The sequence below is a fragment of the Elephas maximus genome, chromosome 4 (genome assembly GCF_024166365.1).
Source record: "Elephas maximus indicus isolate mEleMax1 chromosome 4, mEleMax1 primary haplotype, whole genome shotgun sequence".
Classification (NCBI taxonomy): domain Eukaryota; kingdom Metazoa; phylum Chordata; class Mammalia; order Proboscidea; family Elephantidae; genus Elephas; species Elephas maximus.
The window spans coordinates 88,219,821-88,463,613 of NC_064822.1; the positions used below are offsets into that span (position 1 = coordinate 88,219,821).

Genomic DNA, 243,793 nt, shown 5'->3' on the forward strand with positions numbered 1-243,793 from the left:
CCTAGGATATCGATGTTTATGCGTTCCATTTCATTTTTGATGATTTCCAATTTTCCTAGATTCATACTTTGTACATTCTAGGTTCCGAGTATTAATGGATGTTTGCAGCTGTTTCTTCTCATTTTGAGTCATGCCACATCAGCAAATGAAGGTCCCAAAGGCTTTACTCCATTCACATCATTAAGGTCGACTCTACTTTGAGGAAGTAGCTCTTCCCCAGTCATCTTTTGAGTGCCTTCCAACCTGGGGGGCTCATCTTCCAGCACTGTATCAGACAATGTTCCACTGCTACTCATAAGGTTTTCACTGGCTAATGCTTTTCAGAAGTAGACTGCCGGGTCCTTCTTCCTAGTCTGTCTTAGCCTGGAAGCTCAACTGAAACCTGTCCTCCATGGGTGACCCTGCTGGTGTCTTAATACTGGTGGCGTAGCTTCCAGCATCACAGCAACACGCAAGCCCCCACAGTATGATAAACTGACAGACGTAGGGGTCCATTTGCATACATACCTATATATTAGCTTCTACATTGCAGATATCAAGAGTTGGCTTTTTATTTTTATTTATTTAACAAAGGGATTAAAATTCTAATATTTCTCATTATGCAACTTTACAGCTTTGGCATTTACAGCAGGTGGTCAAATGCTAGTCTTACATCACCTTTTATAACACAGTAAAAAAAATTTAATAGACAATGTAATAATAATAGTAATAATAATAAAAGCCCATTGCCATCAAGTTGGTTTCAACTCATAAGTCTATGTGTAATAAACCAAAAAAAAGCCAAACCTGTTGCCGTCAAGTTGATTCCAACTTCTAGAGACCCTATAGGACACAGTAGAACTGCCCCATAGAGTTTCCAAGGGGTGGCTGGTATAATATATTACACATATTACGTATATGTGTAATAGAGCCAGGTAATTCTGTGTTCCAATGCAAAAGCTTCTTATTGTCGTCGTTGTTGTGTGCTGTTGAGTTAGTTCCAACATACCAAAGCACTATGTACAACAGAACAAAACACTGCCTGGTCCTGTGCCGTTCTCAGGATCATTGTTATACTTGATCTCATTGTTTCATTGTTGCAGCCACTATGTCCATCGATCTCACTGAGGATCTTCCTCTTTTTCACTGACCCTCTGTTTTACCAAGCATGATGTCCTTCTCCAGGAACTGATCCCTCCTGACAGCATGTCCAAAGTATGTGATACAAAGTCTCGCCATCCTTGCTTCTAATGAGCATTCTGGCTGTACTTCTTCCAAGACAGATTTGTTCATTCTTCTGGCATGATCTAATGGTTTATTTATTATTCTTCACCAACACCTTAATTTAAAGGTGTCAATTCTTTGGTCTTCCTTATTCATCACCCAGAGGCTATTGAAAACACCATGCATATGAGGCTATTGAAAACACCATGGCTTGGTCCAGGTCCACCTTAGTCCTCAAGGTGACATCTTTGCTTTTCAATACTTTAAAGACATCTTTTGTAGAAGATTTGACCAATGCAATGCATTGTTTGATTTCTTAACTGCTGCTTCCATGGATGTTGATTGTGGGTCCAAGTAAAATGAAATCCTTGAAAATGTCAACCTTTTCTCCACTTATCATGCTGTCGCTTATTGGTCTGGTTGTGAGGATTTTTGTTTTCTTTATATTGAGGTGTAATCCATACTGAAGGCTGTGGTCTTTGATTTTCATCAATAAGTGTTTCAAGCCCTCTTCCCTTTCAGCAAACAAGGTTGTGTCATCTGCATATTGCAGGCTGTTAATGAGTCTTCCTCCAATCGTGATGCCACATTCTTCTTCATATAGTCCAGTTTCTTGGATTATTTGCTCAGCATACAGATTGAATAGGTATGGTGAAAGGATACAATGTGAAGCACACCTTTCCTGACTTTAAACAACGCAGTATCCTCTTGTTCTGTTTGAACAGCTGCCTCTTGGTCTATGTACAATTAACTCTTCTGAAATTCCTGTTCTTTGCAATGTTATCCGTAATTTGTTATGATCCACAGGGTCGAATGCCTTTGCATAGTCAATAAAATACAGGTAAACATCTTTCTGGTATTCTGTGCTTCCAATCAGGATCTGTCTGACATCAGCAATGATATCCCTCGTTCCATGTCCTCTTCTGAATCCAGCTTGAGTTTCTGGCAGTTCCCTATTGATATACTGCTGCATCCTGCTTTTGAATGATCTTCAGCAAAATTATACTTGTGTGTGATATTGTTTGATAATTTGCGCATTTGGTTGGATCACCTTTCTTTGGAATAGGCATAAATATGGATCTCTTCCAGTAAGTTGGCCAGGTAGCTGTCTTTCAAATTTCTTGGCATAGAAGAGTGAGCATTTCCAGCCCTGCATCTGTTTGTCAAAACATCTCAATCGGTGTCCCTTCAATTCTTGGAGCTTTGTTTTTCGACAATGTCTTCAGTGCACCTTGGACTTCTTCCTTCAATACCATCAGTTCTCCATCATATGCTACCTCCTAAAATGATTGAACATGGACCAATTCTGTTTTCTACAATGATTCTGTGTATTCTTTCCATCTTCTTTGTCTTGCTTCATTTAGATTAACTACTGCCCTCTTTAGGCATTTGTGTTTGCTACCCATGATTTAGAGCTATTCCTTCAAATGGAGAGTGTTGTATTTCTTAGAAGACTAAAATAGTGTTTCCTATTGTAGATAGATACTTAAAGAGAGGTTTTTTATAGTAGTCCTTTGGAACAGTTACCACGCTTCAAACAGTAGTCCCCAACTTCTCAGGTTCTTACATTCAGCTTTGGCAATACATTAGCTTTGATTAGTTCCAGTGGAATGGGTTCTTAGTCTGTGAACTCATCAGAACTGATGTATAAGATAGAATTCCAGTTTATTAAGTTTCTGTTGACTTCAGACTTGTCTCTACATACTGAAATGATTCTTTCTAAATTCCAAAGGACCTTCTTCCAGTGTCATGGTGATTGAGTGTTGTGGAGACACCCCACAAAGATGGCATGGATCCCCGCCCAAAATATGCTTTGGATGCTGAGGAGGATGACACCACACACACACCAAGAGGATATGAAAAGGGGAGAGCAGGGCAGGCCTCCTGAGCTTGTCTGGGAATGGCTTGAGAGAGCAGTGTAAGGAGACTGGCTTGAAGTTTTTATGGTGGTTAGGGGTAGGAGCCGGGGTAAGGGTTCCCACACCTGATTTGAATTTATTGCTCACCCCAAAGGAGAGAGCACCAGGCATTCTTGTCAGCCTGCCCAGTTGTGTGGCAGAAGGGGAAGAGGGAGGGGTAAAGCTTATAGTTGTCAGAAAACATTAAAAAGTGGAATAATATTCTTTATTACACTGGAACTCCAAATGTGAAAGAAAAAGATTGTTTAGTTAACATGGAATTAACACAAAATGTGGTGAACATTCTTTAAATAGTTCATACAACTTATGGTGAAGTCTAAGTGAAATCCCTGTCCCACAACAGTGTAAGCCCCTCTGGCTTCTAGTGTATCAAGTTTTTGTGTCTCTATCTTTTGATCACTGCTTCATTGAAAAAAAAAAAATCAATTTCTTGGTCCAAGACCTTTCCATTTCTAGACTACTTGCAGATCACTTCTACTCATGAGGTGTTTCTTTGAAACATCAGTCTTTACATTTTTTACCCAGTTACTGCTTTTTAGCTAGGAATCAGCATATCTTTTGGGGTGACTTCTGAAGGTTAGCAAATTTTATCTGTTAAAAATTTAATTTGACTTATTTATTTATTATTGTACTTTAGATGAAGGTTTACAGAACAAACTAGTTTTGACTATTTTAGTACACAGTGTTCTAAGGAAGGGAACAATGGTAGCACAGTGGTTAAGTGCTATGGCTGCTAACCAAAAGGTCGGCAGTTTGAATCTGCCAGGCATTCCTTGGAAACTCTATCGGGAGGTTCTACTCTGGCCTATAGGGTCGCTATCAGTCAGAATCGACTTGACTGCAATAGGTTTGGTTTGATTTTGGTTATAAGGAAACTGAACTATTCGCCATCTGTGACCACTTTCTTTTTTCTTCTTTTTTTCTCAACTGAATATTAGTAAACCTTTTTTTCTATTGCTTATGAAGTCTCATCCTGCCTGTTGTTACCAGGGCTTTGAACCAGCTCAATCATGCCCGAGGAAGCAAAACCGGAACAGACACACATTTTTAAACTTTAAGTGAACTGGAACAATAACCGGAACAGGAAAAAGTACGAGTTAAAGCCCTGGAATGGGAGACTCTGCAGAGGCATAGGGAGCCTTTTCAGGAGCCTGATGCTCCTGAATTGGATTATCGGAAGGACTGTGTAGAGAGACATTCAAAGCTTGGCAGCCAGTCGCCATCTTTAATCCTGGCGGAGCTGCTTCTGCCTTTGCTGAAAATCAGGCAGATTTGGTTGCTAGGCAACGCGTACACTGCCCTTGCTTTCTAAAAGGGAGATTAAGTTTCTAGCAGGGCTTCAACCTGTAATTTTTCCCATTCCAGTTGTCATTCTGGTTCACTCAAATTTTAAAACTTCAGGTCTGTTCCTGTTTCACTTCCTTGACAATGACTGAACTGGGAAGAATCTTTCTGACGTCCTGTTATTACAGAACGCTGACTCTATTCTCCCATACTATTGTTTAAAAGGAAAATAATGTATATATTGTGGAATACTGGCAACAGCAGGAAGAATTCCTGTAAACAACTATTTAATACATGAGGAGAAAAGTAGCAAAGTTGGAATCAATTCTCAATTACCGTGACCGACTTCTCTGTATCTCCACTGAGGAGAAAACAAAATAATATGCTCAAAGAAAAACAGAAAAAATTCCGAATATACTTGAAAAGCATCTGCCAAACTAAGGACGATTGGCCCCCGGGGGGGGGGGGATTCATTAAAAGGCCCCTTTTAAACTGTTTCTTTTAAAACCTGTTCATAAAAGAAAAAACTAGACTCTGTGACTGCAGCAGTCTAGGTCAATGGTTCTTAACCTATCTGTAGTCATAGATCTATTTGAGGATTGATAAAAAATTCTTGTTAGAAAGAAAATTCACATTCACATTAAGTAATATTTTGCATTTGACCTATAATAAACCAAAAAACCCGTTGCCGTCCAATCGATTAGGACTCATAGCGATCCTATAGGACAGGGTAGAACTCCCCCATAAGGTTTCCAAGGAGCATCTAGTGCATTTAAACTGCCAACCTTTTGGCTAGCATTGGTAGCTCCTACCTACTGCACCACCAGGGTTTCCTTGACCTATAATATGTATTATACCCAATATTAACTTTTTGCTGTTTGGTAGGTAAAAATCATTCCAAAGGGTAAGGATGTGTTTCATAAGCTAATTAGTCCTTACTAGAGCAACTTCGGAATCGACTCGGGGGCACTGGGTTTTTTGGGTTAGAGCAACTTCTCATTTTTGGCTGATTATGGAGTCTCTAGGTGGTACAAATGGTTAATGCGCTTGGCTCCTGATGGAAGATTGATGGTGGGAATCCTCAGGGAGGCGCCTTTCTTCCAAAAGATCATAGCCAATGAAAACCCTATGTGCATTTCTTCCCTAAACACAGGACTCAACATGAGTGGGAATCAACTCCGCTGCAACTGGCTTTATGTTCACTTAAAAAACCCATTGCCACCAAATAGATTCTAACACATAGCAACCCTATAGTACAGAATAGAAATGCCCCACAGGGTTTCCAAGGAGCGCCTGATGGATATGAACTGCTAACCTTTGGTTAGCAGCCGTAGCTCTTAACCACTATGCTGCTAGGGTTTCCATATTCACTGAGTTTCCAATTTGTCTCTGAATCTGTGTTTGTGGTTTGTTACACAACTAAAATCTGATTTTTAGAAATGAAGCAAAAAATACACAGTGTTATTTTTCTATGAATATGTTGAAAATAAAAAGCCCCTTAATAAAGGTCTACAAGGATCAAATGCAAATAATAATAATAGCAATCATTGATTCAGTGCTTATGGCATGCCAGGCACAGTGCAAAACACTATCTAATTTAATCCTACAACTCTATGAAATGGGTATTAATCCCATGTTATTGATGAGCGAACTGCTGATTAGAGAGGTTAAGTAATTTGCTGAAGTTTTATCGCGCACCCTTTGAATGCCTGATCCTGTAGAGAAAGATACAACTGAAGCAAAGCATGCACTCAGTAAACTTTTCAAACTAAAGAGTTTTTTTTTTTTTTTAATAAATTGCTTTTTTTAATGTTGGGTTTGAAACTATGAAATGCAGTTCCCAGCCTATGATTTATTATCCCCCAAACTAATGATACAGAGCTTTGATTTTTCCAAATCCCTATGGATATTCATTTAAGAAATGAAGTATTCCATCTTAGGCTCTGTTGATGGTGGTAACAAAACAGGCAGAGTCCCACTATTTGAACTGATAACAAAATGAAAGCATAAACTTAATGCAAGACAATTTTTATAGACCAAAAATCTATCTTCCTGGTTTGTACATGTAGAAAATAGTATAAGCTATCGTCCATATAGCTTAATTTGTTGTTGTTGTTGTTGTTAGGTGCCCTTGAGTTGGTTTTGACTCATAGTAACCCTATATACAGCAGCACTAAACACTGCCAAGTCTATGTTTGAGCCCACTGTTACAGCTACTGAGGTAATTCATCTCCTTGAGGGTCTTCTTCTCTTTCACTGATCCTCTGCTTTACCAAGCATGATTTCTTTTCCAGGGACTGGTCCCTCCTGATAACATGTCCGAAGTATGGAAGACAAAGACTTGTCATCTTTGCTTCTAAGGATCATTCTAGCTGTGCTTCTTTCAAGACAGATTTATTGGTTCTTCAGGCAGTCCATGGTATATTCAATATTCTTCGCACCATAAATCGAAGAAGACATCAATTCTTCAGTCTTCCTTATTCATTGTCCAGGTTTCGCATGCATATGAGGCAATTAGAAATACCATGGCTTGGGTCAAGTGCACTTTAATGCTTAAAGTGATATCTTTGCTTTTTAACACTTTGAAGAGGTCTTTTGCAGCAGATTTGCCCAATGCAATGTGACATTTAATTTCTTGACTGCCGCTTTCATGGGCGTTGATTGTGAATCCAAATCAAATGAAATCTGTGACACCATCAATATTTTCTCTGTTTATTGTGATGTTGCTTATTGGTTCATTTGTGAGGATTTTTGTTTTCTTCATGTTGAGGTATAATCCATAACGAAGGCTGTAGTCTCTGATCTTCATTACTAAGTACTTCATGTCCTCTTCATTTACAGCAAGCAAGGTTGTGTCATCTGCATATCACAAGTTATTAATGAATCTTCCTCAAATCCTGATGCTGCGTTCTTCTTCATGTAGTCTGGCTTCTTGAATAATTTGTTCAGTATACAGATTGAATAAGTATGGTGAAAGAATTCAACCCTGATGTACACCTTCCCTGACGTTAAACCACTCAGTATCCCATTGTTCTGTTTGAACAACTGCCTCTTGGTCTATGTACAGGTTCCGCATGAGCACAATTAAGTGTTCTGTGATTCCTATTCTTTGCAATGTCATCTGTAATTTGTTTTGATCCACACAGTCGAATACCTTAATAAAACACAAGCAAACATCTTTCAGGTATTCGCTCTTTCAGCCAAGATCCATCTGACATCAGCAATGATATCCCTCATTCCATGTCCCCTTCAGAATCCAACTTGAATTTCTGGTAGTTCCCTGTTGATGTACTGCTACAGTTGCTTTTGAATAATCTTCAGCAAAATTTTATTTGTGTGTGATAGTAATGATGTTGTTCAACAATGTCCACATTCTGTTGGATCATCTTTCTTTGGAATGGGCATAAATAAGGATCTCTTCCAGTTGGTTGGCCATGAGCTATCTTCCATAGATGAGTGAACACTTCCAGCATTGCATCCACTTGTTGAAACACCTGACTTGGTATTCTGTCAATTCCTGGAGCCTTATTTTTTTGCCAATGCCTTCAGTGCAGCTTGGACTTCTTCCTTCAATACCATCGGTTCTTGATTATACCCTACTCCTGAAATGGTTGAATGTCGACCAATTCTTTTTGGGACAGTGATTCTGTATATTCCTTCCCTCTTCTTTTGATACTTCCTTCATCATTCAATATTTTACCTATAGAATACTTCAGTGTCTCAACTGAGGCTTGAATTTTTTCTTCAGTAATTTCAGCTTGAGAAATGCCAAGCGTGCTCTTCCCTTTTGGTTTTCTAACTCCAGGTCTTTGCGCATTTCATTATAATACTTCATCTTTTTGAGCTGCCCTTGGAAATATTCTGTCCAGCTCTTTCATTTAATCATTTTTTCCATTAGCTTTAGCTGCTCTACATTCAAGAGCAAGTTTCAGAGTCTCTTCTGACATCCATTTTGGCTTTTTCTTTCTTTCCCGTCTTTGTAAGGACCTCTTGCTTTCTTCATGTATGCTGTCCTTGATGTCACCCCACAGCTCATCTGGTCTTCTGCCATTCATGTTGAATACGTCTAATCTATTCTTGAGTTGGTCTCTAAACTCAGATGGGATATACTCAAAGTCATATTTTGGCTCTCATGAACTTGTTTTAATTTTCTTCAGGTTTGACTTGAACTTGCATATGAGCAATTAATGGTCTTTTCTGAAGTTTGCCCCTGGCCTTGTTCTGACTGATGATATTGAGCTTCTTCATTGTCTTTTTCCACAGATGCAGCTGATTTGGTTCCTGTGTATTCCATCTGAAAAGGTCCACGTGTATAGTCACCACCGTTTATGTTGTTGAAAAAAGATATTTGCAATGATTAAGTCGTTGGTCTTGCAAAATTCTACCATGAGATCTTTGAAGCCATTTCTATCACCAAGGCCATATTTTCCAACTACTGATCCCTCTTCCTTGTTTCCAACTTTATCATTCCAATCACCAGTTATTATCAATGTACCTTGATTACATGTTTGATCAATTTCAGACTGCAGAGTTTGGTAAAAATCTTCAAGTTCTTCATCTTTGGTATTAATGGTTGGTGCATAATTTTAATAATAGTTGTCTTAACTGGTCTTCCTTATAGACGTATAGATATTATCCTATCACTGACACCATGTACTTCAGGATAGATCTTGAAATGTTCTCTTTGACAATGAATGCAATGCCTTTCCTCTTCAATTGGTCATTCCTGGCGTAGTAGACCATATGATTGTCCAATTCAGAATGGTCAATACTAGTCCATTTCATCTCACTAATGCCTAGGATATAGCCCTTTTTGCATTGCCTTTCATTTTTGAAGACTTCCAATTTTCCTAGATTCATACTTCATACATTCCACATTCTGATTATTAATGAATGTTTGCAGCTGTTTCTTCTCATTTTGAGTCATGTCACGTCAGCAGATGAGGGTTCCAAAAGCTTTACTGCATCCATATCTACTTTGATGATGTAGCTCTTCCCCAGTTGTATTCTGAGTGCCTTTCAACCTGAGGAGCTCATCTTCTTGCACTGCATCAGACCATTTTCCCCTGCTATTCATAAAATTTTCACTGGCCAACTTTTTTTTTAGAAGTGGATTGCCAGGCCTTTCTTCCTAGTCTGTCTTAATCTGGAAGCTCTGCTGAAACCCGTCCACCATAGGTGACCCTGCTGGTATTTGAAATACTGGTGGCATAGCTTCCAGTATCACAGCAACACACAAGCAACCACAATAGGACACACTGACAGATGAGTGGTGAAATTCATCTTAATAGGGATATTAAATGTATTTTAAATAGCTATGACACTGTTGCCTCTTTATTTATAGCCGTGAACAACTGTGTACTTTCAAAATAACAAAATTTTAAAAAGAAAAGAAAAGGAATATATACGTACAGAGTTTCTTCTTATTTTTACCATTTCGAAGTAGCTTTGTGCATTGTTGTTAGGTGCCGTCGACTTGGCTCTGACTCATAGCTGGGTCCTGTACCATGCTTACAGTCGTTGTTATGTTTGAACCCCTTGTTGCAGCTACTGTGTCAATCCATCTTGTTGAGGGTCTGTCCCTTTTTTGCTGACCCTCTACTTTACCAAGCACGATGTCCTTCTCCAGGGACTGATCCCTCCTGTATAAAGCCAATTTTACTATACCCTCCCTTTTTTTTTTTCCTTTTCATTTAAGTATCATAACATTTTTCCTTAAGCTTCATTAGTAATAGCAATAGCTTTGTCATACAGACAAGACTGTGGAGCATTTATGCTTTTGAAGCCTTTTTTCCCTTTTTGTAGATTAAAAAACTAAAGCATAAAAACATTGGGCCTCTGTGATACGATGGTGCAATTAACTCTAAACTTCCTCCTAAAAGGGTAGGAAAAGTAGAAAATTTTACATGAAAATATACTTTCTGTGTCACAGCCACTATTTTCATTCCTATCCCACCTCCTCACATTCCTCACCTCTCATGATCTTTCAGATGCATTTAAAGTTCATTAATTTCCTCCCTTTTCCTTCTCGCTCACCCATTGATTCATCCGTCTACTTGTCATACATTTAGGAACATGTTTACTAATAGGTTCGGGTGTAAGGCAGGTGCTAGAGTTACAAAGATAAAACCATAGTCCTGTTCTCAGGGTACTTAAAGTCTAAAGAAGAAGACATATTTGGAAACTATTGCAATGCCCCATGGTGAAAAATTCATGTAGGAAGAGAAAAAGAGAGAGAGAAGGCTGAAAAATAAGGTTTCATCTGAATTTTTAAAAGCCTTGAATGCCAGGATAAGGAATTTTGAAAACATATTTGGTAATCCTTCTCTGCTCAGGCTATTGTTGTTAGCTGCCTTCTAATCAGCCCCAGCTCGTAATGGCCCATAGTTTTGATGGGCCTGTGCAAAACAGGATCGAACTGTTGTGATTCATAGGGTTTTCAAGTTCCTTGACAACCTGTTCAGCATCATAGCAAAACACGAGCCTCCACTGGCAGATAAGTGGTAGCTGTAGTTGCTGTGCATTGGCCAGGAAGAGAACCAAGGTCTCCTGAAGGAAGGTAGGAATTCTACCATTGAAACACCACTGCCTTACTACTCAGGATGTTGTTGTTGTGTGCCATGGAGTCAATTTCAACTCATAGCAACCCTATGTGACAAAGTAGAGCTACCCCATAGGATTTCCTAGGCTATCATCTTTACAGGAGTGAATTACCAGATTTTTTTCTCCTGCAAAATGGCTGGTGGGCTCGTTTACCAGCCAAGTGCTTAACCATTGCACCACCAGGACTCTTGCTGCTCAAAATAAACCAAAAATCAAACTCGTTGCCGTAAAGCCAATTCCACCTCAAAGCAACCCTATAGGACAGGGTAGAATTGCCCCACAAGCTTTCCAAGGCTGTAAATCTTTATGGAAGCAGACTGCCACATCTTTCTCCCAGCAAGTGGCTGGTGGGTTTGGATCGCCGACCTTCCAGTTAGCAGTCGAGCGCTTTACTACTGCACCACCAGGGCTCTTTCTACTGAAGATAGTGGGGTGTATTTAGCAATAACACTTGGCTTTTATGGCTGGAGAAAAGTATTAGATTTTCTCAGTATTACACTAAGTCCTCACTTACAGAAAATGAGTGTAGTAGACACAGGCTAATACTGTACCAGTTTTTCATTCTCTGAGATACAAGATCCCAGTGGTTACTATGGGATGGGTGGTGGTGAGTAAACTCCTGCTGTATAGAATTCCCTGAGTAATAACCAGCAGGAATGAACAACGAGGCAGCAAATCTCGTCTCTCTAACAGGGTAAAGCAGTCCACAGTGACTCTCATCCTATTTACCTGCACCGAGGACGCTTGGCTAGGCACCTCCAGAATTACAGAGGCTTTCATTAAGGCTTTGACCCACTTGCTACTTTGGTTTCTGTGTGTGTGTGTTTCTCTACTTTCTATTTACTTTTTCTTCTCTTCTCCCTTTTTTGAAGGGCTGTTGTTGGAAACCCTGGTGGTGTAGTGGTTAAGTGCTATGGCTGCTAACCAAAAGGTTGGCAGTTCAAATCCACCAGGCTCTCCTTGGAAACTCTATGGGGCAGTGCTACTCTGTCCTAGAGGGTCACTGTGAGTTGGAATCGACTCAATGGCAATGGGTTTGGTTTTGGTTTTGTGGTTAGTTGCTCTTGATTCCAACTAATGGTGACCTCCTGTGTGTAGAGTAGAACTGTTCCATAGGGTTTCAAGGCTGTGACCTTTCAGAAGCAAATCATCAGGCTTGTCTTCTGAGGCTAATAGTCGAACACTTAATCATTTTTGGCACCCAGGGAAAAATTTTTGTCACATCATGGATGATGTTAGGCTAAGGCAGGAAAAAAAGACAGATTTTTTTTTTCAACAGGACCACATACTTAGAAGGAAATGGTTCAGCATATAGCAAGCATTTCATAAAACTCTTTGCAGATAAAATGCTGTTAGATTTTAAAAGAAAATAAATGTCATAACCACTGCAGTAATTCAGAAACTTGAACACAGCACATTAACTATAAAAAAAAAACTATAAGCCTCTTTTTATTCACATAATCAGACTTATTTAAAATGATATTTCAATTAAGCTTGTGTTTTATCCTTAACAGAAATGTATTGCCTTACAGCTAACTTGAAGCTCAGCATTACCTGGCTGGACAAGAGCTTTTAGAATGATCACAGCCTTTTGTCAGGAAAAAACACATTCCAAAAGCAACTGAAATCCTTGTCCTGCCCTTTTTCCTCTGTATTGGTGTTTAAAGACCATTGGCACTTCTGGTGACCACCTTGAACATTTCAGCTCTTGGTATATACTCTCAGCACCACTGAACAGTTGCGGGCTAGAGAGGGCAATCTTCTGCCTGAACTTCAACCAATGTGGGAACTGGAGACCAGCTACTCAGTCCATTTAAATAAGAGAAGACCATCATCAGAAGCCAAGAGTCAGAGAGGGTTTCCTGTTTAATTATATTGTGCAGCCTCTCTTTTCAGGATGTGCCATGTGACTACACAATTATCACAATTGTTATCTTGTTTACTAACAGATTTTATAAAAAGGTTTACTACCTTCTGTTTCATGAGAAGAAACACCATTGTGTTAGCTGCCATCTAGTCTGCCCCCGACTCATGACCCACGCAGAACCCAGTGAAACCCTGCCGAGTCCGGCACCATTTCCATGATCCATTGAGGATCAGCTTGCTGTGGCCCATAGGGCTTTCACTGGAAGTTCTGCTGAAATCTGCTCAGCATCATAGCAACATGAAAGCCTCTACTGACAGACAGGTGGTGGCTGTGAGTGAGGGGCATTAGCTGGCCATTGGGCCTGGGTCCCTGCATGGAGGGCGAGAATTCTACTACTGAACCAAGGGGGTGGAATCACCACTCCCACCACTGACCCAGCCTGTCCTATGTAACTAAAAATTGTGATAGTTGTATAGCCACGTGCCACATCCTGAAAAGAGAGGCTGCCCTGAGAAGAAATGCAGTTCTCTGCTGTTAGGGACCAGGAAGTGTTTATTGAGAACTGGTCTTGGTCCTTAAGCTGAGTGCTAGAGAGAAGGAAAAAAAAAAGCCTGTCTTGGCCAGTCAAGTTTGGGAGACGAAATTGGGAAATATGCGCCAATAAGGGAATACATGAGTACCAAAGTGAGAGATAAGTAAAACCACTGTGGTACTTGTTATGAAGAGGGAATGATCACGTGCACTGGAGTGTTTATGTGACACATTGGATTTGACTAATGCAGAGGATTTTATTTCCAAGTAGTAGGAGGAAAGTGAGCGAAATCATGGGAGAAGATTCTGATGCCAGAATACAACTTTGAAGTGGCAAGATAGAAAGCTGATGTGGGGAAAGCAATCTAATTTAAGTGGATTAGTCTGGAGGAGATATACAGAATACGTGGGGAAAGGAGACTGAGGCTAGCAAGAAAACTAGCTGTTACAGAAATTCAGGCGAGAGCTAATCTGGACTGTACTAAGGTAAAAGCACTGCACAGGGAAAGGAAGGGGAAAATCTAAGGTTAACTTCAATGGAAGAGTCCCAGGATCATATAAGGTTTCTAGTGACAAGGAACCTCAGAGATCATATAGTTTCACGATAACAAAACATTTGTCCCCTCCCCCCCCCAAAAAATTTTTTGTTATCATTATTTTTGGCAACATTATTATGTCTTTGGAAATGCTTTTGACATTACAAGCACATTCCTATACTTAAAGTCTTCTTTCACTACCCTCCCCTCCCTTTTTTTTCACATATGAGGTAGATTAGGTCAATCATCAATGCGTTAATTTTGAGACTGGACTCTTCTGGACTCCAAATTTTTTAGGTTTTACTTGGACAGTTCAGAAATTGATGTCCTCCTTTAGGAAAAATACCTTTTAATAGTTTATGTAGGACAGGTGGGGTCAGTAGTGGGATTGGTAATTACACCACCTTGGGTGCTAAGAAGAAGTCATCACTGCCCTTGAACTTCCAGCCCTGATGGAAGAAAATTGAAAGCTGGGATTGCTAGGCAGGCTGGGTGTAAATGAATAGTGTGGACCTGTCTTCTTGCCAATGGTTAAAAATATATATTGTCTTTAACCACTACAAAGAAGGATACATACATATGCACACACACACTGCATAGTGTGAAAGAAAATGTAATGAACTCAAAATCAGATGGGCTTGGTTTCAGTCGCAGCCCTGCTTCCCACATAATTATTCCAATGCACTGATTTTGTGACCTTAACAAGCATTCCATTTCTTCTTGTTTCTTACACTCCCTACTTCATCTCATCAGCACCATAACAATTGTTACTGTGATCTAGACAGTTTATAAATGTTATCTGTGAGGTAGATACTGTAGTCAAAGAAACAGAGCTTCAAAGGGTTGTCCAAAGTCAGGAGCTTGTTAGTGTCTCATCCAGGACTAATCTCCAAGCCCAGGGTCCTCCCTCCTCCACATCATGTCAGCAGTACATGTGGTTAGGTGGAGCTATGCCACAGGTGGCCATCTCTGTAGCTAGCAATGGTTTGGACTTACTGGTTATGTAAATTAAAAAAATAGTAGAGAGGACGGGGCCAAGATGGTGGACTAGGTGGATGCTACCGCGGATCCCTCTTGCAACAAAGACTCGGAAAAACAAGTGAATCGATCACATACTTAACAATCTACAAACTCTGAACAACAAACACAGATTTAGAGACGGAGAACGAACAAATACGGGGAGACAGCGATTGTTTTCAGAGCCAGGAGCCAGCGCACCAGACAGGTGACCTTCGAAGCCCGAGTTGGGGCAGAGCCCAGGGGGGCAGACGGCACAGACAAGGGGCCCAGCCCTAGCCCCTGAACTCATCCCGGGAGCGAGCCCAGCCAGTTGGCCCGGGCGGCGTGGCAGCGCAGCCGGTGGGAGAAGTCCCCAGGAGGCAGTGACTGGTCTTGGCGAGGGGATAGCAGCATCCCAGCCGGGGAGCCGGCCCGCCGGGAGTTTGGCGGGAAGTGGGCGGGGCGCGAGTGCGGGGACCACCTATATTTCCCTGAATTGACCTGGGGGGGGGTCCAGGCGTTCGTGCGGGAGGCGCCCACCCGGTTCGCGCGAGCAGCGTGCCGCGCCGGAGGGAGAAGTCCCCGGGAGGCAGTGGCTGGTCTTGGAGCGGGGAGAGCGGCATCCCATACGGGACGCGCAATCGCACCCGGTTCGCGGGAGTGGCACATGACGCGGCTGGAGGGACGGGGAGCCCCCGGGAGGCAGTGACGGATTTTGGAGACGGAAGTGCACCGTCCCAGTAGGGGAGCCTTAACCTAGGGGGTGGGGCTGACAGCGGAGGATCTCACTGTGAGGCCAGCGGGCCAGACCCCCCGGGGGGCAATCTCCACACCCAGTACATATAGGCGACGCGCCCCGTGGAAATCTCAGATATAAGAGTCATTCCAAGTAAGACAAACAACTCTGGCTATATTCTGAGGTGGTACACTCCTAGCTCTCTGATCCCTCCCCCAACCCTCCCCAGGCGGCTCCATTGACATCTGAAAAGCCTGAGCCAGAGGGAGAACTCTGATAGGGATCTGACTGCATTTTTTTTTAGCGGATTTTCTGGATAAACTAGTTTCCCAGTGATGGCTCGGAGACAGCAGTCCATATCAAACCACATAAGGAAGCAGACCATGACATCTTCTCCAACCCCTCAAACAAAAGAATCAAAATCTTTCCCAAATGAAGATACAATCCTGGAATTATCAGATACAGAATATAAAAAACTAATTTACAGAATGCTTCAAGACATCACAAACGAAATAAGGCAAACTGCAGAAAAAGCCAAGGAACACACCGATAAAACTGTTGAAGAACTCAAAAAGATTATTCAAGAACATAGTGGAAAAATTAATAAGTTGCAAGAATCCATAGAGAGACAGCATGTAGAAATCCAAAAGATTAACAATAAAATTACAGAATTAGACAACGCAATAGTAAGTCAGAGGAGCAGACTCAAGCAATTAGAATGCAGACTGGGACATCTGGAGGACCAGGGAATCAACACCAACATAGCTGAAAAAAAATCAGATAAAAGAATTTGAAAAAATGAAGAAACCCTAAGAATCATGTGGGACTCTATCAAGAAGGATAACTTGCAGGTGATTGGAGTCCCAGAACAGGGAGGGGGGACAGAAAACACAGAGAAAATAGTTGAAGAACTCCTGATGCAAAACTTCCCTGACATCATGAAAGACGAAAGGATATCTATCCAAGAGGCTCATTGAACCCCATTTAAGACTGATCCAAAAAGAAAAACACCAAGACATATTATCATCAAACTCGCCAAAACCAAAGATAAACAAAAATTTTAAAAGCAGCCAGGGAGAAAAGAAAGGTTTCCTTCAAGGGAGAATCAATAAGAATAAGTTCAGACTACTCAGCAGAAACCATGCAGGCAAGAAGGGAATGGAACGACATATACAGAGCACTGAAGGAGAAAAACTGCCAGCCAAGGATCATATATCCAGCAAAACTCTCTCTGAAATATGAAGGCGAAATTAAGATATTTACAGATAAACACAAGCTTAGAGAATTTGCAAAAACCAAACCAAAGCTACAAGAAATACTAAAGGATATTGTTTGGTCAGAAAACCAATAATATCAGATACCAGCACAATACAAGGTCACAAAACACAACGTCCTGATATCAACTCAAATAGGGAAATCACAAAAACAAATTAAGATTAATTAAAAAAAAATACACATAAAAGGGAATCATGGAAATCAATAGATAAAAGATCACAATAATCAAAAAGAGGGAATAAATATAGGAGGCATTGAACTGCCAGATGGAGAGTGATACAAGGCGATATAGAACGATGCAAGTTAGGTTTTTACTTAGAAAAATAGGGGTAAATAATAAGGTAACCACAAAAAGGAATATCAACTCCATAACTCAAGAAAAAAGCCAAGAAAAACGTAACGACTCAACTAACATAAAGTTAAACATTATGAAAAGGAGGATCTCACAATCTACTAAGAAAAACGTCTCAGCACAAAAAAGTATGTGGAAAAATGAAATGGACAACAACTCACATGAAAAGGCATCAAAATGACAGCACTAAAAACTTATTTATCTATAATTACGCTGAATGTAAATGGACTAAATGCACCAATAAAGAGACAGAGAGTCACGGACTGGATAAAGAAACACGATCCATCTATATGTTGCCTACAAGAGACACACCTTAGACTTAGAGACACAAACAAACTAAAACTCAAAGGATGGAAAAAAATATGTCAAGCAAATAATAAGCAAAAAAGAAGAGGAGTAGCAATATTAATTTCTGACAAAACAGACTTTAGACTTAAATCCGCCACAAAGGATAAAGAAGGACACTATATAATGATAAAAGGGACAATTGATCAGGAAGACATAACCATATTAAATATTTATGCACCCAATGACAGGGCTGCAAGATACATAAATCAAATTTTAACAGCATTGAAAAGTGAGATAGACACCTCCACATTTATAGTAGGAGACGTCAACACACCACTTTCGGAGAAGGACAGGACATCCAGTAAGAAGCTCAATAGAGACACGGAAGACCTACTTACAACAATCAACCAACTTGACCTCATTGACTTATACAGAACTCTCCACCCAACTGCTGCAAAATATACTTTTTTTTCTAGTGCACACGGAACATTCTCTAGAATAGACCACATATTAGGTCATAAAACAAATCTTTGCAGAATCCAAAACATCGAAATATTACAAAGCATCTTTTCAGACCACAAGGCAATGAAACTAGAAATCAATAACAGAAAAACTAGGGAAAAGAAATCAAATACTTGGAAAATGAACAATACCCTCCTGAAAAAAGACTGGGTTATAGAAGACATCAAGGAGGGAATAAGGAAATTCTTAGAAAGCAACGAGAATGAAAATACTTCCTATCAAAACCTCTGGGACACAGCAAAAGCAGTGCTCAGAGGCCAATTTATATCGATAAATGCACACATACAAAAAGAAGAAAGAGCCAAAATCAGAGAACTGTCCCTACAACTTGAACAAATAGAAAGTGAGCGACAAAAGAACCCATCGGGCACCAGAAGAAAACAAATAATAAAAATTAGAGCTGAACTAAATGAATTAGAGAACAGAAAAACAATTCAAAGAATTAACAAAGCCAAATGCTGGTTCTTTGAAAAAATTAACAAAATTGATAAACCATTAGCTAGACTGACTAAAGAAAAACAGGAAAGGAAACAAATAACCCGAATAAGAAACGAGAAGGACCACATCACAACAGAGCCAAATGAAATTAAAAGAATCATTTCAGATTACTACGAAAAATTGTACTCTAACAAATTTGAAAACCTAGAAGAAATGGATAAATTCTTGGAAAAACACTACCTACCTAAACTAACACATTCAGAAGTAGAACAACTAAATAGACCCATAACAAAAAAAGAGATTGAAACGGTAATCAAAAAACTTCCAACAAAAAAAAGCCCTGGCCCGAATGGCTTCACTGCAGAGTTCTACCAAACCTTCAGAGAAGACTTAACACCACTACTACTGAAAGTATTTCAAAGCATAGAAAAAGACGGAATACTACCCAACTCATTCTATGAACCTACCATCTCCCTGATACCAAAACCAGGTAAAGACATTACAAAAAAAGAAAATTATAGACCTATATCCCTCATGAACATAGATGCAAAAATCCTCAACAAAATTCTAGCCAATGGAATCCAACAACACATCAAAAAAATAATTCACCCTGATCAAGTGGGATTTATACCAGGTATGCAAGGCTGGTTTAATATCAGAAAAACTATTAATGTAATCCATCACATAAATAAAACAAAAGATAAAAGCCACATGATCTTATCAATTGATGCAGAACAGGCATTTGACAAAGTTCAACACCCATTTATGATAAAAACTCTTACCAAAATAGGAATTGAAGGAAAATTCCTCAACATAATAAAGGGCATCTATGCAAAGCCAACAGCCAATATCCCTCTAAATGGAGAGAACCTGAAAGCATTTCCCTTGAGAACGGGAACCAGACAAGGATGCCCTTTATCACCGCTCTTATTCAACATCGTGCTGGAAGTCCTAGCCAGGGCAATTAGGCTAGACAAAGAAATAAAGGGTATCCGGATTGGCAAGGAGGAAGTAAAGCCATCACTATTTGCAGATGACATGATCGTATACACGGAAAACCCTAAGGAATCCTCCAGAAAACTACTGAAACTAATAGAAGAGTTTGGCAGAGTCTCAGGTTATAAAATAAACATACAAAAATCACCTGGATTCCTCTACATCAACAAAAAGAACACCGAAGAGGAAATCACCAAATCAATACCATTCACAGTAGCCCCCAAGAAGATAAAATACTTAGGCATAAATCTTACCAAGGATGTAAAAGACCTATACAAAGAAAACTACAAAGCTCTACTACAAGAAATTCAAAAGGACAAACTTATGTGGAAAAACATACCCTGCTCATGGATAGGAAGACTTAACATAGTAAAAATGTCTATTCTACCAAAAGCCATCTATACATATAACGCACTTCCAATCCAAATTCCACTGTCATATTTTAAGGGGATAGAGAAACAAATCACCAATTTCATATGGAAGGGAAAGAACCCCTGGATAAGCAAAGCATTACTGAAAAAGAAGAAGAAAGTGGGAGGCCTCACTCTACCTGATTTCAGAACCTATTATACAGCTACAGTAGTCAAAACAGCCTGGTACTGGTACAACCACAGGCACATAGACCAATGGAACAGAATTGAGAACCCAGATATAAATCCATCCATGCATGAGCAGCTGATATTTGACAAAGGACCAGTGTCAGTTAATTGGGGAAAAGATAGTCTTTTTAACAAATGGTGCTGGCATAACTGGATATCCATTTGCAAAAAAATGAAACAGGACCCATACCTCACACCATGCACAAAAACTAACTCCAAGTGGATCAAAGACCTAAACGTAAAGACTAAAACGATAAAGATCATGGAAGAAAAAATTGGGACAACCCTAGGAGCCCTAATACAGGGCATAAACAGAATACAATACATTACCAAAAACGATGAAGAGAAACCAGATAACTGGGAGCTCCTAAAAATCAAACACCTATGCTCATCTAAAGACTTCACCAAAAGAGTAAAAAGACCACCTACAGACTGGGAAAGAATATTCAGCTATGACATCTCAGACCAGCGCCTGATCTCTAAAATCTACATGATTCTGTCAAAACTCAACCACAAAAAGACAAACAACCCAATCAAGAAGTGGGCAAAGGATATGAACACACATTTCACTAAAGAAGATATTCAGGCAGCCAACAGATACATGAGAAAATGCTCTCGATCATTAGCCATTAGAGAAATGCAAATTAAAACGACGAAGAGATTCCATCTCACACCAACTAGACTGGCATTAATCCAAAAAACACAAAATAATAAATGTTGGAGAGGCTGCGGAGAGATTGGAACTCTCATACACTGCTGGTGGGATTGTAAAATGGTACAACCACTTTGGAAATCTATCTGGTGTTATCTTAAACAGTTAGAAATAGAACTACCATACAACCCAGAAATCCCACTCCTCGGAATATACCCTAGAGATACAAGAGCCTTCACACAAACAAATATATGCACACCCATGTTTATTGCAGCTCTGTTTACAATAACAAAAAGCTGGAAGCAACCAAGGTGTCCGTCAACGGATGAATGGGTAAATAAATTGTGGTATATTCACACAATGGAATACTACGCATCGATAAAGAACAGTGACGAATCTCTGAAACATTTCATAACATGGAGGAATCTGGAAGGCATTATGCTGAGCGAAATGAGTCAGAGGCAAAAGGACAAATATTGTATAAGACCACTATTATAAGATCTTGAGAAATAGAAAAAACTGAGAAGAACACATACTTTTGTGGTTACGAGGCGGGGAGGGCGGGAGGGAGGGAGAGGGTTTTTTATTGATCAATCAGTAGATAAGAACTGCTTTGGGTGAAGGGAAAGACAACACTCAATTAAAGGAAGGTCAGCCCAATTGGACTGGACTAAAAGCAAAGAGGTTTCTTGGACAAAATGAATGCTTCAAAGGTCAGCGGACCAGGGGCTGGGGTCTGGGGAACATGGTTTGAGGGGACTTCTAAGTCAATTGGCAAAATAATTCTATTATGAAAACATTCTGCATCCCACTTTGAAATGTGGCGTCTGGGGTCCTAAATGCTAACAAGCGGCCGTCTAAGATACATCAATTGGTCTCTACCCACCTGGAGCAAAGGAAAATGAAGAACACCAAGGTCACACAACAACTAAGAACCCAAGAGACAGAAAGGGCCACATGAACCAGAGACCTACATCATCCTGAGACCAGAAGAACTAGTTGGTGCCCGGCCACAATCGATGACTGCCCTGTCAGGGAGCACAACAGAGAACTCCTGAGGGAGCAGGAGATCAGTGGGATACAGACCCCAAATTCTCATAAAAAGACCATACCTAATGGTCTGACTGCGACTAGAGGAATCCCGGTGGCAATGCTCCCCAGACCTTCTGTTGGCACAGGACAGGAACCATCACCGAAGACAACTCATCAGACATGAAAAGGACTGGTCAGCGGGGGGGAGAGAGATCCTGATGAAGAGAGAGCTAATTAAATCAGGTGGACACTGGAGAGTGTGTTGGCAACTCTTGACTGGAGGGGGAATGGGAAGATAGAGAGAGAGGGAAGACGGCAAAATTGGCACGAAACGAGAGACTGAAAGGGCTGACTCAATAGGGGGAGAGCAAGTGGGAGAAGGGAGTAAGATACATGTAAACTTACATGTGACAGACTGATTGGAATTGTAAATGTTCACTTGAAGCTTAATAAAAGTTAATTAAAAAAAAATAGTAGAGAATCTGGATGCATCATCTATAGCAATCTAAATCTTCCACAGCTACTTAGACTTTCTATTCAATGTTCATTTTGATGCCAAATTGGCAGAGTACTGTACTGGCCATCCAAAGTTTGATTTTTTTCCTTATTTCCTTTTGCCAATGTATGGTGTATATAGGTATGAAAAGTCACGTACTACTTTCATGTCTATATTGTTTGTAAATTCTTTTACCCATACGTAGATTTTCATGGAGCAGTCTGGTCTTTGTGAGGCTAATCTTCACTCTGGGTTCTGCTGAGTCACATTCTTCTTGTGAATATTCTTTAATAATACAGTGAAAAGGATAGATAATTTCCTCCTAGTCTCTTTGTAGTCTCTGGATGGAGCAAATGGTTAAAACGCTTAGCTGCTAACTAAAAGTTTGACATTGGAGCCCATTCAGAGGTGGACTCCAAAGAAGGGCCTAGCAATCTACTTCTGAAAAATCAACCATTGAAAACCCTACGGAGCACAGTTCTACTCTGGCAAACATGGGGTCACCATGAGCAATATAAATATAGCTATCAGCTGAGAAAAGCGAATTCAGAGAAGTTAAGCAACTTGACTAATTACTGACTGACCCAGGGAGAGAATCCAGGTTTTCTGCTCCTATTGCGGTTCTCATGCCATGATAAGCAAGCTACCCCTTTAAGTTACTTAGCTGTAATAGTGAATTACTGGAGAATTTTCTCCTGTAACTTCTCTAATCATGTTGTTGTTGTTGTTAGGTGCCCTCGAGCCAATTTCTACTCAAAGCAACCCTACGTTACAGAATAGAACTGCCCCATAAGATTTTCCTAGGCTGTAATCTTTATGGGAGTAGGTTGTCAGGTCTTTCTCCAGCGGAGCCACTGGGTGTGTTCAAACATGGCAACCTTTCGATTAGCACTCAAGCACTTAACCATTGCACCACCAGGGCTCCTTTCTGTAATCATAGCTGTAGAAAATTAGATTGAAAAAATGGTGCTATGTGAGTAATGGAGCAAAGAATCCAACAAGATCATGTAAAATTTATTATATCACAAATAGAGTAAACAAAATCTCATTTTGAACATCAATGTTAATTAAAATCTCCTTGAAAATAAACCTTTAATTAGAATCATACACTTTGATAAGATAAAAAAAATATATCATAGTTCTAATATTGCTCAAACTTACATCGTTTATGAGCACGTTCTCATGTATGGAAAGAACAATAAGGCCACCTCGCCCAGTTTTCAGCCTATGCTTGGGTATATGTGCTAACTCTTGAGGCAACCCATTCTATCTTTAATAGCTCTGATGATTAAAATATGATTTCTTGTATTAAACTGAACTATGTCTATCCATAGATTTCAGCCATTTATTATAGTTCAAGTCCTTAAAGAAAGAACAAATCAAATTCACCCTTTACATGTCAGTCCTTTAAATGTTTGCACTGTTCTCATGTCACATTTGTTCCCTTTTGGTTCTTTCAACTATTGCTTGAATGAGAGTTTTGAGTTCCTTCTCTGTCAGCTCCATTAAATATGTTCTAGCTTATTATATCTCTTTAAGAGTGCAACACTCAAATCTTGGTTGTGGCTGCAACAGTGCAGAATAGAGCAGAATTAAATATACTATCACTCAAGATACTCTACTCCAACAAATTAGCCTAGGATTGCATTAGCTTTGGGGTACACTAATATGGCATTAAAAGAAAAAAAAAAAAACTAAAATCTCTAAATCATTTCCCCCACTAGACAAGGTATCTGACAATAAGCTCTGGCTTGAACATCGAGGTCCATAAAAAATCTGGTCAACCATAATAGCAGTTGATAAGCCATCAAATTAATTAATATACATACTAAAACTAACCATGCATCCCCCCTGAACTTACACGGTTGGTTTTGTTGATCCCAAGGAGATGGTGCTTCATTTTGTTAAATTCAGTCAGAGAATAAATGTCCCCTCTTTTAGTGAGGGGAGTGAATGATCCTACTATTTATCATATACCATCCAGACAGCAAGTATCAAGTTTGTTCTTTATGTTTAAAAATTGTTTCTTCTCCAAGCTTAAAGGGCATTGAGGAAAATGCCAGTTTTAAGGCTTGATTTATAACTACTCTTCAACTAAGATTTGCTCTATATTCATATCCGAGACAGGTGTTGTCATGGATTGAATTGTGTCCCCTGAAAGTATATGTCAAATTGGTTAGGCCATGATTCCCAGTATTGTGTGGTTGTCCTCTATTTTATGATTGTTGTAATTTTCCTATGTGTTCTAAATCCTAATCACTGCCTGTGGTTAATGAGACAAGATTATGTTAAGGAGGATTAGGGTGGAATGTAACAGCCTTACTCAGGTCACATCCCTGATTCAATGTAAAAGGAAGTTTCCCTGGGGTGTGGCCTGCATCATCTTTTATCTTGTTGTTGTTAGGTGCCATCTAGCTGGTTCGGACTCATAGTGATCCCATACACAATAAAACAAAACACTGCCCAGTCCTGTGCCATCCTCACAATTGTTGCTACGCTTGAGCCCATTGTTGCAGCCACTGTGTCAATCCATCTGCTTGAGGGTCTTCCTCTTTTTTGCAGACCCTCTACTTTACCAAGCATGATGTCCTTTTCCAGGGACTGATCCCTCCTGATAACATGTCCAAAGTATGTGAGACATAGTCTCACCAACCTTGCTTCCAAGGATCATTCTGGTTGTACTTCTTCCAAAGCAGATTTGTTTGTTCTTTTGGCAGTCTGTGGTATATTTAGTACTCTTCACTAACACCACAATTCTAAGGCGTCAATTCTTCTTCGGTCTTCCTTATTCATTGTCCAGCTTTCACATGCATATGAGGTGATTGAAAACACCATGGCTTGGGTCAAGTGCACCTTAGTTCTCAAGGTGACATCTTTGCTTTTCAACGCTTTAAAGAGGTCTTTTGCAGCGGATTTGCCCAATGCAGTGCATCTTTTGATTTCTTGACTGCTGCTTCTATAAGTGTTGATTGTGGATCCAAGTAAAATTAAATTCTTGACAACCTCAATCTTTTCTCTGTTTATCATGATGTTGCTTATTGGTCCAGTTGTGAGGATTTTTGTTTTCTTTATGTTGAGGTGCAATCCATACTGAAGGCTGTGGTCTTTGATCTTCATCAGTAAGTGCTTCAAGTCCTCTTCACTTTCAGCAAGGAAGGTTGTGTCATCTGCATAATGCAGGTTGTTAATGAGTCTTTCTTCAATCCTGTTGCCCTGTTCATATAGTCCAGCTCCTTGGATTATTTGCTCAGCATACAGATTAAATAGATATGGTGAAAGGATACAACCCTGTCATACACCTTTCCTCACTTTAAACCATGCCATATCCCCTTGCTCTGTTTGAATGACTGCCTCTTGATCCATGTACAGATTCCTCATGAACACAATTAAGTGTTCCAGAATTCTCATTCTGCTCAATGTTATCCATACTTTGTAATGATGCACACAGTCAAATAGCTTCGTGTAGTCAATATAACACAGTTAAACATCTTTCTGGTATTCTCTGCTTTCAGCCAGGATCCATCTAACATCAGCAATGACATCCCTAGTTTCACGTCCTCTTCTGGATCTGGCTTGAATTTCTGGAAGTTCCTTGTTGCTGTACTGCTACATCCACTTTTGAATGATCTTCAACAAAATTTTGCTTGCATGTGATATTAATGATATTGTTCAATAATTTCTGCATTCCGTTGGATCACTTTTCTTGGGATTAGGCATAAATATGGATTTCTTCTAGTCGGCTGGCCAGGTAGCTGTCTTCCAAATTTCTTGGCATAGACATGTGAGCACTTCCAGTGCTACATATGCTTGTTGAAACATCTCAATTGGTATTCCCATCAATTCCTAGAGCTTTGTTTTTCGCTAATGCCTTCAGTGCAGCTTCCTTCATTACTATCGGTTCCTGATCATATGTTACCTCCTGAAATGGTTGAACATTGACCAATTCTTTTTGGTATAGTGACTGTGTAGTCCTTCCATCTTCTTTTGATGCTTTCTGTGTTGTTTAATATTTTCCCCCGTGGAATCCTTCACTATTACAACTCAAGGCTTGAATTTTTTCTTGAGTTCTTTCAGCCTGAGAAACACCACGTGTGCTCTTCTTTTTTGGTTTTCTATCTCCAGGTCTTTACACATATCACTATAATACTTTGTCTTCTTGAGCTGCCTTTTGAAGTCTTCTCTTCAGCTCCTTTACATCATCATTTCTTCCTTTTGCTTTAGGTATTCGACATTCAAAAGCAATTTTCAGAGTCTTTTCTGACATCCATTTTGTTTTTTTCTTTCTTTGCTGTCTTTTTTATGACCTCTTGCTTTCTTCATGTACGATGTCCCTGATGTTATTCCATAAATCCTCTGGTCTTCGGCCATTAGCATTCAATGTGTCAAATCTATTCAAGTGTGTCATGGATTGAATTGTGTCCCCCCACAACACACCTGACTAGATTGGATCATGGCTAGGTCATGATTCCCTTGTATGATTGTACGATTGCCTATGATTTCATCGTCTGATGTGATTTCCCTATGTGTTATAAATCCTATCACTGTGATGTAATAAGATGGATTAGTGGCAGTTATATTGATGAGATCTACAAGATTAGATAGTGTCTTAAACCAATCTCTTTTGAGATATAAAAGAGAGAAGTGAGCAGAGAGATATGGGGACCTCATACCACAAAGAAAGCAGTGCTGGGAGCAGAGTGCATCCTTTGGACCTTAGGTTCCTGCACTGAGATGCTTCCAGACCAAGGGAAGACTGATGATGAGGACCTTCCTCCAGAGCCAACAAAGAGAGAAAGTCTCCCTGAGCCGGCACCCTGAATTGGGATTTACAGCTTACTGGATTGTGAGAAAATAAACTCTTTGTTAAGCCATCTGCTTGTGCCATTTCGGTTATAGCAGCACTAGATAATGAAGACAAGGTAGGATATACTCAAGGCCATACTTTGACTCTCATGGACTTGTTCTAATTTTCTTCTGTTTCAACTTGAACTTACATATGAGCAATTAATAGCCTGTTCTGCAGTTAGCCCTTGACCTTGTTCTGACTGATGATATAGAGCTTTTCTATCATCTCCTTCCACAGATGTAGTCAATTTATTTCTGGTGTATTCCATTTGGTGAGGTCCATGTGTATACCAAAAAACCAAACCCAGTGCCGTCGAGTCGATTCCAACTTATAGCAACCCTATAGGACAGAGTAGAACTGCCCCATAGAGTTTCCAAGGACTGCCTGGCGGATTCAAACTGCTGACCCTTTGGTTAGCAGCTGTAGCACTTAACCACTATGCCACCTGGGTTTCCGGTCCATGTGTATAATCACTATTTATGTTGGTTAAAAACGATATTTGCAACCAAGAAGTCATTGGTCTTGCAAAATTCTATTATGCAATCTCCAGTTTCATTTCTATCACCAAGGCCATATTTTCCAACTACCAGTCCTTCTTGTTTGTCTTCAACTTTCACATTCCAATCACCAGTAATTATCAGTGTATCCTGATTGCATGTTCGATCAATTTCAGGCTGCAGAAGTTGGTAAAAATCTTCAATTTCTTCATCTTTTGCCTTAGTGATTGGTGCATAAATTTGAATAATAGTGGTATTAACTGGTCTTCCTTGTAAACATATGGATATTAACCCATCACTGACAGTGTTGTACTTCAGGATAGATCGTGAAATGTTCTTTTTGGCAATGAATGCAAAGCCATTCCTCTTCAAGTTGTCATTCCCGGCATAGTAGACCATATCATTGTCTGATTCAAAATGGCCAATACCAGTGCATTTCAGCTCTCTCATGCCTAGGATATCAATCTTTATGCGTTCCATTTCATTTTTGATGATTTCTAATTTTCCTGGATTCCTACTTCGCACATTTCACGTTCCGATTATTAATGGATGTTTGCAGCTGTTGCTTCTCATTTTGAGTCATGCCACATAAGCAAATGAAGGTCCCAAAGGCTTGACTCCATGTAATTAAGGTCGATTCTACTTTGAGGAGGCAGCCTAGCCCCAGTCATCTTTTGAGTGCCTTCCAACCTGAGGGGATCATCTTCCGGCACTATATCAGACAAGGTTCCACTGCTATTGATCAAGTTTTCACTGGCTAATTCTTTTCAGAAGTAGGCCACTGGGTCCTTCTTCCTCATCTGTCTTAACCTGGAAACTTAGCTGAAACCTGTCCTCCATGGGTGACCCTGCTGGTATTTCAATACTGGCGGCATAGCTTCCAGCATCACAGCAACTTGCGAGCCCCCCCAGTACGACAAACTGACAGAGGTGTGGGGGATTACCGTAGTACATTTCTTAAATGGTTGCATATTTTGGTGTAGCATAGAACTCCCTGCAAGCTTCTTAACATAGTGCTTGTGAAAATATGTTATTTTCAGGGAAATCCAATTCCAAATATTCTATTTAGTTATTTCTATAAGTATACTCTTATTTCATGAACCAGAATTCAGGTCATACATATATTTTTCACTTAACACATTGACATTTCCCCCATATTATTAACTAGTAATCATAGCCCAGCCATTTTTAAATAGCTTCACCATATTTCATTACATTGCTAAACTAATTTCTTTAATCCTGTATCATCAGATACTTAGTTTGTTTCCAATTTACCCCCCCTATTATTATAAACAATGTAATGATGAGCAAGGGCAAAATTTTATTTAGGAAAGTAGGAAAGTGTAGAGCATGGGAGCACTGTTCGCATGTCCCGGAAAACGAAGACAGAATTAAAGACCTGGGTGGTACTGGGGTGTCTTGGAGGTACAATACTGGAAAAGAAAGGCACCAGGAATGGAGCGAGAACATCAAAGACATACTTTATCTGCCATTACAATCTTTCCCAGTGTCATCTTTCTATTTGTTGGGAAGGCATCCACATCTCTAACAGAAGCCTGGAGGAACTGTCAACAATACTGCACTTGAATAGAGTGGAAAATGTATTTTAACTCCAAATCTGTGCTGACATGTTTTCTGTTTGTTCTAGATATTTTGGTTAGCTACTTTTTAAAAATATAGTGGCTAGAAACTCCCAAAGTTATGTTTAACTTAACCCCTTGCCATCTAGTCAGTTCTGCCCTATACTGACCCTAACCCATTGCCATCTAGTCGATTCCACCCTATAGTGACCCTAGAGAACAGAGTAGAGCTGTCCCACAGGGTTTCCAAGGACTGTCTGGTGGATTTGAACTGCCGACCTTTTGGTTAGCAGCTGTATCACTTACCTACTGTGCCACTAGGGCTCCAAGTTATGTTTAAATATACTTTTATTATATTTATTAAGAAAAAATGCTTATCCATCAAGCTACTACCAATGAAAGTATATAGATCTGTTCCTGAAACAATATAAGGCAAATGCGTAAAAATCTGGCTTCTACTTCTACCTCTGCCCTAAAAACAAAACAAAGGAGTTCTCCTGGAAAAACATAATTGCTAAATCTAGTGACCCATTTCTGCTGTTTATCCTTGCTGACCTGCCTACCTGGGCTACTGACTTGCCCAGGCTTGTTGGGGCGAGATGGTATCTCATTGTAGTTTTGGTTTGCATTTCTCTGATGGCTAATGATCGTGAGCATTTCCTCAAGTATCTGTTAGCCACCTGAGTGTCTTCTTTAGTAAAGTGTCTGTTCATATCCTTTGCCCATTTTTTAATTGGGTTATTTGTATTTTGTTGTTAAGTTTTTGCAGTGTCTTTACCTGGTTTTGGTATCAGGGATATGCTGGCTTCATAGAATGAGTTTGGGAGTATTCCACCCTTTTCTATGCTCTGAAATACCTTTAGTAGCAAAGATGTTAACTCTTCTCTGAAAGTTCGGTAGAATTCTCCAGTTTTTGGTTGGGAGTTTTGTAATTACCTTTCAATCTCATCTTTGGTTGTGCGTTTATATACTTGTTCTGCCTCTGTTTGTGTTAGTTTAGGTAGATAGTGTGTTTCTGGAAATTTGTCAATTCCCTCAGGCTGTCAAATTTGTTAGAGTACAATTTTTCATAGTAATCTGATATGATTCTTTTCATTTCAGTTGGGTCTGTTGTGATATCACCCATCTCATTTCTTATTTGGGTTATTTGCATCCTCTCCTGTTTTTCTCCTGTCACTTTGGCCAATGGTTTATCGATTTTGTTGATCTTTTCAAAGAACCAGCTTTCGTTCTTGTTAACTCTTTCAGTTGTTTTTCTGTTCTCTATTTCATTTAATTCTGCTCTAATTTTTATTATTTGCTTTCTTCTGGTGCCCAAAGGTTTCTTTTATTGATCTCTTTCTATTCGTTCAAGTTGTAGGGATAATTCTTTGATTTTGGCCCTTTCTACTTTTTGAATGTGTGCATTTATTGTTATAAATTGACCTCTGGGCACTGCTTTAGCTGTGTCCCAAAGGTTCTGTTGGAAGTGTTTTCCTTCTCATTTGATTCTATGAGTTTATTCTGTCCTTAATTTCTTCTATAACCCAGTAGTTTTTGAGCAAGGTGTTGTTAAGTTTCCATGTGCTTGATTTCTTTTCCCTGCTTTTTCTATTATTAATTTCTACTTTTATGGCTTTATAGTCACAGAAGATGCTTTGTAATATTTCAGTGTTTTGGATTATGTTGAGGCTTGCTTTATGGCCTAATGTGTGGTCTATTTTGGAGAATGTTGCATATGCACTGGAAAAGAAGGTATAGTTGGCTGCTTTTGAGTGCAATGTTCTGTATATGTCCATGAGGTCAAGTTGGTTGATTGTGGCATTTAGCTCTTCCGTGTCTTTATTGAGCTTCTTTCTGGATGTTCTGTCTGAAGGACTAATTGTTAATGACTGTTTTAGACTGGTAAAATGATTAGGAAGGGGAAGTTATCCTCCAAGTATGAAAAAACCATGGCTAGAAAAGCTAGGAGGTGGCCTATGATACATTGGATCACTTTTGTGTGGCCTTTCTAGCCATGGTCTTGTAACTCCCACCCAAGCGATTGGGTGGGACTGTTCAAATAAGGCAATTGTGACTGGTGAGTCGATTTTGACTCAGAGCAACCCTATAGGACAGAATAGCACTGCCCCATAGGGTTTTGAAGGAACAGCTGATGGATTAAAACTGCTGACCTTCTGGTTAGCACCAAGCTCTTAACCATTGTGCTACCAGGGCTCCAGGGACTTATTGGAGCTTTTTAACACCTGCCTGAGCAGAGTAGAGGCCTAGAGCTAGAGACAGGAATGCCTGCAGGCACAGCCAAAAAGATGCCATCCTGATGGAAGAACTGTATCCTGAGTGTTTCTGAGCCTGAATTGTAACTGTTGTTTCCCTAATAAACCCCATTATTTTGAGTATGGTTTGTGAGTTCTGTGTGGTCATTGTAATGAATTTTCGAACCTAGTAGAGAGTGCTGTGAGAGGGATGGTTGATGTCAGAGTTGGTAAAGATGGTGGGGAGAGGATGCATCTCTGACCTCCACCTCGTAGGAATCAGTCTTGGGCTGTTGATCTTGATTCTTCTTCCCCCTTGTGATGTTAGAGGAGATCAGACACTGCCCCTGGCATTTTTATACTAACCTATTCTCCCTGCACTGTTCCTTTCATTGCCTTTCATGCAAGTTGTGCTCCAACTAAACTAAACTATTTCCATTGCCCTTCATGGTTTGATCCCATTGAAATTAACTTCTATTCAAATGGATTTACCCAGTTCCACTGAAGGAACAAGATGCCAAACTGTGTGTGGCTAATAGCACAACTCTGACTAGAACCATTAATTTATATAAGGAAATATCTGAGATCTTTGGGTTAATAATAGATATACTCTGAAGTGCCACTCCACAATTCCAGTAAATCCTTGGCCATAGATCTCCTTCACAAATGCCATCACACATTTAACCGTATTTTTTTTTTTATCAAAGTCACAGATTTATTCATGTCTTCATGTGTCAATCTATCTTTCAAGAGGCTATAAATCTGGATACATTATTCCAAGAGTACAACTGAAATGTTGATCTTCCAATTTGCTTAGTGATATTATGCATTAAATGGTATTTAAGAAATTGTTGATAAATATTGCAATATTTTTTCTAACCAGATTTTAGATGTATAAACTAAGCCTAAAGAGAAGACTCAGCAACACGTAAACCAACAACAATTAGGACTTATTATACACTCTACACGGAGAAGGGGAAAAAAAATTCATTTGTTAATTTCTCAATTTTTTTTTAATTTTTATTGTGCTTTAAGTGAAAGTCTACAAATTAAGTCGGACTCTCATACAAAAATTTATATACACCTTGCTATATACTCCTAATTGCTCTCTCCCTAATGAGACAGCACACTCCTCCCCTCCACTCTCTGTTTTCATGTCCATTCGGCCAGCTTCAGATCCTCTCTATCCTCTCATCTCCCCTTCAGACTGGAGATACCAACATAGTCCCATGTGTCTACTTGATCCAAGAAGCTCATTCTTCTCCAGTATCATTTTCTATCTCATAGTCCAGACCAATCCCTGTCTGAAGAGTTAGCTTTAGGAATGGTTCCTGTCCTGGGCCAACAAAAAGTCTGGGGACCATGACCTCCAGAGTCATTCTAGTCTCAGTCAGACCATTAAGTCTGGTCTTTTTACTAGAATTTGGGGTCTGCGTCCCATTGTTGTCCTGCTCCCTTAGGGGTTCTTTGTTGTGTTCCTTGTCAGGGCAGTCCTCAGTTGTAGCTGGGCACCAACTAGTTCTTCTGGTCTCAGGCTGATGTAGTGTCTGGTTTATGTGGCCCATTCTGTCTCTTGGGCTCATAATTAACCTGAGTCTTTGGTGTTCTTCACTCTCCTTTGCTCCAGGTGGGTTGAGACCAACTGACACATCTTAGATGGCTGCTTACTAGCCTTTATGACCCCAGACGCCACTCTCCAAAGTGGGATGCAGAATGTTTTCTTAATAGATTTTATTATGCCAATTGACCTAGATGTCCTCTGAAACCATGGTCTCCAAACCCCACCCCGGCTACGCTGGCCTTTGAAGCATTCAGTTTATTCAGGAAACTTCTTTGCTTTTGGTTTAGTCCAGTTGTGCTGACCTCGCCTCTATTGTGTGTTCTCTTTCCCTTCACCTAAAATAGTTCTTATCGAATATCTAATTAGTGAAAACCCTCTTCCTCTCTCCCTTCCTCCCTCCCTTGTAACCATCAAAGAATATTCTCTGTTTAAACTATTTCTCAAGTTCTCAAGTGGTCTTACACAACATTTGCCCTTTTGCAGCTGACTAAGTTCACTCAGCATAATGCTTCTAGATTCCTCCATGTTATGAAATGTTTCACAGATTCATCATTGTTCTTTATCGATGTGTAATATTCCATTGTGTGAATATACCATACTTTATTTATCCATTCATCCATTGATAGGCACCTTGGTTGCTTCCATCTTTTTGCTATCGTGAACAGTGCTGCAATGAACATGGGTGTGCATGTATCTGTTTGTGTAGAGGCTTTTATTTCTCTAGGATACGTTCCGAGGAGTGGGATTGCAGGATCATATGGTAGTTCTAGTTCTAGTTTTTTTAAGGAAGTGCCAAATTGATTTCCAAAGTGGTTGTACCATTTTATATTCCCACCAGCAGTGAATAAGTGTTCCAGTCTCTCCACAACCTCTCCAACGTTTATTAACTTGGTTTTTTTTGGATTAATGCCAGCCTTGTTGGAGTGAGATGGAATCTCATTGTAGTTTTGATTAGCATTTCTCTAATGGTTAATGATCATGAGCATTCCTTCATGTATCCGTTAGCCACCTGAATGTCTTCTTTAGTGAAGTGCCTTTTCATATCCTTTGCCAATTTTTTAACTGGATTATTTGTCTTTTTGTAGTTGAGTTTTTGCAGTATCCTGTAGATTTGAGAGATCATACGCTGATTGGAAATGTCATAGCTAAAAACTTTTTCCCAGCTGGTAGTCCTTGGATGAGCATAGGTGTTTGATTTTTAGGAGCTCCCAGTTACCTGTTTCTCTTTTGCATCATTAGTAATGTTTTGTATACTGTTTATGCCATGTATTAGGGCTCCTAGCATTGTCCCTATTTTTTCTTCCATGATCTTTATCTTTTTGGTTTTTTTATTTAGGCCCTTGATCCATTTTGAGTTAGTTTTTGTGCATGGTGTGGGGTAAGGGTCTTGTTTCACTTTTTTGCAGATGGATATCCATTTATGCCACCACCATTTGTTAAAAAGACTGTCTTTTCCCCATTTAACTGACTTTGGGTCTTTGTCAAATATCATCTGCTCATATGTGGATGAATTTATGTCTGGATTCTCAATTCTATTCCATTGGTCTATGTATCTGTTGTTGTACCAGTACCAGGCTGTTTTGACTACTGTGGTGGTATAATAGGTTCTAAAATCAGGTAGAGTGAGGCTTCCCACTTTGTTCTTTTTCAGTAATGCTTTTCTTATCTGGGGCCTCTTTCCCTTCCATATGAAGTTGGTGATTTGCTTCTCCACCTCATTAAAAAATGTCCTGCTTCTCTGACTTTCTATTGAGTGGTCTACTTCTATAATTTTATTGTTAATCTTCTGAATTTCTGATTGCTGTTTGTCTATGGATTTTTCCAGTTTATTAAATTTTTCATTATGTTCCTGAATAACCTTTTTAATTTCTTCAACTGCTTTATCTGTGTGTGTGTTCCTTGGCTTGTTCTGTGTATTGCCTGATTCCCTTCTTGATGTCTTGAAGGGTTCTGTATATTAATCTTTTGTATTCTGCCTCTGGTAATTCCAGGAAGGCACTGTTATCTAGAAGACTCCTTGATTCTTTGTTTTGAGAGCTTGTTGAGGTGATCATGGTCTGTTTCTTTATGTGACTTGATATTGACTGTTGTCTCCAAGCCATCTATAAGTTATTGCATTAGTTTATGTTATGTTTGCTTACTGTATTGTAGCTTTTTGCTTTGTTTTGTTTTGATATGCCCAAATGGGTTGCTTGAGTGAGCTAGCTTGATTATTTTTGCCTTTGGAGATCTGACATCCTGTCCCCAGATGGCTAGAGCTGTTATCAGGTATATCGGTCTAGGAGTGCACTCACTTTTCTTGTATGAATTCAACTCAGGTGTCCAGGTAGCTGATCATCAAGTGTGTGGTACATGCTCTGTGCTACAGTCTTAGAGGGGCAGGGGTGATTGGAGTAGGTACCAGTATCTAGTTGCAGCATGGGGTCACTCTCTGAACAAGGCAGGGGGCTGAGAATCATCCCCCAAGTTCTCTGAGGAAAGTGTGTCCCTGATTCCTAGAGCATACAGGTGGGTGTGTTCTGCAGATGGACTATGGGCATCCAATGTTTTTGATTGTAAGGACTGAGACGTACCGGTTATCCTTGGACCCCTGACACAGGTGGCTGGGTGACCTGAGTGGAGCCACCAGTCCTTAGGCCCCTGATGTGCGTAGGTGAGGACCCTGTATAATAGGCAAAGTGGTGTCAAACATCCAAACATTCACCTCTCCACTGCACAACTGAAAACAATTGTAGTCTGCCAACAGGGCCTATTCTCCTGAAATAGGTCTACACAGGTCCATGTGGAGAAGAATGGTACTCAAAGTCCATGGACCGTTTATGCCTGGACCGGAGCCACTTCTGTCCTGAGCTCCCCTGTTAGTGGAGCTGGCAAATTATCTTCTCCCCCAATTGCAAATTTATTCCTTCTCCAGGGACTGGAGGATGGCTCTAGGTGCTCAACAGGGCCTATCACAGGCCTAGGGAAATCAACAGCTGCTGAAGCCAGCTTGGGGTTGGGGAGGCATGGTAAAATATACACAAGTATTTAGCTTTTTCCAAGAGCACTGTTCATCTCTGGTTCCGTAGGTTTGAGTAGGCTGTGTTGCTAGCTGCTTCTCTCTGAGGAAACTGCCGCTGAACGCTAGTACCAGTCTGCTGCAGCTGCTCCCCAGAATGGTGCCTGGGAGCTCCCGGCAATTCAGGTCCAGCAACTCCTATCCGCTTCTGAACCATCTCTTCCTCCCCTACCCCTCAGTTAGTTTTCTAACTTTGCCTTTGATGTTCAGGGCTCCTAGCTTGTCATAAATATACTTGTTTCACTTGTTTTTCAGGTCTTTGTTGTAAGACAGCTTGCCGGAAGCATCTGTCTATTCTGCCACCTTGGCCCCACCTTCACACTTACATTTTTTTGTACATCTTATCATTAGTAGTGTGTACTATGTACAATTTTAAAATATAGGTGTAGGTTTATACGTAATGTTTCTAACCCCAAAGACAAATAGAGATTGGATTTATAAAGATACTGATAGTAATGGAAACTAAGTAAATTCATAAGGCATTCAACTAGTCAGGAATGACTTATGATGGAGTTGTCAGAAAGGAAGTCTGTCTTTAAGTCAGGTACTACCTGTATGCATCAGGCAGTATTTTTTGATTCTAGTTCCTGGCAAAACAGAAGTAATAAGAGAGATAATGTTTGTGCTGTCATGGAGCTCACATTATTTGCGGGAGAGTTAGTCTAGCAAACAAATAAATGAACAATCTAAGAACATGAAAATAGGTGGCACAATTGAAGATGACTGAGCAGAGCAGAGAGTTAGATTAGTGGGTGGTGAGATAGTGTTTCTTGAGAAAGTGAAATTTGGGGTTGAGACCTGAATGTGATAAAATAATCAGTCATGCTAAGATCTGGTGGTAGAGTGCTGCATTCAGAGAAGAGCAAATGCAAAGTCCCTGAGGCAGAAATGAGCTTGGCGTGTTCAATGATCAGAAAATTGATCAGCGGGCCTATCGTGCTGTCATGGGGGAGATATGGCTATGAAATGAGAACCAGCTTATGCAGTATGATGAGGAGTTTGAATTTCATTTGATTAATGAAAATAGAAAAATCCTTCCAATTTAAATATGAACACTATGGCACATTAAGCTCTCTGTGGTGTGTCCAAGAAAGAGGGAGAAACAAAGAAAGAGAAAAAGAAAATAAAACATATATAAATTTTGTTAAGAAGAAGGCCAAAGGAGCTTAAGATATATTGATGTTATGTTTGGTATGCAGCTTTTGGTAAGGTCGCATTGACACAGACCTCTTTCATTTATACATTATTTTTTACTTGAAAACTGATTAAGTAACTAGAAAATGTATCTGCCAATGAAAGCAAAAACTTGAGCTCTCTTGAAAACAGTTATTCAGATGCTAGGAAAGATAAAAAACATTTATCAATATGTACTTTTAGTGCCTTAATTTTGAGGATGTCTATGATGGCTCCGACTCATAGCAACCCTATAGCACAGAGTAGAACTGCCCCAAAGGATCTCCAAGGAGTACCTGGTGGATTTGAACTGCTGATTCTTTTGGTTAGCAGCCATAGGTCTTAACAACCACGCCACCTGGGTTTCCACACCACAGTCAGAATGGACTTGATGGTAAAAGATTTGGTTTGGTTTTATAATGGCTCCAAAAAATGCTCAACATTACTTTGAGGTAATTATTTTTTAGAATCCACACCACAAACAGTAATCTGGTTCTGCTGTCACCAAGGCCTGTCATAGTCACACTGTGTTTTCAACTTACAAATAAAATTAATACTTTGATTTATAAATCAAGAAAAGTAATTTATTTAGTGGAATGAATATGTGAGACACAAATTATTAAAAAGTGTATAAAAACAATTTGCTTTATTCTTTTTGAATTTGAGTTCAAAAAAGACCTTTAAATATATAACCATGGATCTGCTAATCCCTCTTACCCCTTGCCAGAGTTTATCTTATTCTTTTCCCGTAAAAAAACCAATTGCTGCAGAGTTGATTCCAACTCATGGTTACCCCATGTGTGTCAGTAGAACTGCATGTGCTCCATAATGTTTGCAATGGCTGATTCTTTAGACGAATATTACCAGAAATTTCTTGTAAGGCACCTCTGGGTGGACTCCAACTGTCAACCTTTCAGTTAGCTACCGAGCACATTAACTGTTAGTACAACCCAGGGACTCGTTATTCCCCTAGTCAAGCAAAATCTGCCACTGCTCTCTTGACTGGGCAATGGCTCCCCAATTTGCCTTGTAGGCTCAGGTAAACTTAGCAACCCTGATTGAATTTTCTGGCATCCTGAATATGCAAGGGACTCAGAACTTCAGCTACTGTCTAAAATCTCCTGACAGGATTATGATAATTTGAAAAGTGTTAAAGTGTGATAATTTGAAGAGTGTTAAAACGAATTAGGCTAGAAACATATTTATTCTGATAATATCTACCTCCTGGCTATTCTGTGGTAATTTTCTTCACAAAATCTTTATGGAAGTCCTCTTCTTCAGAAGCTTTGTTTAGAATGTCTCACTCAATGACTGCTATGTCCTATTTGATGTCTTCAAGGATTCTGTCCAAAACTGCTTAGTTTTTGTTACTAAAAACTTCCTTCTATTTGGTTGTTGCCCCTTATGGGCTCTGGCCACCAACAGTTTACAGAGTCAATGGAGATCTTGGGTTCTCTGCCTCTGGGAACTTCTTATTACCCTCATATGTACATCAGATGCTGCTGTAAGACCAGAGTCTGTGTTGTTTTAAGTCTGACTCAGAAGAAAACCTTCACAAAAAAGTTTACATACAAGTCCTGGCCATTACAGAACCTTTACAAGTCTCCTCCTAATACCATCACCAGCACTTCACATCTTTATGTCATAACACACTGCAGCCAATAAGAAACAGCAGGAAAGGGGGCTGAGAATGTTAGCTTTTTCAGGGGGTTTATATTCTTTCTGACTTCCCAGATCATATAGCATTTTACGTTAATCCCAAGAGTTTCAGTCATTCTGTTGTTGTTGCGTGCCATTGAGTCAATTTTGACTCTTAGTGACCCTGTGTGACAGAGTAGAACTGCCGCCATAGGGTTTTCTAGGCTGTAATCTTTACAAGAGCAGATTGCCAGGTCTTTTCTCTCATAGGACCACTGGTGGGTTCAAACCGCCAACCTTTTGGTTGGCCGCTGAGATTTTAACCATTTCATTACCACGGCTTTTTACTCAATCATTCTGATGTCCCCAAACATACCAAAATGTAAATCCAACATTTCATTTCAATAATCCCAAATTACCTAAATGTTTTATATCATATAGAAGAAACTAATTCTTCTTCACTGGGATTTCCAGTATGGAATGAAGAGAATAAATTACGGTGTTTCATACATGTTGTTGTTGTCTTTAGGTGCCATCAAGTCAGTTCCAACTCATAGCTACCCTGTAGGACAGAGTAGAACTGCCCCATGGGGATTCCAAGGAGCAGCTGGGGGATTTCAACTGCCGACCTTTTGGTTAGCAGCCAAGCTCTTATCCACTACGCCACCAGGGATCCATTCCATACATATAGCTAATAAAATTGTTTTTACCTGGAGCTTTTAATGACTTGGAGGAACATTTATAATGTAATGTTAAATGAAGGGAGAAAAACACAAAATTATATAGTATGATCTCATCTATGTAAATAGAAATGCTGCATAGAGGGGAAAAAAAAAAGACAAAAAGAGACACCAAAATGTATGCATTGAGTATTTCTGTCTGGTCATCTGCAAGAAGCCCTAGTGGCATGGTGGTTAAACACTGAGCTGCTAACTGAAAGGTATGTGGCTCGAACCCATGAGCCTCTCCTCAGGAGAAAGATGTGGCAGTCTGCTTCCATAAAGATCACACACAGTGTGGGCCAGTTCTATTCTGTCCTATAGGGTTGCTATGAGTTGGAATTGACTTGATCGCAGTGGGTTTTTTTCTGGTTTGGTTTATAGGTGACATTAGCTTTCTTTATACTTTTCAACAGCCATGGACAATTAATACTATTAAAACAGGGCAACTCAGATAGAGGATACACTCCGTGAGAAGAGGGGCTTTGTTTTGTTCACTGCTGGACCTCAGCACCCAGAATGGTACCTAGGGAGCCTGTTAATTAGCTCCCACCATGGATATAAGAAAATCTCTCCCTGATAATAATTTATAATACATGTGTGGCACCTCTGAATAGACCAGAAAGGAAAACAACTTAAGTTTAGACCAATTTAAATCCTTTCAAACTGGAGTTGGGTTATTTTCATATTTGCAAGCAGCTCTGCAAATGCTTATATCTGTGGTGCAGATAGATATCAGCTGTTTCATTTTCGAAAGACCCCAGGGAGGAATCTAATAGCATCATTGGTTTCCCTTTTTCCTAAAAGCTTTAGTATTTTTCAGATACAATTTTTTTTTTTTTTTTGGTCCCTTTTGAGGTTGAAAAACTGTATGAAACAGAGGCATTCAAGCCAGATTTAGAAACCTGGAAATCTGCAGTGTTTCGGAGCAAACCTTTTATTATGATACTTACTACCCAGAAACCCAGTTTCTACTTACTACTCACTACAAATCAAGGGAGTTTTAGAGCCAGCGGGGTACTGAGGACTGTCATCCCTGCACTTTACCAATGAGGAAATTGAGCCCAGGGAGGTCACAGTGCTAATTAGAGGCAGAGGAGGGGCTAGAACCCAGGGCTTTTCTCTGACCTTCAAGGTTAGTTTTTAGTAGACTCTTGTCTTGGCAGTTTTTCTTTAAAGGCCTCCCTTACTTTCTCCATGCAGACCCTTTGTTTATTAGATTTTTCATGTCAGTGGATGTCAGATATAGATTTAAATTAGGAGCAGAAGCAAAACTATTTCTGGGGATACAATGGAAAGCTTAAACTAGTTTCTTCCCATAAACTGGAAGCTATAGGAATCCTGTGGGTAAACTGCTTTGAGCACATAGGAAATATTTTAATTTGCAATAATCCTAAAGGGAGGTGGACATTGTTCTCATAAATGATTTGCAACATTTCTCAATTAATGTAATGGATGACTTTGATACTAGTTTGGAGAAATCTACAACAGGAGCTTAAAATCAAGGACTTTTTACTATTTATAAATGCTTTCTTGAGGAAAGTGGTGATTTTTCTATTTAAAAAAGAAATGACAAAAAATAATTTTTGACAAGTAGTGTGAGTACACGTTTTGTTCTTTATTTATTAACATTTCCTCTTGTTAACCTCTTCCCCACCTAATTAGACTTCCTAGAATCTGACTGCTATATTTTGAAAACTAAGGGATTGTTGTCCTCCTTCTTTTCTGGTAGACATAATCAAAAATTAACCTCTCTGAATTCCCCACCTATTTGATTTTGGTTTCCTCTTTCCAGCTTGTCATATTATTTTAGACACTTCATTTCCACAAAATGATTTACTTCATGGCCAGTTTTCTCCCACATTTAATCCTGTGGCCAGAATAATGCTGAATGCCTACAGTGATATTATTATTGCTGCCAATTAGAAAAAAAAAAAATGAGTTTGCCAAACTGAGTAGCAACCTTTGTTTTAAATTGAAAAAACAACTACAAATGACACTCAGGGAAGTGCTTTAAATTTTCTCTGCTTGCCCTTATGATATGCGACTCAACACTGTCACCACCCTGCTGTGGCCAGATCTGTCTCTGAGCATCATAAACTCCTCCATCTATTTGAACTTTTGTCCCATTGCTCTTTATAAAGATATAGTCATATTTCAACCATACTGATGTTTCATTGTTTTGGTAATCTTTCTAAATTTCTAAGTCTGATCTTTCCTAATCTTTCACCACCCCACTTCTAAGGCCAAATTTACAATGCTAGAGGCACTCTACTGGTTCTTTTATAACCCTAGAAATAAGCTTAATGCTGTTATATGTGAGAGGCACCAACTGTCTTCATCAGAATAAAATATCTTAGCAGAACTGCACATACACTGACAATTTGTTCCAAATGAAGTCTAGGAAATCTGATCACCCTCTGTTATGGATTAAATTATGTCCCCCCAAAATATATGTTGTAAATCCTAACTTCAATGCCTATGATTATAATCCTCTTTGGGAATGAGTTTTCCTTGTTATGTTAATGAGGCAGAATTAGTTTTTCTTTTATATCTTGAGTCAATCTCTTTTGAGACGTAAAAGACATTACACAAGCCATCAGAGCAGAGACCACAAGCCACATGAAGATCGCCTAAGAGCAGAAGCTCAAAGAGACAAGGACCTTCCATCAGAGCTAACAGAGAAAGAAAGGCTTCCCCTAGAGCCAGCACCTTGAATTCAGACTTCTAGCCTCCTAAACTGTGAAAATAATTTTCTGTTTGTTAAACCCACCAATTTGTGGTATTTCTGTTATAGCAACACTAGGTAACTAAGACACCCTCTAAGGATGATGATAATAATTGTAATACTTATATTGTGATCACAATTTCCCATGTGTTGTCTGGAATAATTTCCATAAATTAATTCATTTGATCCACCTAACAGTTCTCTGAGGTAAGTACTATTATTGTCCCCATCTCAGTATTACAGACAGAGAAATGGAAGCACATAGCAATTACAAAGCTTCTCCAAAGTTATGCAGTTCAGATGTGTCAGAGTTGGGATTGGAACTTAAGCAGTATGACTTTTGACGTGGTACTCTTTACAACTGCTTATTTCTGTCTCTGTAAAAATCTCTTCCCTTTCTTTCCCCAAAGGTCCATGGGTGGCACAAATGGTTTGTGCTTGCTCAACTACTAACCTAAAGGTTGGTGATTTGAACTCACCCAGCAGTGCCGTGGAAGAAAGATCTGGTGATCTGCTTCCATAAAAATTACAGCCAAGAAAACCTTACGGAGCAGTTCTACTCTAACACATGGGGTCACCATGAATTGGAATCAACTCAATGGCAGTGGGTTTGGTTTGGTTTTGGCCCCTTCCCCTAACAAACACATAGTACTGGGAAGTGGGTAAAGGGGAAGTAGTAGGATACATATTTGTAAGGTTCCAAATATTTTAATGCAGTCTTCGTATTCAGAACCCCTATCTCCAGCACATATTGCAGTGCTTAATACATAGTAGGTCATCAGTTCAGTTCCTAATCACCAAAGAGGTGACTGAGTTGTGTTTCTCAAACTCGGAAGCACCAAAGGCTGAAATGGCAACATTTTAGGACGAAAGGGCATCACCTGCATTTCCGCATCCAAAGGTGACCACAGCTGTCCATGAGAAGCCCAGCCCACAGAGCCTGCTCATTTCAGCTGGCAGTGAGCTAGACCTCAGGCAGAGGGATATAATAGTGCTATGTGCTGAGATCTTTCTTCGGAGGGTCTAGAGCTCTCCTGATGAAAAGCTGCTCGTAGTGGTATGCTCTGGGACCTCCTCCCATTGCTCTTAGGATTTGATTTTGAATTCTTCTGCCACATTTCCCATTCAGCTCTTAAAAATACCTTCTGGTCCTGGAGGAACTTGAAGCTAGAGAAATAAGCCAAAAATGTAAGAACAATCACTGCAACAAAAAAACAACAAATAAAGTTGTAGACTTTGCTAAACCTATTAGTAGGAGTGGAGTTCTGACAAGCTGAATGAGACTTGGAGTGAGGGACTGGTCTTTTTACCTCATTTACACCTTTCCTTGGTCTACACCATAGCTCAGCAGAACTCATTTATCCTAAGAAATCAAAGTCTAGTTTCCTGTGAAGTAGAATCAAGAAATCTGCAATGTTCTGCATTGGTTAAAAATGAGTACTAGTTGGCTCACCTTGTGTTGTGAAGTACAGGCCAAATAATCATTACAAGTTATTGAAACGTTTGAATGAAGAAAACTGCTTTTCAAGTCACTACATGACATGAAATGCGGAACTCTTTCGAGGGGGCCTCTTTCGAGGGGGCCGGCTGGGGGCCGGATGGTTGTTGTCAGCCTCTGAAATTCAATTCTGCCCTGAGCATGTGCATCACCAATGCTGTGTGCCACACCTGGTACAGATTTATAGCCCAAAGGTGTTCATGTGGGATGCAAACATAGATTAAAGTGGAAGAGAACTTTAGAGCTCCAGGGAAGAGTATGAATATGATATTTTAATTGCATTTGGTCATATTATTGAAAGCACCTGGAAAAATCAATTAAAAACAATTTAATTTTCATACTCAGAGCAGAGGTTATACATTCTAACTCATGCCTGACAATAGATTTCTTTTTTTTCTTTTTCCAATAAATAATCAACTCCAAAGTACTCAGAAGCTGCTTGTTCTCTTCAGTTAAGTATGGGGAAATTGGAATAAGACTTCATTATATAAATATTTCACTATTTTCTTTCTTTAACTGCCTTCTCTGTGCCACCTGTTCAAACCCCATATATACAAAAGTAGTGATTTGTTAGACTTAAGCAGTGTTTTTAAAATAAATTAAAAGTGCACTTAGGTTGCAAGGTAGAATGAAAGATATATGCTTACGTAGAATTATTGAAGGGTTACCAAGTGAATACTTAATTGTCTCAAGTGCTTTTTTGAAGCAAAGAGGTATAAAAATCATGTTAACTAATAAATGATTATTTTGAATTGTAAATAACGAGTTTTTGGGCAAGTTGCTTAGCCTCATCATGCCTGCCTCAGAGAGTTGTTATGAAGATTAAATGGGGTATTACCTGTGAAGCCCTTAGCAGAAAGTTTGGCACAGTAAGTGTTAGCTATTGTTGGAGTGATCCAGCCAAATGTGGAAGTTCTTGAACAATATCATTAATATTACATACAAGTAAAATTTTGCTGAAAATCATCAAAAGTGGTTGCAGCAGTGCATCAACAGGTAACTGCTGGAAATTCAAGCCAGATTCAGAAGAGGACGTGGAACAAGAGATGTCATTGCTGATGTCAGGTGGATCTTGGTTTAAGGCAGGGAATACCAGAAAGATGTTTACCTGTAATTTATTGACTATGCAAAGGCATTCAACTGTGTGGATCATGACAAATTATAGATAACATCCCAAAGAATAGGAATTCCAGAACATTTAATTGTGGTCATGCAGAACCTGTGCATAGACCGAGAGGCAGTTGTTCAACAGAACAAGGGGATGCTATCATGTTTTAAAATCAGGAAAAGTGTGCATCGGTGTCGTATCCTTTCACCATACTTATTCAGTCTGTATGCTGAGCAAATAATCCAAGAAGCTGGACTATGAAGAAGAATGTGCATCAGAATTGGAAAAAGGCCAGCAAAAGAAAGTCAGCAAAAAAGAGGAAGACCCTCAATAAGGTGGATTGATACAGTGGCTGCAACAATGAGCTCAAGCATAACAACGAGTTTCAGGATGGCGCAGGACCGGGCAGTGTTTTATTCTGTTGTACATAGGGTCACCATGAGTTGGAACTGACCCAAGAGCACCTAAAAACAGCAACATTATTGGAGTTCCTGGATGGTGCAAACGGTTAAGTGCTAAACTACTAGCCAAAAGTTTGGCAGTTCAAACCCACCCAGAGGTGCCTCAGAAGATGGGCCTGGTGATTTGTTTCCAAAAGATCACAGCCTTGAAAACATTATAGAACAGTTCTACTGTGCCTACATAGGGTTGCCAAGGGTCAGAATCGGCTTCACGGCAACTAACAACAGCAACAATTGTTGTTGCTGATACTATTATTGTTGGTCATCAAATTTGCAGCTACAGGACAGCTCCGGTTACATAACATACAAAACAATTAGCATAATTTTTTCCAGTGGAAAAATTGGGTGAAGGGGATTTGGGGTGGTCTATAATACAAATGATAGAATTTTGCAAGACCAACGACTTCTTCATTGCAAATACCTTCTTTCACCAACATATATGGTGACTATACACATGGACCTCGCCAGATAGAACACACAGAATTCAAATTGAGTACATCTGTGGAAAGAGACGATGGAAAAGCTCAATATCGTCAGTCAGAACAAGGCCAGGGGCCGACTGTGGAACAGACCATCAATTGCTCATATGCAAGTTCAAGCTGAAACTGAAGAAAATCAGAGCAAGTCCACGAGAGCCAAAATATGACTTTGAGTATATCCCACCTGAATTTAGAGACCATCTGAAGAATAAATTTGATGCATTGAACACTAGTGACCGAAGACCAGACAAGTGGTGGAATGACATCAAGGACATCATCCATGATGAAAGCAAGAGGTCACTGAAAAGACAGGAAAGAAAGAAAAGACCAAGATGGATGTCAGAGGAGACTCTGAAACTTGGTCTCAAATGTCGAGCAGCTACAGCAAAAGGAAGAATTGATGAAGTAAAAGAACTGAACAGAAGATTTCAAAGGGCCTCTCGAGAAGACAAAGTAAAGTATTATAATGACATGTGCAAAGAGCTGGAGATGGAAAACCAAAAGGGAAGAACATGCTTGGCATTTCTCAAGCTGAAGGAACTGAAGAAAAAATTCAAGCCTCGACTTGCAATAGTGAAGGATTCCATGGGGAAAATATTAAATGACGCAGGAAGCATCAAAACAGGGTGGAAGGAATACACAGAGTCATTATACCTAAAAGAATTAGCCGATGTTCAACCATTTCAAGAGGTGGCATATGATCAGGAACTGATGGTACTGAAGGAAGAAGTCCAAACTGCTCTGAAGGCAATGGCGAAAAAGAAGGTTCCAGAAATTGATGGAATATCAATTGAGATGTTTCAACAAACAAATGCAGCGCTGGAGGTGCTTACTCATCTATGCCAAGAAATATGGAAGACAGCTTCCTGGGCAACTGACTGGAAGAGATCCATATTTATGCCTATTCCCAAGAAAGGTGATCCAAGCAAATGTGGAAATTATAGAACAATGTCATTAATATCACATGCAAGCAAAATTTTGCTGAAGATCCTTCAAAAACAGCTGCAGCAGTATATCCACAGGGAACTGCCAGAAATTCAGGCTGGCTTCAGAAGAGGACATGGAACCAGGGATAACATTGCTGATGTCAGATGGATCCTGGCTGAAAGTAGAGAATACCAGAAGGAAGTTTACCTGTGTTTTATTGACTATGCAAAGGCATTCGACTGCGTGGATCATAACAAACTATGGCTAACATTGCAAAGAATGGGAATTCCAGAACACTTAATTGTGCTCATGAGGAACCTTAACATAGATCAAGAGGCAGTTGTTTGGACAGAACAAGAGGATACTGATTGGTTTCAAGTCAGGAAAGGTGTGCGTCAGGGTTGTATTCTTTCACCGTACCCATTTAATGTGTACCCTGAGCAAATAATACAAGAATCTGGAGTATATGAAGAAGAACGGGGCATCAGGATTGGAGGAAGATTCATTAACAACCTGTTTTATGCAGATGACACAACCTTACTTGCTGTAAGTGAAGAGGACTTGAAGCACTTACTAATGAAGATCAAAGACCACAGCCTTCAGTATGGATTGCACCTCAACATAAAGAAAACAAAAATCCTCACAACTGGACCAATGAGCAACATCATGATAAATGGAGAAAAGATTGAAGTTGTCAAGGATTTCATTTTACTTGGATCCACAATCAACAGCCATGGAAGCAGCAGTCAAGAAATCAAAAGACGCATTGCATTGGGTAAATCTGCTGCAAAGGACCTCTTCAGAGTGCTGAAGATCACAGATGTCACCCTGAAGATTAAGGGGCTCCTGACCCAAGCCATGGTATTTTCAATCGCATCTTATGCATGTGAAAGCTGGACAATGAATAAGGAAGACCGAAGAAGAGCTGACGCCTTTGAATTGTGTTGTTGGTGAAGAATATTGAATATACCATGGACTGCCAAAAGAGGGAACAAATCTGTCTTGGAAGAAGTACAGCCAGAATGCTCCTTAGAGGCAAGGATTACGAGACTGCGTCTTACATACTTTGGACATGTTGTCAAGAGGGATCAGTCCCTGGAAAAAGATATCATGCTTGGCAGAGTACTGGGTCAGCAGAAAAGAGGGAGACCCTCAAAGAGGTGGATTGACACCGTGGCTGCAACAATGAGCTCAAGCATAACAATGATTGTAAGGATGGCGTAGGACCGGGCAGTGTTTCGTTCTATTGAGCATAGGGTTGCTATGAGTTGGAACCGACTCGATGGCACCTAACAACAACAAAATACTATTTCCATTTGGGGGAGAGGTGTCTCAGTGAGTGATCAGAGCTCACATAGGCATTTCCGGCTATCCAATAAGACAGTAGGACAAATGCTGCTGTGGAAACTCCAAGATAAACAAGCAGGTGTCTCATTAGTACACCTTCAGACACCTCAAGGTCTCACCCTGTTGTGAACTGAGCAACCACCTGGGCAGGTAAAAGTGCATACTGTCAGCCCTAGAGAATACTTAGCCAACTCTGTTCTTCGTCTTTCTTTCATCAGACTTGTGCAAGTTACTTAAGGTCCCTGGGTGAGAGTTCTCATTTGTTACTTCATGGAGATATTATAGAGACTATGTAACATAATTGTAAGATGCATGAGACATTATCTGCAACATAATAAGAAAAAATAAAAAAACAGCTGCCATTGAGTTGACTCTGACTCATGTCAACCCCATGTGTGTCAGAGTAGGGCTGGGCTCCATAGGGTTTTCCATGGCTGATTTTTCAGAAGTAGATAGCTAGCCCTTTCTTCGGAGGTACCTCTGGGTGAACTTGAACCTCTGAACTTATAGTTAACCGCTGAGCTCATTAACCATTTGCACCATCCAGAGACTCCAAAAGAACATAGAACAGACTGAATATTTTTTGAAAAGCTGCTTGATTTGATTGAATGGCTAAGCACGTTCCTCATGTGTGTTATGGTTTGCCCTATAGATCTGTCTAATCTTTGACTGAATGGTGAACCTTGGCAGTGACTTCTGTACTGAGTTAAAAACATGCCTAAGGGCCATACTCTTGGGATTTGTCCAGTCTCTATCAGACCAGCAAGTCTGGGTTTGCTTTTGTGAATTTGAATTTTGTTCTACTTTTTTCTCCCACTCTGTCTGGAGCCCTCTATTTTGTTCACTGTCAGAGCAATCAGTGGTGGTAGCCCAGCACCATCTAGTTGTTCTGGGCTCAGCCTCCTTGTGGTAGTTGTGGGCCATTAGCCCTTTGGACTAATGTTTCCCTTGTGTCTTTGGTTTTCTTCATTCTCCTTTGCTCCAGCTGGAATGGAACCAGTAGCTGTATCTTAGATGGCCGCTCAAAGGCTTTTAAGACCCCAGACGATACTTATCACAGTTGGATGCAGAACATTTTCTTTAGGCTGTATTATGCCAATTGAGCTAGATATCTCCTAAGACCATGGTCTCCAGCCCTCATCCCCAGCAACTAGGTCCCTCAGGGAGTTTGGATGTGTCTGTGAAGTTTCTATGACTTTGTCTTTGTGAAGTTGTGCTGACTTCCCCAGTATTGTGTGCTGTCTTACCCTTCACCAAAGTTACCACCTGTCTATTGTCTAGTTACTGTTTTTTTCCCTCCCCACCCCTCTCCTCCCTCATAATCAGCAAGGATTGTTTCTTTCTGTGTGGAAAAGTTTATATATGTTTGTGTGCTTATTTATTTTCTTTTTATTGTGCTTTAAGTGAAAATTTGTAAATCAAGTCAGTCTCTCATGCAAAAATTTATATACACCTTGCTATATACTCTTATATATAGCAAGGTGTTGGGTTTTTTTTATATACATATATATATTCCTAGTTGCTCTCCCCCTAATTAGCACACTTCTCTGCACCCTGTATTTTCTTGTCCATTCAGCCAACTTCTGTCCCCCTCTGCCTTCTCATCTCCCCTCCAGACAGGAGCTCCCCACACAGTCTCATGTGTCTACTTGATACAAGAAGCTCACTCCTCAGCAGTATCATTTTCTATCATCTAGCCCAGCCCAATCCCTGTCTGAAGTGTTGGCTTCGGGAATGATTCCTGTCTCGGGCTAACAGAAGGTCTGGGGACCCTGACCTCTGGGTTACTTCTAGTCTCAGTCAGACCATTAAGTCTGGTCTTTTTACCAAAATTTGAGGTCTACATCACACTGCTCTCCTGCTCCCTCAGGGGTACTTCTAGTCTCAGACCATTAAGTCTGGTCTTTTTACCAAAATTTGAGGTCTGCATCACACTGATCTCCTGCTCTCCTGAGAACCCTCAGGGGTTCTCTGTTGTGCTCCCTGTCAGGGCAGTCATTGGCTGTAGCCAGGCACTATCTAGTTCTTCTGGTCTCAGGCGGATGTAGTCTCTGGTTTATGCGGCCCTTTCTGTCTCTTGGATTCATAATTACCTTGTGTCTTTGGTGTTCTTCATTCTCCTTTGCTCCAGGTGGGTTGAGACCAATTGATGCATCTTAGATGGCTGCTTGCTAGTGTTTAAGATCCCAGATGCCACTCTCCACAGTAGGATGGAGAATGTTTTCTTAATAGATTTTATTACGCCAATTGACCTAGATGTCCCCTGAAACCGTGGTCCCCAGACCCCTGCCCCTGCCATGCTAGCCTTTGAAGTGTTCAGTTTATTCAGGAAACATTTTTGCTTTTGGTTTAGTCCAGTCGTGCTGACCTCTCCTGTATTGTGTGTTGTCTTTCCCTTCACATGAAATAGTTCTTGTCCCCTAATTAGTGAATACCCTTCTCCCTTCCTCCCTACCCACTCTCATAACTATCAAGGAATATTTTTTTTCTCTGTTTAAACTATTTCTTCAGTTCTCGTAATAGTGGTCTCATACACTATTTGTCCTTTTACAACTGACTAATTTCACTCAGCATAATGCCTTCCAGATTCTTCCATGTTATCAAATGTTTCATGGATTCATCATTGTTCTTTATCAATGCGTATTACTCCATTGTGTGAATATACCAAAATTTTTTAATCCATTTATCCTTTGATGGGCACCTTGGTTGCTTCCATCTTTTTGCTATTGTAAACAGTGCTGCAATGAACATGGGTATGCATTTATCTGTTCGTGTAAAGGCCGTTATTTCTCTAGGATGTAATCCAAGGAGTGGCATTGCTGGATTGTATGGTAGTTCTATTTCTAGCTTTTTAAGGAAGCACCATATCAATTTCCAAAGTGGTTTACCATTTTACATTCCCACCAACAGTGTATGTGTGTTCCAGTCTCTCCACATCCTCTCCAACATTGATTATTTTGTGTTTTTTGGATTAATGCCACCCTTGTTGGTGTAAGATTGAATCTCATTGTAGTTTTGATTTGCATTTCTCTAATGGCTAATGGGAAGCCCTGGTGGCATACTGGTTAAGTGCTATGGCTGCTAACCAAAAGGTCGGTAGTTCAAATCCACCAGGCACTCCTCGGAAACTCTATGGGCAGTTCTACTCTGTCCTGTTGGGTCGCTATGAGTCAGAACTGACTTGATGGCAACAGGTTTTCTGGTAATGGCTAATTATAGTGAGCATTTCCTCATGTATCTGTTAATTACCTGAACGTCTTAGTGAAGTGCCTGTTGTCCTTTGCCCATTATTTAAATGAGTTATTTGTCTTTTTGTAATTGAGTTTTTGCAGTATCATGTAGGTTTTAGAGATCATACGCTGATTGGAAATATCATAGCTGAAAACTTTATTCCAGTCTGTAGGTAATCCTTTTACTCTTTTGGTGTCGGTTTTGGATGAGCATAGCTGTTTGATTTTTAGGAGCTCGCAGGTATCTAGTTTCTCTTCTGGTGGTTGTTCATTGTTGGTAATGTTTTGTGTACTGTTTATGCCATGTATTAGGGCTCCTAGCATTGTCCCTATTTTTTCTTCCATGATCTTTATCATTTTAGATTTTATATTTAGGTCTTTGATCCATTTTGAGTTAGTTTTTGTGCATGGTGTGAGGTATGGGTCTTGTTTCGTTTTTTTGCAGGTGCATATCCAGTTATGCCAGCACTGTTTGTTAAAGAGATTGTCTTTCCCCCATTTAACTGACTTTGGGCCTTTGTCAAATATCAGCTGCTCATATATGGATGGATTTATGTCTGGATTCTCAATTCTGTTCCGTTGGTCTATGTATCTGTTTTTGTACCAGTACCAGGCTGTTTTGATTACTGTGGTGGTACAATAGTTTCTAAAATCAAGTAGTGTGTGGCCTCCCGCTTAGTTCTTCTTTTTCAGTAATGTTTTACTTATCTGGGGCCTCTTTCCCTTCCATATGAAGTTGGTGATTTGTTTCTCCATCTTGTTAAAAAATGTCGTTGGAATTTGGATCAGAATTGCATTGTATCTACAGATTGCTTTTGGCAGAATAGACATTTTTACAATGTTAAGTCTTCCTATCCATGAGCAAGGTATGTTTTTCCACTTATGTAGGTCTCTTTTGGTTTCTTGCAGTAGAGTCTTGCACTTTTCTTTCTGTAGGTCTTTTATGTGTCTGGTAAGATTTATTCCTAAGTATTTTATCTTCTTGGGAGCTACTGTAAATGGTATTATTTGGTGACTTCCTCCTCGATGTTCTTTTTGTTGGTGTAGAAGAATCCAAATGATTTTTGTATGTTTATTTTGTATCCTGATACTCTGCTGAACTCTTCTATTAGTTTCAGTACTTTTTTTGAGGATTCTTCAGGGTTTTCTGTGTATAATAAGATCAGGTCATCTGCAAATAGAGATATTTTACCTCTTCCTTACCAATCTGGATGCCCTTTATTTCTTTATCTAGCCTAATTGCTCTGGCTAGGACCTCCAGCACAATGTTCAATAAGAGTGGTGATAAAGGGCAATCCTTGTCTGGTTCCCCATCTCAGTGGGAATGCTTTCAGGCTCTCTCCATTTAGGGTGATGTTCGCTGTTGGGTTTGAATAAATGCCCTTTATTATGTTGAGGAATTTTCCTTCTATTCCTATTTTGCTGAGAGTTTTTATCATGAATGAGTGTTGAACTTTGTGAAATGCCTTTTCTGCATCAATTGGTAAGATCATGTGATTCTTGTCTTTTGGTTTATTTATATGATGGATTACATTAATTGTTTTTCTAATGTTGAACCATCCCTGCATACCTGGTATGAATCTCACTTGGTCATAGTGAATTATTTTTTTGATATGTTGTTGAATTCTATTGTCTAGAATTTTGTTGAGGATTTTTGTATGTAAGTTCATGAGGGATATAGGTCTTTAATTTTCTAGTTTTTGTGGTGTCTTTTCTGTATCAAGGATATGCTAGCTTCATAGAATGAGCTTGGGAGTATTCCATCCTTTTCTATGCTCTGGAATATCTTTAGTAGTATTGGCATTAGCTCTTCACTGAAAGTTTGGTAAAACTTTCCAATGAAGCTGACTGGGCCAGGGCTTTTTTTGTTGGGAGTTTTTAAATTACCTTTTCAATCTCTTCTTTTGTTATAGGTTTATTTAATTGTTCTACCTCTGTGTTAGTTTAGGTAGATAGTGTGTTTCTAGAAGTTCATTCATTTCTTTTAGGTTTTCAAATTTGTTAGAGTACAGTTTTTCATAGTAGTCCCATACAATTCTTTTAATTTCAGTTGGGTCTGTTGTGATATCGCACATGGCATTTCTTATTCAGGTTATTTGCTTCCTCTTCTGTTTTTCTTTTGTCAGTTTGGCCAATGGTTTATCAATTTTGTTAATCTTTTCAAAGAACCAGCTTTTGGTCTTGTTAACTCTTTCAATTGTTTTTCTGTTTTTTTTTATTATTATTATCTCATTTAATTCTGCCCTCATTTTTATTATTTGCTTTCTTCTGGTGCCTGAGGGTTTCTTTTGTTGCTCTCTATTTGTTCAAATTGTAGGGGTAATTCTTTGATTTTGGCCCTTTCTTCTTTTTATATGTATGCATTTATTGATATAAAGTGACCTCTGAACACTGCTTTCACTGTGTCCCAAAGGTACTGATAGGAAGGGTTTTCATTCTCATTGGATTCTGTGAATTTCTTTATTCTGTCCTTAATGTCTTCTATAACGCAGTCATTTTTGAGCAGGGTATTAGTGTTCAATTTCCAAGTGTTTGATTTCTTTTCCCTGCTTTTTCTGTTATTGATTTCTACTTTTATGGCCTCATGGTCAGAGAACATGGTTTCTAATATTTTGATGTTTTGGATTCTGTCAAGGCTTGCTTTATGGCATAATATGTGGTCTATTCTAGAGAATGTTCCAAGTGCACTGGAAAAGAAAGTATGCTTGGCTGCTGTTGGAAGATGTGTTCTGTATATGTCTATGAGGTCAAGTTGGTTGATTGCGGCATTTAGATCTTCTGTGTCTTTATTAAGCTTCTTTCTGGATGTCCTGTCCTTCACCAAAAGTGGTATGTTGAAGTCTTCTACTATTATTGTGGAGCTGTCTATCTCACTTTTCAATGCTGATAGAGTTTGTTTTATGTGTCTTGAAGCCTCGTCATTGGGTGCATAAATATTTAACATGGTTCTATTCTCCTGGTATGTTGTTCCTTTAGTCAGTATATAGTATCTTTCCTTATCCTTTGTGGTGGATTTAACTTTAAAGTCTATTTTGTCAGAAATTAATATCGCCACTCCTGCTCTTTTTGGTTTGTTGTTTGCTTGCTATATATATTTTCTCCATCCTTTGAGTTTTAGTTTGAGTCTCTAAGTCTAAGGTGTGTCTCTTGTAAGCAGTATATAGATGGATCTTGTTTTTTTTTTTTACCCATTCTGCCACTCTCTGTCTCTTTATTGGTGCATATAGTCCATTTCTGACTCATGAATCGACTCGACGGTGATAGGTTATAGTCCATTTACATTCAGCATAATTATGGATAGGTATGAGTTTAGTGCTGTTATTTCAATGTCTTTTCGTGTGGTGTTGACAGATTTCTTTTTCCCACTTGATTTTTTGTGCTGAGTAGTTTATATATTGTCTTTTCCTCTTAAACGTTGTTGTCGATTTTGTTTTTGCCGAGTCTTTATTTTTTTCTTCTTGTAGTTTATTTTGATGAGTAGGATTGTTAGTCTCCTTTTCGGATACCTTAATATTTACACCTATTTTTCTAAGTTTAAACTTAACTTTTATTTCTTTATATCTCCTTGACTTCCTCTCCATATGTAAGATCTATGACTACATTTCTTAGTCCTTCTTTAATATTTTAATGTTTTCTGCTTTTACATAGTGACATTGATGTAAAAATATGCAATGCTTCACGAATTAGTGTGTCATCCTTGCCAGGGCCATGCTAATCTTCTCTGTATCCTTCCAATTTTAATATATGTGCTGCTGAAGGGAGCACATACATATGTTTTTATAATAGTGGTCTCATACAGTATATGTCATTTCGTGATTGCCTAATTTCACTCAGCATAACGCCCTCCAGATTCATCCATGTTGTGAGATGTTTCATACATTCATCATTGTTCTTTATCATTGTCTAGTATTCCATTGTGTATGTACTATAGTTTATCTATTCATCTGTTGATTGACACTTAGGTTTTTTCCATCTTTTTACTATTGTGAATAATGCTGCAATAAACATAGGTGTGCATATGTCTATTCATGTGATGTCTCTTGTTTCTCTAGGCTGTATTCCTAGGAGTGGGATTGCTGGATTGTATGGTATTTCTATTTCCAGCTTTTTAAGGAAGTGGCATATCATTTTCCAAAACGGTTGTACCATTTTGCATTCCCACCAGCAGTGTATAAGAATTTCAATCTCCCTGAAACCTCTTCAATATTTGTTATTTTCTTTTTTTTTTTTTTGAGTCATGTGAGTAATGTTAGGGTGAGATGATATCTCATTGTAGTTTTAATTTGCCTTTCTCTAATGGCTAGTGATCACAAGCATTTCCACATGTGTCTATTAACTCCCTGAGTGTCTTCTTTGGTGAAGTGTCTTTTCATATTCTTTGCCCATCTTAAATGGGATTATTTGTCTTTTTGTTGTAGATTTTTGGATTTTCCTATAGATTTTAGAAATTAGACCTTTGTCAGATTTGTCATAGCCAAGGGTTTTTCCCCAATCTGTATGTTCTGTTTTTACTCTTTTGGTGAAGTGTTTTGATGAGCATAAGTGTTTAATTTTTAGATGACCCCAGTTATCTAGCTTATCTTCTGGTGTTTGTGTGTTCTTAGTTACAGTTTGTATCCTATTTATGCCCCATTTAATTTCTTATTTGGGTTATTTGCTTACTTTCCTGATTTTCTTTTGTCAATTTGGCCAACTATTTGTCAATTTTTTTGATCCTTTCAAAGAACCAATTTTTGGCTTTGTTGATTCTTTCTATTGTTTTTCTATTCTCTATTTCATTTATTTCTGCTGTGATCTTCATTATTATTTCCTTTCTTCTGGTGGTGTCGGCTTCTTTTGCCATTCTCTTTCTGTTTGTTCAAGCTGTTGGGCTAACATTTTTATTTTATCCCTTCTTTTTTGAAATGTGCACCTATTGCTATAAATTGACCTCTGAGCACTGCTTTGCTGTGTCCTGAAGATTTTGGTATGATGTGTTTTCATTCTCCTTTGATTCTAGAAATTTTTTCATTCCATCTTTGATTTCTTCTATTACCCAGTAGTTTTTCAACAAGGTGTTATTCAGTCTACATGGTTTTTTTTTTTTTTCTTGCTCTTCCTGTTATTAATTTCTACTCTTATACAGTGTTGTGATCAGAGAATATGCTTTGTATTATCTGAATGTTTTGGATTTTGTTGAGGGTTGCTTTGTGGCCTAAGGTGTGGTCTTTTCTGGAGAATATTCCATGTGCGTTGTAAAAGAATGTATACTCTCCTCCTATGAGGCGGAGTGTTCTATGTATGTCAGTGAGGTCATGGTGGTTGATTGTGGTCTTTAGATCTTCTGTATCTTTATTGAGTTTCTTTCCAGATGTTCTGTCCTTTACCAATTGTGTGGTGTTCAAGTCTCCTACTGTTATTGTGGAACTATCAATTTCTCTTTTCAGTGCTGTTAGAGTTGGTTTTATGTATTTTGGAGTGCTGTCATACGGTACATAGATATTTATTATGATTATGTCATCATGGTGGATTATATCTTTAATAATTATATAATGCCTTTCCTTGTCTTGTATGGTGGATTTTGCCTTAAAGTCTATTTTATCTGAGATTAGTATTGCCACTCCTGCTCTTTATGGGTTGCTGTTTGCTTGATTTTTTTTTTTTTTCCAGCCTTTGATTTTTAACATATTTATGTCTTTGTTTCTAAGGTGTGTCTCTTGTAGACAGTATATTTATTGGTCATTTTTTTTATCCCTTCTGTCACTCTGTCTCTTTATGGGTGCATTGAAGCCATTTACCTTCAATGTGATTATTGATAGGTGTGAGTTTATAGCTGTCATTTTCTAGTGCTTCCCCCCCCGCCCCACGTGGTTCTGATGCTTTCCTTGTTCCTATTACTCTTCTGTGTTGAGTTCCCTTTGATTGTGGAATTTCTTTTTATTTCTTTCATTATTATAAATTTTGTGTTTACTGAGACTATGTTTTTCTTCTTTATTTTGATGAGTCGGTTTATTAACTTTCTTTGTACTTACTTTGAAATTTACCCTTATCTTTCTAAGTTTGAGCCAGCCTTTTATTACCTGATATTGCTTTGATTTCCTCTCCATTTGAAAGTTCTATACCTACACCATTTATTCAACCTTTTATTGTTCAGACTTTGTCATCAATTACAGATTGACATCTCCAGTTCCCTGTTTTATATCTTTTAGTTTTGTTTTATTTTTGAGAGTTCATTACCGAGGTCGGTATCTGGCTGATACTGACCTGTGTCCAAGTTTTGGCTTGTTGTCTGATGTTGTTGGTTCTCCACCTGAAGGGCCCCCTTTAATAATTCTTGTAAGTTTGGGTCAGTTTTTAAAAATTCCCTTAATTTCTGTTTATCTGGAAATGTTCTAATTTTGCAATCACATTTGAGAGAGTTTTGCAGGATATATTATTCCTGATTGGCAATTTTTTTTCTTTCAAGGTTTTATATATGTTAACCCATTGCCTTCTTGCCTGCATGGTTTCCACTGAGTAATCAGAGCTTAGTCTTATTCTTTCCCTTTGGTGTATGACTTTATTTTTCTTGTTCTGTTCTCAGGATTTTTTCTTTGTCTTTGGTTTTGTCGAGCATGATTATGACATGTCATAGTGACTTTCTTTTGGGGTCTATCCTATATGCAGTTTGTTGAGCTTCTTGAATGGTCAGCTTTTTATCTTTCATGATATTAGGGAAGCTTTCTCTTGACAAATCTTCAGTGATCTCTGTTTTCCATTTTCTCCCCCTGTTCTGGAGCTCCGATAATGTGTAAATTTTTCTTGCTTGTATACTATGTAGTTATTAGGTTTTCTTCATTTTTCTTTATTCTTTTCTAAGATTTTTCCTCAAACAAAGTGGTAACAATGAATTAGTCTTCAATTTTGCTAATCCTGTCTTCCATTGTTTCAAATTTGCTCCTAAAACTTTTTATTGCCTTGTTCATTTCTGAAATTTTGTTGTTTATCATTTGGATTTCTAATTGTTGTTTTTGTATGATTTCTAATTATTTATTTATTTTTTCACTTTTTTCTTATCTTATTTTCCTGAATTATTCTATTTGTGTTTTCCTTGATTTTGGCTGTTTTAGTTGTTTTTTTCTGTGTTTTCCATGTCCTCTTTCTTAATCTCTTCGAGAATCTGAATATTAGACTTTTGAATTCCCTATCAGTGCCTCTTCTTCTGCCTAAATGTCATCTGATTCTTTATTTTGGTCACTTGATGGAGCATCTTGTCCTGTTTTTTATATGTTGTGATATTGTCTGCTGTCTCTGAGACATTCAGGTATTATTTTTTCTTTATTGATTAAAGGTTTGTTTGTTTGTTTCTGCTTTTTATTTAGTTTGGTTATGTCTGAGCAGACCAGCTGGGCATGCTTTGTTGGTTACTCTTCTGTGGACACCATAATTCTCACCACCATGTCCGGGTATGCAGGGGCATCCACTTAGCTATGGTGCAGCAGGGCAGGTCCAGCAGGGTGGGAAGGATGGAGATGGGTCATTTGTCTGCAGCATGAATTGGGCCAGGCCTGGGTGCTAGAGCAAGGCCCATGATGGGGCAGGGCTGGAGCCAGTGGGGAGAGGTCTGGAGTCCAGACCACTCCCCCCTGGGACTGCAGAGCATAGTACAGGATGGACCAAGCTAGTGGGGAGGGGCCTGGAGTCCAACCAGGCAGAGGAAAGAGGCAGGGGCGACAAAGGCAGGGGCAGAGGGAACTAGATCAAGGAAAGCAATAGGATGGGTTGGTACTGTGGTTCCCAGCATCCAGGGCTGCCAGGATGGGAGGTTCTTGCCACTATTCACCAGAAGGGTGGTAGTTGTAGGGTTGTGCTCCTGTGGTTACCAGGTAAGAGATTCTGGGCTCCTCCTTGAGTTGCAGCCATCAAATGTAGTCTTACTTAGCCCTGGGTGTGTCCGCGCCATATCTCTATGTCCTATTGGGAATTCCATGGAGGTGCCTTTCTGTATGTGGGATTGTTAACTATATTCCAAATTGGCCATGCTTAGTCATGCCATTTGGCTAGAAATCTACACTCCTTCACTGTTTTTTATTGTATCTTCTCAGTGGCTTCCAATCTAATATTTCATCCCTTCCTTTAAGGTTCAGGGTTCCAGAATTGACATTTGTATGTTTTACTTGGTTTTTTGGGTCTTTGTTGCAGTGGGATGGCTTAGTGTGTCTGACTGGTCTGCCATATTGGCTCTGCTCTCCAGGTAGTTTTATCTGATATTAACCATCAATTTTTCAAGAACATTATGAAATAAGAGATGTCAGTATCAGGTAAGGAAACAGCTGAAAAATAAGAAGTCTTTTGACAGCAGGGAAATTTTTTTCCAAATAATTTTTATGTTACATTTGGTTTCCCCAATCAATTAACTTCTGTGCTGTTCTAGACAACAGAAGGAGCAGGATACTAGCTATGAATTATGTACGTTTCATAGGTATACTTTGCTAAAGTCAATAAAATTGGCTTCCATTTTTTTTCCTTTTAAAAATTAGGTTTTTTGATAGAGATCATTGAAGAAAAAATAGGGACAACACTAGGAGTCCTAATACGTAGCATAAACAGTATACAAAACATTACCAGCAATGCACAAACACCAGAAGAGAAACTAGATAACTAGAAGCTCCTAAAAGTCAAGCATTTATGCTTATCCAAAGACTTCACCGAAAGAGTAAAAAGACAACCTACAGACCAGGAAAAAAAATTCTGGCTATGACAAATCCGATCAACATCTAATCTCTAAAATCTACAAGATATTGCAAAACCTCAGCAACAAAAGGACAAATAGCCCAATTAAAAAATGGGCAAAGGATATGAACAGGCACTTCACTAAAGAAGACGTTCAGGCAGCTAACAGATACATGAGGAAATGCTCATGATCATTAGCCATTAGAAAAATGCAAATCAAAACTATAATGAGATACCATCTCACCCCAGCAAGGCTAGCATTAATCCCAAAAACACAAAATAATAAATGCTGGAGAGGTTATGGAGAGACTGGAATGCTTATACACTGCTGGTGGGAATGTGAAATGGTGCATCCAGTTTGGAAATCAATTTGGCACTTTCTTAAAAAGCTAGAAATAGAACTACCATACAATCCATCAATCCCACTGCTTAAAATATATCTTAGAGAAAAAAGAGCCCTCACATGAATAGATATATGCACACCCATGTTCATTGCAACACTGTCTATAGTAGCAAAGAGATGGAAACAACCAAGGTCCCTATCAATGGATGAATGGATAACCAAATTATGGTATATTCACACAATGGAATACTATGCAATGATATAGAACGATGAACCCATGAAACACCTCATAACATGGAGGAATCTGGAAGGCATTTAGGTGAGCAAAATTAGTCAGTTGCAAAAGGACAAATATTGTATTGGTTCAATAACTAGATAAAAAAAAAAACTAGATAGTAGACAAGAATTATTTTAGGTGAAGGGAAGGACAACACACAATACAGGGGAAGTCAGTACAACTGGACTAAACCAAAAGCTAAGAAGTATGCTGAATACAACCAAACACTTCGAGGGACGGAGTAGCAGGGGCAGAGGTCTGGGGGCCATGGTTTCAGGGGACATCAGGTCAATTAGCATAACAAAGTTTATTAAGAAAATATTCTGCATACCACTTTGGTGAGTGGCATCTGAGGTCTTAAAAGCTAGCAAGCAGCCATCTAAGATGCACCAATTCGTCCCAACTCACCTGAAGCAAAGGAGAATGAAAAACACCAAAGACACAAGGAAAATATGAGGCCAAGAGACAGAAAGGGCCACATAAACTAGAGATTCCATCAGCCTGAGACCACAAGAACTAGATGGTGCCTGGCTACCACCAATGACCACCCTGACAGGAAACACAACAGAGAACTCCTGATGAAGGAGGAAAAATGTGGGGCACAGAACTCAAATTCTAGTAAAAAGACCAGACTTAATGGTCTGACTGAGACTGGAGGAACCCCAGAAGACATGGTCTCCAGACTCTCTATTAGCCCTAAAACCATTCCCGAAGCCAACTCTTTGGAGATTAGACTGGACTATAAGACATAAAATGATATTGGTGAGGAGTGTGAGGAGTGCGCTTCTTTGCACAAGAAGACGCAAGAGACTAAGTGGGCAGCCACTGTCCACAGGTGAGATGAGAAGACAGAGAGGGACAGGAGTTGATTGAATGGACACAGGAAATACAGGGTGGAGAGGAGGAGTGTGCTGTCATTATAGGGAGAGCAACATAACAATGTGCATATAAGTTTTTGTATGAGAAATTGACTTGAATTATAAACCTTCACTTAAAGTACAATTTAAAAAAATTTAGGTTCTGCTGACCTCATTATCTTTACTAACCTAATTTACCTCATCTTCAGAAAATATTCTAATAGCTAAAGCTTTAATAGTTTGTTTTTGAATGACACCAAAAAAAATAGGAAATTTTATTTTTTAAAATATTGGGATAATACTTCTGTTCTTTATTCTGAAAAATGGTATCCCCTCTTTTAGTATTACATTGACTTTAAAGATTTAAATTTAATCAAGTTATTAAAGTATTGTACCTTCAAAAAAAAAAACTTTATCAGAAAATTGACTATAGCATTATTTCTATAAAGATTCACTGAAATTTTTCATCATAGTCTGGCAGATATTCCATCCCCCCGAAGTGCAGATGTCCCTGACTTGCATCCTGACTCTTAGAGTGAAACTCAGGAAGGAATGTCTTTATCTTGGGCAAAAGGAAAACATAGAGACAATTAAGGTTTTTTTCTATAGTGTTTGGAAATTCAACAACATTCTTCCTGTAGTAACTGAATTTTAACGTTCTTTTTTTGTAGCTAAATCAACAATGGCTATTTTTAAAAGTATTTGCACCCATGAAAGAGTATATTCAAAAGCCCATCTTCCCCACTGAGTATGGCCAGCTAAGCTTCAGTTTGCATTTCACCTGTTGCGAACAATTGATATATTTCAGACTTGTAGTCTGCCTTTAATTCTTCTAATGACAGAGAAACAAAATATGGTAAGTATGAGATTTCTGGAAAGTATCTGTTGTTGTTAGGTGCCGTCAAGTCAGTTCCGACTCATGGCAACCCTATATACAACAGAACAAAACACGATCTAACATCTTTTAATGGATCAACATGAAAAACAGGTATGAGGCTTGAGAATCTGATTTTTTAAATCATGCTCTGCTGGTGATCCAAATGGGAACTGCTATTCTATCAATTTCACTTTAAATTCATTATGCGCCTCCTGACAATTTCATGTCTCATTTGAAAGAAAATATAATGAAAAAAAGGTGATTCTGAGCAGCAAAAAGAAATTCATTGTTGAAGTAAAAGCGCCAGAAACTTTTTTTAAAGACCATATCTAATTGTTCCTTATTCATTCATTCAGGAAATCTTTGAGAATCTACCATGGGCTGGGTGCTGCACCAATTCCTGAGGATACACTGATCAGCAAAAGCAGACAGGGCTTCTGCCTTCATGAAGTTGAAAATCTAGTGTGGGGGGGGTAGGAGGCAATTACTAATCAATATGTCATACAAATAAGTGTAAAATTACAACTATTGTAAGTACCAACAACTATTGTAAGTACTAAAGAGCTTAAATTGCAGATTAGACCTAATATGGAAGGTCAGAAAAGGCTTCCTGTGGGAGTAACAATTAACCTGAAGGATGACTAGGAGTTGATAAGACAAAGATGACCTGAAGGACATTCCATATAAAAGGGCCAGCACCCTGATCTGAAGCTCAAGGAGTGAAGTCTAGGAAAGAGAGATGAATTTGTGAAAAAATATATTGAAGTTGAAAGGAAGGAGTGTTTTAAGAAGGGCACATTGGTCCTAGAGAAATAATGGCTGTCATACAAATAGACCTGTGCACACCCATGTTAATTGTAGCATTATTCACAATAGCAAAATGATGGAAACAACCTAAGTTACCATCAACAGATGAATGGATAAACAAACTATGGTACATACACACAATGATAAAGAACAATGAGGAATGTGTGAAACATCTCACAACATGGATTCATCTGGAGGGCATTATGCTAAGTGAATAAGTTAATCACAAAAGGACAAATACTATATGAGACCACTATTATAAAAACATATGAAAATATTTCCACACAGAAAAAAACAATCTTTGATGATTATAAGAGCGGGGAGGAGTGGGAAGCGGAAATCACTAACTAGTATTGACTTTGGTGAAGGGAAAGACAGCACACAGTATAGGGGAAGTCAGCACAACTTGGCCAGGCAACATCGTAGAAGCTTCCTAGCCACACTCAAACACCTCGAGGAACCTAGTTCCTGGGGCTGAGGGCTGGGGACCATGGTCTCAGGGAACATCCAGGTCACTTGACATAACATACTTCAGAAAGAAAATGTTCTACATCCTACACTAGTGAATAGTGTCTAGGGTCTTAAAAGCTTGTGAGTGGCCATCTAAGATACATCTGTTGGTCCTGTCCAGAGCAAAGGAGACTGAAGAAAACCAAAGACACAAAGGAAATATTAGTCAAAGGACTAATGGGCCACATGAAGCACAGCCTCAACCAGCCTGAACCTAGAAGAACTAGATGGTGCCCAGCAACCAACCACAGATGGCTCTGACAGGGATCACAATAGAGGGTCCCAGACAGAGCAGGAGAAAATTGTAGAACAAAATTCAAATTTACAAATACAGACTAGATTTACTGGTCTGACAGAGACTGGAGGAACCCCTGAGACTATGGCCCCTGGACACCCTGCTAACTCAGAACTGAAGGCACTCCTGAAGTCCACCTTATAGCCAAAGATTAAACCGACCTATAAAACAAACAATAACACATGTGAGGAACATACTCCTTAGTTCCATCAAGTATGTGAGACCAAATGGGTAATACTTGCCCAAAAGCAAAGATGAGAAGTCAGGAAGGGACAGGAAAGCTGGACAAATAGACACAGAACACAGGGTAGAAAGGAAAATGAGGAGAGTGCTTACACATTGAGGGAATTGCAACCAATGTCACAAAACAATTTGTGTATAAATTTTTTAATGAGAAAATAATTTGCACTGTAAACTTTCACATAAAACACAACAAAATTAAAAAAAGTCAGATTGATACACAAGAGAGGAAAGGGCTATTAAATTAAGTAACTTCCTTAGAAAACTGGAGGGGATAGAGTTCAAAAGTAAGTGGAGGGATGAACCTTAGATACAAAAATACTTGATACATGATACAAGGAAGAAATACTATAATGATTACAGTCCTCGTTTCTGCAACTGGTCATGTGATCATAACTGGTATTTAGAACTACCTTCTTCCACCACACATTTCATATTCCCTTTACCCTCAGCAAGCACCTCAGCTGATCATGGTTCTTTGCCTGGTGGGGTGACCCAAACCTTCATTCCTGAAGGATCTGGGCCATTAATAGTCATGTTAGAATTGGGTTGTTGTAGCTTTCCATTGACTTTAATTACAGGACATGATAATACTAAAACACGCCCTAAGGAATCTCTTAATATTCCAGATGTACTCTTTTCACCTCCATTATGCAACATAAATCCGATTTCCCTTTGGTAGTCAGGGTCAATCACACCAGCCAATATGGTAACTCCATTCTTTGCCTATTGATCCAAGGTCACAAAGAGCCCAAAGTGGCCGAGTGGCATTCTTAAATTCCAGTTTAATGGAATCTGTGTTGTGTCTCTATGAGTCAGAATCAACTCGACGGCAATGGGTTTGGTTTTGTGGTTTTCTATGTTGTGTCTCCAGGTGGGAGCATTCCTCCCTTTGGAACTAAGATCTCCATATCTGCAGAGCATAGGATTGTAGGGACAGGGAGCAAAAATTTTGTAAATGGGTCACTAGGGGTAATGGTAGTACCACTCCCATCTCCAACCCTTGATTCCTGGAACTGTGAGCCCTGGCTACGGGAGAAACAGCACCATATATTGGATGCTGGTTTAGAACATATACATCCTCCTGGAAACACATTGCCCCAACCTGGCAAAGTGTTGCCACCTAGCCGGTGCCATAATTTTGTCTTTAGAAGGCCATTCCATTGTTCTATCAAGCCAGCCACTTCAGGACAATGGGGACCAGTGAATTCCAAGAGAATGAACACATTGCCATAATTCATTTGCTGTGAAGTGAGTTCGTTGATCTGAGATGATGCTGTGTGGGATACCATGACGGTGGATAAAGCATTCTGTGAGTCCACAGAAGGTAGTTTTGGCAGAGGCATTGCATGCAGGGAAGGTAAATCTGTATCCAGAGTAAGTGCCTATCCCAGAAAGAACAAAAGACTGCCCTTTCCATGATGTAAGCAGTCCAGTGTAATCAACGTGCCACCAGGTTGTTGGCTGATCACCTCAAGGAATGGTGCCATATCGGGGACTCGGTGTTGGTCTGTGCTGCTAGCAGTTTGGGCACTCAGCAGTGGCTATAGCCAAATCAGCCTGCGTGAGTGGAATTCCATCTTGCTGAGCCCATGCATAACCTCCATCTCAGCCACCATGACCACTTTGTTCATGAGCCCCCCATTGGGCAATGACAGGAGTGGCTGGGGAAAAAGGATGGCTAGTTTCCACAGAATGTGTCATCCTATCCACTTGATTGTTAAAACCCCCCCTACCATGGTCACCCTTTGGTGAGCATTCACATGAAACACAAATGTCTTCATCTCTTTGGCCCATTCAGAGAGAACTATCCATATACCTCTTCCCTATACCTTGCCTCCGTTTTTCCAATCATGTTTCTTCCAAGTCCTGATCATCCAGCCAAACTATTGGCCACAGCCCATGAATCAACATACAATCGCACATCTGGCCATTTCTCCTTTGAAGCAAAGTGAATAATCAGGTGCACTGCTTGAAGTTCTGCCCATTAGGAGGATTTTCCTTCACCACTGTCCTTCAGAGAGGTCCCAGAGAGGGGCCACAGTGCTACTGCTGTTCACTTTTGAGTGTTGCCTGCATATCTCGCAGAACTATCTGTAAGCCAGGCATGAATTTTCTTTTCCTCAGTAAACTGTTCATAAGAAACTCTCCATGAGGCCATAGGTGCAGACTGAGAGAGGGAAGGTAATGTGATAGGATTGGAGACCATGGGCATTTGGGCCTCTTCCTCATACAATTTACTTGTGCTTTCGGGTCTTTCTGAGCCTGATCTCGTATATACCACTTCCATGGAAAGATGAAGTGCTGCTGGGCACACCAGACTTTATGGCTCTGTAGGTCAGACAACACTCAGTTCATGATGGGCAGCTCAGACCTCATGACAATTCAGTGGCCCACAGTTAAGCATTCAATCTCTAATAAGGCCCAGTAACAAACCAAAAGCTGTTTCTCAAAATGAAAGTGTTCTCTACAGATGATGCAAAGCTTTGCTTCAAAATACTGAGGGTCTGCGTGGTGATTTACAAGCAGGGACCAGCCAAAGACTTCAAACAGTGTCTCTATCTGCCGCTGACACTTCAAGCACCATTGGACTAGCCAGATGATATGACCCAAGTAGCAGAGTGGCTTGCATGGCAGCATGAGCCTGGTGCAGAGCCTTCTCTTGTTCTAGGCCCCACTCAAAACTAGCATCTTTTTGAGTCACTTGATAAATAAGCTGGAGTAGCCTACCCAAATGAAGGATATGTCGCCTCAAAAATCCAAAGAGGCCCACCAGGTGTTGTGCCTCATTTTTAGTTGTAAGAGGGGCCAGATATAACAACTTATCCTTCTCTTTAGAAGGAATTCCTTGACATGCCCCACACCACTGGACTCCTAGAAATTTCACTGATGTGGACAGTGCCTGAATTTTTGTGGGATTAATTTCCAACCCTCTAGCATACAAATGTTTTACCACTAAGTCCAGAGACATTGGCACTTCTTCCTTACTAGACCCAATCAGCATAATGCTATCAATGCAATGGACCAGTGTGACATCTTGTAGAAGGGAAAGGTTATCAAGATCCCTGCAGACTAAATTATGACAAAGCGTTGGAGAGCTGATATACCTCTGTGGTAGGATAGTGGAGGTGTATTGCTGGCCTTACCAGCTGAAGGCAAACTACTTCTGGTGTTTCTCCAAAACCAAAATCAAGAAAAAGGCATTGGCCATATCAATAGCTGCATACTAGGTACCAGGAGATGTATTAATTTGTGCAAGCAATGAAATCACATCTGGAACAGCAGCTATAATAGGAGTCAACACCTGTTTGAGTTTTTGATAATCCACTGTTATTCTCCAAGATCCGTCTGTTTTTTGCACAGACCAAATAGGTGAGTGGAATAGGGATGTGGTGGAAATTACCACCCCTGCATCCTTCAGGTTCTTGATGGTGGCAGTAATTTCTCAAATCTCTCCAGGAATGTGGTATTGTTTTTGGTTTACTATTTACCTAGGTAGGGGCAGTTCTAATGGCTTCCACTTGGCTTTTCCTACCATAATAGCCCTTACTCACTTGTCAGGGATCCAGTGTGGGGGTTCTGCCATTTGTTAAGTATGTCTGTTCCAGTTATGGATTTTGGAACTGGGGAAATCACTATTGAATGGGTTGGGGACCCACTGGACCCACTTTTATATGAACCTGAGCTAAGACTCCATTAATAATCTGACCACTATATGTCTCCACTCTGGTGGGCCTCAGTGGTGTTTTGGGTCTCCTGGAATTAGTGTCACTTCAGAGCCAGTATCCAGTAATCCCTGAAAAATCTGATTACTTCCTTTTCCCCAGCAAACAGTCACTCTCATAAAAGGCCGTAGATCCCTTTTATCTTTCTTGAAGAAAAATTCATAGTATAAATTTTTGGCAATGTAGTGGGGAACTTCCTCAAGGCTACCTGGTCTCCCCTTCATTCAAGGGATTATGGGTCTGTAAACTGGCTCAAGTCTTGGAATTGATTGAGGGGCCATGACTCTGTATTCTGGCAACTAGAGTTAGACTGCTGTTCACTTCACCAAGAATTCTGCTTGTACTCATCTAGCAGATGTTTAGAAGATTATCCATATATTTCACTCCTAGGGACATCATGACTAAATAGCAAATGCCATAAGTCCATATGAGTCAGGCTTCTGATTACTGCTTTGACTCCGCTGTCCATTATGGTAACCACGCCCACCTTGTCTTTGTTGATTGGGTGCCATGACTTGGCCCCTACCACCATGGAGCCCAATCAGCCCTACTGTAGTTAGGTGTCTTAATTCCATTAGGGCAGTTCCTACTGTCAAATCTGACTTACATAAAATAGCAAACACAGCAGTCTTCAAGGTTTCTGGGGCTACATTCACAAATTTGTTCTTCATCGTTGTGGTAAGAGGTGTGTCTTCTGGGCACTCTGTGTGTGGGCCTGTGGGTCTAACCTGATAAATCCACTCAAACATGCCAATTTCCCTAACTCTGTGGATTTCTCCTTCTACAGTACACCAAGGCAGGTCTGGTACTTCAACTTGATTTTGTGTAGGCCACCATATAATCCATGCTTCAGCAACCCAACCAAATAAACTATTAGATCCTTTCCTAACCTCTTGTTTTAGCCTACATTCTCTAGAGAAGCCAAACTAGTAAATCATGTAAATATATATATGTAGAGAGAGAGAGAGATCAAGGAATTGGCTCACATGGTTGTAGGGGCTGGAACATCCCAAGTCCATGGTCAGGATAGAGGCTTCTGATTCGTGAAACCCCAGGAGCTGGCAAACCCAAGATTGGCAGGTCAGTGAACAGGGCTGTTGCTCATAGGCTGCAAAGATTGACAAATCCCAAGATCAGCAGGCAAGACCGCAGGAAATTTGCTAGCTGAAGTCCTGAGAACTGAAGGTCAGACGAACAGGAGCCAGCTGCAGAATCCAGGGTAAGCAAAAGCCCACAAGCCTTGCCAAAATGTCTACTTATATTCAATGCAGGCCACACACAAGGAAACTCCCTTGCAACTGACTGGCTACTCACAGCACATCCCATAATGGAGGTGATCACATTATATCAAATCTCATCATGGAAGTGTTCACAACATCATATGAGAATCATGGCCCAGCCAGGTTGACACACAACCATAACCATCACACCTCTGGAGCTAAAACATTGAATGAAGAATCTGTGCGTAATGGACCCATATCAATAAGCTCGGACTGATCCAACTTTATTTTCCTTGCACCATTATCCCTTACCCTTAATAGCCATTCCCACACATATTCCTAGGTTTCTGTTTGTACATATTAGAATAGTCAAGCAGTTCTTTTGGTGTGTAGCATACCTCCTCCTTGGTCGCACTTTGTACTTCACCTTTTGGGCTTGCTGGGACTTAAGTCTAGTTATAGTTCTAGAAGCAAAAATGGATGGTGAGAGTGGGTCCTGGGAACATTCAGCAGTGTCTTGTAAGGCATTTACCTCAAGCAATGCCCCAGGCAATATCTCAGACAAAGACTCTTCAGGCACAGCTGGGTTAATCTCATCAGATGGGGGTCAAAGGGATAATGGTTTTACTGGGCAGAATGGCTTAGCAGACAAAGATGGAGTTATATCTTCAGATAGGAGTAAGAGGGCTGTTTCTGTTTTCAGGAATGATTTGATGGAATTTAGGGGCTCAGTGTCCCCAGCTTCCTGGCTATCTGCTAATGTATCCCCATCCCAAGTTTCAGGGTCCCATTTCTTCCCAATCAATGCCCTCACTTTAAATTCAGACTACTATTTGATGTTGGGAATTTGACTGGTGTTGTAATTCACCACTCTTACAATAAGACTCTGGGTTTGGTTTTCAACAATATCAGCTCTGTTGCTATAAGAAATAAGGCTTTCTTTCAAGGCACAAATGGCATCTTCGAGGTCCCTTGTGTGGTGCTTGAGCTGTAACTCGGAAGTGTTGCACTCCTATCTTTCTTTCACTATTTTGTCTAGCGAAAGTAGGACCAATCAACTAACTTCCCTATACTTCTCATTCTGAAAAAATTGTAGAAAATTATCAAACATAACTTGCTTCTCACCAACACTTGATCTATTGGTGGTGACACTTTGTGTATTGATATTGCCAATTCACTCCATAGATTAGCAGCACCCTCTTTACTACTGAAGTACTGGAGGCAGAGTCATCAGCACCTTCAAGACCAGTCAGACTTGAGAACTAATTTAGAAAACTCATCCTTACGATTTTGTTTCTCTAGAACTACTCTCAGTACCGAATGTCTTAGGCTTGGTTTTCTAGAGAAGCAAAACCAGCGAAGCATATGTATATCTGTGTTTATATATATATGAAACCAAAAAACCAAAACAGTTGCTGGGCTTTGGAGGCTGACAGATCCAAGAATGGCAGGTAAGATGGCAGGCTACTGGCTCATGTCCCACGAACTGGAGGACAGATGATAAAGAACAAGAAGCAAGATCCAGAGCAAGCAAGCGAGCTTTGACTGAGCATCCATATATATATTGACTGCAGGCCCCTTCCGAGGAAACTTCCCTTACAACTGTTTGGCAGATCACATCAAGGAGGATGACTACTTCATTATGTAACTGACAAATTACATCATTATATAGCTGCTAAGCCAAATCGTTACATAACTCCAAACTAAATCATGATGTAACTGCCAAAATAAGTCATTACATAACTCCCAAACCACTGAGAATCATAGCCCAGCTAAGTTGACACACAACCTTAATCATCACATACACAGCTCAAAGTGGTGGGGCTACAGATATAAGAAGAAAACAACCCTCACCACTAAGGATCTCCCATCAAGAATCTCTCAGACAGGACAGATTGCACAGTGGAGCGACAGAACAGAGTTCATGAGAACTTTGGGACACTGGGCATAGTTAGATGCGGACTTCCAAAAGTTCAGAGAAAATATGTGTATAATCTCATGGCCTATGATGCTGCAAAGGAGCATCTCAAGAGGGTTGGGAATCTTTCAAGGACAAAATTCGATTGTGCAATATACCCTTGGGAAGAGACAAATGCAGTTTCTAATATAAGGTGGGGGTCCCAGGATTGCATTAATTGTTTGAAATAAGGAGCCCTGGTGCTGCAATAATTAAGCACTTGGCTGCTAAATGAAAGATTGACAGCTCAAACCCACTCACTGGCTCCCTGGAGAAAGGCTTGGTGATCTGCTCCTGCAAAGGTTACAGCCTAGGAAACTTATGGGGCAGTTCTACTCTGTGACAAGGGGTCATTGACTCAGTGGCACCTAACAACAACAGTCTTACGTTAAGGTTTCTTCAAAAACATTTTCTCAACAAATTTCTCTTTGAAAACTGGAGCAAAGACCTCAGCCTGCACACGTCATTAAGCTTCCAACAATTCCTGGGGTCTTCACTGATGCTAGCTCAGCATTAACCTGGCTCTATCATTTCTCATTGGAAGCCCTGGTGGTGTAGTGGTTAAGTGCTACTGCTGCTAACCAAGAAGATGGCAGTTCAAATCCGCCAGGTGCTCCTTGGAAACTCTATCAGGCAGTTCTACTCTGTCCTACCGTGTCACTATGAGTCAGAATCGACTCGACAGCACTGGGTTTGGTTTTTTGGTTTTTATCATGTCTCATAGCCTTTCCACCCTTGCCACTATCCAAAATGCAATTTTTTTTTTAGGCATCTGCTCTTCCCCACACTCTCATCTTCATGCTGCTTTGTGGGTTTTTTTTTTTTTTTTCTTCTTCCTAATGATTTTTTCTTCCCACTGCTTGTTGTTGTTGTTAGGTGTCATCGAATAGGTTCCAAGTCATAGCAACTCTATGTACAACAGAATGAAACACTGACCAGCCTGCACCATCCTCACCATCATTGCTATGCTTGAGCCCATCATTGCAGCCATTGTGTCAATCCATCTCACTGAGGGTCTTTCTTTAACTGACCCACTTCTTTACCAAATATGATGTCCTTCTCCAGGGACTGGTCCCTTGTGATAAAATGCCCATGCATGAGATGAACTCTCACCATCCTCACTTCTTTCAAGACAGATTTGTTTGTTCTTCTGGCAGTCTGTGGTATATTCAATATTCTTTACCAGCACCGTAATTCAAAGGCATCAGTTCATCTTTGGTGTTCCTTATTCATTTTTTCTTCAAATGGATATCCAGTTTTGCCAGCATCATTTGTTAAAGTGAATTTATCTTCCTCATTGAATGGACTTTGACCCATTGTCAAAGATCATCTGTCCATAGGTGGATTGATTTACTTCTGGGTTCTCAATTCTGTTCCATTGTTCTATGTGTCTGACACTGTACCAGTACCAGGCTGTTTCGACTACCATGGCTGTACAGTAGGCTCTGAGATCGGGAAGTGTGAGGCCTCCTGCTTTTTTCTTCTTTAATAATGCTTTGCTTATCAAGGGCATCTTTCCTTATAAAGTTGGTGATTTGTTTTTCCATCTCATGAAAGAATGTTGGAATTTGGATCAGGATTGCATCATATTTTAAATTGCTTTGGATAGCATTGACATTTTCACAATGTTAAGTCTTCCTTTCCATGAGCATGGTATGTTTTTCCATTTATGTAGGTCTCTGGTTTTTTGCAGTAGTGTTTTGTAGTTTTCTACATATAAGTCTGTAACACCCTTTGTTACGTTTGCTCCTAAGTATTTTATCTTTTTGAGGGATATTTTAAATGGTATTGTTTTCCTGATTTCCTTTTCTGAGTTCTCTTTTTTAGTTAGTGTAGAGGAATTCAACTGATTTTTGTGTACTGATCTTGTACCCTACCACTTTGCTGAAACCTTCTATTAGTTCCACTAGCATTCTTGTGGAGTCTCTAGAATTTTGTATGTATATGATCATGTCATCTGTGAATAGGAATTGTTTTACTTCTTTACTAATTTGTATGCCCTTTATTTTCCTTTCTTGCCTTATTGCTCATACTAGGACTTCTAATACAATATTGAATAAGAGTGGTGATAAAGGGCATCCTTGTCTGGTTCCCATTCTCAAGGGAAATGCTCTCAGTCTCCCTCCATTAAGAATAATGTTGGCTATTTTTTTGTACATATATGCCCTTAATTATATTGAGGAATTTCCCTTCTATGCCTATTTTGCTTCTGAGACTTTTGTTCAGGAATGGGTGTTGGACTTTATCAAATGCCTTTTCTGAATTGACTGAGATGATCATGGCATTCTTGTTCTTTGTTTTATTTATGTGAGGGGATTACATTGATTTTCTAATGTTGAACCATTCTTACATACCTAGTATGAATTCCTCTTGGTTGTAGTGTATTTTTTATTTTTTTTATATATGCTGTTGAATTCTATTGGCTAGAATTTTGTTGAGAATTTTTGCATCTATATTTGTGAGGGATATTGGTCTATAATTTTCTTTTTTAGTGCTGTCTTTGCCTGGCTTTGGTATCAGGGTTATGCTGGCTTCATAGAATGAATTCAGGCATATTCCTTCCTTTTCTATATTCTGGAATAGTTTGAGTAGTATCGCTGTCAACTTTTCTCTGAATGCTTGGCAGGTATGGCCTAACCAAGTTGATACACATATTTTAACCATCACAAATATTCCAGTGAAGCCAACTGGGCCAGGGCTTTTTTTTTTCCTTTGGGAGTTTTTTTATGACCTCTTCAATTTCTTCTTTTGTTATGAGTTTGTTCAGATTTTCTACCTCAGTTTGTGTTAGTTTAGGTAGGTAGTGTGTTCCTAGAATTCTGTCCATTTCTTCAATGTTTTCAAATTTGTTGGAGTATAATTTTTCATAATATCCTGTTAAGATCTTCTTTATTTCAGTTGGTTCTGTTGTATTTGTCACCCATCTCATCTCTTATTTGGGTTATTTGCATCTTCTCTTTCTTTTCTTTTGTCATTTTGGCCAGTGGGTTTTCAATTTTATTAATCTTTTCAAAGAGCCAACTTCTAGTCTTGTTGATTCTATTTTTTTTTTTTCCTGTTTTCTGATTTGTTTATTTCTGTTCTAATCTTTGTTATTTCCTTTCTTCTGGTGGCTATGGCATCTTTTGCTGCTCTTTTTCTGATTGTTTCAGTTGTAAAGTTAAGGTATTGTAGGGTTAAGTTATTTTGGCCTTTTCTCCTTTTTTGATGTGTACGTTTATTGCTATAAATTGACTTCTGAATACTGTTTTTGCTGTGTGCCCAGGTTTTAGTATGTTGCATTTTCATTCTCGTTTGAGTCTAGGAATTTTTTTATTTTATTTTTAATTTCTTGTATTACTCAGTTGTTTTTAAGCAAGGTGTTATTCAGTTTCCATGTATTTGATTTTTTCTTTATTCTTCCTGTTATTGGCTTCTAATTTTATAGCATGTGATCAGAGAAGATGCTGTGTATTATTTTGATTTTTTTAATTTTTTGAGACTCTTTGTGGCTTAAAATATGGCATATTCTGGAGAATGATCAATGTGCATTGAAGAAGAGTGTCTACTGTGCTGCTGTTGGGTGGAGGGTTCTGTGTATGTCTATGAGGTCGAGTGAGTTGATTGTGGCCTTTAGATCTGTATCTCAGAGTTTCTTTCTAGTTGTTCTGTCCTTCATCAAGAGTGGTGTGTTAAAGTCTTCTATTATTTTTGTGGAATTGTCTATGTCTCTTTTCAATACTGCTAGAGTTCGTTGTATGTATTTTGGAGCTCTGCTGTTGGGAGTGTAAATATTTATTATGCCCTCTTGGTGGATTGACCCTATATAAAAAAAATATAGTTACCCTCATTATATAGTGCCCTTCCTTGTCTCTTGTGTTGGATTTTGCCTTAAAGTCTATTTTATCAGAAATTAATATTGCCATTCCTGTTCTTTTTTGATTATTGTTTCCTTCACATCTTTTTTCCACTCTTTGAATTTTAGCTTGTTTTTATCTTTGTGTCTAAGGTGTGTCTCTTGTAGGCAACATATGGATGAGTGATTTTTTTTTATCCATTCTGTTACTCCTGTCTTTTGAATGGTGTGTGTAGCCTACTTACATTCAGTGTGATTATTGATAGGTATGAATTAACTGCTGTCATTTTGTTGTGCTTTTTCTTGTGATGTTGACAGTGTCTCTGTTCAGCTTACATTCTGTACTAAGTTCTTTTTGTTTATGGATTTTCTTTTCATTTCTTTCATTGTTGTTGATTTTGTGTTTACTGAGTCTTTATGGTTTTCTCCTTTTTTATTTTGTTGAGTAGGATTATTAGTTTTCTTTGTGGTTACCCTGAAATTTACCTTTTTAGTTTTAGTTTAAAACAGTCTGTTATATCTTAATATGACCTTGACTTCCTCTCCATATGGAAATTCTATAACCACATCATTAATTCTCTCTTTTTAATTTGAAGTTGTCACCATTTACAGATTGACATCTCTAGTTTTCTGTTTTCAGTTTTGTAGCTCTTTTTTATTTTTGAGGATTCTTTATCTTGGTCAGTACTTCGGTGATTCTGTCATATGTCTTAATCTATGTTGATTCTCTGTCTGAAGGATTCCCTTTAGTATTTCTTGTAAGATTGATCTAGTTTTTACAAATCCCCTTAATTTCTGTTTATCTGGAATGTCCTAGTCTCACCATTGTATTTGAGAGACAATTTTGCTAAATATATAATTCTTGGTTGGCAGTTTTTTCTAATTTTTTTTCTAGGGTTTTGTTTTGTTTTGTTTTTTGTGTGTCATCCCATGGCCTTCTTGCCAAAATGGTTTCTGCTGAGATATCAGAACTTACTTTTATTGGCTCCCCATTGTAGGTAACAGTTTGTTTTTCCTGAGTTGCCCTCGAGGTCCTTTGTCTTTGGTTTTGGGAAGTTTTGATCATATGTCTTGTTGACTTTTAGGGTCTATCTTATGTGAGGTTCATTGAGCTTCTTGGATGAATATCTTCTCTTCTTTCATGATATTATGGAAGTTTTCTGCCAGCAAATCTTCAAAAAATTTTTTCTGTGCTTTTTTTTTTCTCCTCCTTTTCTGAAATTCCTATCACATGTAAGTTCTTTCTCTTGATAATGTCCCACACAATTCTCAGGCTTTCTTCATTCTTTTTTCTGACTCCTTCTCAAACAAATTAGCATTGAGGGATTTGTCCTCTATTTTGCTGAGTCTGTCTTCCATTGATTCCATTCTACTCCTATGTCCTTCCATTGACTTATCTATTTCTGAAATTTTATTGTTAATCTTCTGGATTTCTAGTTACTGTTTTTGTATGTTTCCTAATTATCTATTTTGTCATTTTGTTCTTGTATTATTTTCCTGAATTCTTTTAGAGTTTTGTCTGTGTTTTCCTTGATCTCTTTCTTGATCTCTTGGAGGATCCTAAATATAAGTCTTTTGAATTCCTTATCAGGTAATTCTATTACTTTTTCTTCCTCAGGAAAGTTTTCTGGCCCTTTATTTTGGTCATGTGCTTGAGCCATCATGTCCTGTTTTTTATGTGATTTGATATTGTCTGTTGTTTTCAAGGCATTAAGGTGTTACTATTTTTTTTTATATACTTATTTATTTATTGTATGTTTGTTTGCTTCATCCTGATTTATATATATATATATATATATATATATATATATATATATATATATATATATACATATATATATATCCATGCAGGTGAGGTGGGCATAAAACTCTAGTCGCTAGTTTGGCAGCATTGGGGGGCTCACTACCTGGCTTTAGGTGGGTAAGGTAGTGGCTGGGAGTGTGAGCATGGGTCACTGTTTGCTGGTCATGTGGGGTAGCTGAGGGCAGGCTAGGCAGGTGTTGGCCACTGTGTGCCATTGAGCTAGTGGTGTAGGTGGCACTCATCAACTGGGTGGGGTGCCAGGTGTGGTGGGTGTGGCAGAAGAATGGGGGTGTAGTTGCTGCCACTTGTCAGGTAGAGGGGATGGGTGGCGGGGGGGTGGATGGTGGGCAGGCAAGCGTGCATTCACACAGTTGCCACTGATCACCGGATGGGTGGATGGTGGGCAAGTAAGTGTGGGAGCTGCTCCCTGGTGCAGCAGGATGGGTAGCAAGTGGGTGCATGTGCAGTTACGTGGTCACCACTGCTCTCTGGGTCAGGTGGGGTGTGAGTGGTGGGCAGCTATGTGCACAGGCATGCAGTCATTGCTGCTTGCTGGATCAGGGGGAATGGGGGTGGATGGCAGGCAGGTATGTGCAGGGTTGCGAGTTACCATCACTTGCTGGTTGCGGGGAGAGGGCAAGCTGTGGGAGAGTGCATGCAGTCATGTGGTCACTGCCACTTGCTTGGTCAGGAGGGGGAGGAGATGGGTAGTGGGTAGGCATATGCATGGTCACACAGCCAGCACCACCGACTGGATCAGGTGTGGACGGTGGGTTGCGAATGGACATGTCCACAATTGTGTGGTCACTGCCACTCACTGGGTTGGGGGAATGTGGGTGGCAGGCGGGAATGGGTGTGGTTGTGCAGTCATTACTGCTTATCAGGTTGGGGTGGGGGCGCAGGCATGAGTATACACAAGAGCGCATAATGCCAGTCCACTCTTCCAGTAGGCAGGGGAGTTGTGGGCAGTGCTAGGGGAGGGGAGGCTCATATTATGGTCTCCGATCTGGCAGGGTGGCCAGAGTATAGGACTCTTAGCCACTTCTAATCAGGAGGGTGGGAGGAGGGGTAGTGTGCCTTTTCAGCTAGCAGACATGTGTGTCCTGGCACTTCCTGTCTGCTGCAGCTGGTAAGTGGACCTGCCCCTGATCAAGTGTGAGGAGGTGGAGGGGCTGCCTAGAGTTTGGTCGGGTGGCAGGCCTCATGCTGATACTCTGTGGATCCACTGCCTCATGTGTGCCGCTCGCCCAAGAGCTCGGGGACTGCCACTTGTGAGTATATCTGACTCTGGATCCTGGCTCCCTCCCTATTCTGTGGATGGCAGGATCCCCGGAATTTTTGTCCTCCTTTCTGTGTTTTCCTTCCTTAAATCCAGACCTTGATCCACTCACTTTATTTCTCTCTGGGTGTGTATATACAGTTTCTCTTTCTATTATGGAAATGCCATGAAGTTGCTTTCCTGTACTCCTCAAGCAGGATCACTACTGGCTTTGTCTCAAGATGGCCACCTTGAGCCGGGATGGCTGGCAGAGCCCCTGTGCTTTGTGTTACTCCTCATTTGCTGCTGTCATTCAATTTTTTTTTTTTCCAGTCAGTGTTTGATTCAGTACTTTGTCTTTCCTTTTTGATGTTCAGGGTTCCAGGATTGTTTTCTGCATCTCTTTCACTTCGTTTTTCAAGTCTTTGTTGTAGAGGGGTGGTATAGTGCCTCTGACTAAGCTGCCATCTTGGCTCTTCCTAGGGTGTTACCTTTACAGGAGCAGATCGCCAGGTCCTTCTCTCATGGGGCTGCTGTGTGGGTTCAAACTGCCAACCTTTCTGTTAGCAGCCAAGTGCTTAACTGTTGATCCACCAGGGCTCCCTCACTAATACATACTTGTAATTTAAAATTTCGCATATCCTTTAGACTTATGAGCTCAGGCTTTGATAATATTTCTAAGTAGATGATTATTATATATCTCCTTTCACTTGTTTATTTATTAATTACACAAAGTAATTTCATTGTTATATTTTGAATACTTCATTTGTTATTGCTATGAAAGAGAGGAAGATAACTTTTTTCTTATTTTTAAACAGAAAGATACTTTAATTATTATTTGCTTCTCATATTAGTTCTTCACAACTACTATTAATTCATCTTGCACTTACTTCCAATATTACTTTTATCATATGTTTGAGATTATGCCACTGCCCCAACTTTCTAGGTTTTAGCTTTTTCATCATTCCAAGAGCTTCCAAAATCCTTCTTTCTCTGTCAAGGAGACAATGTTTATACTCCTCTGATTCCAGCTTCTGGGAGTGTACCACACAAGATTCATTTTTATCACTGATTATACAAAATACAAGAAGCCCTGGTGGTGCAACATTAAAGAGCTCAGCTGCTAACCAAAAGGTTGGCAATTCACGGGGTAAGGTCATTGAGGCTCCATGGACAAATCCAAACTCCCCTAGGGACCAAATTACTGGGTTGAGGGCTGTGGGGACCAGGGTCTCAGAGAATATCTAGCTCAATTGGCATATCATAGTTTATAAAGAAATGTTCTACATTCTACTTCGGTGAGTAGCATCTGACGTCTTAAAAGTCTGTGAGCAGCCATCTAAGATACTCCACAGGTCTTACCCCTTCAGGAGCAAGAAAAAATGAAGAAAATTAAAGACATAAGAGAAAGATTAGTCCAAAGGACTAATAGACCACAACTACCATGGCCCCCACCAGACTGAGACCAGTACAACTAGAGGGTGCCCAGCTACCACCACTGACTTCTCTGACAGGGATCACAATACAGGGTCCCAGACAGAGCTAGAGAAAAATGTAGGACAAAATTATAACTCAAAAAAAAAAAAAAAAAAAAAAGACCAGACTTACTGGCCTGGAGAAACCCTGAGAGTATGGCCCCTGGATACCCTTTTAGCTTAGTAAAGAAGTCACTCTGGAGGGTTACCTTTTAGACAAAGATAGACAGACCCATAGAACAAAACGAGACTAAAGGGACTAGAAGGTAGGAGAGGATAGGAAAGCTGGTAATAGGGAACCCAAGGTCGAGAAGAGGGAGTATTGACATGTCATGGGATTGATAACCAGTGTCATAGAACAATACGTGTACTGTTTAATGAGAAGCTAGTTTGTTCTGAAACCTTCATCTAAAGGACAATGAAAAAGAAAAATAAATGTTGGCAGTTCAAATCCACTCAATGATTCTGTGGGAGAAAGACCTGACTTTCTGCTCCTGTAAAGACTACAGCCTAGAAAACCCTATGGGGCAGTTCTATTCTGTCATATGGGGTTACTATGAATCAAAATCAAGTTGATGATAGCACTTAACAACAATATACAAAACACAGGTTTAGGTATTTTTATCCCAAGTGTCTGGCTAGAGTCAATCTTTCTTTTAATAACTTAGGCCCCCATTCCATGCATTCTGGGAAACTAGAACATGTACCCAGATTTCCAAGAACTCCTGGCAGGCTTATATGCTCAGGTCACTTCCCACTGTGAGTTCCTTCTTCCTCTGGATTTTTCATCACCCTGCTAATTTGCTCTCTACCTGCAGCAACTCCTCTCTCCACACCACTTCCAATACTAGACTCCATTTATCAGAAGTACCTCTAATATGGAAACCCTGGTGGCATAGTGGTTAAGTGCTACAGCTGTTAACCAAGAGGTTGGCAGTTCGAATCCACCAGGCACTCCTTGGAAACTCTATGGGGCAGTTCTACTCTCTCCTATAGGATCGCTATGAGTCGAAATCGACTCGATGGCAGTGGGTTTGGTTTTTTTGGTTTTACCTCTAATATGCAAAAGCCCTGGTGGCACACTGGTTAAGCATTCAGCTGCTAACCAAAAGGTCACTGGTTCAAACTCACCAAGCACCTCTGTGGGAGGAAGATGTGGCAGTGTGCTTCCATAAAGATCACACCCTTGGAAGCCCTATGGGGCAGTTCTACTCTGTCCTATAAGGTCACAGTGAGTCGGAATCAACTCAAGGGCAGTGGGTTACTGCTGACATAAATGTACAGTAAGCACTTCCTTAAACCCATTGCCTTTGAGTCAATTCCAACTCATAGCGACCCTATAGGACAGAGTAGAACTGCCCCATAGGGTTTCCAAGGAGCAGCTGGTGGATTTGAACTGCCAGCCTTTTGGTTAGCATTCATAGCTTTCAACCACTGTGCCATTAGGACTTCCTAAAAGTGTGGTATAAAAGAAATTAAAGCAAAAATGGGAGATTATTTTTTAATTGAATATTTGACCTCACTGCCCTGCCTTGATATCCCAAACACAGATTTTTCATTAGCATTCCTTCTGTCTTAGAGACATCCTCCCCCACCTCACTCAGGCCCTCTCCCCTCTGGAATCGCTTCTCCTTTCTGTCTGCCTTTTCAGTGGTATAGGGAGATGGGAGGGTGATGGTTCCCACTTTTTGGTGCTAAACATGTTCTTTTCCTGAACAAAAAAGAAATTATCTTCATGAGACAATTTCTACCTTTCTCCAAGCTCTGAATTGCAGTTCTCTATGCTTATATCGGAAACCCTTGTGGCGTAGTGGTTAAGTGCTATGGCTGCTAACCAAGAGGTCAGCAGTTCGAATCTGCCAGGCGCTCATTTGAAACTCTATCGTGCAGTTCTACTCTGTCCTATAGGGTCGCTATGAGTCGGAATCAACTCGATGGCAGTGGGTTTGGGACTTTTTTATGCTCATATCATTAGTTCACATTTTATTGGCATGATAGTTTTTCTCTGTAAGCTTTCATTGGGAGGGGATTATACCTGTTTAAAATGCTTCCAAGACCATCTAGGCTAACACCAATTCCAGAAAATTTTTTTTAAAGAGGGAGGCAGGTAATATAATTGAAAAAGGTAACCGAACTATGTAACTATTGAAGCACAAAGGATGTATAGTTCTTAAATGCGCTAGGAATTTTATCATATATTTAAAAGGTAGTTTTGCAAATGCCATTCTGAATTTGAACTAAAGGTTAAAGCTATGTATATGCAAGCTCTTAAGCTATTTTAACACTACTGCCCTGATGTTAATGCTGAATATATAAACTGTGTGTGTACATAAGTAATGCATGAATGTTTCTGTATGTATATGCTAAAATGCATTTCATTTCTCTTTCTTCTTCCTTTGGTATTACCGTGAATTTTAAATGACATTTGATGAAAATCTAGGAAGACTTTCTCAAGAAAGCTAAAGAGGAATCTGTAAATTTTAGATTAATTTTATTTAGATTTTTTCCAAATTGGGTTTTCTATCTTTGTGTGTATATGCTCTTCAGTTTTCCGTTCCTTCTCTTCAGAGCAAAAAAAAATTAGTTCGTTTGCTCCCTCCATCTCCCCTTCTCCCTTGTCTTTACAACTCAATCCCTTTCTTTCTTTTTATAAATTTTCTCATCCTAAAGTATTCTTGCAGACTTTATTGCACCCTGACGATGTTCCCAATGTTTCCCTTGATAATGTTCTTCTGAGCTACTTTGCAAAAAATAATGTATGAAATGTAAAATACTTCCTCTCCTTTTCTTCCTGTGTCAACATTTGAAATAAAAAGCAGGGTAAGTGCCTTCAAAGAAAGCAATCTCCTTTTTCCTGTTGCATATTCCAGCAGCAAAACTTGTGTTGATTTCTGTTTTTCAAGCCTTTTATTCCTGAGGAGATACCTCAGCTGCTCTAGGGAGTGGTTGATTTCAGAGAGATTTTTATCAGAGTACCTTAAGGTGTGCTTCAGAGATGTGAGCAAATTGTCTGCCACCTTCCTCTCTAGAGTCTCTTTGGAGAAATCACTTCAATCGATAAAGATTGCAGAAGTACCCCTGGTGGCGCAGTGGTTAAGCGCAGTTTGAACCCACCAGCCCCTCCATGGGAGAAAGAAGTGGCAGTCTTCATCTGCAAAGATTAAAAAAACCAAAACCACAGCCATTGCCATCAAGTCCATGCTGACTCATAGCAACCCTATAGGACAGAATAGAACTGTCCCATAGGGTTTCCAAGGGGTGGCTGGTGGGTTTGAACTGGCAACCTTTTGGTTAGCAGCCAAGTTTTTTGCCACCATGCCATTAGGGCTCTGTCTGTCTGTAAAGATTACATCCTTAGAAACCCTATGAGGCAGTTCTAGGGTTGGGGCAGTTCCTAGGGTTGCTATGAGTCAGAACTGACTTGATGGCAATGGGTAAAGATTGCAGATATTGTGGCAAAATGGGCTGCTCAGAGTGCTGGGTCTGAATGCTCATTGTAGACCTGGGCCCAGGATTTGTGTCTATCTGTCTCAGTACACAGCACTTCATTTCACAAGAAGGATCCACACAAGTTTGGACACTTAACTAGGATCTCTGTGGGATGGGAGAGGAACGCTTTTGTGAGTTTGAAGCCTTTTCACTGGCATCTTCCCTTCATTTAGAATCACATAACCCAATCTGACAAATGAAATGCAGTAACTGAGACAAAATCTTTAGAAAAAGTTTATTATTATTAATCAACCCACCTGTCTTGACCTGTGAATACCATCGTTCTGGTGAGTTACCCAGTACTATAAATTAGGTGCTAATGCACCTGCTAAAATTCTGAATTCTGTAGCCAGCGTGTTATGTTTTAATGCTTTTAAAGTTACATACAGGTCCACATTCAATGAGTGAAATGCCCTAACGCAGTCTTTGGGATGCAGCAGAAGTGGGCAGCACTGTGGGCCCATGCATCGGAGGCAACAGAGTTAGATTCGGAGATCTGTGTCCCCAGGAGCAAGTGGAGTTTCTCCTGCTACCAAGCTGCAGACTTGTTTATAAACTCAAGTCATGGTAAAAATAAAATAATGCAAAAGTATGGGTGCCTTTATAACCCTAAATATCTCCTTAAACTCTAAATAACCCATTAACCCACTGTCATCGAGTTGATTCCAACTCATAGGTGACCCTGTAGAACAGAACAGAACTGCCCCGTATGGTTTCCAGGGCTGTAATCTTTACCGTGTTATCACAAGGGACGAGTTTCTGCAGAAGGACATCATGCTTGGTAAAGTAGAGGGTCAGCGAAAAAGAGGAAGACCCTTACAAGATGGATTGATACAGCAGCTGCAACAATGGGCACAAGTATAACAATAATTGTGAGGCTGGTGCAAGACTGGGCAGTGTTTCCTTCTGTTGTACATGGAGTCGCTGTGAGTCAGAACCAACTCGACAGCACCTAACAACAGCAACAATTTTTATGGAAGCAGACTTCAACATATTTTTTCCTAAAAGTGGCTGGCGGGTTAGAAGTGCTGGCCTTTCACTGTGCTACCAGGGCTCCTAAGACTCTAAATAGTGCATCTAAATTGAGCTTTCCTGCTTACCAGCAGGCCTGTAGATTCCAGCATTGTTAAACCCGGAATGACTTCCTTTTAAGAAAAGCAAGGTACTCAAAAAGGACAAATTTGGTTTAGCAGAAGACAGTGAAGAAAATGCCTTTTCTCTTTCCTACATTTGGATAACAGTTAATGAGATCAGAGAGATCAGGACTCAATCCCTTGCTCTGCCACTCTGTGACCCCATATAAAAGTTAATCTCTATAAATCCCCTTCTCTGTGAAATGTGTGTAACAGTTGCACCTACTGAAAGCAGTCATCACAGCATAATCGTGTAGTAGGTGCCCAATAAATAGAGGTACAGTCTCAGCAAGTGTTTGACACCACAGCTATCTAGTGCATTTTTTCTTGACATCAGTGTGGGAGTTTGGATCAGAACTAGGAAGATGTGGAGAAGCTCATATTATGCTGGTATAACTTGGTCTGTAGAAATACAGCAGTTGAAATACATTATGTCAGTTGTAGGAAAAACTGAACGCCCCAGAAGAACCTGAAATTGCCCATCCCTTGCAGGAAATATTTCCTTTCACTTCTAGGAACAGTTCAAAAATGAAACTCCAGAGGTCCTAACAGGTCTCTAAAGTCGTTCTGAGTTTAGAGTGAAGCCTGGGGATGCCAATGAAATTAAAAAGAGTCGTAATAAGAACTTTTACAAGATGAGAGTCCAAGAGGCCCTATCCTGAGCAGGCAGATGTCTTGTTCATCATTGTATCCCCAGCGTTTAGCACAGTGCCTAGATCATAGTAACACTTAATCACTATTTGTTGAGTGAATGAATGAATGAGTTAGTGGATTTTTCAATTTGATCCAACAGCTCTTGTTAAAATAGTAGATGCTACCTTGCTTGCTATTTGCTATGTCATTTGAATATTCCTGTATATTCTTTCTTCTTCTTCATCTTCTTTTTTCACCTATCCTCCTACTGTCTGACTAAACTAAAAAATAAGCAAATGATTGATCACAGAACTTATGATGCTAGGCAAAATCAAGAATGACATTGATCCAAATATCCATTCATTTGTTCCTTCACTTAAATAACATTGAGCACCTGGAATTTACCAGGCATTAGAAATAAAAGGTAAAGCCACCGTTTCTGGCCTTAGAGTGCCAGTGAACACATTAGATGGAGTTTTAAAGCCCAGCTCAATGAACAGAAAAGAAAGATGACTTCTTATTAGCTTCCATGTGAAGTGGTGTTGAATTTGAGCTTCAGATGCTAAATTTGTTCAAATGATTGCACAGAAATATGTTCCAAGCTAGTCTTTCAGGGACTGTACATCTCAAAATGACAGGCAGAAATTTCTTGCATTTTATATTGTACTGGGTCCCTGGACATCAAGATTTCAGAGAAAAGAGATCTGACTTAGCATTACTAGTGTGCATTTTATCCATTCATTCATTCATCCACTTGAATAACATTAATTGAGCATCTAGAGTTTACCAGGCACTAGGAATAAAAGGTGAAGCCACGGATTCTGACCTCAAAGAGCTCAAAGGTATGATATGAAATTAATGATGAAAGCAAATGCAACTGGAGACAAACTCCAACAGAATTTTTTCATTCAGTTATATTACCTAGAACACATAACAGTGAATAAGGTCTCTGCCCTTAGAGAACTTGTGCTCTGGCCCAGCAGAAAGTCATGACACAAATGTATAAGATAGGACATAGTAAAGTATAAGAGGAAAACCAGAATGACTTTCTGATGTTTCTACCATTCATCCCTTCCATCTCAGCCTTGTTGGCCACCTGTAAAACATGCCAGGCTCTGCCCACCCATTCTAATTCAATCCTGCCAATAGTGTTGCTCCCATTTTCAAATGAGGAAATGGCATCTGGTTATAAATCACTTGCCTAAGATCATGGCCAGTAAGTGACAGAGGCAAAGTTCAAACCCACGTCTGTCTTAATGAGGTGTCAGTATTTCCTTAACAAGACAGATTGACACAGTAGCTGGAACAATGGGCTCAAGCATGACAATGATTGTGAGGATGGCACAGGACCGGGCAGTGTTTCATTCTGTTCTATGTAGGGTTACTATGTGTCAGAACAGGCTCGATGGCACCTAACAACAACAACATTCTCATTATATTAGTATTTTTTTCACATATCGTCTGTGGACCATCCCATCTAGATCTACTGAATCAGAATGGAATGGGGTAGGAGAGGCTTAGAATCTGCAATTTAAATAAGTAAACACTCCAGATGATTTTGATGTGCACTGAAGGGTGAGAAGGAGTCCCTGGATGGCACACCTGGCTGCTAATCAAAAAGTTAGAGGTTCGACCTCATCCAAAGACACCTTAGAAGAAAGACCTGGCTATCTGTTTCAAAAGATCACAGCCCTGAAAATGCTATAGAGCACAGTTCTACTCTGACACACATGGTGTCACCGTGAATCAGAATCAACTGGATGGCAACTGGATTTTTGTTTTTTTTAAAGTGTGAGAACCACTAAGGCCTTGTCTACTGGTTCAGTGCCTCCTTAACTCTGGCCTGGACTATTGCGGTAGACTCCAAGTGTGTGTTTCTCCCTCACACATTCTCAGTTCATCTTGATCTTGTTAAAAAAATCTTTATTCCATATAAAGTTCCTATAAAGACCTATCTTTTTATCTAGACATTCAAGATTCCACAATCCATTGTCTTCTATTCTTCTAGCCCAGTATTCCTTGCCTTTTGTTTATCAGTTCTTTTCTACAGCCATACTAGCATGCATGTACAAAAAAGATGTTTCCTTAAGGACTAAAGTGCGCCTGACCCAAGCCATGGTATTTGCAGTCACCTCATACGCTTGGGAAAGCTGGACAATGAATAAGGAAGATCAAAGAAAAATTGATGCCTTTGAATTATGGTGTTGTGAAGAATATTGAGTATACCATGGACTGCCGGAAGAACAAACAAATCTGTCTTGGAAATATAGCCAGAATGTTCCTTAGAAGCTAGGATGGTGAGACTTTGTCTCGCGTACTTTGGACATGTTATCACAAGGGACCAGTCCCTGGAGAAGGACATCATGCTTGGTAAAGTAAAGAGTCAGCAAAAAAGGGGAAGGCCCTTAACAAGGTGGATTGACACAGTGGCTGCAACAATGGGCTCAAATAGCAACAACTGTGAGGATAGTGCAGGCTCAGGCAGTGTTTTGTTCTGCTATACGTAGGGTCATCATGAGTTCAAACCAACTGGACAGCACCTAACAGCAACATCAACAACATGTCGAATACACACTGGGCTTTGTCATATTCACCTTTGCTTTATCATCATTACCTGTAGATACATCTTGAATTTCTGTCTCTCCAATCATATTTGTTATTCAAAAATCAGTTGACAGTTCATAAATGATTTGCCAATGTTAAAAAAACTTCCACAAGATTAGATTTGTGTATGAACTAATGAACTTTATTTGCAATTCATGAATTGGCAGTGGAGTGTCTGGTCTGGAAGTCAGACTAGAGCTCCCAAAGAGTGGTACAAAGCCGAAGGGTTTCGTAAGCACAGACACACAGGAATGAGGAAGCTATACTGGGTAAAATTGCAGATTAGCTGGTGGGCATTTTCTTTCCTTACTGGGGATTAAGAGGACTTTTGAACTAGGTTAAACTGAGCAGACAAATCCTAAATGATTAGTTTAGGTTTCCATTTCTGGGGGAAAGTGATTGACTTAGGTTTCAGCTCCTGGGAAGATTAGGCATTTATAGGAGATAGAGACTAGCTAGGTTCAGGTTTGCTGACATGAGGTTTAGCATAAGGGACTCCAGCATGGGCCTAGTATAATCAGGTTAACTATACTAGGATTACCCTCCCCCCAACAACAAAAAAAAAAAAAACAGAAATTAAAAACTCTTTCCTAGAGTCACCTTCATTTTTTTTTTTTTAAAACACTAAATTCCAGATTTTTCCTTTTAATGTCATGGTACAAGGATTATCTTCCTGACTGGAAACAGACCCTTAGAAGACAGGCAGGAATCTAGACTCAAGAATTCTTAGATCTTTCTTTTAACCCCACATTTTACTTTAGCTTAACATGAGGTACTTCGAAATTTTTTTTAAAAGGTTTTGAATGTGTGACCATAGGTGTTTGCCCTAGATACAAAACAGATTAACGATAAATAGGAGGGACCTATAAATTATGAAATAATGGTTCAGGTTAAGAACTAGAACTAGACGGCAGAGGTTAGACTGTGAAACAGCAGCCTTCGTAATATGAGGAATATTCTACCTCTGAGGCCGAATCGACTAGACAGCAATCGGTTTTTTTGGGTCCGTGGTAAAATGAACAGAAAATTGATTTTATAATTCCACTAAATACTATGAAAAGTATGTGAAATGTAGGTGACTCGATTATACAGTATATATTTATTGGCTTTATAGAAGAGCAATTTAAATGTCATTGACAGGCGTTTAAAAAGCAGTAGCTCAAAGGAAAAGACAAAGTTCTTCCTTTTCTTTGTAAAGTTATATTAAACCATTAGGCACAGGAAGTTACCCCAAATGCAGCTTTGATGATTATATTTTTTTGATAGCTTGTACTTTGTTGTATAAAACTTGTATTTTACTTCTCTTGTTCTATAGCTACTACCAACATTTTCATAGGAATATTAACTAATTTTCTTCAGACTTATAAGTACATTTTCTTAAAGACAAATGCCTAAAATCTCTGTGGATTGTTAATGGAATTCATTGGACATTCTCAGAGAAAAATAAGAGTGCTTAACGTGTATGGCTTTATGTTCTTCTGACGTGAAACAAGGTCCCATGGCGAGAATTGTGACAGGGAAAGAATCAGCTTTAGTCAAGAACTTAGTCCTCCATAAAGGTCCAAGTGTGTTTTTCTAAGCAGTAGATTTACATTTATTCAGATGTCTCCCTATATTTAAACCCATTGCCATAGAGTTGATTCCAAATCATAGGGACTCTACAGGACAGAGTAAAATTGTTCCATAGAGTTTCCAAGGAGTGGCTGGTAGATTCGGACTGCTGACCTTTTGGTTAGCAGCTGAGTTCTTAACCACTGTGCCCCCAGGGAGGCTGTCAATTTATTGGCCTAAGTTATGATCAGTAACTTCCATTAGGAAATAAAGATTTCCAATTTAGCATATTATATCAATTCAATTTGCATATAATTAGTTAACCTTCATTTTGACCTTGTTTAAAAATATAATTTCCCACGTGGTTCAAGAAGAATTAGTTGATATTTGGCAATTAATTAGCTATTGCAATTTCACTACACGAAGTGACTAACATTGCCTTTTCTTTGGGTGAACATAGTTAATAAATATCGTGTCTAATCACTGACGGTGACAAATAGGGAACCCATGTATCTGTAAAAGAACTATGTATTTTTTTATATATAAACCACTGTCATCTTCTTTGTTCAAACAATAATTTGTGCCATGATTCTATAACAATTTTTCAGTGTTATTCTATGAATCAATTGCCTTTTTGGTCGACTGAGTTCACAATGTTAAATCTATCTCCTGTTGTAGATAAACAACTATCACCAAAGCCTTCTGCAACAAAGAGATTTTTAATGTGACACATCAGAAAACAGAATGGGAAATGGACTGTAAGCGCTCAGCCAAAATCCAAAGAAGTACCGTCTATATGTGCATTTTATACACGTTTCACAGGTTTTGATTCATTATGAGTAAATTACTTACAGACTATGATTGGTTAAAGACAAAGAACTAAGATCGTAATTGGGTGACCTTTTCTTGTTTTTCTTTTCTAACAATTTGGTCTCTTGATGCGGGGGTCCCGGGTCTGTCACATGATGGTTGTTTTTTATTTGTTATGTGGGCTACATATGATATTGGGTAGATCTTTAACTCATTTCCTGGGATAAATTGTTCATTAGTTTTTGGTATGCACATCCACTGTCCATTGAATTAGTTAGAGCACCCTATCTCACTTCTTTGATGTAGTTTGCTATTGTTTCAAGCTTTTCGGATTCTGACAAACAAGTTGGCCTTTTGCTGTAATATCGTGCTGTGGTTAGGTTATCCCTTTATCACTGCTTTTAATCAAAAGTTCCAACTATTTTAGTTTACATGTGGTTTCCTTCATTGAATAAAAAGTTGAAATGCTACTGTATGGGTTGGGAAGTAGAAATCCCCAACTTTGTCTCTAAACTTTACTTGAATGAATCTGAATATGTTTCTTAACACAGTGAGTGGCAGGCGAAAAGACTATATGCTATGAGAAGAAATTAGAGTAATACAATAAGTTTATTAATTATTCATATGCTATTCTATTTTTGGTGCATGGGTTTGCACTATACTGTATTGTCAAAGAGAAAAATTGTTAACAGACATCTTACTTTGATTTTAATGTTTTTCTTGCCCACAAAAGCACATTTTTAGCAGCCAGGCCAGAGACCATCTAGTAACCTGATATCAGTTGGTGTCAGTAAAATGGGGAGGAAAGGGGTCAATCAATCACATTAAGATCAGTCAGTGATTGGTCTTCTATTCTTTGCCCTCTTTTTACAAGACTCATTGTAACTAACCTACTTTGAGCCCTTTGCTAATTTTTTTTTTAGAATCAGAATGGTCTCCCTATATGCATATAGAATAACTGCTTAGAATAAAGTTTATGTTTCCATTGCTTTGAGTTTTGATTATTTTAACAATATTTAAAAATTTTCTTTAAAAGGCCATTTGTTTCAACTTTTAGCATTGGGAAGCAGGGACACAGAGCAAAAGTAATTTTTATTTATTTGAAAGATGTGTCTCTATTCCATCTCTTCCAATACATGTGTTGTGGTGAGTAACATTTATGAGCGCAAGTGTTTGTAGTACTATATAGAAAATCTCTTGTCAAAATTACTTTAGTTCCAACTGGAGACCACTGGAAGCTTGGACTTGGGCTCTGGCTGGATCGGAGCCAAACTCCTCTGCTTCCTAATTGTATTACCCACATTCTACTATTGATAGAAATGAGAATTATTACTGAGAAATGAGGATTCTCAAGTAAGCAGATTATTTTATGTGTAACTTTTAAGAAAAAATGAATCATAGCGAAAACATAGACTTACATTAAGGATATAGTAAAAAGTATAAGGTATGATCTGGGATCACAACACAATTGAATTCTATACACCACTATTTCTCTTACTACTTGCATCTGAATCACTTGGGATGCTTGTTAAAAATGCATATACCTGGGCCTTACCTCAAACTTTCTAAATCAAAATCTAGAAAGATGAGGTCTGGTAAAGGGCAATTTTAGCATGCTTTTCCAAGAAATCCAATTGCCCCCTACGATTTGTGAACAACCCTTAATTTTTGTATCTTCAGTCCTGACTCATTCTTCCATTTGACAAATATTTATTGAGTCATTTTTCATTGCTGTTTGTGGCTTAACATTCTTCTGATGTGGAATAAGATTCTATGAAGAGAATTGTGACAAAGAAAGAATTAGCCTTAGTTAATAACTTAGTTCTCCATTATGGCCCAACTTCATGTGAATGCTTCAACTTGATAAAACACAGTTTAGAAGCTTCAATTATTCACCATCTAGTAAGGGTGTATCTAGTAAGGGTGACAAGATGTATATTCAATATATATTAATAAATAATTACAAGTATTTTGGATTTAGTGTCAAAGCAGCATTGCTGTTGTTAGTTGCCCGTTGAGTTGGTTCCAACTCATAGGAACCCTATGGAACAGAATAGAACTGCCCATAGAGTTTCCACAGAGTGTCTGGTGGATTTGAATTGCCTACCTTTTGGTTACCATTATGCCAGTAGGGCTCCAAAGTAGCATTAGTATTACAGAATATAACATCCAAAACAAGAGAAATATCATTCTGTTCTGGTCATACCACTCTTACAGCAATAATTTCTCTTGTTCTATACTTTATTTGGAGCACTGTGGCACAGTGGTTAAGAGCTATGGTGAGCTATGGCTGATAACTGAAAAGTAGGCAGTTCAAATCCACCAGCCGCTCCTTGGAAACCTTACGGGACAGTTCTACTCTGTCCTATAGGGTTGCTATGAGTCAGAATCAACTTGACTGTAACAGGTTTGGTTTTTGGGTTATACTTTATTTGATTAGTAAAACCACTCTGTGAGGTACGTAGAACATTACTTAACCAAAGAGAAAACTGAGCCTCGTGGCTGTCAAGATTCATTGTTACATGACCGGTTAGCAGCAGAGCAAATTTAGAATCCAGGCTTTCTAATTCTTAGACCTGTGCCAATATCATATACCATATAATTTAAATTGAGGCAGCCTAGAGATAGATTGGTTGTTTCACCTAAAAATATCTAGAGATAGTTTGGTTGTTTCACAAGGTGAAATTATTCCAGTCATAGTTTAGTTGAAAAAAAGACAAAATGATAATTCTAAATCAAATAAATAAAGCTCCCTTCCTGTCAATATGTATTTTACATCCCATTATCAAGCCATCAATCAAGGATTTAGTCAAGTCCTGCATAGGGGAATGTGTTAGGAGAAAATATAACAATCTATGTCATCTCTTAGAAAAATAGTTTTTAATTCTAAGCAGAGCATTAAAAAAAAATGTTGGTGTACTATTCGTTCGGTTGGGTTCTTTTTCTCAGTGGGTTAATAGATCAACCATCCTTCTGTTTGTAATCTGGCCCAATTTATAAATCACCAAGATTCACATTTGATTTTGGCTCTCTTGGTATCATTTTATAATTGTCAAATGATAAATGATCTTTGACTTAACCTTTTATAAACAAAAATAACAATGCCTTATATTTGTATAGTGATTTACCATTTAGAAAGAATGTTTGCATATTCATTATCCATACCTAGCACGGTGCGTAGCACATAGTAGACACTCAATGCATGTGTTTAATTAATTATAAATTAATGGATTTAGGTCATAACTTTTTTTCATTTACCATTGGACTTAGTTGTTTTGAAGACTTAGTAATGAGCTAAACACAGACAAACTAGGAAGAATATATAAATTTGGTGTTCTTAAAGCCAGCCTGAACTATCTCTCTCCAGCTGGGACTGTTTCCAAATTGGTTTTTGACTATGGAGCACTGCTAATCCAATTGGTGAGTTCTGTGCCCAAAAGTTTGCCACAATACACTGGGAGGTTAATACTCCTCCACCAAGAAAAAATTCTCCCAGAGAAACTTTATATAACAAACCCGCAGTAAGAGATACTTAAATTCATTGCTGAATTACATAATTTAAGATATATCCGGAAACTAAAGCAATGCAAAGAAAAAACTCTCTAATAAACTTTTTTTCCACTTAGTGCTTGTCTTGGTTATCCAGTGCTGCTATAACAGAAATACCACAAGTGGATGGCTTCAACAAAGAGAAATTTATTCTCTCAGTCAGCAGGCTAGAAATCTGAACTCAGGGTGTCAGCTCCAGGGGAAGGCTTTCTCTTCCTGTTGGTTCTGGAGGAAGGTCTCTGTCATCATTCTTCCCCTGGTCTAGGAGCCTCTCAGTGCAGGAACCTCGGGTCCAAAGACACACTCTGCTTCTGGTACTAGTTTCTTGGAGGTATGAGGTCCCTCTTCTCTGCTCCTTCCCTTTCCTTTGTTCTCCTGTAAGATAAAAGGTGGCACAGGCCACACCCCAGCTAAACTCCCTTTACTTTGAATCAGGGATCTGACCTGAGCAAGGGTGATACACTCCACCCTAATCCTCTTCAGCATAATCCAATCTTGCCTCATTAACCACAGACAGAGATTAGGATTTACAACATATAGGAAAATTATATCAATCACAAAATGGAGGACAACCAACGCTTGGAATCATGGCCTAATAAAGTTGACATATATTCTGGGGGGACACAATTCAATTCATGACAGTGCTAGACAATCAGATATGTGACTGACTAACAAAAGTTTCGGGCTTGCTTAATGAAGTCTCTGTAGATCATCATAAAAGACCTGCCTATATTTTCACAGATATCTGAAAACCAGAACTAATATATTCTACTTTAATGGTGCAAAGATGGAAAATGAGAGATACATTTGCTTCACAATAAAGGTTTACCTCAGCATTGAGAAGGTTGATATGAATTATTCTAAAGAGTTATTTTACTCAGCAATCAAAAAATTGCACGTTTCTGTTCATGTTTGTTGGTGTGCAATGTCAGTTGGGCTATACTTTTAAAAATTAATAAATGTATCTTAAACTGAAAAATATGCCTTAAATATAAATTAAACAGAGGCAAATTTCTTTATACTTATAGTGCACAGAGCAAAATAAGAGACTGTAAAGGTATGGGCTGTCATTACTTTCTAAGAACTTCTTTAAGTATATATTATTAAAATATGAAGATAAATGATAGACATGAAACAAAACTCATTACCTCTTTGCCTTTAATTCCACCATGATAACATGCAACTGAGAGCCCTGGCGGTACAACCGTTAACACCAGGCTGCTAACAGAAAGGCTGGTGGTTTGAAACCCCCAAGGAGAAACACTTGGTCTACACCCATAAAGATTACAACCTAGAAAACTCTATGAGGCAGTTCTACTCTGTCACATGGGATCACTATGAGTTGAAATCAACTCACAGACATGTAACAACACAATGCAGATAGCCTGCAAGTTACATTGTATTCACAGAGTTAAGATGAACCCCAGTTACAGCTCTTTTTCTTTTTTGTACATCTTATTGTTAGTAATATGTACTGATACAATGTTGTAGCTTGTAATTTGCTGATGTTATCATTTGCAGATGTTCATTTGCAGGTGCTCAATGTTATGATTTACTATTCAAAACACTGCCATATAGCAGGCTATCACGTGGTCTACAATGAAGTACAAGTCAGTGTCAGGAGTAGTAATGGATAGAAAGTTGGGCAATATTCAACTCTAAGGACATAAGACAGTTGAACTGCGCATAGGCCCAAGAGCCGTTGCCTCCGACTTCATTGTTACCTCACTGATACTGACTTCATCTAGACCAGATCTATAGCTTAATCTTGTTCAGCGTATTGTACCATCAGAAGCATCAGTTGTTAATTTCATCATCGGAGTAAATTTTCATGATTTGTGTATTTTTTTATGTATTAATATACATATATAAGTTTATATATAATGTTTCAGCCCCCAAAGGCAAAAAGAGATCAGATTTATAAAGAAACTGATAATAAAAGTCAATAATAATGAAAACTAAAAAAAAAAAAAGACAGTTGACTTATGTCAGAAACTGACTTCTGACTGAACCCCATCGTAAATTGGGGACTACCTGTATGTGACTACTGTCACTTACTTCATTTCCTTAACCTTTTCCACTGATAGGATCTCAGGGAGTGTGACGGTCATTATGAAACTTACAAAATCTGTGTTCTACTTTTTTTTTTTCATTGAGTATTACTTTTGGAAATGTTTTTATTTGATTAAATATGCTTACTGAAAAAAAGTTGAATGTTTAACTTGGTGAAATAAAACAAAATTTCTGTTCACCGAGTTTTACCATGCAATGTTTTTAATTAGACCAGCCCTTGTTATTGTGTCCATTGCCAACCAAACACTTCATTTGTCTACATCAGATATCGCTCAACATGGAGCATACTCTGAATCTTCAGAAAGGCAATGGAATTGCCTAGAGATGAGATCGACTTGGTTATCCAGAGGATCATGGATATACATACTACAATCGATGCTGAATAGTCTTTTTCTCAGTTGATCCCATGGTCTGATTGCCACGCTACCTTAATTTTCTGTACTAGGTGTGGAGGAATGATATTGAGAGGCCCAAGCTGTATGAAAACTGGAGTTAGTGGGCTAATTTATAACACAGAGATTAAAATAAATTTGATTAAAATAAAAGAAGGAAATTTTTCTTTGGGAAAAGACTTCTTTCATCTCTGAGTATTATCGAGTTGTATCACACTTTTTAATCTGTTTGGGTGACTGTAATTGGTTATGAATGATTTAATATATGCAAAATAGGGCTAAAAAAGCAAACCCATTGCCATGGGGTAGATTCCAACTCATAGCAGCCCTATAGGACAGAGTAGAACTGCCCCATAGGGCTTCCAAGGCACACCTGGTAAATTCCAATTGCCAACCTTTTGGTTTGCAGTCGAATTCTTAACCCCTATGCTACTAGGGTTTCTCAAAATAGGGCTTACGGTAGATCATATTTGTACTTTGCTTCATAAAAAAAAAGTGCAAACCTTGAATTTTGCCTTCTTAATGGCATAAGCTGAATATTATAAAATGAGAACTAAAGGTCCTAGGACAATGATTATGGTTAGGAAGGAGGGCACTTTAGCAAGGTCTGGAGACAATTTGGGTCATCATACCTGATGTGGGGTGGAGTTGTTGTTACTGGTATCTAATGAGTAGAGGCCAGGGAGGCTGCTAAACACCCTACAGTGCTCCAAACAGTCTCACACAACAAAGGGCCAAAATGTCAATCATGCTGAGGTTGAAAAATGCTGGTCAAGGATAACATTCCTGAAATGTTAAAAATACCTTGTTTCTTTTTCAAAATGTTTCTAAAGAACTACCAAGACATGTGGATAAACTTGTCTTCCTCAAGTGTTTGAATCCTAATATTTTATTTTCAGGAGAAATACCCAAAGAATAATTATGATCTTCCATATGCTGAAATCTGAAACAAATATATATAGCTTTGCACAACTATTATGATTCAATATTCTTAATATTCTCCAGGAATCAGAACAGCCTCATTTTGCTATAAAAGGAAAACAAGAACTATCTCCACTCATGACCATAAAAACCCCTAAAAAAAAAAAAAAAACCCATTGCCATCGAGTCAATTCCGACTCATAGTGACCCTATAGGTCAGAGTAGAGCTGCCCCACAGGGTTTCCAAGGAGCACTTGGCGGAATCAAACTGCCGACCCTTTGGTTAGCAGCCATAGCTCTTAACCACTACACCAACAGGGTTTCCCATGACCATAAACGCTGGCGATTTTATGGAGAAAATACCTTTCAGAATAGAAATAAAAAATCTAAACCCTGGAACGGCAGGATTTGGCCTGTTCATTGCTATTTCCGATGCCTAGACAGTGCATTTAATAAAAATTGACAATGAGTCCCAAAGGTCATTTCTTTCTTTCTTTTTTTCATTCAAGCACCAAGTATCCTTCATTTTACAGGATGACTGGCAGGGTTATTATTCCAGAGATTGTCAAAGTGACTTTGGCTTCTCAGAAACCCTATGGTGAGCACGAGAGAAAGAACATTATCCTTTGCTCTCTGCTTTGGTTGTGTGAGAATATATAAAAGGCAAGCCATGACCCAGTTGGCTGTTCTACATATATTCCTCCTTCTAGATTTACATACACTCCAATATTGAGTGTAATTTTTTTTGGCAAATGAATTAATTACATTAAGAGTTAACAATTCCTGGACCTTGCAAATCTATAACATATGGACTTGGGTTTCAGGGAGCTCAAGCCATACAAATGAACAAATCTGTCTTAGAAGAAGTATAGCCAGAATGCTCTTTGGAAGCAAGGATGAGACTACGTCTCACATACTTTGGACATGTTATCAGGAGGGATCAGTCCCTGGAGAAGGACATCATGCTTGGTAAAGCAGAGGGCCAGCGTAAAAGAGGAAGCCCCTCAACAAGAGGGATTGACACAGTGGCTGCAACAATGGGCTCAGATATAACAATTGTGAGGATGGCGCATGACCGGGCAGTGTTCTATTGTACGTATGGTCATTATGAGTCAAACCGACTGGACAGCACCTAACAACAACAAGCCATACAGTGAGAGTGGAATCAAAAGACAGAAATACCATCCTGATGTTGATTTGATCTGAATGTCTTCAACTTTTCTGAGTGACTTGACTTGATTAGAATCATGGCCATAACTCCCCTGCCACCTGCTCATGACAATCGGGTTAACAAATGCCAAGAGACACTGGTTTGTGTTTTGTTTTCCTGTCAAAGCACTCAGTGTACTCTGCCATGGCTTTTGTTATGTTTTGAGAAAGATTTATGCTCCCAAGAGACCAGGTGAGTTCTATTCTTTGGGGACACAAGAAATAGGCTAACGAAAGATCTCTTATCTGCTCTCAAGTCTTTTTAATCACATGTTGCAAAACTATCTTTACAGTATGCTTGCATTTCTAGAAATTATGATTTCATTAGAGCATATAATATTACAAAGCAAGCATTTGGTATCTTCAGAACAAATGAGGCTGGGAAGTCACCCTATCCAAACACAGCTTTCCTTTTATATTTTCCCACCAACCACATTCATCTATGCCTAATACTTTATTAAAGGAGTATGGTGTATATGGCCCCGGACACCACTTTAGCTCAGTAATGAAGTCACTCTTGGGTTACCCTTCAGCCAAAGATTAGACAGGCCCATAAAACAAAACGAGACTAAAGGGGCGCATCAGCCCAGGAGCAAGGATGAGAAGGCAGGAGGGGACAGGAAAGCTGATAATAGGAAATCCAAGGTGAAGAACAGGAGAATGTTGACATGTTGTGGGGTTGGTAACCAATGTCATAAAACAATATGTGTACTAATTATTTAATGAGAAGCTAGTTTGTTCTGTAAACTTTTGTCTAAAATATAATTTTTTTAATACAAAAAGGAGTATGGTGCATAAATATTTCATAAATAAAGGAATAGGCAAAAACTATCAACAACTATAGTTGTGTTGGTGAAAATATTTTTACTTGGCTGTTATGATTGACTGAGTTATAAATTAAGTCTCCTATTTCTAAGAGGAAAACACCCAAGACAGAATATTTAAGATAAATATAAAAAGAAAAAATAAGAAACAATTAAGATTAAAAGTATAGAGCCAGTGACAATAATAGCCAATATCCATAGGCAATACTTTTTCCTAAGGGTTTTATATGTATTGACTCACTTAATCCTTACCACACAGCACTAAGAAATGGGCACTTTTGTTATCCCATTTTACTGATGAGGAAACCGAAGCACAGAGAGATTAATGATTTGCCTGAGGTTACACAGTTAATAAGTGATAGAACTGGAATTTTATTGTAGACAGTCTGACTTAGAACCTGAACTTAACTAGGATGCTATATTGCCTGCCAAACTTGGTGACATCACTTTTCTGAGCTTCAAGGCAGGCAAACCAAGAATATTCCGTACTTTTTCCAAGTGTTAAATTCTTGGGAAATTCTTTGGATAGACATTGTGTAACATCACAAAAACATATCATTATTTACTGTTTTGCACATGATCCAAATGTGCTCTTCTAAATAATAGTTTTGCACAAACTTCAATAAAAGGGTTTAAAAAGTAACTTGGCAAACATAGCTAATGTGATTTGAAATCCAGATTTCATTGAAATACAATGAATTGAATAATTGGGTATGATTTCTGTTTTATTTACTTCGTACCTTTGTAACAATCTGCAAGTATCTTGTTTATATATTTACTTGGCTTACATCACCAGCTTCCCCTACTAGAGTGAGAACAAGGACCTTGTCCGCTTTGTTCATCTGTATGTTTTCAATGCTTAGCATACAGTCTGGCATAGTAGGTGCTCAAAAATATTCCCTGAATAAATACATGAACAGAGGGCAGTGGTGGTTCAGTGGTAGAATTTTCGTCTTCCATGCAGAGCCCCGGAGGCCCGGTGGTGCCAGCTGCTAACCAAAAGGTCGGCAGTTTGAATCCACCAGCTACTTCTTGGAAACCCCGTGGAGCAGTTCTACTCTCCTATAGGGTCGCTATGAGTCAGATTGACTTGAAGGCAATGGGTTTATGTGGAGACCTGGGTTTGATTTCTGGCCAGTGTACCTCATATACAGCCACCACCCTGTCAGTGGTAGCTTGTGAGTTACTATGATGCTGAACCAGTTTAGGTTCAGCGGAGCTTCCAGTATAAGAGTGACTTGGAAGGAAGGCCTGGCGATCTACTTCCAAAAACCAGCCAATGAAAGCTCTATGGATCACAATGATCTGACATGGGGTCACCATGAGTCAGGGGCTTATGAGACAGCAACTGACAACAACAACAAATAAACCCCTCAAAGGTGAAAGTTTTTCCTGAAAACATAGCCCCAATATCCTCAAAGTACACATTATGACTATGGAAAGTTATTGTTTCTTAAGGAGTTGGTGGCAGAGCTATCTTGACGGAAGTGGAGGAGGCAGAGCATTGACTCTTTTAGTTGGTATTGTCCTTGTTCTTTGTAAGCTCTGGAGCCCTGGTGGTGTAGTGGTTAAGAGCTAGGCTGCTAACCAAAGGTCAGCAGTTCAAGTCCTCCAGCTGCTCCTTGGAAATCCTATGGGGCAGTTCTAATCTGTCCTATAGGGTTGCTGTGAGTAGGAATCGACTCGTTGCCAACTGGCTTGGGCTTTTTTGTTTTGTTGGTAAGCTCTAAAGTCAAGACCAGCTCCCCAGAGTTTTGTTCTGCAGGATCCACTCACCTCCTGTCCTAGCAGGCAGCTGGCGCCTTGCTGCAGTCAGCAAATTAAGTGAACAGAAAGGAAAGTCTGCTCCCATACTGCAGCACTGGTTTAAAGCATTCTGTTGTTGGTTCCAGTCAATAGTCTTTAACTTGAGCTTAAAAACAAAACACTTCTTGTTGCATTTCTATAGCATGTGATGCTTTTTGTCAGGACTTTCAGCATCCAAGGACTAGCTCCCCGCTACTGGATTTGCTCTTTCCCTGTGCTCCTGGAAACAGGTGTCTTAAAAGGACAAACTAAACCAAAGGTTGCACTTAGGTGCTATTCTAAAGCATAGCAAAACCTGTGGTCTGTGGCCTCGCTTGTTGGGTCTTCTTTACCCTTGTCTTTTGCAATGATTCAAATGTAATAGCAGCATATGAGTAAAGGGCAGCACTCAACCCATTTTAAACTCAAGGGAGGAACAGCATGTTTATTCAGAAACTGGCTGGGCAAGCCAGGGGCATAGTTAGTTCAAGTAAGACTAGAAGTTGTTCGCTCAATTATTTTCTCTAAAGCAAATTGGAGCAGGAATAACACTTAATCAGAATTTTAAAAAAATCTATAGCTGTTCCAAACTTTGACTTCACATGTTGTGGGACCACTCCCAGCCTTATCATTTATATTTTCGTGACATTGGATTTCTTTGATTTCCCCCATAGGACATGCTGTACCACACCTCTTGGCCTTTGCTCTTACTCTTTCTGCTGCCTCAACACCCTTACCACAATCCTTCTCTCTGCCTTAAAATTTCAACTCAGGTGCCAACACCCACGGGGGTCTTCCCCAAATTCCCAGGTCCTCCTAAGTACCACTGCTCTGTTCTCCCTTTGTTTTTGCACTCACCATATTATATTTAATGTCTGTTTATTTCTCTCTGTCTCCCATTAGGCTATAGCTAATTCCTTGACAGCAAGAACCTTGTCTTATTATTGCTCACGATTCCTGGCATAGAATCTTGCAGGTAAACTGAGATCAATAAATATTGATTGAAATGAATCATGTTGCCAGTAAGCCATGGTGCACTCACTCACTCTGACCATTCTTCTGCCCTCAGAACTCCTGGAAGCATCAGAAACATGTTAAGTGACTATAGCTTCTAGAGTTTCTAAAAATGAAATCTTTTGTTATTTCGCTTTCTTTCCAGGAACCTCTATCTGGAAGCTATAAAATAGAAAGGGAGAAATCATGTCTGGGATTTCAGCTTTCTATGGCGGCAAGTCCATTCTTATCACGGGGGCCACAGGCTTCATGGGCAAAGTGTTGATGGAGAAGCTGCTTCGCACCAGCCCCGACCTGAAAGTCATTTACATCCTTGTGAGACCCAAGGCTGGCCAGACCCTGCAGCAGAGAATTTTCCAGATCCTAAATAGTAAGGTAGGACTTAAGGGAAGGGCCTTGTGTGATGGGCAATGCCTTATAGCAAGATGACTGACTACGATGTCCCCTTATAGCCCCAAACCACAAGTAGGGGATGGAATACCTAGCCAGGTAGAAGACAGGAGACAAAACAAGATAGCAACTTTAAATTATGCTCATCAGAATCTGTGGTGTTGTCTCAGAAGAGGTGAAAGAGTGCTTAGGTTCTGTCCAGAGCAAGTGAAGAAATCATCTACATTCTGGAAATTACTATGTAAGAACCAAAAGACTAAAACTCCTAAGTGGAAGCTCCAGGCTTGAAATCTCTCACAAGTTCATCCAAATTATTCTCTAATTTTCATTCAAATTTTAGGTGCTTTTCCCCCACATCTTTGGATATTCTTCTATTGTATTTTATTCCATTGCATATGGAACAGACAGAATTGCTAAGTAGCCATACAGTAATACTTCCAGTGACTAAACTCCACAATGTTTATCTATTAGGTACTTTATCTGTGGAAATTTGGTATTTATATTATCCCATTATATTTATATGATTCCATAAGTCCTTCTAAGTTAAAAATATTGGAAATGAAATATTATACCTGTGAATTACCATTTTGTTTATACCAAATCCTCTTTTCCCTCCAAAAATAAATACTATACATATCCCTTAATGTTTTAATTTATAAATTTGAAGGCAGTCTAGTGGTCTCACATATCGGAGTTCAAATTCTGGCTTATCAGTTTGTTATAACTAAACCAAACTTGCTGCCATTGTGTAGATTCCAGCTCAAAGTGACCCTATAGGACAGGGTAGAGCTGCCCCATAGGGTTTCCAAGGAGCGGCCAGTGGATTCAAACTGCCGACCTTTTGGTTAGCAGCCAAGCTCCTAACCACTGCACCACCAGGGCTCCATCAATTTGTTATATGACCCTGAAAAGACCACTTTCCATCTTAAGCCCCAGTTTTCCAATGTTTAAAACTGAATCTATAACAGCTAGCTCTCAGGATTGCCATAAGAATTGAATGAGGAAATGCAGATGTCTGGGTCATAGTGCCCTTTGGAATGAACTGGATCATTTAGGGTTGGCAAACTTAAATAGAGCGTTTTTTTTTTTTTTTTTACAAAATCTCCCTCCTTTCCAGTGTGTCTAAGAACATTAACATCGAATGGAAACATGTGTATCTGATAGCACCGCCCATTACCTACTGCCCAGTAAAACCGATGCTCAAATTATCTGCTGGCACCACACTAAGATTTGGATACAAATCATCATGAAAAGAATCAGAAAAGTCTCCCCTATATCTCATAGCCTTACTCAGCAGAGGGACAAATTATAATAATAGCTAGTATTTACTGGAAGCTTACTACATGACAGAGTATTCAAAGGATTTTTCATGCCTTACATCATTTATCTTTGCAACAACACTTTGAAGTAAACACCATTAATATCCTAATCTTATAGATGAAGAAACTGAGGCATGAAGGTGGTGCAGTGGTTAAGAGCTAGGCTGCTAACTAAAGGGTTAACTTACAAAGACCATGCAGCTAGTAAATGGGAGACTTCAACACCCTCCCACCCCCACCTTGCAGAATGACCCCAGGGCCATCACTCTTGTCCCTACCCTAAACTGCTTGCAAGGTAACTAATAGTTCTTAAGAATAAGACCCAAAGGACTGATAGGGCATGAACCCAAAATCTAGAATAAATCCCTAGGCACTCTTAAGACAGTGTTGCTCAGTTACATATTCCCAGTGGACTTTGTTTTTATCACAGAGCAGACATGCCTCTTTAGCCTAGTAGCTTTGGTGCTAGCTTACATATTTTTAAAAGCTGTAGATATCGTGGTGGCCCAGTGGTTAAAAGCTTGGCTGCTAACCAAAAGATCAGCAATTTGAATCCACCAGCTGCTCCTTGGAAACCCTATGAGGTAGTTCTACTCTGTCCTGTAGGGTGGCTATGAGTTAGAATCAACTCACTGGCAATGGGTTTGGTTTGGTTTTTAAACATCGAGGCAGAGAGTCTTGTGGCCGGTGCAGTTTTTACCTTCTGCTCCTTTAGGTACACTGTATCTGATATCACAGAGACATGACATTTGCTCTGGATATCTAACCTGGGGGTGGGGAAATTCCTTAAATAGACTCCAAATCTGCTTTCTGGAAGGAACCCTTTTTTCCCTCATTATTATTGTGGCCAAAGACTCTACCCTCTGGCTTGTTTCTTATTTCCTGCTTGTCACAACTGAAGGGGGAGTTAGGGAGTAGACCCATCTTGAGGGCTTTACAGCTTTCATCATTGATCCTAGTATGGTAGAATTTAGAACCAATGAATGATTTCAGGTTTAAGGTCAGCCATTTCCTGTTCCTGGGGCTGTGGAAAAACAAAGGAACCCCTTCCATGGCATCAGTGGTTCATACACATAGTAGAACAACTTGGCATCAGTGAAAGGAGTAATGAAGAAGTGATAGAAGGAAAGAGTGTGTGTTAGGTACAACATCATCTGAAAACTGAAAAGCTGGAATGCATTAATCTTATTCTTTCAACAAGTATTTATGAAGTACCTACCAGGTGTCAAACACTAGAACACATGAAAGTAATGACAATGAAAAGGACTTAGATTTAAAAACTAAAGGTAAAAAAATCTTGGTAGTAAATGTATTGGTTTTGACAAATCCAAAACATTTGAGAAATTTGTGTATTGTTTGCCAAACAAAACACTTCTACTCTCGCTGATTCTTAAATTAGGAAAGCATAAAACCAGACAGAATTACTAGGAATTGAAAGTTTTATGAGTGTATTCCCTTAAGTAATAACCTTGTATTGGTAAGTTGGTTGGTATGTCCCACATGTTTGAAATAACTAACCTGGACCTTTGCCCCCAAATTCTAACCAAAAAAGACAGGACACACCATGCTACAACGGCATTTACCAGGCATGGAGCCCATGCTGATTGGAAATGTGTCAGGCAGTAAAGAATAGTTTGGTTTTTTCTTCCATCCTCCCATTCCTCTTTGGGCACAGTGTTTCACAAGTCTTGGTTAACATTCAAATGGAAAAATACAAACACTCAAATGGAAATTTTTATAGTAATATAAAACTCCAACAAAAAACAAGTTGATTCCAACTCATAGTGACCCCATAAAATAGAACCAATCAAAATGACTAAATAAACAATGATGCATACGTGTGTTAGATTGGTATGCAGACAATAAAAATCATGCTTTTAAAAATATTAAATGACATGAGGAAATGCTTGCAATATATCTAGTTAAAAAAAAAGACACAAAACCATATTCAGTACAATCTCAATGAATGGCCCTAAATGCTGATGTGATCTTGGATTAATTTCACTTCTTGGCATTTCCAAATTCTCAAATTGGAGTTATAATGAATATGTTTTGCTTTCATGATGAGGGAAAAAACACTCTTCTTAATAGTGAAAAAAATACAGCAGTAGTCTTCTACTTTGCCAGGTTTTCCAAATATAATTAAAATGGACAAGTTTTACTTTTATAGTGGGAATAATAATAGTAAAACACCCTTCTAAGTAGTAAATAACTAAGGTAGCAAAGCAATCATGGATTTCCAAAATTATACCATCAAGTATAAATTCAGTTCATTTTTAGTTTCTAAACTATTTATGAAAATTAAATAATTTGACTATTTTTCTTAGAAATATAAATCCATCTATTCAGCATTATTTTTCAGAAATTATCTTCTACTTTTTTACACAAAATATGAGGAGCTTCTTAGGAAAACAAGCTAGGTTACACAGGTTGGAATGTAAACGTGCTCACCGCAGACCAATGCTATTCAACTTGTGAGTCCTCAGGGCAGGGTTCCCTCCCTGGCTGCGAAGTCTCTTATTATGAAAAATGCACTCACTGAATTATGAACTGACCAGCTTTCTATTGTGCAAAAGCAATTTTTCGCTCACGTGTCTAGATAAATTGTTTACTAATTTTCAGTCTTGAATACGGCTTTGCTTAAAAACACATGGCTCTTCCCCCACTATAAGAAATAATGAGTTGTAAATAAATCAGTTTGTTCAAAGAAATGTTGAAAGCATTTTGAGGTTCTTTAATGCTAACTGAAAGGTCAGCGGTTCAAATCCCCCAGCCACTCCACAGGAGAAAAGACCTGGCGATCTGTTCTTGTAAAGATTTACAGCCTAGGAAACCCTATGGGACACTTCTACTCTGTCGCACAGGGTCACTAATGAATCAGAATCAACTCAATGGTACATAACAACAGTGTCTTAAAGATGTGTTTTCTACAACAATCACATCCCATTTATATCCATTAAGGACCTTAAGTCAGTGATAATCTACGCTGAATAACTCCTTAAGAAAACATTAGGAAGACACCATCCAGGCCGTACCTGGAAAATGAAACCCGAAGTAGTTGAAATTATTTAAGAGTAACCCCAGCGGCACAGTGCTTAAGAGCTCTGCTGCTAATCAAAGGATCGGCAGATCAAATGCACCAACCCCTCCTTGGAAACCCTAATGGGCAGTTCTACTCTGTCCTATGGGGTTACTATGAGTCAGAATTGACTCCATGGCAAAGGGTTTGGCTTACAGTTTGTTTGTTTGGGGGGTACAGCTAATTAAGAATGATGGTGAGCACAGAATCTAAAACTGTCCCACTGAGAGAATACCAGAAATGGTTGGGCTATTCTTATTAAGCAGATAAAGGGAAGGATTACAATAACCAGGGTCTTAGTTATACAGTGCTACTGTAACAGAAATACCGCAAGTGAATGGCCTTAAAGATTTATTTTTTCACAGCCCAGGAGGCTAGAAGTTCAAACTCAGGATGCCAGCTTCAGGGAAAGGTCTTCTGCCTCTGTCAGCTCTGGGGAAATGTCCTTGTCATCAATCTTCCCTGGTTGTGGAGCTTCTCAGTTCAGGAACCCTGGGTCCAAAGGACTTGCTAGTCTCCTGGCTCTTGTTTGTTGGTGGTATGAGGTCCCCCATCTCTCTGTTCAAAAGAGATTGACTTCAGACACAACCTAATCTTGTAGACTGTCCTGCATCATTCACATAACTTCCATTAATCCCACTTCATTAACATCATAGAGGAAGGATTTACAACACATGGGAAAATCACAGCAGATGACAAAATGGTGGACAATCATGCAATACTGTGAGTCATGGACTAACCAAGTTGACACACATTTTGGGAGGTTACAGATCATTTCATAATGTTCCACTCTTTGGCCCCTCAAAATTCATGTTCTTGCCACATATAAAACACATTTACCCCATCATATCATAGCAAAAGTCTTAAATCAACTTCAAGTCCAAAATCCAAAAATTCCTCTTCATCTGCAAAATCTAGAATACAAGTTATCTGCTCCCAAAGTACTGGTGGAACAGGCACAAGCTAGACATCTCCATTACAAATTGGGGAAACTGAAGGGGAAGAAAGGATAACAGGCACCAAGCAAGTCAGCAGAACATATCACATTAGCTCTCAAGCCTTGAAAATAATCCTGTTCTCTGAGACCATTTAGGTAATGGCCCTAACCTCCAGACTCTAGGTATTGGCCACATTCTCCAGACTCAGAGTGGAGCTTGCTCAGCCCTGGGCTTCAGCTCCACCTTCCAGGCCCACTGGAACGGCAACTCCACTCCCTTGAGTTCGGGTGGCCTTTCTCCTTGTCCTTCTGAGTGACAACTCCACCCTTTGAGACCCCAGAGGTCATAACCCTGCCCTTTGAGACTAGGGCAGCTCTGCTTCCTGTGTTCCTTGGCCTCTCAGCCCCTCAGGCCTCACCACCCCCATCTGCCCTTCTCTGGAAAGTGTTCCAAAGTTTTGTAGCTCCACCAATAAGTGCCTGGAGGCATCCCACTCCACCAGTAAACTTCACCAGAAGGTACTCAGCTCTCTTGCTTTGTGGGTTGGCAAGCCTAGTTCCACCAGTAAGTGCTCAGAGGTACCCCGCTCCACCAGAAAACCTCCAGCGTTGTATTGTGCTGGTATTCTGGTTCTGCTGCTACTTCTCACCTTCTGTGCCATCTCCAGTGCAAAGGCTCTCCTCATTTCCTTCTGAGTCTTCACCAGAATTGTCTTTGATGTCCATAATTCCACAAACAGTCTCATTTTCTATTAGGCACTTTAAAACTCTTCAAGCCTTTATCCATTCACAGTTTCAAAACCGCTTCCACATTTTAGGTATTTGTTAGCACAGCACCGCACTCTCCCAGTACCAAATTCTGTCTTAATTATCTAGTGCTGCTACATTTCCCAGTCAAACAGCTTCTCAGCACAGGGACCCCAGGTCCAAAGGATGTGCTATTCTCCTGGCTCTTGTGTCTTGACGGTATGAGGTCCCGCTGTCTCTGCTTGCTTCTCTCTTTTATATCTCAAAAGAGATTGACTTCAGACACAACCTAATTTTGTAGATTGAATTCTGCCTTATCAACATAACTGCCACTAGTCCCACCTCATTAACATCATAGAGGTAGGATTTACAACACACAGGAAAATCATATCAGTTGACGAAATAGTAGACACCCACGCAACACTGGGAATCATGGACTAGCCAATCTGACACACATTTTGGGGGGACACAATTCAATACATAACAACCAGGCAAAATTCAAGGTTTCCAGGGAAAGAATATCTTGTACGATGTTACTCAGAAGGGGATTTATAAACAAAGACAGAGTTTGGCAAGCTGCACTGGATACTTCAAGTGAACTTCTCTGGAAAAATGTGAATTAGTCAATAAGCCCTCAGTAGCTCCTGAGGACCATCAACATTGAAATACCCTGGAGATCTTTGGAAAACAAATCATGCAGAGTTGCCCACTAAGTCTTCAGTTCACTGAGTATGATTAGGTTTAAGATTTAAGACAAAAGAAGATGGTAACATTTTACAAAATAATTTACTGTATCCTCTTGTGAGACTATCATTGTCTGGTAGTTCCTAAGAAGTAAGCCCCACCACACGTCTGTCAGTTTGTCATACTGTGGAGGCTTGCATGTTGCTATGATACTGGATTTTGCCAACAATATTTTAAATACCAGCAGGGTCATCTTTGGTGGAAAGGTTTCAGCTGAGCTTCCAGACTAAGACAGACTAAAAAGAAGGACCTGGCAGTCTGCATGTGAAAAAATTGGCTAGTGAAAATTTTATGAGTAGAGGTGGGACATTGGCTGATATAGGGCCAGCAACTGAGCCCCTCCTATTGGAAGGCAGTCAAAATACAACTAGAGCATCCAGATTGGCAAGGAAGAAGTAAAAGTATCTCTGTTTGCAGATGACATGATCTTATACACAGAAAACCCTAAGGAATCCTCAATAAACTACTGGAACTAATAGAAGAGTTCAGCAGAGTATCAGGATACAAGATAAACATACAAAAATCAGTTGGATTCCTCTACACCAACAAAAAGAACATCGAAGAGGAAATCACCAAATCAATGCCATTTACAGTAGCCCCCAAGAAGATAAAATACTTAGGAATAAATCTTACCAGAGATGTAAAAGACTTATACAAAGAAAACTACAGTACACTTCTGCAAGAAACCAAAAGAGACTTATGTAAGTGGAAAAACATACCTTGCTCGTGGATAGGAAGATTTAACATTATAAAAACGTCTATTCTACCAAAAGCGATCTATACATTTAATGCAATTCTGATCCAAATCCCAATGACATTCTTTAATGAGATGGAGAAACAAATCACTAACTTCATATGAAAGAGAAAGAGGCCCCAGATATATAAGGCATTACTGAAAAAGAAGAACAAAGTGGGAGGCCTTACTATACCTAATTTTAGAACCTATTATACCGCCGCAGGAATCAAAACAGCCTGGTACTGGAACAACAACAGATACATGGACCAATGGAACAGAATTGAGAATCCAGACATAAACCCATCCACATATGAGCAGTTGATATTTGACAAAGTCCCCAAAACAGTTAAATGGGGGGAAAGACAGTCTTTTTAACAAACGATGCTGGCATAACTGGATATCCATCTGCAAAAAAATGAAACAAGACCCATACCTCATACCATGCACAAAAATGAGCTCAAAATGGATCAAAGACCTAAATATAAAATCTAAAATGATAAAGATCATGGAAGGAAAAATAGGGACAATATTAGGAGTCCTAATACATGGCATAAACAGTATACAAAACACGATTAAGAATGCAGAAGAGAAACTAGATAACTGGGAGCTCCTAAAAATCAAACACCTATGCTCATCCAAAGACTTCACCAAAAGAGTAAAAAGACTACTTATGGACTGGGAAAAAGTTTTTAGCTATGACATTTCTGACCAGCACCTGATCTCTAAAATCTACATGATACTGCAAAAACTCAACTACGAAAAGACAGCCCAACTAAAAAATGGACAAAAGGTATGAATACACACTTCACTAAGGAAGACATTCAGGTAGCTAACAGATACATGAGGAAATGTTCACCATCATTAGCCATTAGAGAAATGCAGATTGAAACTACAATGAGACTTCATCTCACTCCAACAAGGCTGTCATTAATCCAAAAAACACAAAATAATAAATGTTGGAGAGGCTGCGGAGAGATTGGAACACTTCTACACTGCTGGTGGGAATGTTAAATGGTACAACCACTTTGGAAATCGATTTGGCATTTCCTTAAAAAGGTAGAAATAGAACTACCATACGACCCAGAAATCCCACTCCTCAGAATATATCCTAGAGAAATAAGAGCCTTCACACAAACAGATATATGCACACCCATGTTTATTGCAGCACTGTTTACAATAGCAAAAACATGGAAGCAACCAAGGTGCCCATCAATGGATGAATGGATAAATAAATTATGGTATATTCACACAATGGAATACTACGCATTGATAAAGAACAGTGAGGAATCTGTGAAACATTTCATAACATGGAGGAAACTGGAAGGCATTATGCTGAGTGAAATTAGTCACTTGCAAAAGGACAAATATTGTATAAAACCACTATTATAAGAACTTGAGAAATAGTTTAAATTGAGAAAAAACATTCTTTTGTGGTTATGAGATGGAGGAGGGAGGGAGGGTGGGAGAGGGGCATTCACTAATTAGTAGATAAGAACTACTTTAGGTGAAGGGAAAGACAACACACAATACAAGGAAGGTCAGCACAACTGGACTAAACCAAAAGCAAAGAAGTTTCCTGAATAAACTGAATGCTTCGAAGACCAGCGTAGTAGGGGCAGGGGTCTGGGGACCATGGTTTCAGGGGACATCTAAGTCAACTGGCATAAAAAAATCTATTAAAAAAACATTCTGGGAGGCGGGGTCAAGATGGCGGACTAGGAGGACGCTACCGCGGATCCCTGTTGCAACAAAGACTCGGAAAAACAAGTGAATCGATCACATACATAACAATCTATGAACCCTGAACAACAAACACAGATTTAGAGACGGAGAACGAACAAATATGGGGAGGCAGCAATTGTTTTCAGAGCCTGGAGCCAGCGTACCAGTCAGGTGACCTTCGGCACCCGATTTAGGACAGAGCCCAGGGGGGCAGACGGCACAAACAAGAGGCCCAGCCCTGGCCCCCGAACTCATTCTGGGAGGGGGCCCAGCCAGTTCGCGCGGGCGGTGTGGCGGCCCAGCCGGTGGGAGGAGTCCCCGGGAGGCAGTGACTGGTCTTGGAGCGGGGAGAGCAGCGTCCCAGCCGGGGAGCCGTCCCGCCGGGATTTTGGCAGGGCATGGGCACGAGATAAGCGCGGGGAGCTGCTCCACCCCCCTGAACTGACCCCGGGGGGGCCCAGCCGATTCCCGCAGGCGGTGTGGCGACGCAGCCGGTGGGAGAAGTCCCCAGGAGACAGTGACGGGTCTTGGAGCAGGGAGAGCAGCGTCCCAGCCAGGGAACCGTCCCGCCGGAATTTTGACTGGGCGCACGCATGGCATAGGCACGGAGAGCTGCTCCACCCCCCTGAACTAGCCCCGGGGGGGGGCCCAGCCAGTTTGCACGGGCAGCATGGCCACACGGCTGGTGGGGGAGGTCCCCAGGCGGAAGCGACTGGTCTTGCAGCAGGGAGAGCAGCGTCCCAGCCGGGACGCACGGTCGTGGCGCAGGCACAGGGAGCTGCTCTGCTCGCCTGAGCTGACCCCCGGGGGGGTGCCCAGCCGGTTCGCGGGGGCAGCGTGGCGATGTGGCTGGCGGGATGGGGAGTCCCTGGGAGGCAGCGGCTGATTTTGGAGTCGGGAGTGCACCGTCCCAGTAAGGGAAACTTGACGTTGGGCGTGGGGCTGGCAGCGCAGGATCTGGCCGTGACTCCAGCGGGCCAGACCCCCCGGGGGCAATCTCCACACAGCCAGCACACATAGGCGACCCGCCCTGCGGAAATCTCAGATATAATAGTCATTCCAAGCAAGACAAGCAACTCTGGCTATATTCTGAGGTCCTACTCTCCTATCTCTCTGATCCCTCCCCCACCCTCCCCAGGCGGCTTCATTAACATCCGAATAGCCTGAGCCAGAGGGAGAACTCTGATAGGGATCTGACTGCATTTTTTTTTTAGCGGATTTTCTGGAAAAACTAGTTTCCCAGTGATGGCTCGGAGACAGCAGTCCATATCAAACCACATAAAGAAGCAGACCATGACAGCTTCTCCAACCCCTCAAACAAAAGAATCAAAACCTTTCCCAAATGAAGATACAATCCGGGAATTATCAGGTACAGAATATAAAAAACTAATTTACAGAATGCTTCAAGACATCACAAACGAAATAAGGCAAACTGCAGAAAAAGCCAAGGAACACACCGATAAAACTGTTGAAGAACTCAAAAAGATTATTCAAGAACATAGTGGAAAAATTAATAAGTTGCAAGAATCCATAGAGAGACAGCATGTAGAAATCCAAAAGATTAACAATAAAATTACAGAATTAGACAACGCAATAGGAAGTCAGAGGAGCAGACTCGAGCAATTAGAATGCAGACTGGGACATCTGGAGGACCAGGGAATCAACACCAACATAGCTGAAAAAAAATCAGATAAAAGAATTAAAAAAAATGAAGAAACCCTAAGAATCATGTGGGACTCTATCAAGAAGGATAACTTGCGGGTGATTCGAGTCCCAGAACAGGGAGGGGGGACAGAAAACACAGAGAAAATAGTTGAAGAACTCCTGACGCAAAACTTCCCTGACATCATGAAAGACGAAAGGATATCTATCCAAGATGCTCATCGAACCCCATTTAAGATTGATCCAAAAAGAAAAACACCAAGACATATTATCATCAAACTCGCCAAAACCAAAGATAAACAGAAAATTTTAAAAGCAGCCAGGGAGAAAAGAAAGGTTTCCTTCAAGGGAGAATCAATAAGAATAAGTTCAGACTACTCAGCACAAACCATGCAGGCAAGAAGGGAATGGGATGACATATACAGAGCACTGAAGGAGAAAAACTGCCAACCAAGGATCATATATCCAGCAAAACTCTCTCTGAAATATGAAGGCGAAATTAAGATATTTACAGATAAACACAAGCTTAGAGAATTTGCAAAAACCAAACCAAAGCTACAAGAAATACTAAAGGAAATTGTTTGGCCAGAAAACCAATAATATCAGATACCAGCACAATACAAGGTCACAAAACACAACGTCCTGATATCAACTCAAATAGGGAAATCACAAAAACAAATTAAGATTAATTAAAAAAAAATACACATAACAGGGAATCATGGAAGTCAATAGGTAAAAGATCACAATAATCAAAAAGAGGGACTAAATACAGGAGGCATTGAACTGCCAGATGGAGAGTGATACAAGGCGATATAGAACGATACAAGTTAGGTTTTTACTTAGAAAAATAGGGGTAAATATTAAGGTAACCACAAAAAGGTATAACAACTCCATAACTCAAGATAAAAGCCAAGAAAAATGTAACGACTCAACTAACAAAGTCAAACACTATGAAAATGAGGATCTCACAATTTACCAAGAAAAACGTCTCAGCACAAAAAAGTATGTGGAAAAATGAAATTGCCAACAACACACATGAAAAGGCATCAAAATGACAGCACTAAAAACTTATTTATCTATAATTACCCTGAATGTAAATGGACTAAATGCACCAATAAAGAGACAGAGAGTCACAGACTGGATAAAGAAACACGATCCATCTATATGCTGCCTACAAGAGACACACCTTAGACTTAGAGACTCAAACAAACTAAAACTCAAAGGATGGAAAAAAGTATATCAAGCAAACAACAAGCAAAAAAGAAGAGGAGTAGCAATATTAATTTCTGACAAAATAGACTTTAGACTTAAATCCACCACAAAGGATAAAGAAGGACACTATATAATGATAAAAGGGACAATTGATCAGGAAGACATAACCATATTAAATATTTATGCACCCAATGACAGGGCTGCAAGATACATAAATCAAATTTTAACAGAATTGAAAAGTGAGATAGATACCTCCACAATTATAGTAGGAGACTTCAACACACCACTTTCGGAGAAGGACAGGACATCCAGTAAGAAGCTCAACAGAGACACGGAAGATCTAATTACAACAATCAACCAACTTGACCTCATTGACTTATACAGAACTCTCCACCCAACTGCTGCAAAATATACTTTTTTTTCTAGCGCACATGGAACATTCTCTAGAATAGAACACATATTAGGTCATAAAACAAACCTTTGCAGAGTCCAAAACATCGAAATATTACAAAGCATCTTCTCAGACCACAAGGCAATAAAACTAGAGATCAATAACAGAAAAACTAGGGAAAAGAAATCAAATACTTGGAAAATGAACAATACCCTCCTGAAAAAAGACTGGGTTATAGAAGACATCAAGGAGGGAATAAGGAAATTCATAGAATGCAACAAGAATGAAAATACTTACTATCAAAACCTCTGGGACACAGCAAAAGCAGTGCTCAGAGGCGAATTTATATCGATAAATGCACACATCCAAAAAGAAGAAAGAGCCAAAAGCAGAGAACTGTCCCTACAACTTGAACAAATAGAAAGTGAGCAACAAAAGAACCCATCAGGCACCAGAAGAAAACAAATAATAAAAATTAGAGCTGAACTAAATGAATTAGAGAACAGAAAAACAACTGAAAGACTTAACAAGGCCAAAAGCTGGTTCTTTGAAAAAATTAACAAAATTGATAAACCATTGGCCAGACTGACTAAAGAAATACAGGAAAGGAAACAAATAACGCGAATAAGAAACGAGAAGGACCACATCACAACAGAACCAAATGAAATTAAAAGAATCATTTCAGATTACTACGAAAAATTGTACTCTAACAAATTTGAAAACCTAGAAGAAATGGATGAATTCCTGGAAAAACACTACCTACCTAAACTAACACATTCAGAAGTAGAACAACTAAATAGACCCATAACAAAAAAAGAGATTGAAACGGTAATCAAAAAACTCCCAACAAAAAAAAGCCCTGGCCCGGACGGCTTCACTGCAGAGTTCTACCAAACTTTCAGAGAAGAGTTAACACCACTACTTCTGAAGGTATTCCAAAGCATAGAAAATGACGGAATACTACCCAACTCATTCTATGAAGCCACCATCTCCCTGATACCAAAACCAGGTAAAGACATTACAAAAAAAGAAAATTATAGACCTATATCCCTCATGAACATAGATGCAAAAATCCTCAACAAAATTCTAGCCAATAGAATCCAACAAGACATCAAAAAAATAAGTCACCATGATCAAGTGGGATTTATACCAGGTATGCAAGGCTGGTTTAATATCAGAAAAACCATTAATGTAATCCATCACATAAATAAAACAAAAGATAAAAACCACATGATCTTATCAATTGATGCAGAAAAGGCATTTGACAAAGTCCAACACCCATTTATGATAAAAACTCTTACCAAAATAGGAATTGAAGGAAAATTCCTCAACATAATAAAGGGCATCTATGCAAAGCCAACAGCCAATATCACTCTAAATGGTGAGAACCTGAAAGCATTTCCCCTGAGAACGGGAACCAGACAAGGATGCCTTTTATCACCGCTCTTATTCAACATCATACTTGAAGTCCTAGCCAGGGCAATTAGGCTAGACAAAGAAATAAAGGGTATCCGGATTGGCAAGGAGGAAGTAAAGTTATCACCATTTGCAGATGACATGATCTTATACACAGAAAACCCTAAGGAATCCTCCAGGAAACTGCTGAAACTAATAGAAGAGTTTGGCAGAGTCTCAGGTTATAAAATAAACATACAAAAATCACTTGGATTCCTCTACATCAACAAAAAGAACACCGAAGAGGAAATAACCAAATCAATACCATTCACAGTAGCCCCCAAGAAGATAAAATACTTAGGAATAAATCTTACCAAGGATGTAAAAGACCTATACAAAGAAAACTACAAAGCTCTACTACAAGAAATTCAAAAGGACATACTTAAGTGGAAAAACATACCTTGCTCATGGATAGGAAGACTTAACACAGTAAAAATGTCTATTCTACCAAAAGCCATCTATACATATAACGCACTTCCGATCCAAATTCCAATGTCGTATTTTAAGGTGATAGAGAAACAAATCACCAATTTCATATGGAAGGGAAAGAACCCCCGGATAAGCAAAGCATTACTGAAAAAGAAGAAGAAAGTGGAAGGCCTCACTCTACCTGATTTCAGAACCTATTATACAGCCACAGTAGTCAAAACAGCCTGGTACTGGTACAACAACAGGCACATAGACCAATGGAACAGAATTGAGAACCCAGATATAAATCCATCCACATATGAGCAGCTGATATTTGACAAAGGACCAGTGTCAGTTAATTGGGGAAAAGATAGTCTTTTTAACAAATGGTGCTGGCATAACTGGATATCCATTTGCAAAAAAATGAAACAGGACCCATACCTCACACCATGCACAAAAACTAACTCCAAGTGGATCAAAGACCTAAACATAAAGACTAAAACGATAAAGATCATGGAACAAAAAATAGGGACAACCTTAGGAGCCCTAATACAAGGCATAAACAGAATACAAAACATTACCAAAAATGATGAAGAGAAACCCGATAACTGGGAGTTCCTAAAAATCAAACACCTATGCTCATCTAAAGACTTCACCAAAAGAGTAAAAAGACCACCTACAGACTGGGAAAGAATTTTCAGCTATGACGTCTCAGACCAGCGCCTGATCTCTGAAATCTATATGATCCTGTCAAAACTCAACCACAAAAAGACAAACAACCCAATCAAAAAGTGGGCAAAGGATATGAACACACATTTCACTAAAGAAGATATTCAGACAGCTAACAGATACATGAGAAAATGCTCTTGATCATTAGCCATTAGAGAAATGCAAATTAAAACTACGATGAGATTCCATCTCACACCAACAAGGCTGGCATTAATCCAAAAAACACAAAATAATAAATGTTGGAGAGGCTGCGGAGAGATTGGAACTCTTATACACTGCTGGTGAGAATGTAAAATGGTACAATCACTTTGGAAATCTATCTGGCGTTATCTTAAACAGTTAGAAATAGAACTACCATACAACCCAGAAATCCCACTCCTCGGAATATACCCTAGAGATACAAGAGCCTTCACACAAACAGATATATGCACACCCATGTTTATTGCAGCTCTGTTTACAATAACAAAAAGCTGGAAGCAACCAAGGTGTCTGTCAACGGATGAATGGGTAAATAAATTGTGGTATATTCACGCAATGGAATACTACGCATCGATAAAGAACAGTGACGAATCTCTGAAACATTTCATAACATGGAGGAATCTGGAAGGCATTATGCTGAGCGAAATTAGTCAGAGGCAAAAGGACAAATATTGTATAAGACCACTATTATAAGATCTTGAGAAATAGTATAAACTGAGAAGAACACATACTTTTGTGGTTACGAGGGGGAGAGGGAGGGAGGGAGGGAGAGGGTTTTTTATTGATTAATCAGTAGATAAGAACTGCTTTGGGTGAAGGGAAAGACAACACTCAATACATGGAAGGTCAGCTCAATTGGACTGGACCAAAAGCAAAGAAGTTTCCGAGATAAAATGAATGCTTCAAAGGTCAGCAGAGCAGGGGCGGGGGTCTGGGGAACATGGTTTGAGGGGACTTCTAAGTCAATTGGCAAAATAATTCTGTTATGAAAACATTCTGCATCCCACTTTGAACTGTGGCGTCTGGGGTCTTAAATGCTAACAAGCGGCCATCTAAGATGCATCAATTGGTCTCAACCCACCTGGAGCAAAGGAAAATGAAGAACACCAAGGCCACACGACAACTAAGAGCCCAAGAGACAGAAAGGGCCACATGAACCAGAGACCTACATCATCCTGAGACCAGAAGAACTAGTTGGTGCCCGGCCACAATCGATGACTGCCCTGACAGGGAGCACAACAGAGAACTCCTGAGGGAACAGGAGATCAGTGGGATGCAGACCCCAAATTCTCATAAAAAGACCACACTTAATGGTCTGACTGAGACTTGAGGAATCCCGGCAGCCATGCTCCCCAGACCTTCTGTTGGCACAGGACAGGAACCATCCCCGAAGACAACTCATCAGACATGAAAAGGACTGGTCAGTGGGTGGGAGAGAGATGCTGATGAAGACTGAGCTAATTATATCAGGTGGACACTTGAGAGTGTGTTGGCAACTCTTGTCTGGAGAGGGGATGGGAGGATAGGAGAGAGGGAAGCTGGCAAAATTGTCACGAAAGGAGAGACTGAAAGGGCTGACTCAATAGGGGGAGAGCAAGTGGGAGTACGGAGTAAGATGTATGTAAACTTACATGTGACAGACTGATTGGATTTGTAAACGTTCACTCGAAGCTTAATAAAAGTTAATAAATAAAAAAAAACTTAAAAAATAAACCTCTCATATGACTCAGGCATTCCACTACTAGGTATTTGTTCAAAATAAATGAAAACATATGTCCACACAAAGTCTTATAAACAATTGTTTATAACACTTTCATAGTCAAAAGCTGGAAACAATCTAAATATACATCAACAGTTAAACAGATTAATAAATTGTGTTAGATTCATATAGTGGAATACTATTTTAACATAGCAAAGACTGAACTATTGATGTACGAAAAACATGATTGAATCCCAAAGTAAGAAATGTATTAATTTATAATGACAGAAAGCAGATCAGTGGCTGTCTGAGACTGGAGTGACCGTTGAGAGGGAAGGACAGTAGAAAATTTCTGGGGGTGATGATTTTCTTTATTATCTTCGTCTCATAGATCAATGCATATGTTAAAATTTATTAAATTGCACATTTTATGTATGTGCAGTTTATTGTATATTAAGTATTTTTCAACAAAACTGTTTTCAAAAAAAAATAAAAACATTCTGCATCCCACTTTAAAGAGTGGCATCTGGGGTCTTAAACGCTAGCAAGCAGCCATCTAAGATGCATCAATTGGTCCCAACCCACCCGGATTAAAGGAAAATGAAGAACACCAAGGATACAAGGTGATTATGAGCCCAAGAGACAGAAAGGGCCACATGAACCGGAGACTACATCAGCCTGAGACCAGAAGAACTAGATGGTGCCCGGCTATAACCGATGACTGTCCTGACAGGGAACACAACAGAGAGCCCCTGAGGGAGCAGGAGAGCAGTGGGATGCAGACCCCAAATTCTCATAAAAAGACCAGACTTAATGGTCTGACTGAGACTAGAAGGACCCTGGTGGTCATGGCCCCCAGATCTTCTGTTGGCCCAGGACAGGAACCATTTCCAAAGCCAACTCTTCAGACATGGATTGGACTGGACAATGGGTTGGAGAGGGATGCTGGTGAGGAGTGAGCTTCTTGGATCAGGTGGACACTTGAGACTATATTGGCATCTCTTGCCTGGAGGAGAGATGAGAGGGTAGAGTGGGTTAGAAGCTGGTGAAATGGACAGGAAAAGAGAGAGTGGAGGGAGAGAGTGGGCTGTCTCTTTAGGGGGAGAGTAATTGGGAGTGTGTAGCAAGGTGTATATGGGTTTTTATGTGAGAGACTGACTTGATTTGTAAACTTTCACTTAAAGCACAATAAAAATTAGAAAAAAAATACAAATGGGGAAGAGCTGCCTCCTCAAAGTAGAGTTGACCTTATGACATGGATGGACTCAAGCTTTTAGGACCTTCATTTGCTGATGTGGCATGACTCAAAGTGAGAAGAAACAGATGCAAACATTGATTAATAATTGGAACATGGAATGTATGAAGTATGAATCTTGGAAAATTGGAAGTCATCAAAAATGTAATGGAATACATAAAGATCGATATCCTAGGCATAAATAAGCTGAAATGGACTGGTATTGGCCATTTTGAATCAGATAATCATAAAGATCTACTCTGACTGGAATGACAAATTGAAGAGGAATGGAATCACGTTCATCATGAAAAAGAACATTTCAAGATCTATCCTGAAGTACCATGCTGTCAGTGATAGGATAATATCCATATACCTACAAGGAAGATCAGTTAATACAGCTATCATGGATTGAATTGTATCCCCCAAAAATAGGAGTATCAATTTAGCTAGTCCCTGATTCCTGGTACTGTGTGATTTTCCACCATTTTGGCACCTGATGTGATTTTCCTATGTGTTGTAAATGTTGCCTCTATGATGTTAATGAAGGAGGATAGGCAGCAGGTATGTCAATGAGGCAGGACTCTATCTACAAGATTGGCTTGGTTTTGAGCCAATTTCTTTCAGAATATAAAGGAGGGAAGTGAGCAGAGAGAAAGGGGGACCTCATACCACCAAGAAAGCAGTGCCGGGAGCAAAGTACATTCTTGGGACCCACGGTCCCTGCACAGAGGAGCTCCTAGTCCAGGGAAAGATTGAGAGAATAAAGTCCTGTTTGTTAAAGCCATCCACTTGTGGTGTTTCTATTATAGCAGCACAGCTATTAATCAAATTTAAGCACAAACCACTGAGGCTGAAGATGAAGAAATTGAAGACTTTTACCAATACCTGCAGTCTGAAATTGATCAAACATGCAATCAAGAAGCATTGATAATTACTGGCGATTGGAAGGCAAAAGCTGGAAACAAAGAAGGATTGGTACTTGGAAAATATGGCCTTGCTGATAGAAAAGAGGCAGGAGATCCTATGACAGAATTTTGCAAAACCAGTGACTTCTTCGCTGTAAATTCCTTTTTTCAACAACATAAACGGCAGCTATACACGTGGACCTCACCAGATGGAATACACAGGAATCAAATCAAGTACATCTGTGGAAACTGGCAGTGGAAAGGCTTACCATCATCAGTCAGAACAAGGCCAGGGCTGACTGTGGAACAGACCATCAACTGACCATATGCAAGTTCAAGCTGAAGTTGAAGAAAATTAGAACAAGTCCATGAGAGCCAAAGTATGACCTTGAGTGTACCCCACCTGACTTTAGAGACCATCTCAAGAACAGATTTGGCACATTGAACACTAATGACTGAAGACCAGATGAACTGTGGAATGACATCAAGGACATCAGGCATGAAGAAAGCAAGAGGTCATAAAAAAGACAAGAAAGAAAGGACTAAAATGGATGTCAGAAGAGACTCTAAAAATTGTTTTTGAACATACAGTAGCTAAAGCGAGAGGAAGAAATGATTAATTCAAAGAGCTAAAGAGAAGATTTCAAAGGGCAGCTCAAAAAGACAAAGTAAAATATTATAATGAAATGTGCAAAGACCCGGAGTTAGAAAACCAGGGAAGAACATGCTTGGCATTTCTCAAGCTGAAAGAACAGAAGAAAAAATTCATGCCTCAAGTTGCAATACTGAAGGATTCTACGGGGAAAATATTAAACTACACAGGAAGCATCAAAAGAAGATGAAAGGAATATACAGAGTTACTGTATCAAAAAGAATTGATCGATGTTCAACTATTTCAGAAGGTAGCATATGATCAAGAACCAGTGATAATGAAGGAAAAGGTCCAAGCTGGAATTGACGGAATTCCAATCGAAGTGTTTCAACAAATAGATGCAGTGCTAGAAGCGCTCACTTGTCTCTGCCAAGAAATTTGGAAGACAGCTACCTGGCCAACCAACTGGAAGAGGTCCATATTTGTACCCATTTCAGAGAAAAAGGAGATCCAACAGAATGTGGAAAGTATCAAACAATATCATTAACACCACACATAAGTAAGATTTTGCTGAAAATCATTCAAAAGCAGTTACAATGGTACAGGGAACTGTCAAGAGTTTTAGCTGGATGCAGAACAGGACACAGAAGGAGGGATATCATTGCTGATGTCAGATGGATCATGGCTAAAAGCTGAGAATACCAGAAATGTATACCTGCTTTACTGACCATGCAAAGGCATTCAGCTGTATGGGTCATAACAAATTATGGATAACAACCAAAAGAAATTCCAGAACACTTCATTGTGTACATGTAGAACCTGTACTACAGGCAAAGGGATACTAAATGGTTTAAAGTCAGGAAAGGTGTGCATTAGGATTGTATCCTTTCACCATACTTGCTCAATGGGTATGCTGAGCAAATAATCAGAGAAGCTGGACCATATGAAGAAGAACAGGACATCAAGATTGGAGGAAGACTTCTTAACAACCTGCAATATACAGATGACACAATGTTGCTTGTTCAAAATGAAGAGGACTTGAAGCACTTATTGATGAAAATCACAGACCAAGTCTTCAGTATGAATTACACCTCAACATAAAGAAAACAAAAATCTTCACAACTGGACCAATGAGCAACATTATGATAAATGGAGAAAAAATTGAAGTTGTCAAGGATTTCATGTTGCTTAGATCCACAATCAATGCCCATGGAAGCAGCAGTCAAGAAATCAGAGGACACATTTCATTGGACAAATCTGCTGCAAGAGATCTCTTTGAAGTGTTAAAAAGCAATGATGTCACTTTAAGGACTAAGGTGTGCCTGACCCAAACATGGTGTTTTCAATCACCTCATATGCATGTGAAAGCTGGACAATGAATAAGGAAGACTGAAGAAGAGTTGGCATCTTTGAGTCATGGTATTGATGAAGAATATTGAATATACCATGGACTGCCAGAAGAAGGAACAAATCAGTCTTGGAAGAAGTACAGCCAGAATGCTCATTAGAAGCAAGATTGGTGAGACTTATGTCTCACATACCTTGGACATGTTTTCAGCAAGGACCAGCCCCTGGAGAAGGATATTATGCTTGGTAAAATAGAGGGTCTGTGAAAAACAGGAAGCCCCTGAACAAGATGGATTGACACAGTGGCTGCAACAATGGGCTCAAACATAGCAATGATTTTGAGGATGGCACAGGACCAGGCAGTGTTTTGTTCTTTGGTACATAGGGTCGCTGTGAGTCGGAATTGACTAGTTGGCACCTAGCAACATAACAACAAGAAGTAGGCCAATGCATTTAAGCAAATTTACGTTTGAACTAAATAGCACCTACAAAGAAAAGGCCAATGATCTGACATCATTGAGAATGAAGAGGGATTTGGCACCCAACAGATTTAATTTCATTTTACATAGAAGTTCCTTGTTAATTTTCAAAGACTTTTGTAAGGGGAAAAAAAGTACTTTCTTTGTTGGTCCAGGCCATCCCATGCAAAGCTACTTGTTACCAGCTTCAGATTGATGTTAATGATCCTATTAAATTTCTATATAAAGCAAAGGCAAATGGAAAAAGAAATTTGTATTTTAAACTCCCAAAAGCAGCTTTGTCTAATTACTGTTTTCTATTTTTTCACAAGAATTTTGTTATTCTAGAAAAAGCAGCTACCCACTGCTGTCCAGCTGATGCCGACTCACAGCAAACCTATAGGACAGAGTAGAACTGCCCCATAGGGTTTACCAAAAGCAACAGGCTTCTGTAAACTTGGAATAACTATGAAAGATGTAATCTTGGCAGGAATTGAAATGTCTCATGATTAACAAAGGCACACTTTTAAAAAGTTTTTAACTGGTCTTCTGTTCGGCACTCAGCTGAGGTATGTACAATCTCTCCCATATAGGCCATTTTCTTTCCTTTAACAAAAAAAAAAAAAGATTGAAGAAATTGGTTTCTGGGGATATACTGGGCCTGGGATACAGAAAACAGAAGCAATTTTTTTTTTTTTTACCTCTTTTTTACTTTCTTTTTAGTTGATTCAATCATTCACATGTCCAATTTCTTTCCTTCTTTTTAAATTTCTTTCAGTCACATCAAGTATTTTTTCGTGAAAGCATCAAGTTGCCCATACACTTTTCGTTCAAAGAGTCTCCAAGCCATGGGATTCCACCTGACTCTAGAATAATTCAGTTCTCAGAGGCACCTGGATGACAGATCTAATCAGAAACCTTGGGATGGCCACACACATACACACTCACATGGGTAAAATAGCTTTCTCTTTAGCAGCTTTTGGAAATGGAGTATTGTAGTGGGAGGGGAAAAGGAATCAATATGATTAAGAACCTACCAAGCGACAAGGAGCTATGTTAGGCATTTAACTTTCATTACCCTATTAAATCCTCATAAATCTCTGTGGTATGCCTTATTCCTACCTTACAGATGAGAAATTAAACCCAGAAAATTATCTTCTATCCAAGGTTATGTAATCTGTGCCAAGGAAGTAACGAGTAAAATTTGAATGCAGATCTCTCGTCTGTAAAGCCCGTGCTTCTCCCACAGCATTGCATCACCTCCCCTAGGAAACTGCTCCCTCTAAACACTGCTCAGGAGCCCTGGTAGTGCAGTGTTTAAGCACTCAGCTGCTAACCAAAAGGTCAGCAGTACAAACCCACGAGCTGGTCCATGGGAGATAGATGTGGCAGTTTGCTTCCATAAATACTTACAACCTTGGAAACCCTGTAGGGTAGTTCTACCCTGTCCTATAGGGTCACTAGGAATTGGAATCAACTTTACCACAACAGGTAAACATTGCTCCTCTTGCCCTGCGTTCCAGTTAATGTGTTTCCCAGGGGTCACAGTATCATCCCTTCTGGAGTATCATCATCAGTTCTACCTTTAGCATGGATAATGCAGAGATGCCACCAGTTCTGTTTGAAAGTAGGACAAATCTTAAGGTTGGTCTCTGTCTTTCCAGCTACTCCAGCTCCTTTCTTGCCCAGGATGTTTTGTTGTTGCTGGGTGCGTGGAGTCAGTACTCTTACAGAGTAGGACTGGTCCATAGGGTTTTCTAGGCTGTAATCTTTATGGAAGCAGATAATCAGGTCTTTCTCTTGAAGAGCCACTGGGTGAGTTCAAACTGCCAACCTTTTAGTTAGCAGCCAAGTGCTTAATCGTTTGCCACCAGGTACTTATTCTCAAAGAACTCTGTGAAACTGACCTTTGGTGTGGGAACACAGCATAACAAGATGATAAACTCAACACTGGGTCACTTTTATCATAGATTCTTATGCAAAGTGAACTTTCAATTACAATTTGTTAAATGCAAAATTGTTTCTAAGAAGATCAGAAAGTACGCTGAATCATTAATTCTCAGATATCATAGAATGAGATAGACAGTCAGTGGCCTTTTAGATAAATACGCAAATGAAGGTACAGAGGTTCAGAAAGTTAAGTAACTTGCCTCAGTCACACAAAAAAGAGCCAAGATTCACAGCCAGTTCTTCGTCAAATAGCCCAACCTCTTTCTAATACACTAATGGTGTTCAACTTCAGGATGTATCAGAATCGCTATAGAGCTTGTACAAAGTACAGATACCTGAGCTTCAACTCAGAACTGTCGAATCAGAATCTCTAGGGTCAGAACATCTGTTTGTTTGTTGTTTTTTTTTAAAACAATTTTCCTGTCACCCATGCTGTATACAAGTGTTTGATAACTACACAACACAATGGTGCTTCAGAGTTCTATCCAAAATGATATGTTGTTGTTGTTGTTAGGTGCTGTTGAGTTGGTTCCAACTCATAGCGACTCTGTGTACTACAGAACAAAACACTGGCCGGTCCTTTGCCATGCTCACAGTCATTGTTATACTTAAGCCCATTGTTGCAGCCACTGTGTCAATCCATCTCATTGAGGGTCTTCCTCTTTTTCGCTCACCCTGTACTCTACCAAGTATGATATCCTTCTCCAGGGACTGATCCCTCCTGACAACATGTCCAAAGTATATAAGACATAGTAAGCCATCCTTGCTTCTAAGGAGCATTCTGGTTGTACTTCTTGTGAGACACATTTGTTCGTTCTTTTGGCAGACCATGGTATATTTAATATTCTTCTCCAACGCCACAATTCAAAGCAGTCAATTCTTCTTGGGTCTTCCTTATTGGTCATCCAGCTTTGACATGCATAAGAGGCAATTGAAAACAATATGGCTTGGGTCAGGTGCACCTTAGCCCTCAAGGTGACATCTTTGCTTTTCAACCCTTTAAAGAGTTCTTTCGAAGCAGATTTGCCCAACGCAAAGCACCTCCTGATTTCTTGACTGCTGCTTCCATGCTTGCTGATTGTGGATCCAACTAAAATGAAATCCTTGATGACTTAGTCTTTTCTCTGTTTATCATGATGTTGCTTATTGGTCCAGTTGTGAAGATATATCCAAAATGATATAATTGAAGAAATTGCTCTCACTAAAGCAATACAAACTTCTTAGTTACACCTTTATATCTTATGGGAGTAGCTAGTAAACTGCCAAACTCCTAACATTTTGTAAATCTGCACATTGGGTATAATAATTTTTTGCATTGATTTGCATGCACTTATTTATGTTTAATTGTTGTCAATTTAGATTATATCCTTTCTCAAGAGGTCTGTTGTGTTTGAGAGCTAACTTGCAGAATCCATTGATTTGCTTTCACTCAGCACCCTAAAAATTCTCTGATAAATGTTACAGGCTCTCTTTCACTTTGAGATTCTTTCCTCTGTTGGTGATGTATTTATTCTTATTCATCCACCATTTTGGCCATCCACAGGCAGGTACAGGGTGGATTAACAGGTAAACACAGTATGCATTGTCTTGCATTGAGCAAGGTACACACGGGCTTAATTGTGTTTATCTGCTAATCTGTGGTGAGCAATTTCACATGGGTTTCACCACCTCTTTGGCATGGTGGGAAACATGTGAAATTGTTCACTGCAGATTGGTGGGAGGTACAACTAGCCTCGAGCATACCTTGCTTATTGGGTAATATATGGCTGACTTCCTATAGGGCTGCTAAACAGGAATTGACTGGATAGCAATGGTTTTTGATTGTAAGGACAACTGAATATTCCACAGAAACTGTCCTTTAGTTTAAGGGACTTATCTTTTTTTTTTTTTGCAAAATAAAAATATTAAACAAATTTTGATGTTATGGGGACTATATAATATAGGTATATTCGAAGAGAGGGCCTCTCTAAGCTGAATAAAGATCTAAGACTCTCAAGTAGGGAAATGCTTCCCCATTTTCTGAACTCATGTTCCTGATGAGAGCAGGACACATTTCTGTGATCATTGAAATATAGCAAATGGGAAGTAATATAAGCACTTTGAACTGATAACAAAGGTATAAATTTCCTTTAGAAAGTTTGGGAATGTTCCCTTAATTTGACATTTCATAGGCAAGTATTTGCCTCTCTTTAATTTGTTTCTAAGCACAAGAGACTATTCCATTTATGGCAATAGTTACTTATAGCCCAGAGGCCAGAGAGAAACATTGCAAACCCTAAGAAAATTCAGCAGAATGAGAAAACTGTGAAGAGAAATTGTTTTGTTTCAAGAAACTTCATGGGCATGACTTCTATAGTCATGGGAAAGCATTTTCTCTGCTTGAGATTTGACAATGGAAGGTAGTTATTCAGCTCTTTACCCTAACAGTCTTATGCCACTAAATAAAGAATATATGAGTTTATGCAATGAGAAGGAATATGATAAGTTCTTAACAGGGCTCCAAACCAGTTCATTCCGGTTAGAGCCTCTGCTGAGAATGTGCATTCCCGCCCCAGATATACTGAATCAAAATCTACAGTTTTACAAGATCCCCAGGTGACTCTTAAATATGATAAATTTTGAGAACCACTGCTCTACTAGTAAGGAGACCTGGTAAAGCAGTGGTTAAAGCAATCAGTGACTGTTAACTGAAAAACCGGTGGTTCGAAACCACCAGCAGCTCCGTGGGAGGAAGATGTGGCAGTTTGCTTCCATAGAGATTTACAGCCTTAGAAACCCCATGGGGTCGCTATGAGTCAGAACTGGCTCCACAGCAGTGGGTTTGGTTTGGTTTGGCTCTACTTGCAGTTCTCAGAATTGGCCCCTAACCCACAGCATTAGCATTGCCTTGGAACTTGTTAGAAATGCAAATTCTCAGCAGGGGCTTGAACCAGAAAAACCTAAAAAAAACCCAGAATGAGCCTGCTCAAATCCCTGGTTCTTAAATCTAAAACAATTATATTAAGCTCTTTATTGGTTAGTCTTCAATTAAATTTTTGAAAACACAGTGAAGCCTGTGAAAGCCAGAACTTGACAGAACTGCCTTGTTTTTCCAGGTCTTGCAAGTTTTCTACCTTTGACAGGGTGCAGTATTACTGCTTTCTATGGCTCGTTTTAGTGGAAAATGTTCCCGTTCTCCTTCTCTGACAGGTTTCTGCCTTACACAGGTTCCGGCTTTCGCAGGTCTTCCTGTGTATGTTTTTCATTAGTCTTTTTTATTCCATTTATTTTCTCTTTACTTTTAACTAATAGCTTGTATTAGCAAAGACCACCTTCAGAAAAACTAGTGTTTAACCAAGACCCATTTTCTTATTTTGTCTTGTCCTCCAGTCTCATCATTATTAGAAAAGAAGAGGGTCTGCTATGGGCTCTCCCAACACTTACTGGCAGTTAATATAGAGGACGCAAGGAAATACTTTGTGCTCCCTTTTAGCAGTAGCTTCCTATCTTCTGTCTTACATCTCCCTGACATAAAAGAGCTGATAAAGAAACAATGTCAGGAATCAGCTCCTATTTATGATCTATTGCTATTCTTACAGGAATTAATTTCAATTCATCATGACTTCCTTTGAAAGGAATTCGATGCTTTCAAGCATTAAGAGATGAGGAAGACTCAGGGAATTTACAAACCAGAGGGGAAATTTTAAGCTCTAATTTTAAGAATGAATCTTCAGAGTCAGTGCTTCTCCAGGTATGGTCCCTAGACTCTCTCTATCAAGGGCAGGGTGGGGCACTTGTCCCAAGGTACAAGTCCAAGTAGTGCCAGGAAGACACCGAATGACATTCCTAGGCGCCTCAGATATGGACGGCACCTGACTGAGGCAGCCTAACAAGAGAGGGGAAGGCTTTTCTGCTGACAGTTGCTGCTATCAATGTCTATTCATCTTGAAATTGGGGGCAGGGTGCAATTTAGAGATTGCCCCTGGGCACTGGAATTGGGGGGCGGGTGCAATTTAGCAGTTGCTCCTGGGTGCTAGTTACCCATAATACGCCCCTGGAGCTGGTTAAGAAACGCAACTTCCTGGGTTACACATCAAACCTCCTGAGTCAGGATCTCTGAAGGTAGAGGAATGAAATAATTTTTAAGCAAACCAAACCAAAATAGTTGCCATCAAGTAAATTCCAACTCAAAGCAACCCTATAGGACAGAGTAGAACTGCCCCATAGGGCTTCCAAGGTTTTTCTTATGCCCACACAGTTCCCAAACCAATGATGTGAGAATGCCCTGGACAGTTATAAGAGGAAACAAGTTATATGCAGTTGTTCATGTTAGCCCTCCTTCTAGAGAAGTCCTCCTCTTTGTGTGTGTGTGATAAGATGAACTAGGGGACTTACCATAAATGCAAACTCTTGAGCATGCCCCAGTCAGTTCTTATGTGGTGGGTTTGGAATGGCGCCAGGAATCCACATTTTTAACATGCATATACTTTTTTTTTTTTTTTAACTAGTGATTCCAGTGCAAGTTCCTTGGTGGCTAACACTTTGAAAACCCAAAACCAGGTGCCATTGAATCAATTTTGACTCATGGCAAGCCCACATGTGTCAGAGTAGAAATGCACTCCATAGGCCTTTACATAGCTGATTTTTTTTAAGTAGATCACCAGGCTTTTCTTCCGAGGTCCCTCTGGCTGGACTTCAAACCACCAACTTTCCAGTTAGCAGACGAGCATGTTAACTGTTTGCACCCCCCAGGGACTCCCAACACTTTGAAAAGCCCTGGTCAAAACCACTGCCTTTTGGATAGCAGTTGGCTAGCAGTTATATCAAGCACTCTATTTAGGTTATGGCAACACTTAAAGATTACTGGAAATTATTATTTTGTTTGAAGTTATAGTGGTATGGTGAAATTTCTCACAAGGCAAGTCGTATTATTGTTGTTGTTGTTAGGTGCCGTCAAGTCAGTTCCAACTCATAGCGACCCTATGCACAACACAAGGAAACACTGCCTGGTCCTGAGCCATCCTTACAATCGGTATGCTTGAGCTCATTGTTGCAGCCACTGTGTCAATTCACCTCATTGAATGTCTTCCTCTTTTCCGCTGACTCTGTACTGTGCCAAGCATGATGTCCTTCTCCAGGGGCTGATCCCTCCTGACAACATGTCCAAAGCATGTAAGACGCAGTCTCACCATCCTTGCTTCTAAGGAGCATTCTGGTTGTACTTCTTCTAAGACAGATTTGTTCATTCTTTTGTCAGTCCACGGTATATTCAATATTCTTTGCCAACACCACAATTCAAAGGCATCTATTCTTCTTCACTCTTCCTTATTCATTGTCCAGCTTTCACATGCATATGATGCTATTGAAAATACCATGGCTTGGGTCAGGTGCACCTTAGTCTTCAAGGTGACATCTTTGCTTTTCAACACTTTAAAGAGGTCTTCTGCAGCCGATTTACCCAATGCAATGCGTCTTTTGATTTCTTGACTGCTGCTTCCATGGCTGTTGATTGTGGATCCAAGCAAAATGAAATCCTTGACAACCTCAATCTTTTCTCCGTTTATCATGATGTTGCTCATTGGTCCAGTTGTGAGGATTTTAGTTTTCTTTATGTTGAGATGCAATCCATACTGAAGGCTGTGGTCTTTGATCTTCATTAGTAAGTGCTTCAAGTCCTCTTCACTTTCAGTGAGCAAGGTTGGGTCATCTGCATAACACAGGTTGTTAATGAGTCTTTCTCCAATCCTGATGCCCCGTCCTTCTTCATATAGTCCAGCTTCTCGGATTATTTGCTCAGCATACAGATTGAATAGGTGTGGTGAGAGAATACAACCCTGACTCACACCTTTCCTGACTTTAAACCAATCAGTATCCCCTTGTTCTTTCCGAACAACTGCCTCTTGATCTATGTAAAGGTTCCTCATGAGCACAATTAAGTGTTCTGGAATTCCCACTCTTCGCAATATAGTCATATTATTAAGGCACAATTAATAGAGTAAATGGGATCACATTTCACATTGTAGTTTTAATTAAATTAATTGATCGATTTATTGAAATTGAGTATGATTAACTGCTATCCAAATCAGAAACCTCAAACTTTATTTAATTGCACTATTTTTTTTTTTATTTATGTTCATTTGATATACCCTATATACAAGTCTTTAAATAGAACATAGATTGGGACATTATCTCCTAAAATAGTAATACTGAAAATGTAGCATTTTGGTGCTCTCCACTATTGTACAAGTTGTCTGAAAATATAATAAAGTATAAGAGTATCCTCTACCTTTTAAAAGCATTTAGAAAAATCAAAGACGAAATAAAAATCTATGTTATGAGGAACCCTATTGCAGGAGGGTAAAGACTGAAGCCATCACCCCCTCTTGCTCTCCCGTAGCCAGGAGTAATTACAGGCCAAAGTCAAACACTCCACTAAACCCTAAATATTTCTCATGCAGGCTCAAAAACAGCCTACTACAAATTAAATTATTAAAAAAAGAGTAAACTGCCCAAATTTTAGATAAACTTTTCCAAAATCCAACACACATTTGTTGCACAATCGAAATTAACTATCAAGACAGGAAACATTTAACTGTGAAAGCAAACATTTAGCACACTCATGACTGATCATAAGAGCTGTTTTGAAGAATTTCCTTAGGACACATTATCAACCTTATTAATTCGAGATGTCAAAAAGCATTGAGAACTGGCCTAACTTCTGAAGTATTTTCAAAACTACAGTAATACCCCCTGAAAAGGCTGCCTACAGTGCAGGAAAATGGTAGCTCAGTGACAGAAGGATGTTAACTTGCCAGGCCAATACAGAGATTTAAGTCCCTTCCTCATCCATCTTCACCGAACTCCCAGAGGCCCCTGAACATGACCTTGCCCAATACAGATAAGATATGATTTCTCTGACTTCCTGAGAACAACTTATTACTGAGTAAAAAAAAAAAAGCCTGGGGTAGGTCTTTCATGGGGAGAGGAAGCCTGCTACTAAGGATCAAGACTAGATGAAAGTGTCCTTGTTTAGGGGGTCCTGGGAGTCTGTCTCTACTACTATATTATAAGGTAAAACCATAGACTAATTTTCTCTGTTCTTAGCTTTCTAAACATTCAACCTCACTTGTCTTTTCCTCACTGCTAATGTGCCCTGGTAGCACAGTGGTTAAGAGCTTGGCTGCTAATTAAGAGGTTGGCAGTTCAAATCCACCAGTCATTCCTTGGAAACTCTTTGGGGCAGTTATACTCTTTCCTACTGAGGACTGGGGCTGGTGGGATAGGGTAGCTATGAGTCAGAATCAACTCAACGGCCACGAGTTTTGGAACATACCATACCAATTATAGAGTAAAATTCCATTTTATTACAATAGGTTGAAACTGAGATAATTTTATTAAAATTTTATTTTCTGTGAAAATGGAAAATGCCAGTTTAAGAATTTCTGTGTGGAGAGTGAAGTAAAGTATATGTTCTGTCTGAATAATTGTAATAACAGCTAAAACTTCCAGTGCTCTTCCCTTTTTTCTTTATAAATAAATTAGAATATTAAAAAAAAAATTAAAATCCCATAAAAAGTACAGGAGCTCATGGAATTCTCTTACTAGCCAAAAACTGCCGTTTATATTAGAATGAGATTACAGAAATTTTTTTTTGTTTTACCTATTACGAGTTTGCTTAATTCATTATTTTCCAATTGTAACTGTGCTACTTGTTAATCTGGGCCAGTTACCAAATTGTTTAGAACTAGGGCTCATAAAACCAGTTTGTAAAGGCTGATAATTTTGCTGTTAATTTGCAAAGGCTGTGTAAAGTCTGATAATCTTGCCCGGAAAACAGTTGTTTCCCAGCTAAGAATTGAAACAATCACCCTGTATAAACACAAAGCTGCCTTAAAGGGGGTAAGGGGACAACAGGAGGTTGTGGATGACTGACTACTGCTCCTCAGGGAAGGTTCAAAATGCATGCCTTCCTGGTTATTCGAACTGACTTTTTCAAATGTTTATCAGGTTAAGAGGAGCTGGAATTACGCTAAATTAGCTTTGAACTGCAGAAAATAAAGCAGATGGCTATTGAGTAGATGCTTTCTTTGGGTATTATGAATACAACTAAAACTAGTTTTTGAGAATACAATGAAATAAGCCAGTGCAAAAAAAGAACAATGCGATGATGATCTTCATACATTGATCTACATTTATGTTTCAGCTGTTTGAAAAAGTCAAAGAAGTTTGCCCCAATGTCCATGAGAAGATCAGGGTTATTTATGCAGATCTCAGTCAGAATGACTTATCCATTAGCTTGGAGGACATGCAGGAGCTTCTGTCCTGTACAAACATTGTCTTCCACTGTGCAGCGACTGTGCGCTTCGATGACCATTTGAGGTACATTCCCATTTTCTTATCATGGCCTGTATGTATATGTGTGTGTGTGTGTGGTTTTTGTGTGTGTGTGTGGTTTCTGTAAAATAGTGATATTCTCAGGGGAAAAAAAAAAGTAAAACTTCTCTAAAATCTCACCATCCAGAAATGGCCATTAAATATTATAGAGAACATTCATCCCAACTTTTCTTTATGCATCCTTAATAACAAAGATACCTGTTCAATTCAAATGGCATCATATTGGCAATGATATTTGGCAACTGGCACAATTTTTTCTGGATATCTTTCATTGTTAGTAAGTATTCTATCATAATTTATAATGACCACATGGCATTCCATTGTACATGTATGTTATAACGTATTGAACCAAATCTATTTGGATGGAGATTTGGATTGCTCTAATTTTTCACTATTACAAACAGCTCTGCAATGGACATCCTTGTGCATACGTGCTTTATACCCTTGTGTACTTTCCTTTAAGTAAATTGCCAAAAGTAGAATTTGTCAGCTATGTACCAGATGTGCCCAGGTTATGAACAGTTTCTTTTTAACATGGTATCACATGTTTTAATTTTTTTCTTTGATGATTAGAAAGGTTGACGATGTTTAAATATTTATTGGCATTTTGCTTTGTTAAAATGCTTCTTCATGTTCTTTGCCTATTGTTCTATTGAAACATTCTTTTTCTTGTTAATTTTAAGACATCTTGGAATATTTAGGATATTAACCATTTGTGTTTTACAAGGCTTGAAATATTTTTAAATTGGGAATAAATGTTTCTTTATTCTTTAAATTGGGAATAAATATTCAATGCTGTTAAATAACTTTTCCAAATATATATAGATGATCACATAGTTTTTCTCCATTTGAGTTAAAAAATTAGATTTCATAGAGTTTCTGATATTGGATAAGCCATGTATTCCTGGAATGAACTGTTTCATTGTTACCACATATTGTGCTTATATTCTCTTCACTAAAATTTCAGATTTTGACCTCAGTTTTTATGTCCGACCTGTACCTTTGCAGTAACAATTCATATTGTTGTTACTCCCCTCCAATTTATTTGCATTTCCAGCTTCTTGAGTTAGATACTTAATTTATGTATTGTCATTCTTTTAATGACTGCTTATAAAAGCCCCTTTATAAATTCAGAGGATTGTGATTTTTTTCCAGATGATTTAGAACAAAGTGACCTCTAAGAACAATATGTACAGTGCTTCAATGAACGAATTTATATACACAGAATTTACCATCAACACATAACACATTGCAAGTCCCACGTAACTGTAGCCATGACCCATACTTTTGACAGATATGCTAGTTATTGGAGTAGGTGCAATTATAACAAGGCAGGATGCTGAATTACCTCACTGCATTTCCTTCTGCTTAATCTTCTCTAGACACGCCGTGCAACTTAACGTCATTGCCACCCAGCAGCTCTTGCTTATGGCCAATCAGATGACAAAGCTCGAAGCCTTCATCCATATCTCTACTGCGTTCTCAAATTGTAACCTTAACCACATCGATGAAGTGATCTATCCATGCCCCGTGGAGCCAAAAAAAATAATTGACTCCATGGAGTAAGTTGGGTCAAGTGAGGAGCCAAGGGGTGGACATATTGTTGATTCTTTGTAGACATGAATTAATGAGGTAATAAAGTGGGATACCCTTGAAATAGGATGCTTTGAAAAGGTGCTAGCTTTAGGTACCCTGTCCCTGCTATTCCCTGCATTCTCAATTTGGGAATATATTGCTGTGGAAAATTGGGAGGGAAAGGGACAAAAAATTCCTAAAGAAAAGACCGAATAGTTTAGAATTATATGAGGTATTTGGAATACTAGAAGTAACAGTGGTTTCTTCTTAATTACTTAGTATTGCCATGAGATAGACAACATAGTACAACAGTTAAGAACATGGTTTTGGAATCAGAAAGACAGGGTTTGACTTATGGCTGCACAACTTACTAGCTGTGTGATCTTGAGAAAGTTACTTGATCTCTCTGAGCCTCAGTTCCTTCATCTGTAAAATGGAGGGCAATAATAGTGTCCACTTTATAGTCGTGGTGATGAACTGAGTTATATAAATCACTTATTGCAGTGTTAGGGCATGTTTGATAAACAACTATTAGTAAAGACAACTAACAGAGAATGGAAAGGTGTCAGTCTCTTGACCTATTCAGCTGACATATACTTTCTTTACATCCTATTATACAGGAGAAATAGTGTCTAGTAGTTTTCTCTTCCTGCCAACTGTAACAGGAACCACTTTGTTCTAAGGATATGGTCCTGGTCTCAGAAGTACGGCTCTGTTTTCTGCTTTTTCCCTCTTCTTCCCTATTTTATCACATTTACCTTGTGTTTGTTTGTTTGTCTGTTTGTTTTTTAACTCTGACTGCATAAAAAGTGTTACAGCACAGAAAATTGACTATTTCACAGTGAATTTGTCGATTATAATGCTGTATTTCCATTTAAAATAAACTGTCTAAAAGGAAGCTTAACTAAATCAAGAATTCATTCCCTTCATGGCAATCATTTTTGTCTCCTATAGCTCTGAAAACAGATATTCTTATCTGTCATTTAAAAATATCCAGGACAAAGAAAAATGAAAGTCATCTAAAGGACCTGGAGTTTACTTAAAGCTGCTAATAAGTCATCTTTTACTTAGTTGATGCAAAAGTGCTTTTTCAGAGTTCAGAGTTTGTCAGGATAGTTGGAGAAAATGAAAGTATACTCTGATGCCCAAAGCTGATGCAGGAAAGTCGATGTATAAAGCCTTGGAGCGTTTTCAGGACAGAATTGATTTATTGGTTAGCTGCCCTCACTACAGTGTTGTCTTCTGACCATTTGGTCCTTACATATTCGGTATGCCCCAGAAAGGGGCAGACCCTCCCTTTGATTTCAGAACATGCCGCTGAGATTCCAGCGATTCCCTCCACTGCTGATCCCTCTAATACCTGACAGATATCATAGTGCAATTTGAGGCTGCAAAGGAGCCTCTAGAGTTCACCAGAGAAAAGAGGTAGAAAATGAAGGTTAAGTTTACACATACTGAGAGGCTTTTCCAGGTACTCCAGATGACTTCCTCCCTCCTGAACTATTTCCAGGCACTATCTAGGTTTCAAAGAGGAATAAACTCACCTCCAAGAGGAAGAATTGATTTATCTTCAAGTATTCTGCATTTCCCACACTCCCCTAACTGTATGTCAACCAGGAAAGGCAAGTAATTGCTACATGATTTATGAGTAAACTGTAATTAACGTTTTTGTAATTTTTTAAATGATGTCTGTTATTTACCTCTGTCTGAGAATAACAATTATTACATATGCAGCCACACAGAACTGGGAATGAAATTATATTTTCTCTCAACAGAATACACTTTGAATTCAGTTAGGGAATTAAGGTTGTTAACAACAGCAACAAGAAAACAGGGAAAAAGTCATATCCACCATTTATTAATTCAAAACTTTATATTCAGGACCACCTGTCAGCTTTCTCTCTCCCTTGCCCCTTATATCTGTACTGCAGCCACAATGAAGTAATCACTCCTCTCTCTCATATGCTCTACCTTTGCTTATGATGCTTCTGTTCTTGGAACTTACTTCAACTGTCCTTCACCCTGGTTTAATTCATAAACAGATTTCAAAGCTCTCCCCGGAAGCCCTCTGGCTTAGGTGCTCGTCCCCTGTGCAACTAGAGTACCCTTCGATTATCTTATCATTGCTCTTAACACAGGTCATTCTAAGAATCTGGTTACTTACCTATATTCACCTTTAGACAATGAGCCCCTCAGAAGAAGAGAATCTTTCTTACTCCTCTTTATAGCTCCAGTGCCAGCATATAGCTGTTGCCTTTGAGTTGACTGGGACTCATGGCGCTCCTATGTGTGTCAAAATAGAACTGTGCTCCATAGGGTTTTCATTAGCTGATTTTTTTTGGCAGTAGATCAACAGGCCTTTCTTCTGAGGTGAGTTTAGCTGAGCCTGTTAATCGATCAGAACTAACCAAAAGGTTGGAGTTTAAAGTTTACCCAGAGGCACCTTGGAGAAGAGTTCTGGCAATTCTACTACGACACACTTGGGGCTGCCATGAGTCAGAATCAACTGGACTGCAACTGGCTCCAGCAACTGGCTCCAGCACATAGGTGCACTCAAATATTTGCTGAATGAATGGAAAGCTTCTGATGGCTCTGGATGACCATTGTTCATAGTGTTCTGGCTATTTTTTGTTAATTTTTTTGACAGAAATAAGAATAGATGACTGAATTAATATCAAGCTGCTATTTTGGGATATGGAAGTCTTATATGTAAATACCTGAATGCCCATATGTTACCTTCTTTCTGTCTTCCCATGTTTTCTTAGCTTTGAATAAAATCTATATGTTTTTCAAAAGTTTTTAATATAGCTGAGCAACTACTCTCCAACTACACCATCATTTATGACTGAACAACTCAGAATTTTCTGAAGTTTTAGAATAACAAATTGCATTAAATCCAGGTTTAGTTAGTTTATTTTTAAAAAATATTGTTTTCTCTGATTTCTTTTCTACCTAGCAATTATCCTGTGGATAAAATAAGATGACCTTTTAAGGTTTTTAAGTTTCTATTTCACTTGGAAGTTTTTATTAACAATGATAATAGTAACCCCTTGGGGTCTAGCAGCTGTCATTGCTCTTAGTATTCCAAAGAATCTCGTTTTTAAAAAAGGAAACAGACAACAAGATGACCTTGAAGCTGTGTTCTTGGCTTTATGATCTCAAAAAACTCTATGAAAAGGTAAAATGGAATTTTTTTTTTTTCCAGTGTAATGGGGATGCCAGTTCTGGGAAACCAAAATGGATTTGCACTTTTTGCCAGAAACTTTCTCAATTGCTTAACGCAAATGATACCACCAAGTGATTCAACAAAGGGAGTGAGGCTGGGAGCCTAAACCCTGCACCTCCCAGCCGGTCCCATCCTCTAAAGGCTCAAGGCCTCTCCCGGTTCTGCCCACCCCATTTCCTGTCCATCCCACAGCTTAATATTTCCAGCTTTTGGCTACCTTCCTTTCAGCCCATATCTGAAATCTCCCAAGAATTACCTTTGTCCTGAACCATTCACTCCAGAACATAAAATTTGATTGTGTTATCATGAGAAATTTAACATGTTAGCATAAACATTTTAATAACTTAAATTAGGAGTTGATGCTTTTAATTGCTATGGCAAGGGTGACCAATAATCAGTGCTAAGCCACTAATTTCTATAACTCTTATACCTGCAGTTGTCCTCTCTACTCCTCCTCCTAATCAGCACAGACATTTTGTCATATAACATTCTGTCACCAATCTGACGCATCTCTACCTTTGTATTACTAGCTTCTACCTATTTGGTGACATTTACCTTGAGAAATTCATGTGCAGAAATGGATGGAAGATTGCCAGTGAAATTCTAGTTTTCCAGAATATCAGCTTAAGTAGAATGTCTATTTTTTTTTTTTTTTAAATGTAAAGAGCCCAGCTGCTAAACAAAAGTTTGGCAGTTCAAATCCACCAGCCACTTCTTGGAAGCCCAATGGGGCGGTTCCACTGTGTACTATAGGGTTGCTGTGAATCGGATTTATTTGTTTTGTTTTTGACCAGGAAAGATATACCTTTGGGGTTGGCGCTTTCTGTATTTTTCAAGCCAAGTTAACTTCCTCAGTGTAGAAGGAGAAATGGGACATATTGAGTTTGGTGAAGTTGGAGGGAGTAGAAAGAGTGTAAAGATAGGCATGTGAGATAGGCTTGGAAGAATGGGCACAGCACAGATAGGTGGAGATGCAGACACATATTAGAAAAATGAAGTAAGGCAGGAAAACCTGGGATTTTTTGGGAAGTAGCTTTGGCAGCGCATATGTTATGTATAGGGGAGCAGTTGGAGATCAAGCTGGAAAAGTAGTCTGGGGCCATACTGTAGAGATTTTGAATACCATGCAGAGGGGTTATATTTAATTTTATAGAGAGTAGGGAACCGTTGAAGGAGGGCAGTGGGGAAAGAGGGGGTGGTGGTTTTGTTTTAAGCAAGGAAAGACTTTAATGAAATAGGCTCTTAACATGGTGGTAGTGGGGGTTGGGGATGGATTAGCATGGGAGTAGCCAGAGGCAGAGAGATCCATTAGCTGAAATGGAGTAGCATGGAGTACTAGAATTGGGAGCAGCAATAGACAGAAAATACATCTATGCATTTTGGGGGGGGCAAAACAATACAACTTGGCTACTGCTTTATATGTGGAATTACACATATCTAATCAGCTACCAGGTTTAAAAAAAAAATGTTGCTGTTGAGTCGATTCTGGCTCTTGTGCATTAGAACATGTATAACTTGCATAACCATCAGGGATTTTATTTTTTAAGTTCTATTCTATTGAAATTTTTACTCCAAGGAGCAATGTCTTTTTTAGATTTAACCCCCATTTATCCAAATCGTAATGACTTAAGTTTGTGTGGTCGAATACTTTTAAAGTAGTGAGTCCCTAGTTTGCCTGACCACAAGAGTCACCAGAGTATGTTAAAAATACAGGTGATCAGACCCTCTTCTCTGGAGTTCTAAGATTGGTACCCAAGAATGTGGATTTTTAATAGGAATCGCAAATAATTTTTATTTGTGATCAGACAAGTGTGGGACATAGTGCCTTGAAATGCTGTTTCATTTAGCAGCTTTCATTTGAAATAGGGATCATTCTTATTCTTTTTTTTCTCCTCACCTTCCATTGTCTCTCAACTTCTCCAAAAAACCCAGTGCCGTCGAGTCGATTCCAACTCATAGCTACCCTATAAGACAGAGTAGAACTGCCCCAAAGAGTTTCCAAGGAGCACCTGGGGGATTTGAACTGCCTGCCGACCCTTTGGTTAGCAGCCGTAGCACTTAGCCACTACGCCACCAGGGTTTCCTCTCAACTTCTAGATACTTTAATTAGAATAGAAAGGTCCCAATAGATTTGTAACTATTAAAAATCACACTTCTGAAGCTATTCAATCACCAGAAGACACAACTAATCTGACATGTGAAAAGAAAAGGTGTTTCCATCAAACACTGAGGGCAGTTGGGTGTGGTGAGTGGACTGAGGTAAAGAGTGCCAGCAGCAGGGACAATGAAGGCTGCCTGCAGCCTACAGCAGTGGCCTCAATAATGGCCTTCTGGGAAAGATGAAAGGCCAGTTGTAGTTTTGCCTTTTTGCCAAAGAACACGTTGTTAACAGCACCTGTTTTAGAGGAAGAAAAAAGCTAACTCTAGCATTTGTGCTTTAATTTTCAGTATTGTGCCATCTGCAATATGGTGTTTAAGTGGCTGGCAAAAAGAAAAAAAAAATTCTGTGAAATGTAATACTTAATATTACCAGGCTTTAAATGTAGATCAGAGCAGGGTCAGATTGTCTCTTAAACAGACTGGATAACTTTCATGTTGTCAGGCTACTGGCTGGACCATTCAGTATCTAGCACAGGGCTGGCCCAGAATAGGTGCTCAGTGAAAGTCTGGATGGAACTACAGAGGCCAACTCACCATAAGCTGGGGAACAGAAATACGCTTATCCTCAATAAAAAGTTTAAATTTACTTTGAAGCCAATTGATCTCCTGAGGTTGGCCATCAGTGGCCTTTCAACTCCTCAACACTTCACCACTGCCTTTAGAAACTTTAAATTCTGGTCTTCCTTCCTTTCTCATGCTCTCTCTACAACCTTGCCTCCTTCCAGGTGTACCTGTTCTCATTTATCATCATTCTTCTCTGTTCCCCCAAACCTTATAATATACATAAATTGGCTAACCAAGACTATCATGTGGGAGAGCACCAATTTATTGAACAAATTAGCTGGTTCCTGGGGGCAAAAATGTGATTAGACACAAAGGTAAAAAACATAATCCCAGCTCTTCTTGACCCATTGTCTAGTGGAGAAACAGACATGTCAGCAAGTATATGTAGTAAGTACATATATACATATTGCAATTATTAGTAATTCCAGTAATCAGGGTAAGAGCATAATCCAGACTAGACAAGGATAGAGCAAGGGTTATCGTGAGGCAGTGTGTCCACTACTTACCTCACAGAAAGATGCTTTTCCTGGTCTAACACTAGGCTGCCCTACCTGTTGCATGGGAAAATTAGGAGAAAAAATGCACTTATTCCTTTTGTGATTTCATTTGGTAAATGCATAGATTATGAAATTACCAATAAGATTATAAGGTTGATTCAATAATTTTCAAACCAAAAAGGCAGTAATATGTAGAGGAAATTGTGTGTGTGTGTGTGTGTGTGTGATTGTTTTCTGGCATCAGTGACTAGGCTTCTTTTGAAGCAGTTTAAGAAGATGTTTAGAATTTATCCACAAGAGCCTATGGGTCCAAAACATCTTCTTGATTACATTGACAGGCATTTGATTAATTTCAGAAATATACTTTGATTTATATAGTGTCTCTTTCCCATGCTAACTTATATCCTGTTTACAAAGAAATTTAGAACGAACAAACAACAAAAAAAAAGCAGCAACCCAAACCCTGGTTAAGAAGAGCAGGAACTGAGTATAGGTCCTGAAAAGGGCATCCCTCAACCAGTGCATGTGCATATTTGTGGACAGTAATTTCCTCTTCAAACCCAGGAAGTGGCTGAATGAGATAGTATATGGTCTGTTTGGCTATATTAGAAAAGATAATTTAACATCAACTATTATCTCTGTGGAGCCTTGGTGGCACAGTGGTTAAGAGGCTGGCTGCTGGCCAAAAGGCAATTCAAATCCACCAGCTGCTCCTTGAACCCTTTGGGGCAGTTCTACTCTGTCCTAGAAGGTCGCTATGAGTCAGAATCAACTCAACGGGAACGGGTTTGGAGTTTTTGTTTTTGTTTTTGTTTTGGGTATTACCTATATGGATATATGCTTATTGTTGTTTTATTGAAAATAAGAATCCTTGTTTGGAAGCTTACTTATTGGCTTATTTTGTTTCGTCATGTAGTGAAGTTGTGAATCTTCCTGTATTTGTCCTCATGAAAACTGAGAATTTAGAACAGATATAATTATTGACATTGTTCACAAGTTAGTGGAGGGACCAAGAAAATAATATAATAGAAGACAGGTAGAGCATGGTAGAAGCTGACCATCCACAGAACACTACAGCATCTTTTGCATTTGCACTCTTAGAAAATCTATGGAATCAATATCCTTTCCACTAACACTGGCATCAGTAACACCAATAGGTGCCAGCCATGTGACATACAGTTCAAGTACATTAGAAGGTTCTGATGTTTTCTTAGAATTTGTTTTTTTTTACCAACTTTTATTAAAATCAGGCTCTATTTCTTCCAGATCTAGTTTTTGTAACCTGGATATTTTGTGAGAGAGAAAAATCGTCTTAGATCTGTCAATCCAACATTGGCTCACAAATAAGATGAGGTAGTGGGAATATTATATTAAAAACGGAGAGGCCCTTCATTGTCCCACACTCTCTCCCCACCACGAGGTGGACGTATCATTGGAATATCTTCTATTTCTCTAAGTATTGAGAGTTGTTATTAATTCTAGAAACTCATCAAACTTTCCTGATTCAATTTAACTCAAAAGGCATTTGAGCATCTGGGATATGCTCAGCACCAGCAGAGGCAGCACAAGGAAATCAATGTTCCTGTTCTGCCCCCAATATCAAAGGAAACTTAATGGAGTTGAGAGTTGTGTTTCTAAGACTTGAAAGTAAGCAATCTTAAAGATCGACACTTTGTCATGGGAGCAAAGTGAGACTAGCTCATATTTTCCATAATCAAACTTGTATGATTATGCTGTCCTATAAAATAGGAACAAATGTACCATGTGCATTGGTTATAAAAACCCCACTAACATTCAGGCAGCACAATTTTTAAAAGTGATGTAAAAGTTTAACCAAATAGATCTGCGAGCTAAGAGAAACATTAAATATTTAATTGACGATAATTTTGTTACTCTCTTAGAGAAGTGTAGATAGATTTTGAGATGATTAAAACGGTTCTGACATCTTTTTTAAAAAGATGAGGCTGATGCCATGGTAACTCAGTTATTCCTAATACATGTCTCCTTTATAAGTGGAAGTATTCCATAATTGTGCTATTAAAGTTGCTTCCGAGCATTATATAGACTACTCGTAGTTATTAGAGCACTTCAGAATTCATTGGAAATCTCTGGAAATAACTACCAGGTTATTAGCATAGACTATAAACAGACTTCCAAAATACATTTCATAGGTTGTAAGTCTGGCAAATGTAGTTGCTTTTATTTGTTGGAGCACTAATAAAACTCAAAAAAAAAAAATTTGAAAGTTGAAGGTTTCATGATTGGTGTACTAGGCTTTACCTGGACAATACTGAATGAGTGAGGCTATTCCTGAAGAAGCTTGGAGAAAAGAGGCCCTGAACTCCATGAGGACAGGTATCTGCCTACCTGAACACAGCACCTTGTGTAGTACTGGGCACACAATTAGCACTCAAAAGTGTGTTCAGTGAATGTGTTTGTGAACTGTTGGAGAGGAAGTAATTAAAGATAATTGGAGATTACATTTAATAAACTAAAAATTGTTGTTTTTGTTGTTGTGCCATCGAGTCAGTTCCAACTCACAGTGACCCGATGTACAACAGAACGAAACACTGTTCAGTCCTGTGCCATTCAAGTAATAAAGTAGTAAATCGTATATCTACTAGATTAACCTATCTATCTATTGGCAGGAGGAGGTAGCATTTGACTGGTAAGACTGAGCTTACCAGTGGTAAACAAGGAGCTCTTCATGCATGATTTGGACAAAACCAAACAAAAAACCAAACCCGTTGCCATCGAGTTAATTACAACACATAGTGAACCTATAGGACGGAATAGCACTGCCCCATAATGTTTCCAAAGAGCACCCGGTGGATGTGAAATTCCAACCTTTTGGTTAGCGGACGTAGCTGTTAACCACTATGCCACTGGGGTTTCCATGATTTGGACAGGTACACATTTATTCTTGGCATCCTGTGACTGCTCTCAATTCCAGAACTCAGGCTAGAAGACGGAAGTTTTCTATGATTGTCTGCATCTCACATTTTCTTTTTGCTCTATTGTCTAAGGTATGGTGTTATAATTCTTTTTACTCTGACTACTTTCAGGTGGTTAGATGACTCTATTATTGAAGAGATCACACCCAAGCTGATCGGGGATCAGCCCAATACTTACACCTACACCAAGGCCTTGGCAGAGATGGTGGTGCAACAAGAGAGCGGGAACCTAAACATGGCCATCATAAGGCCCTCCATTGTGGGACCAACCTGGCAGGAGCCTTTCCCAGTAAGCCCACTCAACTGAATTTCATACTTTGCTTCCAAACCAGAATCCTTTGAGTCCAGTTACTTTCCGATGTCCTTCCGCCCACCCCCATCCCCCTTCTCAGGATCTATAGCTGAGTGCAGTAAGTCAAACATAAATCCATTTTATTAGGCCAGAATTCATGTTTGGTTCAGTATTTATTTAGCATGAGTCTCTTCTGGGATTATACTGACTATCCTAGAGATGGGATGGATATTTCAAATTAGCTTTTGATTAATTCTAGTATCAAGATTTCCATGGGAGATAGCTTCGTTTCTTGGCTTTTCCATTATGGCTTAAATATACCAGGATGTCCTTGATGGCCAAATTAATAATACTGCAACTGCCAGAGTAAAGAGAAGTCTCAAAGCTCACAGAAAGTTCTCAGCTTAGAAATAATAATACTTTCCATCTGTATATTGCTATGTCCTTTTGAAAGTACCTTGAACTATATCATCTTCTTCAAAGCAACACTGTGATGCTTTAGGGCCAGATAAATTCAAGCTCTGCTACTTACAGGCAATAAAACCTTTTGTTTTGTCTCGTCTGTAAATCTGGGCTAATACTACCCACTCTGGTGAGTTGATTAAATGAAACAACATATGCAGAGTGCTTAGTGTAGTGCCTGGTCCCTAGAAAAGGCTTAACAATTATCAATCCCTTCATTCCAGCCTCTCTTCTCCCGTTACACATACATTTTGACTTTTAAAGATAAAGACACAGACATAATAAAGTTAACTAACTTGCTTAGGGCTTAGAAAACAAACACTAAATGGTTTCCCAGTAATTGCTCCTAAAATGTCTTTCCTCTAACATCTCTAAGCAAGCTAACACCCACACACGTGCGCACACACACACACGCACGCACAAAAACATAATTAGTATGGACTCTATGATTATTAAAATTTCCAAGAAATGGGTAATCTCCACAAATTATGTTTGAAATGTTTCCCTAGGGAGCTTAAAATCAAGCCTTAGGGTGTAGAAAAATTATGATTGATGAATTGATTAGCAGGTCATGACATTAAGACAAGATTCAAAAGTAGATCATAAGAGGTTGTGAAATGGCATGAAACCAATTATGACCCCTGTCTGCTATGAAAGAAAAAATGTTGCCAAAATTTTATTTGTTGCACAAATAAAGTGCAGAATACAGCAATGCTTTGACATTAATCTTTCTTCAGGGTTGTAAAAAATGCTGGATTGGACAGTTCTATTGGCTGGGGTCTCAGTGTTCTTTGTTTGAAATTTATTAAGATTAGACTGTAGATATTTCAAAGGTATTACCAATTTCTGACATGAGTAACCAATAAAGATCTTCTTTTTCGTAGGGTTGGATTGATAACACAAATGGACCTACTGGGTTTATTATTGCGGTATGTACAATGATGGAGAAATAACTCCCTGAAATGTAGTGGAGAAATAGTAACAAAATGCTTGCTGTTAGCTTGGCTTCATTGATCCAAAAATATGAATGTTACTTTATTAACAATAGTTGAAGCAACTTATCTCAACTTTGCTGATTGGAAATAGAGGCAGGATGAAATTACCTTTATTATTTGTGGATTTTCTTATCAGGAAAACAAAGGTACTGTCTTATCATCAATTACTGTTTAGGAGTTTGACATTTTTGGATAACTTTTGTGCAGCAAGGATGCAAGGATGCATGTCTTTTCCTTTAGTTACCACAAGGTGGGGTTATTTCCTCCTTTTCACCACTTACTAACAGTTCAGTCCAGTGAATTGGGGATGTAGTAAAAATCGTATCCTCAAAGATTATTAAATTCTTGATTATAAAATGCATACAAGTATTTATATGTGTGTGGATGGATAGATAGAGATAGATATAAAGCATCAATAATTAGTTCTTAACAGATACAATAAAAGAGAACAACCAGTTGGAGTAAATTTTTCAAATATAAAAATTGACTAATATAGAAAACACTTTTCAACAATAGTTCTCTTGGATACAGGGGATCCTTCGAGTATTCTTCTGGGTTACCTGCTCTTTGTATGGGTCTCCCTTCAGTGTGGTGTTTCACAGCTCACACCGAACTGAAGACCAGAACCACAACTTCAGTCTTTAGGAAAATAAATAGGAAGTCAATGACCTAAATGAGCTTAAATCCTATTAGGCATCTGATGCCTCAAACTCTTTCTCTGCTGTTCTCAGAACTAGGTCCAACATGAATTAAAATACAAATATAAGACAGTGAATGAGGATTTGTCAAAGACAGTGACAATGAACTTTCTTCTGATTTTTCTAGCAGTTCCTCTCTGTTCCCTACCTGCCTCTCTTTTCATCTTTAAGGATTATTTGGGGCAAAAGTTTGGTGATGTAGAATAAAATTATTTTAACATGAACCCAGAATGGGTTTTATTACATTGTTTACAGAGCTGCATATTTATTCAAATTTTCTAAAATTTTCCAAATGGGTTTCCTGTGTTCAAAGGGAGAGAAATTACTTACAAGAAACAGAAATTAGGAACATAAGAAAGTGTTAACCACTGCAAATTAATATTGGAAATATTCAGGGTATAAATAATAAACTTCATAAAGTCCATAAATTATTAACATGAATAATTCCTATACCTTGCATCTATGTAACACTGGTGATCTATGAGGTAACTAAGACACTGAAGAAAAAGTAAATAACGGTGTTTTTTCCACAAATAATAAAAAAGTTTTTGTTACATTGTAGAATTTTATAGTTTTTCTAATAAGTGTTTCTTAAACTTTTAGGGCCTACTATTGCTTTTTTTTTTTTTTTGATGAAACATTGTTGGAGTAATGATGTTTACATTTCAAACATCAAAACATATTCATAAAATAAATGTATAAAAGTCATCTACTACATCCCTTTGCCCATAACAGGTTATCACTCACTAATGCTCATTCAACAATTCTGGGCAAGAAAATGGAGCCCTGGTGGCACAGTGGTTAAGAGTTTGGCTGCTCACCAAAAGGTCAGCAGTTTGAATCTACCAGCTGCTCCTTGGAAGCCCTATGGAGCAGTTCTACTCTGTCCTATAGTGTCACTATGAGTTGGAATCGACTCGACAGCAACGAGTTTTTTGGTTTATTGCTTGTAAGTTAGTAAGTGATAACAGAAAACAAAATCTTTTAAGAAATGGTAAACTAATATTATTGAAAAATTTGGAAAGCTTTAAATTTTTTATTGTTGTAAAAATATACATCATACAGCATTAGCCAGTTCGACACTTTTTACACATACAATTCATTAATCGTGTTGTGCAACCATCACCAGTATCTGTCTCCACGTTTTTCATCACCATAAACAGATACTCAATGCTTCCTAAACAATGACTCCACCTTTCCCCTTCCCTCGCACCCCTGGTAAAAAAAAAAAAAAAATTTTTTTTTTTTTTTTTTGTAAACACTAATAAATTTTGATTTCTATACATTTGCTTATTCTAGATATTTCATATAACTGGGATCATACAATATTTGTACTTTTATGATGGATTTACTTCACTCAACATGTTTTCAAGGTTCATCCATTTTGTAGCAAGTATCAGAACTTCCTCTGAAAAACCTTAATTTTTAAAATGCCTTAAGAATTAATTTTAAAGGGGCGGAGCCAACATGGCACTATAGACAGAAGCACCATGCTGTCCCTCTGCAGCAAAGACCCAAAAAACTAAGTGAAGCAGATACAAATATCAATCCTGGAACCCTAAGCATCAAATGAAGGAATAAAAAACTTAATCAAGTGCCAAATGGAATAAGAAATTGACAGAGAACAAGGAGAGTTATGGAGTGGAGGTCCCCTACCAGCTAACGTGGCACAGACTCGCCATCTTGGATGATAGCCACCAAGAAACACAGACAGGGAGTATGGGAAGGTAACTTCGAGGAGCTCCCAACAGGAGACAGAGCACCCAGTAACCAGGGATACACGCTTTCCACCCCCCACCCTTCTTCCCTCTACATGGCCTCCACCACTTTCCAACAGGCCATGGTTGCTCGGCAGAAGAGACACCAGCTCACTGCCACCCAGGTCTGCCCCACCCAAATGGCCAGCCCCTTCAGTGCCATTTTTTGTTTCTTTGCTTTTTGCTGTTGTTGCTTCTCTCTCTCTCTCCATTCCTTCCTTTCCTTTCTCCCATCCAGCTAGCCCTGCATGCCATCCCCCCCCCTCTTGATTGGATGTGATTTTTTTCGTTAATTTTCTTTGTTTTTTTTTGTTTGTTTTGCTTTCTGTTTCTCCTCTCTCTCTCCTTTCCTTCCTTTTCTTTCTCCTGCCCACTCAGCCCTGTGCACTGACCCCTGCACCACTTGGTTAGAGAGTCACTGCATGTGGCGCCCCCCAGGTCTGTGCCACCATCACTGTCCAGCTTCCTTAGCACCATTTTATTTATTTACTGCTTGTTTTTCTTTTTTCTTGTTGTTTCTTCTCTCTCCCTTCCTTCCTTTCCTTTCTCACACTCTTCTAGCCCCAAGCACTGCTCCCACCCCTTCTTGACAGGCTATGCTGTAACACTCAGCTGGAGAGTCTCCCACACATGGCCTCCCTGGGTCTTTGCTGCCCCCAACAGGTTGGCTCCCTCAGTGCCATATTTTTTATTTTTATCTCCCCTTCTCCCTTTTCCTTCTCCCTCTCACTTAGGCCCTGCACTGCCTCCACCCCTTCCTGATGGGCTGTGCTGTGCCACCTGGAGAGAAAGGCATCAGCTTGCCGCCACCCCAATTCCGCCCTGCCCCCAACGGCAGGCTCCCTCACCACCATATTTTGTTATTGTTCTTATTTTCTTTATTTTTTATTTTCATTATTTGTTTATTTTCGTTCTTAGTTTCATCTCTGTCTGTCTCCTCTTTCCTTTCCTTTATCTCACACACCTAGCACCATGTGCCATCCACACTCCTACTTGATAGGCCAAACCACATGGCTAGGCTAGAAAGCCATCAGAACACGGCCTTCCCAGGTATGACCTACTCCCATCTGCTGAATCCTACCATGTTGCCATTTTATTTACTTTTTTCATTTTTTTGCTTTTTCTTGCTTTTGTTTATCTCTTCTTCCCTTCTTTCAGTCACCCACTTAGCTCCATACATCACATCCTCTCCCTTCCCTCCTGTCTACCTCCACTGTGAACCAAGCTCCACACCCCTGAGCAGCCCGATGCAGTCTCCCAGGCCCCACCCCGCACTTCCGCCTGGCCCCATGCTATTGTCCACAATTCGTTTCACAAACTACCCATTCATATCCCTCCACCCCCGCTGGATCCACCCTGCTGCACCATAGCTGAGTGATTGGCCTTGCCAACCTGGACAAGATGGTGAGAAGTATCATGCACATAGGCAAGCAAGAAAAAAACATACCCAGCCAGCCTGCCCAGACATATTGAAATAAACCAAAAAAGCAGGATGTAACAAACTAATGTAGAATCAATAAATGAACAAAATAATTCCTTTTATATCCCCGAGACCACAGACAATATCAAAGCATATAAAAAAAAATGTGACAGGATGGCTCCAGAAAGTGACCAAAATAAAACACCAGATGACTCTCAAATAGAAGAAAAGGCACTGGAACTACTTGATTGGGAATTCAAAACCCTAATATTCAGGGTTCTTCAAGAGATGAAGGAAAATGCAGACAAAAATAAGGAAAAAATGGACAAAATCATGGAAAATACAAACTAGGAAAAACACAGACAAAGCAATGAGAGAATTCAGGAAAATAATACAAGAACAAAATGTCAAAATAAATAAACAACTAAAACCATACAAAGACAGCAATTAGAAATTAAAAAGAAAAAAGATTTCAGAAATGGACAGTGCAATAGGACGTTTTAGGGGCAAATTTGAAACAATGGAGAAAGGATCAGTGAAATTGAAGACAAATTCTTGGATACCACATTGTTTGAGGAAAAATCAGAAAAGAGTGAAGAAAAAATAAGAAACCCTGACAATGATGTGGTATACAATTAACAGCAAAAATCTGCGTGTGATCAAAGTTCCAGAACAGCAGGAGAAAAAAAATGATGTGGTATACAATTAACAGCAAAAATTTGCGTGTGATCAAAGTTCCAGAACAGCAGGAGAAAACAGAAAACATAGAGGATCATTAAAGATTTACTTACAGAAAACTTCCCTGATATCATGAAAGACAAAAAGCTGACCATCCAAGAAGCTCAACAAACCTCAAATAGGATAGACCTCAAAAGAAGACATATCATAATCACACTCACTAAAACCAAACACAAAGAAAGAAAGAATCCTGAAAGCTGCTCAAGAAAAACAAAAAGCCAATACAAAGAAGAAACAATAGGACTAAGCTCTGATTACTCGGCAGAAACCATGCAGATAAGAAGGCAATGGAATGACATATATAAAATTTTGAAAGAAAAAAACTGCCAATAAAGAATACTACGCAAATTATTCTTGCAAATAAAACACAAAACTCTCTCAAATATGATGGTGAAATTAGGACATTTCCAAATAAACAGAAATTAAGGAAATATGTAAAAAAACAAACCAAATTTACAGGAATTATTAAAGGGAGTCCTTTGATTAGAGAGGAAGCACTTGTAGCATAATGGTTAAGAGCTACAGCTGCTAACCAAAAGGTCGGCAGTTAAAATTCACCAGGCACTCTTTGGAAACACTAGGGGCAGTTCTACTCTGTCCTGTAGGGTTGCTGTGAGTCGGACTCGACTCCATGACAGCAAGTTTGTTTAGTTTAGTTTTGTTTTGTTTTCGATAAGAGAACCAACAACATCAGACAACAACCTGAATCTAGGACACAAGATAGCATCAGCCAGATACCAAGCTAGGTTAATGAAATCTCAAGGGTAAAACAAAACTAAAAGAATCACAACAGGGACCCAAAGAGATGAATCTTTGACAATAACATCAGAACAATAAAAGAGGGAATCAAGTGTGTAGGTATAGAACTTTAAAATGGAGAGGAAGTAAAGGTGATATCATGTAATAAAAGACTGGTTTAAACTTAGGAAGATAGGAATAAGTTTCAAGGTAATCACAAAGAAAGTTAACAAACCTAGTCATCAAAATAAAGAAAAATGAAGTCACGGTAAACGCAAAATCTACAAAAATGAAACAAAGAAAATTCACAAACCACAGAAATTTGGCCCAGAAGAGTAAACAGAACAAAGAAAATGTCAGCACCACAAAAAAGCACTATAAAATAACAGTAATAAACTCATATCTATCAATAATCATACTGAATGTAAATGGCTTAAGCGCACCCATAAAGAGACAGAGAGTGACAGAATGGATAAAAAACAGAACCCTTCAATATGCTGTCTATAAGAGACACACCTTAGAAACAAAGACATAAATATATTAAAAAAAAGGATGAAAAAAATATATCAAGAAAACAGCAACCAAAAAAAGAGCAGGAGTGGCAATACTAATCTCAGATAAAACATACTTTAATCTAAAACCCACCATAAAACACAAGGAAAGGCATTATATAATGATTAAAGAGACAATTCACCATGAAGACATAACCATAATAATATCTGCGTACCCAATGACAGGGCTCCAAAATACATAAAACAAACTCTAACAGCACTGAAGAGAGAAATTGACAGTTCCACAATAATAGTAGGAGACTTCAACACACCACTCTTCGTAAAGGACAGAACATCTAGAAAGAAACTCAACAAAGATACAGAAGATCTAAAGACCACAATCAGCCAACTTGACTTCATAGACATTTATAAAACACTCCACCCAACAGCAGCAAAATACACAATCTTTTCCAATGCACATGGAATGTTCTCCAGAATAGACCACATCTTAGGCCACAAAGCAACTCTCAATGAAATCCAAAACACTGAGATAATACAAAGCATCTTCTCTGATTACAATGCCATAAGAGTGAAATTAATAATAGGAAGAGCAAGGAAAAAAATAAAATACATGTATACTAAATAACACCTTGCTTAAAAATCACTGGGTAATAGAAGAAATGGAATAAAAAATTTTCTAGAATCAAATGAGAATGAAAGCACATCCTACCAAAACCTTTGGGACACAGGAAAAGCAGTGCTCAGAGGTCAATTTATAGCAATGGATGCACACATCAAAAAAGAAGGGACAAAATCAAAACATTAGCTATACAACTCAAGCAAATAGAGAACAGCAAAAGAAGCCCACAGCCACCAGAAGAAAGGAAATAATAAAGATCAGAGTAGAAATAAATGAAAGGGAGAATAGAAAAACAATAGAAAGAAAAAAAAAAAGTTGGTTCTTTGAAAGGATCAACAAAGCTGACAAACCATTGGTCAAAATGACAAAAGAAAAACAGGAAAGGATACAAATAACCCAGATAAGAGGCCCCAGGTAAGTAAAACACTATTGATGAAAAAGAATAAAGTAGGAGAACTTGCACTACCTGACCTCAGAACCTACTATACAGCTACGATAGTCAAAACTGCCTGGTACTGGTATGACGACAGACGTTGACCAACGGAACAGAATCAAGAACCCACATGTAAATCTATCTATCTACAGTCACCTGATCTTTGGCAAATGCCTAAGGTCCATTAAATGGAGAAAAAGACAGTCTTTTTTTTTTTTTAATAATTTTTATTTTGCTCTAAGTGAAAGTTTACAAATCAAGTCGGTCTCTCACATATAAACTTACATACACCTTACTACATATTCCCACTTACTCTCCCCCTAATGAGTCAGCCCGCTCCCTTCTTCCAATCTCTCCTTTCGTGACCATTTTGCCCGTTTCTAACCCCCTCTACCCTCCCATCTCCCCTCCAGACAGGAGATGCCAACATAGTCTCAAGTGTCCACCTGATGCAAGTAGCTCACTCCTCGTCAGCATCTCTCTCTGACCCATTGTCCAGTCCAATCTAAGTCTGCTGAGTTGGCACCAGGAATGGTTCCTGTCCTGGGCCAAGAGAAGGTTTGGGGACCATGACTGCTGGGATTCTTCTAGTCTTAGACCATTAAGTCTGGTCTTTTTACCAAAATTTGAGGTCTGCATCACACTGATCTCCTGCTCTCCTGAGAACCCTCAGGGGTTCTCTGTTGTGCTCCCTGTCAGGGCAGTCATCAGTTCTGGCCGGGCACCATCTAGTTCTTCTGGTCTCAGGATGATGTAGTCCCTAGTTCATGTGGCCCTTTCTGTCTCTTGGGCTCATAATTACCTTGTGACCTTGGTGTTCTTCATTCTCCTTTGATCCAGGTGGGTGGAGACCAATTGATGCATCTTAGATGGCCGCTTGTTAGCGTTTAAGACCCCAGACGCCACTCTTTAAAGTGGGATGCAGAATGTTTTCTTAATAGAATTTATTTTGCCAATTGACTTAGATGTCCCCTGAAGCCATAGTCCCCAAACCCCTGCCCTTGCTCTGCTGACTTTCGAAGTATTCAGTTTATTCAGGAAACTTCTTTGCTTTTGGTCCAGTCCAGTTGTGCTGACTTCTCCTGTATTGAGTGTTGTCCTTCCCTTCACCTAAAATAGTTCTTATCTACTATCTAATCAGTAAATAACCCTTTCCTACCCTCCCTCTCTCCCCCCTCTTGTAACCACAAAAGAATGTGTTCTTCTCAGTTTAAAATATTTCTCAAGATCTTATAATAGTGGTCTTATACAATATTTGCCCTTTTGCAACTGACTAATTTCACTCAGCATAATGCTTTCCAGGTTCTTCCACGTTATAAAATGTTTCACAGATTCATCATTGTTCTTTATCAATGTGTAATATTCCATTGTGTGAATATACCATAATTTATCCTTTCATCCATTGATGGATACCTGGGTTCCTTCCAGCTTTTTGCTATTGTAAATAGTGCTGCAATAAACATGGGTGTGCATATATCTGTTTGTGTAAAGGCTCTTATTTCTCTAGGATATATTCCAAGGAGTGGGATTTCTGGGTCATATGGTAGTTCTATTTCTAGCTTTTTAAGGAAACACCAGATCGATTTCCAAAGTGGTTGTACCATTTGACATTCCCACCAGCAGTGTATAAGAGTTCCAATCTCTCCGCAGCCTCTCCAACATTTATTATTTTGTGTTTTTTGGATTAATGCCAGCCTTGTTGGAGTGAGATGGAATCTCATCGTAGTTTTAATTTGCATTTCTCTAATGGGTAATGATCGAGAGCATTTCCTCATGTATCTGTTAGCTACCTGAATATCTTCTTTAGTGAAGTGCATGTTCATATCCTTTGCCCAATTCTTAACTGGGTTGTTTAAGACAGTCTTTTTAACAAATGGTGCTGGCAAAACTGGATGTCTATCTTTTAAAAAATGAAACAGGATCTATACCTCACGCTGTACACAAAAACTAATTCAAAATGGATCAAAGACCTAAATATAAAACCAAAAACTATAAAGATCATAGAAGAAAATAAAGGGTCAATCCTAGAGGTCCTAATACATGGCATAAATAGGATACAAACCGTAACTAACAATACACAAACACCAGAAGATAGGCTAGATAACTGAAATCTTCTAAAAATTAAATACTTATGCTCATCAAAAGACTTCACCAAAAGAGTAAAAAGAAAACTTATGGACTGGGGAAAGAAACCGGGATATGACAAATCCAATAAAGGTCTAATCTCTAAACTCTATAGGAAAATCCAACACCTCTACAACAAAAAGACAAATAATCCAATTAAAAAATGGGCAAAGAATATGAACAGACACTTCACCAAAGAAGACATTCAGGGAGCTAACAGACACGTGAGGAAATGCTTGTAATCACTAGCCATTAGAGAAATGCAAATCAAAACTACAATGAGATACTATCTCACCCCAACATTACTGGCACCAATCAAAAAAAAAAAACAAACGAAAATGTTGGAGAGGCTACAGGGAGACTGAAACTCTTATGCACTGCTGGTGGGAATGTAAAATGGTACAACCATTTTGGAAAATGATTTGGTGCTTCCTTAAAAATCTAGAAATGGAAATATCATGTGATCCAGCAATCTCACTCCTAGGACTATATCCTAGAGAAATAAGAGCCATCACATGAATAGACATATGCACACCCATGTTCATTGCAGCATTATTCACAATAGCAAAAAGATGGAAACAACTAAGTGCCCATCAACAGGTGAATGGATAAACAAACGATCGTACATACACACGATGGAATCCTACACAACAATAAAGAACAAGGATGAATCTGTGAAACATATCACGACATGGATGAATCTGGAAGGCATTATGCTGAGTGGAATAAGTCAATCACAAAGGGATAAATACTCTAAGAAACCCCTATTATAAAAACTCAAGAAAAGGTTTCCACCCATAAAGAAAAAGTCTTTGATGGTTACGAGAGAGGTGAGGGGTGGGCAGGAAAAAGTACTAACTAGACAAGAGATAAGTGGTAACTTTGGTGAAGGGTAAGACAGTACACAATACGGGGTAAGTCAGCACAACTTGACCAAGACAAGGTCATGGAAGCTCCATAGACACACCCAAACTCCCTGAGGGACCGAATTACTTAGCTGAGGGCTGGGGACTATGGTCTCCAAGGACATCTAGCTCAACTGGCATAACAGTTTATAAAGAAAATGTTCTACATCCTACTTTGGTGAGTAGTGTCTGGGGGTCTTAAAAGCTTGTAAGCAGCCATCTAACATAATCTACTGGTCCCGCCCCATCTGGAGCAAGGGAGAATGAAGAAAATCAAAGATACAAGGGAAAGATTAGTCCAAAGGATTCGTGGGCCACAACTACCACAACCTCCACCAGACTGAGTTCAATATAACTGGATGGTGCCTAGCTAACACCACCGACTGCTCTGACAGGGATCACAATAGAGGGTCCAGCACGGAGCTGGAGAAAATTGTAGAACAAAATTCAAACTCACAAAAAAAGACCAGACTTGCTGGTATGACAGAGACTGGAGAAACTCTGAGAGTATGGTCCCTGGCCATCCTTTTAACTCAGTACTGAAGTCCCTCTTGATGTTTACCCTTCATCCGAAGATTGGACAGGCCCATAAAACAAAATGAGACTAAATGGGCACATTAGCCCAGGGGCAGGGACAAGAAGGCACAAGAGGACAGGAAAGCTGGTCACAGGGAACCCAAGTTCTAGAAGGGGAGAGTGTTGACATGTCGTGGGGCTAGCAACCAATGTCTCAAAACAATAAATGTATTAATTGTTTAATAAGAAGCTACTTTGCTCTGTAAACCTTCATCTAAAGTACAATAAAAAAAATAAAAACAATATATTAAAAAAGAATTAATTTTTAAGATGTAAAAACCTATCCTTGGTGTGTATTAATTAACTAAATACACTAACCTCACACAAATGTGTGGAATTTCACTCCCTAATAGAACTGAGAAAAGTTAGTGTTTTATAGAAATGCTCGCACTTAAGATGAACTTGGCAGGGGAGTTTGGATAGGTTGAGGGCAGGCAGACTTATCTCAATGAGCTAGTAAGCAGTGAATCAATGTTAGCATCTATTACTAACTACATAATACTTAATTCATATATACATTAGCCCCAGCCATTACTTAAGACCTGGTGTAAGATGTTATGTTCTTTTTTCTATGCAGGCTGGGAAAGGCTTTCTTCGGTTCATAAGAGCTACCCCCATGGCTGTAGCCGATGTAGTTCCTGTTGATACCGTCATCAATCTCGTCTTGGCAGTAGGATGGTACACGGCAGTCCACAGGTGGGTTGCTTAGGCTTCCTTTCAAGGCCTTGATGATGACAAGGGTGTAGGCATTTTATCCTAGAAGATTCCAAGTGGGAGGGGGTGTCTGTTTCAATATTTTATATGTATCAAGTTGTTTTATAAATACTGCATAGAACTTGGTTAATTATAAAGTATTAAATTCTTTTAATCATTTAACCATGAAATTCTTGAGTAACCAAAAATTGTTTCTTTCTGTTCAGTAATCTAAAACACTGCTTCCTTTTATTTTTAAGGCAAAGGAAATAAAAGTGAATAAAATGAGAGTATTTTTAATATTTTATTGGACTGCTCATTTCCTTGTAAATGTCAAAAGTTCAGATCACCATGTGTGGGAAAATTTCTAGTACAAAGGGAAAAAAAAGTTTATGCATTTGGCTCTGTTAGTAAACATAAACAGAATTAAATTTTCCTTGTGTGAAGTCAGACATTTAAATGTTTCCCAATCCAGCAGGGTTTAATATCACATAGGAGAAAACATTGCCTATTTGTCCAATAAAAATATTCAGAAGTTAGAAATATGATCTGCTTCCCCATCTACATGGTACCCCCATTTGCTCCATAAATGTCACACCTATTTGACATCTCTTTGATACACACACATACAAATACACTTTTCCTTGTCTTCTCTCATTTTGACTTATTCCTCCAAAAGTTGAAAGCATTGCACAGGTTGCCTTAGTCATGGGAAATATTGAAGCTACCCTGTCTAAACATTATTTTCCCTTATCATTCTTTCATTAGTTTTCCATTTTGTTGTATTTATGTAATTTTTATTTCCTTTTCCAGACCTAAATCTACATTAATCTACCACTGCACATCTGGTAACATGAATCCCTGTAATTGGGGTAAAATGGGTAAGTGCCTATAACTATGTAACTACATAACTACTAGTGTCTGCCCTTAAAAAAAAAAAAAAAAAAAATTGCCGTGCAGTCACTTCCAACTCAGAGAGACCTGATAGGACAGAGTAAAACTGCCCCATAGGGTTTCCAAGGAGCGGCTGTGAATTCGAACTTCCAATGTTTTGGTTAGCAGCCAAGCTCTGAACCACTGTGCCACCAGGGCATAGAACAGAACAAAATAGACAAAGTGTATTGTGGAGCTTAGAGTCTAGTAGAGGAGAAAGACGTAAAATAAGTAGAGACAAAATCATTGCAAACCATGCATGTGTAATAGTTAACTAGAATGTACTATGGTGTACCAAAGAAAGGGGTCAGCAGGAATAGTCCTCATGACTGTAGGCAATAAGAGGTCCATTGGCTATAGAGATTTTAAAAAATAATAAAACCAAGTAAAAATCAGCAATTTTAAGCAATGTCAGTAATAAAATACTTCTCCCTGCTGGGTCAGCTGCTCTCTCATACACATCCCTACCTCTTGCTACACAACTGAGAATGTGAAATGATCAAGTGAAATTTCAAAAGTCAAATAATAATATACTTTTGTTCTTGAGTCAAAGATACTCTGCATTAATTTATACAGCTAGCCGTAAGTGTACTCTTGAACGTATCTTGTTGAATTGAAGTAATTAACCTTTCATTATAATAGAAAAATTAGCTAGTCAATATTGTATTCTTTGTCAAATTAGGAGTTGTTTTTTTGAGTGAAAACCTGAAACTTTTAAATCATCAATCTGTTGTTTGGGTATTAGTAAAAAAAAAAATCAAATGTACTTAATATGTTAAAAACTTATTTCCAACTTACAGTATTCTACTGTACCATTCTATTTGTACAGTTATTACTTTAGTATAAGTGAAATGGAATTATCGACTGCCATTGAAGTTCTTTCTGTCATATATCTAGTTATTTAGATCATAGATAATAAACAATTCTGAAAAATCTCCTCTACCTCAGTAACAGAATTAAGATATCTAAGAGACCACTCATAAAAAATGACATTAATAGAAACAAGATATCTTAAGCTCTTAAATACAAAGTTGCTACATGTAAATCCCATTCTTTGAGATTAAAAATAGTCTTCTTCCATCCTGAAAATTCTTAGTATCTGCTTTGTGGAATTATAGAATGTCATAACATAATTGAAAGTGATCTTAAAACTAATATAGTGTGTCTCATGTTATTTTACATATGAGACCAAAGAGGGTAAATGATCTACTGAAATTCATAAAGGGAGCTGGTGCTTGACAAAGATGTAGAAACCAGGTCTCTTGCTTCTCTTGAGTGTGCAATAACAACTCCACTAGTGTTTCTTAAAAGTGAATATGAATCATACCGGGAGGAAAAACATCCAGCGTACTAGGACCAAAGTGCTAGACGAAGCTGAAAAAAAAATGTTTTTTTTTTTTTAATTGTACTTGAGATGAAGTTTTACAGAACTAGTTTCTCATTAAACAGTTAGTACACATATTGGGCAATGACCACTTGCCAACCACTGTTCAAGATACTGTATAGGCATGAATAAAACAGGCAAAATTCTGCTCTCATGGTGCTTACATTCTAACAGGAGGATCAGATGTGGTTACATGCTTGAAGAAAAATAAAGCAGACTAAATAGGTACAGAGAAAAGCGGTAAGGTTGCTATTTTATATTTGGTAGTCAAGGAAAGCTGTTCTGATAAGGTGATCTTAGCAAAGACCTGAAAGAAGTGAGGGGCAAATCAAATGGATTATCTGGAAGAAGAGTGTTCCAAGATGAAGGAACAATAAGTACTAAGGCCCTAGGATGGGAATGTGTTTATTGATATTTTAGGACAGCTAGGAAGCCCGAGGGCTGCAGCATAGGCAATGAAAGAGAAAATGGTAGGAAATAAAGACAGTGATGGACTGAGAGAGAGGAGATGTAGATAATATAATTAACCAGGTGCCATCCAGTCGATTCTGACTCATGGCAACCACATGTGTGTCAGAGTAGAACTGTGCTCCATAGGGTTTTCAATGACTGATTTTTCTAAAGTAAGTCGCCAGACCTTTCTTCCAAGGTGCCTTTGAGTAGACTCAAACCTCCAACCTTTTGGTTACCAGTCAAGTACATTAACCGTTTGCATTACCCAGGGACTCCAATGGAAGGCCTTATAAGCTATGGTAAGGAGTTTGACTTGCCCTCTAAATGAGATGAGATTCCATTGGAGGGTTTTGAACAGAGGAGTAACATATTCTGAGTTCTATTTTAAAAGAATCACTCTAGCTGCTATATGGAGATCAGACTGTAAAGGGGCAAGCATAGTGACAGAGACCACTTAGGACAGTTTTGCAATATCCCAACCTATGGTGATGGTTTGAATCAGAGAGACAGTAGTAGAAATGGTGCTTCTGGATGTTTATCAGACATAGAGCTGATAGACTTTGCTGTACGATTGTATATGAGGTGTTGAGAAGAATCAAGGATGACTCCAAATTTCTGGCTGAACAACTAAATAAATTGAATTATAATTTACTTTTTTTTTTTAGGGGTGGAAGATTGGTGGAGAAGCAGGATTTTGTGAAAAGGGATAGATGGTAGTGGGATTGAGAAAAGGGATAGATGGTAGTGGGATTATAAAAAGTTTAGTTTTAAACCTGTTAAATTTGAATACCTATTATACATCCAAGTGGAAATGTTGAATAGGCATATGGATATATAGATCAGAAGTTCAAGGTTAATTTCTGAATACTCATACTAGAAATTGTGCATAACTTTTTTGTTTGTTTTCTGTTTTTCAAATAAATGTGCCTACAGGCCAGATACTTCTTGAAAAATTTTTTTAGTTGTGCTTTAACTGCAAGTTTACAATTCAAGAGTTTCTCATAAAAAACTTATACACACATTGTTATGTGACCCTAGTTGCTCTCCCTACAATATGACAGCACACTCCTTCTCTCCACCCTGTATTTCCTGTATCCATTCAACCAGCTACTGTTCCTCTCTGTCTTCTCATCTCACTCCAGACAGGAGCTGCACATAGTCTCATGTGTCTACTTAAGCTAAGAAGCACACCTCACCAGTATCATTTTATGTCTTATAGTCCAGCCTAATCATTGTCTGAAGAGTTGCCTTTGGGAATGGTTTTAGTTTGGGGCTGACGGTAAGTCCAGGGGCCATGATCTCTGGGATCCATCCAGTGTCAGTAAGACCGTTAAGTCTGGTCTTTTTACTAGAATTCGAAGCCTACATCCCACTTTTCTCCTGCTCCATTAGGATTTTCTGTTGTGTTCCCTGTCAGGGGCAATCATTGGTGGTAGCGGGGTACCATCTAGTTCTTCCAGTCTCAGCTGATGGAGTCTTTAGTTTATGTGGCCCTTTCTGACTCTTGGGCTCTTATTTTCCTTGTGTCTTTGGTGTTCTTCATTCTCCTTTGCTCCAGGTGCATTGAGACCAGTTGGTGCATCTTAGATGGCCGCTTGCTAGCTTTTAAGACCCCAGATGCCACTCATCAAAGTGGGATGCAGAACGTTTTCTTAATACACTTTGCTATGTCAATAGACCTAGATGTCCCCTGAAATCTTGGTCCCCAGACCCCCACCCCTGCTACTCTGTCCCTTGAAGTGTTTGCTTGTACTCAGGAAACTTCTTACCTTTTAGATTAGTCCAGTTGTGCTGACTTCCCCTGTATTGTGTGTTGTCCTTCCCTTCACCTAAAATAATTCTTGTCTACTATTTATGAATACCCCTCTCCCTCCCTCCCCACTGTCACAACCATCAAAGAATGTTTTCTTCTGTGCTTAAACCTTTTAAGTTCTTCTAATATTGGTCTCATACAATATTTGTCCTTTTGTGACTGACTAATTTCACTCAGCATAATGCCTTCCAAATTCATCCATGTTATGAGATGTTTCATGAATTGATCCTTGTTCTTTATCATTGCATAGTATTCCATTGTGTGAATATACCATAATTTGTTTATCCATTCATCCACTGATGGGGACCTTGGTTGCTTCCATCTTTTTGCTATTGTAAACAGTACTGCAGTGAACATGGGTGCAGATATATCCATTTGTCTAAGGGCTCTTATTTCTCTAGGATATATTCCAAGCAGTGGGATTGCTGAATCCTATTTTACATTCCCACCAGCAGGGTATAAGTGTTCCAATCACTCCACAACCTCTCCAACATTTATTATTTTGTGTTTTTTGGATTAATGCCAGCCTTGTTGGGGTGAGATGGTATCTCATTGTAGTTCTGATTTGCATTTCTCTAATGGCTAATGATCATGAGCATTTCCTCATGTATTTGTCAGCCGTCTGAATGTCTTCTTTAGTGAAGTGCCTGTTCATATCCTTTGCCCACTTTTTAATTTGGTTATTTGGCTTTTTGTATTTGAGCTTTTCCAGTATCATGTAGATTTTAGAGAGCAGATGCTGATTGGATTTGTTGTAGGTAAAAAACGTTTTCCCAGTTTGTAGGTAGCCTTTTTACTCTTTTGGTCAAGTCTTTGGATGAGCGTGTTTCATTTTTAGGAGCTCCCAGTTATCTAGTTTCTCTTCTAGTGTCTGTGCATTGTTAGTAATATTTTACATACTTTTATGCCATGTATTAGGGCTCCTAGTATTGTCCCTATTTTTTCTTCCATGACCTTTATCATTTTAGATTTTATATTTAGGTCTTTGACCCATTTTGAGCTAGTTTTTGCGCATGGTGCGAGGTATGGGTCTTGTTTCATTTTTTTGCAGATGGATATCCAGTTATGGGAAACCCTGGTGGCGTAGTGGTTAATAACTACAGTTCCTAACCAAAAGGTAGGCAGTTCGAATCCACCAGGCGCTCCTTGGAAACCCTATGGAGCAGTTCTACTCTGTCTTTTAGGGTCACTGCGAGTCGGAATCGATGGGTTTGGTTTTTTTTTTTTTTTTCAATCCAGCTATGCCAGCACCATTTGTTAAAGAGACTGTCTTTTCTCCAATATTAACTTTGGGACTTTGGGACTTTGTCAAATATCAGCTGCTCACAGGTGGATGAATTTATATCTGGATTCTCAATTCTGTTCTATTGGTTTATATAGATGTTGTTGTACCAGTACCAGGCTGTTTTGATTGCTGTGGCGGTATAATAGGTTCTAAAATCAGGTAGAGTGAGGTCTCCCACTTTGTTCTTTTTCAGTAATGCTTTACTTATCTGGGGCCTCTTTCCCTTCCATATGAAGTTAGTGATTTGTCTCCATCTCATTAAAAAATGCCTCGGGGGAGCCAAGATGGCGGACTAGGCAGACGCTACCTCGGATCCCTCTTACAACAAAGACACGGAAAAACAAGTGAATCGATCACATACATAACAACCTACGAACCCTGAACAACAAACACAGATTTAGAGACGGAGAACGAACTAATACGGGGAAGCAGCGATTGTTTCCAGAGCCTGGAGCCAGCGTACCAGTCAGGTACGGCACAAGCACAGAGAGCTGCTCCACCCCCCTGAACTAACCCCGGGAGGGAGACCAGCCGGTTCCGCGGGCGGCGTGGGACGCAGCCGGTAGGAGAAGTCCCCGGGAGGCAGTGACTGGTCTTGAAGCAGGAAGAGCAGTGTCCCAGCCGGGGAACCGTCTCGCTGGGATTTGGACTGGACGCAGCTACGGCATAAACACGGAGAGCTGCTCCACCCCCCTGAACTAACCCCGGGAAGGGGCCCAGCCGGGTCGCGCGGGTGGCGTGGGACGCAGCCAATAGGAGAAGTCCCCGGGAGGCAGCGAATGGTATTGGAGTGGGGAGAACAGCGTCCCAGCCAGGACACTCGGTCACGGCACAAGCACGGGGAGCTGCTCCACCCATCTGAACTAACCCCGGGAGGGGGCCCACCTGGTTCGCGGGGGTGGCACGGCCACATGGCTGGAGGGACAAGAAGTCCCCGGGAGGCAGCGACTGATTTTGGAGTCGAGAGTGCACCGTCCCAGTAGGGGAGCCTTGACGCTGGGCGTGGGGCTGGAAGCGGAGGATCTGACCGTGACTCCAGCGGGCCAGACCCCCCAGGGGCAATCCACACAGCCAGCACACATAGGTGACGCGCCCGCGGGAATCTCAGATATAATAGTCATTCCAAGCAATACAAGCAACTCTGGCTATATACTGAGGTGCTACTCTCCTATCTCTCTGTTCCCTCCCCCACCCTCCCCAGGCGGCTTCATTAACATCTGAATAGCCTGAGCCAGAGGGAGAACTCTGATAGGGGTCTGACTGCATTTTTTTTTTTAGCAGATTTTCTGGAAAAACTAGTTTCCCAGTGATGGCTCGGAGACAACAATCCATATCAAACCACTTAAAGAAGCAGACCATGACAGCTTCTCCAACCCCCCAAACAAAAGAATCAAAATCTTTCCCAAATGAAGATACAATCCTGGAATTATCAGATACAGAATATAAAAAACTAATTTACAGAATGCTTAAAGATATCACAAATGAAATTAGGATAACTGCAGAAAAAGCCAAGGAACACACCGATAAAACTGTTGAAGAACTCAAAAACATTATTCAAGAACATAGTGGAAAAATTAATAAGTTGCAAGAATCCATAGAGAGACAACATGTAGAAATCCAAAAGATTAACAATAAAATTACAGAATTAGACAACGCAATAGGAAGTCAGAGGAGCAGACTCGAGCAATTAGAATGCAGACTGGGACATCTGGAGGACCAGGGAATCAACACCAACATAGCTGAAAAAAATTAAGATCAAAGAATTAAAAAAAATGAAGAAACCCTAAGAATTATGTGGGACTCTATCAAGAAGGATAACCTGCGGATGATTGGAGTCTCAGAACAGGGAGGGGGGACAGAAAACACAGAGAAAATAGTTGAAGAACTCCTGACAGAAAACTTCCCTGACATCATGAAAGACGAAAGGATATCTATCCAAGAGGCTCATCGAACCCCATTTAAGATTGATCCAAAAAGAAAAACACCAAAACATATTATCATCAAACTCACCAAAACCAAAGATAAACAGAAAATTTTAAAAGCAGCCAGGGAGAAAAGAAAGGTTTCCTTCAAGGGAGAATCAATAAGAATAAGTTCAGACTACTCAGCAGAAACCATGCAGGCAAGAAGGGAATGGGACGACATATACAGAACACTGAAGGAGAAAAACTGCCAGCCAAGGATCACATATCCAGCAAAACTCTCTGTGAAATATGAAGGCGAAATTAAGATATTTACAGACAAACACAAGCTTAGAGAATTTGCAAAAACCAAACCAAAGCTACAAGAAATACTAAAGGATATTGTTTGGTCAGAGAACCAATAATATGAGATATCAGCACAACACAAGGTCACAAAACAGAACGTCCTGATATCAACTCAAATAGGGAAATCACAAAAACAAACAAATTAAGATTAATTAAAAAAAAAATACACATAACAGGGAATCATGGAAGTCAACAGGTAAAAGATCACAATAATCAAAAAGAGGGACTAAATACAGGAGGCATTGAACTGCCAGATGGAGAGTGATACAAGGCGATATAGAACAATACAAGTTAGGTTTTTACTTAGAAAAATAGGGGTAAATAATAAGGTAACCACAAAAAGGTATAACAACTCCATAACTCAAGATAAAAGCCAAGAAAAAGGTAACGACTCAACTAACATAAAGTCAAACACTATGAAAATGAGGATCTCACAATTTACTAAGAAAAACGTCTCAGCACAAAAAAGCATGTGGAAAAATGAAATTGCCAACAACACACATGAAAAGGCATCAAAATGACAGCACTAAAAACTTATTTATCTATAATTACCCTGAATGTAAATGGACTAAATGCACCAAGAAAGAAACAGAGAGTCACGGACTGGATAAAGAAACACGATCCATCTATATGCTGCCTACAAGAGACACACCTTAGACTTAGAGACACAAACAAACTAAAACTCAAAGGATGGAAAAAAGTATATCAAGCAAACAATAAGCAAAAAAGAAGAGGAGTAGCAATATTAATTTCTGACAAAATAGACTTTAGACTTAAATCCACCACAAAGGATAAAGAAGGACACTATATAATGATAAAAGGGACAATTGATCAGGAAGACATAGCCATATTAAATATTTATGCACCCAATGACAGGGCTGCAAGATACATAAATCAAATTTTAACAGAATTGAAAAGTGAGATAGATACCTCCACATTTATAGTAGGAGACTTCAACACACCACTTTCGGAGAAGGACAGGACATTCAGTAAGAAGCTCAACAGAGACACGGAAGATCTAATTACAACAATCAACCAACTTGACCTCATTGACTTATACAGAACTCTCCACCCAACTGCTGCAAAATATACTTTCTTTTCCAGCGCACATGGAACATTCTCTAGAATAGACCACATATTAGGTCATAAAACAAACCTTTGCAGAATCCAAAACATCGAAATATTACAAAGCATCTTCTCAGACCACAAGGCAATAAAACTAGAGATCAATAACAGAAAAACTAGGGAAAAGAAATCAAATACTTGGAAAATGAACAATACCCTCCTGAAAAAAGACTGGGTTATAGAAGACATCAAGGAGGGAATAAGGAATAGAAAGCAACGAGAATGAAAATACTTCCTATCAAAACCTCTGGGACACAGCAAAAGCAGTGCTCAGAGGCCAATTTATATCGATAAATGCACACACACAAAAAGAAGAAAGAGCCAAACTCAGAAAACTGTCCCTACAACTTGAACAAATAGAAAGTGAGCAACAAAAGAACCCATCAGGCACCAGAAGAAAACAAATAATAAAAATTAGAGCTGAACTAAATGAATTAGAGAACAGAAAAACAATTGAAAGAATTAACAAAGCCAAAAGCTGGTTCTTTGAAAAAATTAACAAAATTGATAAACCATTGGCCAGACTGACTAAAGAAATACAGGAAAGGAAACAAATAACCCGAATAAGAAACGAGAAGGACCACATCACAACAGAACCAAATGAAATTAAAAGAATCATTTCAGATTATTATGAAAAATTGTACTCTAACAAATTTGAAAACCTAGAAGAAATGGATGAATTCCTGGGAAAACACTACCTACCTAAACTAACACATTCAGAAGTAGAACAACTAAATAGACCCATAACAAAAAAAGAGATTGAAACGGTAATCAAAAAACTCCCAACAAAAAAAAGCCCTGGCCCGGACGGCTTCACTGCAGAGTTCTACCAAACTTTCAGAGAAGAGTTAATACCACTACTTCTGAAGGTATTCCAAAGCACAGAAAATGACGGAATACTACCCAGCTCATTCTATGAAGCCACCATCTCCCTGATACCAAAACCAGGTAAAGACATTACAAAAAAAGAAAATTATAGACCTATATCCCTCATGAACATTGATGCAAAAATCCTCAACAAAATTCTAGCCAATAGAATCCAACAACACATCAAAAAAATAATTCACCCTGATCAAGTGGGATTTATACCAGGTATGCAAGGCTGGTTTAATATCAGAAAAACCATTAATGTAATCCACCACATAAATAAAACAAAAGACAAAAACCACATGATCTTATCAATTGATGCAGAAAAGGCATTTGATAAAGTGCAACATCCATTTATGATAAAAACTCTTACCAAAATAGGAATTGAAGGAAAATTCCTCAACATAATAAAGGGCATCTATGCAAAGCCAACAGCCAATATCACTCTAAATGGAGAGAACCTGAAAGCATTTCCCTTGAGAACGGGAACCAGACAAGGATGCCCTTTATCACCGCTCTTATTCAACATCGTGCTAGAAGTCCTAGCCAGGGCAATTAGGCTAGACAAAGAAATAAAAGGTATCTGGATTGGCAAGGAAGAAGTAAAGTTATCACTATTTGCAGATGACATGATTATATACACAGAAAACCCTAAGGAATCCTCCAGAAAACTACTGAAACTAATAGAAGAGTTTGGCAGAGTCTCAGGTTATAAAATAAACATACAAAAATCACTTGGATTCTTCTACATCAACAAAAAGAGCACCGAAGAGGAAATAACCAAATCAATACCATTCACAGTAGCCCCCAAGAAGATAAGATACTTAGGAATAAATCTTACCAAGGATGTAAAAGACCTATACAAAGAAAACTACAAAGCTCTACCACAAGAAATTCAAAAGGACATACTTAAGTGGAAAAACATACCTTGCTCATGGATAGGAAGACTTAACATAGTAAAAACGTCTATTCTACCAAAAGCCATCTATACATTTAACGCACTTCTGATCCAAATTCCAATGTCATATTTTAAGGGGATAGAGAAACAAATTACCAATTTCATATGGAAGGGAAAGAAGCCCCGGATAAGTAAAGCATTACTGAAAAAGAAGAAGAAAGTGGGAGGCCTCACTTTACCTGACTTCAGAACCTATTACACAGCCACAGTAGTCAAAACAGCCTGGTACTGGTACAACAACAGGCACATAGACCAATGGAACAGAATTGAGAACCCAGACATAGATCCATCCACGTATGAGCAGCTAATATTTGACAAAGGACCAGTGTCAAATAATTGGGGAAAAGATAGCCTTTTTAACAAATGGTGCTGGCATAACTGGATATCCATTTGCAAAAAAATGAAACAGGACCCATACCTCACACCATGCACAAAAACTAACTCCAAGTGGATCAAAGACCTAAACATAAAGACTAAAACGATAAAGATCATGGAAGAAAAAATTGGGACAACCCTAGGAGCCCTAATACAAGGTATAAACAGAATACAAAATATTACCAAAAATGATGAAGAGAAACCCGATAACTGGGAGCTCCTAAAAATCAAACACCTATGCTCATCTAAAGACTTCTCCAAAAGAGGAAAAAAACCACCTACAGATTGGGAAAGAATTTTCAGCTATGACATCTCCGACCAGCGCCTGAACTCTAAAATCTACATGATTCTGTCAAAACTCAACCACAAAAAAGACAAACAACCCAATCAAGAAGTGGGCAAAGGATATGAACACACATTTCACTAAAGAAGATATTCAGGCAGCCAACAGATACATGAGAAAATGCTCTCGATCATTAGCCATTAGAGAAATGCAAATTAAAACTACGATGAGATTCCATCTCACACCAGCAAGGCTGGCATTAATCCAAAAAGCACAAAATAATAAATGTTGGAGAGGCTGCGGAGAGATTGGAACTCTCATACACTGCTGGTGGGAATGTAAAATGGTACAACCACTTTGGAAATCTATCTGGCGTTATCTTAAACAGTTAGAAATAGAACTACCATACAACCCAGAAATCCCACTCCTAGGAATATACCCTAGAGATACAAGAGCCTTCATACAAACAGATAGATGCACACCCATGTTTATTGCAGCTCTGTTTACAATAGCAAAAAGTTGGAAGCAACCAAGGTGTCCATCAACGGATGAATGGGTAAATAAATTGTGGTATATTCACACAATGGAATACTACGCATCAATAAAGAACAGTGACGAATCTCTGAAACATTTCATAACATGGAGGAACCTGGAAGGCATTATTCTGAGCGAAATTAGTCAGAGGCAAAAGGACAAATATTGTATAAGACCACTATTATAAGATCTTGAGAAATAGTAAACCTGAGAAGAACACATACTTTTGTGGTTACGAGGAGGGGAGGGAAGGAGGGTGGGAGAGGGTTTTTTTTATTGATTAATCAGTAGATAAGAACTGCTTTAGGTGAAGGGAAAGACAACACTCAATACATGGAAGGTCAGCTCAATTGGACTGGACCAAAAGCAGAGAAGTTTCCGGGATAAAATGAATGCTTCAAAGGTCAGCGGAGCAAGCGCCGGGGTCTGGGGAACATGGTTTGTGGGGACTTCTAAGTCAATTGGCAAAATAATTCTATTATGAAATCATTCTGCATCCCACTTTGAACTGTGGCGTCTGGGGTCTTAAATGCTAACAAGCGGCCATCTAAGATGCATCAATTGGTCTCAACCCACCTGGAGCAAAGGAAAATGAAGAACACCAAGGCCACACGACAACTAAGAGCCCAAGAGACAGAAAGGGCCACATGAACCAGAGACCTACATCATCCTGAGACCAGAAGAACTAGTTGGTGCCCGGCCACAATCGATGACTGCCCTGACAGGGAGCACAGCAGAGGACCCCTGAGGGAGCAGGAGATCAGTGGGATGCAGACCCCAAATTCTCATAAAAAGACCAAACTTAATGGTCTGACTGAGACTAGAGGAATCCCGGCGGCCATGCTCCCCAGACCTTCTGTTGGCACAGGACGGGAACCATCCCCGGAGACAACTCATCAGACATGAAAGGGACTGGTCAGCGGGTGGGAGAGAGACGCTGATGAAGAGTGAGCTAATTATATCAGGTGGACACTTGAGATTGTGTTGGCAACTCTTGTCTGGAGGGGGGATGGGAGGATGGAGAGAGAGGGAAGCTGGCAAAATTGTCAAGAAAGGAGAGACTGAAAGGGCTGACTCAAGAGGGGGAGAGCAAGTGGGAGTAGGGAGTGAGATGTATGTAAACTTATATGTGACAGACTGATTGGATTTGTAAATGTTGACTTGAAGCTTAATAAAAGTTATTAAAAAAAAAATGCCTCGGAATTTGGATCGGGATTGCATTGTATCTGTAGTTGGCTTTGGGTAGAATATACCTTTTCACAATGTTGAGTCTTCCTATCCATGAGCAATGCATGTTTTTCTACTTATGTAGGTCTCTTTTGGTTTCTTGCAGTAATGTCTTGTAGTTTTCCTTGTGTAGGTCTTTTACATCTCTGGTTAGATTTATTCCTAAGTATTTTATCTTCTTGGGGGTTATTGTAAATGGTATTGATTGATCTCCTCTTTGATGTTCTCTCTGTTGCTTAGAGGAATCCAACTGATTTTTGTATGTTTATCTTGTATTCTGGTACTTTGCTGAAATCTTTTATTAGTTCCAGTAGTTTTCTTGTGGATTCTTTAGGGCTTTCTGTGTATGAGATCATATCATCTGTAAATAGAGATACTTTTACTTCTTCCCTACTTTCCCTTCTATTCTTATTTTGCTGAGAGTTTTTTATCCTGAATGGATGTTGGACTTTGTCAAATGCCTTTTCTGCATCAGTTGATGAGATCATGTGATTCTTTTTCTTTTGCTTTATTTATGTGATGGATTACATTGATTGTTTTTCTAACGTTGAACCATCCCTGCATACCTGGTATGAATCCCACTTGGTCATGGTGAATTATTTTTTTGATACGTTGTTGAATTGTATTGGCTAGAATTTTCTTGAGAATTTTTGCATCTAAGTTCTTGAGGGACATTGGTCTGTAATTTTTTTTTTGTGGTCTTTACCTGGTTTTGGTATCAGGGATATGCTGGCTTCATAGAATGAGTTTGGGAGTATTCTATCTTTCTCTATGCTGTGAAATACCTTTAGTAGTAGTGGTGTTAACTCTGCTCTGAAAGCTTAGTGGATATCTCCAGTGAAGCTGTCAGGCCCAGAAATCTTTTTCTTGGGAGTTTTTTAATTACCTTTCAATCTCCACTTTTGTTATAGGTTTATTTAGTTGTTCTACCTCTGTTTGTGTTAGTTTAGGTAGGTAGTGTGTTCCTAGAAATTTGTCCATTTCCTCTAGGTTTTCAAATTTATTAGAGTACAATTTTTCATAGCATTTTGTTATGCTTCTTTTAATTTCAGTTGAGTCTGTTGTGGTATCACCCATCTGATTTCTTATTCCAGATATTTGCTTTCCCTCCTGTTTTTCTTTTGTCAGTTTGGCCAGTGGTTTATCGATTTTACTGATCTTTTCAAAGAACCAGCTTTTGGTCTTGTTAACTCTTTTGTTTTTCTATTTTCTATTTCATTTAATTCTGCTCTAATTTTTATTATTTGTTTTCTTCTGGTGCCCGAGGCTTCTTTTGCTGCTCTTTTTTATTTGTTCAAGTTGTAGGGTTAATTCTTTGATTTTGGGCTTTCTTCTTTTTGGATGTGTGAATTTATTCCTGTAAATTGACCTCTGAGCACTGCTTTTGATGTATCCCAAAGGCTCTGGTAGGATGTGTTTTCATTTTCAATGATTCTATGAATTTCTTTATTCCGTCCTTAATTTCATTAATAACACAACAGTTTCTGAGCAAGGTGTCATTCAGTTTTCATGTGTTTGATATTTTTCCTTGTTTTTTTTTTTTTTTTTGGTTATTGATTTCTACTTTTATGGTTTTATGGCCAGAAAAGATGCTTTGTAATATTTTGATGTTTTGGATACTTTTAAGGCTTGCTTTATGGCCTCATATGTGGTCCGTTCCGGAGAATGTTCCATGTGTGTTGGAAAAGAAAGTATACTTGGCTGCTGCTGGGTGGAGTGTTCTGTATATGTCTGTGAGGTCAAGTTGGCTGATTGTGGCATTTAGATCTTCTGTGTCTTTATAGAGCTTCTTTCTGGATGTTCTGTCCTTTACCGAAAGTGTCGTGTCAAAGTTTCCTACTATTATTATAGTGCTGTCTCTCTCTCTTTTCAATGCTGTTAGAGTTTATTTTGTGTATTTTGGAGCCCTATTGTTGGCTGCATAAATATTTATTATGGTTATGTCCTCCTGGTGTATTGACCCTTTAATCATTATATAGTGTCTTTCTTTATCCTTTGTGGTGGATTTTACTTTAAAGTCTATTTTGTCAGAAATCAATATTGCCACTCCTCTTTTTTGATTGTTGTTTACTTGATATATTTTTTCCACCCTTTGAGTTTTGTGTCTTTAAGGTGTGTCTCTTGTAGGTAGCATACAGATGTATCATGTTTTTTTAATCCATTTTGCCACTCTTTTTATTGGTGCATTTAGCCCATTTACATTTAGTGTAATTATGGGTAGGTATGAGTTTTAAAAAAAAAAACTTTTTTTTTATGAGTTTAGTGCTGTCATTTTGATGTCTTTTTTCATGTGTATTGTTGAGAATTTCCTTTTTCCACTTAATTTTCTGTGCTGAGTTGTTTTTCTGTATTTTCTTTTCATCTTTTTCATTGTTGTTGATTTTGCATTTGCTGAGTCTTTGTTTTTCTTGTTTAGTTTGATGTGTAGGCTTGTTAGTTTTCTTTGTAGTTACCTTAATATTTACCTCTGTTTTTCTAAGTTTAAACCAATCTTTTATTTCTTTATATTGCCTTGACTTCCTCTCCATATGAAAGATCTATGACTACATTTTTTAGTTCCTCTTTTTTGTTTTAATCGCTATGACTCGGAATCGACTCAACGGCACTGGGTTGGTTTTTCTTTTACATAATGACATCTCTGTTTCCCTGTTTTGAGTGTTTTAGCTTTATTTTTGTGGTTTCCCTATCTAGGTTGATATCTGGTTGCTGTATCTTGTGTTCTAGTTTTGGGTTGCTATCTGATGTTATTGACTTTCTAACCACAGGACTCCCTTTAGTACTCTTGCAATTTTGGTTTGGTTTTTGCAAATTCCCTAAACTTCTTTTTATCTGGTAATGTCCTAATTTTCCCATCATATTTGAGGGACAGTTTTGCTAGAAATTCTTGGCTGCCAGTTTTTTTTTCCTTCAGGGCTTTATACATGTCACCCCATTGCCTTCTTGCCTGCATGGCTTCTGCTGAGTAGTCAGGGCTCTGTCTTATTGGCTCTCTTTTGTAGGTGACTTTTCATTTATTGCTAGCCACTCTTAACATTCTCTATCTTTGGTTTTGGCAAGTTTGATTATAATATGTCTTTGTGACTTTCTTTTGGGATATACCTTCTCTGGGGTTCAATGACCATCTTGGATAGATATCTTCTCATCTTTCACAATGCCAGGAAGTTTCCTGCCAACAAATCTTGAATAATTCTCTATTTTCTGTTATCCCCCCCTTGTTCTGGTACTCCGGTCACTCATAGGTCACTCCTGATAGAGTCCTGCATGATTCTTAGGGTTTTTTCATTTTCTTTAATTCTTTCATCTGATTTTTCTTCAAATATGTTGGTGCCAAGTGCTTTATTTTCAATCTAATTCTGACTTCCATTGCCTCAATTCTGCTCTTATGACTTTCTATTGAATTATCGAATCTGAAATTTTATTGTTAGTCTTCTGAATTTCTGTTTGTTGTCTATGGATTCTTGCAGCTTATTTAATTTGTCATTATGCTCTTGTCTAAACTGCTTAAGTTCCCCCAATACTTTGCATTTGAACTGCTTGGCTTGTTCTGCATTTTGCCTGATCTCTTGAAGAGTTCTGTATAATAATCGTTTGTATCCTACCTCTGATAATTCCAGGAAGTTCTCTTCGTCCAGAAAATTTCTTGATTCTTTCTTTTGAGGGCTTGCCAAAGCCATCATGGTCTGCCTCTTTATGTGATTTGATACTGACTGTAGTCTCCAAGCTACCAATAAGTTATTGTGTTTATTTTATGGCTGCTTGTTTTGTCTTGCTTTGATATAACCAAAGAGGCTGCTCAAGTGAGCTAGTTTGATTATTGGCGCCTTTGAAGCTCTAATGTCCTGTTGCCAGGCGGCTAGAGCCATCACTAGGTATGTGAGCCCAGCAGTCCATTCGCTTTTCTTGCATGGATTCAGCTCAGGTGTCCAGACAGTCAGTCACCGAGTGTGTGGTGCAGGCCCTCACCTACAGTCCTAGACAAACGGGGTGGTTGGTGTAGGCACAGGTATCTGGCTGCAGTAGGGGCTCACGTGCTGAGCAAGGCAGAGGTCTGACAACTGTTCCTGAGTGCCTGTGAGGAAAGCATGTCCCTGTTCCCTAGAGCGCATAGGTGGGTGGGTTTTGCAGTCGTACCATGGACACCTAGTGCTGTTGGTTTTAGGACTGGGAGGCACCACTTATTCTTCGACCTGTTACAGGTGGCTAGGTGTTGTGGATGGAGCCACCAGTCCTCAGGCCCCAATGTGGGTAGGTAAGGACACTGCTTAATAGCAGAGTGGTGTCAAATATCATGAACTTGCCTCTCCACCATGTAGCTGAAACAGTTGAAGTTAGACTTCAGGTATATACCCTGTTGTACTGGGCTAATGAGGGCCTAGGCTGTTGAAATGGGTCCACACAGGTCTATGCAGGGGCAAAAGGCATTCAGTCTGTGGACCCCTTATGCCTGTGCCTAGGCAAAGGAGCTGATTCTTCCCTGAGTTCCTGGCTTAGGGGAGCCAGAAGATTATTCTTCCCATTTATTAATTTGTTCCTTACCCAAGGCTGGGAGAATGGCTCAGGACGAACACAGGGTCCTTCTTCCAGCCCAGGGGATACAGCCAGCTGAGACACAGTGCAGAGCAAGAAGGGAGCAGATAAGTGGGAGAAAGGTTTTTTTCCGAAGGGGTATTTTTGGAATCGCACAGTAGGTTAAATGCAGGTACTTCTCTATTGCCAGTTGAGGGCCGTTCTCACTTGTTCTGGAGGATTGAGCAGACTCTACGCTGCTCGTTCTCTCTCGATGTAGAAAACGTGTCCAGAATGCCACTGCTTGCCTCACCACACTTGTGGCAGTGGGACTGGCCTGCGGGGTGCCAGTTCCCACCAGGTCAGGTCTGGCAACTCCTTGCTGCTTCTGAACTGTTTCTCCCTCCCCCTGCCACTGAGTCCAATTCCTCAACTTTGCCTTCGATGTTCAGGGCTCCTAGCTTGTCATATATAAGTGATTCACTTGGCTTTTTGGGTCTTTGTTGTAAGAGGGACCACAGGAAGCATCTGACTACTCCACCATCTTGGCCCCACCTCTCTTGAGAACTTTTTGCACATATATATATATTTTATACAGATTTCTAGGTAATATCCTTTAAGGATGACAACAGTCATACCACCATCATAACTGATAACTTCATAACTGAATAATGAGCTTACAAATATTCTTTAAAAACCTGCATAAATAAAATCAAAATTGAATTTAAGTGAATAATCTTTAAAAAGAATTACTGAGTTTACAAATATATATTAAAAGTTTTCAATTAAGTTTTAACTAAGTAACAATATAAAAAGTAAAAGATTATTAAGAAATAAAAACATGGAGACTAGACTGGAAAATTAAGTCTGATATATATTCCCAGAGAAGTAGAAAAACCAACGCAGCAAAAGACTGTGGTTATTTAAATTGAACCAACACAAGGGAATCATGTCTTTTATATTCTTTTACTTAAACCTTTAGTAAAGGTTTAAGTAAAATCTTAAGAAATTTTCCTGATGGTTCTCAAGGAATGATCCAACCAAGGAAATAAGGTCCTTAGGCTCTATCCTGTAGCTTTCAGAATATATTAGATAACCTTGGACTTGAATGATGGATTTAAATTTGTACAGTGCTCCACTGCACTGAGTAAAACGATTTCCCCAAGGTTTTGTTTTAAAGTGTATCATTCACATTCCTTACCCATTCACAAAATCAAATGTACTATTTTGCCAATGATCACTTGCCATGCATAAAAATCTTCATGCTGTTCTTAGAAATTGATTCTTGACTCTACACAGCAAATCCTTAGCCTTATTATTTTGCTTTATTGCCAATACCTTCCACCATGATAGGTGTATATGCTCCTAGACTTAGCACTTTCTCTGTTCCACCCCCCCCCCAGGATTACAAATCTTAGCAACCTTTGAAAAAATTCCATTTGAAAGAGCCTTCAGGCGGCCACATGTTGAGATCGCAAGCAACCGTTTCACAATCAAATACTGGAATGCAGTCAGCCACTGGGCCCCAGCCATCATCTATGACTTCTATCTGAGGCTCACAGGAAGGAAACCCAGGTGAGAAGCTGGGTCAATGGCTTTGAGAGTGTCATTGCTTGGGAGATTAGGGCCTCAAACTCCATAGTCCTCTCTTCAGCTGGGGATCAAAGGAGACAACTGAATCTGATATATAAAGTTTTGAAATAACAAAAATGGTAGTAGTGAGAGCCACAAAGGACTCCCATCTTGCCATAACAAAGGAAGTTAAGTATTAAGAACCTTGATGATCTAAAAAAGAAAAGCAATTGAGGCTCTGTCACTGGAATAACACATGTGGAGCTAGGAGCTTTACGTGCATGGTGATCTTCTTTTCATTCTCACAAATACTCAGAGGAGATATCATTATCATTCCAGTTTCACACATTAGGAAACAGACGTCAGGAAGAAGTTAGTCTCAAAGGAAGTGCCAGATGGATGTGGAGAAAGCTGAGCCTCAAGGCTATAGTGTGCTTAACTGGTTTTAATGCCACCTAGAGATGCGTGAGGAAATTAGAGGGTACAGGGTATATATATTTTATCCACATTTTTAGAGACCTTATTTACAGTTCATAACTCAGTAATTATCAGTTTCTTCCTGAGCAAGGTGAAAAGGGGACACTGGCTAGGAGAAAAGTATTTGTATGGGGCTTATTAAATAACATGAAAAATGAAGGAAAACCAAACACTGTAGGCAGAAATCCCTTTAAAATATATCATGGTTGGAAGAAGGCCTGACTAGAGAACAAATTTTCATAAGTAGAAAAGTAAAAACAGGAGAAAGGAACAAAATAAAAATGTGTATGCATTTTGTTTTTGAGAAATTAAATTTTAATGTTTGTGGGAAATGGTTTGTTTTGTGATAGGAATTTTAAAAATAATCTTTATGGGAGAAAAACCTAAAAGCCTTCTACATCATTTCCCTCCCTGGGTATGTTTGTGTGTAATCTTCTATGCAATTATATCCATAAATATATGAATAGTATAGTTTTGCTCTGAAATGTGTAAGAAATCATACATATTCTTCAACTTTTTTTCACCAAAAATGTTCCATGAAAATCCAAGTCATTTTTCCAGTGTTTTTTTTCCCATTACAGACGATGAAGTATCTGTGTGCATGCATCTTTTTATAATGTGTCACCATGTCTAGGTACCTGTACATAGATCAGAGGCAGTTGTTTTGGAAAGAACAAGGGGATACTGTGTAGTTTAAAGTCAGGAAAGGTGTACATCAAGGTTGTATCCTTTCACCATACCTAATCTGCATACTGAGCAAATAATCTGAGAAGCTGGACTACATGAAGAAAAACAGGGCATCAGCACTGGAAGAAGACTCATTAACAACGTGCGTTATGCAGATGATACAACCTTGCTTGCTGAAAGTGAAGAGGACTCAAAGCGCTTACTGATGAAGATCAAAGACCACAGCCTTCGGTATGGATTACATCTCAACATAAAGAAAACAAAAATCCTCAAAACTGGACCAATAACACCATGATAAATACAGGAAAGACTGACATTGTCAAGGATTTCATTTTACTTGGATCCACAATCGACACCCATGGAAGCAGCAGTCAAGAAATCAAAAGACGCATTGCATTGGGCAAATCAGCTGCAAAAGACCTCTCTGAAGAGTTGAAAAGCAAAGATGTCACCTTGAAGACTAAGGTGCACGTGACCCAAGCCATGGTGTTTTCAATCACCTCATATGCATGGAAAAGCTGGACAATGAATAAGGAAGACCGAAGAACTGACACCTTTGAATTGTGGTGTTGACAAAGAATACTGAATCCATGGACTGCTAAAAGAACTAACAAATCTGTCTTGGAAGAAGTACAACCAGAATGCTCCTTAGAAGTACGTCTCACATACTTTGTACACGTTGTCAGGAGGAATCAGTGCCTGGAGAAGGACATCATGCTTGGTAGAGGGTCAGCAAAAAAGAGGAAAACCCTCAACGAGGTGGATTGACACAGTGACTGCATCCATGGGCTCAAGCATAACGATTGTGAGGATGGTGCAGGACTGGACAGTGTTTTGTTCTGTTGTACATAGGGTCGCTGTGAGTCGGAACTGACCCGACTGCACCTATCAGCAACATCTAGGTAGCATGCTGAAGGGGGGCATTGTTGAAGGGAGGTAGTGACTACTGATGGGTTGCCCTAAAGGATGGATCTGTCAACATTACATCAAAGTACGAATCTGTTTTCCCTCTCAGTAATATTCCGCAAAAAGCAAACTTCTGAATTCTCAAACTAATGATAAAGAGCGGCATCTTTTTGATATTTTGATTTGCATTCCCCTGATTGCTAGAGAGGCTGGGTTTCCATGTGTTTAAGATATTCAAAGTTCTCTCCTCTGTGAGTTGCCCTTTTCTGTTTCTTTTTCTATATAGGAACTCATGACTGTGTGTGTAAACATACATTTCGCATATGTTTTCCAAGTCTGTTTCTTATCTTTTAGCTTTGATTATGAAGTTTTGCGTAATACGAGAGAAGACATATATATGTATATAATGTAGGGCTTGAGAGTATGACTTTGGAGTCTGACTTACAGGATTTAAATCCTGGATTCACCAATTTAGCCATGTTGTTGTTGTGTACCGTCTGGTGGATGCTGACTTGTAGCAACCCAGTAGGACAGAGTAGAACTGCCCCATAGGATTTCCTAGGCAGCAATTTTTACAGGAGTAGATGGCCAAATCTTTTCTCTAGTGGGATGGCTGATGGGTTTGCTTTCAGTTAGCAAATGAGTGCTTGATCATTGCACAATCAGCGCTCCTTGATTTAGACATTAAAAAAAAAAAAACATATGAGCCCTAAATTACTTAGCCTCTCTAAATCTTAACCACTTTAATTCCCAACTTCCTCATCTGTAAAAAGGGAACAGGAATCATACCTACTTTATAGAGTAAGACATAAGAGTGCTTATAGTAATCACTCAAATAGTAGCTATTATTACTAAAGTTTTACATTTTTATGTAGTAAAATGAATCACCTTTTCTTTATAGCTTTTGCATTGAGACCTTCTCTACATGAGTAATATATTCTACATTTTCTCCTAAAAAATAACCACTATGCTCCTATAGTATTACATATACAATGGACAAATACCTTTACAATTAAAAAACAGATAAATCCGTGTGCGATCACATCAACTGCATCAGAATTGTGGAATGGATAAAGATGTTAGATAATATTAGCTAAGTGAAACACTATTATAATGCTAGTATAAGGGACAATGATAATTACCTTCTCCTCTGTAAGAAATCTTCTTATATAGTGAGAGAACCTCATTAGTCATTAGGTATATGGGCATTAGAATTTGACCAGAATTAAGATCAAATCCCCAGAACAGCATCGTTGTCATGACTGGGTCGGACTACATAATCACTACTACCATGACTCCCTTAATTAGCTAAGAGATAAAAATCAAATACCCCAAAGGCAAAGGAGCCCTGGTAGCGCAAGGGTTAAATACTCAGCTGCTAATCAAAAGGTTGGCAGTTCAAACCCACTCACCAACTCCTCAGGAGGAAAGATCAGGCAATGTACTCCCGCAAAGTTTACAGCCTAGAAAACTCTATGGAGAAGTTCTACTCTGTCACAAGGGGTCGCTATGAGTTGGAGTCGACTCGATGGCACCTAACAACATAGGCCAAAGGAGATTTGTAGTTAGAAGACTTGGGTTTGAGCATTGGCTCTGTGGCCTTGAGCATATTACTTAATGGAGATAATATAAATCCTGATTACCTCACAAATCAAATCAGATTGCATACTTGAAAGTTTTTTTAGAAATCGTCAAATTGGGAGGCTCACACAGTAGAGCAGATCCAAGTTCTGACCACAGGATTGAATGAGGTGGTGGTCCCTTTTAAGTAATGGGGTATACGGTGGTGACATCACAAAAGCAGTGGCCTGAGGCCAGTCTAAACTCGGTTGGAATTTTTATTTTGCCACTTATTATATGATCTAAGACACTTAATCTATGGTAAGCTCACTTTACCCATTCATAAAAATGCAGATAAATATCTACCTAAAAGGACTGTTATAAGAATTAGCAGAGATAATGACTTTTTAAAGTATCAGCACTGTGCCTAACATAGAGTATGTTACCAACAAGTTCTTTTCCCCTTACAGCTGCATTATATTTGAAGACCATACCTAATAGAGTCAATACTTATGCCCAGAAGTTATATACCAAGATCTGGGACGCTTTTTTTTAATTCAGTAACATAGAATGAGGGAGAAAAATAACTTTTCTATTTCTTTACTTCTGAATTCAAAGAATGTCATTAAGGGTGGACAGTTGACTCAGTTTTAAAATAGCTGTTACTCTTTGAGAAAGAGATGATGGGAAAAAAAAGAGGAAGGGTGGTATTAAAATGCCTGAGAGAACAAACTTCAAATTAGATTTCTCTCTTTTCCTCCATTCAACAGAGTTTATGTGGAAGAAAAATGAGAGTTTTAATGGGGGCTGGGGGAAAGGGGAGAGGGATAACTTTTTATATTCTAAAAATAATTTGTCATAAAAGTCTACAGAGTTAACAGGGAAGCAGGTAGCTGTGGTGCTGTTGAGATTTGCTCTTTTCTGATGTTTACCTCAGGATGACAAAGCTCATGAATCGAATTTTAAGAACCATTTCCATGCTGGAGTATTTCCTCAACCGGAGTTGGGAATGGAGCACATACAATACAGAAATGCTGATGTTCAAGCTGAGTCCTCAAGATCAGAAAGTAAGTACAGCACTGACTGAAACAACAGGAAAACCTTACACATGTGGAATTAGAGTTATTTAACCTGGGAAGCTCATGAATAAAACAAGTTTTATATACACGTATTATACATAAGGTTATACACACAGAAAAAATTGTTTTTTTTTTTTTTTTGCTAAGAAAATAAGTCAATGTTATCAACACAATTGCAGGAAGACAAGTTTAACATAGGTAAGAGACCCAGGTTATTGGACTTTGGTTAGATGCTTAGTGCTGTTCTGCAGTCAAGTGTTTAATCTTCATTCCCTTGTTCACCCCTCAGTAGCTGGCACCTTTTCAATCCTCAGTACCTGTTTTTCTCCTACCCTCCACAGCATGTAACTTCAATGAAAAGTGATTTTATTACTCATAAACGCTCTCATCTACTATCTTTGTCTAATCAAAATGTTCTGCATCTCCACAGCTACATTTCTCTCCTTCTCATCTTTTCAAGCTAACACCTTAAACTTGCATACTGTATCCCATTCAAGATCTCCTCCCATCAGTACTGCCCTCTCTAGCATCTTCAGTCTTCCTCCCTAAAACAGTTTCTCTTAAACAACTCGGACTTTTATTTCTCAAGACAGGCCTTCCTGTTACTTACTTAGCATTAGTACCATTTGCTTTTTTACACTAGCCTCTTGCAAGTCGCAGAGGATAAGCCCCAAAATCTTTGTTAATGTTATCATAAGTTACATCTTATAAACTGTTGTTGTTAGGGGCCATCAAGTTAGTTCCAACTCATAGCAACGCTATGTACGACGGAACAAAACACTGCCTAGTCCCGTGCCACCCTCCCAATCATTGTTATGCTTGAGTCCACTGTGTCAATCCAACTTGTTGAGTGAGGGTCTTCCTCTTTTTTGCTGATCCTCTACTCTACCAAGCATGATGTCCTTCTCCAGGGACTGATCTCTCCTGATAACATGTCCAAGGTATGTGAGATGTAATCTTGCCATCCTTGCTTCTAAGGAGCATCCTGGCTGTACTTTATAAATTAGTGTCTAATAACATAGATTTATAATTTTTTTATGCATTTGTCATTTTAAATCATGCAAGACATAACCACCAGATTTACAAACCAAAAATACCATGAAATTAGCCATTGTATTTGTCCATGAAATTACCTTTATCAAAGATTTTTTCTATGTATGTCTTTGAGTCACTGTTGAGTGTCCTTTCAGTCTGAAGGACTCCCATTAACATTTTTTATATACCAAGTATAGTCATAACAAACTCCTTCAGTTTTTGATTACATGGGGATATCTTAATTTCACCCTCATTTTTATAAGTCAAATATAGAATTTCTGGATATAGAATTTGGGGTTGATAGTTTTCTTTCAGCACTTTAAATATATTATCCCACTGCATTCTGGCCTCCAAGATTTCTGAGGAGAAATTGGCACTTGATCTTATTGAAGATTCCTTGTATGTGATTTGCTTCTCTCTTGCTGCTTGCAGGATTCAATCATCATCTTAGGTTTTTGAGAGATTGATTACAAAGTGTTTTGGGGTAGTTCTCTTTGGTTTTATCCTACTTGGAGCTTATTGGGCTCCTTGGATATGTAGATTCATGTTCTTCCTCAAATCTGGAGAGTTTTCTGCCATTATTTTTTCAAATATTCTGGCCCTTTCTTTTCTCCCTTCTAGAACTCCTGTAATGTGTATTGCTGGTTTGGTTGATGATGTTCCACAATTCCTTTAAGCACTGTTTCCTTTTCATTTTTTTTTTTTGCTTCTTAGATCCGATCGTTTTAATTTCTAATCTCCTAGTTCTCTAATTTTTTGTTCTCACAGTTCAAATCTGCTATTGCATCCCCCAGTGAATGTTTCGTTTGTTTTTATTTTCAGCATCAGTAATTCTGTTTGACTCCTTTTTATATCTTTATTGATATTGATAATATTCAACACTGTTGTTTTGAAGTCTTGTAGTCTTTCCAGTATCTGTGCTTCCATAGGAATGGTTTCTGACAGTTCATTTTGTTCTTTTTAATGGAATGTCTTTCCTGTTTATTTGTATGTCTTATTTTTTGTTGAAACACAGCCATTTGGATATAACATGTTAGCTCTGAAACTCAGATTCTTCCTCTTCCCCAGGGTTTAGAATTTTGTTTTTTTAATTGCAGAAGGCTGTAGTAGTTTGTCTGCTCAGTGACCTCCCCATACTATTTTTGCAATGAGTGCCCTCCTGTGTGGACACTGAAGACTCTAATTCCCAGTATGTACCCAGCTAGTGTTTCAAAAACAATGTTCTTGTACTCCAGGAGAGGGGAAAACAGAAACACCTCTGCCCATCTTTGCAACTTGGCTCTGTGCTTGGGCTCTCCTTCAATAATTAGGCTTGCCTCAAGTACAGTTAATGATCAAGCCAAGGTGAAAAACTTAGTCTTAGGTATTTGCTGCACATGTTTTACCATAAGCACACACACGTGGCCTTCTCAATTCCCCTGTATACTTGATGATTTTGAAAGCACTAATTTCTGAAAGAAACTCTCACTCCAACTTCTCCTTCAGCCCTTGGGTGTTAATTGTACACTCATATCACACTATTTAGTCCAAGGTGGCTGTGGGCAGTCACAGCCTTTAGGTGTTGCTTGCTGCCCCCACCTACCCTGTGGGTGCTTCAAGGCAGGACAAATTAATGGGAGTGCCCCACTTCCTTCAGTCCTTCATGTAGCCCCAGATAGATCAGAACAGACATCCATCATAATCCCCTAGCAAAGTCTACTTTGCTCACTCCAGAGACAGAGATCAGGCTCATCCTCTGAGAACATGGTTCACAGTCAGCTGCTGCCACTGCCAATGCCACCAAGCTACAGTGAGGGCAGGGGTGCAGGCATTAGAAAATAAAAATTTTCCTACCAATTAAAAGTTCTTTTTTTTTTTATTATTATTATTCAGCATTTGCTTAGTTGCTACAATCTTCTGATTGCTTTTCAGAATTCTTATAGAGTTAGGTCTACCAATTTCTGGTTATTTTCCTTGGTGATGATGTGGGAAGGTGGGGGCATGAAACTGCTCATGCCGCCATCTTCCAGGAAGTTTCTCACAGTAACAACTTTTGGGGAATCATTTCTTTCATGTTCCTCCATGTAAGCTGAGAGGAGAACATAAAAACAATTAGGATAGCCAATCAGCAAAGGGGTCATTCATTAAACAAATGTTTATTAAATCCTAAGAATGTTAAATAGGAATGGGAATAACTGAGCTACTTTCTATCCAAGATCCCTTTCCAGGTAGAAGATGTTTTTCTCTGATTAATATATAATTTATTTGTATAAAAAATACCAGAGGTAGAATTAAGTAGCCCTATGACCCTGGTGGTGTAGTGGTTAAGCGCTACAGCTGCAAACCAAAGGGTCGGCAGTTCAAATCCGCCAGGCACTCCTTGGAAACCCTATGGGGCAGTTCTACTCTGTCCTATAGGGTCACCATGAGTTGGAATCGACTCGACGGCACTGGGCTTGGTTTTTTTTTTTTTTTGGTATGAAAACTATGAATACTTGGAAAGCCTGGTGGCATAGTGGTGAAATGCTACAGCTGCTAGCCAAATGGTTGGCCGTTCAAATCCACCAGGTGCTTCTTGGAAACTCCATGAGGCAGTTCTACTCTGACCTACAGGTCACTATGAGTCGGAATCGAATAGATGGCAATGGCTTGGTTTTTTTTTTTTGTTTACGAAAACTACTAAATCATTAAAGTGCCAAACCCGATTAAATTCTTTAGAAGTTTGGTATTTCCTAGGTAAGGGGAAACAGCTAATCATAGATACTGGAAGAAAGATGCAGGTTAGGAAATAAACACAAGAGATTTGAAGAAAGTAGTGTGGCTATTTTAAAGTCAATAAGCTTTACTTTTGGTAGTGACTGGCTTGTACTTATTGTTCACAATTTATGCCTTTTATTTGGTACAATCTAAGCCTCCCTCACCTGTCTTAAAAGAGGAAAGAAAAAGTTTAATTTGGTTGTATTCCTATAAACATTATATAAAGACCAAGTAAAAGAAAAAATTGCTGAATAACAAAAATATTTTTGGCTTTTAAAATTAATATCAAAAATTCATTTGTCTGAAATTCTCTAACAGATTCATGTTTTCAGCAAATATTCTTTGAATGCCTACTTTGTGCCAGGCATTATTCTAGAAACATCATTTAAGTCTTTTTTACTACTAAGATTAAATTCCTTCCTGCTGAAACCTCATCAGAAGCTTAATCAGTTAAGTCTAATCAGTCACCTCTCATTCATTGTACATGAGAGAGACTCTCTACTGAGAACAGGCTTTAATAGCAAAAAAAGTGATCTGGAAGTGCTGTATTCCCAAGGGGAGAGAAAATTGTCCAATGAGGAGAACTGAAGCACTTAAAAAACAAAACAACCGTGATTACTCCACTTGCTAAGAATGATTAAATTTTGGATTTTTTTTTTTTTTGCCTAGTGCAAGTTCATTTTTCAGGCCATTCACTCCAAATCCACTGGGGGGAAAAATCTATACTGTGTGAAGTGAGGCCTGATTCTACTGCAATTTTTTTTTTTTTTTTATATTTTAACAGGATCATACCCAAATCTTCCAGGAAGCACCTTCTGAGTATATTCAAGATGATACCACTATCTGGCTGACACTCTTTCCAGTGTTTAACAACTGTTATTGCCCCAGGTTCTTTATATTCAAGCAAAAGCATTTTCGTATTACATTTGAGGTGCATTTTCTCCTTCTCTTTCCTCAGTTAAGCTCTACAGAGATTCTGAAAAGATGCGTGGGTGACTCAAAGATGAACTATCAGGCCTCTCTAACCTATCTCCATTTGTAACCCATATAAAGTGAGGCTCCTTCATGATCCAATGTCAGCACACATCATTTCCAAAGAAATTATGGCAGAAATACAATCTATTGAAAGCAATTAAAATCTTTACACTGGCCTTTCAATAACACACCAAAGGATAACACATTCTTAATCACAGCCAAAAAAAAAAAAATCCCCTTTATTGTCACTTTCAGTATCTATCCTCTATGTTACAACAGTTTTCCTCCTCAAATAAATCATCTCTCTGTCATCTGCTTCTCCTTCTCCCCTCCTTGGATCTCTTTTCTTTTACCTCCAGTCACTCTGTGCCTTTTATATATAAATTCTGCTTTGCTTCTCAAAAGTTATCCTAATATGTATGGTGAGGTGGTGATGTTAGAAAGGAGAGTAGGCCAAGAGAACAACAAAATTTAAGAGCTAAGGGCAGGGAAAAAAGGCATAACCTATTTGTCCCTAACACATTACTCCATCATTTGTTTTAAAATTAATCCTTATTTGAGGAAGTCTCCCAAGTCTAAGTAATTTCTTAAGCTTTCTCCACCTAAGTAATACCAGTTCATTTACATTTCCCTCACAAGACTTCCTAAATGTCAAGTGAATTTGCTTGGTCCATGTTAAAATATTCCTGTTTACGTGCTCATCCATACTGTTGGTGCATTTTAAAATAACGGCTCAAATAATCTCTTCTTTTGAAGGGTCCAAACCTGAGTCTCTCAAACTGAATGTCACTCATTTATGTAAGAAGACCTTATCAAGTTTGACAAAGTGACCATCCAATGATTCTGGTAATCGTAATCTCTTCTTGCCTTTCAGGTATTCAACTTTGACATGCGCCAGTTGAACTGGATAGAATATATTGAAAATTATGTTTTAGGAGTTAAGATATACTTACTGAAAGAGGACATGGCTGGGATCCCAGAAGCAAGGCAACACTTTAAAAGGTAAGCACAGTCAGTTAATATTTATTGAGCACCTACTATGGACCTGATTTTATACAAGGCATGAAATCTGGGTAGCGGAGGAGTGGAAATCACATTTCCTGAGCATTACTATATTACAGGTCCTGTGCTCTGGACTATGCCCTGTTATATACCATTTCATTTAGTCTTCACTACATCCCTAGGAGGCAGATATTATAATTTTTTGTTATCCCATTTTTACAAAAGAAGTATTTAGGTTCAAAGGAGGTAAATAACTTGTTTATGGTAACATGTAGGAAGTACAAGAGTCAGGACTTGAACCCAAGTTTTCTGTTTCTTCTAGCACACCTTATCATAATGTGATACAGAAAGAATACCTAGCTAAGCAGCAGATCTAATTCTGTGATTTAAGCTGGGCAAATCACTTAACCACTGTTCAATTTCTTCAACTTCCTTTTCTTTCACTCAATAATCTCTGAGGGAAAAAGAATTATACCAGCGTGATGTATTTCTGGCAGAAGCGAAGGATTTGTATTACCTAGAATATAACATGAAAATTTAGATTGCAAATTGATAGGGTAGAACCTTCAGTAATAAGCTACAGACTTACCTTTTAATGAAAAAGAACCAGTGAAAATTTGTGATATGATAATACGATCAAAGTACATTTAAGAAAGATTATGCTGAACATGTTTGTGGTATGAGAAAGAGGAACTAGTTGAGGGAATGCTGTGGAAATCTAATTATTCAGCAAGAATGGTGTGCAAATAAAAGATAAAAACCAAGAAAATATCATCACTGGGCTATCAGTCATACCACCTATCTGTGGAAAAAAAAAAATCTGTGAGCACTTAATAACTATTTGCTGGTCATAGCCAAGAGGGACACATTTATGCTTCGGAAAACATGGTTGAGTGTTTGGTGCTGTTTTAACACCGATTATGTATATCTGTCCCCCAGGCTCCGAAATATTCGCTACCTCTTTAATACCGCCCTCTTCCTCATCGTCTGGCGCCTTCTCGTTGCAAGATCTCAGATGGCTCGGAATGTCTGGTTCTTCATTGTGAGCTTCTGTTATAAATTCCTATCCTACTTTAGGGCATCCAGCACACTCAAGGCCTAAGAACATTCAGCAATCACCTTTTACCTGGAACCTCTCAGATACCTCTAAAACAGCAAAATGTGGTTCTCAAGATTAGGAAGTAACAAGAAACATGCCCCAACTTACTACCTGTCAAATGTGCTGACATGTATTCACCCATGGGTCTTACCTATACATTCTTCTCACTTCAGTGAGAGAGGGAAAGTCATATCCTAACCTATAATCATACATATTTTTTTAAAAAAATATTTCCTGATTGTTTCCTAACATTCGATGTTCTTGCATATAAAATACCAAAGTACCCTGACCTTTCTGTATTTAGCCTTTCTTTTCTCCTAGAAAGAATTAACTCAACCCAGTAAACACGGAAAAACACATCATAGAAGCTGAAAAATGTGAAAGAAAGCAGTACTGACCTTAGAAATGTTCTGGGATACACAGTAGAAAGGTTTAAAATCAAGATGAATAAAGGAAGAATGGTCTCAACTTCCTCAAAAATGCTGTAAGAGAAATAATTCCCCACTGAAAAGTCTCTCCTTCCTTTCCATGTTATACCTGGAATCCTGGTTTAGAGGTGGGAGAATCAGAAAAATGGGTTCACATTTAACATTTTTCTCAACTATAAAACAAATTGCCATGAAGTCAATTCCTACTCATTGCGACTCCATGTGCTTTAGAGTAGAACCGTACTCCAAGGGGTTTTGGCTGTAGTCTTACTGAAACAGATTGCCAGGCCTTTCTTCCATGGCACCACTGGGTGGATTCAAACTGCCAACCTTCCAGTTAATAGCCCAGAGCAAACCATTCGCACCACCCAAGAGCCGTTTCTCAACTATACCCACTTCTTAAACCTAAAAAGGAACAAGAGGTATAAATAGTTATGTATAGAACAAGGGCTCAAGTATATTTGCATCTGCAAAAATCTATTATCTCATATTTTGAGCTTGACAACTATTATTTCTACATCTTTTAATCACCAGCTACTGATAACCTTCTCATGCGAGTTTCCTTCGGATTCATTGAAGTCCCCAAACCCTTGATAATTAAGCTTATTTCACCTATGCCTCATTTAGCAAGGTGAATGTGGGGTTAGGTGTCCTAAGCTAGAATCACATAAAAACCTACTCCCCTGATCTTTGCCATTAAAGAAAGAATTTCAAATAAAATTTTAAACTTTTCTTTTTTTCTAAAAATGGGGCAGATAACTTCTATGATCACTGGAGAAATTACTAGTTACCATCTTAATCATTCCAACTGCACCTTGTTAACTGTATAATGTATGGCAGAAAAGAGGGTAGACTTTGCTAAGTGATTGCAAGTTTAGAGGACAGTTGTTTTGTTTTTTATTTAAAACATATTTTATGTATTATCTAAACAAATTAATTTGCAAAAACTATATATAGTCTGAAACTCATAATATACTATTTATATAACTGTTATCCCAACTTTACTCATAGTTGAAAGATGAGTGCATGCAGGCTTGCAGCATTCTTCATATTGAAAACATGGGATGTTATTCAAATACAATGTGTGGGATCTAAGCAACTATTAGACAATACCACACCACTACTAGAAAATTACACAGGCATAAAATGTTAACAAAGAACAGCAGTCATATATCTGCTCACTTTTTGGAATAACTGGTAGTTGGTACTCAGAAAGACACTTTTAGGTAGTTGAAGTGTCCAAGGTCTCAAGGGCAGTGTCTAGCCCAAGACTGAGGTTTTGCTGAGCTCCACAAAGGACATTTTGAGGGAATTTCTCTGGACTCATCCATGTCTTTCCCAATGTCATCTAAGTTCTAGAACTACTTTCCAGGGTAGACAACTCTGCTCTAAAACAAAGCATCCTGTGATCTTTAGTTCAGATGGCTACCCCATACTTTGAGTCACATCAATTAAGATAAAAACTATTATTGTTGTTAGTTGCCATCGAGTAGATTCTGACTCATGGCAGCCATGATAAAAGTATGAAATCAAAATGTAGTTCACTGGAATTAGACATAATAGTTAAGACATAATAGCTTTAATAACTCACTATCTTTTGATTATTATGTGTTTCAGCAATTCAATAACTTCATTGATCAAGTATTCTCATTTTGACTTTTCATTAAATAAAAAATTTGAGTTAAAAAAAAATGTTCCCTTGCTAGTGTAGTGTCTCTGTTTAACTGCTAATTATGCAACCAATTCCCCCGTCCACTCCTACACCCCAGGAGGAAAGGAAACAATCTTCCAAAGAATGCTTTCAACCAAATCAAAACACAGGAATAATAACTATTAGATGAATATAAGTCTAACACATAGGTACATAATTGCTTCACTTATTCTGACACCATTAATAGGGTTAGATTTACATGCTGAAGCATGTTCTATCTGTGACATCAGATAAATGATACAAATGAAGTTCTCTTGTTGAGGATCAGTTAAAATAGGTATCTGTAAGAAAATGCCTATTATACAATTATTTCACATCAATATCAATTAACAATTACGTAAGTGCCTAATATATACAGAGTAATGGGAAAAAACCTTCTACTTTTGGAAGTAAGAGGATGGAAAGGACAAACAAAAAAAAACCACTGCCGTCGAGTCAATTGTAACTCATAACGACCCTGTAAGACAGAGCAGAACTCCCCCACAGAGTTTCCAAGGAGTGGCTGGTGGATTTGAACTGCCGACTCTAGTTAGCAGCTGATCTCTTAACCACTGCAGCACCAGGGCTCTGAACAAACCAAAGGTCCCTATATTTTAAAAGAAATTTTGGTAATTCCCATATTCTCCACACATAGGATACCTGAGGCAGTATCAAACAGAGGTGAAGACTGTCAGTGCCTGAGGCCATTAATACTAGAAAAGGTTGAGGTAGATAGACACATAACTCAGAAAAAATATTTTTCACAATTTTACACTCACTTAACATTACCTCCTCCAGTTACACCTCATTTAAACAACTCATTTAGAATCTCAAGGTAAAAAGATTTGTCTAGTATGAAGGGACCAACATCCAAATAGTGTGATATCCCAGGATGAACATAAAAATGAAAGTAACCAGTTGCTGAGTCTGTTTCTAAATTGATGCAAATGACTTCATTACTAAAGAAATACTTCAGAAAGGGGGGGAAGAAATTATACATTGATTATATCATCAGTAATTTTTTTTTTTTTTAATACTTGGGGATTCATCCAGGAATTACACCATAAAATAGTGAAGAAACAGTGATCTATTTTGACAATGTTGAATAAAGGGTTACTCAACTTGGTTTACTGAATGTTTGCTAGAGCTGAAAACAAAAAGAGCTTACATACTAAAGAGCATTCTGTGATTTTAAATGTCCTAAAGGCCCAGATTTAAGTAATTTTTAAATAACCAAAAATATGCATCTTGAACTCAAGTGTAAACTCTTAAAGTTCAAGAATTGCATATAAATTTATTTTATATTTCAATCACCAACCCAAGATATAAAAAGGCAATGCATAATATATCCCTACCTACACCATTAAAAAGTGAAATCTTAGTCATTCCTTTCTGAATCCCAAAGTTTATATTAAAGATTGCAAACTTTGTTTGCACTAGTTATTTTTATAAAAATTGGGTGCTATCATAAAATGTTTATGAAAAAAGTGTGATAATAATTATCTAAGCTGAAAATTAGAAGTAATTTTTTAATTGTGACAACTACTTACTCTGAGTTAAGCTTTTCCAAAGAGGTAGTCTGAAATACACAAACACTATAGGAAATAGTCACCTAAATGTTTAATTTTTTTATAGGCCAATGTAGGCAATGATTAAAAAAAAAAAATCCATTTCACATAATTTGAGGTCTGACATTTTGGCTGCAGTACATTCATAAAGATATCATAAATACACTAAAGAAAAGAAAAGGAGCGTTGAGTAATAAAGCTGGATATTATGGCTGGAGACTTCCCAGGCCCAGGGCAAAGTTCTACAAAAGCTAGGTCAGACGTACAGCACTCTCATCAAAGGAAAGGAAACACTTGGTGAGGTCAAAACCTCCCAAAAGATCCTAACATGCAGATATACTTCATCACTTGCCAGGCTGGCCAGGATCTTAGTACTTTCACGGCCAAAAATCTGATCCTATTTGAAGAGTATCACATGGAAACTTTTCTTAACTTTTAATGGAAATCAATGGCAAAACAGGATTTTGATCTTTAAAAATTTATAGTCAATCTTACTGGGAGAGGATAATTCCATTAAAATTTTAATATGGTATTTGGAAAACATGTAAAAAAAATATTTAAGTACCAAAACAATTTTAACAATTCTTTTTAAAGAACTTAGCTGTTATAATACTAACTGAAAGAAAATCGTTTTTTCCCCACTAAAAACAAAACTAAAACTTGGTTAAATTTTCTGACATACAGATTCTGAGAACCAACATTCAGTCACAATTTGCTAAAATTCTAATTCTTGTCAATTAAAATTTCTTTTGAGAGCTGTTCTATTCTTTCCTAGACCAAGTTTACTGAAAATAACAGCTGAAGAAAAAAAAAAAAAGCCCAGATAAAGCACATTTATTTTTTGTTTTTGTTTGTTATTCAAAAACCTTTCAAGGTTTGTTATGTCATCTATATTAATCAGTTAACTTCATGACTCTTAATAATAAGTGGTATATTTTAAACAAAAATGCTTCTGTTATCTTCTGCAAAATATCATACAATATAAACTTTACTGCAAAGTAGTTTTGTCATTATCCTCCCTTCTCTTCATGATACTAAGTCTGTCCTAACTGCTTTTTAGGAATTTTTTTTTTCAATCTTAAAAAAAAATTATAACATACGACATCTCATTCTTTAAAAGCCAGGATTTAGATCTAATCTTTTAAAGTCTTGACCTTATTATTTACCTGGGACTCTGTTTCCCCGTTTGCCTAAATGATTTAAATTTATGGGGACTAACTGACGACTCTTCTAAGTATTACAAAAAGTGATGTTGGCACACACACTCCAAATATAGTTTTTAATGGCACCTGAGTGATAGCGACCTCTCATTATTTTCAATCTCTCATATTCTGGAATTTAAAATCGACCCTTAAATAAATAGTAAGAAAGCTAGAAGAATACACTCTACTACAGAACCAGTCACATTCAGGGTATCCTGAATGCAGATACTTCTGTAATCTAGTTTTACAGTTTCATGGACATTGACAGTGTCTCTCAGGTCTGACATTGTGTTGCCTTACTTAAATATCTGCCTCATTCTTCTATTTTACCCCATTCTGCACTCACTGTAACATGTATAAAATATTCTATACATGCCTCCTTTTTCTCTTAATATTTGACAAACCAGTAACTTCCAACATCAGAAGTGAATTTTTATATTACCCCCCCCAAGCTTACCAATACTAAAATGATCAAATTAGGAAGCTTCACATCTTCTAAAAACATGTGCTTTCTTCTCCATGTATAAACTCCTACTATAAAATCTGTCAATGATACTTGTTACGTATCACTGTACCTATGTATCTGCCCCTGTAGAATTTACTTTAGTCTTCTAAGACTCTGAAGAGTTAGAAATGTCAATAACCAGAGTTCAGAGAAAAGCAGTTACCTTCATAAGACCAAATTATTGGATAAATGGTCTTGTCGATATGGCTTAACATTAATATGGCTATAACATAGGGACTAGTCCCTGTTTTCCTTTATTAATAGTGTGACCTGATCACAAGTTTTTAAAGTCTAGACTAGTTTTCCATGTTTTCCATATTTTATTCTGACATCATATCTTTTAAAAACAAAAGGGCGTAAACATTTGCACTTATCAATGCCTTTTTCTTTAGAGGTGTCTGAAGTCTTTCCTTCAGGCTTTTTGTCACCAAGAAGCAAGGTCTGATTTTGATCCTGCCCCACTGCTGTGAAAGTCTCAGAAGGGGTCATCTTCAGGGCAATACTCCAGCTGGGCTTAATCACTGATTAGTGGCATAATTTCTTCTAGGACGTTTGTAACAGACAGAACATATACAGATTTTCAGTTTGGGGTTTCTTTTTTTTTTCCATAGGTATGTTTCCTGCGTCTCATTCAGATTTTCTTTTCTTTGAATATATTGCACAATATTTTACTATTAAAAAAGGTATTCGGTCTCAGGCAAAAAGTTTTTTCTCCTTTGCTCAGAAGGTGCTAATGTGTATTATTTTCTAAAAGAGGTAAGTGGTTGTCTGTGTGGCCATCCTCAAAGGGGATCTAGGGAGGAAAAAAAAAAGACCAAAGCATTAGCTTTATTCCTTACACTACTTCCTTTAAAGACAAAGATTTATTTTGGATAATTTCTTTCTGAGCAGCAAAAGCTTAACAATGATACTTTGGCTTCTATATCCGCGCTCTTTATACTATACCACTTACAGAATTGACAGGTTTGTAGGCTCCAAGTCTGAAACGACAGCAAATTATTTCAACTATAAATTTTCCAATTCCATGTAACATGCCTGTAATAAACAATAAGTTCATATAATACATCACCAGAAAACAGGCAGATGTTTTCAATTAAATCACTTTCCAAATTACTATGTAAGAATAAAAAAGTCAACTAACTTTATTGGGATAGGTTAAGGAAAAAAACAAAGTTTGCTTTATTCACTTCCACAGTTGAAAATAATCAAGACAATTAAATTTTCAGACAACTGGATCTCTCTTTGAAATCACAAGGCCATAGAATTCATCATCTTGACAAAGTAATCTCTTCAAGGGTGCTGAATATATCACATACCCACAGAATTAAAAAATAAATAAATAAATATCAACACCACAAATTGAAATGAAGCAGTGATAAAGACTTTTACTAAAAAAGCTATTTATTCATTTACAAAACATGAGTCAAAGTATATAAATTAGGGGCTGGAGATGAAAAAACTGTTTCCTTTCTACCGCACTTAAGTCTCAAATTATCATGATTAAAATTTTGCAGGTATCCCAGAATCTACGTCAAAAAGGTAGTTGCAATCATCTAATTTAAAATCCCACAGGAATTTAAATCCTCTTTTCAAATCCCAGTCAAATGACCACTTAATGCTCTACTTAAACAAGTCTAGTGATAAGGAAAGTAATTTGCTATGTCTTAAACAAAAGAACTATAATATGGTAATTTTATCAATAATTATGAAATTCTGTTTTGAATTCTCTAATTTTATTCTGTAAAGATTCCACGTTCCAATCCTAGCTAAGAAATTTAGGAAGTCATAAAAATGGTATTGGTGGAAAAAATCTGATTTTACATATTACGTAGTTCAAAGTATCGTAAGATCAGATTTTATATACATTTAAAAACATCTTAAATGATGAATAAAATATCTGTCTGGGCACTACAACACACTTGCAAATTAGGTATTATTTCCATTTTTATAGATAAGGAAACAATCTCAGAATAGGTAAGTAATTTATCCAAGACTACCACCAAGTAAACGGCAGAACTTGGATTAAATTCTCATTCTGCCTGACGCTAAAACCCAGGATCTTTCTAACATACAATGCAATCTCCCTCAAGTTACTGAATACAGTGAACTTAGTTGTTTAATAGCTAATCAATATAATTTTAAAGCCTTGGAATTTTTAGATATCAAAACATGAGAATGTGTATATCTCCTGCCTCTTTCAGTAAAAGTACCTTGATTTCAATATAAGCAACATTTTTAGAAATTAGGTAATAAAAGAAATGAATGTTAACCTGTTGTTGAAAAGATTCCTCCAACAATACCACAGAGTCTTACAAAGAACTGCCAGAATGGCATATGCTCCTCAGTAACTGTCACCATAAGAGAACTGAGATCATATTTCATAAATATCCCAGAGACTCCATGGCTGCCTGCAGCATGGTTAATGACACGCTCCTAAAAGGAAGGCATAAGGAAGCGGGGAGATAGGAGGAAAAGACAGACAGAATTCATACATCTGGTTACTTGTATACAGTCAATATTAAGCCCTTCAGCCTTCCAAATTTAGGACATCCAAATTTCTTTATGAAGGTCCTAGTAGATAAGACCTTCAGAGACAATCAAATTATTCTGTATTCCTTGTATGTTTAGCAAAAAGTCACTTTATATTCAAGATTTCTACTGAGCTCAAAAGCTTAGAATAGTAAGGCACTTTTTTCATTGACCAAATCAACAAAAACTAAGTTTACAGGTTGACATATTTTTTGTAATATTTCCTTGCTAGGAATTTACATAATAATATTTACTTTCAGTCATTTAAATAATCAGATTTAAAAACAAATAATTTCACTTCCTGTTGTCCCTTTTAAACTATATAAGATACAGTTCAGGAAGAAAACATAATGCAGTGATTTGAAGGATATCAACACTTGAGCTATTAATTCAGTTTAATAAGGAATTCTTTTTTATCAAAAGTAATATAACTAACTTTATAAACCTACCACAATATATATACCGAGCAAAGAAATACTGTATTTCTTTCCATCCTGGTTATATTTCAAAAATTAAGTTTGCAAACTTTTTAATAAATTTCTAAAAAAGCTTTGAACAACTTGCTACCATAATGCTTTGTTATGACTTTTGTGCCAGTCCCTACCTATTTTTACTAAGATATAACTACACTATAGGGTCACTATGAGTCGGAATCAACTTGACAGCGGCAGGATAACTATACTGCAAACCTAAGAATCCAAGTAATGAGGTCAGCTATCACCTAAGAAAATCAAAACAATTTTATGTTGGGCATTACAAAACTCCTTTCCCCATTAGCACAACAGAATCTTATAAGCCATTGATCAAGTTTCCAATAAAGTAGCTTTATCTTAAAGCTCTGGAATGTCTGATATCATGCCAGAGTTATTAAATATATTGTCACCACCTATATGGCGAGGTGTTTTTGGGATCAGGATGTCTATGTAACAAAAGACAATAATGATTCCCTTTAGGTGCCAGAACCAGTGAAGGTCAGTCCCACACCACCTCACTTTATCAGCTCCAGTTACATAATTTATTTTTTTAAATAAAATATAACTGTTTTAGTCACCCTATCAACACAAACATTTCTTCAAAGGTCAAATGCTCTGGTGCTCAGCTATTTTTGATGTTTTTAAAAATATACTCCAGAGATTATTTTAGAGAGCGTTTCTTCATCCTTTTTTTTTGGTTTGTTTTTAACAGCTGCATACCCCTCCAATGTGTAGATGTACCATTTGGTTTCTAGTCTTCTCCTATTGCAAATAACACAATGAATAGCATTATACACACATCATTTGTATTTTTTCCAGTGTATCTTTGGAATAGATTTGTAGAAGTAGGATTGTTGAGACAAAGGATCAATACATATGTAATTTTATCGACACTGCCAAACTCCTTTTAGAGACTATGCCACTATGCATTCCGATAGTACTGTATGTGTGCCAGTTTCCCCCAAAACCTTGCCAACTGTGTATATTTTCTGATCTTCCAATTTTTGCCAATCTTAAACGTGAGAAATGGTAGCTCTCCACTCCTACAGAAATACTGAAAAGCACAGTACGGTATATAGCTGTAAACACACTCACACATTATATATGTTTTTTCACCCTGAATCATTTAAAAGTTACAACACATGACACATCACCCCTACACACTGCAAACAGCAAAGTCAATTCTATAATTATTGAGGACTTGACATGCATTATAACACTATCATTAGGAAACACCATATGGAGGAAAGCACTAAAATTTTGCCTTGGAAATCTTCTGGATATTAATATTTGAATATTCACAATTCTTAAACACAATAATAAATAAACCTGGTCTCAGAAAACCTGTTGCCATCGAGCTGATCCTGACGCATAGCGATTCTACAAAACAGAGCAGAACCGTCTCATAGGGTTTCCAAGGAGCGGCTGGTAGATTCAAACTGCAGACCTTTTAGTCAGCAGCCAAGTTCTTAACCACTATACCACCAGGCCTCAAAGGAGATGAGAAATCTGTTAAACTATCCCGTTTCAAAACTCTGATCCTCATTGCCTGTAGTTATTTATAAAGTCACCCCACTCTGAGGTTGAAGAACACTCCTCCACACAATCAGATAAGTACAAGGCACTAACTTAGAAGGCAAACCCTCTCTACCTGTTATTTCAGTAACCATGCCTGCTCCAGAACAGGTATATTTTTTAATTAAAAAAAATAAACAACAACACAGAAGTCAGATAATCTGCTAGAAGATAAGAACTGCTTACATCAGATATAAAAAAGCTAATTACAAAATTAAGAATAAAGTAATTAATACTACCATAGTTCAACAATTTTAAATCTCAACTGAATATAAAACATTTCAGGTTAAAAAAAAAAAAAAAACTATTTCTTTTTTTGCACTACAACAAACTAATATTACTTTCTGATATAATGCTGACTTAAAATATGTTAATGCGTTTCAAAACTTCCCACAAATCTTTAAATAGGGGAAGAGTACCAACTGAAACTCCAAACTTATAGAGGAGGACGGAGACTCTGAAATCAACTTACCCTTTCTGTCACAGAAAACTGATGAGTGTCTGCTGAAATTTTATACGTATGTAGTTTTGTTGGCACAACTGTAATAAAATACTGGAACATCTGGTTGTCTGAAATAAAAAAAAAAAAGAACCTGTTTTTTTCATCAATCCAGTAGTAACAAAACTACTGCCAAATATATCCTCTTTCTATTAAATATACTTAACCTGAAATTTAATGTTACCTATGACTTAGTGTTTAACAAAGAAAACAATTTTTAAAGAAAAAACCAATGAAAGCAATATACTCATACTTGGTAAACTAGTTTTAAGTAAGCATAAATAGGCATACACACATATATTAGAAGATGTTAAAAAAAAAAAAGGTGAACTAGTAATTTAGATATCCTTTATAATGATTATCATTCTTTCATCAAATATGGAAAATAGAAATGGTATGTCTTCATAGTAAGACACTAATGAGTAAAATACAGTTACAGTGGTATAACTACCACAAGACACATATTCTACGCAAAACTTCTTTAATGTATCTGATTATAAAACTATGCTACGGGAGTAAAATACTAAAAGAATATCTATTTAAATAAATGAAAAGTTAAATCCTTAATTTCGTAGTAGCAGAGGAAGCCTTAAAAGTGTTGATGGGTGGGGCACGTCACACAATTTGACTATTTAAGAGCAGGAAGCCAATCAAAAACTTTCAGGAAACATGAGAACAGACGATGTATGGCAAAACTAAGAACATAACCTTTCCATGTTTGGATAAACTAGTATAATGAATGGAGCAGAAGATGAAAGAACATTAATAAAAGGTATCTAAGGTACTACTTCCAATGCTTAATAACTAAATCACTTGATAATAATTCTAGTCTCTGATGTTTGTAAAATTCTTCAGAGGCCTCTAAAATGGTAAGTATGCATTTTAGAAATCTGTAACCCTTAAAAAGAAGAAAATTCTTCTTAAAATGTCAAAATTTTCTTTTTGTTTTTATTCTCTTTTTTGGTGAATATGCAAAAGCACAGCTGTATTCTATTAATACACTCATCTTTCATATACTCATATTTACAGAAGGTTTATATTCTTTTTTTTCCCCAATTATTTATTTACTTTAGTTGTATTGTGCTTTAGGCGAAAGTTTACAGTGTAAATTTGTTTCTCATTCAAAAATTTATACACAACTTGTTTTGTGACATTAGTTACAATTCCCACAATGTGCCAGCACTCTCCCCCTTTCTACCCCAGGTTCCCTGTGCTCATTCTTCCAGTTTTCCCAGCTCTTTCTGCCTTCTCATCTTTGCTTTTGGGTAGGTGTTGCCTATTTGGCCCCATATACTTGACTGAGCTAAGAAGCACGTTCTCATGTGTGTTACTGTTTGTTTTACAGATCTGTCTAATCTTTGGCTGGAGCCCTGGTGGCGCAGTGGTTAAGAGCTTGGTGGCTAACCAAAAGGTTGGCAGTTCGAATCCACCGGTCACTCCTTGGAAACCCTACAGGGCAGTTCTACTCTGTCCTACATGGTCACTATGAGTCAGAATCAACTTGACGGCAATGGTTATTTTATAGGTTAATCTTTGGCTGAAAGATGGACTTCAGCAGTGGCTGAGTGTTTAAATTCTCCTGTTCTTGTCTACTTTCAACTTTATTTTCTTCTATGGCTCATTTCTGTCAAAAGATTTCATTCTTCTTAGGTCAACAATCAATGCCCACAGAAGCTGCAGTCAAGAAACTGCACTGGGCAAATCTTCTGCAAAAGACCTCCTTAAAGTGTTAAAAAGCAAAGATGTCACTTTGAGGACTAAGGTGCACCTGACCCAAGCCATGGTATTTTTGAGCACCTCATGTGCATGCAAAAGCTGGACAATGAATAAGGAAGACCAAAGAAGAACTGACACACTCAAATTACGGTACTGGCGAAGAATACTGAATATACCATGGACTGCCAGAAAAACAAACAAACCTGTTCTTGAAGGAAGTACAGCTGGAATGCTCCTGAGAAGCAAGGATGGTGAGACTTTGTCTCGCTTACTTTGGACATGTTATCAGGAGGGACAAGTCCCTGGAGAAGGACATCATGCTTGGTAAGGTCAGCAAAAAAGAGGAAGACTCTCAACGAGATGGACTGACACAGTGGCTTCAACAACGGGCTCAAACAGCAATGATTGTGAGGACGGCGCACAACTGGGCAATGATTCATTCTGTTACATATAAGGTTGCTATGAGCGCCTAACAACAATGGCTTAGTTTTAACATTCAAATTTCAGCCACTACTAGAACGAACCTTTCCCATGCATTTCTCATTCATCAACCAACTTAGAGATCATCTTTACAAGGGAGTTACCAAACCAAAACCAAACCCGTTGCCATCAAGTCAGTTCCGACTCATAGCGACCGACCCTATAGGACAGAGTAGAACTGCCCCATCCAGTTTCCAAGGAGTGCCTGGTGAATCAGAACTGCTGACCTTTTGGTTAGCAGCCATAGGTCTTAACCACTACGCCACCAGGGTTTCCACGGGAGTTAGGAGAGGATTATATAAAATGTATTAATACTAAGGTTTTAAAAACAATTTGCTGCATGCAAATCTACAAGGTGATTATAAAATACTTACGATCTACAGCGATTTTTTCAGTTCCATCTAAAGGGTTAATAATTCCTGGAACAAGCTCTCCAAAAGACAAATGATCTATTCTATGAGAAAAGTTGTAAGCTAAGAGGCAAAAAATAGAACCAACTAAGTAGAGAAATTTTATTACTCAAACCACACGTTAGAGACTGGTTTACAATCTTATCTATGCTCGAATGAAAATATCTAAAATCTGCAGCTATAATAGTATTTAAAACTACATTATTCTGAGAAAAATGCATACAAATATGGTGAGAATAACTAAAAATTAAGTATAAAAGGAAAGTAAATTCTGACAAAAGTTGTACCTCAAAGTTTCTAATTACATGCAAATTAACTTCTAAGAAATGATATTACATCTAACCCCGATGTCTAAAAACACAGTAGTATCTAGTCTAAATCATCATATAGCAAAGGTCTATGTTGTCTGAACAACTGAGATGACCTTCACGTAGCCATATAAGTATGTCACTATCTGACATACTTCTAATATATACCATTGCTATATATGACCACAATGAATTTCTCATGGAATGTATTGTTTTTGTTCTCTAAAGCAGACTTTAAAAACTAACTTTTATGACAATCATTATATCAAATAACTTGAATACTTTACATGTGCAAGCATATATGTCCATATTTAGATTTATAAATTCATCTTCACATACATTATAATCCATAAAAATTAGTGGAAACATGTACAAAGTAATACAAAGTACATTCAAGCTTTCCTTCCTACCTCAGCAACTTCTGAAACTATGACCTATTACAAATACAGACAGCTTAAAGACGAGAGAAAATGGATTAGAATCTTTAGTCATTTATTTTCTTCTTTGGACATCTGTTTTCACAACAGCCTACTTTCAGAGCCCGACCTTGTAGGTAAACTAAAATTAAAACAGACCCATGCACACACAGCACACCACTTTCTTTTCAAGGATATCTTCACAAGAAATTTTTCAGAAACTGCTTACAGTCATGGTTGACAAGTGCTGCCAAATGTGCATGGCCTCGCGGATGTGGAATTGCCCTGAAAGGAGGAAAAAGAGAGTAAGAAATAATATTTTAATACATAACTAAAGTCAGAAAATGGATCTTTCTTAAATTATAATTTTTTGTACTAAAAAACAATACAAGAATGCATTTGTCCTATGATTTAAGTAGACATGCCTACTCATTTCAGCAATAAACCTGGGGGTGGGGTAGATTGCCAATTTTTTTCTTTAAAAAGCCATATAATATTATAGGCTTTGTTGACCAAGATGCAATATCATGTATATTATGTAATTACTTGGATACCAAGAAAACAAATTTCACAAATTTTTTATTAAATTCAAAATTTAATGCTTGAGAATAATTTTTTTTATAATATAGGTATACTAGGGACAAGAATGGAATTCTTTATCTCAGGAAGAAAATACTTCACTTAATTGGCATTTAGTTAGTGTTCCCTATTTTCAAAACTGATCGCAAATGTTTATTAATGGTGATCTCTAATGAGGTTTTACATATTTCATCTTTGAACATATCAATCCATGAGCATATGTTTTAACTGAGCATATTCACTGCTTAGAAGGCATTTACAGAACTCTTATTAGATTTTTCTTTTGATGCTTGTCTTTTAACATGTCATTACATTTCAGATTAATCATTCCCAATTAAGGAAAAAGCTTCTAGATTATACAGTTAAATGGATTTTGAAATATGAAAACTTCCTTTGCACTTGCATCAAGGTCTAAAAACACTGCTGGAACTGCAGTTCAAGTATGTAAAATATATTTGAGTACATTATATGAAATATCTAGAACAGGCAAATATAGAGACCAAGATCTAGCTGGTAGTTACCAGAGACAGGCAGGAAGGGTAATAGGGAGCTGCTGTTTAAGGTGCACTGAGTTACTGTAAAAAGTGGTGGAAAAATTTGGTAACAGATAGTGGTGATGGTTACACAACATGGTAAATGTAATCAATGTCAGAATTGTACACTTAAAAATGGCTGAAATGGCAAACATTTTGTTATATATATTTTACCACACACACACACACAAAATACATCCAAGTGTGGGAATGGAGATCTCGAGTCTTGTTTTAACTACTGACAGATCAGGCAGTGTATACAGCAGCTTGACAAAACCTGTCATTGAAATAATTTTATCACAGTGTAAGTTTTGTATATAAGCACAGTTTTTGCCTTTTAATTTTAGGTTAAATTTATTAAGAAACATTATCAAGTCTGTACAAAAATAATTCCCAAAGCTATTCAGTTTGTTAATAGTGGCTGATGGCAGTTACTCTTGTTTAGAAAAATTTCAATCTAGGTCCTGAGCTAAAAAAAAAAAAAAAAAAATCATAATAAAACTTTACCACTGCTAACCCATCAAACTGTTACAGAGTGGGGCAAGTTGGGGGGCTCAGCTTTTATTTCTGACAAAAATTCATGGAACTGACAATGGTTAACTCCACCAGAGCAAGTGAAGTTCACCAATGACACTGCTGATTCAAGGAGACCCGAGAGATTCGAACATTTTCTATAAAGTACCTGCTGATGATATAAGGAATAACCACAGGCTTCAAGCAACTTATATTTTCATAACTTTGAAAATTTATTCAAGGAAGCCTTTTTCTACCCCACACACATTTTTACCACCATCAGTTAAAATACATCTTAACAGGCTCCACCTCAGGTTGTACTGAATTTATGTTCTCTAAACTCCTTTGAAAATATTCTTGTGTGTAGTTTTTCTACACGTTATTTATTGAAGCTAATTCTTCACTTACTTCAAGCTCAGTATTGACTCCTTAAATAACAACAACTGAGCACATCTGTCAACTACTCAAGAGTTAAGGAAAATCACTGAAAATCATTTGCCTTGATTTTTTAAAATTTTATTTTGTTGTTGTTGTTGAGAATGTAAACAGCAAAACATACACCAGTTCAACAGTTTCTACATGACACTGGTTACATTCTTCAAGTTGAGCAACCATTCTCACCCTCCTTTTCTGAGTTGTTCCTGCTCCACTGGCATAATAAACTCGCTGCCCCCTAAGGTTCCTATCTATCTTTTGGGTTGCCATTGTCACTTTGATCCCATATAGATAGTTCTTAATAGAATACAATGCTCAAGGCAGACATTTTCACCAGTTAAGCTAAACTATTGTTTGGTTTTAAGATTTCAAGGGACATTTTTGGTTTAAGATTTAAAGATTATCTCAGGGCAACAGTTTCAGGGGCTCATCTAGCCTCCATGGCTCCAGAAAGTCCGACGTTTGTCAGAATCTGAAATTCTGTTCTACATTTTCCCCCTTTGATCAGAATTCTTCTGTAGAATCTTTGATCAAAATATTCGGTAATGGTAGCTGGGCACCATTCAGTTCTTCTGGTCTCATGGCAAAGGAGGCAGTTGTTCATGGAGGCAATCAGCCACACATTCCATATCCTCCTCCTATTCCTGACTCTCCTTCCTCTGTTGCTCCAGATGCTCCAATTGTTGTGCCTTGGATGGCTACTTGCAAGCTTTTAAGACCCCAGGAACTACACAACCAACTAGGAGGTAGAACGGAAGCACTCAATATGTTATTAGGCTTATTAACTGGGATGTCCCATGAAACCACTTGACTTCCTTTTTAATTGGCTATTAATGCTGCTCTCAATGCCCTCAAGTTGGAGGAACTTTTCTTGCCAAAAGGCTGATAGTCTTAGGAACTTTACTTTGTCTGGACACATTTCTTTGGCTGCTGTAATCAAACACTATTTCATTAACTTCTCAGTAAATGGCTTTCCTTACTCGGCTAACAAATTGAACCACCTGGAAACTTACTGCAGTTGCCTCATTTTCATTTTTATGAAAAACATTCTGTTGTACAGAGATATTCCATTATAAATTTTTTAAATTTTCCTAACATTGCTTTCCTGTGCCTTAGGAATATTGTGATTAGCGTTTAGTTTTTTTTTAATTTTTATTGTGTTTTAAGTGAAAGTTTACAAATCAAGTCAGACTCTCATACAAAAATTTATAAATACCTTGCTATCTATATACTCCTAATTGCTCTCCCCCTAATGAGACATCCCACTCCTTCCCTCCACTCTCTCTTTTCCTGCCCTTTTGGCCAGCTTCTGACCTCCTCTACCCTCTCATCTCCCCTTCAGACAGGAGATGCCAACATAGTCTCATGTGTCTACCTGATCCAAAAAGCTCATTCTTCACCAGTATCATTTTCTATACCATAGTCCACTCCAATCCCTGTCTGAAGAGCTGGCTTTGGAAATGGTTCCTGTCTTGGGCAAGTAGAAGGTCTGGGGACCATGACCTCCAGGGTCCTTCTAGTCTCAGTCAGACCATTAAGTCTGGTCTTTTTACAAGAATTTGGGGTCTGCATCCCACTGGTCTCCTGCTCCCTCAGGGGTTCTCTGTTGTGTTGCCTTTCAGGGCAGTCATCAGTTGTAGCCGGGCACCATCTAGTTCTTCTGGTCTCAGGCTAGTGTAGTCTCTGGTTTATGTGGTCCTTTCTGTCTCTTGGGCTTATCATTACCTTGTGTCTTCGGTGTTCTTCATTCTTCTTTGCTCCAGGTGGGTTGAGACCAATTGATCCATCTTCGATGGCCGCTTGCTAGCATTTAACACCCCAGACGCCACTCTCCAAAGTGGGATGCAGGATGTTTTCTTAATAGATTTTATTATGCCAATTGACTTAGATGTCCCCTGAAACCATGGTCCCCAAACCCCCACCCCTGCTATGCTGGCCTTCAAAGCGTTCAGTTTATTTAGGAAGCTTCTTTGCTTTTGGTTTAGTCTAGTTGTGCTGACCTCTCCTGTATTGTGTGTTGTCTTTCCCTTCACCTAAATAGTTTGTTAATTTTGATATATATTGTATTTCTTTTAGCACAGCTATAGTGTCACTGCATAATAAACATAATGTTCTATGGTCAAATTTGATAACAAAATAATTCATACTCTGCTATGCCTTAAAAGTACATTTCAAAGTCCATATTTCTCTTTTCTTGTTTTGATACAGGAATAAAAAATAAAAAGTTTCAGTACAGCAATACACATGGCATGTAATGCTATCAAGTTATAACTATATCACTGAATTGCAGTGTACAAGCCACAGCATAAAGTGATGAAGAGAGTCACATATAATCTGTCACAAGTACTCAACTCTGGCAAAGTAATGCAAAAGCAGCCACATGTAAACAAACTAGTATGGCTGTCTTCCAATAAAACTTTACGGACACTGAAATTTGACTTTCATGTTTTTCATGTGTTATGACATATTACTCTCCTTTTGATACCTCTTCAACCATTAAAAAATGTAAAAACCATTCTTAATTCATGTGCCATACAAAAATAGGTGGTGGACTGGATTTGGCCCTCAGGTTATAGTTTGCCTACGCCTACAATAAGCCTTGCCCTTTGTTCTGCTATATATTGTTATCTCTGCAGCTTTAACTGGTTCTTTTATTCCTTTATATTTTCAGGAATAACTACTATCCTCCCTCATTCCTGGTCAAAAAAATTTCAAAACATCACTTTGGAGATTTCCTGAAATTATTCCCCACTCCCGCTTTACCCAGTTACCAGTTCTAACGATTAACTAAAAAAAGTGGAAATAAAAATTCCCCCCCGCCACCCCAAAACAGTCTTCTTTCTCTACTTATTTGTAACCAAATAAATGTCACTGTCTGGTTTCAATTAAATGCCCTACTGGTTCTACACATTTATTTATTTTTTTTATGTTGTACTCAGCAGAGGACTGGACATTTAAGAAAAAAACAAAAGGCAAGTAATATAATGGGTAGGAAAATACAGTAACATCCAACATAAAGTATGATAAAAATCTTGTGCAGTAAAACATCTCCCTTATGCACTGGAACGATTAGTATTTCGGTCTGGTAAAATCCTGTGTTTACGGCGATGTATATTACCTCAAACTTCCTACTATAGAGAAAGTCTAGAGTTGTAGCTTATTTTCTTAACTCCACTGACACCAGTGCTCTACCAGTATTCCAGCTACAGCATTCAAATGGTACAAATTCAGAAAGAGTAATTTTCTGAATGACCAAATTACATCGACAGTTTCTTTCACCACCCAGGATTTTATTCTGAGAGGAAAAGAGAACCCTTTTAAGCTGTACTTTGCTCTTTTCTCTCTAACAAATGCACACAAACATTTATGAAATAACAACGTAAGCAAGCGTCTTTCAAAAAAATTAAAAGTTAATCAAATTAAATCTAGTTACTCTCCATGGTGAGGCCAGAGATTCAGAATTTATCTTTTTTTTTTTTTCTTGGCACATTGCATTTTTACCTCTCAGATAGGAATCTAGTCTGTTGATTTTTATTTTGGAGGAAAGGTTATTTGAAAATCGGTGAGGGACCGGGGGAGGCGCTTTTGGTTATCACGATTATTAGGGAGGAGCTGCTACTGGCATTTAGTGAACAGCAGTAAGGGAAGCAAGGCATCTTGCAATGCACTGGGCAGTAAAACAATTCCCCTGTGAATGTCCAAGGGACATTCGTGTGTGTGAAAAACCTATTTATAATTTTCTGAGTCTAGAACTTAATTCCATTTTACAAAGTACTTTGTAAATTTCTCAGGAAGCTGAGGGAAGATACTTTGTTCACATTATTACAAAGAGTTGTTGACTATCACAGAATGGCATCTCATCCACAGAAATGCCACTCATGGTATCTGAATTGCCAATATATTTGTTTCAGTATGTATCTGTAGTTGTTGTACACCTAATGATTCTACATACAGGTGGCAAGCATCTGTCTAATTCATTAGGTCTTCTAGCGTACTCATGCTCAGGCATCTGCATACTGAAATATGTATTACTACGCTATAAATCATGTTGTTTATTTTTCTTTTACATTATAGTTGAGAAAAGCATTGTATCTGAGAGGTAATGAGATCTTTAAAAAGATCAATATTGAACTTGAAACACCTAGTACCAAAAATCAAGAGAAGGCTTATAAAATGTTCCAGAGATGACACATACCAAATGCTTTTACCTTCTGCCTCTCTTATTGATGATATGAGTTGTTACATGGAGAAAGAAGTGAATTTGGGAAAGACCAAATAGGACAAAAAGAAAAGCTATAATATAGGCTCATACAATATTTGTTGAAGTTTCCCTTTTTCAGTCAGTCTTAGATTAGGGAATTGTTTGCATTCAATGATGCAAAGTTTTTTTCTAAATTTCCTTGAGCCAAATAATATGTACTACCTCTATGATGAGGTAGTACTCAAACATTCCAAGGTTCCCAGCCACGTGGCGGGAAACCAGGTAGAATGGGTCCTGGCAACAGTAATAAAACAACAAAACATGGAAATTTAAGGAGAGAAGGACCAAAGAGTTCAAATAATTGTTCGGTCTACAAATTGTAAACATCAAAGTCATTGTTCACTAAAGTCTAATGCTATCTCTATACTAAAAAAAATCTACCCCTCAGCCATGATCTTTCCTACTTCATTGCCTGGAATGCCTTTCCTCTCTTTTATACATTAAATCCCTCAATCATCCACTAGTGTTCAAAGGTTTTCCTCAATAAAGCCTTCGCTGACTTATAGAGTATATCAGGTACCTCGTTACATAGTCTCTTATCAGTCATACTTCTCCTTTATAGCCCTCAATACAACTATAATTAAATACCTAATAATGTAATTCACTGTTTATTAAGCTCAGATTCTCTCACCAAATGTTGTGCCATAAGGGCAAGACCCTCTCCATTTATTTCACTGTTTTATCCTTAGTCTGATACTTTGCACACAGCAAGGACTCAAAGAATGTCCCTTTACCAGAAAAAATTGTTCATCTATACAGCTCTATATTTAATAAATAAAAAAAAAGAGAGAAGACGGAAGGAGGAAGGGTATCTGCTCACTGATTCAGAAATGTATCAAGTGTTTACTTATATGAGAGTTACAGTGCTGAGTGCTGCTCACGAAGGTAGGTGGTCATTTTCCCCTAACTTTTAACTAATTTAACTTTAGCCCAACCAAAAACCAAACATTGTTGTTAAGTCGATTCCAATTCACGGTGACCCATGTGTGATAGAGTAGACCTACTCCATAGGATTTTCATGGCTGTAATCTTTATGGAAGCAGATCGCCAGGCCTTTCTTCTGTGGTACCACTGGGTGGGTTCAAACGACCAACCTGTGGGTTAGTAGTCAAGCACAAACTGTTTGTGCCACCCAGGAAACTTATTTTTAACAATGTGAAAATATTTGTCTGGGATCACATTTTTATGAGTACCACCGAAAAGTAAAAGAAAACTAAAACCTAATACCATACCAATAAAATGAATAAATTAACAAAATGTTTAGATAAGAGCTTTCTGGTATTGAAACTTGGCAATCAAAAAGTTCTAATTAGGATTTACCTACAGTTAATTTAATATATAAAATATTACATGATTGCTTTACTTGTGTTTTAAAGTAGTTTTTAAAGTTAGTAATCTTTTCTGGCCTGAGACTGAAGCCCCAAACATCAATACCTCATGACATCAAAACTACAGATACACACATTTTAAGCAATCTTTCATATTATTTGATTAGCGAAGATTTACGTTTAACTAAGCTCCCACCTTGTCTAAAGTATTTTCAGTAAGTGAAAAGAACATACTTGCCCACAGTTATGTGAAAATTCCCTGCTACTTTATTGACATATAGATGACCTCGAATTCTGCAAGCATCTGGAGGCTGGGATGAATCATCTTCCCTGTTACAACAAGATATATTAAGATTTTCAAGGCATATTCAATATAGTCACCATTTCATGGTGGGAAAATTTCATTGAGAGAGAAAAATTCCTCAGGTGTTTTTTAGACAATGTTGCAAATTTTAAAAAGAGAATAGCAATTTTCTGAAGTCCTTTAATTTATAAAAATCACACATCTATAAAATGGAAGAACATTATTATATAACCATTGTATTTACACAAATCTAAAATTGCATGGTTCTTCAAATCTAACTAGCCGATTAAACCCAATGACAGAAGAAAAAATTAAAAGAAAGAATTAGTCCAACAAAGACATGCTTTCTTCTGTTTCTGGCACTTTAAGGAGGAGGGGAAAATGGGAATAAAAATGAGATGCCATCTAAATTCAAAGATACAGTGACATTCTTCTCTTAAGTAAATGTAAAATCTCCTTATATATTCTTAAATTTAAATGGTTTCCATGATTTCATTTCATGATCATGAATTTCCAAATACCACTATTCTAAATGTATAAAAGAAAAAAAAATGCAATTATATATATATATAAAAAAAAAAATTCCTAGCCAAAACTTAGACATTCTTATAAAAGTAAAAGTAAAAGTAACTAATGTGTTCTCTTAAAACCTAATACAATTTTATATGGATGACATTTACACAGTAACAAAAGTAAAACAATGAAGTAACAAAACAAGAAGGTTCACTACACACATAAAAGAGAAAATTGGTTAATGAAAATAAGTAACGTATTTGTGATAATCTCAATCAATATCAGGCTATAAATTTAAAAGTAAAACGTATCTTCATAGTACAGGATGATCCCATTTTCTCTAAGAAAAGTAAGATTCAGAGAACTAAACCAATACTAAAACTATGTCAAAATAAATTCATAATAAATAGCTGCATATTTAAAAAATGCATCTCACCTGGGGGGAAGTGCAGTTGATGCACTTTTAATAGCACTTTTAAATATCACATCTTGAAGCGAATGTTCTTCCTGCAGCCTACTCTGTATAAGCTGCAGCATCCTAAATACAACACAAACAATAATTGATAGAATAAGGTATACAAAGAAAGTGAACACTTACTAAAAAATAACAATGGTGAGCAGATTTAGCTAAGTCATACACTTATTATCAGAGGGAGTGGAATTACCAATCTTTCTAAGTCAAGTACCAAGTTTTCCTCCAGCATTTCCTTGATAGAAGGGAAAGTGAGGTGAGGTGGCTAGAGGTCCAGGAGCATGTCTAATTTCATCAATAACAGACACGCAGTCAGGGTCACTAAGAAGGAGCATCTGCTCACCAAAACAAACCAAACCAAACCCAGCGTTGGTGAGTCGATTCCGACTCATGGAAACCCTGGTGGTGTAGTGGTTAAGTGCTACAGCTGCCAACCAAAGGGTTGGCAGTTTGAATCTGCCAGGCGCTCCTTGGAAACTCTATGGGGCAGTTCTACTCTGTCTTATAGGGTCACTACGAGTCGGATGATGGTCTGCTCACCAGGGTATCTAAATTCATCATCCACGCAGGCAGAATTTACAAAATTCTTACTTTTTGTCAAGTATTGAATTAAGTGTTACAGATCAAAGAAAAGACAAATAAGGGGACACACGAGAGACTTGATGGACCTGAAGTAGAAGATTGCTGGGGTATACATCCATACCACAACTATCTGATTCTCATTACATATAAGGCCACAGTGCCATGCAATATCATCTGGCTTCCCCATAACCTAAAAAGTTGAACCTCATTCAATGACAAGGTCATCTCAAACAAAATATTCTGTTCTTCCTATAATTTTTAAAAATAGTATCAACATATGAATCATTGAATTATAGGGAAGAAAGTATACATTTGAGAACTAACGGTAGGCTTTTTAAATATACCTAATACACAAAGGACAAACTAGTTGTTGGAAGATTTTTTAAATAAAATTTTTATGTTCACAATAACTTATGAAATAATTTATCCCAAATGACAAAAGCAATAATAAATTTTTCCCCTCTCCCACATGTTGCCTCTCACCATTTTCAGCAATTACTTTGCATCTTTTGTTGTTGTCTTATGTTACCTCCTTTGATTCTCTAACTTTAAATAACCAAGTCATCTGTAGCAAAATTCTAACTCAGCAAGTTAAAAATTATATACAAACACAGGCACTTAAAAATAAAAGTACAACCATTGGTCTCTACTTGTCTGAAGCAAAAGAGAATAAAGGAAACCAAAGACTCAAAGAAGAAACTAGTCTACAGGGCTAATAGCCCACAGGAACCATGGTTCTTCTAACTTGAGACCAGAAGAACTATAGAGTGCCTGGCTACCATTACGTACCGTTTAACCAGAAACACAATACAAAGTCCTGAAGAAAATGGAAGAAAAATGTAAAACAAAACTCAAATTCCTAAAAAAGCCAGATCTACTGGACCAATAGAGAGTAAAAGAACCCTGAGGCTATCGCCTTAAGATACCTTTTAAACTTGGCACTGACGCCACTCCTAGAGGTCACCTTTCAGCCAAATAATAGATTGGCTTCTAAAATAAACGTGAGTAATGTGTCCCTTAAATAATCAACTATATGAGACCAAACAGTCAACATTTACCCAAAAGCAAAGATAAGAAGGCAAAGAAGGGCAGGGAAGCTTGATCAATGGAAACAGAATAAACAGAATGGAAATAATGTTGACACATTGTGAAAATTATAACCCCTGTCACAGGACAATTTGTATAAAATTTGTTAAATGAGAATCTAATTCACTGTGTAAATTTTCACCTGACACATAATATTAAAAAATAAAAAATAATTTTGGAAAATCTAAATAATGTAAATGTAAATCTGATTAATACTTCATATCCCACAACGATAAACATTTTCTAGAAGTGCAAGTAAGAGAGAAAATACTGATGCACCATCTACTTAGAACACTGGTAAAACAGGCTTATTCAAAATAACAAGTCATTTTTATACTATATTTGGCTCGAAATAAATATTAAATTTAGAAATAAAAAGCAGAAACCAGAAAGGCTAAGTCCAAGCAGGGAATGAAATTTACATCTACAGAAAGAGTGTGATTATTGAGAGTCTCAATATTTTAAGAAAGCATACTACCACTTGAGAGTAAATTTAAATCTCTTGGTAAATTCTAAAGGTAAAGAAGATTTTAGTATGCGCATTATTCAGGAGCATGTCAGACTATCTTTAGGCCATTCGAGACCTAGTACAAAATACCTCTTCAGACGCAGTACATGGTAATTGGGGAAGCTTCCAAGAAGTCAGATGACATCTTCAGATCAATACATCTAAAGACTTAGAATCTTTGGATCCAAAGCCAGCAGAAATTAAAAGCTTCACAATTACTCACGCATTATATTCTAGAGTTCACTTTTGGTGCTGAGCAGTGAGTAAAGGTTTGATAACATCAAACTCTTAACATCAAACTCTGTGTGTGTGTGTGTGTGTGTGTGTGTGTGTGTGTAAAATTTCTGCTTCGAATTACCAATACACACCCAAGCTAATATTCTACACATTCAGGTACATAAAAATTCTACTATGATGGAAAACATCTGTCATTGTAGCAGTAAAAACAAAATCTCTGTTCCCACTTATTGCTAGTCTTGTACTCTGAATAAAATCCCAGACACTTCACTTGAATATTTCTGGATTAAAGTATTTTGTACCTAGGTGGTCTTCTACTACAAGCACTAGAAGCCCAGAGTACACTTAATATTCAGTGCTTTTTGTTCAAATAAACTTGATTAACGTCTCCCAAAAGGGTGAAATCAGAAATTAAAAGGCCTTTGAAATGTATTTAGGGATTTGAGAGGGAAGGGAATGGGTGAAAAAAAAAATTTAATAATAATAAATAGTAATCTTAAAATGCCTTTCTAAGCACAAGACAAAGCCTGGAAGCCAAATAGAAGAAATAGCAGTATATAGTGAGGAAAAAAAAACACTTGTAACAGACAAAAGGCAAATTTCTTTATATAAAGAGTTTTTTTAAATTTTTAAGAAAAAGACCAACAACCAAACAAAATGGGCAAACAGCATGAATAAAGTTTCACAGATAAGGAAATACAAATGGGGAAAAAAATCCACGAAGATATTCAATTGCTTCTTAAAGAAATGCTAATTAAAATAAGTACCATTTTCACCCAACAAACTAGCAAAAATAAAAAAAGTCTGGTTATACTCACTGTTAGTGAGGTTGTACAGAAACAAGCACTCAGTTTCAGAGTGAAGATGAAACAATATTTCGGTTGGATATGTGGCACTTCCTATCAAAATGTTGAATTAAATACTCTGAAATAAAAATCCCATTTCTATAGATTTTCTATCTATCTACCCTCACAAGTCCACAAAGAAACAGTCTCAAAGATGTTTACTAAAGCATTCTTTTAATATTAAAATTCTGGAAGCAATTAAATGCTCATCAATAAGGCTTCTAAATAAACTATAGTCTATCCACACACTGGACTAACGTGTATTAAAATGGAAAGATGCCCAAAACATAAAGTTAGGTAAGAAAAAGCAAGTTACAGAACACATGTATGGAATGATCCCATTTTTCTTAGGAAAAAAAAAAAAAAATAGCATAAGCTAATATGCAAACATATAGGAAATTCCACACGCAAAGAAAATTTCTAGAAGGCTATACAAGAAACTTTAACTCTGGTTATTTCCATTATTCGGTGACCTAGGTTTAGGGAATGATGAGAGGGCTTTTACTTTTCCTTTATATCCTTTCTATTCAAATTGAACTTAACTAAAATTTATAATTCAAGGTGCAATAGAGAAAATATTATGCATGACTTTCCTAAGATCTGATACAACTTTTGAAACTTCAAGGATTATATTATACATTCTATTCTGCTAATATACAAAAAAATGCCTAGAACAATGTGTTAATCTATGGACAGTTTTCAATAGACAAAATAATAAAACTTCCCACAAATGTGATTTAGGTTTTTATAGACCACAATACTCTGTTTACTTATTTACCTCTGCCACTCTTTTTGCTGTGGTGAAAGATCAAATATTGCCTGAAATAAAAGAAAACATACTTACTAGCACTGTCAAATTCTCTTGGCTTTTATATCACACTTTTTTTTTTAATTTTCTTTCAACAAGAAACATAAATTTATATTATACTTAAAAGTATTCATGATTTACATTTAATCTAAATAAAACTAAAAGATTTAAATGATACTTTCATTCAAAAATGCCATAAAGAAATATTAATAATCACAAATATTTTTGTTAGTTACATACATTTTAGAAATCAATGTGAGTAAGCAATATATTATATGTACAAAACGATGTGTTAGAACTTAAAACCATCTAAATGATGTTAGCATGAAACTCAACAGTCTTAAAAAAAAAAAGACATACAGCTTAAGTACAATATTCAAGTAATCAAAGCCCATGTTCTGGTTGGGAAAATATAACAAAATCAACAATTCTTGAAATAAGCCAACAATGGCACTGTAATCTCCAAATATATTAACCAACAAAAAACAATTAAAGGTATTTTATCTGGGCACCATCCACGTCAATTTGAAGTTGGACTTGGTTACTAACAGAATCAGAAAGAAATGTGCAAGCTTCTCATGGTTTGTGGTAATTCAGTTTTACAACAAAAAAACCCATTTTTCATTTTTATAAAGCCAATTTATAACAAAGCATATTAAACCCATTTTTTAATTTTTCAATATTTTAATTATTCCTCCACAATCAGGCTTTAACCCACTATTCTCCCTACCAAAAACCCATGCTCTCAAATCAAACTTGAAAAATCTTTCATACTACCAGTTTTAGCTCTGTGCCTTTGCTAATTTGATTATACCAGCCTGGGACCGTCCGTTTCCTGTGACAATCCTCATGTCTATTTAATTTCTCCACACCATATGATCCAGGTTAAAATGCCTCCATCTTTCTGATGTTCGCTTTGATTACTCCCCCTACTGAGCTTGTCTACCATGCTTTACAACCTTTTCCACTTCATGGCACATACAAAACAATGCTAATATCTGTATAACACATCATGGCAAGCAGATGAGGCTACCTGCAAGTGCTCTCCAGTTACTTTGTAAATAAAATTATTGATCCCAGGGACTATATGATTCTTCCCTTGAATTACCCAAACTGTTTAGTATGGTGCTTAGCACAAAGGTGCAAAAGAACTACGGTGTAGCTACTTCATGCTAGGCACTGTGGTACTTAATTCATTATCTCACTTAACCTTTATAACAACCTTGTGAGCTTGTTATTATTCTTTCCTTTTTTGCCTACGAGGAAGCAGAAAGTCAAAGTTTTTTTCTACATCTTTAATCACCTGCCTCTCTTTTCGGCACCACTTTCTTTTTTTCAGTTTACAAAAGAGGAATGACTAAAAAGTGCACACTTGTATATTCCTCACTTTCCCACCTTTTATTCTTTTCTTGAAATAAACTATAACTAAACATACTAGTATATATCAAGACAGTAACCATCATAGCATATTTTCTGTTATGGCTTAGAACTCATAAAGTTATTGGCATTGGGTTTTTAATATTTAGAACATATATTAAAACAGTAAGAAAAAAATTTAAAACAAAAACAATCTTTAAATAACTTCACATTAAGGATAACAATTCTTAAATATTTTTAATATAAATTAGAACAAGGTAATTAATACCTAACTAAACATTTCTCCTTGGAAACTCTATAGGGCAGTTCTACTCAGTCCTATAGGGTTGCTATGAGTCGGTATCAACTCGACCGCACTGGGTTTTTCGGTAAACATTTTAAAAAACTATTGAAGTATACAGTTAGACATTTTGACATTCCTAACTGACTGATTAAGACATGAGTTTTAGTTATATGACAACCAAAACCTAACCCACTGCCGTCAAGTCGATTCCGATTCATAGCAACCCTGTAGGACAGAGTAGAACTGCCCCGTAGAGTTTCCAAGGAGCACCTGGAGTTATATGACAGTTAAAGTTAAATAAAATGTCTCTTCTACAAACGATTGGGAAATGTGGCAGAAACTGCTTACGATGCAATAATCAACTATATTGTCACTATTACATAATCCTAACATACTTACTGAATACCTAGTATCTGCAAGGAATTATGCTACATATTTTAGGAACTATAAAAAGGGAAAGAATAAAGTTAATGCTGTTAATAAAGAAGTGTTAGGAAGCTTAAAATCCACTGAAGAGATGAGACAGAAAAAAAAGATAAACAAAACCAAGAATTATAGTAAAAACTGTGAAAAAAGAGAGTGCATAAAATGGACACTCAGAATATGGAGAGAATGCTAGAGAAATAGCATAAATTAAAAAAAAAAAAGTTTGAGATAATATATAAACACTTTAAGTTCCCTCATAACCAAATTCTCACAAAGAAACATATAAAGTAGGACACACTTTATATCATTTTAAATAATTTAAATTATTATCCGTATGTTAGAAACTTATGCAAGACAGCATAGAAGGGAGGCCAAACTGAGAAAAGGTCTCAATACATAATTTATTTCATGGGAATAGAAAAGCCCACGTAGGCAGCAAGTAAAAGGGCTCCCTCAGTTCAGAGCAGCAGAGAATACAGGTGAAAAAAGATAAGACCGCTTAGAAAGAGCCAATCTCCACCTTGGGAACGCTTTTAGGTGTTCAATCAGGTGACAGAGACCACACAGTGAAAGGATGCCACATCAGCACTTACTCCTAGTTTATATTTGGCCTGCAATTCTAAATTAAGCAAGAACATTGTCACAGCTGGCTCGTAATGAGGACAGTCACACCGGTTATATTTTGGCTGTCAAAGCAAGCAGAAAAGGAAATTTGGGATACCATGGTGAATCCCCCCTGCCATGCATCTGTCACTTTGCCATACTATGGTGTGCTGCAGCACTATATAGACAGAGAACTGCCAGAAATTCACGCCAGATTCAGAAGAGGATGTGGAACCAGGGACATCATTGCTAATGTCAGATGATCCTAGCTGAAAGCAGAGAATACCGGAAAGATGTTTACCTGTGTTTTATTGACTACGCAAAGGCATTCGACTGTGTGGATCATAATAAATTATTGATAACACTCCAAAGAATGCGAATTCCACAACACTTAATTGTGCTCATGAGGAACCTGTACATAGACCAAGAGACAGTCATTCAAACTGAACAAGGGGATACTGCGTGCTTTAAAGAAAGGAAAGGTGTGCATCAGGGTTGTATCTTTTCACCATACTTATTCAATCTGTATGCTGAGCAAATAATCTGAGAAGTTGGACTATATGAAGAAGAATGGGGTATTAGGATTGAAGGAAGATTCATTAGCAACCTGCGTTATGCTGATGACACAATCTTGCTTGCTTAAAGTAAAGAGAACTTGAAGTATTTACTGATGAAGATCAAAGACCACAGCCTTCAGTATGGACTGCACCTCAACATAAAGAAAACTAAAATCCTCACAACTGGACCAATAAGCAAGATCATGATAAATGGAGAAAAAATTGAAGTTGTCAAGGATTTCGTTTTACTTGGATCTACAATCAACACCCATGGAAGCAGCAGTCAAGGAATCAAAAGATGCATTGCACTGGGTAAATCTGCTGCAAAAGAACTCTTTGAAGTGTCAAAAGGCAAAAATGTCACTTTGAAGACTAAGGTGCACCTGACCCAAACCATGGTGTTTTCTATAGCCTAATATATGTACTAAAGCTAGACCATAAATAAAGAAGAACAAAGAAGAATAGATGCCTGTGAACTGTGGTGTTGGCAAAAAATATTGAATGTACCATGGACTACCAAAAGAACAAATAAATCTGTCTTGGAAGAAGTACAACCAGAATCCTCCTTAGAAGCAAGGATGGCAAGACTACTACTCACATACTTTGAACATTGTTATCAGGAGGGCAGTCCCTGGAGAAGGATATCATGCTTGGTAAAGTAGAGGGTCAGTGTAAAAGAGGAAGACCCTCAATGAGATGGGGAGTCCATGCTTTCCTCTCAAAAGCTTGTTTAGGGCTAGTTCAATTCATAACTTATCATCATTTCCTGTCCCCGTAATATAACGGTGTTTTCTAGTAAATCAATTATGTTATAGAGAACTTGTGCTATGAAAACAAAGTAAGGTAGCATTTCACAAACTTTGGGAAATGAAGGTGTGATGGAGGGAGAAAGAAGTTAATTTCTCTTCTAAGATACTATTTCACTCTTGATTATGACAAGAGAAATATGGCTCAAATATTTTTAGAGATTTAAATTTGGTAAAAGTAGAATACAAACAGGACACAGAGTTTCCAAATCACTAGAGGAAAAGAAGAAAATTTCATCACTATAGGAACTATAAGAAAAAAGAAAACTATTATAAAGCTGTCATGGATTGAATTGTGTCCCCCCCAAAAATGTGTCAGCTTGGTTAGGCCATGTGTGGTTGTCCTCCATTTTGCGATTTTCCTATGTATTATAAATCATAATCTCTGTGGTTAAAGAGGATTAGGGTGGGATGTAACAACCTTGTTCAGGCCACATTCCTGATTCAACATAAAAGGATTTTCCTTGGGGTGTGACCTGCATCAGCTTTTATTTCTCAAGAGATAAAAGGAAAAGGAAACAAGCAGAGAGTTGGGGACTTCATACCACCAAGAAAGCAGCACCAGGAGCAGAGCGCGTCCTTTGGGCCCAGGGTCCCTGCGCCTCAGAAGCTTCTTGGCCAGGGGAAGATTGAGGACAAGGGCCTTACTCCAGAGCTGACAGAGAGAAAGCCTTCTCCCGAAGCTGACGCTCTGAATTTGGACTTGTTACCTACTAGACTGTGAGAAAATAAATTTCTCTTTGTTAAAGGCATCCACTTGTGGTATTTGCGTTATGGTAGCACTAGATGACTAAGAGAATTATAAGCAAATAATATAAAATAAGGTTGTAAAATGAACTTCAAAATCTCATACAAAATGTTAACAATGGTTATCTTACCTAAAGTCTTCAGTATTAAACATAACCTTTTTATGTGTGTGCTTATCTGTTTTCCTAAATTTTTGATAAAGAACATGATTATTACTTTTGAAATAAGAAAGGAAATCATATAAAAACTCGCTTAGTCAAAACTAAAAGTAAATATCAAACTAGCTTCAAGGGAACAATTCCTCAAACCATATTATTTAAAACCATGTGAATCAAACTTACTGGTTCATAAACTAGACCATCTGCAGATGCAACCATTGTTTCTGCTAAATCCAATACATCTGCTCCAACATCTGCATAAAAAAGAAATGTGAAGATTCATATTCTATGCTCAAACTATATCTGATATAAACTAACAAATTAAGATGACAAAGAGAATATCCACAAAATAGGTAGAATCACTTTCCTACACTGATTATTTGTTCAAAAGTTAAAACAGCAGGATTACATAGCTTAGGTGGAAATTATTTTAAAAATTAATAATGTTCTTCTACCTCTTGCTCAGTACAAAAGATGACCCGGAATGTTGCTGTTGTGTGCTGTTGAGTCGATTCTGACTCATAGTGACCCTATATGACAGAGTAGAACTGCCTCATAGGGTTTCTTAGGCTGTAATCTTTACAGAAGCGGATTGCCAGGTCTTTTCTCCCAAAGCTGCTGGTGGGTTCAAACCGCTGACCTTTTGGTTAGTAGCCCCGCGCTTAACCAATGTGCCACCAGGGCTCCTTATGATCCACAACGCCATGGTAAAAAGCACAAGCTGAACTGAAGAGCTCTGTAAAAATTGGCAAGAACTAATCAAAACCACTAGATGGCTGTGGCACAAAGTACTAATTATAAGAATTATTCTTAGAGATTAAAAGACATCTTAAGGCAAAGCTACTGATGCCTTTAAAAAAAAAAAAATCAACACATACGAAGTTTCCTTTGAAAGGCTAAAATTTCTAATGGTATCCAAAATACGATATATTCAGTATTAACACTAACTAAAGGTTTAGACATAAAATCTCTCTTTGTTTCTTAAAACCACTACCATAAAATAATGAAAAATGAAGGAAAGGGAAAAAAGACTTAAGGTTGTTCTAAGATGATATTTCCCCCAGAAATTAATCTCCTTAATTGGATAAAATTATTTCACATTTAAAAATTTTTTTTCTGAACTACTCAATTCTTGATCTCTACTTCTCAAGCAGTAACTTAAAAGATATTTTTCATACAAAAGCAACGTCATTTTGGAGAGCAATCTTGACATTTTATATCTGACATATTAACATTTTTCTATTTCTATAAGTATAATCAAGTAAAGCCAGTGAATAAAACAGAAAAGGGTGATGTATCACTATTAAATCAAAAGACTAGAATCTCCATTTTACTATGCAAAGTAAAAGTAAAGGATGACAAAGTGAAACAGATAAACAGGATATGTTTTTGGAATATGGGTATGAAAACTGGTACTCCAAACAAGAAAGAAATGAAAGATATAACTGAACTAGAATGCTGATTCCAAAAAATTTCCTCTGATTTTCTTATATTTCAATTGTACCAGTACGAAAGTTAAATCTATTCTCTTTTTAAAGAATTTAAGCTTGAGAGGAAAAACAACTTGTATTATTAAATAACACAACAAGAGAATTTTAAAGTAGTATAAACGAAAAATAAAGTTAAAATACAATCAGTGGTTTTTACTTTTTACTGGCGATTGTTTGAACTATACATGGATTCATCAAGTTGAAACTATACTTACACTGACACTTCATGGCAACAGTAATATCTATATTGATTCTCAATTTGCTGAAAGACAAAGAGGTAAAAAATAGTACTCACCAAGTACATAAGAAACATGAACAAACTGATCTATGAAAAAGTTGGATTTCAAACAGTATAAAATATGCATACTAAAATGTAGCATATGCTACAGCCAAAACAAATACTCGTTACAGGTGAAAATTTTATTCTGCAATTTTTCTAACCCTCTGATTTCACAGGTTTCTAACACGGTATTCTTTAATAATGGCAACCACACGATCAAACCCTAGGGCAACCCTAACTTCAAGTAACTCAGTAATAAGTTTTAACCTCTGTTCGCATAAACTTTACATAGAATATTCCTTTAAAAATGTAAAACTTTCATTATCATGAATTAGGAACTATGAGATCTATTTATCAAATAAATGCTATACATCAGGCATTATGCTAGATGCCCTACAACTATTATCTTCTTTACTCTTTATCACAGGCATATAAAGTAGATAGCTTCACAATTTTGCAGATAAGCCACTACGGCTCAGAGCAGTATAAACAACTGGCTTAAGATCACATAACAATTGAAGTGGCATAATGGAAACTAGGTCTGCATGACTAAGGATAAATGTAATCAAACTTGCAGATAAAATTCATCTGATAATTAAATTTTTGCATCACCTTTTAAAAAGCCACAACCATAGTTTTATTTTCCATTGATTAATTCAAATAAAATTAATTTTCAAACCAGAATTAATTATTTACTGCAATCTCAGCACTGTGAATAAGAGAACTGGTATAATGAAATTCAGTCCTATATTTCCTATCAAAACTGTTTTCATTCTAATAATATATTCTGTTTTAATTGGAATTTTAGGCTTTGAGTCTTAAAGCTGTCTAGCGTTTCAAACTGTGGCTCAAAAAAGTCTGGGAGTTTAGGCTCAGGAGATACTGCAGGAACTAAAGAAAAAGGCCAAGCAGAGAGGTTTATGAGTGTTCCCACCATACTTGTGTGGTGAATTACATAAGACTTCATTTGAAACAAATAAAAAGTGTTTCTTTGTTGCTAAAAACAAATGAGAATGAAGTCCTTGAAAACCAATTGTATCTAGAATAATACTCATGTTACAGATGAAGAAACTGAGGTCCAAAAGAAGCAAGTTGTGTGACCTAGCCAAGGCTATACAGCAATTTTCAAATGTTCACTCATTAATTCTCATAAACCCCATGACAAAGGCACTATAGTTATTATTCTCATTTTACAGAAAAGGAAACTGAAGCACGCAGATACAGGTTTAGTAACTTCCCTAAAGTCATGCAGTTAGTAAATGGCAGAGCCAAGATTAGAATTGAGAACTATGTCTCTCTATCTAATGTAAATTTAATACTATAAACCTGTTATCTCCAATCAATTAAAAAATGTGAATAACACAAATAAATACATATAAAGTATATTATATATCTCTTAAGCCACTGTATTTTCAAAGGTATAAAAGTGATGTTACTTAACATAAAAATTTAGATTGGATATAGTTTGTAGAAACCAAGTTATAAGTGCAATACATCTTTAGACAATTTATTTTCCAGTTCAAACAAATATTTCAAACTCTAAGGAGTAAAAAATTTCAAAACATTAAACAATTTACTCCTTAATAAACATTTAAGAAAAATCACATTATGGTTCTCCTAACCTTTTCAAGCAAGCACATAATAAATCAGACAACCTTCCTTTTAGAATTTAACTAGTGTTTAAGTGTTTGATTTTTAAAGGTTCCACCTAATAAGTGCAATTAATGAGTAATTTTCAAGACTACTTCAAAAGTAAAATAAACCAAATATAAAAAATAAGACTTTTTTTAAAAAGGCTTTTTAAAAGGTTTTATCTTTAAAACAATTTGAATCTAAAGACGTTTCAAGAAAAAAAATAGTTACCTAGAAAAATCCTTGTCTACTTCATATTCATACTTCATCCATGTATCTTGATACACTGAAAATTCCATTATGGTTAATAAAGCCATAGTGGTAAACGCTATTAGAGAAACTGAGAAACCAAAAAAAGGAGGAAAATTAAAACAATCAAACAATCAGAAACTATTTTAAGTGAAATTTAACTCAGCAAAAAAAATGTCCTCATTGACTGCCATTTGAGTGAATAGTATAAAAGGATAATGTTTAGTACAGGAATTTTTTTTTTTTTCTGAAACAGCTCAAAAATGAAGATCTAATGAGCACAGACATGAACACAAACATTTGTACTGTTGAGAAAGTATTTTATTTCTTCAATTTTAAGGACATCTCTCACTAGACAGATTTGCCAAAATATTACAAGATACAAAAGTTTTATTTTCTCACATAAAGTAATGTCACAGATATGATAAATAAAAGTAAGCATAAATTTTATGGTACAAATCAGAAAATAATGACTTCATAATTAAAAATGTATCCATGTTAAAAAAAAAAAAACCTAGCCTAATTCTTAGATCCTGAAAAACCACAATAACCTGTGTGCCAGAAAGTTAAATAATATCTCCAGGTCTCTAACAAAAATTTCATCTAATCCTTAATTTGCAGTTACTTAATTTCTAGATACATCACCTCCTTTGCAAAAGAAAATAAAAAATCTGATAAAAAGGAAAGAACTATCTACTATGACAAAGCAAAATTAAAAGGGATCATGCAACAAGAACAAGGACTTTTCCTTAACAAAATTTAATCACAGGAGATTACAAATGGCAAGTTGTTATTAACAATTTACCAAATGAAATGTCAGTCCTATGTGAAACACGTTATTAGATGAACTCTTCATGGGAAAAGTAATAGTAGTAAATATTGTTGAAGTCTCATATTTTCCTCGTATATTTCATTATTTATTTTGTTTAACAAACACTTATAACTGTGTCAGGTGCTGCTCTAAGTGTATCAACTTATTTAATCCTTAAGCAACTCTACATGGTAAATACTATTGATTTCATAGGAGAAGAAACTAAGGCTAGATAGATTGAGTAACTTCCCCAAGTTCACATAGTTAGGAAAGGGCAGAGGTGGATTTGAATCCAGAGTTTGGTTTCAAAGTCTAACCTCTTACCTACCCATTACACCATGCTACCTCTCTTCAGTTAAGGGAAATTAAGAATTATTATTAGAATGTCTTAGCAGGCTTACTCTTAACCAAAATAGGACTGAGGTAGTTTCAACATCATTAAATAACTTTCTCCAACTTCAATTCTTGTTAATATAATCTTACATAACTGAGAAGTGCTAAAGCAGTAAAATTTGATTAATTAATTCATTCAAGTTTTAATAAACACTGTTAATGTATCGACTGCTCTGGGTTATACACCATAGAGAATACAAATAAGACCAGAGCAAACAGTGAGACATGAAGCTAGACGGACCAACTAAACAGACCAAATACCAAACCCAAAAACCAAACCCAGTGCTGTCGAGTCAATTCCGACTCATAGCGACCCGACAGGACAGAGCAGAACTGCCCCATAGAGCTTCCAAGGAGCACCTGGCGGATCTGAACTGCCAACCCTCTGGTTAGCAGCTGTAGCACTTAACCACTATGCCACCAGGGTTTCCAGACCAAATACAGTTACTGCAAAATTCACTGATGAATTGCTCCTCATGGCTACATTTCTGGTACTGCTGTTAACTGGGTCACTCAGAATTGCACTCAGTGAAGGAGTTTTCATTTAACTGATATTTACCTGTCCCACCACTGGCTGAAGTCTCCACATAGCTCTCAGGAACCTTTGGAAAGGCATCCAACTCTTTCACCAAATTTAAGGTTTTTTTCCGATTCAGTCGCCTCATCTTCAGGAAAACCCTCCTCTTCTTCCTTCATATAGTTATGCTAAGGAGTAAACAAATTAAGAGATAAATGACTCCTCTAAAAAGATAAAGGTTTCTTTTTCCTATGAATTATGCGTCCAATTATATTTTAGGATAACTGACAAATGTCCTTGGAACAAGTTAATGTTCTCATCCCTCCTTGGGGAGGAGAAAATTATACTTATCTACACTACTGCATTATCCATACATATACATACATTAATTAGCAAACAAAAATGTGAAAAACAATTGAATCATATTTGCAATATTTAAATATATAAATTAAAATAAAAATAGTTTTCTCCTGTTAAATTTACAAATATACAAAAATAATACATTCCCAGTAATGAAGATTATGAAGTAAAATAGGCATGTTTACACATTGCTAAGGAGACTATTCATATTAGCCCCTCTCCCTTTGATGAAGTAAATTCCTTTTCTAGGAATGTATCCTAAGGAGATAATCTGGGTTCTATATAAAATTTTGATTATGAGAATATTTTGCATAGTGTTGTTTTAAATACTGAAAACTGAAAGAAATCTATGGTATCCGATATACAAATTATGGTGAATTAGCAAGTCTGAATCTACGGAATTACTAAAAATCTTCTAAAAGAAAGCATTTAATGACATAAGAAAATATTCATCATACATTGAGAAGACTAGAAGGCTGTATGGTCCCAATTTTATGGGAGATGGAGGAAAGATAGACAAGAAACAGACTGAAAGACTATACAGCAAAATGTTAAAAAAAAAAAAAAAAAGATCATGGAAGGGTTTTAATTGTCTTCTTTACAGAATTTTAGACTTTCCAAATTATTTGTATAATAAAAATACTATTTACAAATTGCTTGTTATTATCTTTTCTGTCAGCATTCCAACTACATCTAAAATATGTTAAAAAGCCAAACAATTGATAACTGAATTCTCTAATACATAATTTTATAAGACTGATTTATATTAATAATACTATAAGTAGTATTATAAAGCACTCCCAGAAATTAAAGTTATATTAATAAAGTCAACACATAATAGCAGATTAAATCAGGTGGTTGCAAAAATCACCATAAATTCAATGGACAGGATTATGATAAAAAGAATAGGCCATAGAAAGAATATTCAAGGAGAAAAAGGGAGGCTAAACAAGCAAATACTAGCAGCAATAATGAGCACTGTTCAAAAGAGAGCAAGCCCTAACCAGGGACCCTACTAATCAGTCCATGGAGTAGCTACTGCCCTAAAGCAAAGTTTGGATACATTAATTAGGCTGATTTCATTTGCCAGGAACAACATCCAACTAACTCCCCTTGCTGATCCCAGGGTCAGTCACAATGCAGCCTTCAGATTATGGTGCTGCTCCTCATGTGCATGGTTTGCCTAATGAAAAAAACATGTAGACAATATAGATGACAGCATTATGATCCCCATGACAGTTATAAAACTGGTATTCTCATTTGTAAATTAAGCTTCTGAGTGTTAGGCAAGTCTGTTCAACTATGACAAAGTAATTAAACTTAATTTCTGTTATCTGCTTAGCGGTAACTGCATCAAGATTGAGTCTTCTTCAATCTTCCAATTTCTACTCACTCTTTTCCACTGGAGTTAAATATTAAATATGTTCAAGCCCCTTATCTTTAAAACAAAATAATACATCCCAAGGACAATTCACACTCAAAGGTATAAAAATGAAGACTTCTTCTTCCCTCTCAAATTTGTTCCTCATCCTGCGGGCTCCATCTTAATTAATGGCACCAGGCATCCAACTGCACAAGCCAGAAACCTGGGTTATATCCTTAAAAAAGCTCTTCTTAAATTTCTCTCAAATCTGTCTGTCCTCTCTTCTCCAGGCCCATAGAGAAGTTCCTTACTAGGACCCTAGTCCCTATGGCCACAGTCAATCTCTGGATTGCCGGAACAACCTCCAATCTTCAACCTTTGAATTCACTCACCACACTACAACCAATATCTTCCTTTGTAATATATAAATTGAAGCATTTAACTTTTCTCTTAAAATCTTGGCTTCCCATTGCACTTAAGGAGTTTGGACTCCATCCCAGCATAGTGTACAAAGCCCAAGAACCAGAACCTGCTTACCTCTCTCTTCAAACCCAATTCCTTGAAGTCTAAGTTCCAGGCATACTGAATCACTTTAAATTCCTAACATGCTGTTTCCTCTGCCAGAAATCCTTTTCCCACCTCTTCATTTAGGCTAATTTCTATTGACTCTTCAAGTTTCAGCCTAGATTTCTCTCCCTCATGAAAAAAATTTCTCATGACCCTCAAAATCTGTGTGCTCCTTGAACACCCTACTAACCTTATCACACTATTTCTAATTGCTTGTTTTATTTTGTTTTTTTTTCATGGGAATGTTAGGGTGAGAATCATGTCTGACTTGATCTTTGTATCTCCAATGCCGGACACAGCAGGTATGTAATTAATAAATTTTTACTGAGGGAGGAAAGAAAGGAAATCCATGAACATCCATGGTAGCACAGCTTTCAACTCCCAAAAACTGTCATACTTAGCAAAGTAAGTATATAAAAATATAAGATCCACAAGAAGGATTTTTCTCTTTTGTTCACTGCAGTATCCCCATCACCTAGAACAGTGGTTAGCACATAGTAGGTATAGCATCGTTGAGCAAATGAACAGTGAATTCTACTTCCAAAGCATTCTGTTATATTTTTATAATAAACTTTTTAAATGCTTTGTTTTAAATTATATATAAGTGTAAAGATAAGGCAAGCAGCTAGTTTTATAATTAACAATGCCACATTAGTTAGACACTCCTCCTTTGCAAGTCCAGAAAGTATATTACATCTGGCTACTTCCCAGCTTCCAACATCCTTCACCCCAATTTTCCATGATTACCATTCCAGAACCAAGCACCCTGCCACTCTGCTACTCCTTCTGTTCCATCCCTGTAAGCTCAGCACTAACTTACCTCCAAGAAACGCATTCCTTCTCTAACAAGTGCCATTCTACTCTATAAGCCACTGTTCTGACATGAGCAACTTATCAAGTAACTTTGTTTTCCTAAAAGCAATTCATCCACTTCCTTTTGTTATTAAACCTGACCTTCCCCCTTCCAATCCTTACTTCAGTTCTGAGAATCATATGGTAAAGAAGTAGCATGTTTCATCCTATAATGATAATAGCTAACACATATACTACAGTTAGAATTATAGCTAACTTTCATATTTTGTGCTAGGTATTATTCTAAGCCCTTTATATAAATGAATTCATTTAATTGTCTAAATAACTCTATGAAGTTGACACTACTTTAAATTTTATTTTATAGATGAGAAACTGAGGCACAGAACAGTTAGGTAATTTTCTCAGTGCCACACATCAGTTGGTAGAACCTGTTTTTGATTTTAAGTAGCTTGGCTGCAGAGTCCATGCTCCAAACCATGGGGCACACTGCATCTCACTTTAGGACTTATTGGCATTTTCTACTACATTAGATATATTTATAATTTCATTAATGACTTTAGCACCTGAATCATTCAATATGCCTCTCCTCTGCCCCATTCCATCACCATCCTTTCAAACTCATGATCCTATGGCACTTATCCTATGGCATTCATTCACAAAGATAACCCTTTTACCACGTAAATTTAACAGTTCTACTCCAGTGACCTCCATCTTATTTCTACACAAAGCCAAACACAAGCAAGGCCAGGTTTGGGTTCTCATCTCTTAAAACCGTTCCACCTCTAAAATCTAAAACACCAATTTTCCTGAGTTGAACTAATTATTCTTCAAGCTCTTCAATTTTATGAGAAGCACAGAAACTGCTCTTCATTTTCACTGTGATCTCAATTCCTTGGACTCCTCCCAGTTCTCTAATTCCATTATTTCCATTCTTTTTACTCTACTTGCCTCTGTATCCAAGTTGGTCAACCATTTTCAAAAGGGCATTTAGAAGTACCACAGAAAAGTGATTCCCAAAAGTCAACACCATGCTAAGACAAAGTCTTCGATTCTGTAGTTATATGAAAAAATCAAGGAAAATGTAGGACATTAAAAAAAAAGTTAAATATATTCAATTTAAAAACACATCCTTTATTCAGAGATTATTTCCTTCCTTTATTGTGTGCCAACTGTCCTTTCTTTAATGAAAAGATGATAAAAATAGTTAACAGGTTTTTTGTTTTGTTTTGGGATATCCTAATTTAGCAAAATAAAAAGGTGCAAGGTCAGTCCTCAAGTCCACCTCCTTTCCCAGTTTTTTCTTTTTTTTTTTTCTTTTTGGTATTGGTCAAAATTCAAAATATGAAAACTCTTGGTTGTGCAGTGGTTGCACTGGCTGGTTTGCTGTTTATGCCTCCAGTACCGTATCTATGTTTTCTGTGATCTCTCTCATAAACTGCTCTGTATTTTAAAAACAAACTTCACGAAGTCATTGATAACAACTGAGATTAATATAAAGCTTTGAAAAACTGCATAAAAAAATAAGAAACCACCTTTCATACTGAAATACAGATATTAATTAACACTCTAAGCAATTTCATACAATCTGTATTTCATCATTGTGTCCATTTGAATATAATGATACTACCAGATGCTTTGGAAACCCTGGTGGCATAGTGGGTAAGAGCTACGGCCCCTAACCAAAAGGTCGGCAGTTTGAATCCACCAGGCGCTCCCTGGAAACCCTATGGGACAGTTCTACTCCTTCCTATAGGGTCGCTATGAGTTGGAATCAATTCAATGGCAATGGGTTTGGTTTTTTTTTTTTTTTTTTGGTATCAGATGCTTTGCCAAAATTAAATTATAGATTTCATGACACATTTTACAGACTGCTCAGTTAGATTTTACTACTGCTCCAAACAACAATGGAGACAAATTTTGTCTCCTACTACCCAAGTTCTATGAGTTAACTTCTGTTTTTTATATATATTTGGCAATATAAGAACTTTAACTGGTTGATATATATGGCCATTAATGAAAATGAGAAAAGAGACAGAACAAATATTATTCATGCTATAGGTGGACTCAGAAACTAAAAGTCAAACTATAATTCATCTGTAATTTTAAATTATTTCATTACAGTGCATTAGAACATTTTACAATAAAAAACTTTTTATGAAAGATAGCTTAGTTTCACTTTACAAACACTAGAAGTTCAAAAAAAGTGTACTTGTTTTTTAAAAAACTTAGACCTTTTACAACAGCATCAAATGTTATATTTTTAAAAATTCAGTTTACCTTAACATAATTAAAGTAAGTATATCACTCGACGGCACTGGGTTTGGGTTTTGTTTGTTTTTTTTATATCACTGTTGCTAGCTGCTGTTGAGTCAGGCCCCAACCCATGGTGATCCCATCCACAAGGGGATGGAACTGTTGTGAACCATGGGGTTTTCACTCGTTGATTTTGGGAGGCTGATCACCAAGCCTTTCTTCTTAGTCTGTCTTAGTCTGGAAGGTGTGCTGAAACCTACTCAGCATCAGAGCAACACACAAGCCTGCAGTGACAACGAGTGATGGTTGCACTTGAAGTGTACTGGCCAGGAATTGAACTAAGGCCTCCCACATAGGTGAGAATTCTACCACGGAACCACACTCACCTCAACAAAAATCTAGTAACCTTCTAAGTCAGAAGAAAGGTTTACTTGGAAGCTGAAAGATGGTATAATTGTGAGTTTTGTGATCAGAAAACTTGAGTTTCTATCTACGCACTTACTTCCTATGTGACAAATTTGGAAAGGTCCTCGACTTCTCAGAATCCTCTCTCTAATATAATTCTATTTTAAAAACAGGAGGGGGGATATAATAGAGACCTCAGCTTTGAATCAAGATAAAAATGAGGCATTTAATAAATGTTTCTAATTCTCAAAAGAAATGTTAAGTTTTGTAGGGTATTTACATTTCGATCTCATGGATAGAGTGAGGATGGTATAAACTGACAGAATAAACTTCAGGAGAAGAGGCTATAGAGTAATGGCAACAGAACACTCCAGAAGTACCTAGTAGCAATGTGAACAAAGACAGGTATAATCCTCATCAAAGAACGTCTTGACTATAGTAGCTATTCTTCAAAAGTACAAAATTAAAAGAAGTATAAGGCACACATAAGGAAAAGGTCAAGGATACATGCAATACATTTACAACAGAACAAGCAAAAAGAATGGGATAACAAGGCAGCTAGAGGAGTAAGTAGAGCTGACCTACTGCAATAAGACAATATGCGAGAGTAGCAGAAGGGAGGATTTTGTGTCTTAGTAATTGCGAATAACAGAGTAAGAACGGAAGCAACTGGAAGATGGAGTATAAGGGCATATTAACCCTAAAGCAAAGAGAATGTTTAATCAATATTGGGATCAGAAATAATTTTAAAAGGTATTTTGTTCAGTCTATATTTTCCCTAAGTCGCAAAGTTACATTTTGTGAGTAAAAATAAAATAATAACAAGAGCTAGCAGTTAATGAGTGCTTACTCTACGCCTAACATTCCTCTTAATGCTTCATGTGTTTTAATTCTCACAAACACCCTATGAGTTGGGTATTATTTCCATTTTACAGAGAGGAAAGGCACAGAGAGGTCAAATTAGGCAACCAGACTCAGACCCAGTTGCCCTCTAGTGACGCCAACTCTGGCTCATGGTGACCGAATGCATGTCAGAGTAGAACTGTGCTCCACAGGGTTTTCAAAGGCTGATTTTTCAGAAGTAGACCACCAGGCCTTTCCTCCGAGGCTCCTCTGGCAGACTCAAAACCACCAACCTTTCGGTTAGCAGCCAAGTGCAGTCACAGGCAAACACAATTACCACCAAGGGAATCCGAATTGGGCACAGAGGTCAAATAATTTGCCCATCACATTAAGGGGCCGAATCAGAACAAATATCGGAAAGCTGTTAAATAGGATTTGTAGCAAGCATAGATTTCCCAAAAGTAACTGCTATAAATGAGTTTCACCATTTCTTCCATTTAAATCACAAACTCTCAAAGAAAACAATTTCTTTTGTAGTTCACCTTCTCCCTCCCACTCCAGACTAGACCAGATTTCCTTTGCGAGATCTTTCAAACTTGGTACATTTTTTATGAGCTGCACCATGAAGCCATTGCAAGACTCAGTTGTATACTAAAGTTTGCTATCAAAAAGACAAAAGTTCTCCCCACCTCTGAAACTAGGGAATTTCTGGTTCAAACATTTTTCCTATAAGAGAACTGGAATAATTAAATCAATTTAATATAACAATAAACAAATTAGGTAAATAAGTATATGTTCTTTGATGAACAAACCTTTATAATTGGTGTATATACTACAGTTCGATGCTGAAGGCTAAGCAATTATTTGAAATACTGAAATACACTATCAAACAAACGAGTAGATCCTGTTTTTAACTGTAACCATAACTGCTTCTGAAAGCCAGTCTTGCAACATTTCAACAAATATGTAACTTTGCCTTAAGTCTCGATGGCACTAAATCTTAAATATAAGTTATTTAACCGTGTTGTCTCAAACAATGACCTATCAACTCTACTACGGTACCCAAGAGCTAACCCACATTTGACGCGTAGCTTCCGAGTGCTTCTTGCGCTAAGAAAAGTAGTGACACTCGGTCCTGTCTTTCCTAGCATCGCACCCAGTCTTACACCTATCATATTTTCCCAAGCGGTGTGCGAAACTCTTCCCAGGAGAGGCCAAATCCGCGTTCTTTCTTAAAAAGAGAGAGAGCAATATGCTGCCCAAAATGTGGCATTTGTCTGAAGGGGGCTGGGGAGTCAGACACTCGAGAGGACCAGAACACTACCCCGCTAGTCTCCACAACGCGGGACCCTCTTCGCTTGGGTACAGAGGAGCCACCGGGGCACCAAGCACCGTGAGAAGCAATGGGTCAGGGTCAGTGCCTATTGAGGACAGCACGTGAACGCTTTCGAGTTACAAGATAGCGCACAGGCACCCCAATCTGGGAGATCTGATCCCCTGGTCGCAGCACTGCCTAGGGTCCTGCCAGTAACGCCCCCGGGAGAGGTGGAGCGGTTCCTCCGCTGGGTCTTCTCTCCAGAGCACAGCGATAAAGACAAAGAGCCAACCCCATGCTAGGCGCTCAGCCTCTTAACCGTATTCACGCCCTCAGCAGCCCTGAAACAACCTAAGAAACAGCACCCGGCGGCGTTCCAATATTTTACCTTCTGTTACTGTCCCAGCCGACCGCCATGTTTCACAGAAGCCCGGGTCGCCCGGGCTCCCGTGTACCCAGGAATATCGCGAGAACCAAAGGAGACTACCACCATTGAAAACGTCAGAAGGGGACTCTCGCGATATTCTCTTTGCTTACGAAGCACGGATTAGAACAGGAGGCGAGCCCAAGATAAAAGAGGCGTGGCTAAACGGAACTGAGGTTGAGACTTAGTTTACATGTAGCCACGTGGTTGGCGGGCGTTTGCCTGTCTGGTTAAGAGCTTCGCTGCTAACCAAGAGGGTCGGCAGTTCATGTGAATCCACCAGCCACTCCTTGGAAACCATCTGGGGCAGTTCTGCTCTGTTCTGTAGGGTTGCTAAGAGTCGAAATCAGCTTGACTGCAATGGGTTTGGTTTTGAATGGGTTTAGGCAGGGAGAAAGAGCCCTGGTGGTGCAGTGGTTAAGCGCAGGGCTCCTAACCTTAAATGTCTGTGGTTCAAACCCACCAGGTGAAAGATGTAGCAGTCTGCTTCCATAAAGATTTACAGCCTTGGAAACCCTGTGGGGCAGTTCTGCTCTGTGCTATAGGGTTGCTGTGAGTCAATGGATTCCATGGCAGTGAGTTTGGTTTGTTTGGAGGAAGGGAAAGGTTATCTTCCCACTGACAAGAGACCACAGAATGAATTTCAACTCCTCACACCCCTGCTTCTTTAGGAATGAGGGCCTTGGGCACAGAAATTAACACTTGCAACCCTAATGCATATCACACCAATATGCACTGTCTCGTGTCTTGGCCCCTTATTTCACCTGGTCAAGCACCTTTAAACTTCCTTTTTCAGACATAGGTAACAGTTTTAATTATTTGTTCAGTATTTTTTTCTTCCAGATTGTAAAAAAAAAAAAAAAAATTTTTTTTTTAGATTGTAAGCTCCTTTAAAAAACCACATCTGCCTTCCTCATGCTTACATATAGTAAGCACGGTTTTAAATACTGTCTGCCTTATTTCGTTTAACAGTCTTGTGAAGTAGTACCATTATTTTCCTCTTTAATAAATAAGGAAATTGAGCTGCAGAACCGGTAAGTAATTTACCAGGGTCAAACAGCTGGTCAAGTCAGGAAAATTTATGCTTTTCATCACAATACTACAGTGTGCTTTAAAGGAGCAAATTACATTGTTTTATTTACCTAATTTACCTTTATTGAGCCCATAGAAGCACCAATCAAGAAATCAAATACATATTGCATTAGACAAATTTGCAATAGACGTCTTTAAAGTATTAAAAAGCAAAGACGACCATGTGAAGACAAAGGCGCACCTGACACAAGCTATGGTATTTTCAGCCACCTTTTTTTTTTTATATGCATGCAAAAGTTAGGCAATGAATAAGGAAGGCTAAAGAAGAATCAATGCCTTTGAATTACGGTATTTGTGAAGAATATTCAATATACCATGGACTGCCAGAACGAACAAATATCTTGGAAGAAGTACATCCAAAATGCTCTTAGAAGCAAGGATGGCGAGACTTTGTCTCACGTACTTTGGACATGTTATTAGGAGGGACAGCCCTGGAGAAGGACAAAATGCTTGGTAAAGGGTCAGCGAAAAAGAGGAAGAACCTCAATGAGATGGATTGACACAGTGGCTACAACAATGAGCTCAACCATAGCAATGATTGTGAAGATGGTGCAGGACCAGACAGTGCTTCGTTCTGGTGTAAGTAGGGTCGCTATGAATCGGAACTGACTCGATGGCGCCTAATAACAGCAACAACATTTACTGAAACATGAAATCACTTTAAACTGAAACTGTTCCAGAAAATAAGGGCAGATAAGCAGTTTCCACTAATGGAACTTTATTTCCACGCTTTTGTGTCACGGTTCGTTTAGTTAAATTGATTTAAACATTCCCACTTCCTTTACATATTCACCATAGTTTAGTGGGTAAGAACAGAGACACTTGAGCCAAGAATTCCTGGCTTAAATTTCCAGTTCACAATAATATGACCTTGGACACATTATTTAATCTCTTTCAGTCTCAGTTTCCTTATCTGTAAAATGGGCATAATAATATCTCCTAGGGTTATGAGGATTAAATGAATTAATATACCTAAAAAGCTTCTTTATTTTAGCCACAGAGGCATCAGAAGCTCTTCCTTCTTTGTGGGTCTAAGATTTATGGGCTCTTGGTTGGCTGGAGGCTGGTTGTTGTTTACTTAGTTACACCTGCTCCCTTGCCGCCAGGGTAATCTACTTTCAGGGTAACAACTATCCCCAAGCATTGGCTTTCCCAGCATAGCAAAACTGCCTAATTTGATCCTGCCTATTTTTTATTTAAAAAATAACTCACCATCTTCCAAGCTTCCAAATGAAAACTAAACCTAATTAGTTTTCCCTGAAGATTGAAACTTTGCATAACTTTAAAAAGGAATGAGTATTTAATCCTATGTTACTGCTCATGTTAGATTTAGAAAAGAGTTTTTTTTTTTTTTAAATCCACTCAACTTGAAATTATATGCAAAAAGAGCCAGGAGATAGTTCCTAGACTGGGATTAACAACTGGTCCAGAACAACCTGCATTTAGTAAAAATGCTCAAAAGGTATTTTCATATAGTTTTTTTTTTTTTTCTTCTCTACAGTTTTAGTAAAAAGTTTTAGCAAATGATGGCTGCAAGAGGTCCCAAGACTATGGCCCTGAGTAAAATCAGACCTTGATTTGAAACTATCCTTTATGTCATCTTTGAACTAAGTAACAGTTTAGCTCAAAAAAGTAAAGATTAGAGAGGCAGAGAAAGATGGCAAAGTGAGTAAAGTCTCCCATTCATTCCCCCAGCAACTAACCAATTGAATAACAAAAACAAGCACAGACCAAGATCACAGAATTCCAGATGGCAGCTGAGGGTTTGGAAAGTCAGGGTTAGTCCACAAGCAGGGGAGAGGAGGAGCAGGGATGGCCCAAAAGCTGGGAGAAACTATTCACTAACGTTGGGAGTGCTTGTTCATCACAGCCATTTTAGGACGGGGCTCAGTAACACCCCTGTCAGGGGACAGCCCCAGCAAGGAAAGACCCTCACTATGTGTCCTGGCAGATAATCTGACTAAGTGACACATAGCCCTTTCCAAATTCTTGTGTTCAGGGAAACTTACTGACACGGGCAAGCAACTGCTCTCCAGTGGTGGCCCGCTGGAGTATTTTCCGCAACCACCTAGCAAGGGACCCAAGCTTATATGCCATTCCAGCTGGCACCAAGGTTTATCGTTTTTCTCCCACGTCCTTGGGTAGTCAGTGCTCCCAGGGACTTCACATCCAGGCCCAGATGTTTTTCTTCTTGTTACTAAGGCATTCCTCGGCCTTGGCCGCTGGCCCAGTCATGCCACTCCCAGCCTTGAACCTTAGTCTGAGTCCATCCCGAATTCATCCCCAGCATGCTTCAGGGAAGAGCAAAGCTGATTCCATTAGGGAGAGGATGCATATAGCTGAATAGCATTACCCTACAACCCCAAACAGGGAACACAGAAAAGGAGCTAAACTGAGGAACCTGTAGCCCAATTTTTTTTAATGAGGCACAAATCAGCTATGGGAGTTTGCGGTCCACACAAAGAGGAGGGGATGAAGGAGTGTTTGGCATTTCAAGAGAGTGCTGTTGAATCTTGCTGAGGCCCAAGATGAACAGGCACCAGGACCGGGAGGAACAGCCAGGGCAGCAGGGTGAGGGGAATACTTCAGTCTGATGGGGTGACAAAGGGACACCGCGGGCCAGCCTGTGGAGGGGCATTTGTGAGGGAAAGACATAGAGTGCCCCACCTTTGCCACAGCAAAGTTGAGCCCCACCATTTACATCAGCATCTATGATCGGCTGACCCTCCCACCCCTGCCAGCACATGTGCACTAAATTCCAGAGATCAAGCACCAAGAACCCCTGAATCAGCACTGAAAAAATCCTAATGATAACAGTACCCTGTTTTAGGCTGGGTTCTCTGAAGAATCAAAACCAGCAATGTGTATAAATATTTAAAAATATATATATATTTATAGAGAGGTTTATATTAAGGAAATAGCTCATATGACTGTCCTTGGATCAAGATAGAGTCCTTTCCCAATTCACGGAGCTGCAGTAGCTGGTGAACCCAAGATGAGCAGGTTGGGGAGCAGGGATCCCAATCAAAAGCAAAATATGAAGAAATGGAAATTTCTCCTGTGGAGGCCTGAATAATGAAAAATACTGATGATTTTCAGACTACAGTGTTAAATATGTTTAAAGATAGCAAAAGCACACACACACACACACACAAAAAAAAAAAAAAAAAACTAGCAGAGATCAGGAAACAAATGAAGGAACAAAATGAGAGACTCAACATGAAAATTGAAAAAATAATAATAAAAAAACAAAGAGAACTACTTGAACAGAAGAACAAAACAACTGAATTAGAAATAGCAAGAGAAACACTCAACAATAGTCAAACAGACAGAAGATAGAATAAGTGTATTAGAAGACAAAATAACTGCACTTATCCAGTCTTGAGATAAACAAGAGAAGCATCAAACCCAAAAGCAAATAATATGGGATTCAATTAAGAAATCTAACATTAGAGTTATAGAGTACTATAACAAAAAAATACATGCATAGAAATGATTTCCCAAGAGATAATCAGAGAAAATTTCCCATATCTGAACAAAGAACCAAGCCTGCAAATACAGGAAGTTACATGAACCCCAATTAAAAGAGACACAAATGCATCAACTGTGTGCCATATCTTAATAAAATTCTTGAAACCCAAAGACAACAGGAGAACTCCAAAAGCAGCAAGAGAAAAATGCAAAATAACATACCAAGGGACTTTCATAAGAATCAGTGCAGATTTCTCCCCAGAAACTCTCTAGGCCAGAAGACAAAGGAATGATGTATATAAAATACTAAAGAAAACAAGGGCCACCAAGAATTCTTTACCCAGCAAGGCTGTCATTGAAAACCGAGGAGAAAATCAAGACATTTGCAAGCAAACAAAAGCTCTGGGAATTTCCCACCAATAGAACTGCTCTGCAAGTATTACTTAAGGAGTTCTCCAAATAGAAAGGCAAGAGCATTAAATAAATACTTGTGACTATACACAGGGAAAAAAAAAAAAAAAAAAAAACAATGAGAGAGAGAGAGATCTCAAAAAACTGGAGCTACATGGGCAATCATGAGGACCAAGTATATTGTATTTTCAGGGAAAAAAACTCAGTAATTGAATCCCACAAACAATAAAACATCAAGTTTGTCAGAAATAAGTACAAGGTAAAATTATCAAAGATAGGTTTTATATTGATGTTAAAGGAGACACACCAACAAAAATTGAGGAGGGAGGGGCATATCAGAAATAGATTTATTATGTTAAGGTTGTATGCTAACTGTTGTTCATATGTTAAATGTTGTTGCACTTGTAAGTTGTGTAATGTAATGTATGTGGAAATCACCTAGAAGAAACATTCAGAAGAAAAGGAGGAAGTTAGCAGAAGGCTCATCACAAGAAAGCAGCCAAACACAAACAAAATCAGAATTAAAAAAAAAGTAAACAAAGAAGATATGAAATACTCAAAAAAAAGCAAAGTAAGTGAGGTAGACACTTCATTTTCAGTAATAACCTTAAATGTAAATAGTCTAAAAAACCATGTGCACAAGGCAGAGAGTAGCAGAATGGATTAAAAAAAAAAATAATCCATCATTTTGCTGTCTACAAGAAACACAACTTAGACATAAGGACAAATTGACTGAAAAAAGAATGTAGAAAAATATTCCATGCAATTAATAAGCAAAAAACAGCAGAGGTGGCCATACTGATATCAGATAAAATAGACTTTAAATGAAAATCTATTATAAGAGATAAAGGTGGACATTACATAAAAATAAAAGGGTTAATCCAGCAAGAGACATAACAATTATAAATATATATGCATCTAACAGTAATGCATCAAAATACATGAAACAAATACTGACTAATATGAAAGGATTAGAAATAGACAAATCCACAGTAATAGTAGGCTATTTCAACATACCACTTTCAATTATAGACAGAAGAGCTAAAAATAAAGATCAGTAAGGACATTGAGAACTTAAATAAAACCACAAGTCAATTGGACCTAACAGACATATATAGAACACTCCACCCAGTATCAGAATAATATAAATTTGTCTTCAGTACACATGGATCATTTTCCAGAATAGACCATATGCTAGGACACAAAACAAGTCTCAACAAATTTAAAAAGATGGAAATCATACAAAGCACCCTCTCTCACCATAAAGGTATGAAGCTAGAGAGAATCAACAGGAAATCTAAGGGGAAAAATAAACACATGGACACTAATTAATGCATTATTAACAAACTATTGGGTCATAGAAGATATCAAAAGTAAAATAAAAAAATTCTTAAAGTCAAATGAAAACACAACATATCAAAACCTTTGGGACACAGCAAAAGCAGTACTCAGAGGGAAATTCATAGCAATAAATGCCTACGTTAAAAAAGAAGAAAGATTCAAAATCATAAACTTAAACCAGCAACTTGAACAAATAGAAAAGGAAGAGTAAAAGAAGCCAAAATCTACCAAAAAAAAAAAGGAAATAATACAGATCAGGGCAGAAAAAAATGAAATAGAAAAACAGTAGAAAGAATCAACAAAACCAGAAGGTGATTCTTTGCAAAGATCATTCATGCAGACAAACCACTGGCTAGACTGACAAAAGAAAAAAAAACAGAAGAGGCAAATAACCAAATTAAGAAATGAAATTAGTGACATTACAACCAATCCAACAGAGGTAAAGAAGATCATAACTGATTACTATAAAAAAAATTGTAATCCAACAAATTTGAAAATGTAGATGAAATGGATAAACTCCTAGAAACATATTAACTACCCAAACTAACACAAACAGAGGTAGGAAATTTTAAAGAGACTCATTACTAAAGAAGAGATTGAAGATGTCATCAAAAAACTGCTAACAAAAGAAGGCCCAGGACCGGATGGCTACACTGGAGAATTCTGCCAAACACTCAGAGAAGAATTGACACCAATCCTAATCAATCTCTTTAAAAACATAAAAGAGGAAGAAACACTACTGAACTCTTTCTACGAAGCCAGCATAACCTGGATACCTAAAACAGGCAAAGACATCACACACACAAAAAAAATAAAATTATAGGCCAATATCTCTTATGAATAGAAATGCAAAAATCTTCTACAAAATTCTAGCCAACAGACTTCAGCAACATATCCAAAAAAAAAAAAATCATACACCATGATCAAGTGAGATCCATAACAGGATTACAAGGGTAGTTCAACATTAGAAAATCAATCACTGTAATCCACCACATAAATAAAATAATCATATGAGCATACCAACTGATGTAGAAAAGGCATTCAATATAATTCAATGCCCCTTCCTAATTAAAACTCTCAGCAAAATAGGAATAGAAGGAAAATTCTCAACATAATTAAGAAAACACATGCAAAACTAACAGGCAACATTGTACTCAGTGGTGAAAGGCTGAGAGCCTTCCCTTTGACAAAAGGAACAGCCAGACAAGGATGCCCATTATCACCACTCTTATTCAACATTGTACTAAAAGTCCTAGCCAGAGCAAGACAAGAAAGACAAATAAGAGGTATCCAAATTGGAAAAGAAGACGTAAAACTATCTCTATTTGCAGATGACATGATCCTATACAAAGAAGACCCTAAAGATTACAAAAGAAAACTGCTGGAATAGAAAAATTTAGAAATGTTAAATATACAAGATCAACACAAAAAAATCAGTTGGGTTCCTCTACACTAACAGACTACTCCAAAAATGAAGTCAAGGAAACAATACTATTTATGATAGCCCCCAAATCAATCAAATGCCTAGAAATAAATCTAACCAGGGACATTAAAGACTTATACAATGAAAATTATAAAACACTACCACAAGAGACTTAAAAAGATCTACAAAAATGGAAAGGCAGTCCATGCTTATGGATTGGAAGACTTAATATAGTGAAAACATCAATTCTATCTACGGTTATCTACAGATACGAAGCAATCCCAATACAAATCCCAACAACATTCTTTACTGAAAAGGAAAAACTAACGAGCAACTTCATATGGAAATGAAAGAAACCCCAAATAGCCAAAGAAACATTGAAGAAAAAGAACAAAGTAGGAGGCTTAACATTCCCAGATACCAAAGCATGCTATATAGCCACTGTAATCAAAACAGCCTGATATTGGTTCAACAATAGACACATAGACCACTGAAGTAGAACTGAGAACACAGTCATCTACGGACAGCTGATTTTTGACAAGCCGTCAAAGTCCATTCAGAGGGGCAGGAAGAGTCTCTTTGTTTTAGCTTTATATGAAAGTTTACAGGACAAATTAGTTTCTCATCAAATACTTAAGACACAAATTGTTTTGTGACATTGGTTGCTGACCCCTTGATGTGTCTACACTCTCCCCTTCTCCACCCTGGGTTCCCAGCTTCCATTCATCCAGTTTTCCTATCTCTTCCTGCCTTCTCTTAACTTTGGGCTACTGTCCCCATTAGTCTCATATACCTGAATGAACTACGAAGCACATCCTTCACACGTGTTATTGTTGGCCCTATACCAAAAAAACCAAACCCAGTGCTGTCAAGTCAATTCCGACTTACAGTGACCCCAGAGGACAGAGTAGAACTGCCCCATAAGATTTCCAAAGTGCACCTGGTAGATTAGAACTGTCGACCTTTTTTTGGGCGGGGGAGGTTAGCAGCCGTAGCTCTTAACCACTACACCATCAGGGTTTCCATTGGCCCTGTAGACCTGTCTAATCCTAGGCTGAGGGGTGAACCTAGGGAATGACTTCAGTACTGAGTTAAAAGAATATCTGGAGGCCATACTCCTGGGGTTTCTCTAGTCTCTCTCAGATCAGCAAGCCTGGCTTTTTTTTTTTTTTTTTTTTTCTGGTGAATTTGGATTTTGTTCTACATTCTTCTTCCACTCTGTCCGGGAGGGACCCTCTATTGTGATCCCTGCCAGAGCTGCTGGTGGTGGTAACCAGGCACCATGTAGTTGTTCTAGGCTCAGTCTGATGGAAGTCGTGGTAGTTGTGGCCATTATTCTTTGGACTAATCTTTTCCTTGCATCTTTGGTTTTCTTCATTCTCCTTTACTCCAACTGGGACAGGACCAATAGATACATCTTAGACGGCAGCTCACAGGCTTTTAGCAGCACAGGCCCACAGATGCTACTCACCACAGTCGGATATAGAACTTTTTCATTACAGACCATGTTGTGCCAATTGAGCTAGATGTCCCCTGAGACCATGGTTCCCAGGCCTCAGCCCAGTAACTCAGTCCCTCAGGGCATTTGGATGTGTCTGTGAAGCATCTGTGACTCTGCCCTGGACAAGTTGTGCTGACTTTCCCAGTATTGTGTACTGTCTTACCCTTCATTAAGTTACCACATATACACTGTCTGCTTTAGTGTTTTTCTCTCCTACCCCCTCCCTTCCCTCATAAACATCAAAGATTGTTTCTTTCTGTGTGGAAACATTTTCATGTGATTTTATAATAGTGGTCTCATACAGTTTTTGTCTTTTTGCCTTATTTCAAGCAGCATAATGTCCTCCAGATTCATCCATGTTGTGA

General features: G+C 38.3%; 2 protein-coding genes, 1 non-coding gene and 1 pseudogene across 5 annotated transcripts; 1 reads left to right on the top strand and 3 right to left on the bottom strand.

The window, feature by feature from the left end:
* Window positions 1–55,072: 55,072 nt before the first annotated feature.
* Window positions 55,073–55,177, bottom strand: LOC126076637 (U6 spliceosomal RNA). Its single transcript, XR_007517562.1, has one exon. It is a non-coding gene; the product is annotated as a U6 spliceosomal RNA (small nuclear RNA).
* A 9,489-nt stretch (window positions 55,178–64,666) lies between these two features.
* LOC126076281 (uncharacterized) lies at window positions 64,667–68,258 on the bottom strand (annotated as a pseudogene).
* Window positions 68,259–101,756: 33,498 nt separating this feature from the next.
* On the top strand, window positions 101,757–188,717 carry FAR2 (fatty acyl-CoA reductase 2). Its single transcript, XM_049884848.1, has 11 exons — window positions 101,757–101,945; window positions 133,448–133,623; window positions 135,021–135,200; window positions 144,726–144,903; window positions 146,253–146,297; window positions 157,461–157,579; window positions 158,390–158,457; window positions 176,990–177,161; window positions 181,726–181,855; window positions 187,488–187,615; window positions 188,555–188,717. The coding sequence occupies exons 1-11, from the start codon at window positions 101,757–101,759 to the stop codon at window positions 188,715–188,717; spliced, it is 1,548 nt and encodes a 515-aa protein (XP_049740805.1).
* A 4,303-nt stretch (window positions 188,718–193,020) lies between these two features.
* ERGIC2 (ERGIC and golgi 2) lies at window positions 193,021–234,253 on the bottom strand. Of its 3 annotated transcripts, none has more exons than XM_049882740.1 (15): window positions 234,154–234,231; window positions 227,315–227,389; window positions 225,889–226,034; window positions 224,108–224,216; window positions 222,180–222,226; window positions 220,658–220,728; window positions 215,488–215,528; window positions 211,416–211,517; window positions 210,397–210,492; window positions 202,743–202,798; window positions 201,754–201,852; window positions 199,157–199,254; window positions 196,378–196,540; window positions 195,060–195,142; window positions 193,021–194,900 (listed from the first exon to the last, which is right to left on the bottom strand). In XM_049882740.1, exons 3-15 carry the CDS (start codon window positions 225,992–225,994, stop codon window positions 194,838–194,840), a joined length of 1,134 nt encoding a protein of 377 aa, XP_049738697.1. In that variant the 5' UTR covers window positions 225,995–226,034; window positions 227,315–227,389; window positions 234,154–234,231; the 3' UTR covers window positions 193,021–194,837. The 3 variants fall into 3 exon arrangements, with proteins under 3 accessions (XP_049738697.1, XP_049738696.1, XP_049738695.1); XM_049882739.1 differs by having other exon boundaries at window positions 227,270–227,389; XM_049882738.1 differs by lacking the exon at window positions 227,315–227,389 and having other exon boundaries at window positions 234,154–234,253.
* Window positions 234,254–243,793: the final 9,540 nt, after the last annotated feature.

Coding starts and splice junctions, on each gene's coding strand:
- FAR2 (XM_049884848.1), top strand. CDS start 101,757: ATGTCTGGGATTTCAGCTTTCTATGGCGGCAAGTCCATTCTTATCACG. Junction 135,201..144,725: donor AAAATAATTGACTCCATGGA/GTAAGTTGGGTC, acceptor GACTACTTTCAG/GTGGTTAGATGACTCTATTA. Junction 187,616..188,554: donor GCAAGGCAACACTTTAAAAG/GTAAGCACAGTC, acceptor TCTGTCCCCCAG/GCTCCGAAATATTCGCTACC.
- ERGIC2 (XM_049882738.1), bottom strand. CDS start 225,994: ATGAGGCGACTGAATCGGAAAAAAACCTTAAATTTGGTGAAAGAGTTG. Junction 220,729..222,179: donor TGTTGCCATGAAGTGTCAGT/GTAAGTATAGTT, acceptor TTTTTTATGCAG/ATGTTGGAGCAGATGTATTG. Junction 210,493..211,415: donor TCAACTGCACTTCCCCCCAG/GTGAGATGCATT, acceptor TTGTTGTAACAG/GGAAGATGATTCATCCCAGC.